Source organism: Oryctolagus cuniculus, chromosome 1, assembly GCF_051225735.1.
Source record: "Oryctolagus cuniculus isolate XC-2025 breed Fujian yellow rabbit chromosome 1, ASM5122573v1, whole genome shotgun sequence".
In the NCBI taxonomy this organism is placed as follows: domain Eukaryota; kingdom Metazoa; phylum Chordata; class Mammalia; order Lagomorpha; family Leporidae; genus Oryctolagus; species Oryctolagus cuniculus.
This window is the reverse complement of record NC_142867.1, coordinates 217,010,545-217,291,322: the sequence shown is the minus strand read 5'-3', so window position 1 is coordinate 217,291,322 and position 280,778 is coordinate 217,010,545. Positions and strand designations below refer to the sequence as shown.

General features: G+C 49.1%; 9 protein-coding genes and 2 long non-coding RNA genes across 39 annotated transcripts; 6 read left to right on the top strand and 5 right to left on the bottom strand.

The window, feature by feature from the left end:
- The first annotated feature begins 5,573 nt into the window (after positions 1–5,573).
- HDHD3 (haloacid dehalogenase like hydrolase domain containing 3) lies at positions 5,574–9,774 on the top strand. 3 transcript variants are annotated; one of them, XM_008273421.5, is made up of 2 exons: positions 5,574–5,693; positions 7,151–9,774. In XM_008273421.5, the coding sequence occupies exon 2, from the start codon at positions 7,285–7,287 to the stop codon at positions 8,038–8,040; it is 756 nt and encodes a 251-aa protein (XP_008271643.1). In that variant the 5' UTR covers positions 5,574–5,693; positions 7,151–7,284; the 3' UTR covers positions 8,041–9,774. The 3 variants fall into 3 exon arrangements, with proteins under 3 accessions (XP_008271643.1, XP_017205566.1, XP_069922440.1); XM_017350077.4 differs by having other exon boundaries at positions 5,580–5,693; positions 7,155–9,774; XM_070066339.2 differs by having other exon boundaries at positions 5,580–5,693; positions 6,699–9,774.
- BSPRY (B-box and SPRY domain containing) lies at positions 7,360–28,642 on the bottom strand. 2 transcript variants are annotated; one of them, XM_051842893.3, is made up of 6 exons: positions 28,355–28,642; positions 25,129–25,227; positions 21,084–21,314; positions 18,129–18,154; positions 13,153–13,277; positions 7,360–11,652 (listed from the first exon to the last, which is right to left on the bottom strand). In XM_051842893.3, the coding sequence occupies exons 1-6, from the start codon at positions 28,601–28,603 to the stop codon at positions 11,126–11,128; spliced, it is 1,257 nt and encodes a 418-aa protein (XP_051698853.3). In that variant the 5' UTR covers positions 28,604–28,642; the 3' UTR covers positions 7,360–11,125. The 2 variants fall into 2 exon arrangements, 1 of the variants encoding a protein (XP_051698853.3); XR_016224975.1 differs by lacking the exon at positions 18,129–18,154 and having other exon boundaries at positions 11,515–11,652.
- An 8,803-nt stretch (positions 28,643–37,445) lies between these two features.
- WDR31 (WD repeat domain 31) lies at positions 37,446–56,069 on the top strand. Of its 7 annotated transcripts, none has more exons than XM_089319515.1 (11): positions 37,446–37,565; positions 41,039–41,132; positions 46,258–46,407; positions 46,838–46,967; positions 48,902–48,976; positions 49,688–49,832; positions 49,932–50,032; positions 51,119–51,186; positions 52,131–52,272; positions 53,525–53,687; positions 55,260–56,069. In XM_089319515.1, exons 3-11 carry the CDS (start codon positions 46,289–46,291, stop codon positions 55,418–55,420), a joined length of 1,104 nt encoding a protein of 367 aa, XP_089175641.1. In that variant the 5' UTR covers positions 37,446–37,565; positions 41,039–41,132; positions 46,258–46,288; the 3' UTR covers positions 55,421–56,069. The 7 variants fall into 7 exon arrangements, with proteins under 7 accessions (XP_089175641.1, XP_002708198.3, XP_008260258.3 ...); XM_002708152.6 differs by having other exon boundaries at positions 46,835–46,967; XM_008262036.5 differs by having other exon boundaries at positions 37,446–37,586.
- Positions 56,070–73,449: 17,380 nt separating this feature from the next.
- On the top strand, positions 73,450–79,602 carry RNF183 (ring finger protein 183). 2 transcript variants are annotated; one of them, XM_008263668.5, is made up of 2 exons: positions 73,450–73,600; positions 78,495–79,602. In XM_008263668.5, exon 2 carries the CDS (start codon positions 78,521–78,523, stop codon positions 79,103–79,105), a length of 585 nt encoding a protein of 194 aa, XP_008261890.3. In that variant the 5' UTR covers positions 73,450–73,600; positions 78,495–78,520; the 3' UTR covers positions 79,106–79,602. The 2 variants fall into 2 exon arrangements, with proteins under 2 accessions (XP_008261890.3, XP_008262949.3); XM_008264727.5 differs by lacking the exon at positions 73,450–73,600 and adding an exon at positions 74,291–77,834.
- Positions 79,603–83,680: 4,078 nt separating this feature from the next.
- On the bottom strand, positions 83,681–100,937 carry PRPF4 (pre-mRNA splicing tri-snRNP complex factor PRPF4). 2 transcript variants are annotated; one of them, XM_089319425.1, is made up of 14 exons: positions 100,773–100,937; positions 99,833–100,010; positions 95,441–95,627; positions 92,524–92,611; positions 92,123–92,202; positions 91,866–91,959; positions 91,320–91,414; positions 90,229–90,287; positions 89,716–89,839; positions 88,344–88,433; positions 85,553–85,675; positions 85,337–85,444; positions 85,128–85,246; positions 83,681–84,645 (listed from the first exon to the last, which is right to left on the bottom strand). In XM_089319425.1, exons 1-14 carry the CDS (start codon positions 100,797–100,799, stop codon positions 84,452–84,454), a joined length of 1,566 nt encoding a protein of 521 aa, XP_089175551.1. In that variant the 5' UTR covers positions 100,800–100,937; the 3' UTR covers positions 83,681–84,451. The 2 variants fall into 2 exon arrangements, with proteins under 2 accessions (XP_089175551.1, XP_089175553.1); XM_089319427.1 differs by lacking the exons at positions 91,866–91,959; positions 92,123–92,202; positions 92,524–92,611; ... (1 more) ...; positions 99,833–100,010; positions 100,773–100,937 and having other exon boundaries at positions 90,229–90,326; positions 91,320–91,413.
- Positions 100,915–111,660, top strand: CDC26 (cell division cycle 26). Of its 3 annotated transcripts, none has more exons than XM_002708139.6 (4): positions 100,915–101,153; positions 102,917–103,019; positions 103,616–103,736; positions 111,234–111,660. In XM_002708139.6, exons 3-4 carry the CDS (start codon positions 103,656–103,658, stop codon positions 111,408–111,410), a joined length of 258 nt encoding a protein of 85 aa, XP_002708185.3. In that variant the 5' UTR covers positions 100,915–101,153; positions 102,917–103,019; positions 103,616–103,655; the 3' UTR covers positions 111,411–111,660. The 3 variants fall into 3 exon arrangements, with proteins under 3 accessions (XP_002708185.3, XP_069911872.2, XP_089175579.1); XM_070055771.2 differs by having other exon boundaries at positions 100,954–101,609; XM_089319453.1 differs by lacking the exon at positions 102,917–103,019 and having other exon boundaries at positions 100,954–101,153.
- A 731-nt stretch (positions 111,661–112,391) lies between these two features.
- On the top strand, positions 112,392–118,460 carry LOC149128865 (uncharacterized). The gene is made up of 2 exons (XR_016224879.1): positions 112,392–112,506; positions 118,378–118,460. It is a non-coding gene; the product is annotated as an uncharacterized LOC149128865 (long non-coding RNA).
- On the bottom strand, positions 114,882–153,017 carry SLC31A1 (solute carrier family 31 member 1). Its single transcript, XM_089319433.1, has 5 exons — positions 152,928–153,017; positions 121,668–121,788; positions 121,108–121,180; positions 119,797–119,965; positions 114,882–118,533 (listed from the first exon to the last, which is right to left on the bottom strand). The coding sequence occupies exons 2-5, from the start codon at positions 121,752–121,754 to the stop codon at positions 118,332–118,334; spliced, it is 531 nt and encodes a 176-aa protein (XP_089175559.1). The 5' UTR covers positions 121,755–121,788; positions 152,928–153,017; the 3' UTR covers positions 114,882–118,331.
- Positions 153,018–153,173: 156 nt separating this feature from the next.
- Positions 153,174–206,975, top strand: FKBP15 (FKBP prolyl isomerase family member 15). Of its 14 annotated transcripts, none has more exons than XM_070055711.2 (28): positions 153,208–153,410; positions 157,660–157,775; positions 161,722–161,806; positions 162,096–162,165; positions 163,867–163,941; positions 164,273–164,371; positions 169,248–169,397; positions 171,675–171,743; positions 172,976–173,122; positions 175,373–175,515; positions 176,678–176,735; positions 180,281–180,388; positions 183,404–183,506; positions 183,953–184,059; positions 185,487–185,601; positions 187,347–187,456; positions 187,735–187,842; positions 188,252–188,346; positions 189,973–190,075; positions 193,898–194,069; positions 195,984–196,120; positions 197,898–198,053; positions 199,488–199,640; positions 200,655–200,777; positions 201,526–201,633; positions 201,881–202,608; positions 203,869–203,965; positions 206,321–206,975. In XM_070055711.2, exons 1-28 carry the CDS (start codon positions 153,358–153,360, stop codon positions 206,396–206,398), a joined length of 3,666 nt encoding a protein of 1,221 aa, XP_069911812.2. In that variant the 5' UTR covers positions 153,208–153,357; the 3' UTR covers positions 206,399–206,975. The 14 variants fall into 14 exon arrangements, with proteins under 14 accessions (XP_069911826.2, XP_069911812.2, XP_089175505.1 ...); XM_070055719.2 differs by having other exon boundaries at positions 153,209–153,410; positions 189,973–190,045; XM_070055707.2 differs by having other exon boundaries at positions 153,316–153,513; positions 189,973–190,045.
- LOC138845007 (uncharacterized) lies at positions 200,968–209,336 on the bottom strand. Of its 2 annotated transcripts, none has more exons than XR_016224878.1 (2): positions 209,198–209,336; positions 200,968–201,895 (listed from the first exon to the last, which is right to left on the bottom strand). It is a non-coding gene; the product is annotated as an uncharacterized LOC138845007 (long non-coding RNA). The 2 variants fall into 2 exon arrangements; XR_011381574.2 differs by lacking the exon at positions 209,198–209,336 and adding an exon at positions 206,163–206,296 and having other exon boundaries at positions 201,347–201,895.
- A 228-nt stretch (positions 209,337–209,564) lies between these two features.
- SLC31A2 (solute carrier family 31 member 2) lies at positions 209,565–224,714 on the bottom strand. Of its 2 annotated transcripts, none has more exons than XM_070055743.2 (4): positions 224,609–224,714; positions 216,363–216,429; positions 211,787–212,200; positions 209,565–210,875 (listed from the first exon to the last, which is right to left on the bottom strand). In XM_070055743.2, exons 3-4 carry the CDS (start codon positions 211,972–211,974, stop codon positions 210,707–210,709), a joined length of 357 nt encoding a protein of 118 aa, XP_069911844.2. In that variant the 5' UTR covers positions 211,975–212,200; positions 216,363–216,429; positions 224,609–224,714; the 3' UTR covers positions 209,565–210,706. The 2 variants fall into 2 exon arrangements, with proteins under 2 accessions (XP_069911844.2, XP_002708162.3); XM_002708116.6 differs by having other exon boundaries at positions 211,787–211,976.
- Between the last annotated feature and the right edge of the window lie 56,064 nt (positions 224,715–280,778).

Below are 280,778 nucleotides of genomic sequence, written 5' to 3'. Positions count from 1 at the left end.
CTTAAGTGTCACTTTCTCAAGACTCAACACTCAACTCTAAAGTCACTCTCTGTCAAGATTCAGGTTTGTTAAGTTAAAGTAACAATAGCTCAATATGCAAATTTAATTCTAAGCACTACAGGGCTGATTGGTCAGCCACATCGGGTGTGTTAGGGTGGCGTGGGGGGAGGAGTGTCTTAGCTCCTACCCCGCAGTTCTGTTATTCTCAACACATCTTGTCTTCCATCTCATGATCAAAGATGGTGGCTTCTATTTCCTACCACCAGGTCCTCTGTTTAGGCAGCAGGAAGGGGACAAACTGGAGGGCATGACCCTTCTTAATATGGGCGTGATCCAAAGGTTACATTATCTTTGTCACATGGCCACACTCACTGTGTATGGGAAGTTGAAAAATAGTTCAAGGGGGCGGCCATAGACTCAGCTACAACCCAGGTTCATTCACTAAGAAGAGGGAGACGATGGCTCTCCAGGTAAATGGTCGTCTCCACCACATCGAGCTCCTTGGAATCTCGGGAAGGAAGGGATTATGAAGGGACTGTCTTGGCTGGACTTTAGCTTTATATGTATATGTGTTATCTCTATTCATGTTATATATAGCAGGGATATAGTCATGTGTAGTTCTATAAACAAATCTTGGCAACACACATGAAAAGGTGTTGTCTTCATTAGTCAGTGATGAAATTAAAGCCACAAGGGGAAAAAATACCACAATGAAAGGCCAGTGTTGTGGTTGGTACAGCAGGTTAAACCACCACCTGCGATGCTGGCATCTCTTCTGAACACTGGTTCGAGTCCCGACCCAACTCCCCTCTACTAATGAGCCTGGAAAGCAGCAGCGGATGACGGAAGTGCTCGGGCCCCTGCTGCCTATGTAGGAGGCCTGCATGATGGGCGTTCTGCGCTCCTGGCTTTGGCCTGGCCCAGCCCAGCCCTGTATTTTGTAGCCATTTTGGCCATTTGAGGAGTGAACCAGCAGATGGAAGATTTCTCTATAATTCTGCCTTTCCAATAAATAAAAAAATCTTTTAAGAAAAGTACCATCAGAATGCCCAATGTTAAAAAAAGAAATGGCAATTGTTAAGAATGTGGAGAGACCGGCGCCACGGCTCACTAGGCTAATCCTCCGCCTGCAGCGCTGGCACCCCGGGTTCTAGTCCCGGTTGCTCCTCTTCCAGTCCAGCTCTCTGCTGTGGCCCGGGAAGGCAGTGGAGGATGCCCCAAGCGCTTGGGCCACTGCACCCACATGGGAGACCAGGAGGAAGCACCTGGCTCCTGGCTTCAGATCGGCACGGTGCACCAGCTGCAGCACACCGGCCTTAGCGGCCATTGGGGGGAGGGGGTGAACCAACGGAAAAGGAAGACCTTTCTCTCTCTCTCTCTCTGTCTACTCTGTCAAAAAAAAAAAGAAGAAGAAGAAGAAGAAGAAGAATGTGGAGAAACAAACTCAGCGATTATTGGCTGCACCACTTCAGAAACTGGCCCTTTACTGAAGGGGAACATCTGCGAAGCTGACGACAGTGATTTATCCAACAGAAACGTGGACACCTAGGCATTTATGTAGCTGGAAATATACAGGTCTGCTCAACAAGAAACACGCTCAAAAACGTTCGTAGCAGCATTTTGTAATATGTGCAATAACCAGAAGCTAGAGCTAACCCAAATGTCCACCAGCGGTACAATGTGACCTGTTCGTGTAATGGAATATTACTGGTATGCGAAGGAAGGAACTGCAACCACACAGCAACACGGATGAATCTTCTAAACAAACTTTGAGCTAAAGGGGCAGGCGATGGAGCACAACGGGTTGAGCTGCTGCTTGGTTGCCTACATCCCTATCAGAGTGGAGTTTCCAGTCCAGCTTCCTGCTAAGGCTCCCTGGAGGCAGCAGATCATGGCCCAGAATTTTGGGTTCCTGCCACCCATGGGGGGAGACCTCAATGATGTTTTTAGTTCTTGGCTTTGGCCTGGCCCAGTCTTGGCTATTGTGGGCATTTGGGTCTGTGTCTCTCTCTGCTTTTCAAATAAATAAATCTTAAACAAACAAACAAAAAAATGCATGCTGTATTGAAACTATGGAATGAGAAGCCACTGAAAGCAAACAGCTCCAGGGTGACAGAAATATTCGTTCTCAGGCCAATACTGTCCCATAGAAGATTAAGCAGCCGCCTGCGGTGCCGACATCCTATGTGAGCACTGCTTTGAGTCCCAGCTGCTCCATTTCTTTTCTTTTCTTTCTTTCTTTCTTTTTTTTTTTACAGGCAGAGTGGACAGGGAGAGAGAGAGACAGAGAGAAAGGTCTTCCTTTTGCCGTTGCTTCACCCTCTAATGGCCGCCGCGGCCAGTGCACTGCGGCCGGCGCACTGCGCTGATCCGATGGCAGGAGCCAGGTACTTATCCTGGTCTCCCATGGGGTGCAGGGCCCAAGTACTTGGGCCATCCTCCACTGCACTCCCTGGCCACAGCAGAGAGCTGGCCTGGAAGAGGAGCAACCGGGACAGAATCCGGCACCCCGACCGGGACTAGAACCCGGTGTGCCGGTGCCGCAAGGCGGAGGATTAGCCTAGTGAGCTGCGGCGTCGGCCCCAGCTGCTCCATTCCTGATCTAACTCCCTGCCTGCACACGCAGCAGAAGATGCCCCAAGTCCTTGGGTCCCTGCCACCCACATGGGGGACCCTGAAGAGGCTCCTGGCTCCTGACTTCAGCCTCACCCAGTCCTGGCCATTGTGGCCATTTGGGGAGTGAACCAGTGGATGGAAGATCTCTCTCTCCCTCTCCCCCACCCTCCTTCTCTCTCTCTGTCTCTACCTTTAAAAAAAAATTAAAATTCTTTTTTTGCTGTGGGTGCTGCCTGTATGGGATGTATACTTTTTTGCTTTTTTTTTTCTGTGTACTTTTAAAGTTAACAAAAGTAAATAAATGGAAAATTAAAAGTAAAGAGAGATATGTGCCTGGAGGGTTCAGCCTGGGCTTAGTAGTGCTTTCAATATAAAAATCTGAGGGACTGGGGCCGGCGCTGTGGTGCAGCAGGTTAACCCCCAGACTTGCAGTGCCAGCATCCCATATGGGAACCAGTTCAAGTCCCAGCTGCTCCAATTCCGATCCAGCTCTCTGCTGTGGCCTGGGAAAGCAGTAGAAAATGGCCCAAGTCCTTGGGCCCCTGCACCCGCATGGGAGACCCGGAAGAAGCTCCTGGCTCCTGGCTTTGGATCAGCACAGCTCCGGCCATTACAGCCAATTGGGGAGTGAACCAGTGGATGGAAGATCTCTCTCTCTCTCTCTCTCTCTCTCTCTCTGCCTCTCCTCTCTCTGGGTAACTCTGACTTTTTTTTTTTTTTTTTTTGACAGGCAGAGTGGACAGTGAGAGAGAGAGACAGAGAGAAAGGTCTTCCTTTTCCATTGGTTCACCCCCCCCCACAATGGCTGCTGCGGCCAGCGCACCGCGCTGATCCGAAGCCAGGAGCCAGGTGCTTCTCCTGGTCTCCCATGGGGTGCAGGGCCCAAGCACTTGGGCCATCCTCCACTGCACTCCCGGTCCACGGCAGAGAGCTGGCCTGGAAGAGGGGCAACCGGGACAGAATCCGGCGCCCCGACCGGGACTAGAACCCGGTGTGCCGGCGCCGCAAGCAGAGGATTAGCCTATTGAGCCACGGCGCTGGCCCGTAACTCTGATTTTCAAATAAATCTTAAAAAAAAAAATCTGAGCGAAAATATCCTTATGTACTAATCGTGGTTTCCCTAAGAGAAGTCACTTAAGCCAGCATCCAGAACAGGAACAGGCCAGGTGTCTCCAGAAGCAAGCAGCAGGCCACACCCCCATGAAACACATCAAGGGATGGCACCTGCAGAAGATCGGGCACCTCTACGGAGGAAAACATGTCCAGTAAATGTTCCCACTTATACACTGGCAAATGACAAAGCAGGTTGTTTCTGAGTAGTGGGAACTTGTCACTGACTCCTGTGCTACACAATGGTCATTTTACTCTGCTCAACAAGTTACCCAGGTAAAATGACAAGCAAATCCTGGAGAACGGGGTTAAATCAGGGCCACGCATGGAGGGGGCACCTTCACAGGGAAGTCCTGGAAATGCTGCCTTCCTGGAGGTGGCCCTGGGTCAAAACACTATGTGGCCTTGACCTTAACCTGTCGGGAGTCTCCACTTTCTCATCCCCAAAGAGTCAACATTTACTTCCTGAAGAGCTTTCCCATGTGAGTTCATTGGATACTGATGTAGATATCCTTGTACCCTATTTTCATACTGAGAAACTGAGGTTTGATGGGCAAAGTTAATTATCTTGGAAATTAACCTAAAAGCTCGCCTGAACTGCAGGTGGAAGTTCTTTTGTCCAGTCCCTCCACTTTGCACGTGGGGAGCCCGAAGCCCACAGAGGAAGAATGGAACAGAGCCTTCACAGAGGGTCAGGTGGCAGATCTGGGCCCAGAACCCAAGGGAGGAATCTCAGAAATGCAGATAGACCCCTGGCCTCCCTGTCACCCTGCCCAACCCCCACTCCTGAGTACCAAGCCTGGCGCACAAACCAGTTTGGCAGCTGAGTCCCCCAAGGTCTGAGACTCCACACTCCCAGGCCTGAACCCAGTCAGGTTCCCCCAGAGGTTGTCCCACTGAAGTGAACCCACCCCAGCCTTGGGAGACACAGAAAGGCTCTGTTTTTCCAAAGGGAGGAGTAGGGGTAGAGAGGATGAAGGAAGAAAATCATGTACCTGTTTGTGCACTTCTAGAAAAATGTCTCGGGCCCCTGTGGCACAGTGGGTTAAGCCCCGGCCTGTGACACCTGCACCTGTGACACCACCTGCATCCCATATGAGCAACAGTTCGAGTCCCAGCTGCTCTACTTCCCATCCAGATCTCTGCTTATGGCCTGGGAAAGCAGCAGAAGATGGCCCAAGTGCTTGGGCCCCTGCACCTACGTGAGAGACCCAGAAGAAGCTCCTGGCTCCTGGCTTCAGATCTGCTCAGCTCTGGCCATTGCGGTCATTTGGGGAGTGAACCAGCGGATGGAAGATTTTTCTCTCCCTCTCTTTTGCTCTGTAACTCTGCCTTTCAAATAAGTAAAAAAATATTAAGAAAGGGAGGGGGATTTTTTACAGCATACATTCATGTCACAACCCCTGGGGAGTGGAATAGGGGTGGAGAAGCCTTGCTTTCCTCCCAGCCCCATGGCCTTTGCTCTCAGTAACCAGGCTGGGGCTCCAGCCCTCACTGTCAGTTGCTCACCTGGAGTACTTGTCCCTTGATTTTCCCCTGCTGCCTCCTTATCAGATCTCTGGTCCTCTCCTGCCCACATCTCCAAGAGAGCCCCACCTCCACCCCGTCAGTCTTATTTACTTGATTTTGGAATGTTTTTGAGACGAGCATGCATTATATTGCAAACAAAACCCAAATCATTTTTCGCCCCCAAAGGGAAAAACAAAATACATCTGGGTAACTGCAGAGGACTCCAATATTAGCAAAATGTCTCCAACTAAACGCAATTCCCTCCTACCACCCTCTGGGGATTGTGAGACCAGAGTCCCGAAAGCGCGCGGATGCGGCAATGAGGAGGCGGGGCCCGAGGGGGCGGGGCGCCGCGGCCCACGTGACCCCGCCCGGCCGAGGGCCCGGTGCGCGCGGGGAGCGCCTGCTGGAGCCGGCGTGCAGCGCGGCGGCCTTCCTGACCCGTTCTTTGCCGGCAGGTGAGTTGAGTTTTGGGTTCAGGGACAGGCGCCGGGCCGTGGGAGCGGGCTGCAGCCGAAAAGGCCGCCCAGGAGCCCGGGCCCAGCGGCCTCAGGCCACGCTTCATTCGTTGGCCGCTGCGGAGACTGCGTACACTCAGGGTTACCTGGACTTAGCGTCCGCCGAGCCCAGGGAGGGGGGTGAGCCGGTCGGGCCTGCAGCCCAGGGCCCCCAGCCCCGGCTTCCAGAAGTGGGTTGGGAAGCAGAGCCCTTTGGTGTGGTCTGGGCCGCGCCTGTGACACCCTGAGTGACTTGGAGCAAGTCCCCGCCCCTCCCCGACCCCTCCCCCCTTCCCCACGTCTGCCCACCTGCAGAACGAGGGGGTCTTTGGCTCCGCCTCCCTCCCTAAGTTGCAGACGGACGGAAACTCATCTGCTTAGCGCTGCTTCTAACACTCAGCGCCAGATTCACCAGCCCCGGTCCGCTCTGAGCAGCACGCCGGCTGCACCCTGAACCCCGGCCCCTCAGGTTCAGCGGGCCGGCAGGGGCCTGTCTGGAACCAGCTCCGGCTGGGGAAGGAAACCGCAGCCAACTTCTGGACCCCAGGCTGGGAACTGTTTCTTTGTGTGTGGAGTCCAAAATCCCTCCACTGGGGCTCCTCCCACGCATGTGTCGGCCCCTCCAGGAAGGACCAAGAGGCTGGGGACAGCGCGGAGCCGGCTGCTCTCTCCGCTCTCTGGTCCTCACCGAAGTTGTTGTTGTTGTTGTTGTTGTTGTTTTTAATGTCGAAGCGTTTAGAGCAAGGGAGTCCTGGCCTTCCCGGGACTCTGGAAGTTTGGGTTCTACTCCTGGCTGTGCTGGGACTCACTTGTGACCCTAGGCAAGTACCTGCCTTTGTCTGGCTCAGTCTGCCCTGTTAAACAGTCAAGACGTTGTTCAAATGGCCTGTAATAGTCCCCTTATCTTTGACATTACTAATAACAGTAATAGCAGTCATAATTGTTTCCTTATCTTGATTTACAAAGGCTGCCTGAGTTGGCCCCGCTCTGCCCAGGACACTGGCCTCTGCCCTGCCTCAGGACCTTTGCACTTGCTATTTCCACTACCCACCTCTGCTTCCTGCAGCTCCATTCCTTAGATCTCCACTGAAGCTTCTTCACTTGCTTGGGAAATTCTCCGACAACAAAGACTGGATTGGGTCTCTGGATTCATATCCACATGGTCCCTTCTGACTTCATTGGTTTGCACAGTGCTTTGTCTAATAGCTGTATCTCGTACTCTTGCTTGCCCGCGAATGCCGTGAGGTTGGACATCTCCCATTCCCCAGCATCTAGCTCATAAAGGGGCTCAGAAACCGAGTGCTGTTGGAATGAATGAGTCCTCTTCCATGAGACAGGGGTTCAGAGAGGGACTGTCCTGGGCTCACAGAGCGGGCAGCACCACAGTCGGAACCTTCACTGGCTGTCTCTCATTCCAGGAAGACGTCCCCAAAGGTCGCATGTCAGCCAGCAAGTCTGACCCCCGACGCCTGGAGAGCAGAGACTGGCAGGCCGTGGAGGAGTGCCACTGTTCAGCTTAGCTTGCTTCTGGGTCGTGGACTTGGCCTGCCCCATGGCTCGCAGGCTGCAGATCCGGCTGCTGACGTGGGACGTGACGGACACACTGCTCAGGCTGCGCCGCCCCTTGGGGGAAGAGTATGCCGCCAAGGCCCGAGCCCACGGGCTGAAGGTGGAAGCTGCAGCCCTGGGCCAAGCCTTCAGGCAGGCCCACAGGGCCCAGAGCCACAGCTTCCCCAACTACGGCCTGAGCCAGGGCCTCACCTCCCGCCGCTGGTGGCTGGACGTGGTCCTGCAGACCTTCCACCTGGCAGGCATCCAGGACGCTCGGGCCGTGGCCCCCATTGCTGAGCAGCTGTATGAGGACTTTAGCAGCCCCTCCAACTGGCAGGTGTTGGAGGGGGCTGAGGCCGCCCTGAGGGGCTGCCGTCGGCGGGGTCTGAGGCTGGCGGTGGTCTCCAACTTTGACCGGCGGCTGGAGGCCGTACTCACGGGGCTGGGCCTGCGGGAGCACTTCGACTTTGTGTTGACCTCTGAGGCTGCCGGCTGGCCCAAGCCTGACCCCCGCATTTTCCAGGAGGCCTTGCGGCTGGCTCATGTGGAGCCCGCAGCAGCAGCACACGTCGGGGACAGCTACCGCTGTGACTACCAGGGGGCGCGGGCTGTGGGCATGCACGGCTTCCTGGTGCTTGGCCCGGAGCCTCTGGAGCCTGCGGTCAGAGATTCCGTCCCTGAAGAACACATCCTCCCTTCCCTGTCCCGTCTCCTGCCTGCCCTGGACCGCCTAGAGGGCTCCACCCCAGGGCTTTGAATGTGGTGAGGGCCGTGGTCCTAGGCCACTGGAGACAAGCAGTGCCTCCTTCCCCCGACTCCTGGACTCTGCCCCCCACAGCCTGTTCTGCCTATAAACAGTGAGTGCTGGCTTTTAGCCCTGCCCGCTGCCAGGTCCGGGACTGTTTGCTCATTCTCTTTCACACCTGTGTCCCTTTGCTACCATGCGTCCTCCTCCCCTCCCCCGAGATTCACCCAGGGCCAGCTAGCTTTGAAAAACTGGGCATCTTCAGACTTTGTTTTAGCAACAGGGTCCCTATGTCGGGGGAGAGCTGAAATGCAAAACCCGAGACATGGCTTGAGTCAACACAGGAATCCCAACGGAGGCCTCTCCTGTAGCCCCTGCGACGCCATCTCCCTGGATGCGAGAGGTCAGAGCTGCCTGAAAAACCGGGGTGCAAAAGCTGGGCTGTAGGGACCCCGTCCACAGCCCCCCAGTCTGAGCAGATCTGAGGCAGAACATGGCCCGGCACTGTTGACCTGGCCTGCCCTGTGTTTGCGTGTTCAGTTCATGATAGGCGTACGTAACCCTCCAAACTACTAAGGCACAAAAGTGCGCCTCCCGCTTTGCAAATGAGAGATCCAGGCTTCACTGCAAAGCTCCAACGCAGTGGAGGTCCTGAGAGAGCAGGGAAAGACACCCCCGTCTTGGGGACAAAGATGCGCCCAGGGTGGCAGGAGGGGCAGGTAGGGGGAACAATGAGAGGTTAAAGCCGTGGGGTGGGTTTTAAAGATGCCAAGACAGGCACACACAGTGCATGTTCTAGTGCCTGCAGCCAGGGGGAGCCCTGGAGTGGACCCTGAACTGCGGTTGGCTGCAGGGAGTGGCGACGAGATGGGCAGAGAACATCCTGCAGCAGGCCGCTGAACTGTGGACTGACGGCCACTGCGGGGAGGGGGACATGGAGGCCTTCGGGTGCCAACTGGAGGAGCTTGACTTTGAGCCAGACCGCTGGGCCGTGGCTGCCCAGGCAAAGGCAGGGCTGATACATTCAAACTTCACCAAAACCCCTGTTTGTCTGCCTGGCGCCAAAGCTGGTGTCGCAACAATAATTCCTGAGCTTCCAGCAGTAAGGACGCTGGTCACAAGCTGTGTGGTCTCAGCTGCCAGGGCCTCCAAGGTCATTTCAACCCGAATAGTTGTTAACAGGTGTTCTTTATTTTTACTGTTTCTTGGAAAACAGAGACAGAGATATCCTCCAATCATCGGTTCACTGCCTAAATGCCCACCATAGCTGGAGCTGGGCCAGGTCAGAGCCAGGGGCCTGGAACTCAATCCAGGTCTTCCACATGGGTGGCAGTACTTGAGCCATCACCTGCTGCCTCCCAGGGTGTGCATTAGCAAGAAGCTGGAATGGGGAAGGAGCCGGGACTTGAACCCAGGCACTCCAGTACGGAGTGCGAGCATCCCAGGCCAGGTCTTAACCACTGCCCCTCAGTCGGAGTCCTGCGGACTGCAGTTATGTGCCCAGAGTTTGAAATAACTTACTGACCAAACTTAAACATCAAGAGATTTCACATAAAAATCAGGAGTGTTTTCAGTTTTTCTCCAAAGATCTCTATTCCTGGCCATTCTGGGTGTGTGGGTGTGTGTGGCTGCATGGCCGGAAATGACAGGCTGTGGCTGTCCCCATCCTGTGCTGTCTCAGTCACTGACTGTTGACCCTACCGTCTTATGTTGTGGCCTCCCCTGATTAAACAGTGGTTTCTCTCTCTCTTTTTTTTTTTTTAATTTATTTATTTGAAGGACTTAGTGACAGATCTTCTATCTGCTGGTTTACTCCCCAAATGGCCACAAAACCCAGGTCTGGGCCACGCTTACGCCAGGAGCCATGCACCCCATCCAAGTGTCCCACATGGGTGGCAGGGACCCACAGAGTTGACCCATCCTCTGCTGCCTTCCCAGGTACATTAGCAGGAAGCTGGATTGGAAGCAGAGCAGCCGGGACCCAAAACTGCACTGTGGTACGGGATGCCGGTGTTGCAGGCCGTGGCTTAGCCTGCTGCACCACAGTACCAGCCCCAAACAGTGGTTTACAAACTGCTGTGAGTCTCCCCCAAAAAAAGAGTGGGGAGGACTCGCTTTCGCCCTCTTTGGGCCCAGGGGCCTGAAGCTGTAGGTGACAGTGCTTTTGAAGACCTTATTCCAGGGTGCACAGCTCATGGAGGAAAACACAGTGGACTTGCCCTTGGAACCTGTAAGGTCTCCAGGCTGTAGCTACATGGACCTGCCGCCCTGAGAGAGTAGACGAGAATCAGGAAGACAGGGCCGGCACACCGTATCTACCCAGCGACCAACAGCGTGGAAGAAACTTTCAATCTTTTGAAACCTTTAATGATGTCTGTGATCCCTAAGGCCAGCCCTCGGCTCTGTCTGACCTGGAGCCCTCACCTCGGCTTCTACTGTCGGTGGGGACTCCACTCAGCCGCCAGGTCTGAGGCCCAGGCTGATGGCACTCAGACCACCTGTTAATGGGACACTTTGGTCCTCCGCCTCGGCAGAGGACATGACCGCCAGGCCAGCCCTGTGTCCAGCCTGTCCTGTGAGCTACACAAACATTGCTCTGCATGCCGTGTTAGGAAAGAAGCCCGGTTTTGTGCTTTGCATCCTAAGAGGCCGGAGGCATCTGCCAGAGAACCTCTTCTGCTCACTGACGCTGGGGCGGGGATTCACGGTGCTACCCCGGAGCCTACTGCGTCCCCCAGTCACTGTGCAGCCCCACCTCCCCATCCATCCATCCATCCATCCACCCACTCACCTCATTCTTCCTGCACTCTACACGCTAGGCACCATGCAGATGCCAGAGATAAACAGCCTGGGAGTGGCAGGTGCATGGTGGCTTTGGAAGACGAAGACCCAGGAAGCAGCAGGTTCTCCCCGGGTACCCAGCACTTAAACACTGGGTCCAGCTGGGCCACATCCTCACCCCTCCCAGAGCTAACCAGTGGGCCTGGGCCTGTTTCCCTTAGCCACACACACACACACACACACACACACCATTTGAGAAAGAACAGTGCCCCGAAAGGGTGCGGCGAGGAGGAGCTGGCCTCCCTGTGGCCAGAGGTCAGTGCACGAGGGAGATGGTCTGGTCGGCCACCGCGAAGACGGGGAAGAGGGGCGCGGGGAAGGCGGCGCGGTGGGTGTAGAGCACAGCGCCCGACGCCGGCTCGTAGAAGAGCAGCTCCTGCGCCTGCAGGTCCAGCAGCACGCCCAGCTGGGCCGGGCCCCGCAGCAGCCCCAGGGGCTCGTGCTGCCCGTTGTGGGAGAAGCGGAAGTCCTGGTCGTAGCGGGAGAAGACCCAGGAGAAGGTGTTGTGGCCCAGACGGCAGTCATTGCCAGAACCCTTGCGGGGCAGCTGGCCCGAGGCCACGCCCACCTTATAGGCGCAGCTGCTCTGCACGTTCACCACCCAGGCGTGGAGCCCGGCCTGGAAGGAGGTGGCAGCCAGGGCATTGGGCCAGTGGTCAAAACGCTCCGGGCCGTCTGCACAGACCTTGGACTTCTTGGTGCTGAAGGTCAGGGTCCTCCGGTCATCTGACAGCTGCAGGAAGGGGCTGACAGTCCGCTCATCAATCCGTATGTCCTCTGTGCCTGCCGGAAAGAATTCTCCGAGTTGCCTGGGCCCACGCTCAACCCTAACTAGTCCTGCCGGGGGGCACTCACTGGTGCAGCGAGACCTGAGGCAGACCATTTACTTTCCCTGAGCCTCCGTTTTCCCATCTGTAAAATGGAGCTCACACTAGCACTTAGTGCAGTGTAGACATGAAAATTAAAATGATACATGTTACGTGCCTAGCATAGAATAAGTGCTCAGTACACTTATTGACCCTCACCTGTAAACTCTGATAGAAATATGGCCCAGAGAGAAAGGACTAGCCCCAGACTACCCACTGAGTTGGTGGCAGGATCCAAATGAAGACCCATCTTGTTGCTGCAGTTAGCAGTGGTCATACTGCTTTCTCGCTGGTCTTATCTGTGGCCTCCATACTCCTCCCAGGGATGGAGGCCCTGGAAGTTCAGAAGCGTAAGATAGACACTTGCCCGCAATTAACTAAGCGGGGTGCTGATAAACCAGGCACCATCTGATGCCAGCATCTAGTGTAAGCAAGCTGAAGCTTGTTCCGAAAGTTTAATACTAGGCAGGGGAGGGTTAACATTGAGGGGGCAAAATCAATGTGTTAACCCCACCTTTCCATGACTTGTGCCAAGTCTACCACATGGAAGCTTCCATGCAGCCTGGGAAGAGCCTGCTTCAGGAACCTCTGTACGCAGTGGGAATTCCCGGAGGCAGGAGACCGGGTCATGTTCACCTCTGCAGCCCTGGCATGCAGCACAGGGCCAGGCCCACAGGCGGCCCAAGCCAACGTTTATTAAACGAACAAGAGAGGGCACTCTAGGCAGCTTCATTCTGGGTACAGAGCCGCTCCGGTTGGCCATCCATTACTACTTTTTTTTTTTTTTGACAGGCAGAGTTAGACAGTGAGAGAGAGAGAGAGAGACAGAGAGAAAGGTCTTCCTTTTGCCATTGGTTCACCCCCACAATGGCTGCTACAGCCAGCGCACTGCGCCCATCCAAAGCCAAGAGCCAGGTGCTTCCTCCTGGTCTCCCATGCGGGTGCAGGGCCCAAGCACTTGGGCCATCCTTCACTGCACTCCCGGGCCACAGCAGAGAGCTGGCCTGGAAGAGGGGCAACCGGGACAGAATCCGGTGCCCCGACCGGGACTAGAACCCGGTGTGCCAGTGCCGCAAGGCGGAGGATTAGCCTAGTGAGCTGCAGCGCTGGCCCCATTAGTACATCTTCTTAAAGAGAAACTCGAGGTCTCCCAGAAATAATCCTGAGCTGTCCCGGGAAGGCAGGACGTGAAGAGGATGTGATTTACAGGCACGAGATTTATCCTAGACCCAACCTCAGCAGCGTGCTGTGGACGGGAAGGACTCGGCCCAGCTTCGCAGGCTGCGTCCAGCATCACTGGCTGCTTCCACTGCCGTCCCTGCAGCACAGGTGCCCGGTGGCACCCAGTAGCGAACCCCACACAGACAGACAGGAGCCTGCTTGCTCCTGATGGAGCTAGGCTCTGGCAGCTCCTAACCTGAGAGGGAGCCAAGAACGGCCGTCGCCCAGAGCTGGGTCAGTAGTGGGCTCTCGGTGCACTTCTCATTGAAGTTTAACTTCTCTGAGTCCTGGGGATCCAAAATGCCCTCTGCTTCCTCCGACCTTAGGCAGGGGGGAAAAAACAGAGTCAGGAAGGTTCTAGAAATATATCTGTATCATTAAATATGGAAATGTATTTAATGATATTTCATATATTTAAAATTAACACAATAAAAGAACCAAAAAGGGGCCAGTGTTGTGGCACAGCAAGTTAAGCAGCTTCTTACAACACTAGCATCCCATATTGGAATGCTGCTACACAAATCCCAGCTCCTGCACTTCTGATCCTGCACCTGGAAGGCAGGGGAAGCTGGCCCAAGTACTTGTGTCCCTGCCACCCATGTGGGAGACCCGAATGGAGTTCCTGGCTCCATTGTGGTTGTTTGGAGAGTGAACCAGCAGATGGAAGATTTCCTTTCAAAAAAGATTTATTGTACTTATTTGCAAAGCAGAGTTATGGGGTACTGGGGAGGGACATAGAGATCTTCCATCTGCTGGTTCACTCCCCAAATGGCTGCAACAGCCAGGGCTGGGCCAGACTGAAGCCAGGAGCCAGGAGTTTCAAGTAGGTCTCCTACGTGGGTGCAGGGGCCCCAAGCACCTGGGCCATCCTCTGCTGCTTTCCCAGGTGCACTAGCAGGGAGCTGGATGGGAAGGGAGCAGCTGGGACTGGAACAGGCACCCATATGGGAGCTGGAGTCACAGGCAGTGGCCTTACCCACTATACCACAACACTGGCCCCTAAATGAGTGATTTCAATACCTCTCTCTCTCTCTCTCTCTCTCTCTAATAAATAAATAAGTGAATCTTAAAAATAAAAAAGAACAAAAACAGATCTCTGGCAGAGCCCCACTTTGCCCTATATCCCTTTGAGATTTCATTTCATATCAAGGAAAAAATTATGCTGCATGGTGCCTGTGCTCTGTCCTGGGTTTATTCTGTTTTTACACGCAGGCAGGACTCGATTCCAGCTCTGCTTTTCGACTGAGTGCCTTCTCTGAATCTCTGCTCTCTCCTGTCAGATGGGATAACTGCCACCTCCCCCCAGGTTATAGCAAATTTTAGTTGCAATTCCATAGAGCAAACAGCAAGCCCAGGGTCTGGCTGCCAGGCCAGTGGCGACCCTGCCCTCCTAGGCATCCCATGTTCTCAGCTGGCCTCACCCACAAAACCCAGTCCCCAACTGTGGGTTCAAAGGGGGAGAGAGTTTGGGGGAGCAAAGTGCTAAGACTAATTTGTGGCTGGGGTGATGGCTGATGAGCCCTTCCTGGGGGGTGACCCCCCAGGCTCACACCTCTGCATGCTAAGAGCAGAGGAGTAGCTCTACCTGCTGAGCAAACCAAGGGAACATTACAGCTCCAACAGTTCTTGCAGAGAGGCGAACTGTTTCCCGGGCACGATGGTGGAGTGAGGAGACTGGCACAGGGGGCTCCAGGGGGCTCCCAGAGGCCCAGGTCCGGGTCCTGGCTCTGCTCCGTCCTGACTGAGGGACACTGGTGAGTTGCTGCTCCCCTCAGAGCACAGCGCCTCCTGCTTTAATGCTGGCACCAAGTATACCCCTCCCTGTAAAGTGTCTTCGATTGGCTGGATTCAGGCTTGTAGGGGACACAGGAATGCCCACCTTGCCTTTTAGCTCAAGCCCCCTTTAGCAGCCCATGCATGGGGTTGGCTGCCAACCCGGTGTCACCCTGGTGGAAAAGGATTTTACTTATGTTCTCTTCCTCTCTGTATTTGAAAGGCAAAGAGATCTTCCATCTCCTGGCTCACTCCCCAGTGTCCACCACAGTGGGGTCTGGGCCAGGCCGAAGCCAGGAGCCAAGAACTCCATCAGGGTCTCCCACATGGGGAGCAGCAATTCAGATACTTGAGCCATCACTGCCGCTTCCCGAGGTGCGCCTTAGCAGAGAGTTGGAATTGGATGCGAAGCCAGGATTTGAACCTAGGCAGTCTGATATGAGATGCGGGCATCCCATGTAATATCTTAATCATGGCACCGAATGACCACCCCACCATGGAGTTCTGCAGCTGCCTGCCATGGGTCCTGAAAAGGAGCTTTCTCACCGCCTCTAACCCCAACGATAGCTTTGAGATCGGGCAGCAGTGCTGAGTACACTCTGTCTCCCCAGACCTCATGACTGCCCACAAATGAATCCAAGGACAGAAGGTGGGGCATGTCCCCTGATGGAGGCAAGCTCTTTGTAAGACTGTCACCAACTGTCCCAGCTTGGGAGGAATGAGGTGACCAGGGCTGGGAGCAGGCTCAGGAACAAAGGCACTTTATGATGAGGACAAGAGAGAGTCTGTTGGGATCTTCTCAAAGCACAGTGAAGCCCCAGCCAGCGGGAGGGGAGGAAAGAGGAGCCAGTGTCGGCGGAGCCAAGTGTTCATCCTGGGCACATCTGAGACCGAATGCAGACACCAGGCTCTGCAAGAACCAGCTGGGCTGGCCACTCCAGGGTGCAGAAGAGAAAACCCATGACCCTGCAGGAGTGGGAATCAAGTGGGGTCCGCATACAGCAGGGCCGCGGCTGGGATCAGGGTGCCCTGTCTGCAGCAGGATCTGTTGCCTCGTGGGTTGGAGCTGAGCCCAGCTGTGGATGAGGAAACAACACCGGGGCCGACAAAGGCATTTCTCGGGGTTCCACAGCAATGAGCATATGCACCCTCAGCCTGTGGGCACAAGAAACTAGAGACGAGTCTTAACTGGACTCAGTTTTGCCAAGAGTGGTACGGGCCTAGCAATTCTCAAACAACTTTGTGTGTAGTGTTCGATGCAGCAAACGAATTATATATCTCTGCTTACTGGGAGCCAGGGTTATCACTGTAAAAGTAGAAAGATACAAGTCTGGAATGGGGGAAAGCAAAGGAAAAGCCCTCTGGCATTTGATTGGAATTTTAAGTTATAATACAAGCTCGTGCATAAGAAAGTCACACACACACACACACACACACACTTCCTAGCCCTGAGTCCACCAAGAAAGCCTGAGTGCAATGCACTTTAGTAGCAACGGGCACTTGTATTTTCCAGGTCTTGGCTTCCAAACATCATTCCCGATTAAAAGGAACCAAGAGCCCTGGAGAAACAGCTGATTCCAGGGCTAGGGCAGGAAAAGAATGAGTTGGACCTGGGATATCTTTGTGTGTCATAAAGTAAGGAAGTGCCCAAAGAATGACGGGGACCTGCTCAAGGGATACACGATCCAGCTGGAAGCGTCTGGCCAAATCTGGGACAGTCTGAACATCAAAATTACTGATGGCAGCTATAGCTTATAATGCACTGGACAAAATAAGAACCCACGAGTCTATATTGATGCCAAATAAATGAATGAACAAGCAAGCAAATAAACAAATGAATAATTCAGGCAGGAATTATAAATGGAAGCTAACCCTATTGAGTGAACGTTTAAAGGAGAAGAGGATATACACACCCAGGATGAATCTGCTCACAAATTGTTCATTCCTTGTCAGAGGAGAAATATAACTTTATAATGAAGAAATCTCGTAGACACTTCTTTGTTCAAGTGATCGGAATTAACATCCATAAGGGGCTAGAGTGATATCCTGGGCCACTAGAGGTTCCCAGATAGGAGAGATTGAGAACACTTTACTCACAAGGTATTCCTATCAAATACATCTAGCCCAAATCCAATCATGAGCTGTCATCAAACAAATTCAAAATGAGGGACAGCCTGGAAAACTGGCCTTGACTCCTTAAAAATATTAACAACAACCAAAAAAGCTCAGGAACAATTCCAGATTCAGAAAGACCAGATGAATGAGGAAAAACCAAAACAAAAAAGCACCGGCAAGATCATTGTGAGCGTAACTGGCAACATCTAGCTATTAGATATTAGTGTCATATCAACATTAAAGCTCTTGAATTTTGTGCTACAGTTACATAGGAGGATGTCTTTGTTCTTAGGGGATACATGCTAATTTAAGGATGAAAGTGTGTGCTGGGGCCGGCGCTGTGGCATAGCAGGTTAAGCCATTGTCCGCAGTGCTGGCATCCCATGTGGGCGTTGGTTCGAGTCCTGGCTGCTCTAATTCTGATCCGGCTCCCTGTTAATGCACCTAGGAAAGCAGTGGAAGATGGCCCAAGTGCTTGGGGCCCCACACCCAGGTGAGATACCCAGATAAAAGGTTCTTGGCTCCTGGCTTCAGCCTGGACCAGCCCTGGCCATTGCAGCCACTTGGGAAGTGCCCACCACTTGAAACACCTGCATCCCACATCACTGTTCCTGGGTTCAAGTCCCAGCTACACCACTTCCAATCCAGCTTCTTGCTAATGTGTACCCTGGGAGGCAACAGGTGATGGCTCAAGTAGTTAGGGCCCTGCCACCCACATGGGAGCCCTGGACTGAGTTCCTGGCTTCAGGTTGGCCCAGCCTTGGCTGTTGCAGGCATTTAGAGGAATAAACCAGATCTCTCTCCATCTGTCTCTCTGCCTTTCAAATAAAATGAAAATATATTTTTAATGAAAAATTTGAGTGGTCACAGAGACTTAAGTTTCAAAGCTGATTTCATCAGATAGAGGGGAAGTGAAGTGGAGGAGACAGTACTGGGGCAGGTGGCAGGTGGTTGGGGCTTAGCCCAGCCCCCTCGCTCTGAGCCTCAGCATTCTCATCTGTAGATGGCAGTGATAAAACCCTGAGACAAGTCACTGTGTCTTTAAATAGGTTCATGTTTAAGAAAGCCTAGGACAAGCCTCCGGCAGTGAGTAATTATGTCCCGACCTCCCGCACGGGGCTAGCACAGCTCTCCAAGCCAGGGACAGGAGGACCCCTGTCCATCAGGCCAGGCCCCAGAGAAACCACACACTGCATGCCCTGAGATTTCTCCCAGCAGCAGTGAGACCAGAGGGGCTCCATGACTGCCCGAGCAAATCGCCTTTCAAGAGGGGGCCGTACTCACCTCTCAAAGATGTCCTGCTCCTTCTCCTGGGAGGAAAGAACAGAAAGTCAGGTTTGGCCCAGAACCCAGCAGGTGGGAAAGACTAAAAACTCATCTCAAGGGCTCCATCTGGACATAGATCTAGAGTTAAAACTTCCACTCTTCTGTAAGAGCCAGCTTAAAGCTTTGAAGCTCATTCTTCATACATACACACACACACACACACACACACACCACCTCCATAACACACACACCCCTCCATAACACACCACAACACCTTCATAACACATACACCCCTCCATAACACACACACACCTCCATAACACACACACACACCTCCATAACACACACACAAAACACCTCCATTACACACACACCTCTGTAACACACAACCCCATAACACACACACCTCCTTAACACACACACACCTCCGTAACTCACACACCTCCATAAAACACACACACAACACTTCCATATCATACACACACAACACCTCCATAACACACATATCTCCACAACACCTCCATAACACACACACACCTCCGTAACACACATACACCCCTCCATAATACACACACCTCCATAACACACACACACTACCTCCATAACACACACATACCCCTCCATAACACACCCCCACACACATCCATAACACACACACCTCCATAACACACACAAACACCTCCATAACACACACACACACCTCCATAATACACACACTTCCATAACACACACCTCCATAATACACACACTTCCATAACACACACCTCCATAATACACACACTTCCATAACACACACACAATAACACATAACACCCCCCACACCCCTCCATAACACACACACACACACCTCTGTAACACACACACACCTCCATAACACACCTCCATAACATACAAATACCTCCATAACACACACACCTCCATAACACACACACTTCCATAACACATACATACCTCCATAACACATACATACCTCCATAACACACAAACACAACACCTCCATAACACACACACCTCCACAACACACACACCTCCATAACACATACAAACACATACAGCTCCATAACATACAACACCCCATAACACACACACATAACACCTTCAGAACATATAATACCTCCAGAACACACACATACAACACCTTAATAACACACACAACACCTCCATAACACACACACATACACACACAACCTTTCCATTACACACATACACTTCTATAACACACACAACACCTCCATAACACACACACATACACATACAACCTCCATAACACACACAACACCTCCATAACACATGCGCATACCACCTCCATAACATACACACAACAACACCTCTATAACACACACACACACACATACCCCTCCACAACATACCTGCCCCAGTGTCAGGGACAGCATGTACTCCAGACACGGAAGCTGGATGACTAAGTGAACGCATAATCTAGGGCACTCATGGAAACTGCCCTACTTGACAAGGCAGTGGGATGGCTAAGTTGTTTTACATGTTCCTGCCTCTGCCTGGCATTTTACAGTCCCCTCAATACTGGAGGCATCCACAGATCTGTACAGAAGACCTTGAGGGGGCCGGCAGTGTGGCATAGTAGGCTAAGCCTACGCCTGTGATGCCGGCATCCCATATGGGTGCTGGTTCGTGTCCTGGCTGCTCCTCTTCCAATCCAGCTCTCTGCTGTGGCCTGGGAAAGAAGATGGCCGAAATGCTTGGGCCCCTGCACCTGCATGAGAGACCCGGAAGAAGCTCCTGCTTCAGATGGGCCGGGCCCAACTCTGGCCATTGCGGCCATTTGGGAAGTGAACCAGTAGATGGAAGATCCTTCTGTCTCCCTCTCTCTGTCTGTAACTCTGCCTCTCAAATAAACAAATAAATATTGTAAAAAATAAAAAAGAAGAAGATCTTGAAAGGCTGCACACGGGGCAGCCCTGGCTGGTAGGACTAAGGATGAGCTCCACATCGTCGCATTGGAGCTTTCGCCAGCAGCCCTGGGCACGCTGTTCCTGCCTGCTCTTGAACCCTTTCCACCTCCCCACTGCCTGCAACAGAGCTACTCTTAGCTTTCAGTATCAGCTTCTAAGCCACTTCATCCAGGAAGCTCTCCTGAACCCTCCTCCCTACAGTGTAGACTGCAGGATCCTCAGCTCAGAGAGATTTCCTATGCCAGCACACAGCCTTCCTCATCCTAACTCCCAGGCAATGAGTTTCCCTCGTTCATAAGGTTGGGGAGCGGCTAGCTGCTGTATCCTGTAACTCTACCCCTTAGCGCAATGCTTAGGACCTAAGAGGCACTCAGTAAAGTCTGCTCCCAGTGGAAGAATATTGTTATTGGCTGCCCCAAAAGATCACATACTTCTTATTTGCCTGCATTATGTTATAGAAGAAACTACATGATAATTAGTAACTCGTGGTAAGTGAGATTTTGTTGGGCACCATCACAATAAGTACATGACCACTGCAACAGGGTCTTGCAGTTGGGGACAGAGATTTGGGCTCAGCTCTGAAAACAGAATAGGCAAAAGGGAATTAATTAAGAGCTAAGGAGCAGGGGGCAGGGGAGAGACGGTGGCTGTGGATGACAGTTACTAAGAGGAAGTATCAGGGGCAAGGGAGATTCTAGCTAAGCTGACCTAGCAGGATTCTTGCTGAAGACAGGCGGAGGAGGTCAGACATCTGATTTGGTAGCAGCTGAGGAACCTGAGCAGATAAGAAGGGAGATCAGATACTGGGGATAGGGGTTCTGGCCACACTGACTCAGCAGAGTTATTTGCTAAAACTGGATTTGGCAAGGAAGTGCACGGACGGTACAGTCTAAAGAAAAGGCTCAATGAAAAGTTTGGCCAAATAAAGAACTTGTGTCACTTGTCTCTGCTGCAAATGCTTATTTCCACCCAGCTCCTACCACAGACACGGTCAATGTTTTCAAACGTTCGTGGCGTCTGGCCAGCTGGGCAAGCCCACACTTACAATCAGCTGCAGGTCATCCAGCTGGGTGAGCATGCCCACCAGGCTGCTGCGGATGGCGTCAAGCTTCTGCAGGGCCTCGGCCCAGTGGACTCGCTGTGTCAGGATGCTCTGGTGGGCCCGCTCCTCTTCACCATGCACCTGCTCCAGTAGCCGCTGCTCCTCACTCTCGCACAGGCTCCTCACCAGACTCAACCGCTGGATAACCAGTTCCCTCGCTGCGCTGGCCATGCTCTGACAAGGGATAAAATGAGGAGTTGAGTCCTGGCAAAGCCCTAGTCAGCATCGGGAGGATCTGAAATCAGTGGGGAGGAGTGTCGGGGTTGATTAGTGATGTCTACCACAGGTATAGTCAGGGGAGGGGAGGTGTTACAGCACTTAAACCATACTTTGACATCCTGCCCTGAGACTTCCCAAATATGGTTTAGGATGTAAAACATTTGAGATCTGGGCAGCCAGGCTGCATCAATCATGGAGCCATGGTCACAGAATGGAAGAGCGGGGCAGAGCTTAGAGAACTGCTGGAATCACCTGCTTATTTCACTACTGGGAAAACCAAGACCAAGGATGCAAGGTCAGAGGATCACAGAGCTATCGGGCAGAAGGGGCCTCAAAAGTCATCACCATCAGCAGGATCCACACCAACAGCGGTCCAATGGGTAGTTCACCGTGTCCGGGGACCAAAAGCTCATTATTTCTAACACTGTTCATTCAAAAGGGTTCCATGGTAGGAACAGAAGGGGCCTACAATCAATTCCCAGCCAATAAGAAATTAATGAGCATTTTCTTCTAACTCCTAGAACAGTGCCTGGCATATGGTCAAGTTCTCAGCTTCCAAGAGAATGGATGTTTCTTCCGACTTAGCCAAAAATCTCTTGCTAGTGCCCATGTGACAGTGGCTCAGTGGCAGAGCTGGGACGAGAGCCCAATCCTTGCCTTTCCATCTAGCACTATTCCACTACATCAGATGCCAACGAGCAATGAATTCTCCCCCAAAACATCTGTCATAGAAGCCACCTGTACTTGTACTCTTGGCAAACGAGACGGTAGAACCGCCTTCTTCACGTCAGAAAGTCAGGGATAGCCACCCACCCTCCCCGTGTCCTGTCCCTGAGGACTGCTTTCTACAGTTCAGGGGGCAGTCGACCCTGCTTCACAGAAGAAATTGAGACCCACGATTGGCCCTGTACAGAGGAAAGAGTAGGTAAGTAACTGGCAAGTGGACCGGCTTGGGTCCGAACCACTCTCGTCTCCCGTCTAGATTCTTACAGTGGCTTCCTAACTGGTCTCCCTGCTTCTACTTTTGCTGCCTACGTCACTTCTCAACATAGCATTGTACTCTGCTCAAACATCTCCAGTGGCTTTCCATCACACTCAACAGAAAAGGCCACATCCCTTTGTGGCCAACGAGTGTACAACCCAGCTCCCTACTCTCCTAGGCCTTCTCAGCTGTTTATTCTGCCTCAACCTTACAGGCCTCCTGGCACTTGCCATTCCCTTTTTCTGGAATAGTTTTCCCCTAGATGTGTGGTCCATCTCCCAAGTCTTTGTGCAGAACTCAACCTTAATGAGGTCATCCCTGATTGCGGTCATGTAATTGCAACCCCAGTTCTCAACATGCGCTATTCCCCATGGAGCACCCTCTGACACTGTGTGTTTTATTTATTATTATCTCTCTTCCTTGAGAAAAATATAGGCTTCATAAAAACAAGACTTTTCATATTTTTTAAAGATTTATTTATTTGAAAGGCAGAGTTACAGAGAGGTAGAAGTAGAGGTAGAGAGAGGTCTTCCATCTGCTGGTTCACTCCCTAAATGGCTGCAATGGCCAGAGCTGGGTCAATCTAAAGCCAGGAGCCAGGACCTTCTTCCGAGTCTCCCACATAGGAGCAGGAACAGAAGGACTTGGGCTATCTTCTGCTGCTTTCCCAGGCTCATTAGCAGGGAGCCGGCTTGGATGTAGAACAGCCAGGACTCGAATTGGCACCCTTATGGGATGCCAGCACCACAGGCAGTGGCCTTGCCTGCTATGCCAGAGCGCCTGCCCCTTTCATGTTTCGGTCACTGTGGAAAGCTTGGCCCATAGGACAACAGTGCCTGGAACGTGATAGGTGCTCAAGAAGGATCTATTAAATCAATAAATGATGCAATACTGGAAGTTTTCCCCTTAGAGTCAAGATCTGTTACAGAAGCTTCTATTTGGCATTGTATAAGGTCATAGCCAGTCCAGTAAGACAAGAAAACAGGAGGGAGGGAGGGAGAGAGGGAGGGGGAGGGGGAGAGAGAGAGAGGGAGAGAGAGAGAGATATCATCAAGCAAAGTGAAGCTGAGATGGACACAGAAGGGCTGCCTGGACTCCTAACAACTTTCTGGTTCCTGGTTCAACTGGGTTCTGTTCCGTGTAATTAAAAGAACTTGGACTAAGTCAGTGCCAAGCTTACTCCATGTACTATGTGGGAAGGACAGAGAGCTTGTGCAGAATTAAGTGAAGACATACGGGGCCAGTGTTGTGGCATAGTTGGTTAAGCCACTGCCTGCAATGCCAGCATTCCTTATGGGTACCAGTTCAAGCTCCAACTCCTCCACTTCCAATCTTGCTCCCTGCTTATGCACCTGAGAAAGCAGCAGAAGATGGCCCAAGTGCTGGGACCTCTGCACCCATGTGGGAGACCCAGATGGATATCCAGACTCTTGGCTTTGGCCTGGCCCAGCCCCAGCCATTGCATAACATTAGAGGAGTGAACCAGCAGATGGGAGATCTCTCTCTCTCTCTCTCTCTCTCTCTCTCTTTCTAACTCTGCCTTTCAAATAAATAAATCTTTCTTTAAAAAAAAAAAAAGGAACGGAAAGACAAAACAGTGGCAATAAGTCCACCAAATAAAGATCAGAGTGGGATGCAGCAGCAGGAGCGCTGGCCTGGGAGTTAGAAGCTCTGGATCACAGAACAGACTGCCAGGAGGTTGTGGGGCCTTGCGCAAGTCAATCTCTCTAGGACCCATTTCCAATCTGTAAACGGGGATATTACTGCCACCTACTGCACAGGCTTGTCATAAAGCACAAGAATTCTACCACCTTTTTTGACCCAATATACATACCCAAGAAAGTCATTTCCTGGTACAGTCTTTGTACCCAATAGGAGTCTGGGAAGAGGCTCACTTGAAGAGATGGGAGCCCCTCCTTCCTGGACATTCAGCTTTGCTAGTTGCACAATGAGTCTGTGAGGTTGAGAAGGGACCCTGGACTTGTTCAGGCCCCTAGAGGGCTGGGGTCAGATCCTGAGAGGGTGTCTACAGTAGAGGGGAAAGAGGAATTACCGGGGCCAGCGCTGTAGCACAGTGGGTTAAAGCCCTGGCCTGCAGTGCCAGCATCCCATATGGATGCCAGTTCAAGTCCTGGCTGCTCCACTTCTGATTCAGCTCCCTGCTAATGCACGTGGGAAAGCAGCGGAGGATGGCCCAAGTCCTTGGGCCCTTGTACCCACATGGGAGACCTGGAAGAAGCTCCTGGCTCCTGGGTTTGGCCTCAGATCAGCTCAGGTCTGGCTATTGTAGCCATCTGGGGGAGTGAACCAGTGATGGATGACCTCTCTCTCTCTCTCTCTCTTTCTCTCTTTTTTTTTTTTTTTTTTTTTTTTTTTTTTTGACAGACAGAGTTAGACAGTGAGAGAGACAGAGAGAGGTCTTTCTTTCCATTGGTTCACTCCCCAAATGGCCGCTATGGCCGGCACACTGTGCCAATCCGAAGCGAGGAGCCAGGTGCTTCTTCCTGGTCTCCCATGTGGATACAGGGCCCAAGTACTTGGGCCATCCTCCACTGCCCTCCCAGGCCACAGCAGAGAGCTGGACTGGAAGAAGAGCAACCGGGATAGAACTGGTGCCCAACCGGGACTAGAACCCGGGGTGCTGGCGCCACAGGCGGAGGATTAGCCTAGTGAGCCGCGGCGCCAGCCTACCCCTCTCTCTTTCTACCTCTCTCTGTAACTCTTTCAAATAAATAAAATAAATCTTAAAAAAAGAAGAAGAAGAAGAAGAAGAGGAAGAGGAATTACCACTGCTCTCTGGTTCTTCCCTGGCAGGACCTCGGCCACATACTTGGTTATGCCAGCACTCTGTAACTGCAGCCGCTCGCACTGGTCCACGATCTTGTTCTGCAACACAAACAACACTCATGGCAGTCTGATCCATGTATACGAGCCATCCCCTCCATTCAATGATTCCTTCCTTTATCCCGCCTGAGCCACCCGCACCCGTGGTCATAACCCAGAGCTCAGCACTATCAAAAATGGTTCCGGCCGGCGCCACGGCTCACTAGACTAATCCTCCACCTAGCGGCGCCGGCACACGGGGTTCTAGTCCCGGTCGGGGCACCGGATTCTGTCCCGGTTGCCCCTCTTCCAGGCCAGCTCTCTTGCTATGGCCCGGGAGTGCAGTGGAGGATGGCCCAAGTGCTTGGGCCCTGCACCCCATGGGAGACCAGGAGAAGCACCTGGCTCCTGCCATCGGATCAGCGTGGTGCACTGGCCGCAGCGGCCATTGGAGGGTGAACCAACAGGAAAAGGAAGACCTTTCTCTCTGTCTCTCTCTCTCACTGTCCACTCTGCCTGTCAAAAAAAAAAAAAAAAAATGGTTCCACGTCCGAAGTCTTCATTTCAAGGACCACACAACCTTGCAGCTCAGCGACTCATGGGGTCACACACACTGGCTGTCCAGCACCCTCTTTGGTGCCTTCACTTCCTTCCTTACCCTGAGGACCCATGGCCCATCGTTACAACTGCTTCCTTGCGTGCACTGCCAACCTTCCTTCCTTTCCAGCTCCCTGACTCTCCCCACCCACACAGGGGCAGAAGCGGGCTCCCCGACCTGCTCTCCCCGAGTCACCCCCATTCATCACACAGTGCCATCCGTCAGGTGATTCTCTCCAGCCTCACCTACGGGCAAGTCCTATCAGCCCCATCTTCACAGTGTCCACTTCTGGACACACACACACACACACACACACACACACACAGTCAGCGACAGCTGCTTTTGGTAAGGAAATCGAATCAGGTCGTGCCCCTTGCTCCGCGCCCTCCGGCGCCTTCCCAATCCACTCCCAGTGAGATCGTTTCCCGCCGTAGGCATTAAAGTCTCCCTGATTCTCCAGCCTCACCTCCTGCCATTCTCCATGCTGACCCTCTCCTTGTTCCTTAAATACACCTGCCTTGTTCTGACTCAGCCTGGGCACCTGTTGTTCCTTCCGTCTCCATGTGTGCGTGTGTGCACGTATGCTATATCTTGCTGCTCCGCTCCATCCGGCTGTCACCTCTCCAGAGAGGCCTTCCCTAGCCATCCTCACCCCCTACTCTTTCACTTCGCTTTATCTGCCCTCCCTTGTGTTTCTGGCTCTCTGACTACACACGAGATGTTTGTTCTCTGCTCTGTGTCTCTGCCCACTGCTGGAGCACCACGACTTTGACTTGTTCTCTACGACCTAGTGCTCAGAAAAGCGCTCCTGCACATAGAAGGCCCTGAATAAATATTTGTTGAATGAATGAACAGCCACCACCGTGGCCATAAGAGGTTAGGCTGTTCACAGCTCCCAGGGCTGCTGGCGGCCCCGTGGAGGAGCGCAGTGGACAGTTTCAGAAAAAAGACAACTCAGTGACCTCTTCCAGGTAACCCCCCACTAAATCCTTACCCATCTCCTCCCTGCTCCCCGACAAGCAGGAATGAGTCTTACACATCACAGGTCCAAATCCAAAGTCACAGAGGTGAATGGAAGCTTCGAGAACTGCGACTGCTCTCTGCGAGAATCCAGGTTAAGAGAGCAGTTGAGCCGGAGCTGTTTTGCTCCCGCTCAGTAACAGTCTTGCCCTGGGGTGAATATCTTTGCTCGCTGGAGGGATGGGAAGGCGTGCACAGAGATAGGATCTCCTCGAAAGGAGGCAGGGGGGCACCACTCAGCATAGGCGATAACGTGCGTAGGGCCTCAGTGGGGCTGGGGCAGGCTCCCAGGAGTGCATTCCAGAACAAGCACCAGGCCTGATACCCTGCACCCCTCACACGGCTCAGCTCTGGCCTCCACGGCTGCCCTTGAATGATTTCATGAAATTCTCAGTCCCTTCAGCCTCACTTCCTCCCTCCAACCACAGAAGCCACTAGGGGGCTTCCTCGTGCCCAGGCAATGAATGCCAGCCCAGCGCCTGAGCATTAGGGATGCTGGAGGTGTCACTGCCTTGTTCTGGGCCTCAGTTTCCTGATCTGTAAAATGAGACAGGCAGGACCTCCTTCCAAGGCTTCGGAATGTGCAAGGTTTCTACCCATGAGGCAAGCTGATTATACCACGCCGTCCAAGCTGCTGTTCATAATGACTGTTATTGATAGTAGTAATGACAGGTAGGACCAACCAGGAGCTTCTTGGTGTCACTGATAACTGAGCCCCTCCTGACTCCAGCACCCTGTAAGGTGTGCTTATTACAGACAGGTAGGTGCACCTGAAGTCTCATTCCCACCCCCACACCTACCCCGGGGCAAAGGCCCCCAAGCACACAGCAGGGCTGAACTCCAGGGTGCGGTTGGAAGAATGAAGCCATTTCATCAAATTACAAGGAAATCCCCAGAGGACACAGCTAGAGGAAGCCCGAGGGGGTGACCTGGACTGTCCCACTTCCTCAGCTCCCCTGGAAGGTGACCAGCCCGCACTAGCTCCAAGTGGAGGTGGGAGGGAAACCCTGAATGACAGGAGACCTCCCGCTGCCTCCCACCCTCTCCGTGTGTCCAATGGAGCACAGTGCAGGCCAGTAGCTCGCCTTGCCAGGAAGCAGGAGCGGAGGGGGCTGAGGGGTGAGGAGGGGCGGGTTCTACCAGAACTCAGCTTCCACGCGGGCGGGCGGGAGCTGGAGCATACCTTGCACTGAGCACCTGGAGCAGCTGGGACTTTTACTGCCCCAGGCTACCCCAGCTCCCTCAACGATCCTGGGGATCCGCCACTACGTGACCATTTTACCCATTATCTTACAGCGCTAATAGATAACTGCTATTATTATCAGTATTCTTATCCCCAAACACTGAAACCAACGAGGCGCCACAGCGTCACGTGACCCGCGGGGCGGCCAGAAGGGACAGGGATTCGAACTCAGGGTCGGCCTAACTCCAGAGGCCACACCCTCAACCGCCCAGTTCCACGGCCAAGGCCACTGAAGAGCCGGCGCCAGGCTCCCAGGTCCCTGGCGGCCCCCGCCTGGCGCGTCGCCTCGGTTCCGAGCCCCCAGCCTTGCCGCACCCGCGCTCGCTCACCCGCAGCTCCTCGGCGCGCTCCTCGGCTGGACGGATGCGGTGCCCCTGGCAGCGGCCGCCCACCCCCGCGCAGGCGGCGCACACGGGCCGCCGCTCGGAGCCGCAGAACCAGTTCAGAGCCTGGCCGTGCTCGGGGCAGAGCGGCCCCGGCTCGGCCCCGGGCCCGGGTCCCGGCCCTGGCCCCGGCCCCGGCCCCGGCCCCGGCCCCGGCCCCGGCCCCGGCGCCAGCCCCGCACCCTCCGCGGACATGGCTGAGAGCCCGGCGCCGCTCGCTCCACCTGTCGCAGGTGGCTGCTGGGCGGGGCTTCCTTGACCCCGCCCCCGGGCCCCGCCCGGGGGCGCCCTCGCGCCCAGGCCCCGCGCTCGCCGACACCCAGCCCCGCACCCCGGACCCGAACCGGCCAGGATCCCGCCCGCTTCATCAGCCTTTTGGATTCTTCAATGAATTAAACCGCATAGCACGCGTGTTTGTTTTATAACAAGCACAAAGCACCAAATACTGCGACCATAGGAAACTTTATTGAGCACTTATTAAGCGCCAGACTTTGTACGCTTCCCGCATTCTCACAGCAGCTCCGCAAAGACGAGCAGTTGGAGGCTGGCGCGGGCGTGAGGCTGCCCAGACTCAACTCCCACTCAGCCAGCCCAGGGCTGAGCACCCCCCCACCCCACCCCGGGGGGCCTCAGGTGTCAAGTGTCGAGGGGGTGGGACTGAGCACTCAGGACTAAGAGAGGCAGAATCAGAATCTGGCCGTGGCAGTGGCCGCAACAGCTAAGTGGCTGCAGATAGCAGAGGAAGGTATTCTTATGATCCCATTGTTATGGAAGTAATTTGCCAGTTACTAACACATAGCAGAGACACTGAAACCCAAGCAGTTTGATTGAGGTTTACTATGATTTATAATTTTTAATTGCATACTGAAATGAGGACCGTCTGTGGGGGGGCCGATTGTCCCCAAACTATTTGCATCCAGATGGCTCAAATTTGAATATCTGGATTTTTAAAAACCAATATTGAAAACAGCGATGTATGTTTATTTTAAGAAAATAGACCATGCACATAAGCTCTTGGCTCCATCCCAGGCGAGCAGCCACTAGCCTGAACCGGAGGTGTTTTAGGAACTTTCCCACCAGCAGCCCCTGTACCCAGATGAGCCCAGACTGAACCCTCTGCGGGGCAGCCAGTCCCAGCCATCCGGGCCAGGGAGGAACGCGCTGCTCCCCAACCCGGAACTCTGCCTCTTGGCACAGAACTGAGCAGAAAACTCAGCCAAAGGGGGAAGGGTCCAGGTCCTGAGTGTTGGAGAATGTTTGGAGTCCATCAGAACTGGACACAAAATCTGAAAGCAAAACATGACATCCCGCGACTCATGGGGACCCAGGCACATTGACCCCAAAGCTCCTCTAAGTCACGGTGGATCCCTTCCCTTCTCAGTGCCTTAAGGGGTAAGAGCAGGCGGCAGCTCCGGAGCTGCCCAGAGCAGTGCTGAGTGATGCCATCATCCAGTGAGGACACATTGTCACTCCAAATAGATAAACATTGCCCCGTGTGATAGAACACAGCGTGTGATAGACGTCTGTTCCATGCCAGCTACACCACTGACAGCTACGGAACCTTTGTCAGGTCTCTTAATCCCTCTGCGCCTCAGTTTTCTCATCTCTAAAATGGGGTCAGGGGTGTGCGTTGTGGCACAGCGGGTTAAGCCATTGCTTGGGACCCCCGCGTCCTGTGTCAGTGTCTGGTTCTGGCTACTCTGCACTTCCAATCCAGCTCTCTGCTACTGCATCCTGGGAGCAGCAGAAGATGATCCACATACTTGCGTTCCTGCCGCCCACATGGGAGACCTGGATGGAGCTCCTGGCTCCTGGCTTCGGTCTGCCCCAGCCCTGGCTGTTGTGGCCATTTGCAGAGTGAACCAGCAGTTAGAAGCTCGCTCTCTCTCTCTCTCTCTGTCTCTGTAACTCTTTCAAATAAATTAAATATATACATGTATATTTCTTTAAAAAGGCAGCTTCTGGTGCATCCCAGCAGGAGAGTGATGGCCCCATAAGGACATCTTCCCTCCTCTGGGGTTGGGAGTGGAGATAGGTCGGTAATTAGAGACTGAGGTTAGAATTTTTTTGCTCTAAGGAGTGGCAGTGGGGAACTATTAAAGCTTGCCGGGGGGGGGGGGGGGGCAAAGAAAACAGGAGGTGCTTTTTGTAGGAAAAAAGAGAAAAGAGGCTGTGGGGACCCAGGGGAGGAGGGAGAGGCTGAAGTCCTCAGGGAAAGGGGCCCTTTCTCTGGGTGTGGCCCTGGGGCAGGCCCCAGGAGGCTGGAGTGCACAGCTGCAGCCAAAACCCCAGAGGTGCTTCCGGGCAGAGCGGAGAGCTGGGACTGGAGCGGATTTACTGGTGTAAACGTGGGTTCCTCTGTTCCCCGCTGAGCTGAACTGGAACAGGAAACCCAGCCCTTCCCTCAACGTGCCTCAAGTCCTGCGGGCTGCAGGTCCTCTCTGTGCCCGAGGACCCTCGGCCACTCCCAGGCTGTAGCTCTCAAGCTTGGTGGGACTGCTGAATCGATGGGGTTGCAGGCTAGGAAGCCTCTGTGGGGAGCAACTGGGAGCAACTCGGACTAGACTAAGTTACTGGAATTAAGACTTATTCTATGCATCTGCTTTCCCACAATATGGCACTGAGAAGGGAAACAGCTTCTACACAGCTGCCTCCAGTTCAACCAATAAACTGTGGGACCTGCTCCTGATTGGAGGAGAGCAGCATACTCGGCGTGTGGGTAGCAGAGTTGGGATTGGTGGAAGAGGACTATAAAGGAGGAGAGAGACGGCATGCACGAGGAACATCTAAGGGAACATCTAAGGGGAACACCTGTGCAGCCCCCGAGAGAGCCGGCCGGCGGTGTGCCGCTCCCCCGCGGAAGTGGGGAATGTGGCAGGGGGAACCGCCCTTCCACGGAGGTGGAAGGGTCAGTAGCCAACCCGGGAAGAACCAGCAGCAAACCCGGGGAGGGCCGAGCAGACGAAAGAACAGCGCAGGGTTTAGTGTCGTTCCTCCACGAAGAGGGGGAGCGACAGCCTCAAAGAAAGGGGGCTGGTCAACCTGCAGACCCTCCTGCAGGCCTCTCATCCAGAGCCAGGGTCTGCATTTGTACAGTTGTCCCTTGATCAGGATGGAAAGAACCCTCCCACCCTTCTAGAACCTCTGCCTTTGGGCAGTGGCAGCCCTTTCTTAGGTGGGGTTATCCACTCAGGAGAGGAGAACGGAGGGGAGGGGAGAGGAGGGGAGGGAAGGAGAAGAGAGGGGAAGAGAGGAGGGGAGGGGAGGCGAGGCGAGGGGAAGGGAGAGGAGGGGAGGGGAGGACAGGAGAGGGGAGGAGAGGAGGGGAGGGGAGGACAGAAGAGGAGGGGAGAGGAGGGGAGGAGAGGAGAGGGGAAAGCAGGAATCGAGGGAGAGAAACAAGGGAGGAGAGAAGAGGAGGGGAGGAGAGAAGAGGAGGGGAGGAGAGGAGGGGAGGGGAGGGGAAGGGGGGAGGAGAGGAGGGGAGGAGAGGAGGGGAGGAGAGGAGGGGAGGGGAAAACAGGAAGCGAGGGAGAGAAACAAGGGAGGAGAGGAGAGGAGGGGAGGGGAGGAGAGGAGGGGAGGGGAGGGGAGGAGAGGAGAGGGGAAAAGCAGGAAGCGAGGGAGAGAAACAAGGTCAGAGTAAGGTGTTTGGTCGTTTCGGTTACATTCCCTGGTACATGGTTAACATTTATGGGAGGCTGTTGCTCTGGACTAGCCCCTTGCACCAGGCCCCATCAGACCAGAGCAAGCCACAATGGAGTCACTCACACTCACGCGAAAGCTCCAAATTATCAGAGTGAAACCCAGTCGTCACCAAAGCTAAATTGTTCATCTGACCATCAGAGAAATCAGAAGGCGGAGGAAGGGCGGGGGTGGGGGCGGGACACAGCCACATCCCTGCAAAGGCCAGCTTTAGCTGGCAGGGTAAGGAAGCCCCCCCTGTTTTAATCCGATATGGAGAGTAACTTTGAACCTAGCTGATTTATGCTTTCTTCAACCCTTTCCTGCCTAGAAAGCCAACGTCCTCTGTTCAGCTCACTGGAATACCCTCTATTTTCTAGAATGAGGTGCTGCGTAATTGTAGATTTATTTGTGAAAGCCAATTGGAGCATTTAGCTCCGTTGACCGACCTTTTGAACCTGTGCGTATATGTAGCCGCTTTGAGGAGAGAATGCATTTCTTTCTGAGGATCATGATCAAAAAAAAAAAAGTTGGAAAACTGCTCAGCGCTCTAAGGGGACCTGGGGAGCTGTGATGGGGTGAGGGGAGGTGCTGGCCGTAGTCCACAGTGCCAGCATCCCATATGGGCACCAGTTCATGTCCGGGCTGCTCCAATTCTGATCCAGCTCTCTGCTAATGTGACTGGGAAAACAGCAGAGGATGGCCCAAGTCCTTGGGCCCCTTCATTCATGTGGGAGATCTGGAAGAAGCTATTGGCTCCTGGCTCTTGGCTCCAGCCTGTCCCAGCCCTGGCTGTTGTGACCATTTGGGGAGTGAACCAGCGGATGGAAGACCTCTCTCTCTCTTTATCTCTCCTTCTCTCTCTGTAATTCTGACTTTCAAATAAATAAACCAATCTTTAAAACAAGAACAAAGTCTCCTTTCACACACACAAAAAATAACTGGCTACGTCATATAATGTCGGTGGTGACAAGTGCTATGAAAAAGACTCGAATATTATAGGAAAGGGGGCAGCATGGCGGAGGTGCTGGTCTGGGAAGGATGACCCAACAGGGGCTCAGGGAAGCACGGGAAAAACCACGGCAGGAGAGTGTCTGGGGCGGGAGTGTTCCAGGCAGAGGGGCTGGCAGGTGCACATTCCTTTTTCTGCCATGCACTGTGCTCTCTCCTTGCCAAAGACCCTCACCCAGTTCACACGGTGTGAACACCTGCTCCAAGGAGAGTCACAGACCCTCACGCATACATTCACCCCAGTATCAAATCCAGGTAGGACTGTGCTTGTTTTTGTAAAACGGGTGATGTGTGCCTCCTGCCCTATAACCTGCCCTTTCACCTGCTATGACATTTGGTTTTGGTCTTTTTACATTTTTTAGACTTTTTTAAATGCACATTTTGGAAAGTACCATCCTCCCCCAGGCTTTGCTCCCTGGGCGGCAGACCCATCCTTGTCTTCCTGATGGGTGGGGCCCTGGCCGAGCTCTGCCCTGCTTGGCCCCTGAACCCCGTCCGCCAGCCAGCGTCTCCAGTATCAGGACTGGAAGTCTCCTGACTGCCAGGGGTAGCAGTGACTGTCAGCACTGCGGCTTTTTCTCTTCCCGTCACTTTTCCGTAGCACAACCAGTTTCAACCATCACCCTGAAGACAAAGTCGGCAGCCAGTCAGAGCAGGCAAACTCAGACCACCTGGGTCCCCCAGGATGAAGTCCAGGCCCCCCAGGACAGAATCTTCTTCTCCGATCAGGTCAAACCGAACTGGATGAGCCCAGATTTTGTCTCCAGAGGGCTCTTAGAACAAAACCACATCAGAAGAAGGGCATTACCAGACAGGGCCATGCCCAGAGAAAGCACTCGACTCAGGCGAAAGAGCCAAGAACAAGGATGAGATTTATGGAAGGCAGAGTGGCAGGCAGTAAGTTTTCTTACTTTAAGAAAAATAAAGATTTATTTATTTGAAAGGTAGATTTACAAAGAAAGAGAAGGAGACACAGAGAAATCTTCCATCCACTAGTTCCACTCCCCAAATGGCTGCAACAGCTAGGGTTGTGCCAGGCCAAAGCCAGGAGCAAGGAGCTTCTTCTGGGTCTCCCAGGGACTTGAGCCATCCTCTGCTGCTTTCCCAGGCACATTAGCAGGGAGCTGGATCGAAGTAGAGCAGTCAGGACTGGAACTGGCACTGCGGGCCATGGCTTAACCTGCTGGGCCACAGTGCCGGCCCCATATTCAGGAATATTCACTGAGCTTCTTGCACTGTCCAATATCATGGCCCCTAGCCTCAGATAGCTACTTGAAGTTAAATTAAATAATTAAAATACATAAAATTTAAAATTCAGTTTTTCTGTGGCACAATAACATTTCAGGTACTTCATAGCTTTGTGGGGCTATTGGCTTGAGTATTGGACAGTGCAGACATAGGACATTTCCATTGTGATGGAAACTCTACGGTAGTACTATGCTAGGCCCTCTGTTAGACATCAGCTGTCCATGTGTCCATCAGTGATTGCCCTCACGGAACCCACAGTTGGGTGAGAGAAACAGTAAGTGAAAAATCACACCACGCTGGGGACAGTGTGGGGGCAGTGGAAACGCGGAAGGATAGCTGAACCAGTCTGCGGGAGGAGAGGAATGGTTGGGGAAGGCTTGGAGGTGGGGAGGGAGATGGCCTCTAAGCTGAGGATAAATAGTTAGCCAAAGATGATGACAGGACATAATGGAGATACACTGGGCAGAGGGGTCAGTGGGTGCAAAGATTCAAGGATGACAGGCAGGCCCTGACTCAGAAGGTAACAAGTGCATCATCCCGGAGGCAGCATTGACATGGACTGGAGGAGCCCGCGGCAGGGATGCTGCGGAGGAGATCCCTTCCCTGGGCTGAAAGGTGGACCCGAGGGCCAGCCCTCACACTCTGCGGAGGCAAAACCCCCTCCCCAGAGGCGACAACTAGCACGGTCAGTCAGGAAGCTTCAAGTCGTCTAGACCACTGAACAAACACTCTGTGTGTGGCAGAGGTGGAAAATGAAGTTAAAGGGATGTAGACTGGGCCAGCGCCATGGCTCACTTGGTTAATCCTCCACCTGCGGCACCGGCATCCCATATGGGCACCGGGTTCTAGTCCCGATTGCTCCTCTTCCAGGCCAGCTCTCTGCTGTGGCCCGGGAGTGCAGTGGAGGATGGCCCAAGTGCTTGGGCCCCTGCAGCCACGTGGGAGACCAGGGGGAGGCACCTGGCTCCTGGCTTCAGGTCAGCGCAGCGCCAGCTGTGGCGGCCATTTGGGGAGTGAACCAATGGAAGGAAGACCTTTCTCTCTGTCTCTCTCTCTCACTGTCTTAACTCTATCTGTCAAATAAATAAATAAAAAGAGATGTAGACCAAGCCTTATAGACCTAATGAAGGAGTTTGGACATGATGATCCTTGGATATCAGTTGTTTATTGTGTATAGCAAACCACACTGCCGTTTAGTGGTTTAAAACAGGAACTGCTTATTTGCTCAGAAATCTGTGGGCTCATAAATTGGACTGGGCTGTCCTTTCTATGATCACTCACGTCGCTGCAGTCCTTCGATGGCTCAGCCAGGACTGGATAGTCTTACTCACATATCTGGCATTTGGTGACAGCTATTGGATGGACCATGTCTCTCAAAGAGAGAAGCCTGGTGGTCTTCCTATAGTGCATCGTTCCAAGAGGAAGATATTAGAAACTGCAAGGCCTTTTGGGACTTAAACCTAGATATCCCATAATGTCATTTTCCCTATTTTCTGTTGGTTAAAACAAGTCAGAAGGCCAGCCCCAGTAGAAGAAGCCGCAAAGAATTTGAGGTCATTTTTAATCAATCACACACTGCGATGATGATGATGGCTTGAAGCAAGTGGACAGAATTTTGTATTTAGGAACATTTGGGAGGCAGAATTGAGACGTCTTGGGAATCATTCTCCAACAAGGAAAAAAAAAAAACAAGAAATTACAAAAGACTCCCAGATCTTGGGGTTGCATAGTTGGTGAATGGTAGCACTCGGCACTGAGAGAGAAAAAGAGGAGAAACAGGTTTAGAGGGAAGAGGATATTTCCAGTGTGAGTCACATCAAGAAGGAGGCGTCTGGAGCTAGGTGGGGCTGGGTGGGAGGCAGGTGGATATACAGGTCTGGCTCTGGGAGAGTGCTTCCTGCTGACCCCAGCTGGGGAGGCTCAGGTGCCTTAAGCCTCGAGCCCCTCCCTGGAGGCTGTCTCCCCAGAGCAGGAACACCTGAGGGCAGGGACCTGGCAAGCATGTAGCTTCCCTGAACCTAGCCCAGTGCCCCATGACAAAGCAGTTAAGTCTACCCTGGTGTGCCTTGCCAGCCTGTAATAGGGAAGAGGGATTAACTTTGCAGAGAGAGCCCTTAGCTCTGAATTTAGGTCAATACTGCAAGGGGCAAAGAGGCAGATCCCAGCTCCCTGCCAAGAGGAAATCTCCCCAAAACAAGCCATGGACTCGGAAAGTAATGAGTCCATCATCATGGAGGCAGCAGCAGCAAGGGCTGGAGGAAGCCATCAGCGGTGCTGTGGAGGGGATGCCCTTGCCCTGCCGCCTGCCAGGGGTGGGAAGGGGTGAGGGGTGGAAGATACAGACACTGGCCAACCCTGATATTCTTTTGTTTGCTTGTTTGATTTTATTTCCAACCCTGATATTCCGTGAAGGCAAGCTTCTCTTGCCACCCCCACTCCCCACACAAGCACCCAACTTTCAGAAACTTCACAAATTCTCCTTGAAGAAAGTGTTTCTGGGAGACAGAGCAGAACCACAGGAGGTGCAAAAGAGATATTGGCTTGTCATTCATTCATTCATTCATTCATTCAACAAGCTCCGACTACATACTAAAACCAGGGCTGTGTACCAGGAATACGGAGAGGAATTGACTTTGGAGGCGATGTCACTGCCACCTTAAAAACTGTGCAGCAGCTGCCGTTAGTTTTTGGAGCCTGCTTCCCATTTGGATCCTAAGAAGGTACGAAGACAGTTTCTTGCCGGAATGTAACAGTTTGATGAAAGAATGAAAGGAGCCAGTAGGGGACGAGGGACACGTCCCAAGGAGGGATCTCTCTAAAGGGTTGGAAGCTGGAACGACTTCCAAAGAAACAAGCAATACCTCTAATAATAATTAAAACCATGACATTTATTAATTGTTTTCTCCGTGGCAGTTACGTGGTACCTGCTTGCCTTGGATTCTACGGATGCTTCTAGCAGCGCGGTCTTGAGCACATCCGTCCTGTTCTCTGTACCCCAGCAATGCATTGTTCCAGGAAAGGCGCCCTGGGTTCCGTTCCTGGGAGACTTCGGGCGAACGGAACCGTGGTTCGGCGCCCAGCGAGGGCGCCCGGAGGCTTTTCGCAGGGACTCTCCCTAGCAACGCGCGCCTCGTTGCTAGGGGCGGAGGCGCAGAAGGCTGCGGTGCGCCAGGACTTCGGACGCCCTCTGGCCTCGCGTCCTGGCTGGCCCTAGGTACAGCTCGGCCAGCCCACGGTGGGTCTGGGATCCAGGCGGGAGAAAGGGGCGGCAGGCAGACGTGGAGATGGAAGCCTTCGCGCTCTCTGTCCGCAGCCGCCCACTTGGCCGAAGCCGATGGAGGGCAGCTGTGGACTGGGAGGCTGTAGGTTTCCATTTCTCATTTCTATCCCTATAGATTAAATAATAATAATAATAATAATAATAGGCTGCAGCCGTCGGTATAATGGCAGAGAGAGGGGGCATTCGTGATCTGAAGAGCCAGAAAGGGAAAGTGCTCACAGGTTGTCCTCAGCCCCGGGAGTTCTGGCCTCGTGCTGCCTACCTGTGTGACTCTGGGCGAGACCATCTAATTCCCTGGGCGGCAAGCTCCCAGATCGGTATCTTTAAGGGTCGGAGCAGACCACCCTTCTGGTGCTTCTGCCGGGGCTTGCGTTTCTCTTCTCGTTGAGCGCTGGTTTGGATGAGGGTAGGCTAGCTGTGCTCAGAGGGAGATCTGGAAGAGGAAGGGAACTAGGAAGCCAGCAGTTGCAGGGACAGTGGACCAGGGATGACCTGGGAAATAAGGTGCAGCCTAGGCAGCTCTGCCCTGTGACCTTTAGCGAGTGCCAGCCCTTGCGTCCCCAGTTTCTTGATGGAATCTGACAGTTGGCTATGTAGTGATGTGTGTGGAACACTATTGCACTGGAGAGTTCAGAGGGAATTCTCTGAGTTCCTCTTTAGAGTGACCGCCGGGTGTCTCCAGGCGTCTGGGAAGCAGACTGAACACAAATGGGTCCTGGATTCAGAGTCAGGCCTGGTTTCAGGAGGAAGCAACAGAGACTTCCAGAACCATAATGGGATTCACAGCCCTCCCCAAACCCTCCGCAGGCCTGAGATCTGGGATGACTCCACTCGGGATGATTGCTCCTGGAACGGGACAGTGTGTTGCTGGGTGTTTTAAAGGGCCTTTAGGTGTTTGGGTCTTTTTTTTTTTTTTAAGATTTATTTATTTATTTGAAAGACAGAGTTGTGCATACACACAGAGAAAGAAAGGGAAATTCTCCATCCACTGGTTCACTCCTCAAATGGATGCAATGGCCAGGGTAGGACCAGGCTGAAGCCAGGAGTTAGGAGCTTCATCTGGGTCTCCCACATGCGTGCAGGAGCCCAAGCACTTGGGCCATCCTCTGCTGCTTTCCCAGGCACATTAGCAGGGAGCTGCATTGGAAGTGGAGCAGCCAGAACATGGACCGGTGCCCATATGGGACACCAGCATCCCAGGCTTAACCCACTGTGCCGCAACGCTGGCCCCAATGTGTTTGTGTCCTTAAAAAGCTCTCCACACAACACACTCTTCCTCTTAGTATGCCATGCATCCATTCCTGTGTACATTCTGCCAGGCCCTGCTCAAAGCATAGGTATAGAAATGGACAAGACATCGATTGCTCCTCAAGTATATTCCATGTTCATATATAACATGGTGAAAAATAACTGAATAATATTTTCATAGATTATTCTACTGGCCGGCGCCACGGCTCACTAGGCTAATTCTCCGCCTTGCAGCGCCGGCACACCGGGTTCTAGTCCCGGTCGGGGCACCGGATTCTGTCCCGGTTGCCCCTCTTCCAGGCCAGCTCTCTGCTGTGGCCCAGGAGTGCAGTGGAGGATGGCCCAAGTCCTTGGGCCCTGCACCCCATGGGAGACCAGGAGAAGCACCTGGCTCCTGGCTTCAGATCAGTGCAGTGTGCCAGCTGCAGCATGCCGGCTGCGGCAGCCATTGGAGGGTGAACCAACGGCAAAAGGAAGACCTTTCTCTCTGTCTCTCTCTCTCACTATCCACTCTGCCTGTCAAAAAAATAAAAAAAAATAAGTAAAATAAAATATTAAAAAATTTTAAAAAAATAAAAATAGATTATTCTACTCATAATGTTACAAAAAGATAGACATTTTCCAAGTACTTTGTTCCTGGGATTTGTTATTTGCCTTACTGTATTGCATAATGAGTGCTTGCCCCTATTGTGGTCAGTCACTCCGTTCAGGGGATGCAAGTGGCTTGAGTTTAGTGTCCTCCAGCCTCATAGGTCCAGTAGTGTAAGGTCTCTGTGTGGACTAGCTGGTGTGTATGTAATGCACACGTGCACCCCGAGCAGTATGAGTAAGGGTGAAATTGCTGCTTCCAGTGTTACACTGCTAGCGTTGCAGTCGTGCTGGTAACTGCCATGGATTATTAACAGTTGGCTGGGGGCTTCAGGGCACTAGCACTTGTAGATGTGCAGCATAGCAGTGTCTGTGGAATAGGACTGCCTGGATTAGATTAGAGTTTTAACTCTGCAACTTACTTGCTGTGTAAATTAGAACAAGTTCTGTAATGCCTCCTGGCTCATTTTTCTCATCTGCAAAATGGTATGTAACAGATACATACTGGTGTGTATAAAGAATCTAACAGCACCTACCAGTACCTCAGAGCCTTTTGGAATAGATGACATGAGTGAGTACAAAGTACTAGGAGCAGTTCCTGGCACATGTTAGGTGCTAGTTCTGGCTCACAGACGTCAGTGATAGAGTTACTCTCCCGTTTTACACGTAAGAATCCGAGGCTCAGGGAGGTTAAGCAGCTTGCGCAAGGCCACAGTGGGACTATAATTCAGACTAGGAGACTAGTCCTAATTTGGACACTAATGCACTTAAATGTTATTTGCACTATTCTGTACTACTTTTCTTTAAATAAAGAATTATTTTATTTATTTGAAAATCAGTTACACAGAGAGAGAAGGAGAGGCAGAGAGAGAGAGAGGTCTTCCCTCCGCTTATTCACTCCCCAAATGACCACAATGGCCAGAGCTGAGCTGATCTGAAGCCAGGAGCCAGGAGCTTCTTCCAGGTCTCCCACACGGGCGCAGGGGCCCAAGGACTTGGGCCATCTTCTGTTGCTTTCCCAGACCATAGCAGAGAGCTGGATTGGAAGTGGAGCAGCTGGATCTTGAACCAGTACCCATATGGGATGCCAGCAATGCAGGCTGTGGCTTTAACCCACTGCGCCACAGCGCCAGCCCCTCTGTACTACTTTTATTTCTCAATAATAAGGACTTCTTTGGGGGTAGGCATTTGATGTGGAGCAGCGAGGACTAAACGTGTGCTTTAATGTAGGAGGCCAGCACTGCAGGCAGTGGCTGAACTCCCTGTGCCGCAGCAATGGCTCCCGGAAGTACTACAGTATCAGTAAAAGCAAAATGTTGAATGGTGCATTTAAATCTATTTTGTATGTTTAAAAAGAGATGTGTAGTTAACATTGTTGTATACTTTCTCTAATTGTTGAAAATAATGATAGTTATAAAATCTTGTATTTTTGTTAGATATGTATTTCTTTGTGAAGGAAAACGTCACTTAATCTCTAATTAAACGAGTTCCTTATTTACCTTATAAATCTCGTCAGTGCCAAGTGCTTAGACAGAATGGAGATTAACTGGAGCATCTTTTCACGATTATAGAGATTAGAAGTGGCTGCTGAACTGTTTTCCAAAGGATAAACATTACAAATCATTGACTATGGCAGCTCACTAAGAAGACCCTATTGCTTTGCGGGTAAGTAGTTCTGAAAGTAATCTTTTCTCTAGAATGTCCTAGGACTCCGCTCCATTTGGGAAGCCTGGCTCTCTGGAGATGACAGCTAAGAATCCAATCAGGCTTAGAAGGTCCAGTCCATTTATAGTAGCTGCAATTTCCAGTGACCTAGATCTGTGGATGACGTCTGTCTTTAGTGTGATGACAGTGCTGAAAAAAATGGGTTAGTGTGGCATTTAGGAAGCCCCACACCCTCTGTCTATAAATAACACAGGATCCTAAGCTTTTTGAAAATTATTCTGGAATTTTCCCTCTTAGCACATCTTACATGAGCTGTCCCAGAGAGCTGTACCGAGAGTGGCTGAGCTGGAAGGGACCTAGGATCCCTAGCCAGTGTTTCAGTTTACTCTGCGAGCCTCTCGGGGTAGAAGGAGAATACTGAGGGTCCTTTTCCTTAAGGGACAGATAGTCTACTACAAAGCTTTTCATCCGGCATCCTAATGTTGCAGAACGGGAGGCTGAGGCCCAGAGTGGGGGGCGGAACCACTGACGGATGTGCTGACAGGAGGCAGGGCTGGGCTAGAGCTCGGGTTCCGGATGCTAAGCACAGCGCGCTTGCTACTGCGCTGAGCACTGGTGCTGCTTCCCTGTTCTTGTCAGGAGATCAGTTCTGGCAGCTCCTCAAAACAGAGGCGGGCGTTTTCCCGGAAAACTATCTTTAGTACTGAGGGTATGAATGAGAGTCCTGACGTGGTGGTGAGTTTTAGCTGCTGTTCTTTCTGTAGACGGTTCTTTGGAGAACTAAGCTGCTCATGCCCTCAGGAATTCTTTCAGCAGAACCCCAGGAGAAGTGGGGACCGGGTACTCCCACCACCCCGTTAACTTCCCTCGGCCCTCTGGCATCTCGGGGAATGGCTGGTGGCAGAGGACACCAGACCTGGAGTAGCTGAGCTGGGGCCCTGGTCCGATTCCTTCAGTCCCAGCCAGTATTTGTGCTGGCCACATTTTAGGCTTTGCTCTTTTTCCTTCTGTTTCATGGAAGAGGACCGGCACAAATGATGTGCTTTGGGGCTGTTTCCTGAGTGAGGGAGTGGATGAGCATCTTTGGAGACATCATTTTTTTCTCTTTCCTTTTATTTCTAACCTTGTGAATTCCTGCAGACAATGCAAGTAAATCTGGAAACATTTCATTATTATTTTATTCTCATAAATATCATCAAGTATTAACGTTATTTAATTTCTAGGTCAGTAGCTGTCAAGCTTTTTAAAATTAAAAAAAAATTTTTTTTTGACAGGCAGAGTGGATAGTGAGAGAGACAGAGAGAAAGGTCTTCCTTTGCTGTTGGTTCACCCTCCAATGGCCGCCACGGCTGGCGCACTGTGGCCGGCGTACTGCGCTGATCTGAAGGCAGGAGCCAGGTGCTTCTCCTGGTCTCCCATGGGGTGCAGGGCCCAAGCACTTGGGCCATCCTCCACTGCACTCCCAGGCCACAGCAGAGAGCTGGCCTGGAAGGGGGGCAACCGGGAAAGAATCCAGCGCCCCGACCAGGACTAGAACCCGGTGTGCCGGCGCCGCAGGTGGAGGATTAGCCTATTGAACCAGCCTTAAAAAAATTATTTACTTAAGGGCCAGCATTGTGGTGTAGTGGGTAAAGTTGCTGCCTCCAGTGCCAGCATCCCATGTGGGCGCCAGTTGAAGTCTGGGCTGCTCCACTTCTGATCCATCTCTCTGCAATGGCCTAGGAAAGCAGTAGAAGATAGTCCAAGTCCTTGGGCCCCTGCACCCATGTGGGAGACCCAGAAAAAGCACCTGGCTTCGGATCGGCACAGCTCCGGCTGTTGCGGCCAATTGGGGAGTGAACCAGCAGCTGGAAGACCTCTCTCTCTCTCTCTCTGCCTCTCCTTCTCTCTCTGTGTAACTCTTTCAAATAAATAAATAAATAAATCTTTAAAAATATTTATTTATTAATTTGAAAGTCAGAGTTACACAGAAAAGGGAGAAACAGAGAAAGATAGATCTTCCATTCACTGGTTCACTTCCCAAATAGCCAGGGTTGGGCCAGGCCGAAGCCAGGAGCCAGGAAATTCTTCCAGGTCTCCCACATGGGTGCAGGAGCCCCAACACTTGGGGCATCTTCTGCTGCTCTCCCAGATGCATTAGCAGGGAGCTGGATCGGAAGTGGAGCAGCCCGGACTGAAACCCGTGCTAATCCCTTGCCCTATGGCACTGGTCATGGAAGCTTTTTTTCCTTTTTTTTTTTTTTTTAAGACTTATTTTATTTATTTGAAAGGCAGAGTTAGAGAGAGGAAGAGAAATCTTCCATCTGTTGGTTCACTCCCTAAATGGCTGCAACAGCCAGGTAAGGCTGGGCCAGGGTGAAACCAGGAGCCAGGAGCTTTATCCAGTCTCCCATGTTGGTACAGGGGCCTAAACAGTTGGGCCATCTTCTGCTGCTTTCTCAGGTACATTAGCAGGGAGTGTATCAGAAGTGGAGCAGCCAGGACTCGAACTGTTGCCCATCTGGGATGCCAGCATTGCAGGTGGCAGCTTTACCTGCTATGCCACAACGCCGGCAACGAGCCTTTTTTTTTTTTTTAAGATTTATTTGAAAGTCAGAGTTACACAGGGAGAGAAGGAGAGGCACAGAGAGAGAGAGAGAGGTCTTCCATCCGCTCCACAAATGGCTGCAATGGCCAGAGCTGTGCTGATCTGAAGCCAGGAGCTGGGAGCTTCCTCCAGGTTTCTCATGTGGGTGCAGATGCCTAAGGACTTGGGCCACCTTCCACTGCTTTCCCAGGCCAAAGCCGAGAGCTGGATTAGAAGTGGAGCTGCTGAGACGAACTGGTGCCCGTATGGGATGCCAGCACCTCAGGCAGTGGCTTTACCCCCTACGCCACAGCACCGCCCCTGTCTTTTTTTTTTTTTTTTCCTTTTCTAGAAAAGATTTATTTATTTGAAAGGCAGTTGCATAGAGAGGGAGAAAGAAGAAAGAAAGAATGGGAGAGAAAGAGAGACAGAGACAGAGACAGAGAGAGAATCTTCCATCTACTGGTTCACTTCCCAAATCTGCAATGGCCAGGGCTGGGTCAGGTGAAGCCAAGAGCCAGGAACTCCAAATGGGTTTCCAATGTGATTGCAGGGTCCCAAGGACTTAGGTTATCTTCTGCTGCTTCCCCAGGAATGTTAGCAAGAAGCTGGATTGGAAGTGAAGCAGCCAGGATTTGAACCAGTGCTCATCAGGGACACCAGCATTGCAGGTGCCACAGCACTGGCCTCAGCTGTCAGGGTTTTTGGCTAAAATTTCATTTCACTCTTAAAAAAATTATTGAGGATTCCAAAGAGCTTTTGTCTATGTAGGTTATAAACTGGGGACAGATTTCTTCCATTTGAGATTAAAACTGAGACATTTAAAAAATATTTATAGTTGGTCCTCTACCTCTGTTCCATGTCCATATATTCAACCAACTGTGGATTGAAAGTATTTGAAAAAAATAAACATGTCTTGACTTTTTTCTTGTTATTCCTTAGTCTAACAGCTAGTTCCATAACACTTACATTATATTAGGTATTATGAGTCATACATATTAGGTACCATAGGTCACTGGAGAGGATTTAAAGTGTACAGGAGGATGTGTGTAGGCTATGTGCAAGGCTATGCCATGTTACGGACGAGAATTGAGATTTTGCTGTCCGTGGGACCCTGAGACCCATCCACTGTGAACACCAAGAGGTAACTGCACTTACTAATTTATCACAATGATAAGTCTACTCTATTTTAACATAAATAGCGTAATTTTACAAAAAATAAAACAAAAGCAAATTAGTTAGAATGGCATTACTTTGCATTTTGCACATCTGTTTAATATTTGGCTTAAACACAAGACCCTTGTGTTCTCGTATGTGCTTTGCGTTCAGTTCATTGCACTATATTGTTCGGAGTGAAGTAGAACAAAAAAATAAGGTCTTGGCAAGAGACATAGCTGGAGAAGAGGAGCCCTCCTGGGCTCCCTGGAAAGCTCTCGGGGATCTCCCCGAGTCCTCAGATCGCACAGGGAGAACTGCCAGTCTTGGTCATGACTGACATGGTCTCCTGTAGTGTCATTGTGTCTAGCGCTTCCTTCTTGTTACCCAGTCGCTCCATGATCTTGGTGCTCGGATTTAAGGCAGCACCTCAATGAAAGTGTTTAAAAACATCCAGCAAGCAAGGAAGGCTGCAGCCTTTTAGAATAACCAAGGCTCTCTAGTTTGAGCAGCTTTACCAGTGTAAATTATTTTGTATGTCAATTACACGTATTTTATTGTAGAATGCATGTAAGATTTGCCATCAGTGATACTGAATACATAGACGGGGCTTTGCAACCATCACTACTGTCTCGTTCCAGAACATTTCCATCACCCCAAAAGGCAATTTCTGTACTTATAAAGTAGTCGCTCCCCATCCTCCTCCTCACCCCAGCTCTTGACAACCACTAGTCTGTTTTCTTCCTCTGTAGATCTGCCAGCTATGGACACTTCTTATAAATGGAATTATATTCTTCTGCGACTCGCTTCTTTTGCTTAGCGTGCTGTTTTCCAGGTCCATTGTGTACTAGTATTTAATGCCTGTTCGTGGCTGATTAATACCCATTGCATGGCTAGATCAGAGTTTGTGCATTCCTCCACTGATGGGCAGTCGAGTTGTTTTCCCCTTTTAGCTGGGAACTGTGCTACCAGGAACATTTATGGACAAAATTTTGTGTGAACATTTGTGTTCAGTCCTTTCGCCTGGATGTCCAGGAGCAGGATTGCTAGATTGTGTGTTTAACTTATTGAGGAGCTGCTTAGTATTTTTTACAATTAATTTTTTTGTTTATCTGTTGGTGTTTTATTGGAGGCCACAGTCCCAGGGCCAGAAGAGTGAAGAGGAAAAGCAAATGCATATAATTAGCCTTTTTTTTTTTTAACACATCTCCAACAGATTTATTTTTTAAAGGAATGAATTGAGAGAAAAAACATGGGGAAGACAAGTATGGAATAGAAAATAAATATAAATGTAAGCTGTTTGGCTAACAATTAGCCTTTTTTTAAAAAAGGGTTTTTAATATAGCTAAACTGTCATTATTGTGCTTCACAAAGTGAACGGTACTTAATCTTTTTCCTAAACAGGGACCACAACTTTCAGAAGCAGCCACAAGGGATGCTGTTACGCAGGTGCCAACCAAAACAAAGCCCACCTCGGGAGGTTTTCTGTGGGCTCTGCACCAGGATGGGGAAACTGCAAAGCAAACTCAGACACAGTACCTGTAACAAATACAGGTACGGCGCTCCCACCCCGGCAGCCCGGGTTTACCTTGCCCCGTCCCAGCCCTCCGCTAGGGAAAGGAAGGCCCGGAGGGAGTATTGATGACCTCCCTGAACCGCTGGGTCTGTTTTCTCTTGGATAAGAACCAGTCAGCTCAGTAGCCCGCGCAGCCTGCGTCCACTCCCACGCGTGGAGGGGCTGCACATCTTTGGAATTAGCCTCTGGTGGCCGCAGGGACTCCTGGCTTCAAGACTCGGCTTTATCAGACGCCAATCACTCAGTCATCCTGGGGTTTTCCGAGCAGATAGTACCGCTGCTCGCCATGTCCGTGGGTCTCCTTCTCTGCTGCGTTTCCCTTTACCTTAGGCCACACAGTTCCTCGCCTCCTTCCCCCGTCCACTCCTGGGCCACGGGGCCTCTCGTTTCCTATCCTGTCGTCAGCAGGCCCGATGGAATTACGGAAGAGAGAGTCCAGACGAAAGCAGGTCCAGAGTACAGCCCTGCTCACACAGACGCCGTCTCTGCCGTCGCTGCTCTGAGCTCAGACGTTTGTGTCTCCGGAGGAAAAGATAAGGTGGGGTTTGCAGGAAGCCAGCTGGCTGCAGGGAAGAGAAAACACTTTTCCAGGAAGCCTGGGTTTTGTATTTCTCGCAGCAGGGCTGATGGGGGCGAGAAATGCGGCTTTAGAGTTTAGAATCCTGCTCTGCCCGTTCCTGTTACTCCAGGCAAGGCTTGACATATTTTGAGCTTGCGTCTCCGTACCTGTTAAGTGGGGTAACAGTGGCAGCCTTAGTATTAATGACGGTTGTGACGATCACCCGAGAAGACAGCGCTAAGAGCCTAGTGCTGGGCCAGACCAGACCACCCCCTTGTGTTTTATGATGGCAAGCATCTTTATTCCTGCTGCTCCCTTTTTACACCTGCACACAGACACCGAAGTTATGTGTCAACGAAAGGAACTTTCTAGTCTCTTCTATGCCGCTCTTTGGACAAACATCTCTAACCGTGTGCATCAGGATTCCTTCTTTTTATATTTTTGCCCTTCTTACGTTGTCATTTGACGCTGATTGCCTTTTCTCCTTCGTATCTGGGTCTGTCATAGCACTCTCAGCTACGATATTGCTAGCAAACATGCTGATCCTTTTTGTAGAGATTAATCCTAATAATGCCTCTCGTTTTCATTAGGCTTTGGAATCTCCAAGTTCTACTTGCATAGTAATGTATTTCACGGGTTCCATGACGCACAGGTTTTCACTCTAGCACCTCTGAAATCAGGATGCGTCTAAGTATCAGTTTAATTGTCAGCATTTTGTCTTAATATCTGGATCATCGTAGATGTAAATATTTTTATTTCGTGCAGTGCTTCCATCTCTGTGAGGGTAGATAGGGCAAGGATCATCCTGTCCATTATGCAGATTGGGAAGCTGGTATTTAGGTCAAGCACAGCAGGGTCTGAGTCCATTATGATAGATAACTCCATGCTCTCCAGCAATGAACCATGGAGACCAGCTGGAAGAGGCTTTGAAAATCCTGTTTAGGGAGAGAAATGCTTACAGTAAAATATTCGAGTGTACACCTGAGAAAGGCAGGAAAACTTTAGCAATGATTCTCTGTGGCAGATGGGATTATGGGTGAGTTCTTTCGTAAAACAACTGTGAAGTGTGCTCTGTTTCACAACAGTGCGAATCTACTTAACGGTACTGATGAGCCGAACACTTTAAAATTGAAATGACCAATTCAAAGACAACTGAAAAAGTACACTCCAGGTTTGTGTTTGGCTCAACAGTTAAGCTACTGCTTGGGATACCCATATCCCATTTGGGAGTGCCTGGGTTTAAGTCCTGACTGCCCCCTCTAGTCCCGTGTCCTACTAGTGAACACCCTGGGATGCAGCAAATGGTTGGATCCCTGCCACCCCCTTGGAGACCTGAACAGTTTTAGACTCCTGGCTTTGGTCTGGTTCGGACCTGGCCGTGCTGGCATTTGGGGAGTGAGCCTGCAGATGGTAGATCTCTATCTCTTTGCCTTTCAAATAAAGAAAATAAATAAAAAGTTAAAAGAAAAAGAAGTAGGGGCCAGCACTGTGGCATAGCTGGTAAAGCTGTCACCTACAGTGCTGGCGTCCCATATGGGCGCCAGTTCGAGACCCGGCTGCTCCACTTCCAATCCAGCTCCCTGCTAATGCTCCTGGAAAAGCAGTGGAGGATGGGCCAAGTCCTTGGGCCCCTGCACCCACATGGGCAACCTGGAAGAAGCTCTGGGCCCCTGGCTTCAACCTGGCCCAGCCCCAGCTGTTGCGGCCATTTGGGGAGTGAACTAGTGGGTGGAACATCTCTCTCTGCCTCTCCTTCTCTCTTTGAAACTCTGCCATTCAAATAAATAAAAAAATAAATCTTAAAAAAAAAAATGCAGCAACGGGAGGTGTGGTGCCGAATGAGTAAAGGCTGGTCTCATTAGGTAAACACTTAAGGGAGTGATTGAACTGAAATATTCTAATGCCTCTCCCAGACAGTGGTGGCCTATAATTGGAAAACTGGAAATGTGGTGAAAAGGTTCAAAGGACATGAACGTGAAATCACCAAGGTAATTGTCAGATGATTATTGTTATGCATTCCATGTGTGTCTGTCTCATGGGCTAGACTGTCTTCAAGGGGGCTGGGATATCTGAATTTATAGCTTAGCATAGAACCCACCCAACAATATAAAGGTGTTATTATTAAGGGAGAATAATGAGTACACTACTTGCACTGTAATGATATACCGCATAAAGAGGGGAGAATAGCACAACATGGAGAAAAAAGTGGAAATTTGAACTGAATGGGTTTCCCATTCATAGATTCCAAATGTGGGCATTTGAAAAAGTGGGTATGGGAATGTTTGGCCTAGCAGTTGTAATGTGAGGTTGGGATGTCTGAACCCCATATGGAAGAGCAGGGTTTGAGTTCTGACTTCTCACCCGATTCCAGCCTCCTGCTGATGCGGACCCTGGGGAACAGCTCAAGTAGTTGGGTCCCTGCTACCCACGTGGTGGCCTTGGATTGCGTTCCTAGCTCCCAGCTTCTGCATGGCCCAGCCCCAGCCACTGAGGCCATTTGGGGGATGGGAGCTCCCTTTCTCTGCCTGCCTCTGTCTCTGTCTCTGTCTCTCTCTCTACCTCTCAAATAAATAATTTTTTTTCTATAAAGTGGGTATGGGGCACGAGTTAAGCAAAGCCACCATTTTCATTTTCAAGCCTAAAGCTACAAGCACACAATCAGAGTGACTTCTGGCTTGGTTTTGGTTTCCCCTGAGCAGGTAGCCTGCATTCCCAAATCAAACCAGTTCTTCAGTGCCTCTCGAGACAAGATGGTCATGATGTGGGACCTGCATGGCTCCGTGGAACCCAAGCAGCAGCTGTCTGGCCATGCCATGGTGGTCACCGGCTTGGCTGTGAGTCCAGGTAGAGTAAAGTAGATCTTTTCCCAACAGCTCTGGGCTTCCCCTGCAGCCCTGTGCAAGCCCCATCTCATAGGCTGTATTCTTGCCATTATTTCCAAAGACTCGTCACAGCTGTGCACTGGCTCTCGGGACAACTCCCTGCTTCTGTGGGACGTGAGGACTGGACGGTGTGTGGAGAGAGCATCTGTCTCCAGGAACCTGGTATGAACTCAAGTTTGGCACAGGGCAGGGCAGCGGAAGAGAGCATGAGACAGGGAAGGAAAGGGCTTGGGAGAGAGATCAGGAGACCCACAGCAGGCAACAGAGCCTTGGGTCCTACCTGCTGCCTCCCTACAGCCTTCTGTGAGACCCTGGTCTCTTGGGATTATTGGGTAAGATGACCCAGCAGATCCTGCCACTGGTTTATATTGGGTTAGTGAGCCAGGACAGTTCCTGTCTTCCAGGGGCTCACAGCTAATGCTTCTGTGTGTTTTTCATATGCCACATCGTGCAGAGAAATAACCTTACCTTGTGCTTTGTGTATAATTTGCTCTGTGTTTGAAGAGCAGCCGTTTCTGGTAGCAGATTGGTATTTAAAATGTTTAGCCTTTGGGGTGTCAGTCATGCCTGGCATCAAATGATGGCTGCATCACTTGTTAGCGGTGTACCCCAAGAAAAGAGCCTTAGGCTCTAAGAGTTTGTGTCTTCATTTATAAAATGGGGACAGCTGTATCGTCTGATAAGGCTCAGAGGGTGAAAGGAGATACTATAAGTGAGACGCCTGCCGTTACGCCTGGCGCACGGTAGCTGTTCCTTTAGGAGCTGTCCAATTTCGTCATAATCATCTTTTCTGATTTCAAAGACGACTCTCCGTGGCAGCATGTGTTTCCCCCTGCCTTCCATATTTGTGGGGGTTGTTGGAAGAAAAGAAAATCCTGTTACCTGGGTTGTTCAGAGAACTCTTCCATGCCCTGCAGTCGGGGCTCAGGGTTAAAGAGGACCCTCCCTCTCTTCCTGACTCCCGTGAGCTTAGAGCTCCAGGGCTCTCAGCTTAGAGAGGGGCTGCCACCTGGCCAGCAGTTCTCTGCCACCTTGCTGGGGCCTCAGGGACTCTGCCCCAGCTGCGACCATTGCTTCCGAGGCACAGCAAAACTGATCGGCATCCACAAAACACGAAACCGCTCTAAGCCAAACTTGCCAGCTCTACATCCTCGAGAAGAGGCAGAGATGGTATTTAGCAGAGTTTACGGGCAGTACAGCGGAGGAATGACTGCTATGGGGACGTTTTAAGAAGTGTGCTTTCTGCAGGTCACACACCTGTGCTGGGTCCCCCGGGAGCCGTGTATCCTGCAGACCTCTGAGGATAAAGCCATCAGGTGGGCTCACCGAGCAGTGGCGAGGGTGGTCCTGGTGAAGGCTGTGGCTCCCATGCTCACGGGACCGTTCCCACTCAGCTTCTCCGCACTGCTGGGTGCTTCCCACGGCCTCCCGTGCTAGGGCCTCTCTGATCAGGTCCCCTGGGTTCGAGGTTGGATGCCAGGGGATCAGCCCAGAAGGAAGCCCCAGTTCTTGATGCTGTCGAATCCACTGATCCAGTCCCCGCCCGCTGCGCCAGTGCGCTCGCTCAAGCCCGGGGTCAGTCACTGGCTTGTCCCACCCCGAGGCCGCCTGGCTGTGCTTGCTCCGCCTCCCTCACTGCTGGTGTTGGTGTGCTCAATCACCAGTCCTTGGCGGGAGCCCTCCCAGGCCAAGCAGGGGGTGGGGGTCAGCCTCCCGGGAGTCAAATGACGCCAGTAGTTCTTAGATGGAGAACACGACTAGAAACTTTGGACCTCAGAGGAGATCCTACGTAACGATAAGAATGGTAGGATAAAGGGATTAAAAAAAAAAAAAAGCTCCCAGTCTACCCTATGACCAAGTGTGGCCAAAGCCTATGAATCTTTTGTATCTGATCCTTGAATGATAGCTGCTTCTGCATCCTAAGTATCTTTTTAAACACTTAAATCCCAGGCACAGAAATATCCTGTCATTAAAGAAATGCCCTGAAGGATTAAATTAGTAAGTTAACCTCTGCCGTGGAGGCACTTGGTCTGAAATCCTATTAACTGATCTCAAAATAGAAAGAACTCCGATGTCATTCACTTTGCTACCCTCTTAACAGCTTTAGATCTCGTCTCGGACGCTGGTGTGGCTTAGAAGGCGTGACATCCCACTGTGGCTGCCCTAGGCAGCCAGGAGCCGAGGCCTTCACATTAGCAGGAGGGGCAGGAGCGTCTCAGACACATTTGCCCAAGCCCATTTCTGCTTCGCCCTCTTTCAGGTTATGGGACAGTCGAGGGCTGCAGGTGGCTCACGTGTTTCCAGCCAAGCAGCACATTCAGACGCACTGCGCAGTCAGTGGGGACGGACACACGTGCATCTCCTGCAGCAGCGGCTTCGGCGGGGAAGGCTGCGAAGCCACGGTAATTGTGCGGGTCCAGGTGTCTGGTCGCTAATGAGCAGGTTACCGCCTCTGGCCTCCTGCTGTTAGAGGGACTACACAGGCTCCGCTCCGCCAACAGCTCAGGCCAGTTTCAAGTGTGTCCTGGGAGTGATCCTTTGCATGTCCATTAACCTGGGGCTCTCTGAATAGGTAGCAGACAAGAGGACTGGGCTGACAGTGAAGAGAGGGCAAAGCCGGACACAGAACCAGCTTGCTGCTGGCACAGCTTAGGAGAGGGGCTGCTTGAAGAACCAGATCCATTCCCACTGCACAGGTGGCCACAGTAAAGGAAGTTCCGCTCTTTAGGAAACGGGGCCCTCCCCGGCCCGTCTCGCACTCTCCCCGCAGTTCACTCTCAGGACGGGTTGCCGAGGCTGCTCCCCAGCACCTTACCTCCGCACTCGTGGAGTGTCAGCCAGCAGGAGTGTCTGGTGTCCTAATAGGACAGCTACAGCCCCCATTCTGTCACGCGCTTATCACGTGCCAGATACTGCACTGAGCACACTACACACTTTCCCATGTAGTCCGCAAACCCCGTGAGTTGTATTCTGTTAGAATTCCCATTTTACAGATGAGGAAATAGAGGCATGGCAGTTGAAATCTCTTGCACAAGACCACCCTGGCAGGTGGTGGATTGGGGGCTGCAGGCTTTGGATGTTGCATCTCTTCTCCAAACTAAGCGTTTCCGGCTCCTACAGCCGGAAACTATTCCTTGAGTGACATGCTCTCCAGCGACTTCATTGTTTTTTGGACACAGTTGCATGAATACTGTTCTACAGGGGTGGTCTGATCTGAATCAGTAAGGGTGGGCTGGCAGGACCCTCGCTCCCCTTGGTGAAGACACTAGGTGCTAAATCACATGTCAGTAGCTCTGTGTACTATGAGAAGGTGCTCTTAATCTTGGGGTCCCCACAGATGCCAAGAGCTGACTTAAGGAAGCTCTTGAGTTGTCTTGGGAAGCAAGTGTTACTCCGTCATGCTGTAGGCCAGGGAGCTGTTACTTCCCCAGCCGGGACTCGGGCAGCAACCCTTCCATCGTATCCTTAACCAGGGCTGTCTGGGACATGGCTGATGCGAAAGTAATCGCTGGATGTGTAGGTGGTTGGGTGTACGGGATGGGAAAGGTAAGGCGTCCATATAGCAGTGGGGGCGGGGAGGGGGGCATGAGTATAACGCACGAAGCATGCGTGGTGCTCAACCTGTGTGATGAGCTGGCTCCTGTTGCTTTGCAGTTGTGGGACCTAAGGCAGACACGGAACAAAATATGTGAGTATAAGGGACATTTCCAGACTGTTGCTTCCTGTGTCTTTCTACCAAGAGCACTGGCCCTGATGCCTGCAATTGCTACCTCATCCCATGACTGCAAGGTGAAGATTTGGAACCAAGATACTGGAGGTAAGGAACCTGCTGCCAGTGCTTCTCAGAGGACACGGAGCCCTGCGGGCTTCCTGAAAGCTCTTTCCCTGTTGCTTAGCATATACAAAGCCACCCATCTCCTGCCCATTAGCTTTCCAGCCCGTGAGGACGTCATGCCAGGAAGCCAGACTCTCTCCTTCAGCTCTGGCTAGAAGCCATCACTGTGTGTCCCCTGGTGCCATGATGTGTAGACACGTTCCTAAGGGCTCAGATATGTTTAGTTCTTATGCCTCTCCTACCTGAGCCTCCTTGTCCGTGTCTGGGAAGGGGAATAGGAATTCCCTCAGCGCCCGGTGGGGTGGGAGGAAGCGAGGCTCGTCCAGACCCGGCCCTGTTCTGACTCTGTAGGAGAACTTTCAGGTCACCACAAGGTCACGGCGCTTCAGAGCACCAGGAAAGGTGATGTCTGTGGCACTGACTCCCCAGAGGCCTCGAGACTGGAGCCAGCACCTACTGGCCAGCCACTAATTATTCAGAAATTGTTCAAGCTGGTGTTAAACCTTTGTTAGCTTAAAATATGCTCATGGTGGGACTGTTTACTGCCCCCTTGACACAGGGTTACACCAGAGACAGGGATAGCATTAATTTAGAGAACTCCAAGCCAGATCGGTCCTATAGCAATCCTCCAGAAAATTCAGCCACCACCACGCCCCCATCCCCCACCGGGGGAGGTGAGGACAGGGTGGGACCGTGGGCAGTGGCACTTTGCAGACGGCTGCAGCCACAGGCAGACGTCCCCAGTAAGATAGCGTGCTGTCCCCTTGCCTGGAGCTGGCTGCTGGAGCTGCCCGGGTGTAACGGCTGCAGGTGGGCGGGGAGAGCTGATGTTAATGACCGTGGCCTAAGGCCAGCAAGAACCAGCTCTGAAACATTGAGCTGACGGCATGGCACCCGTGCCCTGCCAACTGTGGGTGCACCTGACATCCTTGGCAGAGGTGGAAGGAGACTGAGTCAGCTGGAAACCCATGAAGACCACCCTGCAGGTACCCCATCCTCCTTTATCTTGAAGAGAGCTAGCGGCTGCAGGTCGGTCTCCTTAGCTATTTTCCCTGCCCTGGTCGCTGCCTGTTCTCTGGGCAAGAAATGGAGGGCACCTTTTCAGCATGGCCCTTGTGCAGTAAACAGCCTGTTTGGCCTGGGTACCACCCTCTGCTGTAGACATTGTGGGGTTGACCCAAGTTCTGACTTCCCCATGGGTGCGCTTTCCTTTGAGCAGGCGGGGCCTCTCTTACGTGGTTAGATTCACCTTGTGTGCAGCGCTCGCTTTATTTCCTTGCATGGCTCGTGAAGACCTTGTGTTTCAAAATACAGTCAGGCACCATATAATGGCAATGGCACTTTGGCTAAAAACAGACCTCGTGTATAATGGTATTTACCATATAACCTAGGTGTGTAGTAGGCTACACCTGCACTCCATGATGTTCGCACAATAAGGAAAGCACCTGATGGTTCATTTCTCAAAATTGTGTGCCCCTCCCCTGCCAAGGGTTAAGCCGTGGGTGATGTGTTGTCCTCCGGGCCTAACCTGCTGGCTCCGCTCTCCTTCCCCAGCCTGCCTGTCCACCTTGCCTCTGGATGGATCGGGGCCTTTGACTTCCCTGGCCGTTGGTGACACCGTCTCCTTACTGTGTACAAGTTTCAACAGAGGAATTCACTTACTCAGAGTGGACCGCAGCCGAGGACTAGAACTGCGGGAAGTGGCAGCGTTCTGAGACCGAGAGACTCCCTGGACAACAGCGGACCACGGCCCGCCTTCCCCAGTGTGGCGTTGTCTTTTCCCAGTGGGCTGGGGGGAGCAGGTGTAGGGCTGCAGGTCTTTGCTGGTGTTCAGTTGGGCGTTAGATCAGTGGTAGGAGTCGTCTGAGGTCCTGTGGTTCACAATCAGGTATCGAGGTACGAAGCCTGGACCTAATTTTGGAATTACTCTTCAAAACGCTGACCTGTGGGTGTTAAGAGTGGTCGGCCTCTGTCTGAGTCAGCGTGTACGGCCTGAGTCTGTTACTCTGTAAGATGAAAAAAGGTGAAAGCTAATCGGGATGGGGCCTCCATGGAGGAAATGGGTTGTAAACAAGGAGTTTAAGCGATAGTCGCTGCCTGCCAGCAATGGGGAGAATCAGAGTTAGGGCAAGAAAGCGACAGCCTTGGCTCCACTCCAAGTCTTATAGTGGTATAGTGCTCCTGGTATGTTCCTAGACCGTGCTGGTGAGCTTGCAGGAAAGGACGCCCTCAGATGGCTTGAAGGGGCCGACAAGTTCAAGGGCATTGCTGAGAATTATAGGAGTTACCAAACCTGTTCCATGGAGAAGAAAATGCAGAAGCTCAGGGATTACAGCTAAAAAAAGAGTTCATTTGCAATGTTAATACTTTTTTCTCTAGTGAAATATTAATTCCCGGGCACGGCCAGAGTGAGACAAAGGAATCTCTGAAATGCCGTAGAGACATAAAGAAAGGGGTGAAGTCAACTAACTGTGCCAGCACTGAGCCCCTTCCGAGAAGGAGGGCCAGGGTGCTCAGGGCTGCCCGCGTGCCCCTGCAGGCAGCCCCCAGCCTGGTGCTCAGCAGCACCCCCCCCACCTTCAGACAAACCCCGACACGAGGCAGCCGAGGCCAGGAGAGTCCCAGCCAGGGCCGGCTTCGGTTTGTCTTCCCTGGTCCCAGCAGCCACAGCCACCCGCCTTGTCCCCCTCCTGCTCCTCCTCGAGCCCCAGGGATGGGCAGAGTCACCCCTGAGCGTGAATCTCCACGCCTCCATGTAGCTGGCTGATCTGGGACAGGCTGTGGGGTCGCAGTTCTCTCACTGGAAGCCCTCGGGGGACTGGGCAGAGCTGTAGTAGATGCCAGGCAGGGCAGTGGCTGCTGACTGGCAGCCCAAGCTAATTACTCTCCTCTCTGTCCAAGCCACGTTGTCTTGTCCACACTGCCATCTGCCGGCCCTTCACCCATTCTTCCTGCATTGCATTCTCCGTCCTGTCTGTCATTGTTCATCCTGCCTTTGAACTCTTCAGCTGTGGCTCTTTGAGCTCTGGAAGGGGGGAGAACTAACAGGAGAGGAAGTGACGTCATCGAGCACCAGCGAGGGCTAGTACCTGTATTCTCTCTGCAGTTCTTGGTATTTCCGCTTCACAGGTGAGGAGACCGAGACCCAGAGGCACGCTCTGAGTCATGCACATGGAAGGGGAGAGCTGAGATTTGCTTCTGGTTCTGCCCGACTCAAAGCCACACCTTTCCCTTTCTGCCTTTGCATTGTGTCACAGACCTTCTCTGTGCATTTTAAAAATGCATAGATGATGGGAGCAGTGCTGTGGCGAAGCAGGTAAAGCCGCCGCCTGCAGTGCCGGCATCCCATATGGGCACCGGTTCCAGTCCCGGCTGCTCCACTTCCACTAAGGCCTGGGATAGCAGTAGAAGATGACTCAAATCCTTAGGCCCCTGCACCCACATGGGAGACCCGGAAGTAGCTCCTGGCTCCTGGCTTCGGATCGGTGCAGCTCCGGCAGTTGTGGCCAATTGGGGAGCGAACCAGCGGGTGGAGGACCTCTCTCTCTCTCTCTCTCTCTCTCTGCCTCTTCTCTCTGTGTAACTCTGGCTTTCAAGTAAATAAATCTTTTTTTAAACATTGTTTGTATTTTTTATTTTATTTTTTTTTTGACAGGCAGAGTGGACAGTGAGAGAGAGAGTCAGAGAAAAAGGTCTTCCTTTGCCATTGGTTCACCCTCCAATGGCAGCCGCAGCCGGTGCGCTGCGGCCGGCACACCGCGCTGATCCGAAGGCAGGAGCCAGGTACTTATCCTGGTCTCCCATGGGGTGCAGGGCCCAAGCACTTGGGCCATCCTCCACTGCACTCCTTGGCCACAGCAGAGAGCTGGCCTGGAAGAGGGGCAACCGGGACAGAATCCGGCTCCCCGACCAGGACTAGAACCCGGTGTGCGGGCGCCGCAAGGTGGAGGATTAGCCTAGTGAGCCGCGGCCTGTATTTTTGAGACCAGTTCTTCACTTCTTGACTCTAAGGGAGTCCCCGGGCCAGGTGCACAGGGGTAGCAGACACGTTTCTCAGGGAAGTTTCTAGCGTGCGCTGGGTTATTAGTGCTGCGGCAGACACTCTTAGAAGAAGGGTAGGCAGCAAGAGAGGAGCTCCGAGGGAGTGGTTGGGAGGGGTCCTGGGGGAGGGGGCAGCCACGGGGGGGGGGGATGGGAAGGCACGTTCAAACGAGAACAGAGCAGGTCTCTGGTCAGGTAGGAGGGTTCTGTTGCCAGTGAACTTCCCCAGACTCTGCCTGACGACAGAATTCCTTACCCGCACATTTTTCATTAGAGAAGACATGAAGAAATGCTCATGTTAGTAGAGCCCGCCCCCCCCCCCCCCCCCCCCCGGTCTGAGAGGCGCAGTGGGATACTCTGAACACCTGACATCCAGGTCGCTAAAATTCATTCCCTGAACTCTTCATGTCAGTGGCTGCCCCTCCAGGCTCACGCAGGTCTAAAGGAATTTTCCAGGGGCAGCTGACGTCTTCCCAGGAAAGCTCTTGGAATATGGTCTGTTATATATGCAACATTTTAGAAAACCCTGTACTCACATGGTTATCACTTACATGTATTTATGTGTTTAAGGAAAATAAGTGGTAATTAGTGGCCTTCACTTTGGCCCAGGAATTAGCCATAAAATGTTGAATTCAGGTCACTTGGCGTTTTTCATCTTCTGACACTGAGAAAAAAAGAACCTTAACTATTCTTGAGCCGCCTTTCAAAGACATTTAAGCGCAGCTTCGTCCTGAGACATGTGGGGACCCTCGGTTGTTTCTCTGCAATTGGCACATCTCCATGGCACAGGCTGTCCAGCTGCACTCCAGGCCCAGCTAGGCACTCGCGAGAGCATGGTGGGGCGAGGGTGGTGGACGTGATGCGGGTAACCTCCGCAAGCTTGGAAGGAGTGTGCTGGTCCAGGACGGGCCCTCCCCACCGGCCAGAACGCAGACCGCCAAAGCCAGTGTCCGCTGCTCAGCGGCCATGGCAGCAAGGTGGAGGCAGCGAGGCCCTGAGGGCCGAGCAGCTCCTGCAGACTCGCTGCCTGCCAAGGAGCAGGCGCTGTGCACTCCTGAGGCTCGGCCTCCCAGCCTTTGTGGGTTCTGCTTTCCCCTTTTGCAATGCTGCCTTGAGGTTGCGTCTGGAAGGGGGCCTGGGCCACACGGACAAGAACCGAGCACCCCAAGAACAAGGTCATCGAACAAGGGTACCTTCAGTCTTCCAACCCAGCCAACTCTGCTGCTGAATTCAGGCGTACAGATGATCTCAGGTGCAGCTGGAGGAGAAACCGCATTGCTAACCCACAAAAGCGTGAGAAATACGTCATTGTTGTGTTAAGACACTAAGCTGTGCAGTGGTTTCCTATGCAACAACAGATTTCAATGAAACAAGCACTCTTATTTTTGGTCAGGCTCCTTTGGCTCAACATGCTGATGAGCTGGATTCATATTCCTGCATGTAGCTAAATACCACTCATTGCTAGACGGGATTCCGCCATGTGGAAATACCATTTGTCCATTCAACTACCGACGGGCATCTGGGTAGTTTCTAGTTTGGGACACCTACAAACAGTGCTGCTATGAACATTCTAACACGGGTCTTCTGGTGAACATATGCCATGTGTCCCTGTTCACTATGCAGTTAGCAAGGGGCCTGCTGGGCCACAGGGTAATTCACATGGTCAGCTTTAGTAGATGCCACCAAAATATTTTCCCAAAAGGCTGCACCAACTTACTTCCCATCACCCGTGCAACACAGTTAATAGAATTTCCGTTGTCCACACCCTTACTAATACTTTATGCTCTCAAACTTTACAACTCTGTTTTAGAGATGGGTGTGTAGATGGGGAGTGCGCATGAGGGTGTTTGCTCCATGAGCCAACAGAAGCTGGACCAACTGGTTTCCGCTTCTACCCTTCTCCCTGACACCTCCAGTTAAGAGGTAAGAACTTAGAACCTTTGTCTACAGTGCCCTATATTTCACACACTGCTTTCACAACCATCATCTCATTGAGTCTTCCAATAAAATAACACAGATAGGCAGCATGGAGAGTATTCTGCCAATAGAAAGAAAAGTGACTCGCCCAAGGTCACATGGTAGGGGCAGAGCCCAGATGGGAGCTCAGGTCTTGGCAGTGCCAAGTTGGTTCTCCCCACCAAAGCCTTCTACTTTAGATGGCACCCTGCTGGTGGTGAGCATTATAGGCTGAAGTGGGGCTGGCGCTGTGGCTTAGTGGGTAAAGCCGCCACCTGCTGTGCCAGCATCCCATATGAGCGCCGGTTTGAGACCAGCTGCTCTACTTCTGATCCAGCTCTCTGCTATGGCCTGGGAAAGCAGTAGAGGATGGCCCAAGTCCTTGGGCCCCTGCACCTGCGTGGGAGACCCAGAAGAAGCTCCTGGCTTCAGATAAGTGCAGCTCCAGCCGCTAGGCCATCTAGGGAGAGTGCCAGCGGATGGAAGACCGGCCTCCCTCCCTCTCTCTCTCTCTGCCTCTGCCTGTCTGTTACTCTGCCTTTCAAATAAATAAATAGATTTTTTTTTGACAGGCAGAGTGGATAGTGAGAGAGAGAGAGAGAGAGAAAGGTCTTCCTTTTGCCGTTGGTTCACCCTCCAATGGCCGCCCCGGCTGGCACGCTGCGGCCGGTGCACCGCGCTGATCCGATGGCAGGAGCCAGGTGCTTCTCCTGGTCTCCCATGGGGTGCAGGGCCCAAGCACCTGGGCCATCCTCCGCTGCCTTCCCGGGCCACAGTAGAGAGCTGGCCTGGAAGAGGGGCAACCGGAACAGAATCCGGCGCCCTGACCGGGACTAGAACCTGGTGTGCCGGCGCCGCTAGGTGGAGGATTAACCTATTGAGCCGCGGTGCCGGCCAATAAATAGATCTTAAGAAAAAAAAAAAAGGCTGAAGGGGACAAGTAAGAGGTATTTTCACCTGTGGAATAAGCAATGTAGACTTAAAAAGGAACATCTAATCCATTCCCCAGTGTTGTCTCTGCAGGGCCCAGAACATTAATCCCACCTATGCCAGGTCTTGCACACACATGTTGAAGAGGCCACTGTGGGTGATGGGGGTGGGTGCCAGCTGGTACTGCAGGTCGATGCCCGACTGTCAGTTCCATAACTGGATACGTTTACATGACGAAGAACCACGCGGATGAGGCTTCCTGGAACATTGTCCATGAGTCACCCCAAGTGGGAAACACAAATACAACGCATCACCATACAGCATCATCCTATCTGGGTAAAGATGTGTCTGCACCTTCATAGACAAAGGCCTGGGAGGAATATGGCAAAAATATTGGCAGTGTTAAATCTGGGTATTGAGTTTAAAACTGAGTTTATTTCCTACTTTATGCCTTTCTGTATTAATTTTTTAAAGATTTATTTATTTATTTGAAAGTTGGAGTTACACAGAGAGAGAAGGAGAGGCAGAGAGTAACAGAGGTCTTTTATCCACTGGTTCACTTCTCAATTGGCCACAAATGGCCAGAGCTGTGCTGAGCCGAAGCCAGAAATCAGGAGCTTTTTTCCAGGTCTCCCACGCGGGAGCAGGGGCTCAAGGACTTGGGCCATCTTCCACTGCTTTCCCATGCCACAGCAGAGAGCTGGATGGGAAGTGGAGCAGCCGAGTCTCCAACTGGCGCCCATATGGGATGCCAGCGCTTCAGGTCAGGGCGTTAACCACTGCACCACAGCGACCGCCCCTCTGTATTGATTTTTAAACTTACTTTTGAAATGGAGAATATATTCACATAGTCACAAGTGCACAAAAGGTTACACATTAAAAACTCTTGGGGCCGGCCTTGTGGCACAGCGAGTTAAGCTGCCACCTGCCACGCCAGCATACCCTATCAGAGTGACCATTCAAGTCTCAGCTGCTCCACTTCCCATCCAGCTCCTTGCTAATGCACCAGGGAAAGCAGCAGAAGGTGGCTGAGATGTTTGGGTTCCTGACACCCACATGGGAGACCTGGATGGTGTTCTGGGCTCCTGACTTCAACCTCACCCAGCCCTGGCTGTTGCAGCCATTTGAGAAGTGAATAAGCAGATAAAAGATCTCTCCCTCTCCTCTCCTTCTCCTCTCCCTCTCTCCTGTCACTGTTGCAGTTATTTGAAAAGTGGACAAGCAGATACAAGATCTCTCCCTCCCCCTTCCCTGTCTCTCTGCCTTTAAAAGAGATAAAGACCCTGCCCTCCTCCCTTGTCTGCCTTCCCTCTGGCTCCCTCTGGAGGCAACAGGTGTGACCAGCAACCGGTTTATCCCTTCGGAGAGATTTTATGTATTTACAAGCAAATGTGTGTATTTTCGTATATCTTTATACAACCAAAAGAGGATAAGACTGTCCATTTTAAAGAAGAGGTTTAGCAGGCTATTTTGTGTTGTAGGAAGGTGATTACGTGGAAAAAAAAGAGGCCACAAAAATGGTCCATAGAATGCAACTGGAAACCATTATGCTTGGTGAAATAAGCCAGTCCCAAAAAGACAGATTCCATCTGTTTTCCCTGATCAGGGCTAACCAATAAAGCACCTGAAATGTGATGTTTTGGAGTGAAATGGACATTTTGAGATTCGATGGTTGTGTACAGCCCTTGTCTCTTCTGTTGAGGAACAGCGTTTTGTTTTGTTTTCTTCTTCATACTCTTTGTTGAACTCTTTTACTTAGTGTAGAGTTAACCTTACAATCATTTAGTAAACTGAACATAGGTCTCTGTAAAAATTAAGAGTAGGAATGGGAGAGGGAGGAAGAAAGGTTGGAGGGTGGGTGGGAGAGAGTATGTTCCTAAAGCTGTATATGTGAAATACATGAAACCTGTATAACTTAAATAAAATGCTTAAAAAACAGAAACATATTCCACAGACTATGGCATTTTATAGTCATGTGTGAAAAACGTTTTTCTGTATTTAAAAGGCAGATAAGCAGAGAGCTCCCATCTCTGGCTCATTCCCCATATGCCTGCAATAGCTGAGCCTGAGCCAGGACAGAGCTCGGAGCTGGGAATTTGGTTTGTGTCTCCCACAGGGGTCGTAGGAACACAATTACTGGAGCTATCATCTGATGCCTCCAAGGGTGCTTATGAGTAGGATTCTGGAAGTGACAGCAAGGGCTGGCCGCGTGGCGTAGCAGGCTAAGGGTCTGCCTGCAGGGCTGGCATCCCATATGGGCACGGGTTCGAGTCCCGCTTGCTCCTCTCTGATCCAGCTCTCTACTATGGCCTGGGAAAACAATGGAAGATGGTCAAGTCCTTGGGCCCCTGCACTCACGTGGGAGACCCAGAGGAAGCTCCTGGCTCTTGGCTTCAGATCGGCGCAGCTCTGTTTGTTGCGGTCATTTGGGGAGTGAACCAATGGATGGAAAGCCTTTCTCTCTCTCTCTCTGCCTTTCAAATAAATAAATAAATCTTAAAAAAAAAAAAAAGGAAATAGCCGGCACCGCGGCTCACTAGGCTAATCCTCCACCTGCGGCGCCAGCACCCTGGGTTCTAGTCCCAGTCGGGGCGCCAGATTCTGTCCCGGTCGCTCCTCTTCCAGCCCACCTCTCTGCTGTGGCCCAGGAGTACAGTGGAGGATGGCCCAAGTGCTTGGGCCCTGCACCCGCATGGGAGACCAGGAGAAGCACCTGGCTCCTGGCTTCGGATTAGCGCATTGCGCCTGCCGCGGCGGCCATTGGAGGGTGAACCAATGGCAAAAGGAAGACCTTTCTCTCTCTCTCTCTCTCTCACTATCCACTCTGCCTGTCAAAAAAAAGGAAATGACAGCAGAGTTTGGACTTAAACCCAGGCGCTCCAATATGGGATGTGGGCACATTAACCACTAAACCGAATCTCCACCTTGACATATCGGAACCAGGAAGCCAGAGGCCTTGCCTCTCTCTCCTCTCCTGTCCTCTCTTGGTCTGCAGACTCTCATTTCTATTCCTCTTCAGGCCTCCTGATCTCTCACCTTTCCCAGGCACATTGCCAGGGAGCGAGATAGGAAGTGGAGCAGCTAGGACTCGAACCAGCACACACATGGGATGCCAGCTTCACATGTGGCGGCTTAACCAGTTACCGGAGAAAGAAGGGTTCTTGTCTTCGTGCAAGAAAGAATTCAGGCATGAGACAGAGAGCAGGGGAAAGCAACATAGCAAGATTTACTAGGGAAGGGACATCTGTAAGAACGGATGGGCACCTCTCCAGACAGGACCTGAGAGAGAGTGCCCAGTCGCTCAGACTGGGGGAGAGCAGGGTTACATGGTTAAGTGGAGAGGGTACACCTGGCCGGCCAGGCGGGCAGCTCAGCAGAGAGGCAGAGGGCTGAGCGTGCAGTCTGGTTGAGGCCGGGGGTTTTTAGGGGGATGGGTCTTGTCTTCCTGGAACAAAGGACTTTTTGGATGTAAATACAAAAAAAATTCCTTTCTGAGTTTCCCCCCTGAAGTTATCAGACAGGGGGAAGCCTGGCTGGCCTCGCCCTGGTTAGAGGAAGGATGGTTATCGGGAAGAAGGGGCAGGACGTCTGAAGAGCAGATACTGGGCTGCACCTGGAAGGTTATTGGATGACTTTGAGATGAGGATGCTGGACCTGGATGCCAGTGCCTTAGGCCTTTGTCACACACACATAAGCTCATTTCTGACTTCCTACCTGACAAACCCACTGAGCCATAACACCTGCTCTATTAATCCCTCTGAATGACCTAATCACTTCGAAAAAGGCCCCACCAGCACTCAACACTCTCAAGGGCAATCAGACTTCAACATGAACTTTGAAGGGGCCAAACCATATGGAAACCGTAGCATCCTGACTCTGCTCCTTCCCCAAACTCCTAGCCTCACAGTGAAAAATGCAATCTTTCCACCCTCCAAATTCTTAACTTGTTCAGCACCAATTCAAAAGTCTGAAGTCTGGTCTCTGAGCCTGTGAAATCAAAACAAACTATCTGCTTCCAAAACACAACAGCAGGACAGGCAGAGGGTAGACACTCCCATTCCAAAGCCACAGGAAAGGGGTGACAGGTCCCCAGCAAGCCGGAAATACAAGAGAACAGGTGCTGAGTCTCCAAACTGAAAGATGAGCTTTCACTCCAAGGGCTGCGCCCTGGACACCCTTGGGCGGTCTGAGTTTGGATCCTCAGAGCGTCAGCAGCCCTGCCCAGCTGGCTTGGCTGAGTTTGGTCCACGCTGCTTTTCTTGGGTTGGGGTTGTACACTGGAGCCTGTAGCTTTCCCAGGTCAGGCAGGCACATGGCAGGTGGCTCTATCGTTCTTGGAGGCTGACTGGGGAGGACTCTCTGTGACTGGCCCCGCCCCTGTGTCCGGTTTCTGTCTGGCCCCCAGGCTGTTTCACAGCATCCTTTGAAATCTAGGAGGAAGCTATACTCCCACAGATTTTTTTTTTTTTTTTAACTTTGTGCACCTGCAGACTTCATTCCGCATGGACTCAACCAACTTACTGCTCATGCTCTCTGACGCCATGGCATGAGTCACGCCTGAACTCACTTAGCCACAGCTGAGTCAGTTTCAGGGTGTTGGTGCTGAAACATGGGGGCCAGTGTACAAAGGCACGCGTGGGTGGCCAGCCTGGGAGCCAGTCCCTGAAACCTTGCCACCCTCGCAGGCCCCTGGTCGGGGACTCGAGGCACAGCCTCCCAGATCTCTGAAATGCCTTCAGGGCCTTCTCCCCATTGCCTGATGCATAATCCCTGGCTTCACTTTAGCCATGCTTGGGTCCTTAGCCAAGGGTTTCTCGGTCACCTTTAGGCATGCTGCTGCTTCTTTACATGGCCAGAAGGCAAATTTTCCACATTTTTGCACTCTGTTTCCCTTTTAATTATAAATTCCATCTTTAATTTTTGATTATTCAAAGAGCAGGGGAAGAGAGAGAGAGCTTCCACCCACTGGGTTACTCCTCAGATGCTCACAACAGCCAGGGCTGGGCCAGGCAGAAGCTAGAGACAGAAACCCCATTCAGAGTTCTCACGTGGGTGGCAGGGACCCACTTACGCAGGAACCAAACTCACTTGCTTGGGCCATCATTTGCTGCTTCCCAGGCACTTGAGCAGAAAGCTAAATTGGAAGCAGAGGTGATACTTGACCCCAGGAATTCCAGTATGGGGGGTGGGCAACCCAAGAGGTGGCTGAAACAGCTGCCCCACAGCACCTGCTCCTAAATTCTGTGTTCAAATCATCCCTTCGCTCTGTCATTTCAGTGTTGAGTAGTTCAAAGCAATCATGCTATATTCTGCTTAGAAATTTCTTCTACCATGGGGCCAGTGCCATGGCTCACTTGGTTAATCCTCCACCTGCGGCACCGGCATCCCATATGGGCGCCGGTTCGAGACCCGGCTGCTCCATTTCCGATCCAGCTCTCTGCTATGGCCTGGGAAAGCAGTAAAAGATGGCCCAGTGCTTGGGCCCCTGCACCTGCGTGGGAGACCCGGAGGAAACTCCTGGTTCCTGGCTTCAGATCGGCACAGCTCCGGCTGTTGAGGCCATCTGGGGAGTGAACCATCAGATGGAAAACCTCTCTCTCTCTCTCTCTCTCTCTGCCTCTCCTCTCTCTGCCTCTCCTCTGTGTAACTCTGACTTTCAAATAAATAAATAAATCTTAAAAAAAAAAAAAAAGAAATTCCTTCTACCTGAAATCCTCAATGCTCTTGAGTTCCACCTTTCACAAAGCCCTGGGGAAGGAACATAAGCAATCGAATTCTTTGCAGTTGTATAACAAGGACGGCCTTAACTCTAGTGTCGACAATGATGCTTCTTGGGGTGGGCATTTGGTGCATTTTGGGCATTTGATACAACAGTTAATCTGCTGCTGGGACACTCCCAGCCCATATCAGAGTATCTGGGTTCAAGTCCTGGCTCCACTTCCCATTCCAGCTTCCCGCTAATGTGCTGGGAGGCAGCAGGTGCAGGTGACAGCTCAAGTACTGGGATCCTGAGATTGAGCTTGGTCCAGGCCCAGCAGCTGTAGGCATTTGGGGAATAAACCTGCAGATAGGAGATCTCTCTCTCTCTCTCCCTCTTGGTCTCTCTGCCAAGCACTTGGGCCATCTTCCGCTGCTTTCCTGGGCACATTAGCAGGGAGCGGGATCGGAAGTGGAGCAGCCGGGACATGAACTGGCACCCCTATGGGATGCCAGCGCTGCAGACGGCGGCTTAGCACACTACACCACAGCGCCAGCCCTACTGAGCTTCCTGTGAAGCCCTCACTCTGCTTCAGTTGGCTTCGGGAAGCAGAAGGGCAAATGCGCATGTGCAGGAGACACAAGCAAGAGAGACTGCACCTGCTTTACAACACCCCCAGCCCTGCCATGAGCACGCACTCACTCCCCTGAGAAAAGCAATAACCCCTCTCTCCTAATGACCTAATCACAAAAGCCCGGCTCCCTCTCAACACTGCTACAAATGGTGATCAGATTCCGGCGTTGTGTTTCAGAGGGGACAAACCCTATTCAAATCACACAGGTCACTTTGCCAGGGCTGCGGGCTGGGCACACAGGAGCAGAGATGGGCTCTAGCCCAGTCGACCTCAACGCTGGCGTTTGGGGGAGCTCCCTGAGATCTTCCTGGACGCTCCATTGCAGAGAACTTCCAGCCAAATCGTTGCCAGCGTCTTCCTGATGGGGCTCACCAGGAGAGAGTCTGAAGGGTAGGGGTGAAGACGCATCTGACAGACCCTGGGCCGGCTCACCCCGAGGGCTTTCTGGGGGCCAGGTGCTGCCACCCGCGTACAGTTCTGTATTCTTAACCGTACTGGCTGGCAGGGACGGTGGCACTTCTTTTTTGGTAAATTTGAAGCGGGGAGGGGGAAGTACTCCCACCCGCTTCAATCCCCAGATATGTGCCATGGCTGCGGCTGGACCAGAGCCCAAGCGAGGAGCTGGGAACTCCGTCCGGGTCTCTCCCATGGGTGGCAGGGACTCAGCTACTTGAACCGTCGCTTCTGCCTTCCAGGGTCTGCACGCTCAGGATGCTGGGGTCAGGAGCCAGAGCTGGGAATTGAACGCAGGTTTTCTGCCGTGGAGCATGAGGCCAAATGGCCCCTGCCCTCTGCTGACACGGTGTGGACGCTGAGAGGGAAGAGCCCTTGTGCCCAAGAGCTCATGCGCACGGCCCTGGGGCAGGCAGGCAAGGGAAGCACTGGACCAAGAGGCAGAGGCCCGGGGCTCCAGCCTCAGCTCTGATGTGCAGTTTGCTGGGTAAGTGGCTTCATTTTGCCAAATGCAAGTGCTCCTCAGAGAGTCCCATGACCACGCCAGATGTGGCCTGCAGGATCAAAAGAAGGATGTTCGAAGGGACATCGCGGGCCGCTGCCGTGGCTCACTAGGCTAATCCTCCGCCTTGCGGCACCGGCACACCGGGTTCTAGTCCCGGTCGGGGCGCCGGATTCTGTCCCGGTTGCCCCTCTTCCAGGCCAGCTCTCTGCTGTGGCCCGGGAGTACAGTGGAGGATGGCCCAAGTGCTTGGGCCCTGCACCCCATGGGAGACCAGGAAAAGCACCTGGCTCCTGGCTCCTGCCATCGGATCAGCGCGGTGTGCCGGCTGCAGCACGCCGGCCACAGCGGCCATTGGAGGGTGAACCAACGGCAAAGGAAGACCTTTCTCTCTGTGTCTCTTTCACTGTCCACTCTGCCAGTCAAAAAAAAAAAAAAAAAAAAAAAGGGGACATCTAGAACTTAGAGTTCCTGCTAAGTCTGAGGTTAACAAAGGCCAGAAAATACTTCTGAGTGTTTCTAACTCTATTCAACTGACACAGCCTAAAAGTAAGATTATGTAATCAAACAGTCCTTGACCCTTATCCATTGTCTTTGAGTTTGGTGCCAAAACTTGACCTGATCTGGTGTTTTTTTTGTTTGTTTGTTTGTTTGTTTGTTTGTTTTTATTCTTGCAGGTGTCAATATTCATACTACGCTGCAGAACATCTAAGTGTATGGGATTCCAAGGTGTGGCCTGCTAATGCATCTCCATGCCTTTCCAAAATAGGACCAGTGCTGAATGCTGACATACATTTGCCCCCCCCCCTCCTTTTTTTTTTGACAGGCAGAGTTAGACAGTGAGAGAGAGACAGAGAGAAAGGTCTTTCTTCCGTCGGTTCACTCCCCAAATGGCCGCTACAGCCAGAACTACACTGATCCGAAGCCAGGAGCCAGGTGCTTCCCCCTGGTCTCCCATGTGGGTGCAGGGCCCAAGCACTTGGGCCATCCTCCAATGCCTTCCTGGGCCACAGCAGAGAGCTGGCCTGGATGAGGGGCAACCGGGACAGAATCGGGACAGAATCTGGCGCCCCAACCGGGACTAGAACCTGGTGTGCCGGCGCCGCAAGGCGGAGGATTAGCCTAGTGAGCCGCGGCGCACACCCCCCCCTTCCCCCCCCCCCCCCCCCCGCCCAGCCCGCAAGGTTTTGAGTAGGGGACTGTGCTTTGTGGAGCGAATCCTGATAAGGCGTGGAGCGTGAGGTGGAGGTGGGTGGATGCCCGTCCCCAGACTGGGGCTCCCCCAGCACTCCCCAGGTGGCAGGTCCTTGGGAAGATGAGTAAGCTCAGGGTGAGCCAGGCAGTGGGGGCACAGTTTCCTAAGTCAGTACTCTTCACACTTGAACTTGTCTCCGAATCTCCAGGGCTCCTGTCCAAATGCAGATTCTGCCCCCCTGGACCTGGAATTCTGCATTACTATCGATCCCAGGAGACACCTGCGCTGCTGGGACTCCCCTGGACGCTGGTCTCAGGCCAGGCTCTGAGGGATGGCGGGTGAACGTCTCCTTGTCCTTGGCCGGGGTTTGCTAAACCCTGACCGTCACCTAATCAAAACCGGATCTAGGCACCGCCTTTTCTGCATCCTCACTGCTCCCCCATCTGCCTGCCTTCGCCTCTTCCTTCCCAGAAGTCTGGCTCACCCTGCGCCTCTGCTCCAGCCCTTGGCTGGCCTCCCCAGCGTCTTATGACTTCACTCGCAGGGTTCCAAGGTCCTGCTTACGTGGGGCATTTTTCCAGCCGGCTGAGCAGCACCGGCCCCCACAAGCAGGAGCTAAATTAATTTAACTCTCACATTCCTGAGATGCCTCACTATCTCTCCTGTGTATCTCCACAGCAAAAAAAAAAAAAAAAAAAAAAAAAAAAAAAAAATTTCCACTATTAAAACAAAGCACTCCTTGGCCTTGACCACCCACAGACATTACCGTAATGCATTTACTCGCTAGGCAATGAGTGATCCGGAAAACTGTCAGTGTGTGCTTTATGTTTATTTCACTAGTTGCAATGCCCTGATTGATGTCTTTATTGTTATTGTTTTTTTTTATTTGAAAGGCAGAGCAAGAAACAGGCTGAGCTAGGATGAAGCCAGGAGCCAGGAATTCGATCAAGGTCTCCTACCTGGGTGGTAGGGGTCCAAGCACTTGAGCCATCGTCTGCTGCCTTCCCAGGGACATTAGCAGGGAGCTGGATCAGAGGCCTAGGAGGTGGGGCTGGAACCAGCAGTCTGACATAGGATGCTGGCATTGTAAACAGCAGATGGCCAAAACCAGGAGCCCAAAACTCAGTCTGGGCCTCCTACGTGGGTGGCAGGTACGCAAGTACTTGAGCCATCATCTGATACCTGGCTGCACGTGTATTATCAGGAAGCTGGATGAGAAGTGGAGAAAACGGGGGGCTGATGCGGTGGTATAGTGGGTAAAGCTGCCGCTTGTGATGTTGGCATCCCATATGGGTGCTGGTTCGAGTCCTAGATGCTCCACTTCCAGTCCAGCTCTGTGTTAATGGCCTTGGGAAAAGCAGTGGAAAATGGCCCAAGAGTTTGGGCTCCTGCTACCCATGTGGGAGACCCGGATGAAGCTCATGACTTCTGGCTTTGGCCTGGCCCAATCCTGGCTGTTGGGGAAGTGAGCCAGCAGATGGAAGATATCTCTCTGTCTCTCTCTCTCTCTAACTCTGTCTTTAAAATGAATTAAAAATAAAAATAAAAAAAAAACTCTTAAAGAAAAGAAGAAGTGGAAGAGTTGGGACTTGAACCAGGCTCTCTAATAGGGGATGTGGGTGTCCCAAGTAGCAACTCAGCCACAGTGCCAGATGCCTGCCCTGGCCTCTCAGTCTACGTGTATTTCACTTTACAAACTCTGGCTCACGTTACATCCAACACTTTGCAAACTGCTGCCTCTCCATTTATAGTACACCGTGACCACTTTACAAGTCAATAAAAATTCTTCCACTACATCATTTTAAATGATCATGTAATTTTCCACGTAAGAGATGGGCTTTGGGGTTGTTATTAATCATTTCTGGTTAAAGTAAAACTGCAGTGAACATCATCACTCAACCAAAAGGTAGCTTGTGGATGCTTCCGGGGAACTGTATTGTTAGGTCAAAGTATATGGACTTGTGCATGGTTTTGCAGCAGCGTTGCCAGACCAAAAAGCTGCCTTCCAAACTCTTAGATAAACAGTGGATCCTTTGGACAATTCCAGAAATTGGTGTCTGGAATCCTTGGTCAAGCAGCATTGAAACTAGAAAGCAGAGACTTCCAGAAGTGGGAGGAACGTGGGGGCTACGCCTGTCACATCCCTCCGTTTCCAGCTCAGAAAGAGGTGCAGATGTGCTTAGAGATCTGTTTTGGAGATCTAAAACCGTCCGAAGGCCAAGATTTTATGTTCCCACAATTCTAGGCTAACCTAAAACCTGTAGTTATCTCATCGTTTATCCTCTCGCCCAATATTTCTATATTTAAAATGAAGAGTTTTGGGGCCGGCGCCGTGGCTCACTAGGTTAACCCTCTACCTGAGGTGCCGGGATCCCATATGGGCGCCGGGTTCTAGTCCTGGTTGCTCCTCTTCCAGTCCAGCTCTCTGCTGTGGCCCGGGAGGACAGTGGAGGATGGCCCAAGTGCTTGGGCCCTGCACCTGCATGGGAGACCAGGAGGAAGCACCTGGCTCCTGGCTCCTGGCTCCTGGCTTTGGATTGGTGTGGCTCTGGCCGTAGCAGCCATTTGGGGGGTGAACCAATGGAAGGAAGACCTTTCTCTCTGTCTCTCTCTCTCTCATTGTCTGTAACTCTACCTGTCAAATAAATAAATAAAAATATTTTTAAAAAATGAAGAGTTTTGGTTAATAGGGTATTGGTTATTACGGTACAGCCAGCTGACGACTATGATACAAGCATTACAATCTCTCTGGGTACCAATACAGAAGGACGTCTCAGATATATGTGAGAGAGGCCCGGGCAGCATCTACAATATACACGTTTGGATAAAGAGGAAGAAAAGGAATACATCGACATTTTGCCATGGACGTCTGGGGGGGGCATAAAACATCTTTGGAAATGTGCATAAGAAACTGATGCTATAACTTTTCGTTTCCAGGGACATTAGGTGGCTGGGAAAAGAACGTTTTCACTGCAAAATCACACCTTTCACACGCTGAGCCATGCACGTGTATTACTTACTCTAAAGTAAAATAATATTAATTTTTTTAAAAACCATGCATGAATCCTGCAATTTTTTCCTATTTTTTAAAAAGACTTACTTATTTATTTGAAAGGCAGAGTTACACACACACAGAGAGAGTGTGTGTGTAAGAGAGTGTGTGAGAGAGAGAGAGGTCTTCCATTTGCTGGTTCCAAATGGCCACAATGGCCACAGCTGAGCAGATCCGAAGCCAGGAGCCAGGAGCTTCTTCTGTGTCTCCCGTGTGGATGCAGGGGCCTAAGCACTTGGGCCACCCTCCTCTGCTTTCCCCGGTGCGTTAGCAGGGAGCTGGATCGAAGTGGAGCAGCCGGGACTCATCTGGGATGCCGGCGACACAGGCAGCAATTTACCCATCGCGTCTCAGTGCTGGCCCCTAAAATAACCTTTAAGAATCATAAAATGGGGCGGGCACTTCCGGACACTTGATTATATTACCAGCTGGATATCTGCCTGTATTTATTTCTGCCTGTTCTCCAAATGCCGTCCAAGAGATCAGTAAAGGAATAAAGAGAGGACTGTCATGTGGCGAGGCTGTGGGATGGGTCACGTGAGCTCACTTTCGGAAGGTGGCGAGGCCGTTGGCACCACGGCACAGCCTGGCTGCCAGCCCTGCTCTCTACACTTGCCTCTCAGGAGTTCTTGAGTGAATAAGCAAACTCGTTTGCATTCCTTTCTTTCTGGGATTTGCCTGATGATATAAAAATAACAGGTGTGGTCAGCATGTATGTTACGGTGTGCCAGGCACCGTGTTCCATCTCTGCGTGGATTATCTCATTTAAACTGCAGATCAAGCAGGTGGGTCTTCATGCCCATTTTAGGAGAGGAAACTGAGGCACGGAGGCGTCACCTCACGCGCTCAGGTCTCCATTACTAGTGGGTAGAGTGTGGAGTTGGAGCGAGGTCCCAGCTCTGACCTGGAAGGCTGCCCTGCCGGAGAACCCTGGCTCTCCCTGCTTTTGCCCGACTGTGCATCACCCCCCCCCCCCTACACATGAACTTCTGATGGACTGTTTGCCTTTTCTCCATATTTCCCAAGAACTCTTTGTGTTCGGGCTGTAGGGACTCTGAGGTTGGAAGGCTCCGTCTGGACTGTGGGCAAAAGAGGCCTTAGAGATGCCTGGCCTTCCAGTGATGGCAGGTCAGCCCAGGTTGCGGAAGTGATGGCAGCAGGCCGACCCAGCGGGACGGGATGGAGGTCTGTAAGGGTGAGTGCACTCAGACCCCCGCGGAGAACCAAGAGTGACTCACTGGGGGAAGACAGGAGCCCGTAGCTCGCGGGGTGTGGCAGACAGTCCAAAGTCGTCCAAAGGAAGACGAGGTGAACCTGAAACAGAGACAGCTGGCCAAGAGCTGCAAATCAGATCCGCCCCCAGCTGCCAGGAAACCAGAGCCCAAGCCCTTGCTGCACTGGCTAAGGGCAGAAGGAGGCGACTGGAGGGAGCAGGTAAGGAGCCGAGGGGGTCACGGAGGGACCGGTTCTGGGCCCCAGAGGGTGAGCTCCGGGAGGCGGGCCCCAGCAGGCATCTTTGAGCTGTGAAGCCTGGGGTAAGCCACTTGCCCATCGTGGCCTCCCCATCTGGGAACAAATGGGCACCAAAATAATCCTGCTGGGTACCAAGCACTCGCTGCGTTCTGCTGGACGCATAGATGACTCCTTCCTCACAGTCTCTTTGGAGGAGGAAAAGGAAGCTAAGAGAGGGGCCCAGCTGTTTGTGCAAGACCAGCATGGAAGTTTCAACGCCTGAAGGCTTTCCACTCCCCGGTTCTGCCTCTGGCACAGAGGCGTGTGAGAGGATCAAACGGCCTACGTAAAGAGGAAAGGTGGTAAAAGGCAACATTATCCTCTCTGGATATGCTGCCACACTTAGGTCCTGGCGAGGACAGGAAGGTTCTAGAAATATGCCAATTCTCCCTCTCTACCAGCTTGGGGTGGAAAGCCCTGGGCTGAGGCTGCAGCTACTGTCTGGTGATGACTCGCTCATAACCCGAGGTGAGGGCTTTGGGGGTGGTGCCCGGAATTCTCTGCAGCTGAGATGTCCTGGCTTGAAGGTGTGGGTGGGAGGGTGGGGTCCATACACAGCCAGAGTCTCTCCTGGAGAGACAGGACTCCAACCAGCTGCAAACACAGGGAGTGCCTGCGGGCGCTCGTGATCATCCCTGCCCTGAAACTGAACCGAACTCTGCAGCTTTGGCCATGCGGCTTCGAGAACGTGGTTCTGATCCGCAGCAGGAGGAGAGACATGTAAGGGTAGCAAGACAAGCGTGCGGCAGTAAAGTCAGAAATTCCAGAGAAGAGAACTGGGTGGGGGGAGACGGGGGTGCGGAGAAGTCCAAGCCTATAATCTTGCCCCCAGAGGTAACCACTGTGAACATCTGGTAGTTTATCTTTCCAGATCTTTTTTCTATTGGGTTCATGTTTTTGAAAATTGGATTGTGTTGTAATTTGGTTTTATTACTGGTTCTTTTTCACTTAATGACATTATATTAGAGGCAGATTTCTATGTTAATAGGTGTTTTATCACATCATTCCGAAGGCTGCAGAACGTCTCTTCTTGAGGATGGAGCAGAACCCCCTTGTTAATGCCCGATTATTGGCTAACGAGGTTGTTCTCTGTGCTTCACTGGGCCAGGGCCTCCTTGGGCTTCTTCGTAATCACATCTTTGATTATTTCCATGGCTAGATCCCCAGTGAGGGGACTGCTGCGTCAGGGTTATGTACATGCTAAGGCTTTTTTTTTTTTTTTTAAAGATTTACTTATTTGTTTGAAAGGTGGAGTTACAGAGAGGCAGAGGCAGAGAGAAAGAGAGAGAGAGAGAGAGAGAGAGGTCGGTCGGTCTTCCATCCACTGGTTCATTCTGCAGATGGCCACAATGGCCAGAACTGCGCTGATTTGAAACCAGGAGCCAGGAGTTTCTTCTGGGTCTCCCACGCAGGTGCAGGGGCCCAAGGATTTGGGCCATCTTCTGCTGCTTTCTCAGGCCACAGCAGAGAGCTGGATTGGAAATGGAGCAGCCGGGACTCAAACCGGCACCCATATGGGATGCTGGCACGGCAGGCGGCAGCTTCACCTGCTACGCCACAATGCCGGCCCCATGCTAAGACTTTTGAGAAATATTAGCAGGCAGCTTCTGACACACACTCTGCAATCCAAGTGCTCCTTCAAGCTCCGTGCAGAAAATGTTTCCATGGCTTTGAAGGTAACTGTGACCCTACCTCTCTCTCAAGTCCATTTGCAGCAGTAATGCTGGCCGCCTCATATTTAAGACTTTCCTGGGTGCCAGGCTCTAGCTAAAGGCTTTACCCTCCCTGCTCGGGCTCTATCTAAAAGCTTTATTACTTTTACCTTCCTTTTTGCAAGAGGAAACGAAGGCCCATAGAGGTTAAGTGATGTGACTGGAATCAGTCATAGATAGCCCTAATAAGCAGTGCGTCTGGGATCATGAACTTGGACAACCTGATTCCCAAGAAGCCCACTGCTTCTTAGAAAGTGGTTTTGATTCTGTCTCCAGGGATCTCTTTTGCACCATCCTCTTCTATCTTCGCCACCAACTCCCGACCTACAGACATCATCCATGACCTCACAGCCCTGGACCACACTGCTAGGGCCCTTCGCTGCTCATCCATGTCCACTCTCGTCCCTTTTCAGTCTGTCCTCTGCTCTGCTGTTTTAGTAATGGAAACAGGAGCAGGTCACCCGCCCACTCCCCAGATAAAATCCAGAGAGAAGTCCCTGCACGCACAGGTCCTGCCTCCTACCTCTCCGCCTTAATCCCGAGCCACGTGCCCAGCCCAGTCCCGCTCTCCATGCCTGGGGCACCCCGGCTGCCTTCCGCTTCCTCACCTCTGCCCTTTGTCAGATGCTGTTCCCTGGACCCGAGATGCTCTCCCTCCCCTCTCTGCACCCCTGGGTTCCTTGCATCCTTCAGTCTCAGCTTTCAGGGCACCCTTGGGAGAAATCGTCCCTGGTGGTCTCCTCATAAGCAGGCAGCCCCTCAAGCCTGTTTTCCCTGTGGGCCTTTACAGCGTGCATAACTTAGTACTTACTTATTGTTTAAGATTTATTTTATTTATTTGAAAGGCAGAGTTACAGAGAAATATATATATAGAGAGAGGTCTTCCATCCACTGGTTCACTCCTCAGACGACTGCTATGGCCAGAGCTGTGCCGATCCAAAGCCAGAAGCCAGGAGTCTCCTCCGGGTCTCCCATGTGGGTGCAGGGGTCCAAGGACTTGGGCCGCCTTCTACTGCTTTCCCAGGCCATAGCAGAGAGCCAAATCGGAAGAGGAGCAGCTGGGACTAGAACCAGTGCCCATATAGGATGCCGGTGCTTCAGGCCAGGGCTTTAACCCACTGCTCCACAGTGCCGGCCCCGCCCATTCCTCATTAAATATCTCCTTGCTTCACCTGACCCTGAAGGGCTGTGAGGTCATGGATGACGTCAAATTTTTTTCCTGGTTTACTCAATGCCTAGCACACAGTAAGCCCCCAGTGACTGCTGCCTGGACGCCTGGTACGCAGAATAAGGCGTGGATCCTGGGTGAACCAAGCTAGCTTTGGTGAGGGCTGTGTCCTCTCCCTCCGCCTGTCTTGTCTCCTTTTCCCTGTTCAGAGCAGTGTCAGGCCTAGAGGAACAGCCCCAGGGAAGAGAGACTGTAAGTAGGTTTTTCTTTAGGGCCCAGGGGCCAGCCACCGCCCACTCCCCGGGGGTACAGCGCCTGGATTCCTCCTGGTCAAATACAGCACTGTCTAGCTCCAAACACGTGCATCCAGCAGGTGCACTGACTTCATGACGGCGGCGTGGAGGTGGAGTAGGCGTTCAAAGGCACAGGGCCCAGTGTTGACCTTGACCAGTTGGGTGACTCTGGGTGAGTCACCTCTCCTGGCCCATCTGCAAAGTGAATATTTAGGAGGAATAAGTGGCCCTAGTTGAATATACCCCACTCCCACCCCAGAAGCTCAACTCTTTAAACTTTTCAAATGACCGATAAGAGAATCAGATAAAGGTCACATGTTTCTGGGTGCAATGGGGAAGCAGGGATGCAGCGCTCCTCTCCAGCTTCCTCCTCTGAGTCTGCAAGTTTGGGGAGATGGCCAAGTCTTGGACTGGACCTCTCCGCAGAAGGGGCCCGGATCAGATATTCAGAGCGTTTAGGTGTTGGAGAACATTTCACAGCAATCGAAGTGCAGAGCAGGCAGCCCCTTTGTGCAAGGAGGAGGCGGCTCTGGCTATCCTAGAAAAGTGATGAGGGCCCAGGAGAGAGGAAGCCCAGAAGACTCACCCTCCTGCCTTGAGAGGAGGAAGTCACTACGCCTACCTCTCAGGCCAGGGATTTCCCGTCTGAAGGGACAGCCCCTGGAACATACAGATAGCTCGGCTTCCAGGTCCCGTGGGTTGCCACGCCCTGGGAGGGACTCAGGTCCCCCACATCCCCACCCCACCACCCAGGCCGCTCCCTGGCCTTGGCTCCAGGTAGGTGTGCTCTAGAGGCTGCAGCCGGGGCCACCTGGCAGCCCCAGGTGCTGTGCGGGTGCTGCCATGGAGACAGCCTCGGGGTTGGTGACGAGAAAGAAAGCAGTTTCCCAAAGCATTGCAGGTTCAGGTTCAGGAGAGGGAGAGGCAAGAGCCCCAGACCTTCAGTGTAGTCTGCCCGACCACTGGAGCCCACGGAAGCCCAGGTGGGTGCCCAGAAGGTTTCTCAGGACAAAGGGATGGAGGGGGTGGGGGTGTGTGGCTGAGTCCAGGGGAGACGCACTGGGGCTGATCTGGGGACCCGGGCAGGGAATCTCTTCAAGGCTTCTAGGTCAAGGAGAAACATCGGACAATGGGTCCCCTTGCCAGGCAGGGGCCCCGGGAGCCAGCTCCGAAGGGTTGCCCCTCTGGCCCTAGGGGCTGAGAGAGAGGGCCTGCACTGGTCCCACCGAGGGGACCAGAAGATTCATGTAGCCCATGGCTGCACTGGTGAGGGATTTAAGGCGGCCAGGAAGGAGCTGACTGTGCCTCACTCCCCTTCTCCCTGGATTCAGAGCGGCCAAGGGCAGACACAGGGAGCTCCAGGGCCATCTCTCTGCATCTCTGAAGTCCGGGGGACATCCGTCTCCTCTCAGGCCAGCTGCTTCCGGTGCTGCTGGTGCGGGTGGCTCAGCCCTGCCCCGATGCTGGGGAGACTCACTCAATGGCTTAGGAACGGGGTGATCTAGAACAAAACGCTTTGAAGCTGCCTTCTCATCTGTCGCCTGTGGGTGATATCTTTGAACATCCACAGGGTTCCTAGCCTCAGTCAGAGCGCAGGGAGCGCGCTTACCGGTGTTCCTTTGCCCCTTTTTCCTCTCTGCCAGGACACCTGCGGGGCAGTCGCCTGGGCATGGCGGAGCAGCAGGGCCGGCCGCTGGAGGCCGAGTGCCCTGTCTGCTGGAACCCCTTCAACAACACGTTCCACACCCCCAAGGTGCTGGACTGCTGCCACTCCTTCTGCGTGGAATGCCTGGCCCACCTCAGCCTGGTGACTCGGGCCCGGCGCCGCCTGCTGTGCCCGCTCTGTCGCCAGCCCACCGTGCTGGCCTCGGGGCAGCCTGTCACGGACTTGCCCACGGACACGGCCCTGCTGACCCTGCTCCGCCTGGAGCCCCACCACGTCATGCTGGACGGCCGGCAGCTCTGTCTCAGGGACCAGCCCAAGAGCCGCTACTTCCTGCGCCAGCCTCGGGTTTATACACTGGACCTGGGCCCTGAGCCTGGGACCCAGACTCAGGACGTGGCCTCCCAGGATGTGGCCCCTGCCACGGCGTCCGTGCCCATCCCCCGTCCCCGCCACGACTCCCTGCGCAGGTGTTTCCGCAACCCTCAGTTCCGCATCTTTGCCTACCTGATGGCGGTCATCCTCAGCGTCACCCTGCTGCTCATCTTCTCCATCTTCTGGACCAGGCAGTTTCTTTGGGGGGTGGGCTGAGCCCTCTGCTCCCAGGCAGGAAGGGTTGCGGCTGGACAGAGCTCATTTGCCGTCATCCTCAGAAGCATAGGTCGTTTTACAGCCCAGGGAGCCCTTACCCTGGGTCGTCGCTCCTGGCGGGCCCTCCTGTGATGTCAGGGGAGAGGCGGAAGGGTTAGGAGACGTGGTGAGACCTGCAGGTGTGACCTCGGGGGTCACGAAGGGCAGAGAAGCCGTCTGACTACACAGCAACCCAGCAAGTTGTGCCAAAGGACTGGGCAATGGTACCCGGGTTCCAGACCAGCCCCACAAGTTGCATTTCCCACAGGAGCTGCTTTGAACTTAGTTCATGTGTTGTTTTTTGTTGTTGTTGTTTTTACTTCGTTCTTTTTTGCTGTGTGTTGCTAAAACATTTGGAAAGTGAGCTTCCGTTCTGTGGGCAAATGTGCCTGTCTCCTCTTTCCAGCACTTTCTTTGGCTGTCTTTCCCCCAGCCCCAGTAAAAATGGTCTGCATTCATCCGTTGACTCCCGTATCCATTCTACGACCGTTGACTGGGCTGGGGCTGGAGCCGGAACTGAGGGGACAGAGGAGGAGACTATGAGTATGAGGCTGGGAGCGTCCTTCCCAGCAGTCCCATGGGCATTCAGAATGCAGGGTGACCCTGTGTCAGCGGAGTTCAGAGCCACAGGAGTAAAAAAGTCTAAAGGTCAAAGAATCAGGAGCCAAGGGCTAAGAGAAATCTGGGCTTGCGGGGTGGGGGGTTGGGGGGAGGTCTTTATCCCTCTGGGTGGGTGCAGAGGCCCTAATAGGAAGGTACTAGGAGAGCTCTGGCTCCACTCCCACAAGCTCTTCACAACATGAGAGCGAAACCCTGGGCAGAGGCAAAGCATTGGCTTCTATCGCAGGCTGCAGTAGTAGGTGCGGGACCACATCGAATCCAGGGACCAAGGGAACGAGATAGAACCTGAATGCTCAGAGAGGCTTGGCAAGTCGTTGCCTTGGTACTGAACACTTGGATTTCTGCTTCCCTGGTTTTTCTAAATATTTATTTGAAAGGCAGAGTGACAGGGGGGAAGGAGGGAGAGGGAGGGAGGGAGGGAGGGGGAGAGGGAGAGAGAGAGAGAGAGAGAGAGAGAGAGAGAGAGAGAAAATCTTCTATCCACTAGTTCATTTCCCAAATGCCTGCAAGAGCTGGGCCAGGCCAAACCAGGAGCCAGAAACTCCACTCAGGTCTCCCACACGGAGACCTGGAATCCAGAACTTGGGCCACCACCTGCTGCTTCCTGGGCGCAAGAGCAGGAACGCTAGATCAGCAGTGGAGTGGCTGGGACCTGAACCTGCGCTCTGCTATGGGGTGCAGGAATGCCACGTGGCAGCTTCAGCTGCTTCTCCTCAACACCCGCCCCCGTTTCCCTAGTTTTAACCTTGCCTGGTGGCTCAGGGCTCTGAAACAATCTCAAAGTGGTTAAAACACCATCACATGGGGCCAGTGCTGTGGCTTAGCGGGTTAAAGCCTTGGCTTACAGCACCTGCATCCCACATGGGCACCAGTTCAAGTCTTGGCTGTTCCACTTCTGATCCAGCTCTCTGCTATGGCCTGGGAAAGCAGTAGAAGATGGCCCAAGGCCTTGGGCACCTGCACCCACGTGGGAGACCTGGAGGAAGCTCCTGGTTTCTGGCTTCAGATCAGCTCAGCTTTGGCCATTGTGGCCATTTGGGGAGTGAACCAGCAGATGGAAGACTTTCTGACTTTCTCTGCCTCTGCTTCTCGCTAACTGCCTTTCAAATAAACATTTTTAAAAAATCACAATTATTTAAAGATAACCTTTTTCTTTTAAATTTGTAGAATAGGGCCGGCACCGCGGCTCACTAGGCTAATCCTCCGCCTAGCGGCGCCGGCACACCGGGTTCTAGTCCTGGTCGGGGCGCCGGATTCTGTCCCGGTTGCCCCTCTTCCAGGCCAGCCCTCTGCTGTGGCCCGGGAGTGCAGTGGAGGATGGCCCAGGTGCTTGGGCCCTGCACCCCATGGGAGACCAGGAAAAGCACCTGGCTCCTGGCTCCTGCCATCGGATCAGCGCAGTGCGCCGGTCGCATCGCGCTGGCCGCGGCGGCCATTGGAGGGTGAACCAACGGCAAAGGAAGGCCTTTCTCTCTGTCTCTCTCTCTCTCACTGTCCACTCTGCCTGTCAAAAAATAAAAAAAAAAAAAAAAAAAAAAAAATTAAAAAAAAAAAATTTGTAGAATAAGCTTTCAGAGGCCAGAATGTTTGTCTTATTTGCTGTAAATAGGAGTTTAATGAGACTAGCTTCCATAAACTCCTTTAAGGGGTCTTAATATCATATTCTAAAATGGCTAAGACATGAATTTTGTATTGAGTAAAACCAAGTGGTTTTAAGCTCCAACATACAGAAAATTTCCGATTGCAAAACCGGAAAGTTGCCCACGTCACCCACCAGGGGACCGGTGCCTACCTCTCTGTTTGCGGCATCCAAGATAATTACAGTGAAGCTGGGACTCAGCCTCCCCCCACTGACTTCATTCCTTTATACCTCTTTGCTCCTTAACCTTGCAGCAGGGCAGCCAGGCCAGGATCCCATCACGTTCTCTGAGCAGAGGGACAGACGAGAGCTGGGGGAGCCCCAGGAGAGCGCACTCCCCTCTGCACAAGTGCCCCTGCTTCCAGTTACGTGCGCCTCATCCCCACTGCATAGCTGAACAGAGGCTCTGTGACCCGGCCCTTGCTTTCTCAAGGTCATCCACTAGGTGTTGTTTCAGTCAAAACAGAATTCCTGTTTGTGGAGTGGTTAATTCACCACGCAAGTAAGGAAAGACTCAGGTCTGACAGCCTTTGGATAGGGGAGGACACACTTCACCCTAACAGCTGTTGTCACTCTCAGATGCGCTAAGCTTGGGATAGTGCCTTCCTCAGGGGACACTCGTTAAAGCATCGTTAGTACTCAGTCAACAGGGGTCATGCTCCTGACGCTTAAGGCTCTGAGGTCAGGGACGCTAAGATGCATGCGGTGTTCCACGAGATGTCACCTATCCTAAAATGCAGTTATCCCACTGGACAAACACAACTGGTTCCTCGTAAGGTCACGAGGCAGGAGGAGCTCATCTGCTCCACTTGGCATGAAGCCAAAGATGACCTGTCAAAGGGGCAGTGCCTGAGATGGAGTATGGACAGGCTGGCTCGCGCAGGACAGGTCACGCTGGCTGCGCTGGTCTTTTCGCCTGAGTGGTCAACGAACTCGACAGACCTGTGAAATATTTTCATGGGTCACAAATGGTCAGACTGACTGGGGTTCAAATTAGGGAGCACCATTTACTGAGTAACTCTGAGCAAGTTAGTTAACTTTTTGAGCCTGTTTTGCCTGTAAAAAGGCAATAAACTCATGAAAGTGTGAAGGGTCAACACGATGTGTGAATCTGCCTGGAGCAGTGTAAGTAGGTGCTTCGTTAACTGACAGCACGACACTGACTGACACTGACGGCACTGACCGCTAGGGCTAGGGCGTGCAGCTCACCTTGATCGTGAGGTGCCACTGCTTCTCAGCTACCCACTTACAACGACATCTACTTCCTGTGGCCAGGAGGTATCTGTTCTGCCAAAGGCGGGGACGAAACGTTTCCACTCAGCTGCTACCTCTTGGAACAGCATCCCAAAACAAACAAGAAAACATGCCTAAGGGAATTAATACGACAGAGATAGTAATGAAAAATAATTTCTGAAAAGAATGAATTCCCTATGAAGGAAAGAGAGCTTAGTAAATGCCATAACATACCCAACAAAGGGAGACCTAGGCCTCAGAAGCTGAGCCACACAGGAAATGCAACCCTTCGGTTATACGTGAGAACAGTATGTTTGATCATCAATTAAACAGACTCCAATAAAGCCAGCCCCTCTGGAACAGCGAATAAAAGGATCTGGGAGCGGGTGGTAGGCACACTGGTTACATTGCCGCGTAGGACACTCACATTCCCCATGAGTTGCTAGCTCCAGTCCTGTTTCCTGCTAATGTACCACTTGGGAGGCAGCAGGTGCCGGGTTGAGTGCTTGAGTTCCTGCTACCGCCGTGGGAAACCTGCATTGAGTTCCAGGCTCCTGATTTTGGCCTAGACCAGGGCTGGCAGTTGCAGGCATGTGGGGAATGAACCAACGGAAGAAGCTCTGTCTCTCAACTCAAAAAAGGAGGGGGGATGGTGTTTTAAACATCCAAGGGCAAGTCACCATGTAAATCCTTACTTTTCCTCTACACACGATACTTGTTTCCACCAATCCTTACTTCTGTGTGAACTTACTATGTGATTTTGAAGTTCAGAGGCTGTGTCTTCGTGGTGGGAAGAGGTGAGGGTACTGCTAAATGACTGATGACTGACCGTCAGACACACCTCACTGGGAGCCTGGCCCACATGCAAACAGCCCTCCATTTTATTTAAAACATTGCCCACAGAGGGCTTCCGGAGGAGACAGAATCTGGAGTAATTCATAGGTGAGATCATCTGCTACACTCCAAGCTAAAAAAAAGACCTCTATGGACCAGTGACTGGGATTCAGAAAATATTTAACTGTAGAAAATAAATCTTAAAAGGATAGTTTTCAGAATAGGGTTTTACTTTTAGCCAGTGTGTAATAAAGAAAAAGTTTATGCTTAGGACTAGACATTAGGGATTTTTTTGGTTACTTTGACAGAAAATTCTATCAAAAACATGAAGCACATCCTTTAAATAACCAACAGAAAGAAGACTGTACAAAAGACCCCACTTTGCTTTCTAGAAATTTCTTTGACTCCTGACACAACGGCCTTGCTGAACTTCAGAGCAAAGTGGAAGAGACTTCCTGACAAGGCACACGTTCAGTTCTGATGCAGCTGGAGCTCCCAGAGCCCAATGGGGTTCTTTACTGCACAGCGGCGCCGGCGGCCCTGCCTCCTGTCTCCCAGAGAGGAGAGGTGCTGGCTGCCAGGCATGGGCTAACCAACGCATGGGGGAGCTTCCATAGTCCAGCCGCCTTGCTCTCTGGGTCACATGTGGTCCTGAAGCACGTACCCTGTTACAGAAAGCCAAGTTTCATGAATTTAAAATGGGGAGAGTCAGTCACAATGCTGAGTGCTGTGAGGGAGGTGACAGGGCAATCGGACCAAAGCTTAATAAGGTCTACACAGTTTGTGCTTTGTGGCAACCATGAAAGGGGTTCAGCTGCCTGCCCACAGCGGGGGCTGGCATGGGAATCCAATTCTATTGAGGGCCTATGCATGGTAATTGGTGGGAAACATGATAGAACCAAATACATCAATTCTTTTCTTTTGAGGGAAATGGCTCCTTAGGAGAGCTTGAACTCAGAGTCCTTTGTCCATCGCCTTGTCTACTCAGCCATCCAGAGCTTGAAGGTTCTGTCATAGGAGCAAGTGGCTATGAGCTGCCCGTCAGAAGAAATGTCTAGGCCCATCACTTTGCCTTCGTGACCAGCCAGAGTCTTCAGCGGGGACCAGCCGGGGTGGGTCCAGATCTTGGCTGTGTTATCATAGGCACCGGTGAGCAAGAAGTTCCCATGGATAGCTGCAGGGGAAGAGGGGAGAGCCGAGGGATCTGAGAATTCAAAAGAGCACAGGAAAGCAAAGGCAAAAAAATCTGCAAAAACACACTATTTAGAAAAAGGCTATTTCTACATCCAGAAAGCTTTCAGATAAAGGGGACAAGCACAGGCAGACGGAGGGGAACTGTAACATTAGTAAGGTCTTTCTGGCTCTTTTCCTGCCAGATAATCCTTAATCCTTTCAGAGTTCTACTAAGGATTCAGCGCTTAGACTGTCCATGGAAGAAAGCAGGAAGCCAAGCATTCATGGGGCCCTCCTCGGCTTTCCAACAATAGACGACAAGCTTTGCCGTGGTTCTAAAGGCCTCAGAGGGAAGGAAGTTTTCTCTTTAACAGAAGCCAAATGCTCTCCAAGGTAAAGCCTAGCCTGTCTTCTACGGAAGCTCAATCCTTGTCTGTCTGTCGTCTGACTGTTGTTTAAGCCTAAAATAAGAAGGCAGCTTACGCTCAAACTTGACGCCAGTCACCAAGTTCTGATGGGCAGGGATGGTATAGACGCAGCGCCGCTGTCGCAGGTCCCACACTTTGCAGGTGTTGTCACCGCTGCCAGTTGCGATGTGGTAGCTGTGGACAAAGGCAGTACTGTAGCTGGAAGCCAAGGGCGCCTTCTGGCCCAAAGCCCTCTCCACCCCCTATGCAGCGAGTTTACTTTACCCATTGGGGGAGAAGTTTATTCCATAGATTTCCTTGAGGTGGCCTTCTAGGAACATGATACACCGTCCTGTGCGCAGGTCCCAAACTCGACCGAATGCATCCAGTCCCCTGACAAAACCATTTACAAATGAACAGTCTGAAGGCAGTGGTCTGTGGGAACAGGAATACCTAAGGGGTGGCCTACCGAGCTGCCTGGCCACGTGGGAGGGGCCTTACCCAGTGCCGGCCAAAGAGCCATCTTGGTGGAAGGCGATGTCGTACACACCCATGCTGTGGCCTTCCTGATGCAGGATCTCCTCTTGGGCCTCCAGGTCCCATAAGCGCCAGGAACGGTCGTAACTACAACAAAAACAAAATGCTAGCGATTCTTCAGCAGAGAGTTATTCAACTTCTAAACAGTACAAAGTACTATCAACAATTGTGGCTTAAGTTATTCTGTTGAAACTAGCCATATAAGCATATCAACAAGAAATTCCTCTCTGGGATAAACAATGCCTCAACTGCTAAGCTTTCTGTTTGGGGCTAACAGGGAAACCAGTGACTATTTTAAGATCAGACTTCTTTAAGAATAACTCAGGAAAGATTCTGTGGTTTTCTTCCTTCCTCCATTCCATTGTTATTTCCCTGCATTCATCACGCATTTATATATTTATTGGGCTCTAAACTGGATGTTGGAGCTACAAACAATGTATCACATGCAGAGATGAATAGAACAGAACAGAGAACACAGATGTCAAAGGTTTCAACAGGGCACCAAAGCCCGCTTCAATAATGGTGGTGGAACTGGCTGTACACAGGACATGAAGTCAAAAAAAAAAAAAGCCAGTCAAAAGCTTCTTGGAAGTTTTTAAGAAGTTCAGTATATATCCACCCCATGACCCAGCAATGTACTCCTGGGTATTTACTCAGGAGGAAGGAAAGAAAGACACATTCTACAGAAAGCTGTGCATAATAATGATGGCAGCTTCACCCTGACTAGCCAAAACCTGGAAACAAGCCTGTGTCCACCAACAGAACATAAATAAACCTTAGGACTGTCATACAATCAAATACGATTAGCAATAAAAAGGAACTACTGACAGATGCTAACAAGAGTGAATCCTAAAAACGTTATGCCAAGTCAAAGAAGCTATCCACAGATGAGTTCACATGGTATGGACAGAGTGAACTGAAGGTGATGGAAACCAGATCGGGGCTGCTTTCAAAGTGCAGGTTGATTGGGAAGGGGCAAGAGAGAACCTTCTCAGGCAACGGACACATTCTTGCTACTGCATTTGTCAAGACTGAGTGAACTGCACACTGAGAATCCACTCCACTGTATGTAAGGTACATCTCAATGCAAATGATTCTGGCCTCACAGAACTGAAAGCATCCGAAAGGGAATCTCACTTATTGGCAGGGATTACAATACAATGTGTGGCAAAAACAAACAAAAACCAACCAACAAAGATCCGCCTCTGGAAAAGGTCAAAAAAAGAAGCAGCACTGAAAATCCTAGTTTTCTAGAAAGTAATCATTGAAATTTCAGGGGCCGGTGATGTGGTGTAGCGTGTAAAGCCGCCGCCTGAAGTGCCGGCATCCTGTATGGGCACCACTTCTGATCCAGCTCTCTGCTATGGCCTGGGAATGCAGTAGAAGATGGTCCAAGTCCTGGTCATCTGCACCCGCGTGGGAGACCTGGAAGAAGCTCCTGCCTTTGGATCAGCACAGCTCCGGCCAACTGGGGAGTGAACCAGTGGATGGAAGACCTCTCTCTCTCTCTCTGCCTCTCCTCCTCTTTGTATATAACTCTGACTTTCAAATAAACAAATAAATCTTTTATAAAAAAAGGTAGGGGGGAGAGGCCGGCTCTGTGGTGGAGCAGGTAAAGCCAACACCTGCAATGCCGGCATCCCATATGGGTGCCAGTTCGAGTCCTGGCTTCACTCCGATCCAGCTCTCTGCTATGGCCTGGGAAAGCAGTAGAAGATGGCCCAGGTCCTTGGGCCCCTGCACCCATGTGGGAGACCCAGAAGAAGCTCTTGGCTCCTGGCTCCGGATCAGCGCAGCTCTGGCTGTTGGGGCCATTTGGGGAATGAACCAGCAGATGGAAGATCTCGTTCTCTCTTTGCCTCTCCTTCTCTCTCTGTGTAACTCTTTCAAGTAAATAAATAAATCTTAAAAAAAAAAATAAGAAATTTCAGATTAATTGCAGTCTAAAATACACTTAGCCCTAACTATATCACACTCACCTTTTTATTTATTTATTTATTTGAAAGGTAAAGTGACAAACAGAGAGATCTTCCGTCTGTTGGTTCACTCCCCAAATCTGCAACAGCTGGAGCTGGGCCAGGCCAAAGCCAGGAGTTCAGAACTCCATCCGGGTCTCCAATGTTGGTGACAGTGACTCAAATTCTTGAGCCATCATTCATTGCTTTCTTAGGGGCATTAGCAGAGAACTGATAAGACTCCGATAAGGGATGCTAGTGTTATGAGTGGTGGCTTAATGTGCTGTGCTCCAACACTGGCCCCAGGTCGGCGCCGCTGTAGCTCAATAGGCTAATCCTCCGCCTGTGGCGCTGGCACACTGGGTTCTAGTCCCGGTCGGGGCGCCGGATTCTGTCCTGGTTGCTCCCCTTCCAGTCCAGCTCTCTGCTGTGGCCCGGGAGTGCAGTGGAGGATGGCCCAAGTCCTTGGGCCCTGCACCCGCATGGGAGACCAGAAGCACCTGGCTCCTGGCTTTGGATCAGCGTGGTGCGCCGGCCGCAGCAGCCACTGGGGGGTGAACCAACGGCAAAGGAAGACCTTTCTCTCTGTCTCTCTGTCTCTCACTGTCCACTCAGCCTGTCAAAAACAAAAAACAAAAAACAACACTGGCCCCAGACACTCTCTTCTGATTTTGATTTACTGCAGCCCAAGAAAATTCTACTTGAAGATATCTGCTCTAAAAATTTAACTTGCAGACAGCCATAAAGGGAAATAGGATGCCACAGGCCTGGATGGACAGAACAGTAAGAGGATGGCTTACCAGGTGGTGCCCAAGAAGCGTCCTGATGGATGCCACATAACTCGGGCCACACGCACTGTGTGGCCTTCAATATCTGCCACTGGTTCATCACTGGAAAAAACAAAACATAGACAAGTAAATATATATATTCTTTGAATTTACTAGCTGTTGTGCACATACACCCTTTCTGTACATTTGAGAGGCTAAACTGTAACAACACTTACAATGTATTAAAACTTCTAGGTTAAGAGTAATTTAAGCTACTCTCCAAAGTTTTAAAACATTTGGGACACGTGCCCACAGGACAAACTGACCACCACCTCAACTTGCTGTGTTAATAAATTCATAATGCTGTACCACTTAGGATTAGAGGAAAATTAAATATTTCAGCCTGCTAAGTAAGCCAGTCACTCTGCACAAAACAGCGCTCAGATTCTGTAAAGAAAACATGCTTCAGTGGAGATGTAGGTACACATCAGGTAGCTTCGACAGGACTGGGTTACAGGTATTTCTTTCTCCATTCTTAGCCTGTTCCAAGGATCCAGATGGAAATAGAAACCCCTAAAGAGACAGAGGCTTGGGCTCCTTTTGATGGCCGTTAAACTGTAACCCAGCAACCACAGAAAGGTCTGAAACACGGGAGAAAGGAAACAAACATGAACCCTAAGGAGGGCAATTAGGAAGGGAACTTTGTCCATGTGCATACACAGAACTAACCAGAGCCCTAGGGGAATAAATGCTGCTGAGTATTACCAAAGCCAATTAAAACTATGCTCATACCCAAGACCCTATCTGGCCTAGACTGGAGGACACGAATTAGCTCTATAAAAACTCTGGAATAAAAACCTTCCTGTGTGTTCCCAAAGAAAGGAAAAGCAGCATCGGATTTCAGATGTCTTTCAGCCAACAGGGTACTCCTAAAAGTTCTGGAGGAAGCAGGTGTCATAACCACATTTTCCACAGCTTTGTTGTGGCTGGGAAATCTATCCTAGGTAGGAAACCCCACTGGGAGGAGACAGCCTCACCTTCCTCTCCCCTGGGGCTCTGTGCTAAGAACCAACAGGCTGCCCAGAGGATTCCCTTTACTCCACCAACCAAATCCGGTATTCCTCTTTGTTTATCGATCTTGTAGGAGGTAGGCTGGATCCTTCCAGAATAACTGGAGCCAGGAAACAGTGGCCACTTTGCCCAAAGTTAATGGGGAAGAAAAACCTGGCACAACTCCACTGGTGACAAAAGGTCTAAGAAATCTTCCATGCCATTTTCATGCTAAGTTGCCTTCACTCTTAGAGCAGCTCTGATGTTAAATGCCAGATTTTTAACCCAGAGGTCCCAAGTGCCAACCAATCAAAGGCTGGTGCCGACAGAGTAGACTGCAAAAGAGTAACCCGACCTTTCAAGGCTCCAAAGCTTCACAGAACCATCAGCAGCGCAAGAGGCCAGGTTGACATCTTTTTGGTCTAAGGACACGGTGGATTTGGGATGGAAGACGATGGCTCCTACATTTGTGTTATGGCCTGCAGGAGTGTAAGAGATGAGAGATACTGAATAACACAGTGTGTGCGTGTGTATACATATGCATATATACATTCCATATCAGGGAACACGAGACATAGTAAAGTGACTACTCAAGGATTAAAAAAAAGAACTATGTTAATTTAAATCAATATTTTAGTTACATTAAAAAAAAAGGCAAAACACAAAAACTTTGTTTTTTGGTGTAGGTTATAAAATGTCAGAGTATGGGTAGATATAAGAAAAAAGTTACACGTGTATGAAGTCATATTGCAGCCTTACAGTCAGAGAAGACCAGGCAATTCAAATCGCGTAAGAATTACACTGTGTGTCATGGATCTGAGCACCCGGCAGTTCTGCCAAACAGAATGCATACTGGGAACGCTCTTACCTCGCAGAGTGTGAAGGAGGTTACAGTCAGGAACGGACCAGAGCTTGCAAAGCCCACTCCTATCAAACACAAAGGAAAGCATCTCAGCCAGGGTTGGTCTGGGAAGGAAAAGGATCTTGGTAACATCACTAATGGACAGTCTCTTCCCACCCGCAACAGAGAAAGAAAAGGCTATAATGCGAAGGCCTACAGAAGAAAAGGGCTAGCGCTGGCTCTTAGGCAACTAGAGGATCAGTTTGCAAGGCAAGAGGGGACAAATGATCTAGTAACAATGGTACCACCTTCTTAAATACTAAGTAGTATCTTGCCCCAACAATTCTTTAAAAAGACTTACTCTGGGCATTTTCCAATAAACCACCTATTATATCAGGTGATCTCTGTAAGAGACCTGTGAGGCGGACGAGGCAGGAATGACCACGCTGACTCTGCAGGGACGGTCACCCAGGCCAGGAGGGCTGCAGCGAGGGGCGAGTGCCTTGGCATTCTCCGGAACCAAGCCTCAGCCTCCAGTCCTGCGGTTCCCGTGCACCCAATCTAAATCTCTCACCGGCCAGCCATGCCCCACACAGGACAACACAACCAAGCGATTACATCCTAAGAGTTTTCTGCTACGTGGAAAGCAAAATAAAGATAAAAGCAATGAATAGCCTCTATTGAGTCCTTACCACGTAGCAGACACCCTTAGGGCACAATGCTTTCCAGGTCCTGTCTCAGCCTCCTCCACACCTAGCACAGCTTTTCTCTCTCAGTCCCTGTAAGTTCAGGGTCCCTGAGTGTGGAGTGGGGTGACACAGCGTCTGTAAAACATTCTGTCCTGAGGCGTGGTTACTTCCTGGTCTCTACACTACCAAATGACTTGCTCCAAAATGCTAGTGTAAGAACATGACAGACGGCTACATGTCATGGCTTCTGGGCGCTCCCAGTGAACAATGAGAACGGCTCAACAAGGGCTCCATGGATCTTCTTACAGAGCGCTGAGCTCCAGCATCTGCAGTGCAGTGACCTTGAGCAGAGAGGAGGACCTAAGACAAAGGCTAATTTGTTCTACCTACCCCCCACTTAGGAAAATGCTACTATAAAATGCAACTTACCAACAGGCTGTGGCCAGCATTTTAGAATTGGGACTAAAATGACAGTAGGAGATAGGCCGATCATCTCCAATCTGACTGCAGAAATTATTCAAAGACTTATAAAAAAGAAAGAGAGACAAACAAATGGTGATCATTAATAGGCTACCCCAAGAGTTCCTTGCTGTTCCACCACTAAAAAAAGGAACCCTGCAGCTTCCCCCATCCAAGACTCTACACTGTTGTTGTTGAGAGACGCTTATCTTGAAAGGGGCCAAGGTCTTGTTGGCACACTGTTTTATACAGTCTCGGCACCATGAGCTTCTGTGTCAGGGAGAGATCCGTGACTCGGACAGGTTAAGGGGAATTACAGAGTGGAACCCTTGGCCTCTGTCGAATACAAAGCACAGGAACTTCCCACCACCTTAACCCAAGGCTCTGCCGTATCACAACGGCTCAGGCAGGGAGGACTAACTGTAGCCACCTTGACCTTCACAGAGGCAGGCCAAAGCAGAGAATCTAATGAGTAAGAACCTTTACTGGAGTGGACGGCCACCAAGAGGATCTTACCCGGAGAGACTTGTGCAGCTCTTGCATCTGGGAGGTCCGTGTTGTCTCAGGAATCTCTTTATGGAGACGGGCCTCCTCCAAGCGCTTCATTGCCCTGCGACACACAAACGACATCACGACCATAAGCAAAGGCCCACACGTGTGTCCATGCCACTCAACAGCACACAGCGACCACAGTCATCATAAAGCAGATCTTCAGTGGCCGAGAGGAAACCCAAAAAATCATGCTTCTTTCCTCCCCCTGGGGCCCTCCTCACCTGGGCAGGGAATAGTTGGCAATCCACAGTCTGGCCACCTTGAGGCTGTTTGGTCCTTCGTGGTACCAGGTCTGCTGATACTGAGAGGCAAATCAACAGTAGAAATGTTGAGTCGGAAGCATTTCCACCCCTCCCATGGCTGTCAATCTGCTACCCTTATAGCCCAGAGACAGGTAAGTTGGTTCAGTAACCTGGAGAAGCCTATGTGCTGTCAACAGCTCTTTCTTGTTAGATGGTCTCTGGTTCCTTATTAAGGTATACGAGGAATACCATGGTTCTCTTCTGAATGAAAAACTCACTTAGCTCCAGGCATATGACACAAGAACCAGAAACTACTGGCAACAACTACCACTACATATATACTGCTACATACAGACACTGCGATGTCAGACATATTTTACCTCTTCTTTGGACTTCTTAGATTTCTCATCATCTTTTTTGGTCTTTTTTAAGGCATCAGTACCAACCACTGAGAGGATATTTCTTAACCTGAAAAACAAACAAAAGACCAAAACTTAGTTTTAAAAAATTTTAAAAAGATTATTTGGGGCCAGCACTGTGGCATAGCAGGTAAAGCCACCGCCTGCAGTGCTGGCATCCAATATGGGTGCCGGTTCTAGTCCCGGCTGCTCCACTTCCAATCCAGCTCTCTGCTGTGGCCTGGGAAAGCAGTGGAGGATGGCCCAATTCCTTGGGCCCCTGCACCCGCATGGGAGACCTGGAGGAAGCTCTTGGCTCCTGGCTCCAGATCAGCTCAGCTTCAACCATTGCGGCCATCTGGGGATGGAAGCCCTCTCTCTCTCTGCCTCTCTCTAATTCTACCTTTTGAATAAAGACAGAGTGACAGAGAGAGAGCAAGGGAGAGAAAGAGACAGCGACAGAGAGACAGGAAGAGGGAGTGGTGGAGGGAGAGTCAGAGGTTATTCACTCTCCAAATGGTTGCAACATGTGGGTCAGGCCAAAACCAGGAGCCTAGAACTCCATCCGGGTCTCCCACATAGGTGCCAGGGACCAAGTACTTGGGCCATCACCTGCTGCCTTCCTAGGTGCACTAGCTGGGAGCTGGGTCAAAAGCCGAGTAGCTAGGACTTGAAGATAGGACGTGGGTGTCTGAAGTGACTGCTTAACTGGCTACACCACGATGCCTACCCCAAAAAGATCAAAACCTAAACAAGGCTGCGACGTGACTGTAGAAAAGTGCAGGACATTCCTCCCTGGCTCCTGGCTCCTGGCTTCAGATCGGCACAGCTCCGGCTATTGCGGCCATTGGGGACTGAATCACCGGATGGAAGACCTTTCTCTCTCTCTCTGTCTCTCCCTCTGTTGGTAACTCTACCTCTCAAATAAATAATCTTTTTTTAAGAAAAAAAAAGGAGGGGCGGAGTACTGTACATATAAGGGGGCGGGGCCGGCGCTGTGGCACAGTAGGTTAAAGCCCTGGCCTAAAGCACCGGCATCCCATGTGGGCGCCGGTTCTGGTCCCGGCTGCTCCTCCTCTAATCCAGCTCTCTGCTGTGGCCTGGGAAAGCATAGAAGATGGCCCAAGTCTTTGGGCCCCTGCACCCACGTGGGAGACCCGGAAGAAGCTCCTGGCTCCTGGCTTTGGATCAGCGCAGCTCCGGCCATTGTGGCCATCTGGGGGAGTGAACCAGTGGATGGAAGACCTCTCTGTCTATACCTACCTCTCTCTTTAACTCTTTCAAATAAATAAAATGAATCTTTAAAAAAAAGAGGGGGCAAGCCTCCACTACTCTCTCAAGCTTTAAATCTCTAGCACCTTCTTGAAGAGGTAAGTGGGGGTGCTTAAACTTCCAGCGTGACTTCTTTCATTTATTCTTATTTGGAGATTCCCTAAGTCCAACCATCAGCAATTAACTATCCTATCTGCTCCAGAGTCAACCACCCCTACAGTGCTACCAGCTAGCCTGTGAAGACAGCCACTCTTCACTCAATACCACACCCGGCCGAATACAGATACAACAATGACTAAGAGGGGCTGGTGCTACGGTGCAGCAGGTAAAGCCACTGCCTGCAGTGCTGGCATCCCATATGGGTGCTAGTTCAAGTCCTGACTGCTCTGTTTCTGATCCAGCTCCCTGCTAAGGCACCTGGGAAAGTAGCAGAAGATGGCCCAGTCCTTGGGCCCCTGCACCACGTGGGAGACCTGGAGGAAGCTCCTGGCTCAGCGCAGTTCTGGCTGTTGCAGCCAACTGGGGAGTGAGTGCTCTCTCTGTCTCTGCCTCTCTTTAACTCTGCCTTTCAAATAAATAAGTAAATCTTTAAAAAAAAAAAAAAAGTGTGAGGAATTAGCTTGAGAGAACAGAAGAAAATCAAGAGGACTTGGTTATAGGAGAGTGAAGGAAAGGCAATGCTTCAAGGACGGAGTGTACTGGGCTGTTTTTAGTAAAGATGGGCTGGCAACCTTAATCAAAAACAATTTCAGCTGGTGCCGCGGCTCACTAGGCTAATCCTCCGCCTTGCGGCGCTGGCACACCAGGTTCTAGTCCTGGTCGGGCGCCGGATTCTGTCCCGGTTGCCCCTCTTCCAGGCCAGCTCTCGGCTGTGGCCCGGGAGTGCAGTGGAGGATGGCCCAGGTGCTTGGGCCCTGCACCCCATGGGAGACCAGGAGAAGCACCTGGCTCCTGGCTTTGGAAAAGTGCGATGCGCCGGCCGCAGCGGCCATTGGAGGGTGAACCAATGGCAAAAGGAAGACCTTTCTCTCTGTCTCTCTCTCTCACTGTCCACTCTGCCTGTCAAAAAATAAATGAATAAATAAATAAATAAATTTCAGTGTGGTAGGGCTCAACAGTGTGAAAGGGCTGGAGAGAAGATGAGGAGTAAGGACCTAAGAGAATAAACATAAGCAACCTTTCGAAGGGAGGAGATGGGACAGTGGATGGAGGTCCTGTCCTTGCACACAACCAGCCCAACATCAGAGACTGCAACCTTAAAATCGCAAGAGGAGCATCATCTCAGGGCAACACCCCTCTCAGAGCATCCAAAGAACACTGATCATTATGTTTTGTCACCAACAGGAAATGCATTTGCTGTCTACATTTTCAAAGCTCAAAACCAAATGTTTATCCAACTCAAAACTTCACACTGGGGAGTGGAGGGCAGTATGTTAGTACCCTCTTCAGTCTAAACAGAAATATTAGTGGAGCAAAGATTGGCCCAAGATTTGGATTATGGGCTAAACTACACAAATGTCAAGTAGATACTGTTAACACTACTAAAGTTTCAGTTAAAAGATCAACTAATACTTGAAACAAGATCTTGTGATTAACAAAGAAACGAATAACTATTTAGAAAGGGCACCTTTCTCTTCTTTCAGCAGGGCCCTCTCCAAACAGCGTGATGGGCTCCCCCAGGGCTCGAAGGCAAGCCTTGACCTCCGAGTCATCTGTGGAAACGTTGATCTGCCGGGCCCGCTTCCTCCTCTCAAACTCGGCCAATACCTCTGCCTGCCGCTCACTGATGTGCTCTTCAATTTCAAATACTTCTCCTGTAAAGAGAACAGGCAGCACCAACATAACCACCAGATCTTGAAAGTCAGAGTTACACAGAGAGAGGAGAGGCAGAGAGAGAGAGGAGAGGCAGAGAGAGAGAGAGAGAGAGAGAGGTCTTCCATCCACTGGTTCACTCCCCAGATGGCCACAATGGCCAGAGCTGCGCCGATCTGAAGCCGGGAGCCGGGAGCTTCTTCCGGGTCTCCCACGCAGGTGCAGGGGCCCAAGGAATTGGGCCATCTTTTTTTTTTTTTTTTTTTTTTTTTTTTTTTTTTTTTTTTTTTGTGACAGGCAGAGTGGACAGTGAGAGACAGAGAGACAGAGAGAAAGGTCTTCCTTTGCCATTGGTTCACCCTCCAATGGCCGCCGCGGCTGGCGCGCTGCGGCCGGCGCACCGCGCTGATCCGATGGCAGGAGCCAGGAGCCAGGTGCTTTTCCTGGTCTCCCATGGGGTGCAGGGCCCAAGCACCTGGGCCATCCTCCACTGCACTCCCTGGCCACAGCAGAGGGCTGGCCTGGAAGAGGGGCAACCGGGACAGAATCCGGCGCCCCGACCGGGACTAGAACCCGGTGTGCCGGCGCCGCTAGGCGGAGGATTAGCCTAGTGAGCCGCGGCGCCGGCCGGAATTGGGCCATCTTCTACTGCTTTCCCAGGCCACAGCAGAGAGCTGGATTGGAAGTGGAGCAGCCGGGACTAGAACTGCACCCATATGGGATGCCGGCACTTCGGGACAGGGCGTTAACCTGCTGCGCCACAGTGCTGGCCCCTTCTTCTTCTTTTTTAAAAGATTGATTTATTTTTGGGACCAGCACTGTGGCATAGTGGGTAAAGGTGCCATCTATAGGGCTGGCCTCCCATTTGGGTAGCTGGTTCAGTCCTGGTTGCTCCACTTCTGATCCAGTTCCCTGCTAACGTGCCTGGGAAAGCAGCAGAAGATGGCCCAAGCTCCTGGGGCCCTGCAACCATGTGGGAGACCCAGAAGCAGCTCCTGGTCCCTGCTTCAGATTGGTTCAGTTCTGGCCACTGCAGCCATTCAGGGAATGACCAAGCGGATGAAAGATCTTTCTCTTTTTCTTGCTCTCTGTACCCCTGCCTTTCAAATAAATAAATAAATCTTAAAAAAAATTACTTATTTGAAAGTCAGAGTTACAGAGAGAGGGGAGAGACAGAGACATATTTTCCATTCCGTGCTTCATTCCCCAAATGGCACACTGGCTTGGGCTGGGCCAGATGACGCCAGGAGCCAGAGCTTCAACTGGGTCTCCCACATGCATGCAGGGGCCAAAGGACTTGGGCCATCTTCCACTGCTTTCCAAGTGCACTAGCAGAGAGCTGCACTGGAAGTGTCCATATGAGATGCTGGTGCAACAGGGCAGTGGGTTAACCCATTGCACCATAGTGCAGGCCCCAAGAGTAGAGAACATTTTTAGCAAATGAATTAGCCAAGCCTTCTATCAAAAAGATATGACAAAAATGTTATTTTAGGGGCTGGCATTGTGGAGCAGTGGGTTAAGCTGCAGTGCTAGCATTGATATGAACACCAGTTTGAGTCCTGCTGCTCCACTTCCAATCCAGCTCCCTGCTAATGAGCCTGGGAAAGCAACAAAAGATGGCTCAAATACTTAGGACCATGCCACCTACATGGGAGACTTAAATGGAGTTCTGGGCTCCTGGCTTCAGCCTGGCCCAGCCTGGTCATTGTGACCATTTGGAAAATGAACCAGCGTATAGAGATCCCTCTCTCTCCCTCTTTCTCTGTAACTGTCTTTCAAATAAAGAAATAAATCTTAAAACAAACAAAAAGAAATGTTATTTTAACAACTGCCAATGCTATTCTCTAAAACAGTCCCCGACTAGGGACACTTACCAACTCTGATCAGTTACCTGGAAATAACTGTCATGAAAATGAGATTTCTGTGACTATGAGTTTTTTTGTTTTATTTAGCAACTAGTGTAAAAACCTTACAAACAGAAGCATTTGGACGAAAACAGAGGTACGGTGGTGTTTCAGAACAGTTGTTAGAAACAGCATAAAGGTTTAGAGTCACAGATGTGCACGTATGAGGAAGAGCAGTCAAGTGGGAGGGCCAACGAGAAACTCCACAGAAGTGGTCTCAGGAAAGGCGTTTTCACTTTACGCCCTTTTTCAATTTCTTACTACAGATGGATATAATTTTATTTGAAAAACAGAGTGGCTATGGGGCTGGCGTTGTGGCCTAGCAGGTAAAGCCGCTGCCTGCAGTGCCGCCATCCCATATGGGCACTGGTTTGAGTCCCACCTGCTCCACTTCCGATCCACCTCTCTGCTATGGCCTGGGAAATCAGTGGTAGATGGCCCAAGTCCTTGGGCCCCTGCACCCGTGTGGGAGACCCGGAAGAAGATCCTGGCTCCTGGCTTCAGATTGGTACAGCTCTGGCTGTTGCTGCCAACTGGGGAGTGAACCAGCGAATGGAAGACCTCTCTTTCTCTCTCTGCCTCTCCTTCTCTCTCTGTGTAACTCTGACTTTCAAATAATTAAATAAATCTTTAATAAAAAAAAAAAAAGAAAGAAAAACAAAACAGGCTTGGTGCTATGAAACCTTATTGAAAAAAAAAGTGGTCTGCTTGTTACTGACAGGAAAAGATATCCTTAACAATATGTAGGGTGAAAAATGTAGGTTACAAAATAATTTATGTATCACAATTTCACTTATGGAAAAAACTATGTATTTTTCTAACTGTATCAAAATTCTCAGAAAGGTGTATACAGAAAGGCATAAAGAGGAGCCGGTGCTGTGGCACAGTGAGCCTTGGCCTGCAGCGCCGGCATCCTATTATGGGCACTAATTCGAGTCTGCGTCACTCCACTTCTGATCCAGCTCCCTGCCAATGCACCTGGGAAAGCAGCAGAGGATGACCCAAGTCCGTGGGCCCCTGCACCCACGTGGGAGACCTGGAAGAAGCTCCTGGCTCCTGGCTTTGGATCAGCTCAACTCTAGCCATTGTGGCCATTTCGGGAGTGAACCAGCAGATGGAGAATCTCTCTCTCTAGCTTTTTCAAATAAATATAATAAACTTTTTTTTTTGATTTTTAAAGATATTAAAGAATACAGGACTTCTTACTCTGCACATTTATACACTGTATGATCTTTTAATCAATTCATTTTAAAAATGTTTACTTACTTATTTTCCTTTTGATTGAGAGACAGAGAGAGATATTTCTTGGGCTGGTTCACTTCCCAAATGCCTGTAACATCCAGGGCTGGGCTAGGTCCAAGCCAGGACCCTGGAACTTAATCTGGATGTCTCCCATGGGCAGTAGGAGTCCAAGCACTTTAGCCTGGACCTATGGTGTGCATCAGCAGGACGCTGGAACCTGAAGCGGAGCTGGGAGCTGAACTGGAGCATGCAAATATCCCAAGTGGCATTTTAACCCCCAGGCCAAACACCTGCTCACATCATTTCATCTTTCAAAATAACAAACTGCTACTTTTATATTTAAATAATTTTGGGGGTAAAAAATAACTGGAGAACTAAAAACAGGAGAGCATTATAAACTATTCTAGTTTCAAACCAAAGCTGGAATGATGTTAGCTCTCCAAGAGACAAATGTAACCACTTAAATCCCAAATGTGCACTGAAAAAATTTCTGGTAAAAGAACTAATAATTCATGGGAAAAACAGTATATTAAAAGCTGTAGGGCCAGTGCCGCGGCTCACTAGGCTAATCCTCCGCCTTGCGGCACCGGCACACCGGCTTCTAGTCCTGGTTGGGGCGCCGGATTCTGTCCCGGTTGCCCCTCTTCCAGGCCAGCTCTCGGCTGTGGCCCGGGAAGGCAGTGGAGGATGGCCCAAGTGCTTGGGCCCTGCACCCCATGGGAGACCAGGAGAAGCACCTGGCTCCTGCCTTCAGATCAGCGCGGTGCGCTGGCCGCAGCGGCCATTGGAGGGTGAACCAACGGCAAAGGAAGACCTTTCTCTCTCTCTCTCTCTCTCACTGTCCACTCTGGCTGTCCAAAAAAAAAAAAAAAAATTCTGTATAAAAAAAAAAAAAGGCTCCTGGATGATGCTAGGTAGTGTAAGCAAAATATGAGTCTATAGATTCAAGTTTAAAAATTGAAAACTTGTAACATAAAACTACAGCTATCTAAGCTGAGGAAGGCACGCATTACAGAAAACTGGAGGTAAAGGTAAAGATGGACTGAAATCTGTCATCTTACCGGAGGTTATATTAATATTTCCTGCTTCAATTCCTGCTTTAAGTCCTTCTTTTCCCAAAATCCCAGATTCTCCTTTGGCCAGCCGCTCCCTTTCCTTCTCTTCCAGACTTCCATAATAAATGTGTGGCTTCTTCACCACCGGAGCCACCAGGTCATCAGGCGCTTTCGTTTTGGTGGCCTGCTAGACCGAAGGCTTCGATTAATTCAAGGCTCGATCTTAGCAATCCACGAGGCTTCCCTAAAGGGTGAAGTTCATCCTGACCTCCCCCAACAAAAGGCCAAACTGGGCGCCAGGGAAGATGCGCTTCACGGACCCGCGGGTGTGTGGATGGGGGCGGGAGGGCACGTCAGCCCTTCAATCACTTCCAGTTTGACAGCTAGAAGAGGTGGATTAAACCCGGTTCTCCGGGTGGTTCTGTCTCTGGAAGACGATCACTTCATTCTGTTGGAAGTGCAAGCTCTTTTTGGGTTTCGTGATACTTCCAGGGTTACCGTTTAACACGGGGGGAAACACCAAGGGTAAGGTAAAAGAACCGGGGTGGTGCCGAGGGAGGGGTAGCCAGTGACAACGCTCCTGCTCGGTCCATCTCAAGCGTTTTGAGACCTGTGGTAGCAGAGCAGGAGCCGGGAGGCCTCATCCCAATTCCGAGGTCTCCTATAGACAGCCACCGTGGCCAAGACACTCGCCCACTCCGGAGCCCTGGTTTGGACCAGTCGGAAGTGGTGTTTGCCGTTCGGGGCTGCGGTGGGACAGGTGCATACGAGTAACAGCACATACACTCGCTCAAGGGTCCGGGGAATGCTGCTCTGCTCTGGAGGGCAGGACCGAGTCCGGCAGCCCTCCACCCTGTCAGCCCGCTCCCTAACGGACCCTTCCCCGAGGGACCCCCACCCTCTCGGCGCTCCCTGCCGCAGTGAACTGAGATCCCGAGCTCCGTACCGTGGAGGAGGCTCGTGACGAAGCCATGCTGGGCTCCGCAGCAGCCAAGCCCCAGAAAAAGCCAAGCTCTCCGTTTCAGACCATCCACCGCGCGCCCAGCAAAGCGGAACTGCGTCACGGACCGGAAGTGAAGTCGGGCGCCGACGCAGCGCCCTGAGCGGCGCGGAGCATCATGGGAGTCGTAGTAGTTACTATTCTGGTCGCGTGGAGGGGCATGACCCTTAGAACCTCCGAGAAAAGCTCGCGGGAGACGAGGTTCTGGAGGGGAGAGGGGCGCGAAGCACTCTGGGAAGTGTAGTCCAGTTGGGCTCGCAGTAGATTCGTGGTGGGAGCTGAGGTTCCTTCCGGGAAGGGGCTGAGCGGGCTTGGAGAGAGAGGGAGGTGAGTCAAGTCGCGCGGCCGGGCGCTGAACTCTGGAGCTTACCGAGGGCTCCTAGAGACTTTACGTCGTCCCGGGGCGGAGGCCCATGTTGCCATGGAAACCATCGCCCGGACCGCTGAGTGTGGTCCTGGGGCTGGGCGAGGAGGGTTGTCGGGGTGGGGGTGGGGAGGAAAGTCCTCCTCCCGGGGCCGGGGGCTCCGGCCGAGCTGGCTCAGTTTGCGGTGGATTTGGGCAGCGGTGAGAGATGAAGCTCAAAGAGCCCTCTAGCGTCTAAGTGAAGTAAAGAGCGGGCGAAGCTTCGGCCCGGTTTTGCTGTTGCTTTTGTTTCGTCTTCAGCCGGGTCTTTGTGTCAGACTGAGTGAGATGATGGCTAGGAAGGCGTCGGGTAGACCGCAGCCGACTCTCCTGCATAGCCCTGTGCTCCTCTGGGTGCGGGGGCATCAGCGATGAACAAGGCATGTAGTGGGTGGGAGACTCAAAATGTTCGTGTTTGCAGAGCTGGAACACCCCCCTCCCCCATCGTTATCTCTTCCGCCCCCCGCCCCCAACAACTGCAGTCATAAGTGCCTGTTATTTATTGAGCGTTTACTGAATACCACAGTTGTGTAGCCAGGAGCTTAATCGGCATTACGCCATTCAATTCAGACAGCAACAGAGTATAGAGGCAAGGAAGGTCTGGTGCGAGACAAAGATCGGAAACTTAAAGGGATCGGAGCCAGCACTTCAGCCGGGTCTCTACCCTGCTTCCTAGTGGTGGTGGTGGGCTTTTCGTTTTCGCAGAAAAGTTAAAATGCATAGCGATCTTCTCAGTATCCCTTCCTCACCCCATTTGGAACTTCGTTTTCCTCTGCTGCTTGTCGGCATTGGAATCTGGTGGACAGTATCAGATTTAAGTCAAAGCAAATTGAAATGTAATGTTTTGTCCTGGAAGAGGGGCAACCGGGACAGAATCCGGCGCCCCAACCGGGACTAGAACCCAGTGTGCCGGCGCCGCAAGGCGGAGGATTAGCCCAGTGAGCCGCAAAAAAAAAAAAAAAAAAAAAAAAAAAGTAATGTTTTGTGTTACCACTGCGTGTCTGTCTCAGGCTTCGTGGGAGGAGGAGGAAATGTTTCTTCTTTTATGCACTTCTCAGTCCCCGGTTTCATCCTGGGTACAGCCAGTGGCGTTCATTTACATCAGTCTCATTTAATCCTCACCCCACGGTCCTATGTGTGACTCCTACAGGAGGCCAGACTGGACAGCTTGCTTTGACTTCTTTCTCTGTAAAATAGGACGATCTTGCCAGCCTCACAGGGTTTTCGTATTAAAGTAAGGAAGTGAAGAATGGTGATGGAAAAATTAGCCCAGTGCTCACTCAAGTTCATTTTACTTTAGTTGTTTCCTATGTTCAGGGAACGTTTACTGACTGCCTAATGTACATACACAGACTCTATTGGGTGCCATGAAGGTGCCCCTCAACAGATACTAAATGTGATGGGGAGTTCTGTTTGCTCAAAGAAATGGTTTTTGTTAAAAGTATTGTCTTGACTCAGACTGTTCTCTTGAGCTTCTTTGTGCACTTGTTCTCTCTGCCTGCTCTTTAGATGTCGACTAAGACTTCATTTAGACATCATTTCCTGCCATAGGCCGTGTTTAACATCCCTGGCCACCACCCCACACCTAGTCCAGCTTTCGGGCCAGCGTGGCTGCCATTGTATTCTCATCAGTGTTCTTGCTCCCCTCGCTGTTAATTTTCCCCTCACGTGTCTGTTTCTCCCACAGGTTGTGTCTGTACCTTTTAATTTTGTAGCCAGAGCACAAGAAGTCTTTGCTAATGAGTGATCTGTCTGGTTGATTGAGACACTGAAGAGAATCTTGTGAATTGGTGAGTTCAGTTTTGCCTAGGATTTTCTTATAGGCAGCTTGCTGGTGTTCAGTTTTTTCAGAAAGAGGTTTTTAGAATCACCACGTTGTGGATCTCCATCATGAAATACAAATGTAAGAAGCATACACCTAAAGCCTTAAGAAATCTATGTGTGGGGCTGGCATTGTGGCACGGAAGGTAAACCACATCTTGCAATATGGCATCCCATATCAGAGTCTTGGCTGCTCTGCTTCCAGTCCAGCTCCCTTCTAATGTGCCTGGGAAAGCACCAGATAATGGCCGGTGTGTGTGAACCCCTGCCACCCACTTGGGAAACACCAATGGAGCTCCTGATTCCTGGCTTTGGCCCGGCTCATCCACAGACACTGTGGCCATGGGAGTAGTGAACTATGGTGGATGAGAGATATCTCTCTCTCTCTCTCTTTGCCTCTCCATCTCTTTGTCACTCTGCCTTTCAAAAAAAGAAAGAGATCTATGTGTGAATCCAAGTTTGATGTTGCTGTTGCCTTCACTTTAGTGTACATGTGTAGAAATTGGCCTTATGTATGTAACTGCAACGTATCACCTCCAGTTTTTCTCTCTGTCATTTTTAATAGCTCATAGTTGATTGGATCTGCTCTCAGTGTAGATTTCAGTATGCTGCGACGGAAACCCACACGCCTGGAGCTCAAGCTTGATGACATTGAAGAGTTTGAGAGCATTCGAAAGGACCTAGAGGTAAGAGTGCAACTTTCAAACCCTTAGGAATAGCTAAAACAATAACTTGTGAACTCCAGACTCTTAACACCGATAGCTCTCTTTGTCTCCTTTGCAGGGATCTCAGACTTTTACTGTTAGATCCTGTGGCTGCCCTAACAAAGTACCACAAACTCAGTGACTCAAGACAACAGAAATTTATTCTTACATGACTCTTTAGGCCAGAAATGGGAAATCTGTTCAGCTGGGCAGAAATCAGGGTGTCAGCAGGGCCACATTCTTCCAGAGGTGCTTGTGAGAATCCCTTCCTTGGCCCTGCTGGCTTGCGGGCGGCCACCGTCCTCACTCCAGTTGTGTCTCCATGGCCATGTTGTCTCCCCTGTCCTGTCTGTGGTACCTCCCTCGGCCTCCCTCTTATAAGGATATGTGTGATTACATTCAGGGCCCACTTGGCTCATCCAGGATAATGTACCCATTTGAAGATCTTTATCACCTCTGCAAAGACCTTTTTCCTATATAAGGTGACATTTACAGGTTCCAGGAATTAGGACCTGATAGCTTTGGAGGCTGTATTTAGCCTATAAGCCATACATATTGGAAAAAAAAAGAAAGAACTTGATTTTCCCTCTCAAACCTGGTGTACCCCCTTGACCCTCCCAGTGCTCCCCATTTCAGTAGCGATTCCATTGCTCAGGCCAGAAACCTGGCAGCGATTCTGCATGCTTTATATATATATATATTCCCCTCATGCTTTATATATATATATATGCACACATACATACACACATATATATATATATAATTTTATTTATTTATTTGAGAGGTAGAGTTACAGACAGTGAGAGGAGAGATGGAGAGAGGTCTTCCTTCCATTGGTTCACTCCCCAGATGGCTGCAACGGCCGGAGCTGTGCTGATCCGAAGGGGCCAGGTGCTTCTTCTAGGTCTCCCACACAGGTGCAGGGGCCCAAGCACCTGGGCCATCCTCCACTCCTTTCCCAGGCCACAGCAGAGAGCTGGATCGGAAGAGGGGCAGCCAGAACTTGAACCGGCACCCATATGGGATGCCGGCGCCGCAGGTGGAGGATTAACCTACTGGCCATGGCGCTGGTCCCACACTTTATATTTAATCTACCCATAAATCTTTAATTCTACCTCCAGAATATATCTAGATTTATGCATTCCTTTTCATATGCAGTGTTAACAGCACTACTCCAAGTAACTATCTCTATATACAATTATGTACACACACACATAGATATTTATTTGAGAGCCAGACACACACACACACACACACACACACAGGGCAAGTGCACTCCCATCTACTGGTTCATTACCCAGATATCTGCAACAGCTGGGACTGGGCTGGGGCCGAAGTGGGGAGGGGACCTGGGAACATAATCCAGGTCTCCCATGCGGATGGCAGGAACTCCAGTTAGTCAGGCCATCACTGCTGCTTCCCAGGTCTCCGTCCTCAGGAAGCTGGGAGTGAGGAGTTGGAGTCAGGAATGGAACCCAGGTCTGGTACGTGGGTTGCATTCCCAGCTCTTTCCATGTGAAACATGGGTGTCTTTTTATTTTTTTTTAAGATTTATATATTTATTTATTTGAGGGAGAGAGAGTTATAGACAGAGAGGGAGAAACAGAGAGAAAGGTCGTCCATCCACTGGTTCACTCCCCAAATGGCCGCAATGGCCAGAGCTGACCCGATCAGGAGCCAGGAGCTTCTTCCAGGTCTCCCACGTGGGTGCAGGGGCCCAAGTGCTTGGGCCATCTGCTGGTCCCCAGGCCATAGCAGAGAGCTAGACCAGAAGAGCAGCAGGTGGGACTTGAACCGGCCTCCCTATGGGATACCGGCACTGAAGGCAGTGGCTATACCCTCTATGCCACAGCGCCAGCCCCTAAACATGGTGTCTTAACTTAGTCCAACTGCTTGCTTCTCTGTGTAATTGTGGTAGCATCATAAATGGTCTTTCTGCTTCCATTTTTGTCTCTTCAACCCATTTTCCTTCAAGTACCTAGAATGAGCTTTTTAAAATTTATTTATTTATTTATTTTTGACAGGCAGAGTGGACAGTAAGAGAGACAGAGAGAAAGGTCTTCCTTTTCCGTTGGTTCACCCCCCAATGGCTGCTGCGGCTGGCATACCACGCCGACCGAAGCCAGGAGCCAGGTGCTTCCTCCCGGTCTCCCATGCGGGTGCAGGGCCCAAGCACTTGGGCCATCCTCCACTGCACTCCTGGGCCACAGCAGAGAGCTGGACTGGAAGAGGAGCAACCGGGACAGAATCCGGCACCCCGACCGGGAATAGAACCCGGTGCCAGCGCCGCAGGTGGAGGACCAGCCCAGTGAGCTGCGGCACCGGCTGTAGAATGAGCTTTAAAAAATTTCAGGACATGTCATGCCACTGTTTAAAACTTCTCAGGGATGGCCGGCGCCGCGGCTCACTAGGCTAATCCTCCACCTAGCAGCGCTGGCACACTGGGTTCTAGTCCCGGTCGGGGCACCGGATTCTGTCCCGGTTGCTCCTCTTCCAGGCCAGCTCTCTGCTGTGGCCCGGGAGTGCAGTGGAGGATGGCCCAAGTGCTTGGGCCCTGCACCCCATGGGAGACCACGAGAAGCACCTGGCTCTTGCCTTCGGATCAGCGCGGTGCGCCAGCCGCAGCAGCCACTGGGGGGTGAACCAACAGCAAAGGAAGACCTTTCTCTCTGTCTCTCTCTCTCCCTGTCCGCTCTGCCTGTCAAAAAACAAAACAAAAAACTTCTCAGGGGGTGGGGGGCAGGCGCTGTGGCGTAGTAGGTTAAGCATCTGTCTGCAGCTCCGGCATCCCATATGGGCTGAGGTTTGAGTCTCGGCTGCTCCACTTCCAGTCCAGCACTCTGTTATGACCTGGGAAAGCAGCAGAGGATGACCCAAGTCCTTGGGCCTCTGTACCCACGTGGGAGACCCAGAAGAAGCTCCTGGCTCCTGGCTTCAGATCAACGCAGCTCTGGCCATTTGGGGAGTGAACTGGCAGATGAAAGATCTCTCTCTCCCTCTCTCTGTCTGTAACTATGCCTTTCCGGCACATAAATAAATCTTTGTAAAACAGATGAACAAACACACAAACTTCTCAGTGGTTCCCTGTACTTAGAATAAAAGAGGATTCTTCACCAGGGCCTGTAAGGTTTCCTCTGTTCTAGTCCCTCTCTGGTTTCCACTTCGCACTTGTTTGCCTTGCCCTCTTTGCCCTCACACGGTAGCCTTCTTTGATTTCCTGGAACGTGTGGAAGTACTGCTGCCATGGCCTTGGCTCAAACTTCCCTCTGCCTGGAGTGCTGTCAGTTTCTTCCAGTCTTAGGTGAGGTGTCACCTCCTCAGCCCCAGAGGCCTCTTTGTTACCTGAGTTAGCAGTTTCATTCCTGTCCGTGCTGCCTGCACCTCATTAGGCTCTCATAAAGCTTATTTTATTTTTTTTAGAAAGCTTTTATTTAATAAATATAAATTTCATAGGTACAGCTTTTGGAATATAGCAGTTCTTTCCCCCATACCTACCCTCCCACCTCCAAACTGTTCCACCTCCTACTCCCTCGCCCATCCCGTTCTTCATTAAGATTCATTTTTAATTATCATAAAGCATATTTTAAAGCATGTATTGTAATTTACAGTGTTACTTGTTTGCTTATTGTAAAAATAATTTACATTAGGAACCATGACTGCAGAAATTATGTCTGCTTCACCGTTGAGTTCTCAGTAGCAGGTAGGAGCTCAACATCCATTTTTTTAAAGAAAGATTTATTTATTTATTTGAAAGGCAGTTACAGAAAGAGAGAGGGAGAGATAGGGAAAGAGATCTTCCATCTGCTAGTTCACTCCTCAAATGGCTGCAACAGCCAGAGCTGGGCTGATTTGAAGCCAGGAGCCAGGAGTTTGTTCTGGGTCTCCCACATGGGTGCAGAGGCCCAAGTACTTGGGCCATCCTCTGCTTTCCCAGGCTATTAGCAGGGAGCTGGATCAGAACTGGAGCAGTGGGACTTGAACTGGCACCCATATGGCATGCCAGTGTCACGGGCAGTGGCTACACCGTTACGCCACAACGCCAGCCCCTCAGTATCCATTTTTAAAGATGTAACATTGGTATAGAGTATGGCACACAGTACTAGATATCTGTTGATAAGACTTAGGTCCTTCAGTGGCCTTCAGAATAAAGTCCAAACCGTTGAGCATAGCATGTGAGGCGCTTTGTGACCTGGTCCATGCTCATCTCTCCACTTCATCCTGCCCTGCTGGGTTACAGTGGCCTTTAATCTCAGACACTACGCTCACTGTGTTCGCTCGCCTTACATGCCCTTTGCCTTTCTTTGTCGGCTGACTCCTGTTCATCTCTTGATTCAGCTCCTTCCAGCCGCCGCTGGATGAGGTTCAACCTCCTCGCCCTTTGCTGATTTCTCTCCTAGGCACTACCACACTCTGTTGTGTTTTTGTTGTTTCTGATTGCCCCTGCTGGGCCCTAAGCTCCTTGAAGGCAGGAATTCATACATTCTTCTCTGCTTTGGTTCCCAGCTGGAGGCCCAAAGACTGGCACAGTGTAAGTCTGTTTTTTTTTTTTTTATATATATATTTATTTATTGAAAGATGCAGTTAGAGAGAGAGAGAGAGAGAGAGATTTCCATCTGGTTCACTCCCCAAATGGCCACAAAGGCAAGATCTGGGCCGATTCAAAGCCAGGAGCCAGGAACTTCTTCTGGGTCTCCCATGTGGGTGCAGGGGCTCAAGGACTTGGGCCATCCTCCACTGCTTTCCCAGGCTTAGCAGAGAGCTGGATTGGAAGTGGAGTAGCCAGGAATTGAACTGGCACCCATATGACTGTGACTCTGGATTGTGAAACTCTGCAGTTGTTCAGATTGGGAAGCCATTTAAATGATTTCACTCCAATTGGATATTCTCAATGACAGTCCCTTGCTGTTTAGAACCTGTTTTCACAAAGGTGTTTGGGTGGAACCTTCTAATGTCGCTTACTGGTAGTGTAGACTAGAGAGTGATCAGCAAGGTTATTCTATTTGTCAAATAAAAGGTAATATAGGATGGATATCCCTAATGCAGAAATTCAAAATCTGGAATATTGTGAAATCTGAAACTTTGTTGAGTGCCAGTACTCAAAAAGCTCCAGACTTCGGATTTCAGATTTTTGGATTAGGGATGCTCAGCTGGTGAAGTCTATGCAAATATCCCTTCAGAACAAGTCTGAAACCTGAAGCTCTCCTGTCTGGCATTTCAGATAAGGCTACTTGACCTGTCCCTTCCCTGATGCACTGTAACACTTTACTGTTGGCATGTGCATGTCCACAGTTCCTCAGTAAGTGCTGAAGAATAATGGCAACTCAGTGATCAGAGGAGCTGAGCCTTCTAGCAGAGAACTCCAGATAAAACATCCACTCATTTAGAACGTTTATGGTGGGGCAGTGCTGGTTATGGGTTAAATGTGAGCTTTCCTTTTTGAAAACGAGCAAACTAAACATACTTTGTGATTCTGCAATCACATGTGACTTAGAAGCCAAACTTTTTTTAAGATTTATTTATTTATTTATTTGAAAGGCACAGTTACAGAGAGAAGGAGAGAGGCAGAGAGAGGTAACTTCTTACTAACTGGTTCACTCCCCAACTGGCCGCAATGGCTGGAGCTGGGTCAATTCAAAACCAGGAGTCAGGAGCTTCTTCTTAGTCTCCCATGTGGGTGCAGAGGTCCAAGCACTTGGGCCATATTCTGCTGGTTTTCCAGGCACATTAACAGGGAGCTAGAAGCCAAACTTTGTATCTGAAAACAAAACGAGGCTTGGCCTTTTTTTGTTCCATATTGAATTGGAATGTTACCTCTGGTGTCAAAAAGGAGGTACAATTGCTACCAGGTTGCCTCCAGCCTCATTCCAGCCATTGCTGCCGCTGCCTGGGGTTGGGGTGGCAGGGCTGTGATCCAGAAGAACCCAAGCCAGCTGTTGATTGATGGCCTGGGCCTGCAAACTGCAGACGTTAGTTTCAGAGAACATTTTGGGAAATGGGCATTCTCAGGTTGTGTGGTAATGAGAGGCCCCAGACACAATGTGCAAGGGCTTTGCTTTAGTGACTTTCTCTTGTGTGGAAGGGCTAGATGATTATAGTCAGAAAAGTTACTGCAGCTTCAGCCGCAAACACTCTGGGTTGGTATTGTCAATTTGATGTCCATCCCTAAGGTCTTTAATCTGTTGTAGCTTTTCACTTTAATTACATCAGGTAAATGGCTTTGTAAGTTGTGATAATGAGTAAGGAATTGGGGTTGGCACTGTAGCGTAGCAGGTTAAGCTGCCTGCAGTGTCGGCATCCCTATGGGCGATGGTCCGAGTCCCAGCTACTCTAGTTCCAGCTTCCTGCTAATGGCTGGGAAAGCAGCAGAGGATGCCCAGGTGCTTGGGCCCCTGCACCCATGTGGGAGATGAGAAAGAGGTTCCTGGCTTCGGATTGGCTCAGATCTGGCCATCGCAGCCATCTGGGGAGTGAACTAGCAGATAGATCTCTCTCTCTCTCTTTCCCTCTATAACTCTGCCTTTCAAATAAATCAATAAATCTTAAAAAAAAAAAAAAAAAAAAAAGGCTTCCTGGAAGATATGGTGCCTGAGTGACACCTCATAGAAAAAAAACCAAAAAACCCACACAAAGATGAAGCCTGAAGACTCCGACCTTTTGACAGTCTAAAGGCTCTGGGTCCTTTTAACCTCACGCGGCCAGGCAGGCTGTAGATTTGGTGGCTGTTGTTCTTTTCCGTTTATTCTCTTGAATGATGTGTGTGGTCTGCTCTTACACATGTGCAGGTGCAGCTCTCTGCACCCCCACCCCTCGCCTCTCCTTTGTTTCTCTGGCAGTGTAGGCTTCCTCTGTCATAGGCTTAATCACCCCTGAATTGTCTGTTTTCCCATTTTCTTTTTTTTTTTTTTTTTTGACAGGCAGAGTGGACAGTGAGAGAGAGAGAGACAGAGAGAAAGGTCTTCCTTTGCCGTTGGTTCACCCTCCAATGGCCGCCGCGGCCGGCGCGCTGCGGCCGGCGCACCGCGCTGATCCGATGGCAGGAGCCAGGAGCCAGGTGCTTTTCCTGGTCTCCCACGGGGTGCAGGGCCCAAGCACCTGGGCCATCCTCCACTGCACTCCCTGGCCACAGCAGAGGGCTGGCCTGGAAGAGGGGCAACCGGGACAGAATCCGGCGCCCTGACCGGGACTAGAACCCGGTGTGCCGGCGCCGCTAGGCAGAGGATTAGCCTAGTGAGCCGCGGCGCCGGCCTGTTTTCCCATTTTCTTACCAGATTATCAGTTCCTGGAGGGGAGGGGCTATATCTTTTATTACTGTATCTCCACTGTTCCTGCAATTTCCTTAAACCTAGGATTTCAGTTTATCATTCATTGGATCCTAACCCTATCCTTTACCCCATGCCTAGAACGTACGTGGTAGGTACTACATAAACATTTGCTAATTGAAAGACTGTTGCCTTAATCCTAAAACTTTTATACTTTCAGACCCGTAAAAAGCAGAAGGAAGACGTGGATGTCGTAGGAAGCAGTGATGGAGAAGGAGCCGTGGGGCTCAGCAGTGACCCCAAGAGCCGGGAACAAATGATTAATGATCGAATTGGTTACAAACCCCAACCCAAGCCCAATAGTCGCTCATCTCAGTTTGGAAGTTTTGAATTTTAGAGATGGATTATCCTGCATGCCAGAGCCCTGGAGTGGAATGAAATAATGGCAGAAGTACAAACCAGGCTGAGGGAACTGAGTGCTTGCAGGGAAGCGGAATGTTTACCTCCTGCAGAGAAGTGTTTCTGCAGGAGACTGCTGACGCTTCACTTCTGCTCTAAGCTGCAATGCAGACTCTGGTTTGTCTCTGGAAAGCTGACTATAAAAATCATCTGAATCTTGTTTTTCAAAATAAATATATTTTTGGAAAGTTGTGGGACACCCTTAATGACATATAGCACTTTTAACTCTCAGGCTTCACAAGGTAACTGCTGCAGAAATAACATTCTTCTTTCCAGGTTTACTAAAAACTCCAGCACCGAACACTTCTGTTTGGTCCTTGTCCCTTCCATTTTCCTTCTTTGGCAAGTATTTATTGAGTACCTACTACTTGCCAATCAGAAAGACCCCTGTGCTTAGATTCTGGGAAAACCTGAACAAGTTGTAGGTGCCAGAGCTGTTGGCTTTACAACTAGTGGGGGACAGGCAATGGCGGGGAGCAGGAGTGCGCCTAGCAAAAGTGCTGTCATACAGGTTTCCCTCCTTCTCAGCCTAAGAATTTTTCCCAGCAGGAACCACTGGGAGGGGCAGCTCAGGCTGGTTTGGATCAGGCCCTGTTGTTTTTCACTGTTGAATCTTCTACAAGGAACCCCAAGCTGGGGTGGTAAGAACCTTGGGACCATTGGTTGTAGAGACCACTTAGCAGTTCTTTTTGGGGGATAGTTTAAGGTCTGAGTAATAAAGAGTGTGGGAGATGCACAGATGGATAGAAGGGGATATACAGTTTCACTTTCTGCTCCATTCTTTCAGTTTTATCGTGGACCTTGAATTCTGTTACCTTGCAGTCTTTTAAAAAACCTTCCAGAGTCAAGGCTCCAAATAGGGAAGTCATTGTATTACCTTAAATGGAAAGGCAGAAAAACCAAGGGAGGAATCAGACCCGGCCTATCTCTGCCACGAAATCCTCCCAGCAGGAACAGGCACAGAATCGGGTAAACACCGCGCCTCCCGAATATCTGCCCAGTGCCTATGGACAGCAGACACTTCAGGGCTGTTGGTAAGACTCCACACTGAATGCTTTCTGCAGATTGTGTCACTTAATTTTCAATTTTATAAAAGCTGAAACTAGCAGTTACGAGGTAGAGCTGGTACTGGAGCCCAGTCTGATTTCTGAACCCACACTGCTAAACCTCTGGCTATGTGGCTTTTAGTCTTCTTCGGCTGTCTACACAGTAGCTGCCGGGGGCAGGCTGAGGTTGCTGTGCACAGGTCCAGGAAATGTCCGTGCTGTTGTAATTTTGGAAAATAAGACAATTACTAGATCAACAAATAAGAGCTATTGCAGCTGCAAAACTCTTGGCACAACTGAAGTCACATACTGTTTCTTAGGTCTTACCGCTCATTTCTGGAGTACCCAGCCCGAGGGAGTTGGTCAGGGACTTGTAAAACAATACTAACCTTGTCCAGAAGAGTACACCTTGATTTTGCTGCAAGCTGGAATAACAGTAATCATACTAGTGTGGCTTGGGTGCCCACTTTGTGCCAGAGGCCTTTCACTGTGTAATGACATTTCAGTGATGGACTGTGTATATGACAGCAGTCCCCTAAGATTTATTGCCCAGTGACTTGGTAGCCATCTTAGCTTTCCACTCTACAATGTTAAGTATACCCTCTGGTGTTCAGATAAAACAGCAACCCCTGAACAATGCAGTTCTCCAAAAATATCCTGTCAGTAAGCAACATGTGCTTGTATTGCTCTCAATTCAATATGGAGGGGCTGGCGCTATGGCGCAGCAGGTTAACACTGTGGCCTGAAGTGTTGGCATCCCATATGGGCGCTGGTTCTAATCCTAGCTGCTCCACTTCTGATCCAGCTCTCTGCTATGGCGTGGGAAAGCAGTAGAAGGCTGAAGTCCTTGGGCCCCTGCACCCACGTGGGAGACCTGGAGGAACCTCCTGGCTCCTGGCTTCGCATTGGTGCAGCTCTGGCCGTTGCGGCCAATTGGGAAGTGAACCAGCGCATGGAAGACCTCTCTCTCTCTGCCTCTCCTTTCTCTCTGTAACTCTTTAAAATAAATAAACAAATCTTAAAAACAAACCAAAAACAGCAGGGAATGCTCCCAACTGCTGGTTCACTCCCCAGATGCGAGCTGAGGTCAAAGCTGGGAGCCAGAAATAATCCAGGTCTCCCTTGTGGGTGGCAGAGATTCATCATTTGGGTCATCACTGCTGCCTCCGAGGGGCCCCAATAGCAGGGAACTGGAGGGAACTGGAGTCAGGTATCAAACCCAGGTACTCTGAGACAAGGTATCTTAACTGCTAGGCTAAATGGCCACCCCATGCTCCTAAATCAGATAGGTGCTATTGAGTCCTCCCCCACCCCCCAAAAGAAAAGATTTATTTATTGGGGCCAGTGCTGTGGCACAGTGGGTTAAAGCCCTGGCCTGCAGCACCGGCATCCTATGTGGGCACTGGTTTTTTGAGTCCCAGCTGCTCCACTTTCCATCCAGCTCCCTGCTAATGTGCCTGGGAAAGCAGTGGAGGATGGCCCATGATTTATTTATTTGAAAGGCAGAGAGAGAGGTCTTCCATCTGCTGGTTTACTCTCCAAATGGCCACACTGGCCAGAGCTGGGCCGATATGAAGCCAGGAGCCTGGAGCTTCTTCCAGGTCTCCCACGCAGGGGCCCAAGTCGGGCCATCTTCTACTGCTTTCTCAGACAATAGCAGAGAGCTGGATCAGATGTGGAACAGCCGGGACTCAAACCAGTACCCATATGGGATGCTGGCAGTATAGGTGGTGGCTTTACCTGCTATGCCATAGCACTGGTCCTTATTGCTGTCTTTTTATAAATGAGAAAACTAAGGCTTAGGGGCTATCAGAATAACTTCCTAAAGTCACACTGCTAATAACTGGTGGAGCTGAGATTCAAACAAGCCCATTGACTCTAAACTCCAGGCTCATCCTGTTAGACTAGGGAAGAGCACAGGGATGCTGCTGCATGGCAGGATGCCTGGCAGAGGCCAACAGGAATACCAAATGACACCAGCTCTCTGGCAACACTAAAGGGCAAGGCAGGGTCAGCGCTCATCTCAGGGCAGCAAACTTCCTGGAGGTTCAGCTCAAAGCTTCCTTCCTGACAGTGTACACTTAGGGAAAGAATTATGGTGTAACAGAAGTTAGCTTTTAAATTCCAGGGTCCTTGGTATACTGAAATATTTGCTGCTTTGTGACGATCCTGTCTCTTGTGCAAAAGGCCCCATTCTTCTGGTGTGGACTAGCTCATCATGGTGGAGGAGAAAGAGAGTGAGATTAAACGAAAAGGGGATCATACCATGCAAACCCCTTTGACACCTTCGAAATGGGTCACGGCGAGACGCCATGGCTGTGAAGGGACCAGCTTGTCCTGATACCACTTTGGGTAGAAAGGCATACAATCACAAAATCAAAATATTTATTTTGTTCTTTTGCACATGACACTGTTAAAACATTCTGACTACAGCCATACTGCTCTCCAGGAGCGTACAATCTAAAACAGTCAACATTAATTGTAGACCCAGTGATTAAGGCATTATATTAAACGAGGACTGTCTATCTTTAGTTGTATCTTTTGAAGAAGCAGCTGAGGAGGGCAGGATCAAAATTAAATGACATGAAACTGTACCCCATGCCCTCTTTCCTCCAGCTCCTTTGCAAGGAATCTCCTGTGATTAGAACCCAAGACCAGTACCCACAGCCTGAAAGGGAATTCTGGACAACCCTACTACAGAAGTAGTGAGGAAACTTTCTAATCCCCGATGGACAGAGTGAGGGTTCCCTGTTTGTGGGCAATGCGGGTGTTGAGTGTTCCTCCATCAGACACTGGAGACAGCACCTAAGTCTGTAACTCTGAGGAGAGTACGAGGTACCTTTTCCCAGACTTACAAAAATTCCAGTGGGCAGTTGTTTCTTGAAGCGTGCTTAAGGTCTCTAACAGGTTTCTAAATACCAACTTCTGGTATTTACATCTACAAATGGCAATGCCCACTGCATCAGGAGGGCTAGGGAGATTGAACAAACTAGACGATGGGGATAAAAGACCGGAAGTCAGGAAGGGAAAAGGAGAGCAGAATAGGAGGCCAAAGAGGTGAGGGTACAGTCTCCTAACAGCTGTGCACAGGGAAGGAGGAAAAGAGAAGTTTCGGTCCAAAGTGAACAAAGACATCAAGGCATCAAATTCCAAATGAATAGGAGTTCAGAAATCAAAGTCAACGAGACAAGGTCATTATATTATGACAATCCCACAGCTCAGGAAAGACGGAAAGAATTTAAACTTTTTTCTCATTCACCAGCTTCATCCTTTGGCAACCCTGAACCTCTAAAAGTCAGGTTTTCCAGGAGATTATCTCTATCCTGAAGAGGTTTTTCTTTGTTAGTTTCAGATTTATAACGGTTTTTCTTACCTTACTGATAAGGTCCCAGTACTGGGAAGGTATTTTATAGCAGCTCATGCTGAGATGTCTAGAGAGCACCAGAGTCACTACTAAACCTTGATTCTTACTTGGTTCTCATGGTTTTATGATTCCTTGGCTTCCGAGACAGCCATGGGCTATTTGCACCTTTAGTGCTGGACTCTTGTCAGTACCCGGAATTCACTCTGCCCATGCTAAGTTACCAGGGCTTCAAGCGGATGAAATGAGAGAAAAGCACAAAGCTCTAAAATGTTGGTTCTTGGATTTTAACCTCGATCTAGTAGGCTCGTCACCCTCTCTTGGTTCAAAGCCATAGAAGTACACACTCCTCACTCTCCAATATTTAACTGGCATCCACAGAGAAAGTACAAACTTCAAAACCACAACACAAGCCAACAGGACAGCTCTGCCCGAGGCACGGCTGTGTCTGGCTCCGAGGAGGGCAGGGTTGAGCAGACCAGCACGGAAGATTCACTGTACCGAGGTAGTTTGGACTGAAACAAGGCTGCAGTAGAGACTAACAATAAACATCCAATGGGATTCTTCACTTAGAAAAGAGGTTTCTAGCCACTTGTGATCTAATGAAGCCCCTAACAGTGACAAAGATGGTCTTTCAGAGGATGGGGATCTGCCTGGCGTGGGCATGGATGCTGGGGCTGATGCAAATCTGGCCATCAGTGGGCCGCACCCTGAGTTTCTCCAAAGAGAAAGCTGAGCTTTGGCCCTTCTGGCCCAGGCTGGCTGATTTACACCACAGGTCAAAGGTCTCTCTCAACCTTCAAACTCCTTCCAAGAAACCACAGCTCTTTAAAACCGAGGAGTAGTGATTTCATCCATGCTGATCAGAGTACTTTGGCTGCAGCCCTTCCTGCAAATGCGCAAAGGTGCAGGTATAGGTGTACACAGATGGAGCTGCACAACAGTCTTTGGAATGCTTAAGTATTGACCAGCAGCATTTATGACGTGAATTATGCCCAGATGTACAACCTACCCATCAGCAATTCAAATTTCCATGCCCGATACCAGATGATGCTTCCTTAATTTAAAGCAGAGTAAGTGTGGGCCCCCTTGACCATCAATTGGAACAACAATCAAGAACCCAGAAATACCAATTTTGGGGCTCTGGGATTAAGGCCCAGCAATTAGTGTGTCAGCTGCTAGTTCTGATGCATGCTCAACTTTGAAAATCACTGGTTTGCATGCCGGTGCTACAGCTCACTAGGCTAATCCTCCGCCTTGTGGCGCAGGCACACCGGGTTCTAGTCCCGGTCAGGGCGCCGGATTCTGTCCCGGTTGCCCCTCTTCCAGGCCAGCTCTCTGCTGTGGCCAGGGAGTGCAGTGGAGGATGGCCCAAGTACTTGGGCCCTGCACCCCATGGGAGACCAGGATAAGTACCTGGCTCCTGCCATGGGATCAGCGCGGTGCGCCGGCCACAGCACGCTGGCCGCAACAGCCATTGGAGGGTGAACCAACGGCAAAGGAAGACCTTTCTCTCTGTCTCTTTCTCTCACTGTCCACTCTGCCTGTAAAAAAAAAAAAATCACTGGTTTGGAGACAAACACATGAAAACAGTAATGGGAAAAATTTCAAACTCTTGCTTCATTCAGCTGAGACAAACCAAGGTACTAAGTCAAAGTAAAATGCCAATGGCTTTACAGTTTTATTTTAAAATATCTGTTTCTTTTCTCTCAAATTGATTGTCTTTTTTTTTTTGATTAGCAAATTCATCCTAATCAAAATGGTAAGTGGGAACATAAAATTGATGAGTTAGCAACTCAAGAATACACACTCTGCAAGCCCTGAGCCTGGAATTAGCCTCAACCACCCCTCTGCACACTACAAAGGTTTTGGTGCAAAACATCACAACTGGAGAAAGGCACAGGGTATTTCCCACTTATTGAGTCCAAAGACTAGAACTCATTTTCTAATGTTAAGTTTGAGTTCCGGGTGTAGTTGGACAAGAATTTCCCTCACCTGCCATTAATCCTGCTCAAAGTCAAACCCTTTCCATCACTGACTCAGGGAAAAACAAAACAACAAAACAAAACAAAACAAAAAACAAATTCATATGCTGTCTGCTAAAAGAAACCAAGAAGATAAAACAAGGAAGCAGATGACCAAGTCATTGAATAGAAAGCTACCCAGATTAGACGAGAACATATAAATGGGATCTAAGATGACGAGGAAAAAGACATCTCGGGTGGCTTCTCTTTAAGAAAAATGGGAATCTCAACTTAGTAGGAAAAAAAACAGTTTAGGAGGTTACCACTTTACCCCAGGGACTGTAAACTAAACCTCTGTTGAGCTCTGTGTGTGTGTGTGTGTGTGTGTGTAAGAGGAGCAAGAAGAGATGATTGGAGCAGGAATCATGTCTTCCAGTCTCAAACTGCTTCCCACTGCAATCATTAAGGCCACACCATGGAGTCTGACGTTAATGACAATGCTCTGTGATGTCCACTACCACTGCTTTCTTCCAGCTGAAGAGAAAGTATCCTGTCCCGGCCCCGGCTGCTACGGCAATACAGAGGTACCCGTTGTAGGTCATGAAGATGAGCATGAGGAAGTAGCTGATGACCACCTGGATGATATGCAGCACTGTTTGCAGGAGGTGAGGAAAGCTTAGCATCTGCTGCCTGGAGAGCAAATGGGGACACAACAATCAGACTTCTAGGAGCTCTGAGACCTGGAGGAGGGCAAACGTTGTAGCCACGAGGGCAGCCTCACCTGAACTGCCTTACCACCATCTTGGCAACTCGTGGGCACTTGTGGGTATGGACATTTTACAGTCCCTGAGAATGGAATACCATAGGCTGCCAGGTTGATAAGCATCAGCCAGATATGGTTATATGTGCTTTGGGGAGGAGGACACAGCAAGGAGCAATCCCAGCTTGTCTCCACCTTGGGTCCTGAAAGGGAAGGCTTAGGGAACGTCGGGCCTGTGGGCAATATAAGGCCCCTGAAATCAATTGGTTTGGCCCTGCCAAGGCAACTGCAGGTGGGACTCAAATTCAATAAATCTATAGCAGACTAATTTTGTAAGTCAATCATTTTGTCTGGCCTACAAATGATGCTATAAATAACCAAAGGCCCTTGGCAGAAAAAAGTTTCCCCACTCCTGCAAAACCTCCCATACTTATCTGCCTGAACATTTTTAGGCCTTCCCCCTTGGCAAAGTTCATGTTCCACAAAAGTGGAAACAGAATTGAGGGCTGGGTGGTATAGTAGAAACAACTAAATTAAGGATCAGGAGATCTGGTTACTCATTCTTTCATCTTAACTAAGTTCCAATCTTTTGGGGCTTTAATAAGCTCATCACTACCATGGGAATAAATAATCTTGTTTGCTTGAAAGCTCGAGAGGTTGGTCTTTGGGATTTCTTGAGGCCCAATCTAGTTTTAAGACCTATATTTCTATCAAAACTGGAACTCAAAAAGCAATGCTAATCTATGGAAAAGCTAGCAGTCATCCAAATACTTTCTTGGAATATAGACATCAGTACAATTTTATATTGTAAATAAAATGGGGATAGTGCTGACCAGGTTTACTCTTTTAGAGAAAGTAATCAATTACATTCTACTCTTTTATACCTTGACTGAATAAATTTCTTAACCTGTTCACTAATATTTTGGCAAATATTTGAAAATATGGATTCCTTACTTATCTTCTTCCAAAATGACCAGTATCCAGAACAAACAATTGTGTTTGCACATAGGTTCCTATCCTTCCTCCTTTGGCCTGCTCATAATCCACACCACACACCTCTAAAGACAGTTTTGAGCAAGGTCATGTGGAATCACTAACTGAAGAACAGGGCAGCTATGAGTAAGACAGCGGTTCTCCTGCTTAACTAGTCCAGCTTTCTGGAACTCCCATCTGGACCTGTTCAATCGTCTTACCCAACAGTTTTATGTGTCTCCATAAGGATGGTTCCATTTGGTCCTGGCACAGGCATGGAATTGTAGCGAATGCTGACTTGTGACTTCCGTAGCAGGCTCTCTCGGGCTATCTTGAGTCCCTCATAGAACATTGCTAGTAGAAACACTGCCACAAAAGCTCCAGCCATTTCTAAGCAGGGAAGGAAAAGATGGTGATACTGTGAAACAGATCATTGGTCAGTGCAGCTAGAAAGACAAAGTAAAAAAGTACTACTCTTAGTTTCTTCATATATTATACTGTTACCCCTTACTTGCCCAGATGGGAGAACAGCTTATATAGTCTTGGTGAAAACCATTGCCTCTGTGGAATAACACATTTACTTTCTGATGAAGATCCAAAAGAGCATCTGAACAATAAAAACCTTTTGATTTAGCTGCTTGATGGCATTAAATTAGCTATTAAATTGAAACACAGTGTAGAATATGGAAAAGGAAAATAGCATTTAAAGTACTGACTACATTTCTTGAATATGCACTTCAGTTCTTTTACACTGTAAGGTGCTGGTACTGACATGAATGTATTAAAATACTAGTTTAACACACCAGCTGAACTAAATGCTCCCTTTCCTGCCAAAACAAATTGATTTTGTGGATACAAAGATATATTTGGTACTAAAGCAGTCCAGCTAATTATGGATCTTGTGCAATTTCAATTTAAAGCTTACTGATGCAACAAGATAGGCACAATCAGCTACCTCCAAACCAGGAGAGATTCTAACAGTGGGCATGCCAAGCACTAGGAAGGATGTGGCCCACAGTCTGTACACTAGAAGGAACACTGGTGTAGGCAGCTCTTGGAGGTTTGGGTCTTGTCCTTGCTGACACACTAACATTACGTTATTTAGGGTGTAACATTCCACTAGTTGTAAAATAGAAAGGTTGGTATTAGATTAACAGTTTTAACTTAGGGTTTATTTTGTAGTGTTTTCACTTGTTTGTAGCTTTATGTCTAGGAACAACAGTTTATCAAACAAAAAACATTCTGAAAAAAGAATAAAAAGAAATTGATTGCAAAAGACATTTATCAGGCATCTAGATTATTTTTCAGAGCTCCAAAAACATAAACATGTTATTGAAAGGAAGTTTACTGGAAGACCAAAATAAATATTGTGTATCCTACCCCGTAGGTAGGAAATAGGAACCAAGATGGTTATGCATCATGACCAAACTGATTCAGTAATTAGGACAGAAAGAGATGCTGGATTTCCAAAAGCTTTGTCACCATTTCTCAAGTGACTGACACCTTCAAATACTGCCTGATAGTGTACTCACCTCCAGCTGTATTGATCACCAAACCAGAAAACAACAGTTCCACATTCTTAAAGCCAAAGTAGAACGTCATAGGCTGCCAGAAAATCAAAATGAGCCAATTAGAGTTGACTAAAGATCCTAAGTGAGGGAAAGAAGCTTACAACATTAAAAAGTAGCAGATCTGGGGAAGCAGAGACATTCACTGAAGAGGGAGGCTTTCTCCCTTATCTTAGCATATTCATTAATATCACAGGCACCACGCAAGAGTCTTCTCCTGTGGTCCCACTGCCAACTTTCCTCTTTTCTACACAAAGCACAAAGACCAGAAGTCCATTCAGAAAAGGGTCCATTTCATAAAGAAGCTGGAGAAGACAGAACCCTTGAAATCGTGGTTCTAATGTAACTCTGCAACTGACTTGCCACATGATCTTGGGCAAATCACATGACTTGTGTGGGTCTGTGTTAGTTTTTTCTCATGAGTAAGCTGACCTTTAGCGATAATACACTGGCAGTACTGAAGGTCCATGATTTCCGTGTCCCAGATGGGAAAGGACCTGTGCTGCCTCTCCTGTGGCACTCACCATCATCATCATCATGCTGCCGTCTCCTCCACCATGGGAGTGTGAGGCTGTGGTGGTCATGTGGCCCATATGGTGGGAATGATTCATTTTCCCAGGAAAAGTTCGGATGCAGCAAAAGAGTCTCTTAAAAAAAAAAAAAAAAAGAATGACTTATCACAACCTAAGGATATAAAAATCTTGTTTCATGGTAAATTTGTAAGACTTTTATCTATATGGAATTTCATGCAATGAAATTTACCTGTAGAGAGAAAATTAACAGGTTCTGATAAGGATCACTTTTGGAGACTGTGGCAGAAGGGACTTGAACCTAGGGCCTCAGATACCTGACCCCCTTCCTTAGTTTATAAAATTGTTCCTTTAAGGGGCCAGCATTGTTGGCACAGCGGGTTAAGCTGCCACTTGTGACCGGCTCCACCTTCAGTATAGCTCCCTTCTAATGTACCTGTGATAGCAACGGAAATTGACCTAAATATCTGTGCCTCTGCCATCCATGTGGAAGACCCAAATGGAGTTCCAGGCTCCTGGCTTCTGCCTGGCCCAATTCCAGTGCTTATGGCTATCTGGGGAGTGAAAAAGTATATGGAAGATTTCTTTCCCTTTCTGCCTTTCAAATAAATAAAATATATCTTAAAAAACTATTTGTTCCTTTAAGAGACATGTTTAATATACCCAGATTTAAAGATGAGAAATGCAGCCTGTTTAAGTTGCAGGAAACAATTTGTAACAATGTACAAATGGATGCCATTAAAGCAATTTAATAGCTCTAAGGCTTTCTAATCATGTCAGTAGATAAAAAGCAAGTAATTCAGATAACTCACCTAATGGGGATGACCTGTGTTTAATCAGGATGTTCAGGTTACATTTTCACGAATGGACAACCAGCCTTCAAGCTAATTTAAATTTGAAAAAAGGTCTACTGCCGCCCTAGGCAAGCAATGTACTCAGGCTTTGGATACAATTTGAGTCCTACAAGGACACTGGAGTTGAGAACATGAAAAACAAGATATAAATTGGATATTCTATATTAGATTAAGTCTAGACACTGTATAATCAGCTTTGTATTTTTTCAACTACATCCATGCTGTACTGCAAAAGTCAATGTGGGCCATAAACCAGGGAGCATTAATTTCTATAGCAGGAGCTGGGGAAGTTGGGGTGTATCTGGAAAGGGAGGTGTTGGTAGAAACTGTTTATGTGTCCCTCAACTCCAATTTGTGGAAGAAAGAGTGGCTTCTGGAATTCCAAGTAGGTTTTCCTATTCATGAGCCTGAGTGTGCTTCTCATTATTCATTCCCTCAATCAAAATTTATCAAGCACCTACTATGTGCCAAACTCTGAGCCAAGTAACAGAACAATTTTTGCGGTGTGATTAATGCTGGGATGGAAAGAAACAGGCTGTTGTGACAGTATTCCTAGGAAGTGAAGGAGAGATGGACTTCAGATAGGAAATCTATACACAGTCATGCAGCCATGGGAGTCTAACTCCAAATCACAAATATTCAGCCATCTATTTTCCCATCTTTAACTCCTACCCCATGGTTCTGTAACAGCAGCCTTAAGAAACAAGTTCTTACTTCCAGTGGAAGACAAAGCAAAGTGGCAGGGATATTCAAAGTTCAACTTTTTTTTTTTTTTAAAGATTTTATTTATTTATTTGGGAGGTAGAGTTATAGACAGTGAGAGGGAAAGACAGAAAGAAAGGTCTTCCATCCACTGGTTCACTCCCCAAATGGCCACAACAGCTGGAGCTGCATCGATCCAAAGCCAGGAGCCAGGAGCTTCCTCTGGGTCTTCCACCTGGGTTCAGGGGCCCAAGTACTTGGGCCATCTTTCACTGCTTTCCCAGGCCATAGGAGAGCTGGATGGGAAGAGGAGCAGCCGGGACTAGAACTGTCACCCATATGGGATGCCAACACTGCAGGTGGAGAATTAACCTACTCTGCCACAGTGCTGGCGCCTAAAGTGCAACTGTGAATTTAAGTAACTGTCATGTCAGATACTATATTATTTTATAAGTATAAATCTTGAATATTTGGTATGATTAATACCATTGTCATAAAAGGAACTAGATTGGAAATGCAAACAGATATTTAACAGTATTTGTCCACAAGTATATATTTTTTAAAGATTGATTTATTTGAAAGGTAGCATTACAGAGAAATAGTGAGAAACAGAGCTCCTTCATTCACTGGTCCACTCCCCAAATGGCTGAAACCAGAAGCCTGGACCCCCATCCAGGTCTCTCACATGGTGGCAGGGGCCCAAGCACTTGGACAGTCTTCTGTCTTCCCAGGTGCATTAGCAGGAAGTTGGGTCAGAAGTAGAACAGCTGTCACTAGAATCAGTGCTCAAATGGGATGCCGGAATCACAGGTGGTGGCCCCATCCACAAAAATTTTATAGTAAGCACTAAATATCAGAACACACACCAAAAAAGTGACAATGGATGATGGACAGGGGTTTTAGAGGAAATAACTGCAGAATGGAGAGTTCACTGGTACCTCAATGATCCTAAATTAGGATTCTGAACCAAGCAAATGAAGTGAATTAAGAATGAAAAGACTGCAGCCAGCATTGTGGCATAGCAGGTAGAGCTGCTGCCTGAGATGCCAGCATCCCGTATGGGCAACCAGTTCAAGCCCCCTGCTCCACTTCCAATCCAGTTCTCTGCTAATGTGCCTGGGAAGGCAGCAGAAGATGGCCCAAGTCCTTGGCCTCTGCCACCCATGTGGGAGACCTGAAAGAAGCTCCTGGCTTCTGGCTTCAAACCAGCCCTGTTCAGGTCATCGAGGCCATTTGGGGAGTGAACTAGCAGATAGAAGATCTCTTTCTCTGTTAATTCCACCTTTCAAATAAATAAATTAATCTTTTTTTTTTTTTTTTTTTAAAAAAAGCACTGAAAAAACTTTCTTGAGTCAGCACATCCTCATATGGAGACTGAAGCTGAAGTCAAGTCACAAGTTTTGTTCTCTTCCAACAAGAGTCTGGAGAGTTTACAGCACTGGAAATCATAAAGGATAATTTCATCCAGTATTATCAACACAATCCTGGTCACGAAGAAGCAAGGAGTATCAGTTAAGGCCTTTCTGTTGTAAGACACCAAGGGAGATGCAGAGATGAACCAGAAACAGTTGGGCTCAAGGAGCTTCTAGGCCAAAAGCTGGAAGGGGAAACTGAATAGAAATAATTTTCATTTTGGGGTATAAAATTACATGTAAAGGACTATTTAAAAAGCAAGAATAAACACCACAAACTATTGTTGTACCATGAACTTTTACATTATTCCTATTCGCAGTTTTCGAAGACTCACAAGTTCCTAATTATTCTGACCCCTCATTACCAATTAGAGGTACATGTTCAATGACAACACATTACCAAATCTCTCTCTCTTTTTTTTTTTTACATTAGACTTTATTTATTTATTTATTTATTTATTTATTTATTTATTTATTTTTGACAGGCAGAGTGGACAGCGAGAGAGAGAGTCAGAGAGAAAGGTCTTCCTTTTGCCGTTGGTTCACCCTCCAATGGCCGCCGCGGCCGGTGTGCTGCGGCCGGCGCACCACGCTGATCCGAAGGCAGGAGCCAGGTGCTTATCCTGGTCTCCCATGCAGGTGCAGGGCCCAAGGACTTGGGCCATCCTCCACTGTACTCCCGGGCCACAGCAGAGAGCTGGCCTGGAAGAGGGGCAACCGGGACAGAATCCAGCGCCCCACCAAATCTCTTTAAACATACCAGAGACCCAGGAATTCATACATATGTTCAAACCTTAAGAAAATCTTCCAACTTATGCATTTACTCTGAAATATCATCCGTGTAGGATACAATTCACTTTCAAATGTACTAGCTAACAGAGCAGGATTAGAATCTACTTGCTTTTGTTGTCAGTGAACAATGGACTTCTTATAATAAAATTCCACCTCAAGGCTTACCCAGTGGTATATGAACATGAAGGAACTAATCTGGTGGAAATTAACATACAAAAATACACCATAGAGTCAAACCCTTCCCAGTAAGTCCTTATGCTTGCTCACTAATCATCTTAGTGTAAGAAAAGTCCCACGGGAATATACCAAACCGATGTCAAAAAAGGAAAAACTAAGGAATTATTAAGGCATAATAAATGATTATAATTTTCCCCTTCCTACTTAATTTTCATTGATGTGTCCTATGTATTTGGATAACTCATCAAATGCACCTAACTCATTCTTGGTAGAATAGAAATGCTGTCATTGGTTAATTTTGATCTCTCCTTCAATAGTTCTCATCTAAAATGACCCAAGCTCAGTTTCTTTCAGAATAAAAATGGGTACTTAAGTAAGAAAAGTACTGTGTCCAGGGGCACACCAGTAGTGTTTGTTTTCTCAATTTGTAACCTGAGGAAAATGGTTTCATCTCATGGTAATCGGGAACTGTGCTGTTCTCTTTGGCTTATTCAAGTTTCTCTAACCTCCACAGCCACTTCAACTACTGCTCTCTAAGAACTGTTTTCGCTAATGTAGCCCAGCCTCATCATCTCTTTCTATGAACTGGGTTCAAGGTCCACAAAGTAGCTGGACTGTACTTTTATGGAATCAAAAATGCAGTTATGATTAGTGGAATTCGTGGAAGAGTAAGTAATGATTAGTGACGGGTGGAACCTAAGGAAAATCTTTTTAAGAGGGTAATCTGATTACATGACCTGCAAAAGTGCCTTCGCCTCTCCTCAGCTGGTTTTCCAGACAGCGAAGCCTGAAGGAGGGCTGCTGCGAGGACTCAATGCAATCACACCCACTGAGCACCTCAGTGCCTGACAAATGGTAGCTATTACTTTATTGGAAATAAACCTCAAACAGGGAAAATTCAGTGAGTGAGCTTTGTGGGAGAAGACACCAGTCAGCATATTAGCATTCTGTTAGAGTCTCTCCTACGGAGTTCTAATTGAGACCACGAAGTGGCTGACAACAGGCATGTGGGTAACTCCTAAGAGCTGCTGCTTCTGGTAGAAAACCTTAAGGAAAACCAAGATATGGTCCAGGAATTGACTATTACAACAACTGCCATCATACGAAGCATGAATTTGTATGGAACTCAGTTCCTATAAAACAGATAAGGAAAGAAGTCTCTCAGGATGGCTTTCCACTGTTCCGTTTCGAAGAACATTTATCTCATATCCAATTGGGTACTTGAAGTTGGTCACGTGCCAACTGGCTTCTATTTGCCCTGAATACTATGAGATATGAGAAACAGTGCATTCCAGCTTTGTATTTCTATTTCCTCCTTTCCTCCACTTAATAAGTATGGTGCAATACTTACATAAATAGCTGACAAAACAACCTTGTGTTTAAGGGTCTAATTCTTTCACAGTCTAGCTTTGAGGATAATCAAAAAAGAAGTTACCTTCAGTCCTGCCCCATCTCTCCTATCACAGATTCATTGTAAAGCTCAACTAGAGGCCTGGGCTCTTTGCAAAACCTAGATTCCCTAGCCAAATAAACATGAATTCTTGAAAGAAGTTGGGAGATTAGCAGGAAGGCTAAATTCTGTGCTTATTCTGGGTCTTTGCATTGACTTTATCTCTAATAGGTTTAGTCTGAACTTCAAATTCTTATTTTCCCAGCTTGCACAGTGACAGGTAAGACCAATGGAGATTAGATTCCATAGAAGACTACACAGAAGTGGTTGTATATCTGCCACAAAGCCCCTCTTCTCTAGCCCAGTCAGATGTAATCTAGGGCTTCAGAAAATTCTTTTGGAGACTGCCTACAATCTTTCCTAACTTTTGTGATAAGGACACTAAAGAAGAAAGTTTTTATCCTTAAAATGATTAGGTTCATGTTCCCTTTTAAGTCTACAAAAACATTAAGCAAAAAGAAATCCATCTAGTTGTTCTGCTTTCTGTAGTCACTAATTACGATTGGTGACACAACCTTCTGCTGAGTACAGATATAGGAAATTCAAGATCAAAGACAGTGCACTATCATAAACAGGGAGGCATGCTTATGGACTATGTTCACATCATCAAGCAACCAGTTTAACTGGGCGAATTCTACCTTTTGCTCACCTGTACAAGGTCAGGAGAAATTCTGAGAAATGGCTGTGGCTTTGCTTCATGGTACCTTTAAAAAACTTCCCTATATTCAAAGGTCTAATTCTTTCACAGTCTAAGGCAGGGGTGGAGAACTTCCAGCCCTTGGGCCATAGAAGGCCTTCGAAATCATTTGGCCTGGCCCTGCCAAGGTAACTGCAAGTGGGACTTGAAATGTAATAAATCTGTAACAGGCTAATTTTTTAAGGTAATAAATTTGTATGGCCCATGAATGATGTTATAAATATCCAAATGGTGCCCGGCAGACAAAAGGTTCCCCGCTCCTGCTCTAAGGGTAGAGTATAGGTGAGCCTTCCTGTAGGTGAACTTTAAAATTCTCTTGATGGCTTTATGATTCCACACTTAAGTTGTCCTTGTGGGGAGGGGGGAAATGAAGGAGATGTAAGAATAAAGGGGAGGGGCTGGCACTGTGGCATAGTGGGTAAAGCCACAGCCTGCAGTGCTAGCATCCCATATGGGCGCCAGTTCGAGTCTCAGCTGCTTCACTTCTGATCCAGCTCTCTGCTATGGCCTGGGAAAGCAGTAAAAGATTACCCAAGTCCTTGAGCCCCTGCACCCACATGGGAGGTCTGGAGGAAGCTCCTGGCTCCTGGCTTCAGATCAGCACAGCTCCAGCTATTGGCGGCCATCTGGGGAGTGAACCAGCGGATGGAAGACCTCTCTCTCTCTGACTTTCAAGTAAATAAATACATCTTTGAAAAGAAGAATAAAGGGGAGACCTTGATATAAAGCAGCAATATACAGGGATTAGGGGGTCTGCTCATAATTTGGCATTCCAGGCAAACATGTTGGAGTTGCTTAAAATAAATGTGGTAGTTACCAGTAAGTGGGAAGGGGAAATACAATTTGATGAATATACGGAAGACCCTTCCCCGTGAAGGCCATGGCACTGTCCATCCATCCCCTGGTTCCTGATGTCTCATATTCCTGTTCTAAACTGACTCACAGAGATATGATTGTAATTGTATTGTCCTTTGGATATATAAGGCCTTTCTTGGACTGAGTCTTTCTTGAGGTACAATGATAACATGTTTCCTTAATTGTTACCCATTTCTCTTACAAAGGGTATTAGGCTTGAGTAAATCATAGGTCATAGCCAGACCTATCAGAAATTCACAACTCCCAAAGGTTCAGCCCAGCCAATGTATTAAAAATACTGAGCCGGCGCCGCGGCTCAATAGGCTAATCCTCCGCCTTGCGGCGCTGGCACACCGGGTTCCAGTCCCGGTTGGGGCGCCGGATTCTGTCCCGGTTGCCCCTCTTCCAGGCCAGCTCTCTGCTGTGGCTGTGGCCAGGGAGTGCAGTGGAGGATGGCCCAAGTGCTTGGGCCCTGCACCCCATGGGAGACCAGGAGAAGTACCTGGCTCCTGCCTTCGGATCAGCGCGATGCGCTGGCCGCAGCGCGCCAGCCATGGTGGCCATTGGAGGGTGAACCAACGGCAAAAGGAAGACCTTTCTCTCTGTCTCTCTCTCTCACTATCCACTCTGCCTGTAAAAAAAAAAATACTGAAGATCAGTGGCAAGAAAACAGATCAACAACAAAAGAAATGTAAAGGATCGTAGAATTATATACATTCAAACACCTATTACTCCCCTCAGAGCTAAGAGTTCATACAGAGGGTAGGCAGGTACAGTGGGAAGAATCACTATATTCCTAAGGTTGTATTTATGAAATGCATGAAGTTTGTATTCCTTATACAAAAGGTTTCTGGGAGGAAAAAAAAGAGTTCATACAGCACTTGCTACAATATAAATTTAGGAGAATAATCGCCCCAAAATGACACATCACTACCTTTGCCACACACACTTAAACATACAAAATCCGTCTAGATTTTATCTTTTAAAAAAATTTCCAGTAAAACAATGGCTACCATCCGCCCCCTCCACCGGCCCCTGACTTTTTGCCTTTGTTGACAATAAAAATAACTTCAAGGGATCATCTGTAACAAATTTGTACATGATGTTTTTCATGGCAATGGCTGGGCTAACAAAGATGTTAATAGAACTGGCCAATAATTAATTTAGTAATTATTTGCAGATTTCAATAGTCTATCATTCTGTTATTTTCTCTTTCTTCACCATATACCAAAGTGAACTCTATTACATCAGATAATCTACACAGGGTGCCCTGAAAGCACTTCTCATAAAAAGAAACCAAACTATGCACAGTCTACAAACTCAAGTAATAGCAGAATTTATGTGGCTGAATTACTCATCCATCAGTCTAGTGGGCTGCATCAAAAGTAGCCAACTGCCAGACATATAAAGAGGAAAACTACTTCAAACAATTACACTTAAAACTTAAAGAGCCTTCATTTATGAGTAGTCAACGACCTAGGCAAACAAGAAATGCTGCATGGATTGACAAGTTTTTAAGAGAATAAAACAGCAGCTATGAATTAGTGGCAGTAACTCCTTTACTCAGAGGCTCTTGGCTAAGAGTATCTATTTTAGCCGAAGGGGTAACTCAGGAGCTGTCCTGAGAATCTTATTCTCCCTATATCAGTGGAAAGACATAAAGCTATCCTTATTCTGAGGTCTAATCAGAAAGAGGCAAAATCTACTTTATTTCTGGATTTCGGTTCAAGGTCACCCCCTTCTATCGTAATTCCATCTGTCTCCATCACTCTACTTTATTAAGCTGTTCAGACTGAGTGAAAGAGATGAGAACCTGTTGGGGCAAGACAGATCCTGAAGGGACTGATGACACTGTGAATTATCCAGCCACTGAGGGCTATCACTTTCAAGGGAAAGCAAACTTAATTTCTTAAATGCCCACTATGCAGTCTCTAGATCACCTATGTCTACTGGGCAAACAGGAGTGAACTATCCACTACCACTTAAATAACAAACATAAATGAAAAATAACTCCCTTAAACATGAGATACACTGGTGGTAAATATTATATTGGGCAAATTATAGAGCTTCAGTTTCCTTAGTTGTAAAGACAGTGAATTATATGATTAATAAACTTCTATCCAGACCTAAAATTAATTCTACATTTTTTCAGTTCCATCTCCAGAAGAACAGAATGCCTCCCTCCCCCTCTCCTTACTATTAGGTTATAAGCTCTTTAAAGATCCTGTCTTATTTATCTTTGCACTTCTGCTTTCTCTTATATCCTGCATATAGTAGGTTACGGTAAATGTTTGAAGAAATAAATTGTTTTTTCTGCATTTCTTCTCTGCCAACTTAGACACAAAATAGATAAACTAAAATTCCTTATCTTTTAATGACAGACTGGCAAACCTCAATTTCCTCTCCACCACCTTAATGAGTCTAAAATGCCATATAATCATATTTGGTGGGTGTGCTCAGAAGTTATCCCATAGTTCTAACTCAAGAAGTAGCAAAACGTAGCTGATGTAGAAGTAACATAGGCAAGTCGGGTATTAGGAATTCATTTAGCTCTGACTATTTATTTCATAGACACCTAGAGTTTGACATCACCAAGTTGTTTGGAGAATCTGAACATCCACATTTTCTGGCCTAATTCACCTTTAGAGATACAACTGTGAAGTATTTGTTTTGTGACAAATCTGAGGAAAGAGACTATAAACACAACCAATACCAGTTTCTAAAAGTGGAAGAAGGGAAGGGTGTGTGTATCAGCTGCTACTGACCTTCAAGTGGTCTGAAGTGCCAAACCCAGACTGTTTATGAGAATTAAGTCTCCAGGGTGCTAAACCTTGACAAGTACCACATAAAAGGGCAGTAGAGGAAACAACACAAACTGTAGCTAGCATAAGATCAACTAAAATGTTCCTACTTTATAGATTCAAAAGACGAATAATTGCAAGGAATATGAACAAATGACACTGTAAGAAATCCAGCATTTTATTTTGTCCTCGCAACATCTCTTGTTTGGAGGAATCAAGGCACCAAGAGGTTAAGTAACTTGATTAACAAAGTGTCCTTGCTAGAGTCCTAGGTATACTCCTGGGCCATGCTTTATTTTCTATTAAACCTGTCTCAGGGTACTGCACTGTGGTGCAGTGGGTTAAGCTGCCATCTGCAGTGCTGGCATCCTATATGGGCGTATGTTCAAATCCTGGCTGCTCCACTTCTGATCCAGCTCCCTGCTAATGCAACTGGGAAAGCAGTGGAAGATGGTCCAAGTACTTGGGCCCCTACACCTATGGGGAGACAGGGAAGAAACTCCGGGCTTCTGGCTTTGGCCTGGCCCAGCCTTGGTTGTTGCAGTCATTTGGGGAGTAAACCAGCAGCTGAAAGATCTCTCTCCCTCTGTTTAATTTTTATTTTCAAATAGTAGGTAAATAAAATAAAATGAACCTGCCTTATTCTTTACCTAATGTCATGTTTTGTATCCATGTATGTCCCAATTTTGGTTACTTTTCCTAATCCCCAGTAAATGAGAAGATTCACCCAGCCTGTCACCACTGACATCTCAATTATCAATATGGGTTTTCCTAAAGGTACCCCTGCCCTCTGTCCATTCTATATTATGTATCAGTGATTAGTTAATCTACCTAAGGCATGGCTCTATTTACCTGCTGAAAAATTCTGCTGCCTACTAACCTTTCCATTGTCTTTTAAATTCCGTTGTCCAAAATCACAGATCTCTAAAATAAAGATACCACCCTGTGTTTCTGCCTATGAGCACTTTGTGTTCTGGCCAAATGAGTCCAGTGGCCAAAGTTCCCAGTGTTCGCAGGATACCACACATTTTCTGTCTGGTATCTTTGTTCACATTGTATCTTCAATCTGGAATGCTCATTCTAACAATGTCTAACATGGCAAACCCTCCCCAACTTTCAAGGTCTTGTTCTAAAATCTCTGAACATTCACAGCACATTGTGCCCTTTCGAGCTGGAACCAGGTCTTACCAATACCTGAGATGTTTTTATCATCTTGCAATCTGTGCCTGTCTGTCACCATGCTGATAGAACGGTTTTGAGGAAAGGCAGGAGAAACAGTTGAATGGGGGATTGCTCCAAAGTTCCTTCTCTTCTTCGTCAACTGCAGACATTTAATGAGCCCTCTTAGATGCTACTCCTTCTTGACATAGCTTAAGAGAGAAGTTTGGTCCCAAACAACTAGGCCTGGAAAGAGACAGATGAGCTGTTTCTTCATCTATATATAAATGACCTGAAATTGAAACCTGAGTGTCCTGTCTCTTAATTTATGGATCACAGATTTCACAAAGAACTGGAAGGACAATAGAAGTCATTGCATGCATCTCTTAATATAAAATTCTGTAATAACTGTTTGAACATCTCTAGGGACTTGCTAGGCAAATGTGTTGCTCCCTTCCAGAGATATAAAAGAAGCAAATGTTCTTTCCAGTCAAGCCAAATATAGAAGATGCTCCATAGGAATGTGAATCTTGCTGTTTGATGGTGATGTTGATAGAAGAACCAGTACTCCACGCTGAACTAGTATTTGCCCTCCATATATTTATAAGCATCTCTCAACCCGTAATTTGCTTTTTAATCTGTACTCCCAGGAACTGATTTCTGCCTGTAAAGACAAAATTAAGTATCTTCATCCTAAACTTCTGATATTGATACATTGATTTTGGGTTATCTGGTATTTAAGTCTCTCTCTCTGTGCCTCTCTCTCTCTCTCTGTTACAGACTTCTGTGTTCAACTTTATCTCAATCTAATCCTCCTCACGTTCCTATCTTCCACCAACACTGATCTATTCACTTTTTGTGAATTTACAGCATTGCCACTTGTATATTTTTGGGGGTTGTGTCATTCCCCTGAACTCCTTCCCTCGCTCCATTTTCAGTGTATTTACAAATCCTGTGACATTTATTCAACATTTCTCATGCACTAAAAAGGTGCCAGAATTAAAGGTAAAGTTATAACATGGCCCTTGCTCTTTTGAGTTTACAATCTAGCTCATTTTTTAAGGCTTTATTAAAATGTCACTTCTTGCATGAAGGTTTCTTGAGTTCCTAACAGAAGAAATCTTCTCTTCTAAATTTCCCTAGTAATCTTCGCTCATGAAAATCTAAACTTATAGTTCTTAAAATACAAGCTAAATATATACACACACACACACACACACACACACACACTCAGCAAGTTTCTTGAGGGCAAGGGACTTTCTAATTTATTTATTTTTTAATATTCATTTATTTATTTGAAAGATAGAGTTGAGAGACTGATGTTCCTTCCATCCACTCGTTCACTCCCCAAATGTTTGCAATGGCCAAGGCTGGGCCAGGCTGAAGCCAGAGGCCTGGAACTCCATCTGGGTTTCCCACTTGGGTGCAGGTGCCCAAGCATTTGGGCCATCTGCTGCTACTTTCCCAGGCACATTAGTCAGGAGCTGGATAGGAACTGGCGCTCATTTGGGATGCTGGCATTACTAGTGATGGCTTACCTCACTGCACCACAATGCTGGCCCCAGTATCTTTTTAATTTCTACCTCCTTATAGCATCTAGAATAACACTAATTATTAATTCTTACAAAATCCATGTATGTTTCAATCATATACGAGGAGCCAGATGCAAAAAGATAAGGTATTTGCCTTTGTGAAGTTACTCTAGAAGAGCAAGGTCTCATTAAATATGTGCACAAATAAATATATATATAGGTATATATGATTACAATTTGTGATAAGTGGCATGAAGGATGTAAAACATAGCAGCAAGTTACAGAATAACAGTGAAATAATTAATTTAGATGGATGCAGGAGACAGGTGGGAATAAGGAGAGAGACGACTTTTCTTAAGAGGTGACTTTTTAAAACTTTTTTTAATAGAAAAACTTTTATTTAATAAATATAAATTCCAAAGTACAACTTCTGAATTATAGCAGTTCTTCCCCCCATAACCACTCTCCTACCCTCAAACCATCCCATCTCCTACTCCCTCTCCCATCCCATTCTTCATTAAAATTCATTTTTAATTATCTTTACATACAGAGGATCAAGTCTAAACTGAGTAAAGATTTCAATAGTTTGCACCCACACAGACACACAAAGTATAAAGTACTGTTTGAAGACTAGTTTTACTGTTAATTCTCATAGCATAACACATTAAGGACAGAGGTCCTACATGGTGAGCAAGTACACAGTGACTCCCGTTGTTGATTTAACAATTGACATTCTTATTTATGACGTCAGTAATCACCCGAGGCTCTTGTCATGAAATGCCAAGGCTATGGAAGCCTCTTGAGTTCACAAACTCTAACCTTATTTAGACAAGGCCATAATCAAAGTGAAAGTTCTCTTCTCTCTTCAGAGAAAGGTAAAGAGGTGACATTTAAACAGACTTATAAAATTATTGGGGCTTTATAAAAGGGCAGGGAGGTACCTCTTTGAGGTAAGACAAGAATTAAGGGCATTCAAGGCCAATATGAATAAAACACATTGAGTGAGAGGAGGAAAGAAAGCCCAAAGAAGTTGAAGGGTGGCAAAAGGATTATCAGCTTAGAAGGCCTGGAATGAGTGTTTCACCTAGCAGTTAAGATGCCCGCATAACATATTGGAGTGGCTGGGTTACAGTCCTGGTTCCACTCCAAATTCCAGCTTCCCGCTAACAGATACCCTGTGAGGCAGCAAGTGATGGGGTCCCTGCTATCCACGTGGGAGATCTGGATTGAGTTCCTGGATCATGGCTTCAGTTCTGGTCATTATAGGCACTTGGAGAGTAAACCAGCAGATGGGAGCTCTGTCTCTGTATCTCTCTGCCTCTCAAATAAATAAGTAAAACTTAAAGAGGCTGGCACCACGGCTCACTAGGCTAATCCTCTGCCTTGCGGAGCCTGCACACCAGGTTCTAATCCCGGTCGGGGCACCGGATTCTGTCCCAGTTTCCCCTCTTCCAGGCCAGCTCTCTGCTGTGGCCAGGGAGTGCAGTGGAGGATGGCCCAAGTCCTTGGGCCCTGCACCCCATGGGAGACCAGGAGAAGCACCTGGCTCCTGCCATCGGAATAGCGCAGTGCACCGGCCGCAGTGCGCCAGCTGTGGTGGCCATTGGAGGGTGAACCAACGGCAAAGGAAGACCTTTCTCTCTGTCTCTCTCTCTCACTGTCCACTCTGCCTGTCAAAAAACAAAACAAAACAAAAAAACTTAAAGAAAAAAAATTTAAGGAAAGCTTTATAGGCTGTTTTAAAGTGTCTAAATTTTATTCCAAGGACATCTGGAAACTATTTAAGGATAGTAAGCAGGGAGGTATATGATCAGATGTACATTTTAATAAAATATTAAAATATTGGCTGCTGTGTAGAATAATTGCCTTTATTTGTTCTTTCCTATTAATTTTTCCTACACAAGTTCAGACAGCATAAAAGTTTTAACAGATGCTTTCCTGGACTCTGGAAAATTAAACAATTACAGCCCAATGCTCTGAGTTATAAAATAGTTTGAGGAGTAAAACCAAAGAATATTTATCCCTGGATTGTAAGAGCTTCACAAGTCACAGCTGCATTTCGCAGGTGAGAGTTAGGCTTGCCAAATGCTGTTATGAGTTTGGAGTCAGATGGTCTTCAAATCCTGGCTCTGCTCATTTCTAGCTCAATCTCTTGTTAACATTTCCTGTAAACGTCCTCTGGTTCATCAGGTTGACAATAGGTCCTACTGTAAAGTGGCTACTAAAGAGACTGTGTTGATTTCAAAAACACTTGGGTAAATGACTCAGATTTGGTACTTACACAGGAAGAAATAAATAAACCTCACTTTTCACTTGCACCTCCCTCAAAACATTAGTGATTAATCGAGGATGCATGTAACTCCAGTTTTTAATGCCTTGCTCCAAGGAAAGTGAAAAACCTATGAGGCTGAGTCCATGAGGGATTCTGGTTATAACCATCATTTTCAGTTCTTACGTTAAACACCTGTTGAGGTTTCTCAATCTTGGCATTACTAACAGTGTGGGTGGCAAACATCTTTGTAATATGAGCTGTCCTGTGTGTTGCAGAATGTTTAACAGTATCTTTAGCCTCTACCCACCAGGTGCCAGTAGCACTGCCCCAGTTGTGACAATTAAAAATGTCTCCGGACATCTCCACAAGTCCCCCAGGGGCAAAACTGCCTTACCCTCTAGAGAACCACTTTTATCATCTGAGTTTCAGTGAAACTCATGGAAGCACAGAGATAGTATCTGTTTTGTCCTCCTTCAGGGTTGTTACATATGATTCAAGTAACATGGGAAAAAAACCAAGATGGAAAAAGCCCATATCGGATATAAAAGCATTATTACTTTGTGAAGAATTTCTTGTTACATAAAGCATTGTAAGATTGAGATTAAGGGTATGTGCAGTCTAATATACCTTTCAGTTGGGTAGTCAATAAATATTGATTGATTTACTCTAAGTTTGGGTCCAATAGTAACTTTATTTATTTATTTAAAGATTTATTCATTTACCCAAAAGGCAGAGCTATAGAGAGGCAGTGGCAGAAGCAGAGAGAGAGAGGGAGAGAGGGAGGCAGAGTATCTTCCACCCACTGGTTCAGATGCAGATGGCTGCAACAGCCGGAGCTGCAGCGATCTGAGGCCAGGAGCCAGAAGCTTCCTCCAGGTCTCCCACGCGGGTTCAGGGGCTTAAGGAATTGGGCCATCCTCTGCTGCTTTCCCAGGCCACAGCAGAGAGCTGGATCAGCCGGGACTCGAATCGGTGCCCACATGGGATGCCGGCAGCGCAGGCAACAGCTTCAACCGCCATGCCACAGTGCCAGCCCCTTCATTAACTTTTGTGGCATGTTCTCAGGTGCACTTTTTCTGAAAATTGCTGAGCCACAACAGTGTAATATGTTTCCAAATCTAAGTCTACTTAAAGGCTAGGCCTGGATGAAATGAAACTGGCTACTCATTTTACAAACCAAAGTACAGAGGTTGTCTGATTAACCAAGGTTACGGTGTAGTGTCTAGTGGTAATCAGTCAGTCATTAGAACCCTGGTTCTGATATCAAGTCTAGTCTGGTGCCCTTTCTGTTATATGTAGCGTGGTATTTCTATCTTATATCCATGTTTCTTAATATTATGTTAGCTTTTCTTTTTTAAATTTTTCTTCCTGGGAACAATCTTGAAAAACTGAGGAAGGGAAGCAGAGCTGCAGTTTTGAGAAAGGCTTAGAAAGAAATGCAGATCCTTTTCTATAAAGAGGCACAGCTGGATATTCTCTGCATTCAGGGTAAACCAATGTCAAGTTACCAAGTGCCCCGTCCAGTCTATGAAATCCTTGCCCATTCAGTTGTCCAGGAGGAGCTGGGTCTCTTACCTCCAGAGTTGGGTCTTGCAGTGCTTAGACTGTGCTAATGGCAGTAGACTATGTGTTAAAACAGGTACCTGCAGTATTCTTGGGGGTTCAGCCACTACGTAGCTCTAACTAAGGTGAAAATGAACTTCCACATAACCCCAGGTTCCAGACCACATTTCTTCAATAACTCCTTAATAATTCACAAAAGTCACAAATGCCATTAAACTATATGTTCAGTGTCAGAAACAGAAGTTTTGAGACTAATTCATAAAATAGTTACCATTTTTTCTAATTCTTTAAAATATCAGATCACTTCTAATTACTATGCCTTTTGTGTGAACTTTCAAAAACTAAATGTCACAAGTGTCATTTCCAACCATTAACACAACCATTTTCTGGGTAATTCTCAGGCAATATATGGGTTGGAGTTTACCTTAACCTTTATAATGACAACAATCTGAAAGAACACAAGACTAAAAATTTTAGTTCTAATTCTAGTTTTTCTATTATATTAGGTAATCTAGCTTCTGTAGTCAGAGATGGATTAACTCATCTTTAGGGCCTATTTCAGTAGAGACAAGTTAGGTGCAAATAATAATCATTTCAATGAGAAACAAATGCATGCTCATTTTTTCTAAATATTCTTAATAACAGGATATTCTTAGACATTCTAACATTTCAGTGGCTTTAACACTTACTTATCAAACACATTGCAGAGCATGCTGTTCATATCACTTTCTAGCATTTTTCAATTCACCAATCTTACACAATCATCCTCTCTGAGAGGCACCTTGCCAAAGTTAAACAGCAAAAGAGCCTCCCCTGTTCTTGGAGTCAGACTGCTGACTGTTATAGCGCCCTGCCACCTTTGGAACTCAGAACATGTTACTGAAACTTTATGAGGATAATATCACACTTATAAGTGGGATGATAAAATTTCACAATATTATGAATATCAAATGTAAATATACCTATGAAAGTGATTGGCACATGAATAACACATATAATAAATCATAAATGCTAATTGCTTTCCTCCTAATTCAAGTGCTTCTCAAAGTGTGAGCCACGGGCTGTCTGGATCAGAATCATCAGGAATGTTTGGCTGAAAATGAAAAATTATGGACATTACTTCACACCACTGAATCACCTCTCAGGAAGTGGAGCCTCAAAACTTAAATATGGGGACTGAAATCGTGGTGCAGCGAGTTAAGCTGCCGATTGGGATGCTTGCATCCCATATGAGAGTGCTGGTTCAAGTCTTGGTTACTCTGCTTTGGATCCAGCTCCTTGCTAATGCACCTGGGAAGCAGCAGATGATGAGGTTCTGCAACCCATGTGAAAACCTGAATGGAGTTCCTGTATTCGGGCTTAGACCTAGCCTAGCCTTAGCTGTTTTAGCCAATTGGGGAAGGAATTAGTGTATGGAAGATTGTGCTCTTGGTCTCTCCTACTCTCTCAGTCACTCTGCCTTTTAAAAAAATAACTTATGTACAAAACAGATAATAGTGTGGTAGACTTCTCTTACCCACAATTCATTATCCATGTTCAATAAGGCTGGGTATAATACAATAAAATATCTTGAAAAACAGCATATCTATTTAACTTTTACATTGTTCTTGTAATCTCATACTATGCCAAATTTATAAAATTAAGTATGGGGGCCAGTGCTGCACAGCGTTTTAAAGCTCTGGTCTGTGGTGCCGGAATCCCATATGGATGTGGGTTTGAGTCTCAGCTACTCCACTTGTGATCCAGCTCTCTGCTATGGGCTGAGAAAGCAGTGGAGGACGGTCCAAGTCCTTGGGCCCCTGCATTCATGTGGGAGATCCGGAGCAAGCTCCTGGCTCCTGGCTTTGGATTTGGTGCAGCTCCAGCCGTTGTGGCCATCTGGGCAGTGAACCAGTGGATGGAAGACCTTTCTTTCTCTCTCTTTGCCTCTGCCTCTCTGTGACTCTGTCTTTCAAATAGATAAATATTTTTTAAAAATTATGTGGCAGAAAAAATATAATTTATGGCTCTGGTACTGTCTACAGCTCCAGGTATCCACTGAGGCTCTTGGAGCAAATCTCCTATAGTTAAGTTGGGGGGGAAGGTGGGGCAACTGTACAAAGAATCCAAGAACTGGATATTTAAAAATGAGCACTTATTGCCTGGTAATAATAACAGATAGGATTATGCATTCTGACCTCAGAGTCTGCCCTTAAGGCATTCTGGTCTGGTTGAAAAGCCCACAAGAGCATTTCAGGCATGATAAACCAATGCACTGTTGCAAAAAATGTCCTACATGAAGGAACTCTGTGGGTAAGACCCCAGTGGGAAGAAGTGGTCATCAAAGAGGGATGTACTTTTCTCTGAAGAGAGGAGAGAACTTCCACTTTGCTTATGGTCTTGTCTAAATACTGACAGAGTTTGTGGATTCAAAAGGTTTCTAAAGCCTAGGCAGCTCAGTCAAGAGCCTCAGGTGATCACTGACATCATACATAAGTGTGTTAATTGCTAAATTAACAACAAGAGTCACTGTGCACTAACTTCCCATGCAGGACCTCTATCCTCAAAGAGTTGCATTATGAGAGTTAACAGTAAAACTTGTTCTCAAAGATTTATTTCATTTTAGTGCATTAAGTGGAGGATGTTTTTATGTCTCATAAGTTTTTCTTATGCCTAAGTGTCCAATTCCATTGCCTGTTTTCTTAGGTGCTTCCTTAATTAATGATAAAACTCCTTCTCAAGGACTTACTTTCTTTAATGTATTAAGTGGAGGGTATTCCTGTGTCTCATAAGTTACATTATGTCTAAGTGCTCACAAAAGATTATCATTTTTGGGTGCTTTTGTAAAGTTAACTAAGTTACTAAAAAATAAATGAAGTGAAATTAACTGTGAGATGCAATGGCTTTGAGCAGCCCTTGTCTTGACTGTTGAGGAAGTTTTTTTTTTTTTTTCCTGTGCAAATTATTGAACTCATTACTTAGTATAGAGTTGGTCTTCTGTGTATAAAGTTAATTGAAAATGGATCTTAGTGGAGAATGGGGCTGGGAATGGGATAGGGAGGAGGAGGAGGAGTGGGAGTGTGGGTGGGAGGGCGGGTATGGTGAGAAGAATCACTGTATTCTTAGTTGTACTTTTGAAATGCATAGGGGCCGGCTCTGGTGTAGCAGGTAAAGCCGCCGCCTGCAGCGCCAGCATCCCATATGGGTACCGGTTCAAGTCCTGGCTGCTCCACTTCTGATCCGCTCTCTGCTATGGCCTGGGAAAGTAGTAGAAGACAGCCCAAATCCTTGGGCCCCTGCACCTGTATGGGAGACCCGGAAGAAACTCCTGGCTCCTGATTGATGCAGTTCCGGCCATTGTGGCCAACTGGGGAGTGAACCAGCAGATGGAAGACCTCTCTCTCTCTCCCCGCTTCTCCTTCCCTCTGTGTGTAACTCTGAATTTCAAATAAATAAATAAGTAAATAAATCTTAAAAAAAAAAAAAAGAAATGCATGAAGTTTGTATTCCTTAAGTAAAAGATTTCTTTGGGGAAAAAAAATGAACGTTTAGGAAAAAAAAAAAGTGTGTGTTGGGGGAAGCCAAGATTCAGCTAGGAACTAAAATAAAGCATTTGTTTATTTTGAAATTCCAAAAAGGGCACAGAGCTAGCCTGGTCTCATTTAAAAGTTCCACACACCACTACCTACTAATGAAAGACACTTTTGAGCTAACACTGAATTCAATGCCAAAGCACTCATCTTTGGGATTTCAGAGACATTTTCTTTTTTAACTACTGTGTGAGGAACAACCAGACAGACAGACCTCAAATAGGAAGTTGCTGTTTAGCTAAGACTTTTAAATTCTGGCCATGTGAAGAAATGGGTACATCTAATTCCCAACGTGATTAAGGAAATTAAGATTTGTCCAAGCTGAGTGAGCACTTCAGGTCTGTCCATTAGCACCAATTGCCTTTTTAAGACTGGGTTGGGTCTGAGATCCTGAATAGCCCATCCAAAAACACAGGAGGAGAGAGCTGTGGGCTGAAAAGGTATTTTCCTTCTTTATTATGGCAACTTTCCAGACACACAAGGGATCTATACTTATTCTCTAACTGGTAAAACTGTACTTACTGGTTGTGGGCCCTTGGGCATATTACTTAATACCTCTGTTGCCTCAGCTCTAAACTAGGGCTAATAAAAGTAGCCTATCTTATAAGATTGTTTCGATAATTATTATCGGGAGTTCACTGAGGCAGCCATGCAGTGGCTAAGAAAGCAAGTTAGTTTCCTCTAAAACACAGACGACAGTGGCACCTTTGTCATGACAGTGTGTATTTAAACCCTTGCTTCAGCAGTAAGTAGGTCCTCAATAAACACTTACGAATGCTACTTCTAAGCTTACAAGTTTTCTCTAAATCTGCCATAGGTACAGCTCCCTGCATCCTTTTATTTGTCTTCCACCAAGTACTGCATAGCTAACCTTTCTTTCTCATCTCTGGACTTTTCAGAGATGTGCTAGGGATTCCTGTCCACTTTAAGGCAGCGAAGTCCTTCGCCTGTGTTAGATCATGTGATCAGCCATTTCCGTTCATTTGGTTCCCATCTGCATTGTATTCTTTTTGGAATGTTTCAAAGTTTCTGGCTTCTGCCTGTTTTCTAATTGTAAAAAAGTTTTGTTTTCCTACTGTATTTCTATCGTAATTTCACTGGGATTTGGGGAAGGACGAGATTAGTTTAAAGAATGCCACCTTGGAGTAGAGACATGATACAGTACATTATGTCTTATCTATCTTTTCTACAGTCTAGTTTCTGAAGAGTAGAAATAGTTCTAAGCTGCAACAAAGCAGCATGTACCCTGATGTGCCACGTAAATCATAGCGAGGGAAAATATTTTCATGGTTAGTTTCTAGGAAGTTTGTGAGCCTTTTACAAGTATGCAAATAACAACTTTGTGAAACCTGAAGGCAGAAGGAGGCCCAGGGAGCACCTGGTTTCAACTAGCCAGTAAGAATTTTCCATGGGAATCTGACAAGGAAGACAGATAAGATAGACCTACTTTGATGAGATGCATGGTAGGACTCATAATTCTGTCCTCCATAACTTGGAGGGATTATAGTCCACAAGTGGGCCTGGTTATCTCATATCCTATCAAGTTTATCTGTGCTGTTCCACAGAGAGACAATGGGTACTGAAAGCATGGTCCAGAGACGGGTTTCCTTATTCTAAAATCTGAAAAAGCAACACTAATCAAATGATGCTTTCTAAATGTACAACTTCATTTATAAGCTGGAGTTCATATTCATGTGTTATCCTCTTTGATATTTATGATTTGTGACATATAAAATTAGATTTGAGAAAATGTTTGACTTGTATGAGTATAGTCCTTTGCTATGCCTACTTAGTAAGCCTAACTTCACAGTTACCACTACTGTATAACTAAATAAATAATGTTTTTATACAAGTTATAAATATTTTAAAAATTTATTTATCTGAAAAGCAGAGCTAGAGAGAGAGAGATCTTATATTCTCTGGCTCACTCTCTGAAAGAATGCAACAGCCAGGTCTGGGCCAGCCAAAGCCAGGAGTCAGGAACTCCTTCCTGGTCTCTCACATAGATGGTAGGAGCCCCAAGTACTTGGACCATCTTCCACTGCCTTCCCAAGCATATTTAGCAGGGAGCTGGATCAGAGTGGAATAGTTGGGACTTGAACTGGCATTCTGATATGAGATGCCAGTGTCACAAGTGGTGGCTTAATCAGCACAACATTGGCCTCGATGTACAAACATTTTTTTTTAACTTAAAAAAAATTATTTATTATTATTTTAATTTGACAGATAGAATTAGACAGTGAGAGAGAGACAGAGGGAAAGGTCTGCCTTCTGTTGGTTCATCCCCCAAAGGGCCGTAGCAGCTGGTGCTGTGCCGATCCAAAGCCAGAGCCAGGTGCTTCTTCCTGGTCTCCCACACGGGTACAGGTGCCCAAGCACTTGGGCCATCCTCCACTGCCTTCCCGGGCCACAGCAGAGAGCTGGATTGGAAGAGGAGCAGCCAGGACTAGAACCTGGCCCCCATATGGGATGCGAGTGCCGCAGGTAGAAGATTAGACAAGTGAACCACGGTGCTGGCCCCAATTTTTAAAAATTTTTATTAAGATTTTATTTATTTGTTTGAGAGGTAGAGTTACAGACAGAGGGAGAGACAGAGAGAAAGGTCTTCCCTCCATTGGTTCACTCCCTAAATGGCCGCAACAGCTGGAGCTGCACCGATCCGATCCGAAGCCAGGAGCCAGGTGCTTTCTCCCGGTCTCCCACGTGAGTACAGGGGCCCAAGCACTTGGGCCATCTTCGACTGCTTTCCCAGGCCATAGCAGAGAGCTGGACTGGAACAGAAGCAGTCGGGACTAGAACTGGTGCTCATATGGGATGCTGGCGCCACAGGCGGAGGATTTACCTACTCCGCCATGGCGCTGGCCCCAATGTACCAAATTTTTACTCAGCACAAAGAATGGCAGTGGAAGCCAGAAAGATGCATGTGTGAGCATTTAAAAAACATACACTCCTCTTCAAGATAATTACTTGGTCTCTCATTCTTTCCAGAACCACATTAGGTATGCAAAGGTATGGGTTGAGAAGTAATTAAGGCTGTGCAGAGACAAGAAAAGATATGGCCCCTGAGAGGGTAGCAGAGTCGAGGCTAGATCCTTTTTTATTTTTATTTATTTTTTTGACAGGCAGAGTGGACAGTGAGAGAGAGAGAGACAGAGAGAAAGGTCTTCCTTTTGCTGTTGGTTCACCCTCCAATGGCCACCACGCTGATCCGAAGGCAGGAGCCAGGTGCTTCTCGTGGTCTCCCATAGGGTGCAGGGCCCAAGTACTTGGGCCATCCTCCACTGCCTTCCCGGGCCACAGCAGAGAGCTGGCCTGGAAGAGGAGCAACTGGGAAAGAATCCGGCGTCCCGACTGGGACTAGAACCCGGTGTGCCGGCGCCGCAAGGTGGAGGATTAGCCTACTGAGCCACGGCGCTGGCCATGATCCTTTTGACATCTACTCTAACTCAATTCAACAAGTACTAACTAAATACCCTCTGACCCAAGGGCTACAGGCAAGCCAGAGATGAAAAGGATGGAGACTCTAGCTTAAACCTGCTATCATAGAGAACAAATTTTACAAATGGCTCATGGCCTTATAGAAAGAGAATGACAGAGGTAACAAAGAAAGAGGCTGATATAGATATGGTTAAGAAAGTGTTGTGGTACGGCAGATCAGGCCACTGCCTGTGACAGCAGCATCCCTGATGGATGTGCCAGTTCAAGTTCCTGGCTGCTCTGCTTCCAATCTAGCTCCCTGCTAATATGCCTGAGAACATAGCGGAAGATGGCCCAAATACTTGGGCTTCTGCCACCAACGTGGGAGATGCAGATGGAGTTCTAGGCTCCTGACTTTGGCCTGGCCCAACTCTGGTCAATGCAGACATTTAGGGAGTGAACCAGAAGACAAAAGATCGCTTTCTGTCTCTTCTTTCTCTCTGTCATTTTATCGTTCAAATAAATAAATTAATTTAAAAAAAAAAAAGGTATGAGGGTATGACACAATTCTGACCTGCTTTATGATCACCTTGCCTCTCAAAAATAGAAGAACTCATGATGGTACCACACACTCAACCAAGATATCATATCTCATAATCATCAGAGCACCTGGGAAGACTGATACCAGTAATCTTTTGTTCTGAGTTGAAAATAATGACCTTGCAAATTAGCTCTTGAGTACTAGCATATTGGAAAACACTAGAACAATCTGTAGGACTGTGATGCAGGTGACTTCAGTGATGTCCGCATCAACACAATTCTGGTGAGGTTACTTGTACATGGCTCTTACTTAGGCTTTAATCTGAATAATAAGAGATAAAAGTTAAGATGTTTCCAAGTAAATGATACCTTGTCATTTCTTTCACCACTCATTTACAATTAAAGTCTCACAGTCAGAACTAGAAGTGTTTTTAATTAACAGTCTGATGCACATATCCTTGGATCCAGCAGTTCTACTTCTAAATATATAACCTACAGATACACTGGCAATATGTGAATCGCTATATGTACAGTTATTTGTTGCAGTACTGTCCATAAGAGCAATATATTGAAAAGGCAACCTAACTGTTCATTGATAGGGCTCTGACTAAACAAGTTGTTGTATTTATGTACAACAGAGTACTTTATGGAACACTTTGCAGATTAAAAACAAGAATGAGAAAAAATTCCAAGAGTGAAGAAGCTCTTTATATATTGATATGTGATGATCTCCAATACATATAATAAATTAAAAAAAAGGTGCATTATATGCTTTCATTCATAAAAAACTTGAAAAGGGAAAAAGTATATACATATTGTTTATACATATCTATACCACCTTTGGGGGAGGGGACGCTAGAAAGGGGCAACATTTTGGTCCCCCAGGAGGGTAACTGGTCAGAGAAGGCCAGGAGTAGAAGGAATTTTTTTTCAGTGAATATCTTTATATACATTTTGAATTGTGAACCATGGTAATATGTTTCCTATTTTTACAAAATTAAATTATCAAGTCCAACACCTTTACTTCACAGATGGGGAAACTGAGGGGCACATTAATGAATAATGACATTAATACACTCTTTGGTCAATGGAAGCCATAACATTTGCTTTTGACATAAGTCTTTAACACCAGGTTAACCTCTCTTCAATCCTCCTCCCATTTCTGTAGATGGTTTTCTGGGAAGCAGCTGAGCAGGAGGGTTTCTGAGCTTCACAAATCCTGTTTTGGTGACAAATAACATAGAAGCTCCCATTTCTCTTGCCCACTCCCACCTTCCTGTACAAAGAAGATCAAGTGTACCACTGCATTCTTCACAAAGGCCTTTAGAAAAGCTTTTATTTGTCTGGTCCGAATAGGACAGCTCAAATTTGATATGTCAAACAAACAAACTGAAAAGGTCTTTTAGTTATGCAATGATAGCAGGGCCTAAGTCCAATGGGGAGTGGATCTCCTAGCTGCTATACTCCATTTCTCTGATATCTTGTGTTCCTGGCTAAGCCACATCCTGGAATAAGGAATGCAATCACGGGATGCACCCTTTCATTCTCTCCTTGCTGGATCTTTTTGTGGTCTTGACACATTTCTAGTCTGCTGAGTGCAGACTAGACTTACGTAAAGGTTTTCAGAGTGTTATATAGACGGTATGATAAAGAAAGCCCTCAGAAAAGGTAAGCGAGAGGAATGCGGGGGTACATACTTACACAACATTCTTCTGTCTCATAAATTGACAACATTCTAGGCACTCCAAACTGCTTCAAAATTATATACACATCACAGTTCTACAACAACTCTACTATTGATTCAGGGAAAGGATCAATGTGGCTAAGAAAAGTCCTTTCACTTGTTACTGGTTGCTAGAGTTCTGTTCTCTTTATATGCTTTATTTCATGTTTACTTTTGAGATGCAGGCTTCCATCTACTTATGCTGTATTGCATAATGTCCCCAGCCTACAAAAGCAGGTTGTATACAAAAGCCTAGAGCTATTGTGTAAAGGAAAAGAGGTAGGGTGGACCCTTCACAACCCTTTCCTTCTCTGCAGGGCTTTGCATTCCTAAGGATGGGCCCCTCCTCTGCTTGGGGATGTTACCTAAATCATGAAATGATCATACTCAAAGCAATGGAACTTCAAAAGCATTTCCTTCCCAGTCCCTACTGTAAGACTTCTGTTGGCAGAAACGGCTCATTGTATTAGCTATCAGACTTTTGATGACTTGTCATACTTAGCCACAAACTATATGGGACTTTTGAGATTTTAGAAGACATTGTTATGTTAAGAGCTGAACATGGGAGCAGAGCTTTAGCCTATTCCCCCCTTACCCCCAGTCAGGCCTGCCTTGCCAACTTTAAATGGCAGTTATCTGGGGGCTGCCTGGTCACTGACTTGTCTCACAGCTCCGCAGTGAAGTCATCTTGTCACTGGAAACATTTTTCTAGTGATGATTATGTCATCTTTTTCTCTTGGAGTAGTTTTGGTGGGGAATTAGAAGTCGAGGCAAGTTGGAAATAAGAGGAACAATTTTAAGGATCAGACTTTCAAGCATATAATATAAATTGTTGCCTTCACAGCAGTCATCTCATTTTATTCACGTTAAGACTGGGACCTTTATTTGTCTCCATTCAAAACTGAGACAATAGAGGTGAGCATTTAGCTTAGATCAAGTTTCTTCCGTTCCATACCAGAGTACCTGGGTTTAATACCTGGCTCTGACTCCTGACTCCAGCTTCCTGCTAACAAAGACCCTGGGAGGCAGCAGTGATGGCTTAAGTAATTGGGTTCCTGTTACCCACGTGGGAGACCTGGACTGAGTTCCTGGCTCCCAGGTTTGGCTGGGCCTGGTCCCAGCTGTCCATTGCGGGAATTCACGGAGTAAACCACAGATGAGAGATCAATATTTCTCTCTCCCTCAAATAAATGAATCAATTAAAAAAACCAGATTATAATCTGAGGAAAACTGAAGTTTTTAACAGATCAGTACCAGTGCCCTAAGTAGTTTTTAATATGCCTTAATCTCATCCAACACTCGTATTCTAGGACATGGGAAAATGAAAAATGAAGAGGCAACTCATGTGGACTGGAGGTGGGAAAACACTTTTACTTTTTACTTCATATATTCCTAAGCCATTTGAGATTTTTTTTTTTATGTCATGTCATTTAGAAAAAAATTTTCCATTTTCCACTGGGCTAACTATAAACTTGTCACCTTGGCCTTCAATGTATTTGAAAATATGACCTTAGAGTTCTTCTCTGTTTTAATCCACTACTTGCATACAAGTATTGTGGCCTTAAAGTCCCACAGGACTCTCTTAGCCAACTTTGCTGACCACACACTGGTAGATTATTCTCCAATATGAAGGGAGTAACACTCCAGTTCTCCTTGGTGAAGGTGTGGGCATACCAAGGGTATTAGTTGTGTTTGTTCACAAGCCAATCTATGCCAGTTGAGCTTATTATTGTAAATCTATAATCTAATTAAGTCTTAACTAAACCAATTTTGAGAAGAGAAAAATGATAGCAATAGCTAACATCAAGTTCTTACTACCTGCCAGGCATTGTTCTAAGTGCTTTATAGGAATTAACTCATATACTCTTCACAAGAATCCTAGGCAAGGGATACTATCATTATCCCTATTTTATGAAGGAAGAAACTGAGTGACTTGCCCAAGGCCTACACAACCAATAAGCAGCAAAGCAGTTTGGATTCAGAGCTATACTACATAGCTTCTCTGTAGTTTTTCCATGGAAACCAAGTCCAATGTTCTGTGAAGACTAGATAAAGGTGAGTCACACAATCACATACACTCTGCTGACAGGTATGGGAGAGACAGCTGTAAAGGCTGGGAGACAATTCCCAAACACCCTGAAGGGCTGCATTCAGACTGCTTTGTGAGTGACTTTTCAGTATTCACTCTATGTTAAAGAAGCCATAGGTGATGTAGCTCAGGGGTTGGCAAACTCTTTACACAGAGAGCCAAATAGTAAACATTTTAAGTGTTGTAGGCCATGTGGTTTCAGCTGCAACTACTCAGCTCTGCCTTGTAGGACAAAAGTAGTCAGAGACAATATGTAAACAAATGAGCATGGTCATGTTCTAATAAAACCTATTTGCAAAAATAGGCATCAGCCAGCATAAGATTTCGCTGTAGTATATTGATCCCTGGGACATACTTCACGAAAAGACTGAGGCCTTATGTTAAAGGAATGGCAAGGGACATCAATGTTTTAAGCTAAAAGAAAATGTCTAAAAATGTATGTAATTAATACCTACAATTCCCTGCTTTAACTTACTTTTTAAATTAACCAACTAATGGCCCTAACTGCATCAGATAAGAGGGCAACTCCTGTCTTGTGAGAAACGTGTGCCTTCTTTCTTGCCTTTACGTGTTTGTCAGTGCTGCCCTTGGAAAGCCTTGACTTCCTCACTCCCAGTGGAATCCTACTTATTTTCAAAGCCTATTATCTACTGGCACAATCTCCTCCAAAAAAGATATGATCTCTTCCTCTCTGGAAATCCCACAATAATTAATTTCTCCTTCTTATGGGACTACTGTGGCATGTCTTCAATTATGGTTATTTGTGTACTTTAATTACTCCCACTGTTCAACCATAAGCACTTTGAGGACAGGAACATGGACTTACTCATTTCCCTATCCCTCACAACACCCAGCACAGTGCCTTAAACATAGTGGGCTTTTAGATACTTCTTGAATTGAGTTCTCACAGCCTTCTGCTTTTAGCGACTGTGTGAACAGAACACTATATTGATTCTTCCCCCCACCAACCTATATTCAATTCCTATCCCTTATCATTACACCAAGGATACAACTTGGTTATCATTCTAAATTATTAATTTAAAAGGCATTCACCAGTACAGATCAGTATGCAAAAACTGTCACCTCTTGCAAAATTACTCATCATTTGAAAGGAACTATTAAAATCGCTGCCTCCAAGGGCTGGCGCTGTGGTGTAGCCAGTGAGGCTGCCGCCTGCAGTGCAGGCATCCCATATGGGCGCTAGTTGGAGTCCTGGCTGCTCCACTTCCGATCCAGCTCTCTGCTGTGGCCTTGGAAAGCAGTGTAAGATGGCCCAAGTCCTTGGGCTCCTGCATTCCTGTGGGAGAACAGGAAGAGGCTCCTGGCTTCTGGCTTCAGATTGGCCCAGCTCCAGCCATTGCAGCCATTTGGGGAGTAAACCAGCAGATGGAAGACCAATCTCTCTGCCTCTGCCTCTCTGTAACTCTGCCTTTCAAACAAATAAATTAAAAAAAAAATGGCTGCTTCCCACTCAGTCTTCAATTCATTTTATAAACATATTAAGTAGTTGGATACTTAAAATAAACAAAAATGCGACATCAAACTTGAGGTCAGGGTTGTTATGCCTTACTTATCTTCGAATTCAAAGCGGTACTCAGTAGATGTCTAGGTTTAATCTACTTGTATGAAACGTTTCGGGAGCCTGGCCCCAGCTCAGAGTGTGTTAGAAGAAGGGTGGGACATGAACTCAGGCTTCCTGATTCCTAGTCCAATATTTCTGGTTTGAAGATATTCTCATTCAGGCGCACACAGTGCTACAGCCGCGAGCCTGAAAGCTGCGGAAGACCCACCGCCATCTCTCCCTCGTACTGCTAATGAGAATCAGCAGCTGTGCTCCCACAAGGGGACTCTGTATATGCATGCTTGTGGCGCCCAAGCCAAAAGGGCAGATTTTAGATTCCTGAGTGTCTAAGAAGGCCCCTTAAACACCCTCAATAAAAACACCTCCGCCCAAGAATGCAAGATAGGAGCTCACATCTTTCCTCGGCATTTTGTTGTTGTTTCCAGGTTTTTTAAAATTTCATTTAAGTTATACAAGTTTCATATTTCCTTGGCATTTTTAAAAGAGCACTATTCATTTGTTCAGTGCCAGAATGATGGTGGCAAGTTCTGGGAAGGAGGGGTCAGAAAGAACGATGGGACTTTCCCAGTTCATTTTTCCCTCTGAGATGTGGCAAGGGTCACATTCTACACAGAGCTACTGCAACAGGTTCCAGTTCTGGTGCCTGGATTCCAGGTGCATCATTGCTTTAACACGGTCAGCCTTCTCTGCTGTAACCATCTGAATCTCCAAAAGAAACACAAGCAACAGACCAACAGTCCTGTCCTCCGTTAAACAGAGGAATATTTACTTAACAGATTATAGTTGCATATGATATTTCTAGCTCTCCTAGCCCCCTCCCCTGGAGCTTTAGACCACAGTACAATCACCTTCAATTAACAAAGGAGACCAAGCAACGCATATGGTTCACAGCCAGTATGGCATTTTTACTTTCTGGAAGCTACCTATAAAGGGTAAGAGCCATCTCTGGGCTCTGGGTCGCAAGGGAGAAAAATCCTAAGGGAGTCAGTTAAGGAATAAGAGAACAAGGATGAATCCCCCCCCCCCCCCCCGACACACACACACACTAACAGAATCAATCAGACCCTATTACGGTCAAGGAGACTTGCAATTGAGTTTTATACAAACTACAATAAAGACCAGAACAGGGGAAGTGGCAAGAGGTACAAAGTCCCTGGGGAGGGAGCTACCTACTAACCACTTCACTCCCATTTCAGGTGAGGGACATCTAGAAGCCCTGAGTGAAAAAACTCCACCCATACCCGTGGAAATGGGTGCTGCACCGGGCCACGGTCGGCTTATTCGCGCTTCGGCTAAGCCGGCCCTACCCGCCAAGAACGACACCAGGTTAACCAAAGACAGACTTGTGCAACATACAGAGATGGTGGGAACTGGAGGCGCCGGAGTAGGCAGCGACTGATGTTGACTTCGACTGTCACAGGAAGACTTAGGAAACCCCAGGCCAAGGCTGCCTCCAAAGCGTTCCCCCTCCCATCACGCAGAATACCGCAGCTCTCCCGCACCTCACCTGCGTGGAATACAGGTGACTCTGGCAAGGGGACTTTCCCCAAGCTGCATGCCACAGTCTAGCAATAACCACCCAGGAAGGGCACGCAGTGCGTAAGGGCTGGTGAGGTGCTCGCTCACCCATCGGCTCGCTGAGTCCGGAATCAAAGGACCAGCATCCGGCTCCGTCTCCCCCTCTAGTCTGCGTGACCTCAGGCCAGTCACTCCTCAAAAGCTTACTGTCTTCGTTCCCTTAACTGGAAATTCTCGGCTTATGGGGCGATCGGGGTTGAATTCCATGGCCTCTGTCTGAGGTTTAAAGCTTCTTGGCCAGCTAGCACATGGCAGCACTGAACAAACGACCCGTTGCATAGCCGGGGAAACTGAGGCACCGCGCACGGCGCCCCAAGGTCACTCCGGTTCTGTGGCTGCAGGGGCCAGGCCAAAGCTCAGACCTCCAGAATTCCAGTCCTGGGCTCGTTCTCCGCCGAGCTCAGGAGAGAGGCGCGGAGGGTCCTTGGCCAGGACAGGAAAGGACGGTGCCCATGATAGGGTTGTAAGAGAGGGGGTAGAGGAGGCCTTACCTTCCCAGGTCGGGTCCCGCCACCGAAGCCTCCTTCTCAGAACCTTAACCCGTCACCCCTCACGACTCCTCACAAGCCCCCTCCACTTCTGCCCGGCTCGACGTGTCCACCGCTGCCACAGAGGCCGCGGATTCCCGCCCCTGCCCCGCCCCCCGGCCTCTCTGACCAATCCCGGCGCGAGACTTCCGAACTCCGCCCTCCGTGCGGGCTGGAGAGGCCTTACGTCACGAGACGCTCGTGCTCACTGGAACCTTTCATTTGCCTTTGCCCCACCTTCCCCAGAGTCTAGTCTCCTCTCGGCCAAGTAACCGTGCGAGAGTTCGCCCTGCCGGAAAGCAGCACGCCCCCGCGGCATTTTGCGACATCAGTGGTGACAGGACTTAGGAGTATTCGGCTTCCTCTCCGAGATAGCTGGGAGAAAGCCGACGCGATGTTCGGTGCCGGGGACGAGGACGATACTGACTTCCTGTCGCCCACCGGCGGGTGAGTGGGTGAGAAGCATGCACCAGAGGACATGGCTGAGAGAGACCGACGGATGGTTGGAGGGGCTTGAGCTCGGGCCTCTTGCCCACTTCCGGGTCCAGAGGTTTGCCACATTACGGTCCTCTGCACGTCTCTGAATCTGGGCAGAGATTACAGCTGTGCTGAGTCTGTCGATCTGGGTTCTGGACTGGACAACTCCCTCGACACAATCATGACCCTGGGGTTCGCCTTTTGCTTTCTGGGTCATAGTTGTTCCAGTGAACTGAGGGTGTTGATGAGCCTGCCTGCCTCGCAGGAGTCAGCTGGGGACAACATGAGACGTTCCATTCCCCGTGGACAAGGCAGTGCCACTTTGGACCTAGGCTCTGGGTGATTCAGAGCCAGCATTTTTCAAAGCCTAGCTTGGATGTCATTTTTGTGTGTGTGTGTGTGTGCTTTCCTTTCTCCGCAGAAGGCAGGATGACTTGCTCTCTCTTCCTTATTACCCACGGCGGGGCGTGTTTGTATCTAGCTTTGCACACCGAACCTACCAGATTCTGAGCCCTGACAGGACAGAAACCTGCATGTGGAGTTCGTCCCTGTCGAGCGCTCAGCGTGGTACCTGGCGTAGTGAGTGCTTAGGCAGTGCTTGTTGAACGAATTCTGGTGGTGGATTTGCGCTTAGTAAACCCTGAAGTTTAAAGCGAATGGGAGGAGACTGTGGTTGTTATCCCAGTCTGCAAACATTATATACACCCATGGGGTAGAAACCTTCAAAGGATAGGGCGTTAATCTCTTTAAATAGTCAGTGTAGCTCTTTTCCTTGTGTTAGCAGTGGGCACCTTGCTTTGTGGGCGGCCAAGCTCTAATCCTTGCAGGGACTTTGTCTGAACACCTGCTCAAGAAATTTTGTGCGTGTTGAATGTCCTGAAGAACGGTGAATGAATGCCCCAGCATGCATCCCTCATTCTCCTGAATGCTAAAAGGTTCCAATGACGATTAAGTCACCGGGCCTGCCCTCATTTTGCAGACCTATTGGAGAGTTCAATCCATGAGTGACCATAAAATGGCTCTATTTTGGCCTTAAGTGATATCTTTTGGGCAAACATTGGGTGTTAGTGGTTCAGACACTGCTTGGGATGAGCTTATCCCGGATCAGAGGGCCTGGTTTGATTCCAGCTTCCTGCTTGTGTGTGCCTGGGGAGGCTGCCCGTGAGGCTCAAGTCAAGGAGCTGGGTCCCTGCCACCCACGTGGGCGACCTGGATCGGGTTGCTGAGGCTGTTGTGGGCATTTAGAGGAGTGAACCAGTAGATGAAAGTGCAGGCTCTCACTCTCTCCCTATCTCCCTCCCTCCCTTCCTTCCTTTCAAATAAATAAAATGAATGTAAAAATGTTCACGAGATCTTTTGACACTCACTGACTATCTCTGTATTATGTATCTTTAAGTTTTGTCACCCTCAACATTCCCTGCCACCCTGTCCCCCTGCTGTCTGCAGCCACCTGGTTCCACTTTCAATTCTTTCAGTTGCTCATTTTAGAGTTAAGCAGTGCTTGTTTCTTTCTTCCTGTTATACCCAAATCATTTGCAGCTTCCCTGCATGCATTGGGCCTTTTGAAAACTTTTTGAATGTGAAGTGCACTTAAAATCTGCATTCTTTGCTTTGTGAAAAGGAACGCTAGGGCTTCCAACTCTCATCCATCGGAACTCCACTGCTTAATGAAAATTACAGGGTAGATGACAGTCAGGTGCTCTTTTGCAGATCCCCGGACCGAGATAAGTTCTTTTTTATTTTTCTCATTTTCTTTGAAAGGCAGAGAGAAAGACTTTCCATCCACTAGTTTACTCCCCAAATGTCCACAGCAGCAGAGGCTGGGCCAGGCTGCAGCTAGGATCCCAGGATTCAATCCAGATCTCCCACATGGATAGCCAGGGACCCAAGCACGTAAGCCAGGAATTTGCTGGAAGTGGAGGAGCAAAGCCGCAGGCACTCCACATGGGATTTGGACACCCCTAGCGGCATCTTAACCTTTGTGCCAAATGCCCGCCCCTCCAAGATAAGTTCTTGGTGGCTCATCTCTTTTGCTTTCTTGAGCAGGCTTACCAAGGACCTAACACTTTTTAACCCTAGACATGTGACTGGGCTCCTAGGCATAGATAAAGGCTAATTTGATAAATAAAAGACTTAGCACAGAAAGTGATGCAGACAGTTATTTATTGTTCTCAGCAATAACCAGGAAAGTGGAATCAAAGTTAAGATTGAGAATATAGCACGTTTTCTGAGCTGGTGATTTAGCTATTCCTCCCATGGCTTCTCTGAGGAAGTAGAACACATGACAGTGAACACTGCAGCTGCTTCTCTGTTCCTCTTTTCTAATTTACTATAAATCCACTTCCTGAATGTTCTTGTCTCTTGACTTAAATGTATGACTGTATTCTGCTTAGGATATTCAAGCCTAATTGAAGGGAGGGTAGCAGTGCCTGGGATGGCTGTCCAGATGACTGCTAGAATCTGCCTTCCAAGATTCCAGTTAGTGTAGAAGTAGTTACTAGGGGGGCATAATTTTTCTCTGCTTGGTTGTTTGTGAGCTTAGCCCTTTCTCTACTACCATGCCTTTTTAGAAAAAAATTACTTATGTGAAAGTCAGAGAGAGACAGAGAGATGTCTTCCATCTGCTGATTCACTCTCCAAATGCCCGCAACACCAAGGGCTGGGCCAGGTTGAAGGCAGGAGGCCTGGAAGTCATTCTGGGTCTTCTGTATGGGTAGCAGAGACCCAGGCACTTGAGCAGTCACCGTCACTGCCTCCCAAGGTGCACATTGGCAGGAAGCTGGATCAGAAATAAAAGCAGGACTCCAGTATGGCATGCAGACATTTCAAGTGGGCATTTTAACTACTGTGCCAAATGCCTGCTCCCATTGTAACTTTGAAATGAAGAAATATGTAAATGCCTGCTAAGTGCATGGTACTTGGCTTTTAGTGAGTGGTTTGGAAGCAGAATCGAGGGGACTCAATCAGCTCACCCATATATAGGATGCTTGTGTTTCAAAGTTATAGCTTAACCTGCTTTGTCACAACACCAGCCCCTAAACTGAGTTTAGTAACAAAGGGATTATTGGTGACCTTAGCAAAACGAGTTTTAGTGGAATGGTGAGGCTTAAAATTCCTTGTAGGAGATGAGAAAAGAATGTCGCCACTTGTTAGATGAAATGATAGGAAGGGGGAATAACCCATTCAGATGATTAGAAGCCATGTTTTTCTAAAAGCAAAAATTTACAGTTTGAAGAAACCACAGGAAGCATCTGGACTAATAACCTCAGTTTATAGGCGGAGGAGCTGAAGTCCAGAAGGAAGAAGCACTTTGGCCAATGTCCTATGGCTGAGCAAAGTCAGCTTATTATGTTCAGACTAGAAATACAGTTTTGATTTAAAGGGCTTTAGCTGCTACTTCCTGTATTGAATCTTTTTTTTAAAAAAAGATTTATTTATTTGAAAGGCAGAGTTACAAAGAGGCAGAGGCAGAGAAAGAGAGAAGTCTTCCATCTACTGGTTCACTCTCCAAATGGCCGCAGTGGCTGGAGCTGAGCCAATCCAAAGCTAGGAGCCTGGAACTTTATTTGGGTCTCCCACTCAGGTACAGGGGCCCAAGGACTTTGGCCGTCTTACACTGCTTTCCCAGGCCACCATAGCAGAGAGCTGGATTGGAAGTGGAGCAGCCGGGACGCGAACCAGTGCCCATATGGGATGCCAGCACTGTAGGCAGCAGCTTTAACCTCTAAGCCATAGTGCCAGCCCCTTGAATCTTGACATATAGTCAAGGAGCTGTTTGTTCAAGGTTAGAAGTGAGCAGGGTTTTTTTTTTTTTCTTTGTTTGTTTTTAAGATTTATTCATTTTTATGTGAAAAGCAGAGAAAGAAAGGGTTGGTAGTAGAGATCTTCCATGTATTGGTTCACTCATTAAATGTCCACAAGAGTCGGGCTGGGCCAGGCAGAAGCCAGGAGCCAGGAACTCCATCTAGATCTCCTATGTGGGTGGCAGGGACCTAAGCACTTGGACCATCTTCTGCTGCCTGCCTTCCCAGACACATTAGCAGGGAGCTGGATTGGAAACAAAGCAGCCAGAACTCAAAACAACACTCATATGGGATGCTGGCATTGTAAGCAGTGGCTTAACCCACTGAGCTGCAACACTGGTGCCAGGTGAGCAGCTTTTATAATGATTCCAGACTTGGAGTATATTAAATGAAATTTCATTTTCATTTTTGAACAGGACCAGATTGGCTTCTCTTTTTGGACTGGACCAGGCAGCTGCTGGCCATGGCAATGAATTCTTCCAGTACACAGCTCCAAAACAGCCTAAGAAAGGCCATGGAACAGCAACAGCAGGTACGTTAAGAGATGTAAGTATTGCGACTTAACAGTTTAGTTTGGTAGTTAGACTTAACAGTTTAGTCTGCCAAAAGCTATGTGCCAGGTCATCCAACCTTGGCCAGTCTGGCTAAGCTCACCACCAGTGGTAGGTGCCTCTCTAAGCTCTGGGATCCTGAATTCCAGCAGCAAGATAGTGTGGGAAATGATGGAGAATATTGTAAGCAAGCTCTTCTGCCCACTGTGGATTACTGTCCAAGGCACTCTTTAGTTGGCCCTGTCCAATGTTTTGATAAGAAGGGAGAACTAGAGGGCAGTATGCTGGCATAGCTGGTAAAGCCGCTGCCTGTGATGCCGGCATCCCATGTGGGTACCAGTTCAAGTCCTGGCTGCTCCACTTCCAATCCAACTCCCTGCTAATATACCTCGGAAAGCAGCAGGGGCTGGCCCAAGTGCTTAGACATCTGCACCCACTTGGGAGACCGAGAAGAAGCTCCGGCCTTTTAGGGAGTGAACCAGTGCATGGAAGATCTCTCTCTTTCTCTCTTTGTCTCTTCCCCTTTTTCTCTGTACCTCTACCTCTCAAATAAATAAATACTTTTTTTTTTTTTTACAAAAAAAGAAAAGGGTGGGGGTGGCTGTGGCATAGCAGGTTAAGCCACTACCTGCAGTGTCAGCATCCTATATGGGCAGCCGGTTTGAGAAACAGCTGCTTTGCTTCTGATCCAGCTGTCTGCTAAGGCCTGGGAAAGCAGTGGAAGATGGCCCACATCCTTGGGCCCCTGCACCTGCATGGGAGACCTGGAAGAAACTCCTGGCTCCTGGCTCCGGATCTGCCCAGCTCTGGCTGTTGTGACCATTTGGGGGAGTGAACCAGCAGATGGAAGATCTCTCTCTCTCTCTCTGCCTCTGCCTCTCTGTGACTCTGCCTTCCAAATAAATAAATAAATCTTAAAAAAAAAAAGCAAAGAAAAAAGGAAGGGAGAACTACTTTTTGCTTCTTATACCTGTATGGGTTAACTGTATACCATGTGAATTTTTCCCAACTAGACCATGACATGTATTGCTTTAAGCCTGAAATTTTATTGTGGTAGACACATGATAAATTCACCGAATGAACATTTGTTAAATGAAAGGAGAAAGAAGAGCAACTAGTATTTCCAAAATACCTGCTGCTCCTTGTCTGGTCTCAGGTGCTTTAAAAGGGTTGTCTTGCTTTGTCCTCACAACAATTCTTTAAACCCATGAAACCACCACCATTTTACAGGCCCAGAGAATTTTAGGAGCTTAATCAAGGTGGTGTAGAAGTAACAGAGTCGGAATTGGAACCCTAATCTGACTCCATATCTTTTATTGCCTCTATATTTTGCTTGTTGTATACGATTAAAGAACTGATAATAAAAACCCTGTGCAAAATCATGTGGCGAGAGACATGGAATTCATATTTGTGGAATGAACATGAAAGTATTTAGTGCCTTGCACATGCTAGTCACTGTGTTGGCACTGAAGGTTTATCAAGATGTTTAGAGTTTAATAATTGCAACAAGTACTCTGTGTGTGTGTGTGTGTGTGTGTGTATATATATATATATATCCCACATAAGAGGAAAAACAAACCATTTTCCCCTTACTCTTTATTCCCTTACCACATGCTTCTGTGACCCTAGATGTGTGTAAGGTTTTTCCAACCCACCAATCAGTTCTCCAGCACATAGAACAGGATATCCTGTAATTCAGTGAATTCAGTTCTGATGCTGTCTACCTAGATACAGTGTCAGGTCTCACAGATTGAGGTCCCAGTTCCATAAGATTTGCCCTACTTCAGAAGCAAGTCTGTACTACCTTGGCTTCTGAACTACTAGCTACAAACTGGGGTCTCATAATTCCTTCTTTGCTAGGATAACTCACAGAACTCAGGGAAATATTCTCTTATGTTTGCTTCTTTTTTATAAAGATAACAGATGCACAGCCAGATGAAGAGATACATGGGGCAGGGTCTTGGGGAAGAGTGGCATGGAACTTCCATGCTGTCTCTGGGTACACCATCCTGCCAGCACCGCCACGTGTTCGGCAATGCAGAAGCTGGTCAGGTTTCATTGTCCAGGAGTTTTTATAGAGCTTGATGTCCAGCGCCTTGCTCCCTTTCCTGGAGGTTCGTGCTTGAGTGCAAAGTCCGAACCCCTTACTCCTGTATTGGCTTGGTCTTCCTAGTGACTGCCTGCATCCTGAGGCTTTTCAGCAACCCTACCCTAAGTCACCTCAATAGGGCAGTCAGAAGACAAAATAACAAATTTGGTTTTAAGTCCTTAATTAGCTTTTATTTGCAGGAATTGGGCAGCACCTCCTTCTTAAAATAGAATGTTCCAAGGAGTTAACAGAGAGCTGGGGCTGACTGTATAGACAAAGAAGTGCTAAAGAAAGCCAAAACAAGAAAAAGCTTCAAAATTACTTTTTTTGTAAAAGAACGGACTACCTTATCATGTTGACAAAAACTGGCTCGTTTGGGGTCACAAGTCATTTTTATTTTCTTTATGCTTTTCTGTATTTTCTAAGTTTTCTACAATGCACTTGTACTCAAACTAGAAAAAAAATACAAAAAAGGTTTCAAAAGAGTGCTTTTGAAAATAAATTCTTAGTTTTTATGTTGGTGTTAATATTATCTACTACTCTTGCATCACATTAAGGTAGAGAGTGCAAATATATGCATCTTATGTACTATTTTTTTTTTTTTTTTTTTTTTTTTTTTTTTTTGACAGGCAGAGTGGACAGTGAGAGAGAGAGACAGAGAGAGAAAGGTCTTCCTTTTGCCGCTGGTTCACCCTCCAATGGCCGCCGCTGCAGCCGGCGCACCGCGCTGATCCTGGCAGGAGCCAGGATCCAGGTGCTTTTCCTGGTCTCCCATGGGGTGCAGGGCCCAAGCACCTGGGCCATCCTCCACTGCACTCCCTGGCCATAGCAGAGAGCTGGCCTGGAAGAGGGGCAACCGGGACAGAATCCGGCGCCCCAACCGGGACTAGAACCCGGTGTGCCGGCGCCGCAAGGTGGAGGATTAGCCTATTGAGCCACGGCGCCGGCTCTGCATCTTATGTACTATTTTAAAACATTATTGTTACTCTGTGTCAGTTTATGAAGTCATCCTAATTTGTGCCTGTCATCCTAAACTTTGTACCCTAGAAGTAAGGGAAAGGACAACAACTTTATTTTTATTTATTATAGCTTTTAAAGTATTAGAAGAAATTAGGTGGATTATGACCTTGTTTTCTCGATAATGCTTTTTTTTTTTATTTTTTTTTTATTTTATTTTTTTTTTTTGACAGGCAGAGTGGACAGTTAGAGAGAGAGAGAGACAGAGAGAAAGGTCTTCCTTTGCCGTTGGTTCACCCTCCAATGGCCGCCGCGGCCGGCGCGCTGCGGCCGGCGCACCGCGCTGATCCGATGGCAGGAGCCAGGAGCCAGGTGCTTTTCCTGGTCTCCCATGGGGTGCAGGGCCCAAGCACCTGGGCCATCCTCCACTGCACTCCCAGGCCACAGCAGAGAGCTGGCCTGGAAGAGGGGCAACCGGGACAGAATCCGGCGCCCCAACCGGGACTAGAACCCGGTGTGCCGGCGCCGCTAGGCGGAGGATTAGCCTAGTGAGCCGCGGCGCCGGCCCTCGATAATGCTTTTTGTCCAGCCCAAAGTCTTTGGTTTGAGGTGTATGGTTTGGGAGTTGGAGTCATGAGTTTTAGTTCCAGGCTTGCTACTATTAGTGTATAAGGTACTTGAGTGCTTGGAGCCTGTTTCCTCAACCCCACACTAGATCATAGGGGTTCAATTTTATAGATCAGGTAGGGAGAATTGTCATGAAAACATTGCAACACTAACTATAAGGTGCGTGAAGAGGAATTTTGAAGCTACTTTAATTGTTAAAAAATCAGTTTCAAGCAAGCAACTAATGACAACTTTGTTTTCTTCTTCATCTTCAGGAAATCAGGCAACACCAAAAGCAGCCCCATCCACCACCGGCACTTCCACACTCTTGGTTGCAACAGCAGTCCATGCCTACCGATAGTAAGTGGATGACAGAGAATGCTTTCTGAAGTTTTATGGAGGGCAGCGAGGTTAAACTCATACATTTCCTCAAAAAGCCTCTGTTCATTGCAGAGAGGTTACTTACCTCTTCCATAGACAAAGATATTTAAAGAGTAAAGAACTATAAGTTTCAACTATAAACTGCTCACCCGTGTTCCTTTCTGGAGACAGAATGACTGGATGAATCACTTCTGTGTGCCACAAAGGAAAGCTGACTCTGCATAGTGTAGGGGAATATTAATGCCTGTTATTTTTCTTGCTTCCATAGCACTAATGGTCAATATGTAAAGCAGGGCAAATTTGGTGCTGCAGTCCTGGGAAACCACACAGCCAAAGAGGTGAGAATGCCCCCATAGCTTGTGCATGTTCAGGTGACCCAGATATTACCAAGGAGCTGGTTGGTTGCTTTGTTTTAAATCTGGGCCTGCCCCGTGCCTCTTGTGTTAGAAGATGATTGCTAGGATCCAACAATTATTAATCTTGTTTTATTTATAACCCCACCTTCTCCTCCTCCTTTCTTCACTCAGATTATTTTGAACAAGTCTCCAACATACAATTTTTATTATAAATATTAGTATGTATCTCTAATATAATTTTTTAAAGATTTATTTTATTTATTTTACAGAGTTACAGAGAGAGGTAGAGACAGAGAGAGAGGTCTTCCATCCGTTGGCTCACTCCCCAGACAGCCGCAATGGCCGGAGCTGGGCCAATCCAAAGCCAGGAGCCAGGAGCTTCTTCCGGGTCTCCCACACGGGTGCAGGTGCCCAAGGACTTGGGCCATCTTCTGCTGTTTTCCTAGGCTTCAGCAGAGAGCTAGATCAGAAATGGAGCAGCCAGGACTCGAACTGACGCCCATATGGGATGCCCGCACTGCAGGTGGCGGCTTTATCCACTATTCACATACCGGCCCCCAGACTTACTCTTTTTTTTTTTTTTTAAAGATTTTATATATTTATTTGAGAGGTAGAGTTACAGACAGTGAGAGGGAGAAACAGAGAGAAAGGTCTTCCATCCGTTGGTTCATTCCCCAGTGGCCACAATGGTCGGAGCTGCACCGATCTGAAGCCAGGATCCAGCAGCTTCTTCCGGGTCTCCCATGCGGGTGCAGAGACCCAAGGACTTGGGCCATCTTCTACTGCTTTCCCAGGCTACAGCAGAGAGCTAGACTGCAAGAGGAGCAGCCAGGACTAGAACTGGTGCCCATATGGGATGCCAGCGCCGCAGGCGGAGGATTAACCTAGTATGCCACAGCACAAGCCCAAGCCCAAGACTTAATCTTAATGGATCTATGATCCTTCCCTGACCAGCTCCATCTGTAATTGAATCGAGGTGATCAGCCCATCACTCTATTTAACATACGAAAAAGAAAATCCTTTCCTGTAAAAGGTTGCATAATAACCCTCAAGTTCCCCCACTTCTGGGGTGTATTTTTACTGTGGTATATGTGTGCATATATATGGCTCAAGTACCTGGGTCCCTACCAAGCCCAGGGGAGAACTGGATTGAATTCTGGGCTCCTGGTTTCAGCTGGTTGCAGGCATTTGGGAAGTGAACAAGCAAATGGAAAATCTCTCTCTCTCTCTGTCTCTCTGCCTTCCAAATAAATAATTTTTTAAAAAAGCATATTCATGTATATATGTACACATATACCACAGTAAAATTAAAATACACCCTGAAAGTGGGGGAACTTTGGATCCAGCTTTGACCTGGCCCAGCTGGGGCCACTGTGGGCATTATGGGAGTAAACCGTGGATGGGAGTTCTGTCTCTGTCTCTGTCTGCTTGTCTCTTTCTCTCTCTCTGTTTCTCAAATAAATTAATTAAAATTTTTAAAAAGAGTAAGATTAAAATAGTGAGAAGGTATAATTTAAAATCTGAGCTATATAAGGGATGAACAGAGTTTTTGATTTTATAACTGTATGAAACACAACCTTTGATATGTTTTGCTGATTTTGGGTTGCATTTTAACTTCTTTTCTCTCTCTCTCTCTCTCTCTCTTTTTTTTTTTTTTTTTTTGCCATGTTTGCTTGATTACAGTATAAGATTCTTCTTTATATCAGTCAGCAGCAGCCGGTTACTGTTGCTAGGATTCATCGGAACTTTGAGCTAATGGTAAGACTTCCTCATGTTGGATCCATAGCTCCTTTGGGATAGGCTTACAGGAGAGATTGGTGTGAACATGTCTGATGGACATTAGATCCACTGCTTCAGCCCTGGGTGTCAGTGTGAGTATCTAACCGAGCTACTCAGAATGGTCTCTTGTCACTTTCTGGGAATGTGGATGAAGGGGTGGTTTATGGAGGGTGTTGGAGAGGAAGAAATGTCCCTGGAACCGCTTTTGGGGTCCACCTGAGTCAAGGTCCCTTTCTGTGAGTTAGGGCAGTCATATTTACCTGCTGTGCCACTCATGGTTGAATCATCCCAACATTTTTCCTTTCCCCAGGTTCGGCCCAATAACTACAGCACCTTTTATGATGACCAGAGACAAAACTGGTCCATCATGTTTGAGTCTGAAAAGAATGCGGTGGAGTTCAATAAACAGGTAATACCACATTACTCTTCCTGTGAAAAGCCAGAACACTCGTTTGGATTTCCCTTAATTTTAGAAAACATATGGGAAACTCATATTCTGTATTTGTTAATGACAAGCATAAAAATATCCATTAAATTTGTTGCTTGAGCCTATTGTATGGTTTCAGGAAAATGAGAATGTGAGGATATGTCAAAATGTTCATGGAAAAATGGAATTAAAAGTGAGTTTATTTCAATATAAAAGCAACTTTTTTTTTCTGAAGATTTACTTATTTATTTGAAAGGTGGAATTACAGAGGCAGAGGCAGAGGCAGAGAGAGAGAGAGAGAGAAAGAGAGATTTTCCATTCACTGGTTCACTCCCCAAATGGCTACAACTGCAAGAGCTGGGCCTGTCTGAAGCCAGGAGTCCCAGCTGCTCCACTTCCCATCGATTGGCTGGGAAGGCAGCAGAAGATGGCCCATGTACCTGGGCCCCTGCCACCTACATTGCAGCCAACTGGGGAGTGAACCATCAGATGGAAGACCTCTCTTTTTCTCTCTCTCTCTCTCTCTCTCTCTCTCTCTGCCTCTCCTCTCTGTGTAACTCTGACTTTCAAATAAATAAATAAATCCTTAAAAAAAAAAAATAAAAAAGAAAGTTACCCAGAGAGAAGGAGAGACAGAGAGAGAGAGAGAGGTCTTCCATCTGCTGGTTCACTCCCCAGTTGGCCGCAATGGCCGGAGCTGAGCCTATCTGAAGCCAGGAGCTTTGCCCGGGTCTCACATGCGGGTTCAGGGGCCCAAGCACTTGGGCCATCTTCCACTGCTTTCCCAAGCCATAGCAGAGAGCTGGATCAGAAGTGGAGCAGCCAAGACTTGAACCGGCACCCATATAGGGTGCCAGCACAGCAGGTGACGTCTTTACCCTCTACACCACAGCACCGGCCCCGTCACACAGCCCTGTCACATTACTTTTTAAATGCTATCTGTATGTAGTTCACACTTTAAACTTTCTTTAAAGGCATGGAATGGTATAATAACTTTTAAAAATGTAACTCAAACTATAATGGAAAGGAACTTAAGGAGACAAAGACTGCTGTTGTGGCACAGCAAGTTAAACTGCTGCCTGGGATCCCGTATTCAGCTCCTGGCTGCTCTGCTTCTGACCAGCTCCCTGTTAAAGTACCCGTGAAGGCAGCGGAAGATGGTTCAAGTGCCTGGGCCCCTGCCACCCATGTGGGAAACCTGGATGGACTAGGCTCCTGACTTCCGCTGGCCCTGGCCATTGCAGACATCTGGGGAGTGAACCAGCAGATGATCTTTCTCTGTAACTGCCTTTCAAATAAACAGGAAAATCTTTTTAAAAAATTTAAAAAAGAAGACAAAGGTAAAATATGCTTCATACACAAAATGAGATACCCTAATATACAATGTAACATTAATCCTTCCAAACATGTTTGCTAAGTGAAGTCTCCTATGTTTCGTGTTAAAAAAAGCGATCTTCTCACTTAGAAAAATCAGTGCTGGTGTCTGGGTATATGAAGCTTGATGGCTGTTATTAATTGGGGCCTGTGCCTTCTCTTAATACCTGATGGGTTCCTTATTCTGCAGTTTTATGCCAGCAACATCAAAGATTTATTGAAATGAGCTGTGCATCAAACTATAAATTTAGATGCCATCACTCTATTTCAGTTGTTGCTCACACAGAAAGAGAATCCTTTCTTGATAGTCTTTGATAGAAGTTTATTAGTTTGTGGGCTAGAGAAGATGCATAAGTAGACATCTAGCTTAAATACTTATTATTTATATATATTTAATTTTTTATAAATAATGAAATATGGTTATATGTATTACATAGAGAAAATTATATTCTTTATGGTATTCAACTATGGTTTCTTTGAAATGGTATTTAATGTTCATATCGGTTGTATCTAGGAAATACAAGTTGTATGAATTTTTCACTTTCTTCTTTGCCTTTCAGTACTATAGGACTTCTTTGTAATAAGCATGTATCATTTTTACATAACTTGTATAAGATAAACTCTATAGTAACAATAAAAAAGATATCATTTGATTAGTAAAGCCTACTCTGCCCCATAACTTTATACTTTCTTATCTTTATTTAGTGATTATAAGATGAGAAAATAACAAATTTTATTATGGTATAAACATCTTACAAATACTTAATTGTTTTAATAAATAACTTTTTTCCTTCCTAAAATGTAAATATCCAGAACATAAAGCATATATAATATTCCAAGTATAGGAACTCCAGTCATTCACTTATGGAAGAGGTGTAATATGTGGTAAGGGTTTTGTTTGTCTTAGTATAAAGAACTTCACCACAACAATCAAACCATTATTTAAAACTCGACTTGTTCAGTTTCCTTATTTGAGTAGAAACTCATTCATTTCTGTAGGACCAGGCCACAGGGAAGGTCTGAAATATCTAAAGACATGTATGTTTGGTCATTTGATGGTATCTCGTAATTCACAAATACTATTTGTTTTTTCTGATTTTCTATTTTTTTTATTGGTCTGGCAGATATTTCCAAAGATTTGTCTTTTTTATTATTATTATTTATTTATTTGACAGATAGAGTTAGACAGTGAGAGAGAAAGACAGAGAGAAAGGTCTTCCTTCCGTTGGTTCACTCCCCAAATGGCTGCTACGGCCAGAGCTATGCCAGTCCGGAGCCAGGAGCCAGGTTCTTCCTCTTGGTCTCCCATGCGGGTGCAGGCACCCAAGCACTTGGGCCATCCTCCACTGCCCTCCCGGGCCACAGCAGAGAGCTGGACTGGAAGAGGAGCAACTGGGACTAGAACCCAGCACCCATATGAGATGCCGGTGCTGCAGGCGGAGGATTAACCAAGTGAGCCATGGCACCGGCCCCCAAAGATTTGTCTTTTAGCTCAGATATTCTTCCTTCTGCCTCACCAAGTCTGTTGTTAAGGCTTTCCACTGTATTTTCATATGACATGTTGAATTCTTAATTTCTAATATTTCAATTTGATTTATCTTTAATATTTCCATCTCCCAGCAGAATTTCTCATCCATGTCATGTTAGGCTTGTGATTATAAAGTAAGTTGAAAATATGCCATTATAAACTTAGAAAGAAAAATAAGAAAGAAAGGAGGAGGTAGAGTAGGGTGGGAAAAAAATATCATGCTCTTTCATGAAATATATGAAGTTTGTTTGCTTTATATAAGTAAAAAGTTATATATATATATAAAGTCCTTTGGCTACAGAGAAGTGTTTTCTAGAGATTCAGAGGCAGTCATTCATGACTTGGCGCTCGAAGGCATTCCTCCGTGAACTCCTTCCCCACAGCGTTCAGGGGAAAGCACAGGACCTGGGCTCTGGGAAGGAGCTGCTTCCAGGTGGAACACCAGCAGCAGGGCATCTTTGGGCATCCCGCCTGCTGTGTCACTGAAGCTCTGCATCTGCCTGAAAGCCCTTGGTCCTCTCCGCCAGCTCCAACTTGAGCTGCCCCACCACACACAGCAGGGAATCCCGGGGCAACTGAACTGAGCTGGGCTGCAAGCCCCCCATGGTTCTTTCATAATACGTATTTTCCATGTCTTAAAGACTCCTCCTATGTATGAGTTTCAGAATATTTTTACATCAAAATAAGCATCTTTTAATTCCATCTTCCATGAACTTTTAGAAGTACCTTGGTATAAGTCTGTGTCCTTTGTTCCCTACATATTTCCTTAGATTTTATTTCTAGTAGTGAATGATTGGCTCAAAGGGTCAAGAGATTTTTACGTTCTTGGCATAATTTTTTTTCAGAAAGATTGTACTATTTCACACACATATCAATTCTCACTAACTCTTTGCCAGCATTTAGAATGATCCATTTTGGGGGGCCTGTGTGTGGTGTAGTGAATACAGCTGCCACCTGCTATACTGGCATCCCATATGGGGACTGGTTCAAGTCCCAAGTGCTCCACTTCTGATCCAGCTCCCTGCTAATGTACCTGGGAAAGCAGCAGAACATGGCTCAAGTGCTTGGGCCTCTACACCCATGTGGGAGACCGGGGAAAAAATTCCTGGTTCCTGGCTGCAGATTGGCACAGCTCTGGCTATTGTGGCCATTTGGGGAGTTAACCAGTGGATGGAGGAGCTTTCTGTCTCTCCCTCTCTGCTTTCAAATAAATAAATAAATCTTTAAAAAAAAAAAGATCCATTTTTCTTTTAGTCTTGCTTGATAAAAAGTGATATAATGTTGTTTTAGCTAGCAAGCATTCGATTACAATAATGAAACTTAAAGAAAATAAATAGCAAGCTTTTATGTATACTATATTAAAACAGAGTATAGAATAATTCTTTAGAAAGTATGACTTCAGAAAGACTCTTGTTTAAGGTTTGTGCTAAGGTAGTATGATCACATTTGTAGGTGGTGGTAATGTGGGTTCTGGGAATGCAAGAGGGTGTTGTCTTTAGAAGTGCGTTTTGCAATTTTTAGAAGCTCCACTTTGTTTCATAGTTTCCCAGATGCTGAAACAGGAAATGAATATAGTAATCATAACTAATGTTTGTTGAATATTTACTGTTATTTCACAGGTATCTTGCCAAGTACTCTACTTGTATAAGCTCATTTGATTTTCTAGGTACTTTATGAGATATGAAAAGCTTTTGTCTCCATTTTAAAAATGGAGACTCTTGGGTACATAGGCCAATGTCGCAAAATTAGTAAGTGGCAGTGCCTGAATCCACACCCAGATGTTATGACTACAAAGCCATATTCTAAAGCATTTTGGTTCCTTACAATGGTTTTTCTTCTAAACATCTAATCTATTTCGTGAGTGTATACAGCTGTTTGGGAAAGACAGCAATAATAGAATGAGAACTTAACTGAGCTTAAGCTAAATTTATTCTGCTTCGATGTTTTGTCTTACAGGTCTGCATTGCCAAGTGCAACAGCACCCCTTCCTTGGATGCAGTGCTCTCCCAGGACCTTGTTGTGGCAGAAGGCCCTGCCATAGAAGTTGGAGATTCTTTGGAAGTGGCCTACACTGGCTGGTTCTTCCAAAATAATGCATTGGGCCAGGTAAGAAAATATACTCTACAAGTCCTTTTGAAATTAAAATAGCATGAAAGATATTCATGTGGAAGGTATTACTATATATTTCTGCTATTGTCAAATAGGAATCTTTCGGGAGCACTGGTTTAGTCACTACACTGCTTTTAGAGCATCTCCATGAAATGCTAATGTGTAAAGTCTGCTCAGCGCAACTCCATCTCTTCTGCTTAGGCAAAGTAGATATCTGTTTCCCAAATATTTTTGCTAATTGTTCATGTGTATATCTTGTCCTCTATACTAGTTTTCAGTTTGAATATATTCTTAATGGATTAGGTCTTACAACTTCTTTGTAGACCATCCTCGTAGTTTCTGTCAATATGTTGAACAAGTTGTATTTTATTACTATTGAACTTTCAAAAGCAATATAAATTGTCAGAAGATCTTTAAGAGTTATAAAATGTGGATTCAAGTCCCATTCAGGTTTCCTACTTTGATCTTGATTGAATCATTTATTCTATTTGTGAGTGGAAATTAATAATCCTTACTTTACTTACTGGGCAGTATTGGTGTTAGCATCAGATGAGATAATTTTTTTTAAGATTTGTTTATTTGAATGAGTTACAGAGAGAGGCAGAAACAGGGAGAGAGAGAGAGAGTCTTCCATCCACTGGTTCACTCCCCAATTGGTCATCACAGCCAGAGCTGAGCCTGAAGCCAGAAGCCAGAAGCCATTAGCTTCCTCTGGGTCTCCCGCATGGTTGCAGGGGCACAAGTATTTGGGTCATCCTCTGCTGCTTTCCCAGGTACATTAGCAGGAAGCCAGATAGGAAGCTGGAACTCAAACCAGCGCCCATATGGGATGCCAGTGCTGTAGGCCAGGGCTTTAACCCACAGGGCCACAGCACCATCCCCAGACAAAATAATTTTTGAAAATGCTTTATAGATGAAACATGTTTAAATGCACTTTAAAAAAATATATTTATTGGGGCTGGTGCTGTGGTGCAATAGGTTAATCCTCCACCTGTGGTGCCAGCATCCCATATGGGCGCCAGTTCTAGTCCCGCTGCTCCTCTTCCCATCCAGCTATCTGCTGTGGCCTGGGAAAGCAGTAGAAGATAGCTCAAGTCCTTGGGCCCTGAACCCATGTGGGAGACTTAGAGGAAGCTCCTGGCTACTGGCTCTGGATCGGAATAACTCCGGCTGTTGCAGCCATTTGGGGAGTGAACCAGTGGACAGAAGACATTTCTTTCTGTCTCTCCCTCTCACTGTCTGTAACTCTACCTCTCAAATAAATAAATAAAAATCTTTATATATAAAAATATATAAATATAATATATATATACATATATATATATATATATATTTGCAAGAGTTACAGAGAGGGAGAAGCAGAGGCAGAGGCAGAGAGAACACAAAAGGTCTTCAGTCCGCTGGTTCACTCCCCCAATGGCCATAATGGCCAGGACTGGGCCAGGCCAAAGCCAGGAGCCAAGAGCTTTAGCTAGGTCTCCCATGTGGGTACAGGGGCCCAAGGACTTGGGCCATCTTCCACTACTTTCCCTGGAGCATTAGCAGGGAGCAGGATAGGAAGTTGAGCAGCCAGGACTTGAACCAGTGCCCATATTGGGGGGGGAGGGGTGCCGGCACTGCAGGTGGCGGCTTAACCTGCTATGCCATAGCCCTGGCCCCTTAAATATATTTTTAATGTATTTGAATATAATATAATGGTAGAAGTGCATTTTTCCCCCTGAATCTGGGAAATTGTTTCAGAAATATGTGACAGCACCTTTAAGTCATGATGTAGTCCCATTTTTTTTTTTCTGGCCCCTTACGAACTATTTTAAATTTTTAAAAATTTTTGTTTGTTTGAGAGGTAGAATTACATACAAAGAGAGGGAGAGACAGAGAGAAAGGTCTTCCATCTGCTGGTTCACTCCCCAGATGGCCACCATGGCAGGAGCTGAGCTGATTGGAAGCCAGGAGCCAGGAGCTTTATCCGGATCTCCCACATGGGTTCAGAGGCCCAAGCACTTGGGCCATCTTCCACTGGTTTCCTGGGCCATAAGCAGAGGGCTAGATCAGAAGAGGAGTAGCCAGGACTTGAACAGGCAACCATATGGGATGCTGGCACCCCAGGCGGAGGCTTAGCCTTCTATGCCACAGTGCCAGCCAAACTATTTTTCCATTATATATGATATTCTCTAGTCCAGAAATACCAGGCTGCTATATAGTTAGTTGAGTATCAGAATGACTTATTTCTGCTTTTTAGATTGGCTGACCTCATTTCCTTTGATGAAATTGCAGGTTTTTGACTCTACTGCTAACAAAGATAAGCTGCTTCGCCTAAAATTGGGATCAGGAAAAGTCATCAAGGTAAAAGCTGTTTTTGTGCAGTTTTATATCAGTTGCAGTGGGCTTAATTCAGAGTAAAGTTTGTGGCATTTTTAGCCTATGTGTATCTTCTGAGAGTCCGGAAATGCTTGGTTGAAAAGTTGGAGAGGGAAAATGTGTTGCATTTATCTGAACTTGAGAGGCCGTTACCTATGAGACACTATACTGAAGATGGGTACATTTGTTCTCTGAAGTTCCCACCCTTTTTTTTCATCTTGTGGCTCTCAGGAAATTATTACATCCTTCCTATAGCCTAACAGAGAAGGAGGGTAAGACCATTGCTTCTAGAAGTAGGTCACAATTAGTTGATTCTCATCTGTCTGGGTGGCTTTGAATCAGCACTTCCCAGCCACTGTAGGAGGCAACTGTGACAAACCAGGAGAAGCACTGGAATTAGAATCTGGAGACCTGGATCCAAGATGTGGGTTTTTTCTACACCAACTATGTGGGTGTTTTCTTAAGTAAGGAGTATTTTACGCAGGTAGGTATCATGGTGTCAGGAAGTATGCCTTGTGCTGTACGGATTCATCTGTGGGGTGAAAAAGGTTTCTCCATTGCTTTGTTTATGATCACTTTCCCCAAAATCCTTTGGAGACTTTTTCCTATAGACCTAAGCAGTTAAGTCATAATCCCTGAAGTTAGATCTAGTGTTGAGTCTTTGCAAAACAACCTATTGTATGATCCTGTGCTACTGAATTAATTTCCACAAGAACTAGTTTTATCATCTGTAAGAGGCGAAAGATTTTTTTTTATAAGAGGCGAAAGATTTATATGATCTGAAGAGAAACCAGAGTATAGTTTTATATATCATCTTAAAATGAGAATAATGCTATCAATTTTATGAGGTATTTGGGGGATTGAATTAGATGATGCATGTAAAGCACTTGGCACAACACCTGGGGAAATGTGCCTAATAATGATAGGTTTTATTTCTGTCTTACTGGCAATTTTTTGTCTCTCCCATTTTCTGTCATTAAGATTATGAGAGATAAATATTTTTCATCTAACTCCAAATAGGCTAGCTTTAACAAGTAGGTTTAGATGCTGTGTTCTCCATAGTCTTGTAATAGTGTGGGATGATAGTTGAACTTGATCTCTAGAAGCTGTACCTAGAGCTGAAAGTGTGGGAAATGAAACCTGGTGCTCCTACACTTCACTTTGGCCTATTAGAATCTCCTTGTCTGATGAGTTTTCCTCATCGATGTTTCCTGAAGGGCTGGGAAGATGGAATGCTGGGCATGACAAAAGGAGGAAAGCGGCTGCTTTTCATCCCCCCAGCCTGCGCAGCTGGCTCTGAAGGGGTGATAGGCTGGACGCAATCAATGGACTCCATCCTGGTGTTTGAGGTGGAGGTTAGGCGGGTGAGTGAAACTGTCCTGTGCTGGTTTTGGTGAGTCTTCTGAGTGTGTCTTTGCTAGTTAAGTAAAATGAATAAGTACACCAGTATATTGGAAAACCAGGTTCTAGAGACATAGATTTTTTAAAATTTATTTATTTTATTTTTTATTTGAAAGGCAGAGTTACAGAGAGACAGAGAGAGAAAAAGGTACTCCATCCGCCAGTTCACTCCCCAGAGAGCTGCAATGGCCGGAGGTGCACCGATCCAAAGCTAGGAGCCAGGAGATTCTTCTAGGTCTCCCACAAGGGTACAGGGGCCTATGCACTTGGGCCATCTTCCACTGCTTTCCCAGGCCATAGCAGAGACCTGGATCGGAAGTGGAACAGCTGGGATTTGAACCAGTGCCCATATGGGATGCCAGCACTGCAGGCGGTGGCCTTACCCACTACACTACAGCGCCAGACCCACAGATTTCTTTTCTTTTTTTTTTTTTTATTTATTTTTTATTTTTTTTTATTTTTTGACAGGCAGAGTGGACAGTGAGAGAGAGAGACAGAGAGAAAGGTCTTCCTTTGCCGTTGGTTCACCCTCCAATGGCCGCCGCGGCCGGCGCGCTGCGGCCGGCGCACTGCGCTGATCCGATGGCAGGAGCCAGGAGCCAGGTGCTTTTCCTGGTCTCCCATGGGGTGCAGGGCCCAAGCACCTGGGCCATCCTCCACTGCACTCCCGGGCCACAGCAGAGGGCTGGCCTGGAAGAGGGGCAACCAGGACAGAATCCGGCGCCCCAACCAGGACTAGAACCCGGTGTGCCGGCGCCGCTAGGCGGAGGATTAGCCTAGTGAGCCGCGGCGCCGGCCGACCCACAGATTTCTTAAAGTAGAAGTTGTCTAGTCAGAAAGAGCAACAACTTTGGAATCTAAAGACCAGGGTTCATGTTCTTCCTGGCTCTAGAGATTGTGACTTGGAGCAAATCACGTCTCCACACTAAGCTTCTTATTTTGTCTATGAAATAGTGGTTCCCACCCAATGGATGTACCTTTTAATTCAGTGATTCTATGACTACAAAAAGCTCATAGAATAGGAATTAAAAGACCAGATTCTGTCCTGGTTGTTCTTCTTCCAGTCCAGCTCTCTGCTCTGGCCCAAGAAGGCAGTGGAGGATGGCCCAAGTCCTTGGGCCCTGCACCCGCATGGGAGACCAGGAGGAAGCACCTGGCTCCTGGCCTCGGATCGACGCAGCGCACCGGCCGTAGCTGTCATTTGGGGAGTGAACCAATGGAAGGAAGACCTTTCTCTCTTTCTCTCTCCCTCTCTCCCTCTCTCTCTCTCTCTCTGTTTAACTCTGCCTGTTAAAGAAAGGAAGGAAGGAGGAAGGAAGGAAGGACGGACGGACGAACGAACGTTTTGGTCATGGTCATCATCATTTTGGCTATTACTCCTGCCGTGACAAAGAACGTGATTTCCTTCCCAGTGACTCTCCTAATTGAACACCCTTTCCTTGGTGGGGCTGCCCTAGCACTCTTCCAGTGACTTCCTCCCAGCTGCCTATTTTTCTTTTCTTTTTTTAAACAGCTTTTATATTCTTTCTCCATTTTCCTTTGAGTTTGAAGAAGTAATGGCTGATGATAGATAACAAGCCAATTTGATTCTTTCAAGATGGACATTTTTGTGAACATAATCAAAATTTTTTGGTTTTACCAATAATCAAGGAATTGCAAATTGATACACATATTAAATTGACAAGGCTGATGCAGAATGATAATGCCCAGTGTGGCTAGAATATTAAGAAAGATTTATATACTACTGTGTACAAACTAGTTTATTCTCTCTGGTAGGAAATTTCATGGTATATATTAAAAGAATTAAAATGATCGTACTTTTATCTAACTATATAACTTATAGGAATTTATACTTAGGAAATAATGAATATTATATGCAAAGATTTAGACAGAAAGCTATTCATAGAGGCATTGTTTATGAAAGAATTAAGTTGAATATTTAACAATGAGAAATTGGCAAAATATATTTTGTAATAGTATGACTATTTATGACTTATGTTCCCAAAATCTTTTGGAGATTTTTGTCCTGTAGATCATAGCAGTAAAGGGAATGACCCTTGAGCTTACACATAGTCTGCGTAGTTCAAAATAACATTGTAACTTAATATTTAGTGGCATAGAGATACCTTATGGATTGTGTAATAAATAATAAATAAAATGTAAAGGGGCAGGATATTTTTAGTCTTTTCTACCTGTGCTGGCTCCTTCCCTAGGTGAAGTTTGCCAGAGATTCCGGCTCTGATGGGCACAGCATTAGCTCCCGGGATTCTGCAGCCCCTTCTCCCATACCTGGTGTTGATGGCCTCTCTGCTGACCCTGCTGTGTCGCTGCCCACATCGGTGCCTTTCAAATCAGGGTAAGATACTAGGATTATATCAAACTCTTTTATTGTTTAATAAAATGATTTTTTAAAGATTTATTTATTTATTCATTTAAAAGGCAGTGACACCCACAGAGAGAGAGGGAGAGACAGAGAACTTTTCCATCCACTGATTCGCTTCCCAGATGGCCTTGACAGCCACATCTGGCTCAGGTCAAAGCCAGAGTCCAGAAGCTCCATCCTGATTTATGCATGGGTGACCTGTCACATAGACGACAGGAGCCCCAGTACTTGGACCATCCTCTGCTCTGCTGCCTTCCCAAGTGCATTAGCAGGATGCTAGATTGGAAGCAGAGTAGCTGGTACTCCAGTTGGCATTCCAATATGGGATGCTGGTGTCACAGGCACTGGCTTTGCCCTCTGCACCACATCGTTGACCTCAATAAAATGTTTCTTGAAGGGATTCAGAAATAAAGATATAATTAAAATGAGAATAATTTCAAACATCTGGAATAAAACAGTAGAATCAGGGAAATGGGGAAATCCTTGATCTAGTTTTTGATGAAAGATTAACATTCATAGTATATAAAAACACTAACTCAGATAAGAATATCTGCAAAACTCTGGAGTAAAATTGAGCAAAGGGCATATAAAACATCCATCCATGGAGGAAAAATGTAATTAATAGATTTAGATAAAAAGTTCTTAATTTTCATTGGCATTCAAAGATTATGCAAATCAAACAAAAAAATTCTGGGGGCCAGGGCTGTGTCATAGCTGGTAAAGTGGCTGCCTGTAATGCCGGCATCCCATATGGGTTCCGGTTCGAATCCCAGCTGCCACACTTCTGATCCAGCTCTCTGCTATGGCCTGGGAAAGCAGCGGATGATTGCGCAAGTCCTTGGGCCCCCGCACCCATGTGGGAGACCCAGAAGAAGCTCCTGACTCCTGGCACAGTTCCAGCCATTGTGGCCATTTGGGGAGTGAACTAGTGGATGGAAGACCTCTCTCTCTCTCTCTTTTTCTGCCTCTCCTTCTCTGTGTAACTCTACCTTTCAAATAAATAAATCTTTAAAAAAAAATTCTGTTTCACAGCCATCAAATTGAGGAATATTTTCAGAAACTGTTTATCTATTATAATGTGCACTTGTCGTAAAGGATTTTATTTTTATCTCAGGATATGTCTATTTGCTTTCAGGGAGCCGGCTCTTCGTAGCAAATCTAACTCCCTCAGTGAACAGCTGTCGATAAATACAGTAAGTGTAAGAGTCTGTCTTCCTCACCCACAGTGTGCTAAGAAGGATTCGTGTGCCTAGGATATGATAGGTTAGAGAAAAAGAATATCAGTGACTGTTGATTTAGGCTGGAAATCATTGGTTACTGCACTCATGTCCCCTTACTTGGGAGTCAGTGTCGGTAAGCGGGGTGTTCCATAGATGGAGCTAGGTTCAGTTATGATCTTATATGCATGTTGCTTTGAGAAAATGATCTAACTAACTTCTGTGATTCAGTTTCTTCAGTATTCAAATGGAAATAATTCTCACATCTCCCTTATATAGTCTCTGTGAGGATTAGAGATATTTGTCAGGTCCCAAGCCAAGAGCCTTTGTATAGTATGTCTTCAATAAACGGTAGCTATGATTATTGGAGAATGAGATTATATTGGGGGAGAGCCTGTCCATTAAAGTGTGCTTTGTTTTAGAATTATCACTTCTTCAAAGAGAAGTATGTTAGTGGTTAATTTTAGCCTCCAACTGATTTACCTTATGTGACTTTGAGCAACTCAGCATCTTTAGGAGGTTTGTACGACTTAAATAAGATAATGCCTGTGGAGTTCTTAGCATTGTAGCTGGCATATTACTCAAGAAATCCTAGCTCTTGTTGCTGTCATGATCACTGCTGGCTCTGCGTGTCTTCATGCTTCCATTCCCTCAGAGACTTCAGCACTAATTTACCAGTTGACGGAGTCTGAGGTCGTTGGGCCTCTGTGATGATGAGAGGCTGCACTTATGTACTCTTAGTAAAATTTGGACTTGAATGCCTTTAGGAAGGATGTATATGCTAGTTTGCTGCTGCCCTGCCTGGTCCCTGAAGGGTTCTGGGTTTCCTGCATGTGAACCACATGGTGGCTTAAGTACTTCAAGATTTTTTCTTTTTCTTTCTTTCTTTCTTTTTTTTTTTTAAATATTTATTTATTTGAGAGACAGAGATGGGGGTGGGGGGACAGGGAAAGAGAGAGTGAGAAAGAGAGCAAGCACTCCCTCATCTCCTGATTCCTGGCTGTGAACTCAGTCTGGGTCTTCCGCATGGGTGAAAGGACCCCGATTACTTGAGCCATCCCTGATGCCTCCTAGAGCGTGCATTAGCAGGAAGCTGAAGCCAGGAGCTGTCCATTGTAGGTCTCAGGTGTCTTAACTGGCTTCATAACCTACCCCGCTTCAAATTATAAAGCCCCATGACTCTTACTTGTCACAGTGAGAAACAATAGGTACATGTAGTGAAATTAATGTTTATTCTCCAACCCTGGTTTTTTTGTTTATATTCATCCCAAAACAGGAATTATTAAGCAAATAATTGGTCTGATATGTATAAAAGATTATCTCCTAAACTTGGAAGATTAAACCAAAGAATCAGAATATTTAAACACTTTTTAAATAATTATAATCTTAGATCTTTGAACAGACACAAAAATTGTCCAGTATTGGGGCTGGCATTGCGACACAGAGGGTTAAGCCGCTGCCTACAATGTTGGCATCTCATGTGGATGCCAGTTCAAGTCCCAGCTACTCCACTTCCCAGCTAACTCCCTGCTAATGTGCTTGGGAAGGCAGCAGAAGATAGCCCAACTACCTGACCCCTGCCTCCCACATGGGAGACCTGGATGAAATTCCAGGCTTCTAGCTTAGGCCTGGATTGAAACCTGGCCAGCCATTGTGGTCATTTGGGGGAGTGAACCAGCAGATAAAAGACCTCACTTTCTCTCTGTTCCTCTCAGTAACTCTGTCTTTCAGATAAATAAATCTTCAAAAAAGAAAAAAAAATTGCTGAGTTTTGGTTCTATTGTACTCTCTAATCATAGCTATCCTTGCTACCTCTTTCTAAACATCAGTATCTTTTGGTAGACTAGTTGTCTCTAACCCTTTTTTTTTTTCCACTTTCTTTCTTTTTACATAAAATTTATGTAATAAAATTAACCATTTTTCATTTTACATTTAACTCTTTGTTTTGAATAGGTAATTAAAATCGTAAGATACAATTATCAAAACAAGATACATTGTAAGGACTCCTATTCCATTTCACATCCCTTTCATACCTGCTTTTTTTAGTTGCTTATATATTCTTTCAACATTCTTTATGCAGGTACAGGCAAATAGGAATGTATGTTTTATTCCTCCCTTTTTTCACACACAAACAAGGGCATTCTTGCTGTATTGTACATCTTTCTCTTTATACGTGTAACCCAGTGTCTTTCCATGTTAGTGTACAGAGAGCTTCCTCGATCTTTTGAAAATCCGTAGATCATGGTGTTCCATTTTCTGGGTATAGTTTGTGAAGTGGTTCTCTCTTAAAGTACCTGACTTTTTTTTTGCTTATATACGTGCATGAGTTAAGAAAAAAATGAGCACTTATTCCCAATACATGTTGACAAGTTATGCACATAAAATACTCTCAGGCCATGTAAACAAAGTTAACGTCTTATGTTTGTAGTTAAACACTTCTTTGTGTACCTCAGAGATCATCTCACGCTTCAGGCATAGGTACCCTGCGTTCTGAAGACTGCTTTGGGCTTATAAATGGATACAGAAACCTCTAGCACAGGGTATTTTATATCACTAGTGTGAAGTCAGAGTTAAATGAGACAGTTTAGAATCAGCAGATCCTGTTTCCTTCACTCCACGATCTGTTCTGAATATCTGTACTAAATTGCTGTTCGTTTTTGAGAGGGTCCTCTCATCTGAAATACCTCCCTACCTTAACATCTCTACTTTTGTTTTTGTTTCCTTTTTGTATGTTAAGTATTTCATTGAATGCATTACAGTGTATCTAAAATAATTACCCTTGTGAAATAGAAATTCATGAAAATTCAGAGAGGTAGGTGTTAAGAACTGACAAAAGCAGGAATTTGTGTATTGTGACCCCCCCCCCCCCTCGTGTTGTAGGGAAGCTTTTGTACAGGCTTCAGATTTAGCTCTCCTGAATGTTCACTGGTCCTGAGAAGTTGTTTGAGAAACCTGTGAAGGATTCATTTGACTACAAAAAGGAAGAGGCTCTCTGGGACCTGAAGGGATTTGGCATGAAGGTCCTTAGTCAGTGGGAGGTCATGTTGAGCCTTCTGCAGACAATTGTTTCAAGTAGGCAACTGCCTGGGAAACCTTCATGATGTTGAACCTGGCCTCCAGCCAGAGCAGCTAAGCCAGTTTCTTTATAGCAGCAACGCTGGAGGAGCCAGACCTGGCAGACATGAGAGCCAATCCGTTGGGCTGCTACCTTAGCTTTTCATCTGTAAATTGAGAATAATTATGCCTGACGGGGAGACTTGATTGAAGTGAAGTAATACATACGAAACTACTTTGTCCATTCCAAACATGTAGGGAATTATTTTTACTGCTGTTATTAATTGTGACCAATGTATGCTTCTGTGCAAGAAGTCTTTAATTCTTATTTTGTAGAGGAAATGGTTTCAAATACATAAGAGGAGCTGGCAGGATTTGTTGCAAGGGCCAAAGGAATAGAGCTGCCTGAAGGGAATAAGCTTAATCACAAAGTTTTTTTTTTTTTTTTTTTTTCCTTTTCTTTTTAGAGTTCTGATGCAGTCAAAGCCAAGCTGATCTCCAGGATGGCTAAAATGGGCCAGCCCATGCTGCCCATCCTTCCACTGCAGCTGGATTCCAATGATTCAGAAACTGAAGTACGTCCACCTGGTTGTATCTGAATAGTACAAAGCTTGCTGACTTCTATTCTTTTGATTGAAATGATTGCTTATTCTGCCTCTGACCCAAAATCACTAATTAGAGAAATTATGTATAAAATGATACAGATTGGTGTCAGTCTGTGTATTTCTACTGTGATTAGCACCTCCCCTGAGAAATGGAAGCTATACCATACATGCATAGTTTTAAGTAGTTAAGTTAGCAGAATCTCTGTTGTCAGTAAAAATCACTGCTGAGGCACCATGATGTCCAACCCCATAGCAGGTGCTCAACTCCTCTTCGTTGAGTGAATGTTTAGATCCTTTTGGAGACTGTTGGTTTTCCCACTAGTGTTCGTTCGTTCTTTCTTTCTTTCTTTCTTTTTTTTTAAGATTTTATTTTGAAAGAGTTTCAGAGAGGCAGAGGCAGAGAGAGAGAGAGAAAGGTCTTCATCTGCTGGTTCACTCCCCACAGCCAGAGGTGCACCAATCCGGAGCCAGGAGCCAGGAGTTTCTTCCAGGTCTCCTCCATGGATGCAGGGGCCCAAGGACTTGGACCATCTTCTGCTGCTCTCCCAGGCCATTAGCAGGGAGCTGGATCAGAAGTGGAGCAGCTGGGACTCGAACTGGCACCCATATGGGATGCTAGCACTGCAGTCAGCAGCTTTACCCGCTACGCCAGCCCCTAGTGTTGCCTATTACTAAACATCCATCTGTTATGTCTTTTAACTTTTTTTTTTTTTTTTTGACAGGCAGAGTTAGACAGAGAGAGAGAGAGAGAGAGACAGAGAGGAAGGTCTTCCTTCCGTTGGTTCACTCCCCTAATGGCCGCTATGGCCAGCATGCTGTGCCGATCTGAAGCCAGGAGCCAGGTGCTTCCTCCTGGTCTCCCATTCGGGTGCAGGGCCCAAGGACTTAGGCCATCCTCCACTGCCTTCCTGGGACACAGCAGAGAGCTGGACTGGAAGAGGGGCAACCGGGACAGAATCTAGCCCCAATTGGGACTAGAACCCTGTGTGCCGGCGCTGCAGGCGGAGGATTAGCCAAGTGAGCTGTGGCGCCCGCCATCTTTTTTTTATGTGGTGTTTTTTTTTTTTTTTTAATTTAAAATTTCAGACGTTTTTATTGAAATAAAATATCATTTTCCTAACCTTGCTTTTGGCTTTTGATATTATGCTTAGAACACTTTCTTATTTTCAGATATTAGAAATATCATGTGTATTTTAACATTTTTTTCATAATCAGATCTAAATTTTTAATCCATGATTTGGTATATGATAGAAAATAACTCAATTTTAAGTTAATTCTTTTCCTAGTGGTTAGGTCCTATTAAATAAAACCACCTTTTATTTATTTATTTTATTTATTTATTTATTTATTTTGACAGGCAGAGTGGACAGTGAGAGAGAGAGACAGAGAGAAAGGTCTTCCTTTGCCGTTGGTTTACCCTCCAATGGCCACCGCGGCCAGTGTGCTGCGGCCAGTGCACCGCGCTGATCCGATGGCAGGAGCCAGGTACTTATCCTGGTCTCCCATGGGGTGCAGGGCCCAAGAACTTGGGCCATCCTCCACTGCACTCCCTGGCCACAGCAGAGAGTTGGCCTGGAAGAGGGGCAACCGGGACAGAATCTGGCGCCCCAACCGGGACTAGAACCCGGTGTGCCGGTGCCGCAAGGGGGAGGATTAGCCTAGTGAGCCGCGGCGCCGGCCAAAACCACCTTTTATACAGTTAATTGAAACACATAACAGAGATTGATTTTCAGGATTTTTTCACTTTGAAACAAAGAAAAGGTGATGTTCTTTAGAAAATTTTCTGAAATAAGCTTCCTTTTTTATAATTTTTTTCTTTTGGAAAAGTTCTAAATAGTTTTAACATTTTAAAGGAAGACAGGATTTCTGAGGCATATTAGTATACTTTAATCTGGTTGTTGGAATGACATTTGAATAAGGTAATATTATTAGAATTTTGTGTGTTACTTATTCATTGTAGAATAATTTAAAATAAAGAAGAAACATATTTAACAAAATAACATTCTTTATATATTGCATTCTAACGTAAGTTTTTTTCTAACCTAATTTTTAAAAACTTAATGTTATTTTTATGTTAAATAATACAAGCAAAACATTATTGCATTTAAAGGTAACTCAGTATACTATTTATAAATTTGTCATAATTCCTCTTGCTCTATTTCTAGACATTTAGATTTACTTAGACCTATCAAGATCTGTAACTGGGAGACTTTTCCAGAAGAGAATATTAGGGGAAAAAAGGAAGTTCTAACATAAAAGAAAGTCAGAGACTTCAGCCCTTGTACTGTAGTTCAGCAAATCACAGTCACTATGTATTGTACCTCAAGATTTTCTGTTCTTTGAAGCAAGAAGATGTAGGGTAACTTTGTTTAGGGCTGTAGCTATGATTTTATGAAAAAGGAAGGGGGAAGGTGCTCTGAAACTTTATTACCCAACAATAGCATGCTCTTTTTTTAACAAAAAGAACATTCTTTATATATTGCACTCTAACCTAATTTTTTTTCTGACCTAATTTTGAAAACTGTGAGATTCAGTGAGTCCTACTCTGTCTTTCACTGGATGCCATGAGGCCTGTGGAGATTATCTGGCAGAAGAGAAGAGGCTGGATTATTCCCTGGGTTTCCTAGCCGGAGACCCTCTTCTTTGTGGGAACAGATTGGATCAGTTTCAGAGTAACTGCTAGTTTGGAAAACGATACATGTTAGAGAGCTGTCAGCTTCAAACAATAAAACACCAACAGTTTACAATGTTTGTGGAAATTAACTGTATTTAATTACTTGGTATGATTACCAGGGAGAAGCACTCTTACTCTAATCTATAATTGAGTGCTTTCTTCCCACAACCCACACCCTAAACTCTTGGCTTTCTGCTTGCCTTTCCTTCCTCTTCTTTGCTTAGAAACCGTGTGGTGAACGCTGTTTTAAGGCAAAAAGTCAGCCTCAGTCTTCAATAAAGGCAAAGCAAACCAAAACCTGTCTGTTCTAGGATGCGAATGCTTTGAGAGGACCTGGGCAGCCCGTGGTGACTCCATCCATCCAGCCTCCTCCTCAGCCAGCCCACCCAGTGTTACCACAGATGACCTCTCAGGGTAAGGAACCACTCTGAGGCTCTGTGACCTTGAACTGGGATCAGCATGGAAACGATCATCACCGTGCCCTCAGTTGTTAAGCTGCATTGTTTTAGTACAGAGGACTGGACCAGGGTGTAAAACTTGGCATTTTGTCCTGGGTAGAGCGTTTTCAGACCTGGAGATGTGTTCGGCCTGCGTGTAGCGTTGTCAGTGTGTGAAATCTGCACTCAGCTATTGAGACATCTCCCTGTGTGTTATTCTACCCATCCTGTCAGCTGATGAGATCATAGGTCTGAGTCAGGTGCACATGAGATCACCCATTGCTGAGACGACAGTAGAGCTGGTTTTAGGGCGCTAGGTGAGGAAAGTAGTCGAATCTAAAACATGATGTGTAAGGGGTTAGTGCAGACTCAGACCAGGAAGCTAAGAGTGGATAACAGAGAAAATGTCTTCCTTTATCTTAGCACCCCAGTCATCTGTTTCTGGGCTCCACGCACCCTCTGCTGCCTTAATGCAAGTTGCATCTCTTGATTCCCACTCAGCTGTACCTGGAAATGCCCAGTCCTTTCAGGTAATAACATTTTAAGCCATATCGGTTGTAACCTGTCACTTACTATGGTTCTAGTCAGTCGCTTCTTCTTGAACGATTCATGCAGGAGCGTTTTCCCAAAGTCAAAACTTGTAATATTTTTTCCCTCCCTGGATCGCCACTTTTTCACCTCTAAACGAGGCAAAGGGTTGCCGACCTTACAGGTTGTTGTGCAAAGACTGAGTGCAAGCACAGCATGGTGCCTCTGTGAGGTCTGGGCCTGGCACGTGGTACAGGTCCAGTCAATGTGTGTTTCCTTTTCTTTTCTCACATATGTAGTTGAGGAGTACATGTTCACATCTTCTGTGTTGTTTCTAACAGTAGCCAACAGTGTGCTCTGTACTTGGCAGGATGCTATGGGTTGAGGGTAGAAGCTGAATGAAAAATACCACTGAACTCTGTTTTGTGATTATCCTCTACAAACAATCTCTGAAAGTCAGCTTGTTGTCTGTTGTCATAGAAGACGGTAGCAACAGCCTGCCTGCCTCTGCTGCCCGTTTGCTGTTTGGCAGGCTCTTTCTTCTGCCTCAATAGACTTGATGGTTAAGAAACACTCCCCGTGAGAAGAGGGCTCACTTCCTTGTGACTGTTAGTGGAAGGATGAAGAAATGGTGGTCGAGCTGTGCCCTATTAGGATGGAGAGTATCAAAACAGAAAAGTCCCACCCTTATCCTTCTTACTCCCTCCCCTGTTTCCCATGAAACAGATATATATATATATATTTTTTGATGGATGAGTAGTAGTTATATCTCTCTGGAAATGAACTGGCTTGCCTGATTTAAAGGAAAATTGACCATCATTAAAAGAAAAGCTGCTGCTTATTGAGCATTTCCTATCTGCCAGGCACTTAACTTAGCAACCATTAAGAACTTTTTCACTTCATTTAGTCCACACAACCACCCTATGGAATGATGTTATTGTCTTTATTTTACAGTGGAGGTGTTTTGAGTTTTAGAGGAAAATGAGAGCTCTTAGGTACATAGATAAGCATCAGAATCTGGCAGGGCAGAGACATTCTTTGGAAGCTGAGGGATTGGGTTTGGGATTTCAGTAAACACTTCTCCTCTTTAACTCGATGGAAACTAATCAGAATTTTAAAACTTTGTTTTAATTTCTTAGACAATGGGCTTGATAGTGGGGAATGAATTTCCACTTAATTAAATCATGTCACCAGGGAACTGGGTAGTGACCCAAGATGCCCTTAGTTTCTGGGTAGGACTCCAGTGACCAGGTGCCATGGGTTACAGTGATAACTCTGCTGCAGTTCTCATCTCCTGCCACACCAGTTCTCATCCATCTCCAGTCTGGGTCTCCTTCTGACTTACCCACTTTGTTCTACCAAAGGAAACTAAGCAAAAACGAGAGGCCGGCGTGTTTCACGAAGCAGCGGTAACTTGTCACTCTCTCAGCCCTATGCAGGTATGCAGGCCTACGCCTATCCCCCAGCATCTGCCGTCACCTCGCAGCTGCAGCCTGTTCGGCCCTTGTACCCAGCACCGCTCTCACAGGCGCCCCATTTTCAAGGTAGGGACCAGTTCCCTCACTTCTCATCTGCCCCTGCTGTGCTCGCCTTCCTCCATCTTGTTTTCATTTTCGTTCCTGTCGCTCTCTGTCCTTTGCATCCTTCCTTTTTAACAGCTTTCTTTGTTGAAGTGTAATTTACGTACCACACAGTACACCCTTTGTAAGATTTTTCAGGCAGAGACTCACAAAGTTGTTCATCTATCATAACCCAGTTTTAGAACATTGCCCTCATCCTCAGAGTTCCTCATGCTTACTTTCTATATTTTTTACATTTTCCCTTTTAATTCCTCTGTCAGAGTGACTAAAGCATAGAAAATAATAGAAGAGCAAAATGTTGGAAACTGGGAGAAAGCATGAACGCCGTGACTGTTCAGGATCTCAAATGAAAGCTGATTAGTTAAAACTTTTAAATCCTGAAAATAATATACTTTTATGAAAACATCAAATACTGCGAAAGCATATAAAGTGAAAAGTTACTGTCCTTCCCCTTCGCTAAGCACTCCGCCCCCCACTCCCCGCCCCCGCCCAGCCATGCGAAGCCGTGGTTGACGGTTACTTGAGTAACTGCAGATATTCTGTGTGCACGTGCAAGTGTGGGTGTCTTGTGAAACAACTGTGTTGGCATCCTGCCTTGTTCTGCAGCTTGTCCTCTGCTTAGGAATCACCTTTGGTATTAGCACAATGCTAGGAAGAAGCAGGTGTATCCTACAACATAATTTGTCTTCTGAAGTGGTAAGGGCTTCCTGCAGCAGCTTTTTTCCTGGAAGCCCTCCACTTTCTCCATCCAAGGAACTTCATTCATCCATCAAAAGTGTTATCTCCTGTGTGAAGACTTTCCTGATTGGTATCCATCCCTCCCTCCCTCCTATCCTCTAAGACCCAACTTTGTGTGTCATTGAAGAGTTAATCTTCCTTTTTTTTTTTCTTAATGCCACTTGAGTCTTGTACATAGTCCATTTTTTACTTTTTTTTTTTAGATTTATTTATTTGAGAGGCAGAGTTAGAGAGAGAGAAAGGAGAGATGGAGAGAGAGCAAGAGGCCTTCCATCTGCTGGTTCACTACCAGAATGGCTGCAGTGGCCAGAGCTAGGCCAATCCGAAGCTAGTAGCTTCTTCCAGGTCTCCCACGCAGGTGCAGAGGTCCAAGCACTTGGGCCATCTTCCACTGCTTTCCCAGGCCGTCAGCAGGGAGCTGGATCAGAAGTGGAACAGCCAAGACTCAAGCAGCCATATGGGATGCCAGCACGGCAAGCGGAGGCTTAATCTACTGTGCCACAGCACCAGCCCTAGTCCATTTTTTGTACTTAGAATACTCTGTTGTGATGATTTGTTTATGTCAATCTCTTTATCAAACAGCTCACCGAGAACGAAAACCATGGGTTGTTGATTGCTGTGTGCCTGATACCTGGTGTAATGCCTGGCATGCAGAGGGCTGAAAGGAGAGGCGACCTGAGCTGTCAGTGCTGTGACTTCCCAAGTGGGCACCTGTATTTCCTGGGACCACACTGCGGCCCCTGGTGCATTTTGCAGGGATGCGATTTAGTTATTGTTAGCTTCGGAACTCTTTTGCCTCTACCATGTCTTCTACATATTTTCCTGTCAGTGTGAACGCACGTATAGCATTTCCGAGTACATAGAAGTATGCATTTGTTTCTTTCATCTACTTAAAAGATCTATTGACTTTTCCTCATACCATTTCCTCTGCTCCAGTATCATAAGTTTCTTTCTGGCTTTTATCTGTTTAGGATCAGGTGACATGGCTGCATTTCTTATGACAGAAGCCCGGCAACATAACACTGAAATTCGAATGGCTGTCGGCAAAGTAGCTGATAAAGTGGATCATCTCATGACTAAGGTGACTGAGTCGGGGTTGGGGCTCTGTTGAAAATGGGGGTATAAACAGGGAGCAGCCGCAGCTATCGGTAAAGTCTTCTTTGGTTTCCTGTGTACATAGTGGTTAGTCGTTATTTCCCTGGAAGGATAGATCTAGTTAGCAGGAGAAAACTCTAGCTTGCATGTAGAGATCGTCTCAGAAACTTGGTAAACCCTTCACAACAGCAGTCAGATCTTGGGTAAATTGCATTTCTTCATTTTAAACCGTCTCATGAGATCTCTCTGGCATCCCTTTTGTAGGTTGAGGAGTTACAGAAGCATAATGCTGGCAATCCCGCGCTTATTCCTAGCATGTCAGTTACAATGGAAACAAGCATGATTATGGGCAACATTCAACGGATCATTCAGGTGAGGGGGATCAAGACAGAGCACTCAGCTTGGACATCGTGCCCACATTCTCCCCTTTAAGACCTCCGCACCAGAAACAGAGAGCATGTGATATAGGCTATGCTGGGTTGGAAAATTCACTGTGGCTTAATTTAGTCTGAGTGACTTACATTGTCCATGGGGTCAGAAGGAAACATTGCTGTTTGACTGTATTTCATAATTACACTCAGTCCACTGTGCCTAGTGATTTGTATGCATCGGGTGTCACTTGATATGGCGTTTTAACTATTATGTCTATGTGAACGTAAGTTAGAGTTTTTCATCTGAAAATAATATTAACAACGTTACCTGTCAGTTCAAATTGATCCCCTTCTATCTGGCACTTTTTTCTCAGGACCATTAAATTGTACATTGTGTGTTTTGAATTTAGGAAAATGAAAGACTGAAGCAAGAGATTCTTGAAAAGAGCAGTCGGATAGAAGAACAGAATGACAAGATTAGTGAACTCATTGAGCGAAATCAGAGGTAATGACAGGTATGGGGCCTGGCTAGCATGGACAGAAGGGTTTAATGGATAAAGGCCCAACTTGAATACCCATGTTTGTTTAGGGCAATGCATACATACTTCTGCTATTTATTTCCTGCCTGTCACATGAATTATTGCCTGTTTTCTGAGAGGAACTTCTGAGAAAGAGCTCAGTGGGCTGTGATATAAGACAGCTGTGTGTTTGACTCCTGGCTCTACCCCTGATGTATTCTGTGACTTACTCCCACTGCCTCTGGTTTCCTCGTCTGTAAACATGATTTTGATACTTAGGAAAATCTGCTGTCAACCTTTCTGTCTTCAGTGTGGGCTGATTGTGTTTTATCAACCTGAACTCAACCAGTACCTCGCTGACTACTATATAAAACCCAAGCTTTCTATAGATCCTCCTGAAGATTTAGCGGGTCAGGAGAACATGCACAACACACTTAGAAAAACTCATTCTCTTGTATTCCTCTTCTCCAGCTTCTCTTGTGCCCCATATGGCAGGGTTGGGGGAGTGGCTTTCTTTTCCTCTCCCGCCTTTCTAGCAGCCTTCTTACTCCTGGCTCTCTCCTGTCTCGTGGCCTTGTTAATCACACATCTTTTGCATTCCTCTCTTCTTCAGTATACAGAGCAAGTCACTCAGGTTCCTGTCTCCAGACTTGATTATTATAGAACTAAGGAAAATAAAATGCTTTTTAAAAAAAGATTTATTTATTTATTTGAAAGGGAAAGTTACAGAGAGCTAGAGGCAGAGAGAGAGAGAGAGAGGTTTTCCATCTGCTGGTTCACTCCCTAAATGGCCTCAATGGCCAGAGCTGGGCTGATCTGAAGCCACGAGCCAGGAGCTTCTTCCAGGTCTCTTAAGCAGGTGCAGGGGCCCAAGGACTTGGGTCGTCGTCCTCTGTTTTCCAAACCATAGCAGAAAGCTGATCAGAAGTGGAGCAGTGTGGGGAGCAGTTCGGACTGGACTGAGTTGCTGGAATTAAGACTTATTCTATGCATCTGCTCTCCCACAATATGGCGCTGGGAGAGAAGAAAACAGCTTTTACACAGCTGCCTCCAGTTCAGCTAATAAACTGTAGGACTTGCTCCTGATTGGAGAGCAGCGTACTCGGCGTGTGGGCAGCCGAGTTAGGATTGGCGGAGGAGGACTATAAAGGAGGGGAGAGACGGCATGCACTGGGAACACCTAAGGGGAACACCTGTGCAGCCCCGAGAAAGCCGGCCGGCGGTGTGCCGCTCCCCTGCGGAAGTGGGGAAAGCGGCCAGGGGGAACCGCCCTTCCACGGAGGTGGAAGGGACAGTAGCCAACCCGGGAAGAACCAGCAGCAAACCCGGGGAGGGCCGAGCAGACAAAAGAACAGCGCAGGGTCCTGTGTCGTTCCTCCACGAAGACGGGGAGCGACAGAGCAGGACTTGAACCAGTGCCCTTATGAGATGTCTGCACTGCAGGTGGCAGCTTTACCCACTACACCACAGCACTGGCACCTGCAAATAAAATTCTTTCAGATCATTTTTGATGAAAATATAGATTAGTGTTGTGAAGGCTGAACAGATACTGGGTTGTGCTTGGCATACATTCTTTGCTTGATAACTTTTCTGTTTCCTTGTTTCTTTCAAAGGTATGTTGAGCAGAGTAACCTGATGATGGAGAAGAGGAACAACTCTCTTCAGACAGCCACAGAAAACACACAGGCAAGAGTATTGCATGCTGAGAAAGAGAAGGTAAAGTAACTGAGGAGAGAAAAGCCCAGGTCAGGCTGTGTAGTGCTAAGGCCTGGCCCTGCATACATGCATACCAGTTGGCTTTTCAGTGGAATTTTTGTCATCAGTGGGAAGAGAACTAGAAATTATTCAACAGATTTTCATATATTCATCATCTACAATTCTCTCTTAAAATGTTTTGTAATAAGTTGACTTAAAAATAATCACTGATCTAGTAATTTAAGGTAAGAGTTGTATAGCTTAAGATTATTAGAAACTGCCTTTATTTTGTTGAAAATAATCAACAGAAAATTCCCATTATGCCAGGTGACCAAGTGTGTAGGTTGTTTTTAGTGAGTTTATGATTGTTTAGTTTTTTCCTTCATCTGTGTCTCCTAAACATTTTAAAGAACTACTGTTTGACTTCAGTCCTTATAGGATTAGGATTTTGACCTGTTCCTGAAGTGGCAGAGAAAGACTGCAATGGGTCTTGGGTGGGGATGGACTGTTTCTGGATCCCTCTTGTCCTCTCCTTGTCCCAGTCATGCTGTTTATCTGGAGTGGATTCATTGTCATTGGGCTATCAGTCCTCAGCTAAGAAATCTTGACTCTTTCATCTCATGTTTTCTGCATTTGAGAAATAGTTTATATTTTGTATTTAAGTTTTCTCAAATACATGAAAGGTTGAATGGAGTGCTTTATAACTTACTTTCTCATATTCCAGTAATGATGAGGCTTGCTTACTTATGCCTTATGCTAATCTTTGGGTTCTTTGGCTATTGTATCCTGGCAAGCAGTGTCTTTGATCTCTAAGATAAGGAGCATCTTGCCCTGCACAATGCTGTCCATTCCTCACTCTGTTTCTTTCCCATTGCTGCTTTACACCATTTTATGTTTGTTGTGGCTGATTCTTGTTTTTTAAGGTTTACTTATTTATTCGAAAGGCAGAATTGCAGAGAGAGAGAGAGAGAGAGAGGTCTTCCATCTGCTGGTTAATTCCCCAAATGGCCACAGTGGCTGGAGCTGGGCCGATCCGAAGCCAGGAGCCTGGAGTTTCTCCTGGGTCTCCCATGTGGGTGCAGAAGCCCGGGACTTGGCCCACCTTCTACTGCTTTCCCAGGCCATAGCAGAGAGCTGGATCAGAAGTGGAACAGCCGGGACTCGAAACAGCGCCCATATGGGATGCCAGCACTGCAGGTGGTATCTTTATCCTCTGTGCCACAGTGCCAGCCCCTGTTGTGGCTGACTCTTAATGTCTAGTTCAAGATCAGCAGCCTGTGACATTGATATCAAGTGATATTGGAGTCACTTACCACTTCCTTAGATGTACTTTTTACTCTTTCTCCTTCCTCTGCTTTTATTTTCTCTTTCCTTTATCTTAAATTTTATCTTTTCCTTAGGCATATTGAGTACCCAGATATACTGTTTGTCCTTGCTGTTACTTTTCAGAGCTAAAATGCTAGCTATAACCAGCTCAGTGGTCCCCAAACACCGGTTGACTGCTTTGGAATCATTTGGGAACTTCATTAAGCTCTACTTCAGAGATTCTGATTTAGTATATCTAGCTGAGGTCTGAATATGAGCTTTTAAAAAGTCCCCTTCATTCCAGTGTAGAGCCAGGTGTAGGAATCACTGCTCCTGGTGGTGATTTGTTCTGTCACACTCTCAGAGGTTGCAGCTGGACCCTTTTGTTTTTAGCAAGTTCAGTATTTAAACTTGAATAATTAGTATCCCTGTTGTGTATGTGTTCAAGTAAAACTGTATTTACAAAGACAGGTAGTGGGCCAGTTTGGCCCATCGATCATAGTTAGCCAACCCCTGAATTAGCTCATTATCCTTCAGATGTTTTCATGTTGATAAACCCTGCATCTGGTATGATGCTTTGAACCTGGCAGATGCTCTATTTATAATAACACAGCAGCAGAAATACTAACGCCCTGGCTTGAAGCGCCGGCATCCCATATGGGCGCTGGTTCTAGTCCCGGCTGCTCCTCTTCCGATCCAGCTCTCTGCTATGGCCTGGGATAGCAGTAGAAGATGGCCCAAGTCCTTGGGCCCCTGCACCCACATGGGAGACCTGGAAGAAGCTCCTAGCTCCTGGCTTCGGATCGGCACAGTTCCGGCCGTTGCGGCCATCTGGGGAGTGAACCATTGGATGTAGGACTTCTCTCTCTCTGCCTCTCCTCTCTGTGTGTAATTCTGACTTTCAAATAAATAAATCTTTGGAAAAAAAGAACAATAGCAGAAGTACTAATAATCATAACTACATATGTCAAATACCTACTTGGTTTGAGACATTGTGCTTTATACACATTTGCTTGAGGGAATGTCCTCAGCTAGTGTCACCATTCTTTATGACCAGAGCACCAAGTACCACACGCTTCGCTTGGTCACCTTTCAAGCCTTGACTTTTCTTATCTACCTCTTACTTAAAAACCTTTTCCCTGTGATCATTTGTCCTAAGGGAAGATAAGAAAAGTCCTTCCAAATCCAGAGGCAGTTCTCTGTCTTCAAACACAGCTCCAAAAAGCATGGTTAAGAAGTCAGTGAACATTTGGTGAAAGAAATTATTTTTCTTGATGATAGGATTGATAGTGCCATGCAGAACCATGGAATAATGGTTGAAGAACAAGTAGAGGTTATCTAGTTTAATCTTACTTTATAAAGAGACAAACTGCATTTAGCCCAGAGAGGGTGAAAGATGGCCTAGGATCTCAGAGTTAGCTGTGTTCTTTTTCCCATGTCGAATTGCCATCTCTTTGGTACTGTTTTCCTGCTCCTAACTTAACTGCTGTTTTCATTTGTTTTTCTGAACTCTTGGTTCTTGCTGTCATCACTTTCCCCGGCTTTCCTTGTCAACAGCAAAACTTGATCCAGGTAGAAATCAGGGAGCCATCCTGTCTGCTATGTTGAGATTTGGTGTTTCTCTTTCCCACTGGATATTGTATACCCTAACCTTTAAAAAAAAAACCCTATTGGGCTGGTGCTGTTGCATAGCAGGTAAAGCCGCCGCCCGCAGTGCCAGCATCCCATATGAGCGCTGGTTTGAGTCCCAGCTGCTCCATTTCTGACCCAGCTCTTTATTATGGCCTGGGAAAGCAGTAGAAGATGGCCCAACTTCTTGGGTCCCTGTAGCCATGTGGGAGACCTGGAACAAGCTCCTGGCTCCTGAGTTCAGATTGGCCCAGCTCTAGCCATTGCAGCCATTAAAAAAAAAAAAAAAAAACAAACTATAGTTATATATTTATTTTATTTTATTTTATTTTATTTTTTTTGACAGGCAGAGTGGACAGTGAGAGAGAGAGACAGAGAGAAAGGTCTTCCTTTTGCCGTTGGTTCACCCTCCAATGGCCGCCGCGGCTGGCGCGCTGCGGCCGGCGCACCGCGCTGATCCGATGGCAGGAGCCAGGAGCCAGGTGCTTTTCCTGGTCTCCCATGGGGTGCAGGGCCCAAGCACTTGGGCCATCCTCCACTGCACTCCCTGGCCACAGCAGAGGGCTGGCCTGGAAGAGGGGCCACCGGGACAGAATCCGGCGCCCCGACCGGGACTAGAACCCGGTGTGCCGGCGCCGCTAGGCGGAGGATTAGCCTAGTGAGCCGCGGCGCCGGCCTATATATTTATATACATAAATACACATATGCATATGTGCACATACTTTTTCTCTTTTTACACTTTTTTTTTTTTTACAAAAGTTGAATCTGTTCATTCTAGAAAATTTAGAAAGCCTTAGCCTCCTTCCTAGGTACTAGTTAAGTCAGTATAGATTGGGAAATGTGAGGTTGAGAAATTACTTACAAAGGAGCACCTGTGTTTAAAGTGACATCCTCCTTGTTACTCTTCAGGCCAAGGTGACAGAGGAGTTGGCAGCAGCCACTGCACAGGTCTCTCACCTGCAGCTGAAAATGACTGCCCACCAAAAGAAGGAGACGGAGCTGCAGCTGCAGCTGACGGGAAGCCTGAAGGAGACGGAGCTCGTCAGGGGCCAGCTTGCCCGGCTGCAGGCCGAGCTCTCAGGTGTGTCCTTGCGGGGCGTGCTGGTGTTTTTGCTATTGAAGCTAAGGAATGCGAGTCTTTGCTTCCCTTCATTCCTTTTGCAATAGCAATCATGAAGTTAGGGTAGGGTGGAGCCAAAAATTAAGGTGGGCCAGCATGATTGTTTTTACGTAAAGGAAAACAAAAGAACTATTTATTTGGAATTGATTTGTTACCCGCAATGCCCCTTTGGCAAGATGTTGACTGCAATTTCTTTGGTCTTTATGGTTGGCTTCATAATGCCTGGAAGAACTGGTGTGTTAATTCATGATTGAGTGGAAGTTTAAGAAAGATATGCTTCCCACTGTGGTTTGCTCCTTCCTGGAGGATGATGACAAACCCTCAGCCTAGTTCTCAGAGTCTCTCCAACTTGGCTTATCTTCCATTGTATTGTCCGGTTCATCTTCGCTCTGACCATACCAGCAAGCTTGCCAGCTACCTTTTTTTTTTTTTTTTTTTTTTTTTTGACAGGCAGAGTGGACAGTGAGAGAAAGACAGAGAGAAAGGTCTTCCTTTGCCGTTGGTTCACCCTCCAATGGCCGCCGCGGCCGGCGCGCTGCGGCCGGCGCACTGTGCTGATCCGATGGCAGGAGCCAGGAGCCAGGTGCTTTTCCTGGTCTCCCATGGGGTGCAGGGCCCAAGCACCTGGGCCATCCTCCACTGCACTCCCTGGCCACAGCAGAGAGCTGGCCTGGAAGAGGGGCAACCGGGACAGAATCCGGCGCCCCGACCGGGACTAGAACCCGGTGTGCCAGTGCTGCTAAGCGGAGGATTAGCCTAGTGAGCCGCGGCGCCGGCCGCCAGCTACCTTTTTAGCACACATCTGTCTTGCTTTTTATCCGTGATATTCTGAGGGCTTGCTGTGCCTGCCATCACCAGTATTTGCCTCCATTCCTCTCCAAAATATGCCTTTTAAGCTTTCCCACTTTTTTTTCCTAGAATATTTTATCTATCTCTTAAAACCCTTTAATTCTTTTTTCTGCGTTAGGATGCAAGCCCCTGGAAGGAAAGGACAGTGTTTTGTTCATCTTTGTAAAGTCCTTTCCTCCAGATTCCTTAGTATTAGTTCAATGCCTGGCACAAAGGTGTTACTTAAGGCACGGTGATTGGATGGAAGAGTTTTGAAGACCAGTATGTTGATTTGTCTACCGTGGGGGGTAGAAGCAAATGTGGAAGGCACAACGGGACCAGTGGGCAGGAGACAGCTAACACAATAGCACTGGGTAGAAGCACGGTACACTTGCCTAATAGAAAGCTAAAGCACCGTCAGTTGGTAGAATGAGATCTTGAATCTGCACCCCTTCCCTGTTAGAGCGTCACATGAAGCACACATGTGCTGAGCGATCTGAGATTTCAATGCTGTACAGTTTTCTCATTTCTGCTTTTGTGGTGCACCGTGGTGGCTACCTCAAGGAATTTCCCAAACATATTTTGGTGCATTAAATTAAAAAAAAAAAAAATCCCAAGTAACTTCATTTGAGAAGGGATGTTTTGAGAGCAAGCTCTTGGTACAAAGAGCTACCTACAAAGAAGGTTGAGAATATTTTACCCAGGCAGTGAGAAAGGGCCCAGATCATTACTAAACAAAGGTCGGCCCAGAGTGATGAGATGGTGATTGACATAGAATTGTGAGAGTGCTTGGTTCCAAAGGTGGCCTCTGACTGTTGGAACATTTTGTCTCCTTGTAGAAGGGCTACATACATAGAGATGACTGTTCCACCTGGGATAAATAGGGGCCATCTGGTCAGTGAGGTGGTGCTGGAAGGAGTGAGTGGAGGGCGTCTGTGTGGTGGGAGTGGGATATGGGAGCATGTGGCTTTGGCAGAGCTGCTGGGATGCCACATAGCCCCTGCAGCTCTGGGTCTGCAGCGTAGTCTATGTGCTCTCACATCCTAGAGCTCCAAGAAACTTCGGAACAAGCACAGTGCAAATTCAAAAGTGAAAAGCAGAGTCGGAGACAACTGGAACTCAAGGTGACGTCCTTGGAGGAGGAACTGACGGACCTTCGAGCTGAGAAGGAGTCTCTAGAAAAGGTAAGTTCTGCAAGCAAAGTTTCTCTGTCGGCCCCGTGTGTCCCGGAATAGCTGTTGAAGAGGCACTTCTGTTTTCCTCTCCAGAATTATATTATGTATGCTCCTTGTTACAAATATAATACAGAAAAATATAAAATAAAACTTACCTTTATATCCTCTAATTGGATACATTAGAGGTGGCTACTATAAACACTGTGTGATCCTTCCAGATTGTTTTCTATGTGTAGGAATACTTTCTCATTAAAAAAAAAAATGTACTTATTTGAAAGGTAGAGTGAGCGAGCAATATCTTCCATTTGCTGGTTCACTCCTCATATGGCCAGGCCAAAGCCAGGATCCTGGAACTCCATCTGTGTGTCCCACATGGGTGGCAGGGGCCTAAGCACTTGGGCCATCTTCCACTGCTTTCCCAGGTTGTAAATAGAGAGCTAGATCAGAAGTGGAACAGCCAGGACTCGAACCAGTGCACATATGGGATGCTGGCCTCACAGGCGGCAGCTTAACCTACTGTGCCACAACCCTAGACCCTTTTCTTATTTGTTTCAAAGCATTCCATAGTAGTCTACTATGAGGCTGTACCATGATTTACTTAATTATTCATTAGTTTTAGATTTATGTTTCTCATTTTTCATTATTTTAAGCATTGTTCCTGTGGATAGCCTCATACTATGTAACCACTTTTGCAGATTTATTTGAGCATTCCCATAGAATGGATTGCTTAAATTAGAACTGTGGGATGATAGAGAATGCTATACATGCACATTTTAAAATAAATATTGCAGGTTATTCTCCAAGAAGAGTGTGCTAGTTCGCACTTCCAGTACTGTGTGAGTGAGTCCCATCTCCACGTTCTTCCCAACTCTGTATTTCACATGTACTAATCCTTATTCATCTGACAAGTACGCAATATACTGTCTTGTTTTAGTGTGTATTTTTATTAAGAGTAAAACTTTTGTATATTTAATACCTTGTGTTTCTTCTGTTAATTTTCTTTTTAATGTCCTTTACTCTCTTTCTCATTGTAATATTAGTTTTATTGTAGACTCTTCAGGATATGAATACTTTGTCACAGATATTTAAAATTTTTTTTTCTAGTTTGCTGTCTTTTAAAATTTTGATATCAAGGCAATACTAGCCCCCATTGAACTAAGTGGAAACATTTATATCTTTTTCTATATAATAGTGATTTAAATATGCAAAAGAACAAACTGGTCCTGAAGTTTTAGTAAAATTCACTAGTAAAGCTGTTTTGGCCCAGTGCATTTTTAGGGTGTTAATCTTAGTCTGTGTTTGCAGTTTCTTCCATAATTTCTTCAGTTTTTTCCTAACCAAAAACTTTCTTCTGATCTTTGGGTTATTTTCAGCTTTTCATTTTTATAAACACTACTATAATAACTCTCTTTATAACACAGTCTTTATGAACATACTTATTACTTCCTAAAGATATATGATAATTTGTGAATTATCTGAGTGTGCCGATTTTTAAAGGCTTTTCCCAGGATTGTTGTTCAAAGAGAGTGGATGCGTTTGTTTTCCAGCCAGGAGGATGTGGGAGTGTCTGTATTCTAGTACCTGCACCGAGGTTAGGATGCTTCCCAGCTCTTACCTAGAGTGGGAAAGAAAACTCTTCATGTTTTCCTTCTCCTCGTCTCAGATTCTCTCTCCCTTTATAAAGCCAGGGATGTTAAATATACAGGGAAAAGTTCAGCTAAAAAATGAACCATTTCCAGAGGCCAACATACACCATCACTACCATCTCCATTGTCTTGTTCCCAAGAACCTCTCAGAAAGGAAGAAGAAGTCGGCCCAAGAGCGTTGTCAGGCGGAGGAGGAGATAGATGAAATGCGCAAGTCGTACCAGGAGGAACTGGACAAACTCCGACAGCTCTTGAAAAAGGCTCGTGTGTCCACAGACCAGGCGGCTGCCGAGCAGGTAATGGAGAGCTGAAGCGCTTGGGAGTGACGGGAAGGTAGGAAGGACTCCGAGAGGAAAGGATGACATTTCTCGCAGAGATACACTCACTTGGGGAAAGGTGGGAAAGGTGATTCACATACGTGCAGTAGAGAGCCAGGCGCAGTGGGGGTGCTTCTTGCCTTTCAAAAACGTGATTAATAGCGTAATATCAGTGAAGCATAAAGAAAGTCTCTTTACCAAAAATCTCAAACGTGATAAGGCCAAAGTCCTCAACCGCCAGATGCCATCCTGCAGGCACGTTATTGCCTTTGAAAAGAAGGGGTTTATTTAGGTAATCAGGAGTGGAAACCAGGGAGAGCGGCAGGACACAGCTGGATCTTCAGTCCATTGGGCAGCAAGTGTTTCTCATTGGAAGTTTAAAATTCTGTTTCATCAGAGTGCCTCAGTTCCCTGGATTCGATCATCTCTGGGAATCTGGGCAAAGAAAAAAAAATTCTGAATCTATAGTTTTAAGATGGAGACTGAAAAGTGGTGATCCCAGTATGGCCCTGCTCTTCCAGGACCTGTGTTGACGGTCATACCTCTGGTTGGAATACCTTTTGGAGTCCTGACAACAAATGCACCTTCCTACCTACATTTTAGTTTATTTTTTTAAAAAGATTTATTTCTTTATTTGAAAATTAGAATTTACAGGGAGAGAGGGAAAGACAGAGAGAGATCATCTACCCGCTGGTGCACTCCCAGATGGCTCAAAGGCCAGGGGCAGGCCAGGCTGAAGCCAGGAGCCAGGAATGCCATGTAGGTCTCCCATGTGCGTGGCAGGGGCACAAACACTTGGGCCATCTTCTACTGCCTTTCCCAGGCCACCAGCAGGGAGCTGGATCAGAAGTGGAGCAGCTGGGACACAAACCGATGCCTATGTGGGATGCTGATGTTGCTGGTGGTAGCCTTAACTGCTGTGTCACAATGCTGGTCCCCCACCCACATTTTAAAATCACACTTTGGTCAGGCATTTGGCCTGTCAGTTAAGATGACCACATAACATAGCGGAGTGGTGAGTTTGATTTCCAGCTGCAGTTCCTGACTCCAGCTTCCTGCTAATATGCATCCTTGGAGGCAGTAGAAGACTCAAATGTTGGTCCCCTCTGCCCATATGGAAGCTTGGATTGCATTGCCAGCTCCCAGCTTTGACCTGGCCCTGCCTGGCCATCACAGGTATTTGAGGAGTGAACCAGCAGATAGGAGTGCTCTCTGTGTCTTTCTGTCCATTTCTGCCTGCATTTGAAATAATAATTTTAAAAAGGTCACTTCCTTGAAAAATAAGTACATTCTTTCAAGTGGTTGTTCTCCAAGTGCACCTGGGCTGGTAACTTAGCACGTGGCTTAGGAAGGACAGGCTTCTCTAGGTACAACGAGACCTCCCAGGACACGGTTGTTGCTTTCTCTTGGCAGCTGTCCGTAGTGCAGGCCGAGCTCCAGACCCAGTGGGAAGCAAAGTGTGAGCATCTGCTGGCCTCAGCCAAGGATGAGCACCTGCAGCAGTACCGGGAGGTGTGTGCACAGAGAGATGCCAACCAACAGAAGCTGACACAGCTTCAGGAAAAGGTAGATCTTTGCCCTGGGCCAGCCAGCTGAGACAGCCCAGTTAACTTGAGGCAGTGATCCTTTTGAGCCTGGAAGATGTTAACAACTGGAAAACAAAACCACGCTTATTTAACTGCCCATTTTGTTAGTTACCTTTCGTGTCCTTAGTTGGAGTGACAGGTCATTGACTTGGAAAAAGACAAAAACTCCAGTGTTCTGGAACGTGTTTCCCACTATTATTTGATCCTTTCTTTATCAGAGAAATCATGTATTAGGTGCCAGTAGTGTTTAGCGACTGTGTTATAGAAAGGGCATACAAAGTACTCTGCCCTCAAGAATCTCACAGTCGAGAAACAAAGCCATGCATTAAGTGCTGTGGGTCTCGGAAGAGGAAGTGCCAAGGGTGAGCCAGGAAGGCTTTCTAAAGGAGGTGACATTTGAGCAGAGCCAGGAAGAACAAGACGTGTTGGTAAGGTAAAGATGGTAGAGTGTCCTGGGCACAGGCACTGAAATGGAATAGAGCCTGGGACGCGGAGGAATCATTAGGCAAGAGAAGGAGAGAGCTGGGACATGGCCTAGGGTCATGGTAGGAGAGTCCCGGTCTGGAGGCCATTTTCTTCCTCAGAGTATCCAGCTGAAAACCACTGACCCAGAGATCTTGGGGGCAGTCTTGTAGATGATTAATTTGCTGCTAATGGGACTGTTTACCTCTGTTACCACCCCCCTCCCTGCCCCGCCCTCTTTTCATTGTTTTCTTGACCCAATTAGAAACCAGGCAGGGGAGCATGCTGGGAAAAGGTGGGCTGAGGTTGAGTGAGGAGGGAATAGAATGCTGTGCAGCAGCAGGTCTAGGTAGGGGCCTGGGGGGCGGGGGGATGGTCCCCAGCAGGTCCAGTGGGGAGTTCAAGGGGATGGTACCCAGCAGAGCCATGGGAGGTTCCAACTGCATAGTTAGGACAAGTCTCCTCCCCATGGGTGTCCTGACCTACCCCGTGCGGTGCAGGTTCCCCAGGCCACAGTCTGTTCGTTTTGCAGTGTCTGGCTCTCCAGGCCCAAGTCACAGCCCTCACAGAACAAAAGGAACAGCACATAGAGGAACTGGCGGAGAAAAAGTCCCAGCTGTCTGGGGTTAAAGCTGCTGCCGACCCCTCAGAAAAGGTGAGCTGGTATTTCCAGGAAGCTGCAGAGACTGAATGTGCAGGTCACACATTCACAGAGAGGCCAATTTGTGGTGTTGGTGGTGTTTTTTTTCCTAATGTTAGTGATATACCACTTCTCTGACTTTAAAATTAACCCTTTGGAACTTACCCAGATGGCAAACCCCAAAGGGCCCTGATTAAGGTTTCTGTTTTTGTTTTTAAAGATTTATTTTATTTATTTGAAAGAGTTATAGGGAGAAATAGAGACAGAGAGAAAGAGGTCTTCCATCCACTGGTTCACTCCCCAGATGGCTGCAGTGGCCAGAGCTGAGCTGATCTGAAGGCAGGAGCCAGGAAATTTTTCCAAGTCTCCCACATGGGTGCAGTGGCCCAAGCACTTGGGCCATCTTCTACTGCTTTCCCAGGCGCATTAGCAGGGAGCTGGATCAGAATTGGAGCAGCCAGGACTCAAACCAGCGCACTCAGCAGCTTAACCTGCTGTGCCACAGTACCAGCCGCCAGTAGTCTGTGGTGAGTCTTGAGTGCACATAACCGGGGCCTCTGAGAGCGAGCCCTGCCATCAGAGTATTTCCATTATTTCACGTCCTCTCCCCAGTGACAGCCTTCGGTGTTTCCGTTCATGACTGGCGGTCATCCTGCTGTCGAGTTCCAACACTGCTTCACCATAGTTTTCAAAGCTCTTCAGAGTTTCTGAATTCATCCCTAATGACTTGGATTCGGCAGCATGTATCTTGGTCTTCACACAGGTGAAGAAGATCATGAACCAGGTGTTCCAGTCTTTGCGGGGAGAGTTTGAGCTGGAGGAATCTTACGATGGCAGGACCATCCTGGGGACCATCATGAATACGATCAAGGTATAGCCAGCCGCAGTCTGCTGTTTCTTTGAAATGGGTATGTTGTTGCTTAAGTACCTTCTGAGGGATCCTGAATAAAAAGTTGCTCCAGTCCGTTCGTCAGTAATTGGGATGCCTGCAGTGACTCGTGTGAGACGGGAAGAGGCAGAGTCATTTGAGCTCGATGGCCCGCGTGCTAGACGACGGAGGAACTGGGAGTGCCTGCTGCTTCCTTTCGGTCATCCTCTCCTCCTTGGCTTTTGAACAGATGGTGACTCTTCAGCTGTTAAACGAACAAGAGCAAAAGAAGGGAGAGAGCAGCAGTGAGGAAGAAGAGAGAGAGGAGCTCCCGGCTCGGGGACCTTCCCAGGAGCAGCCAGTCTCAGCCGGTTCTGCCCTGTCTCAAGCACCCTTGAATAGGGAGAAGCAGGAGGCTCCCATGGTGCCAGCGGAGCAGGTGGCCCAGGAAGCTGCCCCGCTGCCTCCTCAGGCCCTTCCCACTGCCCAGGATGATGCTCAGAGAAGGCGAGCGGAGCCCTCAGAAGCAGAGGGGCTCTCGCAGATGAAAGACGGCTCCCTTCCACCTGAACAGGCCTGCATCGCATCCCAAAGAGTCCTAGGGCCCCCAACTTCCATCCCACCTAAGCCTCCAGGCCCCGTTATTTTGGGCTCTGAGTGTGAGGAGACAGCTGCTGCGAGCCCGATGGCAGCTGAACCTGACAGTGCATTGGGAAAGGGCCACACTGGAGAAGTAGCCTCAGATGGCCCCCTTCTAGAAAGCCCCCCAAGACCATCCCTGACTGCAGACCCCGAAAATGGGGACCCGCTGGCCTTAGAGCCTGAAAGCCCAGAAGACAGGCCGCAGCCTCCAGATTGCAGTAAAGAAGAGGATGTCACTAGCTCCACGGGTCTCTCTGAGGAGCCGTCAGGCACAGAGGCAGGTTCTGCAGGTGCGGGAGCAGCCCTCAGACCCAACTCTTATTCTCGGCATTCCAGGTATGTTCCTCTGAGCACCATAGTTGCAGGGACAGGGCAGCTGCATGTGGTGGTTGTCTTTGTTACTCCAGGGTGGCCAGCATACTCTTCGGAGACCATCTGCTTTACTCATTCATCCATTCATGTATTTATTTGGTAATACCAACTATTATAAGGCTCTGTGTAGGCACTGTGATAGTCTGGTAGGAAAGGTAGGTTTGGTTCTTGAATTTGGAGAGTTTATAGTCTAGTGGGAAAGATTTATATATTATATATATTTTATATATTTATATATTATATATTTATATATATATTTATATATTATATATATTTATATATTATAAAAGTGTGGTAAGTGCCCCCAACCAGGGTGGTATGGTAGAGAAGAAAGATGGAGTTACTTTACTTTAGAGAGTGGTTATGGGAGGGTTGTGGAAAGGTAATATTGAAACTAACACCGAAGGATGGAGAGGGGCCATCCATACCAAGAGCAGGAAGAAGGGATCGCAGAAAGAGAATAGCACGTAACAAAGGCCCTGCTGTGGGAGGGGGCATGACACAATTAAGGAACTAAAAGAAGACACAGGAAGTAGGAGAGTGGTGTTAAGCTGAGACTGGAAAACTAAGCAGGGGCCAGGATGCATGGGATTTTATGTTGCTCTTAGCAATTCAAATTTTAAGGAATTTATGAAGGAATTTATGGAGAAGAACAATATGGTCTGATTTATTAGGTTATTTTTTTAAGATTTATTTATTTGAAAGGCAGAGCTACAGAGAGGGACAGAGAGGGAGGGAGAGGACGGGAGAGGGGTTCTCTCCAAATGACTACAATGGCCAGGGCCAGTCCAGTCTGAAGCCAGGAGTCTGGAACTCCATACAAGTCTCCCCTGTGGGTGGCAGGGGCCCAATGACTCCAGCCATTTTCCGCTGCTTTCCTAGGTGCATTAGCAGGGACCTGGGTTGGAAGTGGAGCACTGGGATTCAAACCAGTGCTTGTGTGGCATGCTGGTAGGTGGTGGCTTAACTTGCTGTGCCACAATGCCGGCTCCTGCTTTACTGTTTTAAAAGATTGTCCTGGCTGTAGTTTGTGGAGGTTGCTGACTGTACCAGGAGGCCAGCAAGGAGTATGGAAGAGTTGGTGGAAGTGGAGGTGGGAGGAATTCTGGGTAACCACCACAGCTGTGGGATTCTTACCCTGTGGCCCAGTGACCCTCACAGTTGGTGGGTACTGTGTCCCGGAGCAGTAACAACAGCATTTTCTATGACTTGATTTTCCCTCAGTCTCTCTGGGGATGAAGAGGATGAACTGTTTAAAGGGGCAACACTGAAAGTTCCGAGACCCAAAGCACAGCCTGAGGAGGAGGACGAAGACGAGGTGGTAAGGAAATCCCAGGCACTGGCAAGTCGTCACACCGCCACTCGGGGACCCTTCTCCCCTGGTTCTGAGAAGAGGAGTGGAGTCTGTTGGTGGCCTGTTCCTTGGACTCTGTGTGCAGGGTCCTGTGGGGCCAGGCTTAAGGCTGGGAGGAGGCCACTCTGTAAGCATAGTGGGGATGGTCGGATACCACTTTACTCTTGAAAAAGAATCCTGACCTCTGTCCACAGAGGAATATTCCTCCGTGAAGTGAGGCATGGTGGGCTGCGAGCCCTGTGCCGGCATACCAGGCCTCAGTGTTCCCTCATCAGTTACGAAATCTGTAATTTAGACCTGCAAAGGACTTTGAAGGTCATCTTGTCTCATCTGTATTCACAGACAGAGGCTCAGAAAGGGGATTTACCTACAGCTCCAGAGTAGGCTGGCGGCAGAGCCTGCACTAGGCCCCAGGTTCCTGTCACAGCCCTCTGCCCGTTCTCTGCATACTCAGCCTACTTTCAACCTGCTTCCAACCTGCTCTCTTGTTTTGTCATCACCACACCCGTGGGCAGGAAATGGGTTCAGGACTAAGAGCATAGCCTCGCTTCATAGAGCGCAAGAGTCGAGGCCAGCAAAGTAAATTGCTGATAGGGCTTGGACTGGATCTGCCATCCCTATTGTGCTGAGCTGGAACGTTTCTGGCTGTCACGAGGTGATTTGACTGCTGTGGTGGGAATCTGACTGGTGTGGAATATGTGTGGAGAACACAGACGAGCTTCAGGCTCACTTCATCCCAGGGACAGAAGGACGGATGTGGGGTTGCATGAGGGCAGATTCCGTCCCCTCCCGTGTCACCCAAAGTGGGTTTTACCGTTTGTGATGACCTTGGGAGGATGCCTGTGATCTGGGATCCTATTTCAACCTGCCCTCTTGCTTTGTCATCACTACGCCCGTGGGCAGGAAATGGGTTCAGGACTAAGAGCATAGCCTCGCTTCACAGAGCACAAGAGTCCCGGAGCCCCTCCCCCTGCCCACAGTCCTTTGGGGATCAGAGGTTCCGTTAGCCTTTCTTCACAAGAGTTAGATTTTCTTCTGAGAATTCTGAATACAGATTCTATACCAAAAAGCCAAGCAAACAAAAACAGTGACTGCCTGTCCCAAGTGAGTGCCCTGAATACAGTTGGAACCTGTAGGTTTGTTGTATTTTTTTTTTTTCAGTATAACACTGATACTATCAACTGAACATCTATGTCTTAAGCGCTCTGAAAACAACTTCACAAACATTCTCATTTAATCCTCTACTAATCCAGCGAGGTAGGCACTTTTGTTTCACCTTACAGATAGGCAAACTAAGGTTCAGGAAGATTAAAAATTAGAACTAAGGTTATCTAGCTGGCAAATGTCCAGCCAGAGCTTTAGCCAGGACAACATAGAAGCTGTGAGCCACATTTGAAATTCCCATAATGTTGGAGTTTAGAGATCACTTAGGTGACACTCGGAGAGAAATCCACGTTCTGTCCGTCGGTCGTGGCGATGGGCGTAGCCAGAGACCTCTGCACACACCACGCTGCCTTCCTGTTGGCCTGGCCTCGTGGAATCACCCTGTCAGCAGTAGCTCACGGGGCGGAACGGACCTAAGTAGCGATTGCCTGTCTCTACTCCCTGCTACCCCCGTGGTACCTGTTCCCTGCCAATCCAGAGGTTTTTAAAAAGGCTGGGAGAAGGGTAGAGGAGTCGCAAGAAGGGCGGAAGAATCTCAGGACCCCTTCTTCCCCTGGATCCCCTGCTTGGTTGGAGGGAGCGAGAATAGGTGGGGCCAGCGAGCCCAGGATGGTGGGAAGCTGGAGCCCCATGTTGCTGGGCTCTCCTCGTCTCCTGCAGTTCTCCTGGACATGTGTCCCAGCCACTACGTTCCGTTCAGCCCTGTCCAAATGATAGGACCACGTCCAGAGCCACCTGAGGCCAGGGCCGGGTCCCTCCCAGCTTCCCAGACTCCCTTCATCCCCCCACACCTCTCCTAGGCTGCTCTACTTTGGTTTCTTTCTCCTACTCTCCTCTCTCCTCTTTGGCCCTTCTGCACATATGTAAGCTACCACATGAGAAGAAAATCTGTCAGTTCAATACCTGCGCTTCACAAATAAATGACAGAATTAGCCAAAGTTCATTTTTTGTCTCTGTTGAAAGACTGCCTGCCTTCTCTGCACGCTTGTCTCGGCCTTACCTGGAAGCCTCATTCTCCCGGCCTCAGGGTCGGTACTTTCAGTGCAACCTTCTGTCCAAGCTGGAGCCGCGAACAGACGGATCGCTTCACCTGCCAGGCAGGAAGTTCCGCCCGTGCAGGGACTAGCGAGGACTGACTCCTCTTTCCTGTTTTGTCAGAGCATGAAGGGACGCCCGCCCCCAACACCCCTTTTTGGAGATGACGATGATGATGATGACATTGACTGGCTGGGATGAAGACCCAGGAAACTGGTGCCAATGTTCCTCCACCCACGTTCCTCCTTCCCTAAGCATGATTTTGCACAGCCAGCCTTGGGTGTAGGCGAGCCACAGGGTGAGGTCAAGGTGAGCGTTCTGAGGACGATAGTTCAAGTGTCTGAGCCCCCGCCTGGCCTCACGAAGAGCAGCGGCATGACCCTGTCTTCAGAACTAGTGTTTTCAGCAGCTCGTGGGGGGCCTGCCTCCGAGCCCCAGCTGGACAAGGGCTGATGGGTTCTCCTCCAGCCAATCACCTACCAGAGTCCTGCCCCCTTCAAGCGTTTTCTTCTCTTCAGTAACTCTCAGATGACCTGGGAGCCCTCCTCCATCGGCCTCCCGCAGCTCAGCTGTGCCCTAGCAACAAGACCTGTCACCTGGGGGCATGGCTTCCTGGGGGAGCCGAGGAGACGATATTCTCTCAGTCTCTGTTAACATCCTTGGTGACATCTTTGTCTACAGTCCTGGGACGTGTGTCTTTTCCTCTGCCTTAAATCTGACACAAGGAGTCAGCGACTATTTGAGACTAATAAAACTAAAATACATGTCTGTACTGAAACTTGACTCGAGCCCTTGCGGGGAACTTACCTGGTTCTAAGAGTTGTCTGTGCTCTTCTTTGGGAACCTAAGGGTAGGAGTTGTAACCGATTGGAGTCAGTTCCGCACAAAAACAGTTGGTGACACATGTCCTTTGGCACCTAACCCTAGAACTTTCAGGCTTTCAAAGAGTCACTGCTCCAGACTCAGGGCATTGTGGGTATCTGAGACCAGTCCTGAGGCCCATTTCCTGCAGGCTTGGCCCTCCAGCCTAGGAAGAGAACATAGAAGGTTTCCACTTCCTGTTGCTCATAGCAGCGGAGAGCTTCTTCCCTTTGAGAGAAGCTCCCATTCCCTTGGAACTTAGGAGGCCAGGACTAATGCAGAAAACAGTGAGAAAATAATTTGTAGCACTTTATTTGAGACCTTCAAAGACCCTGCAACCAGTCTTCAGAAAGTAGAATAATTTTAACGTTGCCTGATTTTAAATGTTTCTAAAGTAGGATGGAGTGGTTCTCACGGTCAGAGGGTTAAGCTGCCACTTGGATTCCACATCAGAGTGCCTGGGACTTAACCACTTCCGATCCAGCTTCTTGGTAATGCGCACCCTGAGACAGATGATGGCTCAAGTAGTTGGGTCCCTACTGCCCACCTGGGAGACCTGGGTGGAGTTCCTGGCTCCTGGCTTTGGTCTTGTGCAGGCATTTGGGGAAAGAACCAGCAGAAGATCTCTCTCTCTCTCTCTCTCTCTCTGTCCCTCTGACTTTCAAATAAATAAGTATAAATAACTAAGAATAAATCATTTTAAGAGGAACCTGAATTCTACTCCAAGTAGCCTGACATTATCCTTGCAGGCTTTTTGCCTGCCTCCCATATGTGGGCCTATGAGGCAGGCAGAACCACCATTTGATTGAGCTTTGTTGTTTAATAAAAAGGCACTGCTGCCTACACTTCACACAGACTGTCTCTGCCAGCCACCACTGCAGAAGACCCCGTTATCCCCACTTCATGAAGTAGAAAATGAAGCTGAGAGAGCTAAAGTAACTTGTCCCATGTCATACAGCCGGGGAGCAGCAGGACAAGAATTCAAGTCCCAGCCGTGTGATTCCAGAGCCTGGACTCTGGCCCGCCATCCTTGCCAGATTGTCACTGGGTCAGGGGAAAGAGTGGTGATGCTTCTTAGAAATACAGGTTCCTGAGGTCTGCGACAGAATCGTCACCTCATTATGGTGAGCTACAAAGAACACAAACTTTTTAGTCTTTACCTTATGAGTTCACTTCCTGTCCTACGGGGTGCCGTGTGGCCTTGGCCAAGTTACTGACCGGGGCAGCTGCAGGGATGGCCAGGAAACAGACTTGGGGCCAAGCCACCTGGCTCTGCCACTTGCCAGCTGGGTGACTTATTTATCTGTGCCTCAAGCTTCTTCTCAAAGATGAAGACAGAAATAGCTTCTACCTTGTTGTGAGGATTAAATAAGTAATATTTGTAAGTGCTTAGATTACTGCCTGGCACAATTTAATAAGCGCTACATAGGTGTGGAGTTTTTTATTTGTTTTTTTGTTGTTAAAGCTTGTATTTATTTACTTGAGAGCCAGAGTTACAGAGAAAAGGAGAGAGAAAGGTCTTTCACCTGCTGGTTCACTCCCCAAATGGCTGCAATGGCTGGAGCTGAACTGATCTGGAGCCAGGAGCCAGAAGCTTCTTCCAGGTCTCCCACATGGGTGCAGGGGCCCAAAAATTTTGGCCACATTCTACAGCTTTCTCAGGCCATAACAGCTGGATCGGAAGAGGAGCAGCTGGGACTTGAACCGGCACCCACATAGGATGCTGGTGCCATCTGTTGTTTTTTAAAAATTTAAGTAAAATACCACCCTCTGTGACTTGACTGTTAAGTGAGAGCAATGGACTGCCTACTAAAGCCTATCATTCTCTGCAGCCTAGATTAAAATGTTCTTTTTAAAGCCCTCGGTACTGGAAAAGCCTGGAATGTATCACATGAGACCATATCAAGACAAGGAGGTGGCTGCTCTCCTGTGCCGGCGCCCATGCCAGCAGTGCTCAGAGGCAGGACTTACAGATGGGCTGACAAGGCTACATCAGCACACGCACACTGCACATTTGACACCTGACGCCCACTGAGACGCTGGGCTCTCCAATTCCTTGCGTTCACTCCCGGGGAGAACGCATGGAGCAATCCTGAGGCACGGCCTATGCCTCTCTGGGACAGTTACTTCTTACTGTACCTTAAAGAGTGGTGGTCACATTTTTGCTTCTGCCCTCAGGGAGACAAGGTGCTAAGAATCACACCAACACGGGGATGGACAGTCTGTGTGACCGCTGCTCTTCTTCGAGTGGGGCCCCAATGGATGCTCGTTACCTGAATGAGAGAATGGCTGTCACTAGGTTGGCACTGGGCTGTCCCGCTGCACAGTGTTCCAGGACTCGGTTTCCCTGGGCATGGCGTTGTCATCTTTATGGCAGATGCACAGACTCAGTCCACGGACAGCCTGAGAGCACTGTCGGCTGCCTCACCCCCTGGGCTCCTGCAGTTGGTCAAGGGTTACACGTGCTTACTGTTGGAATGTGGAAAAACACGAGAGCAGTCCCAGGCTGTGTACAAATATAATTTATTAAAATGGGTTTGTTTTTAATCCCCCAAAGCTTAAGACTGTCTTGTATTCCAGCCCATGAGGTGCTTGAGCTTGGACATGACAGTCTGAGCAGTGGTTTTTCTCTCCCTGGGTCGCTTTCCTTTGCCGTGAAGAGGCTTGGATACCCAGATGGTCCATCTGACTGTAAACAGTCCTGGCTTTGGTTCTCTTCTTACTGCGTCCTCAGTTGAGACCCCGTGGCTTACCCATGGTTCCCCACTAAAGCATCACGGGTGAGCAGTAAGTTAGGAAGTAAAGAACATTAAGAGTTGGATATTATTAATGGCAGTTCTCTGTTCTGCGTAGAGGAGGATCCAGGGAAGAGGGGCATTAAGGCCATCAAGAGCTTCTCAGACGGAAGGCTGTTTGACTCTTTTCCTCCTACAGGTGCTGCTGTCTGATGCCAGGAGCCTTGATAACAGCCCTGCATCTCTGCCTTCATTCAGCTGTCACTTGTCCCCCAATCCTGCCCCTGAAGGGGGAACAGGTCTCAGCAGGTGCTTCCATCCATCAAGAATAAAATTATTTCATTAAACGTTTTGTATGAATGTGCAAAATTGCTAACCAGGAGTTCAACTAGGAAAATGAGAAATCTTGGTTTGTCTGCCTAATCCACAGAAGAGGCAGTCTTCATGTGTTCTGGAGGCAGCAAGGTGAGGAAAAGGAGCTGGCTTGGTTTCTGTCCCCCAGAGGCAGAAGAGTTCAGAAAATCCAGTGGAAGATGCTCCTGTAGATAAGGCACGAAGCAGGAGGAGACGGCTTCCAGGTTCAGTGCCAGGGTCAATGCCCTGCACCCAGAACCATCTCTTGTCTTGAAGATCTTTGGAAATTTTGAGTTACACAGATGCGTTGTCAGAGGCTAGCAACCCTGGCCCCGAGATTCTGCTCTCATTCTCCCTTAGGTCTCAGTAGCCTTTTTAAGGCACAAGACTTGGCCCGAGCCCTGTGCAGTTTGGGTCGGGGGGAAGTGCCTGCAGTGGCCAGGGGGCAAGTGCTAGCTTGAGCTCAGTAGCTACCAGAAGAAAAAGCGCTGAGTTACAGTGTCTGGAAGAGGGGACCTCGGCTCCCTCCAGCCACTGGTGCCTGTCCATCCCTCACTAATTAAGCCATGCCGAGAAGTGGATAGGCTAAGTAATAGCCCACAGCTGAGCCCAGGACCACGCCAAGGAAGATCCAAGTGTTGTAGGACATGACAGCCAGCATCATGAAGTAGCCTATGACCACCTGAATGATATGGACCAGAGACTGGCCAAAATGATAGAGAAACCACCTAGAGGAAAAGAGAACCGAGTTAATGGTGGTAGTGAACTGGACATGGAGAGTGGATACCCGGAAGTAGAAAGACACCGAGTTACATGGCCAGTTTGTTTATAACTTCTATGGGTAACCCAAGAGTTTCTTTGTAAAAAGACGTATCTCCACTGTTAGCTCTGAGCTTCCTGGAATCCTAGGCAAAGGGAAAGTGGTAGGATACGTAACCCATCTTGTCTGATGGGGTAAGAGGCGGATTTAACCCCTGCATCTACTGTGGGAGGCTACGTGACCCTGGAAATGGGACTTTGGTGACAGATGGGTTCCTAGCTCTGCCACTTACTAAATGTGGCCTAGCACAAATGTCTGAACTGCTCTGAACTTAGATGCCTTCATCGGTAAACCAGGAACAAGAACACCTCGCAGTGGGATTCTGAAGATGCGATGCCCACGTAAGGTGGCTGGTGACAAAACAGGCGGGCTTGTGAGGCAGAGGCTACGCTGCAGGTGGAGAAGGCAGAATGGAGATCCTGAGTGGTTCCCCAGTCAGAGTGGGAGGGGACGAAAGAGGTGAGGGTGCCTCCCTCCCCCATCACATGGGATACACTGCTGTCAGCAATCCCTGGGGAAGCCTGGTAAGACTTGGGGGCGTGCTGCTGGGTCACCCCATTCCTGGATAGAGGCTCCCAGCAGAGTTCTGAAGATCACGGTTCCCTGAAGCTGTCCCAAGCCTCCCAAGAGGCTGTTCATGGAGAGAGCTCTGGGCAGACACCAGGAGAGCAGAGCTAACTAACCACTTCCGTAATTCCTGCTCCTTCCCGGAGCCTCAGTCTCCTTTCTATGAAATGAGGCTACTGCTCTCTCGGGCCAACGCACCTCTCAGGGGGAATCATGAGGACCCTGCCCCTGCCCCGCGCGCAGCGCCCATACCTGAGGCGGGTTCTGCTGACCGGGGGTGCGTCTGAGCCAGCTGAGTCCCGGTCTGTCTCCAGGATGAGCTGCTGGTTGATGGGGGTGGCCAGGCTCGCCAGTGCCTGGTAGAGCAGCTTGGCTTTGCCCACCTTGATACCTTCATACAGGATGGCCAGCAGCAGGACCACCAACACCGAGACGGCCATGCCTGTGCAAAGAGGCTGAGCTGCCGAGACCTGGCAGGCGAGGGCTGCTGCCCTGGGACCCGGCCCAGGTGACAGACGCTGCCGCCCACCGCCTACAAAGCCATTCCGTCTACCTCGCCCGCGTGCCTTCTTCCTCACTCTCACTGAGCCCGGAGCTTCTTCACTGTCTCTTTCCTTCTCTCGGCCTTTTAGATCAGGAGGAAAAGACACCTGGAGAGGCCAAGGGCTGGGGGCAAAGAAAAGATACCATGGCCCCAGCTACTCCCTGGGCACGCTGCACACAGACATTATAACTTCTTTATTTTTTCCCCAATTGATGCAACTCAGTAATTTTTATTGCAACTGGAAGACAATACATCACAGAGACTTTATGGTAGCTCTGGGGGAAAAGTGTTATTTACAATAAATGATGAAATAGTTTGTCTCTGGCAATCTGATTACACATGAAGAATGCAAGATGCAAGTATGGATGCCTCCGAAGCAGCACCACCAAGTCCCTAGGTTCAGCTGATGGCGTCTGTCTCCACACTGCTGCTCTAGGTTAACACAAACACGAACGAACGTCACCTTCTTTCTCCTTTATGGTTCTCCCTTTCTACTCATGGTATTGGCAGTTTCAATCAGAAAAAATGACTTGAAAAATTATTACCCCTGTAATAATTTGGCCATATAGGTCTGTTGGCCAGGAAAGGTCAGATGACCCCAAGCATAATCAGTAAACCTCCTGGTCTTCTGAGTGCTTTGTCGCTGTTTTTTTTTGTTTGTTTTTGTTTTTGTTTTTCCCTGTACATGATGACTTCTTAAAGGACAAGAGGTGCAGCAGGGCCCTGTGCACATGCAGGTGCACCGTCAGCCTGGAAGGAGGCCGGCAGGATGCAGGTGCTTTTACTGCCTTATCTGATTTCCTAACATTTCTCTGTGGTGTGAGAGAGCTTCAAAAAGTTCAATGAAAATGCATATTGTGAGAAGACTGTGCATGGCCTTCAGAACTGTGTACACCAAAATAATGTCATTTCCCACAAATGTTCTGAAGAACGCCTGTATTACTTTTATAAAAGGGAGCAAAGCCAGTTAAGTTCTTTTACAGAAAACAAAGTGCTTCCTAGACCTGCTGGGTAAAGTTAACCACCAGTGCTACTTCTGTTTGACAAGTAGAGGGATAATAAATGGTCCAGCTAAAGCATTTTATTGGGCTCCGTGGTATAATAAGAATTATGTATTCAGTCTCTGCCCCAGGTTCCCTGGCACACAGTTTCTGAAACCCTCAAACTGCCCAGAGCTGACTTTTGTATGCTATTGAGATAGCTGGGGGCTCGGGATGCAGCCCTGTGATTAGAGGGTTGGAACTGACAGCCCCACCCCCAATCGGTGGGGAGCGGAGGACTGCAAGTTGAGTCGGTGGCTGATGTGTGAAGCCTCCGTAAGAACCCCAAAGGATGGGGTTGGCGAGCTTCCAGGTTGCCCAACACATGCAGGTACTTGGAGGGTGGCGCACCAGGAGCAGGCCTGGAAGCTCAGAATCCCTTCCCATATACCTTACCCTACACATCTCCTTTCTCTGGCTGTTTATCTGTGGTCCTTTAATAATAAGCAGGCAAGGGGCCGGCGCTGTGGCATAGCAGGTAAACCTGTGGCACCAGCATCCCATGTGGGTGCAGGTTCCATTTCTGGCTGCTCTATTTCTGATCCAGCTCCCTGCTGGTGTGCCCGGGAAAGCGGCAGAAGATGGCTGAAGTGCTTGGGCCCCTTGCACCCACGTTGGGGACACTGAGGAAGCTCCTGGCTCCTGGCTTTGGCCTGGCCCAGCTCTGGCCATTGTGGCCATTTGGGCAGTGAACCGGTGGATGGAAGACCTCTCTCTCTCCCTCTGTTTCTAACTCTGCCTTTCAAATAAATAAATATTAAAAGAAAAGAAAAAAAAAGCAAGTAAATGTAAGAAAAGTGTTCCCCTGAGTTCTAGCAAATAACTCCAAAGAGGACTCACAGGAACCCCAGTCAGAAGTGCAGGAGCCAACCTGGGACTTGTGATTGCTGTCTGAAGTGGGTGGCAGTCTTGTGGGACTTTGCACTTAACCTGTGGGCTCCGAAACCAGGGACAATAAAGGTTCCCCCTCCCCCTCCTAACAGCAAGCTCCCTTTAGCTGCCTAACATACTAAGAGCCCACAAGAGTCATTCACCTGCTTGTTGCATAGGAGTGTGTTATCCCATAATAGTTGTCTTTTCTAGGAATCTACGAAGCTGTCTTTTAGGATCCCTGATAAAGCCAGTTGGAACCAGCTGTAGCCAAATGATGACTGGTATCCGCACAGACTGGGTCAGGCTGCAGGGAGAGCTGCCTTATGGCTCCTTGTGGTAAATGGCACAGCTCTGGCTTTGAACATGAGACGCAAGTAAAAGCACAATGTGCTAATGTGCATGCACAAGGGCCTCTCCACGCCTCCCCTTCACCGGTCATTTCCATCATGTAGTTTCCCCCAGGTACACCCCGTTTACCCTAACTCCACCCGTCCCCAAACGCCTTCTGAAGGGGAGGTAGACTTGGGTCCCCTCTCGTCCCCCAGCAGGGCCGCCTTGTAAAGCTCTCGGAGGACACAGCAACCCGGTGGTTTTCCTTGAGAAGCACATGGGCAGGGAGGCCCCGTTGCTAGGCAACCACTCTGCACTAACTCCCTCAGCATCTGAATTAAACCAGGTGGTAGGACACCCATCTGGTGTTGGAGAATTGGCTGGTGTGGGCGCGAACCTATACATCCGGTCACAGAAGTGTGTTGGATAGAAGCAAAGGAACAACAGGAAGTTGGTTTTTCCTTTTCTGGCTTCCACTGGGAAATCCTCCTCAAAAAAAGATGCAGGTTTCTAAAACATCAAATTGCAATTGATTGTATGCACATGACAGGCATTCAGACACTGTCAGGGTATACAGTGAGAAGGAAGTCTTCTCACTCCTGTCTCCCCTCCAGCTGTGGCCCCTACGAACACGTCCACACATATCTACCTTATTCTTCTAAAGACCCACCCCACACAGCCTTCTACGGTCAGCACTCTTGACGCCAATGGCGGGGTCCACATTCCCTCCCCTTTTACCTATGAGGCTGCTTCAATCTACAAGGCAGAAGGAAGCCCATGTGATTTCCAAGGCTAGGTCTTATGCATCCCATGTACTACCATGTTCTACCTCGTTCTCTAGGGACACTGGCTCTTGGAAGCCAGCTGTCCTGCCACAAGGAAGCCCAGGCCATGGGAGACGCCACATGTAGGAGTTCAACCAACAGCTGCGGCTTAGATCCTAACAACTGGCAGTAACCACCAGACATGGCAGTGAGAAGCCTTCAAGACGGCGGGCTCCAGCTGCTACCTGCTGACTGGGCCTGCATGAGTCTTCCGTGAGGCCTGCTTAACTGTGCCCAGTTAAGTCACGAAACCTTGAGGATAACAGAACACCTGCCATTGTTTTAATCCACTGTTACTCAGTATTAGGTAACCAGCATGAGAACCCAGTGTAGGGAGGACCATAAGTTGCTGGATCTGTACCTACAATGATGGGTATTTAATATTTAGAGTGTATTTTTAAAGATGCATTTACTAAAGGTAAAAAATAACTCTAGCTTGAATTAGTGCCAACTCTGCCTTGTTAAATCACAGGAATATTCTTTCCTTTCAAACTGGTTTCTCTTCAGAGGGCCAAGGCTGCAGCAGCTATGGTGGGCTTCCGGGCTGAGACAAGGAACCTGGGTGAAGCAGATGCCAGGAGGCACCAGGGGGCCTTGATCTGGTTGTGGCTCCAATGCTTCCTGACTGTGTGACCCTGCACGTGTTGCTTGCCCTCTCTGGGCTTCAATTCCTTCCCCTGGGATAGAAGGAAGAGCTCCCAGGGCTGGCGCCATGGCACTGGCATCCCATATGGGCACCAGTTCCAGACCCAGCTGCTCCTCTTCCTGTCCAGCTCTCTGCTGTGGCCTGGGAAAGCAGTACAAGATGGCCCAGGTCCTTCAGCCCCTGCACCTGCATGGGAGACCTGGAAGAAGCTCCTGGCTCCTGGCTTCGGATCAGCCCAGCTCCGGCCATCGCGGCCATTTGGGAAGTGAACCAGCAGATGGAAGACCTTTCTGTCTCTCCCTCTCACTGTCTGTAACTCTATCTCTCAAATAAATGAATAAATAAAATCTTTTAAAAAGGGAGGAAGAGCTCCCTGCCTCCTGGGCCTTGGTGAGGATCACTGAGCGAGGAGGGCCCTTTGCAATGTGCAGGCAGGGCAGCGGTTGCAAAGGGAGTCACAGGCGCAAAGTTCTTGCCAGAAGAGTCACCTCGGAGAATAAAGAGAGCCAGGGTCCACCGCCTGGCGCGGCAAGCTTCCGCAGGCTACACGTCTGAGCGTCCCAATTCTTACCTGCAGGACTGTGGACGCTCCAGAAATCGAAGAGAAGCACCACCTCGTGTGAGAAGGTGAAATGCATCTGCAAGACAAGGGGAGCTGCATCACGGGGGGCGGGGGTGGGCAGGGGCATCGTGGGCCCCAGTGCTCTCCAGCAGCCTTCCCTGGGTGCCCAGACAATGGGATCATCGGACTTAAATACTGGGGAGGCCATCAGCGGTCATCAGGGCCAACTAGGGGCACACAGAGCAGGGTCTGGGCCAAGCAGGTGGGCAGCAGAGCTGTCACTGAGCTGGCCATTCCCCCGCAGAAGAGAGGGTGGGGCGTGCCCATCCACAGCCAGGTGCACGTCTCTTCTGTACCCTTCAAACCCAGTAGGGAGGCGCTGCCCCTCCGTGCCCCCAGCCTCCAGGCCTTCTGTTCAGCTCCAGGACAGGCACCCGAGGAGAGCTGTGCAAGGGGAGCCCGGAGTGTCCTCTCTGTCGCTTGTCCCAGGCACGGCCAGCAGTGTTTGTCTTCAATCTGAAATCCACACGCGTCCTTGCCTTCAATAAGCACTGCAGAGCCCCACTCTGTGGCCAGCATTACAGAGAGAGGTGTCTGCCCCTGAGGAGTGCTCCGCCTTACAGGAAACACGGACGGTGAGAGCAGTGGCCACACAGCGACTGCCCAAATGCCCGTCTCAAAAGACTGCCTGGCCCGCCCTGCCTTCAAGATGGCGGCATCAAGGGATTTTAATACAGAATACAGTGTCTCCTTTCAGTATCACCACAGTCCTCGCGATGGCAGGAAGGACAAAGGGAGACACTAGGCTCAGAGAAGTTAAGCAGTTTGCTGGAGATCAGAATGCTGGTACGGCAGCCCAGCTGGGGTTCCGACCTGGGGCTCGCTGGATTCCAAAGCCCTGTGCATTCCAGGACACCAAGAGCTTCCCCGTCTCCCAGAAAGGAAGAGAGTGGGAGCTGTGTGGCAGTGTTTTACAAAAATTCTGTTTATTTTGATTTGAAACACAAGAAACAGAGACAGAGACAGAGAGGCATATATATAGAGAGAGAATCTTCCACCTGCTGGTTCACTCCCCAAATGCCTGCAACAGCCAGGGACGGTCCAGGCCGAAGCTGGGAGCCTAGAACTCAAGCCAGGTCTCCCAGGTAGGAGGCAGGCCCCTGAGTACTTGAGCCACTACCTGCTGCCTCCCAGGGTGACCTTCGTAAGAAGCTGGACTTGGGAGTAGAGGTGGGGCTCAAACCCAGGCACTCTAATACGGGGTGCAGCCATCTCTAGTGGTGCCATGTGGGTGTTCCATGGCCTCTTAGAACCCAGGGCCACAGACTTGTTTGCAGATGTGCCAAGCTTCTGTCTGCAGACGGCAGCTCTAAGCCAAAGGCCATGTGTGTTGTAGGTTTCTCCCCCTCAAAAGCTTAGGATCAGGGGCTGGCATTGTGGCACAACAGGTTAAACTGCTGCCTGTGGTGCCAGCATCCCATGTGGGCACCAGTTCTAGTCCTGGCTGATACACTTCCCATCCAGCTCCCTGCTAATGCGCCTGAGAAGGCAGCAGAAGATGGCCTAAGTTCTTGGGCCCCTGCACCCACATGGGAGACTTGGAGGAAGCTCCTGGCTCCTGGCTTAGGATCAGCCCAGCTCCGGCCGTTGTGGCCGACTAAGTGAACCAGCAGATGGAAGATCTCTCTCCTTTTCAGTTTCTCCCTGCCCCCCTCTCGGAACTCTTTCAAATAAATAAATAAATCTTAAAAAAAAAAAAAAAGAAGTAGTAGTAGTTTAGGCTCAGAGGAGACAGTAAAGAAACAGATTTGTCATCACGCCTCTCCCAGGCCTCAGCTTCCTCCTAGGGAAACGGCGAAGAAAACACTGCCAAGCCGCCCACACCAGGGAGTGCGCGGTCTGGGCTCCACACCCCAGGTGGCCCTTGAAGCTCAAAGCTGGAAGGGCGCTTCTCAGGAGTGGCCCACAAGAGAACCACAGGAGGTGAGAATAGTCCAGAAAAGGGATTCTGTGGTCAGGTAAGTTAGGGAGAGATTGGAATTGGGCAAAATAGAGTCTAACAGCCGCCCGTGCTGCTAGGAGTCTGAAACCGGGCCCTGCACACGTCCCTGCTGAGCGGCCTGGAACAGCAAAGACTATGTCCCGGCTCCCACGTGCGTGGCCGGAGCAACGTTCCTTCCTCACATGGGGGTGGGGAGGGATGACACTGCACGTTTTGTGGTAGGCACTGTTCTAAAACCGTTACGTGTCTTAATTATGCAAGGGGGTTATGAAGGTATTTTTAAAAGTTCATGGAAAGGGCTGGCGCTGTGGTGCAGCAGGTTAAAGCCCTGGCCTGAAACGCCGGCATCCTATATGGGTGCCGGTTCTAGTCCCGGCTGCTCCTCTTCCGATCTTCTCTGCTGTGGCCTGGAAAAGCAGTAGAAGATGGCTCAAGTCCTTGGGCCCCTACACCCGCATGGGAAACCTGGAAGAAGCTCCTGGCTCCTGGCTTCGGATCGGCGCAGCTCCAGCCATTGCGGCCAATTGGGGAGTGAACCATCGGATGGAAGACCTCTCTCTCTCTCTGCCTCTGCCTCTCCTCTCTCTGTGTAGCTCTGATTTTCAAATAAATAAATAAATCTTAAAAAAAAAGTTCATGGCAAAGGGAATGAAAGATAAGCTCATTTTGGTGCAAAAATTCTGAAATCCACGTGGAGTTTTTCATAATTTGCATTTTCCAAGAACTTTGTACAGCACTTTCATCCTTAGCTCCATTTTGCAGATGAAACTACTAAGGCACAAAGCAGTTTAGGTAAGAAACTAGTTGCCTAGCTAGGATTCTGCCTAAACAGGCTGGCTTCTGATTCTGGGTTTTTGTTTTTTAAGATTTATTTATTAGAGAGGCAGAGTTACAGACAGAGAGATGTCTTCCATCCTTTGGTTCACTCCCCAAATGGCCACATCGGCCAGAGCCGGGCTGATCTGAAGCCAGGAGCTTCTTCCAGGTCTCTCACGCGGGTGCAGGGGCCCAAGCACTTGGGCCATCTTCCACCACTTTCCCAGGCCATTAGCAGAGAGCCCAATCAGAAGTGAAGCAGCCGGGTCTCGAACCAGTGCCCATATCGGATGCTGGCACTGCAGACAGATGCTTAACCTTCTACGCCACAGCGCCAGCCCTGATTCTGGGTTTTTAACTCCTCTCAATGCAGCCTCTCAGGGCAGCACAGGAAGCTGTGCCTGAGGTCACCCTGAGTCAGTGGCAGCTTCAAGACTAGTCATGTCATTTCACCTGGCCCTCATCTGACACAAGACAAAAACAGAGACATCAAGATGAGGAGACACGCCCACTGTGGTTTGTGATATGAGACGGAGAAGGGGGCGGGCTGTCTTGCTTCTTTCAGAAAGAAGATGGGAAAACAGCACAAGGGCAGATACAGCTGCCTTGGAGGAAGAAACTGGGGACAGCGATGCAACGATGAGAAAAAAAAAAAAAAAACTGTATTTTAGATACCCATGCTCGGCCCATCCAAGGAAGTCCAGCCTCTCTGAGAAAGACGGCAAGCTCACGTTAAATAAGCAAAGGAGACAGACCAGGATCAATCCAAGGATCGGGAAGGAAGGCCAGAGCCCAGGGGACTACATCTAGGAAGCAGGATGAAAAGGCACAGTGGCAAAGGCGGGAGGGACACAGGTGTGGATGGCACGGGCCGCGTACACTCCAGGTTGAGTCACGGGCTGTAGGGGGCATGGCCTGGCCTGGGAGACACCGGCCCACCGTGACGCCCGCATGGGCAGGCAGCCTGGTGGAGGACAGCAGCATCTCCTTAGCGTCCCCAGGGCCTTATGGAAAATGCAGATGCCTGGGCCTTCTCAGGTCTCTCAATCAGGATGCAAGGGCAACCCCCAGGAGACAAGAGAGACACAAGATGTTAACAAGCCCCCTTTGTGGGATCCTAATGCTCGCCTGTTTGTGACAGCTTGAACACAGCAGGCAAAGCCTACTCGTTAAGGATACAGAATCTAAAGCGGCAGCCTGGTCCCACCTCCCGGCTCTGCTAGGAAACAGCAGTGTGGCCTGAGCTGCTAATATAGAGCAAGCCGCCTCTGGATCTCGGTGTCCTCATGTGTAAATGGGGACAGGGACAGGACCCTGGAACCCTCTCCCTCGGTCCGGCTTCACTTTCACAGGCTCCTGTTAACTTGGTGCAGACCTCGGTTTGAGCTTCACCCCCTTCCTACAACCGCATAAAAGAAAAAACGAGCGGGCCTCTGCGTTTCTGGGTTGGGTGGGGGAATCTCCCCCAGACACTTCCTACATCCCTGAGTTCAGACTTGGATGCTGCACCTGTAGGTTTGGTAAAGACCTGGAAGTAGACCTGGCTGCTCAGCTCGGCAAACGTGCCTCTCCGTCCTGTAGGAGCCTGACTCGTGTCACCAAACCCTGCCTGTGCCTGCACCGCATGGGAAAAGCCTTGGGAAGCCAGCTGGCCGAGCAGAACAGCCCTGTAGCCACTGTGTCTGCTGGGGACTCACGTGTGCGTGCACTGTGCCCACCTTCTAGCCTTCTTTTTTTTTTTGACAGGTAGAGTTAGACAGTGAGAGAGAGAGAGAGAAAAAAAGGTCTTCCTTCCATTGGTTCAACCTCCAAATGGCCGCTACAGTCAGCACTGTGCGAGTCCGAAACCAGGAGCCAGGTGCTTCTTCCTGGTCTCCCACTGGGTGCATGGGCCATCCTCCACTGCCTTCCCGGGCCACAGCAGAGAGCTGGACTGGAAGAGGAGCAACTGGGACTAGAACCGGCGCCCATATGGGATGCCAGTGCTGCAGGCGGAGGATTAACCAAGTAAGCCACGGTGCCGGCCCCACATTGGTTCAACCTCCAAATGGCCGCTACAGTCAGCACTGCGCGAGTCCGAAACCAGGAGCCAGGTGCTTCTTCCTGGTCTCCCATTGGGTGCATGGGCCATCCTCCACTGCCTTCCCGGGCCACAGCAGAGAGCTGGACTGGAAGAGGAGCAACTGGGACTAGAACCGGCGCCCATATGGGATGCCAGCGCTGCAGGCGGAGGATTAACCAAGTAAGCCACGGTGCCGGCCCCACCTTCTAGCCTTCTTAACAAATTCATTTTATTTGAAAGCAAGCGAGCAAGAGAGAGAGACAGAGAGAGAGATGGAGAGATCTCCCTTCTGCTGGTTCCTTCCCCAGATGCCCACAACAGCTCTTGCTAATGCATGCCCTGGATGGCAGCTCACGGTTCAAGTACTTGGGCCCCTGCCACCCACTTGGGAGATCCAGATGAAGTTTCAGGTTGCTGGTTTCCACCTGGCCCAGCCCTGGCTGTTGTGGGCATTTGAGGAGTAAATTAGCAGATCAAAGATCTCCCTCTCCCTCTTTCTCCCTCACTCCATCTCTCCCTCTCTCCCCCTCTCTCTCTGTTTGTGTGTCTGTTGCTCTGAGTTTCAAATAAGTTAAACATTTAAAAAGACCACATTGAGTAATTTAAAAATGTTTATCTCCCTGATAGGAAGTGGTACTTGCTCAATGTAAAAAGCTGAGACAATACCAAGAAGAATGTAAGAATCATTATGAGTCCCACTTCCCAGAGATCTTAGGATTTTAAAAAGAATACTTGCTGGGGCCGGCACCGTGGCTTAGTAGGTTAACCTTCCAACTGCAGCACTGGCATTCCGTATGGGTGCCGGCTTGAGTCCTGGTTGCTCCACTTCCAATCCAGCTCCCCGCTATGGCGCCTGGGGAAGCAGCAGAAGATGGCCCAAGTCCTTGGGCCCCTGCACCCACACAGGAGACCCGGAAGAAACTCCTGGCTCCTGGCTTTGGACTGGCGCAGCTCTAGCAGTCGTGACCAATTGGGGAGTGAACCAGCAGATCCAAGACCTTTCTCTCTCTGCCTCTCCTCTCTGTAACTCTGCCTTTCAAGTAAATAAATACATCTTAAAAAAAAAAAAGATAGAGCCGGCGCCGTGGCTCAATAGGCTAATCCTCCACCTTGCGGCGCCGGCACACCGGGTTCTAGTCCCAGTCGGGGCGCCGAATTCTGTCCCGGTTGCCCCTCTTCCAGGCCAGCTCTCTGCTATGGCCAGGGAGTGCAGTGGAGGATGGCCCAGGTGCTTGGGCCCTGCACCCCATGGGAGACCAGGAAAAGCACCTGGCTCCTGGCTCCTGCCATCGGATCAGCACGGTGCGCCGGCTGCAGCGGCGGCCATTGGAGGGTGAACCAACGGCAAAGGAAGACCTTTCTCTCTGTCTCTCTCTCACTGTCCACTCTGCCTGTCAAAAAAAAAAAAAAAAAAAAAAAAAAAGATACTTGCTGACATGGCAAAATGCTCACGAAAGATTAATATACAAAAACTAACAGCTATAAATAATCTTATGCAACTCCAGTTACACTGCAATTGGACTCATTCAATTTCAACAGAAGCCTCTGGTTCCACCTCTGTCTGCCAGGTGGGGCCGGAATTGTGCCCATCACCCCTTCTCTGAGTCCAGCTGGTAAAGCAGTTGGCATGAACGGAATGTGGCTAATCACTCTGCGGGAGTTGCCCTAACTGGTTTCCTGCTCTCATCCTTGGGCCTGGGCCAAACCCAGACACCTTTTGCCATGGACCTGAAAGCCCACAGAGCAGTAAAACTAATGCAGGCAGCTGTGCGGGGCCTGCAGATACAGGGATGAACCGGGAAAGTCCCGGGCCCACGTGGCACTGACCACCCTGGAGGGGAGACAGAGGAATGATCGGGTCATAACAACAGGTGTGTGTGGTCAGAAAGGGAGGCCACAGGGGTTGGGGGGGACTTGGTACATTCAGAGCGAGAAGTGGTCTCAGAGCACAACTGGTTCCTCCCAACTGGAAGGAAGCCCAGGAGGGACAAAGATCCACCTGTCACTTTGCCTCCCACACCTTTCTGCTAGATGGAAATATTCAAATCCACACACCCTGACTTAAGGAAGGGGTTCTGGGGCTGGCGCTGTGGCGCAGCAGATTAAGACCCTGGCCTGAAGCACCGGCATCCCATATGGGCGCTGGTTAGAGACCCAGCTGCTCCACTTCCAATCCAGCTCTCTGCTGTAGCCTGGGAAAGCAGTAGAAGATGGCCCAAGTCTTTGGGCCTCTGCACCCACATGGGAGACCCGGAAGAAGCTCCTGGCTTCGGATCAGCACAACTCCAGCCACTGTAGCCATCTGGGGAGTGAACCATCAGATGGAAGACCTCTCTCTCTGTTTCTACCTCTCTCTCTAACTCTGTCTTTCAAATAAATAAAATAAATCTTAAAAAAAAAAAAAAAAAAGGAAGGGGTTCTGGGCTGCAGTCTTCTAGGACAGGGCTTTGTGGTGGTATGGGTGAGGGGAGGGGCAGGGCCCGAGTCTTGCTTTCTGCAGGAGATGGGTAAATCTCTGTCTCTAGCTATTTATCAGTGCTTCATTCGGGGCCACACCCTGGGCGGAGAGACACTTGTTTTCCTCTTCATTGTCTCACTTGGGGTTTCTCTCATTTAAAAGCCAAAGATCGCAGATGGAGATTAGGGTCCTAGCGCCACCTCTGACTGGCTGGGACCTTTCTCAAGGGCTCCCTTCTATTTCCCCTTTTAGAGAGCCTGCGGGAGGCAGGAGGGGCCTTCTGACTACAAGGCTTCCACGGACTTCCTAGATCTGAAATTCTACCATATTCTTCCTGGAATTTAAAAGGAAAGCCCACACATGCTCCAACTTCTTCAAAGACCAAACAGTCTTGCAAGCCGGCATGTTCTCCTGCCCAGGTGAGCCCTAGCAGGAAATGTAGTTAGTCCCAAACGCTATTCTCTGACTCACTGCGTAGGGAAGATGGGAAGTAGCTGGCACTAAACTCCCCAAAGAATCAAAGTGGGAAGTTGCCCAAGGCAGGGCCCCCGCCGGCGTGCCCGCGCGCTAGGTCTTTCCTCTTCGTGGGAGTCTCCCTGGAATGTCCCCAGGTCACTGCCCTCCCGCCCCCGGCCGCTGGCCAGGGCTTCTGGCCGCCTTCACCCACGCGCTCGGTGCGGGCTAGTCCAGCAGGACCGACTTCCAGCAGGAGGGACAGACAAAAAGAACCGCCTGAAGTCACTGCACCTGCCGCGTCCGTCCATCTGATCCGGCTGACAGTGCCCCCAACACACCCCCTCACCAGCTCCGGGCCAGAGAGGCCAGGCTCTCGGGGTGCCCTGGGAGACCACTCCAGGGGATCCCCGCCCCAGGCGCCCACTCCGCGTAGCGTCCTCCGCCTGGCGCCCCGCACTCACCGCCATGGCGAGCGCGCAGGGCGAACGCCGGGGCTGCCTGTGGTCACTCCGGTCTCTGGGCTGCGAGTCCGCCCGCCGCCGCCGCGGTCGCTGCAGCCGCGATCGCGACCCGGGCCGCGGGAATCACATGGTCCGGGAGAGGCGGCGCGCGGGCGCCTGGGAGTTGTGGTCCCCACGCGTGCCCCACCCCGCGGCTGCGGCCGCGCCCCGGGCCGGGACCACGCGCTCAGGCGCACAGCCGCGGCTCGGCAGCTGCCAGCGGGCGCGATCGGCCCTGCGTGCCGTTCGCTGATTGTTTTGTGTTTGACTTCGACTTGGCAATTACCATAAAATTATTTATTGCTAATTGTAATAAACACTTGGGAGGCTGAAGATGGACAAGTTTATCCTGTGGACACAATAGCAACGAATTAGGAATGGATTAGTCAGTTATGCCCCTGACTTTGATTTGAATCATTTTAAGATTTATTTATTTTTTATTTATTTATTTGAAAGGCAGTGTAAAGGGGGCAGAGGAGAGGGGGGGAGAGAGAGAGAGAGCACAAGCGAGCTTCAATTTGCAGGTTCACTCCCTAAATGCTGTAAACAGCCAGGGTCTGGCCAGGCTGAAGCCAGGAGCCTGGAGTCTCTTTGAGGCTTCTCCCAGGGTGGCAAGTACCCAAGCACTTGATGCCCCAGACTTTTAAAGTAACTATTCTTTTCAAATCTTTTCCAATATAAGCTTGGAATCAAGGCGGTGATTTTGTGTTTCTTTGTTTACTAGGGTGGTAAACTTTTTCTTAGTGGTTCTTCCCTTTTTGTGTCTTGCTTGTCCATTTCGTGGATCGGCTTTCGCTGTTGTTTGAGGGAGTGGTGAGGGTGTTTTAGCAGTATTGAGTTCTTAAATATATTTAGTGATCTGTTGCCAGGCACTCCCAGAGAAACCTTTCTGGGGACAACATCAGCAGAGACCCTGAGCTTCGGGTCTGATCCCAGAACAAATCCCGAGCTATCAAGTTTTGACCATGAGACCTGAGGGGAAGAAAAAAAATACCAGCTTTTCTCCCTCCCTCCCTCCCTCCCTCCTTCCTTCCGTTGGTTCACCCGCCCAAATGACTGCTACTGCCCGAGATATGCTCTGATCCGAAGCCAGGAGCCAGGCGCTTCCTCCTGGTCTCCCATGGGGTGCAGGGCCCAAGCACTTGGGCCATCCTCCACTGCACTCCTGGGCCACAGCAGAGAGCTGGCCTGGAAGAGGGGCAACCGGGACTAGAACTGGAGCCCATATGGGATGCCAGCGCGGCAGGCGGAGTATTAACCAAGTGAGTCACGGCGCCGGCAAAAAAAAAAAAAAATAGCTTTACTTTCCCGAGGCTCAGTTCCTGGTCAGTGAAGTGCAGATAATCATAGAATCTATGACATAGGAGTGTTGACTGTAAAGCTGAGGTCGCAATCGGGTCTTTAGCGATGAGCGCTTCTTCCACACCTGGCAGTCATTGTCAACATCAGTAGCAACTATTCCCGTCCTGGGAGAGGAAGTCATATGCAGAAGGCCAAGGTCACACACTTGCTCAAGGTCACATGGCTGCTAGGAGCCTCAGCCTGAGAGGTAATGGGGGTGGAGGCAGCCAGGGCTTGGGGTTTGTGATGGGGTCTTGGTGGGGGGGAGGGTGCCCATGTCAAGGTGTGCTGTGCCATGGGAACGCAACCCAGGAGGGGCTGTAGGGTCCCTTGCAGCATCCAGGCCCCCAGAGTTGGGGAGCAGTGTGGGGGTTCTTTGTCACTTCTCTGGGGCTCACCTGCCAAGCAGGAGTAAAACGATCTCACCTTCCCACAAGCAGGCTCCTGTGCGCCTTACCCGCCCTGCGCCTCGACAGATCTGCAATACTACCTCATTCATTTGGCTGTTTTTGTTGGCTTGGTCACAATCTGATGACCTTCACAATTCTGCCTTCCTCATGGCTGTTGTTTTCAGCACTTAACCCTAATAGTCCTAAAGTGTCCCGTCTCTTTTGAGTCCCCGGAGACTCCTACCCTTCTCTGGCCCACCAGCAGAAAACTGGGTGCAGAACATAGAATCCCAAATCATAAAATCACACTACAACCGCCCACCACTTGATCCAGAGCAAGAGATTCATTCTAGATTCTATTATTACTTTCTTGTTTGAAAGGCTGAGAGGGCTGGCTTTAGCCCAGCGGTTCCTTCGTCTACTGAAAGGCTGAGAGACCAGAGGAAGAGACAGACAGACAGAGATCTCTCATTTGCTGGTTCACTGCCCAGAGGCCTGTGACAGCCAGGGCTGTGCCAGGCTGAAGCCGGGAGTCAGGAACTCTATCCGGTTTCCCAGGTAGCCACAGGAGCCGTCACCTGCTGCCTCCCAGGGTGTGTATTCACTAGAAACTGGAATCGGGAGCAAAGCTGGGATTGGAACCCAGGCACTCTGATACGGAAAGCAGGCATTCCAAGCAGTGTCCTAACCACGGCACCAATGCCCAGCCCCCACATTCTGTATTTAGGCCCGGGATGGTATCCCACAGTCGGGAAAGATGGTGCTGCCTTGTGTGTTTCAAAGACCCAGGAGGGGTGCCGTCCGCAGTTGGTAGATCGGAAATGGGACCTGCCATTTCTCCTCCTGAGGTTCCATAGAGGAACTTGAGGTCTCACCGAGACACATCTGTGTGATGCCATTCCTGCATCCGGGGCCTTTCTGTGCATGTGACACCACTGATGCCACTGGCCCCACTGCGGGCCCCCGGTTTCCCCAGGTGTGGTCAAAGGGAGCGGATGGCCTGTAATACACCGTGATGACCTGCAGGTGGCAGTGTGCTTCAGGGTGGGGCTGACCATCCTCTGACCCAGACTTCTGCATGCTTGCTGTGGCACTCCATTCGTCTAACCTCCTGTTCCTCTCAGGTGATACTTCCATTATTTTACAGGTGTGCTCTGAGTAGTGTTGTGTATGAGGTATCTTGGAAAAGTTCATAGAAAATCGATGGGAAAAAACGATGCGTGTATTTCAACTTTTTTTTTTTTTGCACTAAAATAAACTTATCTATGAATTCCATTTTCCATGAAGTACCCTGTATCTATATGGGAGGCACAAGGAGAGTAAGCATTTGAGGTTGGCCAGAGCGTGAAGACTGTGTGTGTGTGTGTCTATGTGTGTGTGTCTATGTGTGTGTGTCTGTGTGTTTAGTGGGCCATGTGCTGGTGTGGCTGGAGAAAGCAGGAGCCAGGCCACCAACAACTCAACAGCCACGATTAAAATCAAGAATTTATTCTGACAATGGTAGGAACCACCAAAGTGTTTTATTTAAAAAAATGTATTTGAAAGGCAGAGTTAGAGAGATGCAGAGAGAGAGAGAGAGAGAGAGAGGTTTTCCATTGTTGGTTCACTCCCCAAATGGCTTCAACAGCCAGAGCTGAGTGGATCTGAAGCCAGGAGCCAGGAGCCAGAAGCCTATTCTGGGTCTCTCATGTGGGTGGAGGGGCCTAAGGACTTGGGCCATCTTCTACTGCTTTCCCAGGCCATGGCAGAGAGCCGGATCAGAAGTAGAGCAACCAGGACTCAAACTGGTGCCCATATGAGATGCTGGCACTGCAGGCAGCGGCTTTACCTGCTATGCCACAGTGTCAGCCCCCAAAGGGTTTTAATATGTTTTGGTCCTTGCGCTTTTTTCCCTTTCCTTTTCTCTTGGTGAGACCACCCTGTTCACCCTATTGAAATCCGCCATCCCTCTTGTCCCCCCTTTCTTCTTACTCCACTTTCTTAGTGTTCCCAAAGCACATATCTCCCTGTAGCACAGAGTCATGGGAGGGGTCTTCAAAGAGCTCATGAAAAGGTGAAAAGGGGTGGGCACTGTGGCTTAGTGGATTAGGCCACTGCTTGTTACATCAGCATCCCATTTTGGAGTGCTGGTTCGAGTCCTGGCTACTCCATTTCTGATCACCCAGCTTCCTGCTAATGTACCTGGCAAGCTTCCTGCCAATGTACCTAGCCAAACTTTCAATTAAAACATTTAAATTGTTATCACGATTTTTCAAATTTTTAGGCTTATCTAGGTGATGGCTCAAGTGCTTGAGTCCCTCTCACCCCCATGGGAGGCTCAGATGGAGTTCTGGGTTCCTGGCTTTGGTCTGGCCCAGTCCCAGCTGTTTGTGGCCATTCGGGGAATGAACCAGTAGGTGGAAGGTCTCCTCTCCTCTCTCTTTCTCTCTCTCTCCCTCTGTCTTATTAAATAAATATTTTAAACATTTCTCATTAAGGCACGTATTACGAAAAATACAAGGATTTAAAAAATTTTTTGCACTAAAATAAACAAACTTTTTAATTCCATTTTTCTAAGAACTTTTGGACATGCCCTCATGTGCTTATTTACTATGTCTTCCTCTGCTCCCATGAACAGGGAGGTCGGCCAAGCCCCCTCAGCCTGCTCAGTGCGTGTCACACGATGACTGTTGTCTTAGTCCACTTTTCATTGCTTTAACCAAAGTGCCCCGGATGAGCTTCTTTGGGAAAGCAAAGGTTTATTCCAGCTGGCAGCTGGAGGACACGTGATCGGGCGGCCCCACAGTGCGCCAAAGCTGCTCACGGCAGGTGCAGAGACACAGTGTGAGGCAGGAACGGGGCCCAGAGCACCTAGGCTGAACCTGAATGCAAACAATCAAACTTCTCGTGAGAGCCACCCACCACGGGCACACCCCCTCCCCTCAAGGGCCCACCTCTTAGAGGCCAACGTCAGGTCAAATCTGTGCCCTTCACACATTAGCCACTAACGTTCAGACATCACAGTGTGAACAGCTGTTGGAGCTCTAGGGGGACAAACCCCGCTGTATCCATAACAACTGTCACTGGATGTTTGTTGAACAAACGCATGCAGGCGTGCAGGCAGCCGCTCTGTGCGCCCCTGCTTCAGAGGGGAGATACAAACAAGCAGCCGTTGAGATTTGAGGATTTTGTTTCCTAAGTGAGCTGTTGCTGGTTTGGCAGCGGGTAGGGGGTGGGGTGGGGGATTGAGGTGGTTTGAGGGAGAAGTGAGAAAACAATTCATGGAGAAAGTGGGAGAAAGAGCAGCTTCCCCACCCCCAGCCGGATTGCCTCCACCTAGCAGAGGGAGCAAGAACTGAACAGCCCTAGACCTACAGGCCTGGGTCAGCTCGGGGCAGAATCCCCGGGGGAGGGCCCAGGAGGATGGCAGCAGAGCAGGCCATGGCCCAGTGTGGGAAGGGAGGAGCAGAGAGCCTGGGGCAAGGATGCCAACCAAACATGGCCTTGCTCAGCCCAGGGGTGCAGGTGCAGGGGATGCCACCGATCACACAAATAGAAAAATGATCCATATAGAGGGGGTAAAAAAAAAAAAAAAAAAAAAGTGAGGCTCCTCCGGGAAGCCCAGCCAGGCTTGACGAATTCTTAGGAAAACTTCAGCAGAGGAAGGTGGTGAGTGATAAGGTTCCGGAACACGTCCTCCCTTTCTTTTGTTCTGCTTTCCGGGCCGTGAATACATTTCATACATTTCGCTGCTCACTGAGGGTGTTAGGATTGGCCTGATTCCTCCTGTGAAAGCATCCAGCTGGGTCCACACTGATAACGCCCCCTTCCCCATTTCCCCTTGATTTGCCAAAGCTCCCGCAGGCAGCCTGAGTCCTTGCAGCAACCCAGGAGCCAAGAAGGGCGCACATGGACACGTGAACACCCCAGGGACGGGGTGGCACTTACCCAGGCTCTTCTGTGAGTCAGTGGCAGGTCTGGGCCTGTCACCTTGCCCCTGGCACTGCGCTGGGGCCAACTCCAGACATCTGTGCTCGCCTGCTACAGCCTCAGCTGGGCTGGAAATGCGAGCCCAATCGAGGCAAGAAAAAGGACAGTCTGTGGTCCAGAGCGGTCCAGACAATCTACCCGGATGTCCCTGAGACCCTTGCTGGAGTAACTGCAAATGGCACCTTGAGGCCCCATGCTTCACTGGCTTGGTTGTTTAGAAACCACACATTATTTGATGCTGTTTCCACTGAGAGGCGGTGTTTCTGTTCTATCTGGGTCAACCCTGGGGACTCACCACACCTGCAGAACGGAGCAGAAGCGAGGCAACCCTTTCAGGTCTTAGAAGGCAGTGCAGATGTGTAAGACATAAAGGAGTGGGGGAGACAGTACGCCGCTGTGGACGTATTTAATCCTCCTAAGCTCTGCATTTACCCACGGTTACGACGATACGTTTTGTGTTATGTGTTATGTGTATTTCACCGCAATTTTGAAAAGTCATTCACCCACACATGACATGGTATTCCACCACACAAATGAGTGAGGTACTGATGCATGCTACAACGTGCTCGAGCCTTGAAAACATAGGCTGAATGGAAGCAGCCAGTACCCAAAGACTACGTGTCGTCTGATCACATGGGTATAGGCAGATGGGTGGAAGCAGGAAGTAGATGGTCGGCTGCCAGGGGCCGGGGGAGTGGAGGAAGGGGAGTGCCTGGTCAAGGGTGCAGGTTTCTTTGTCAGTGGCGCAGTACTCTGAAATGAACAGCGGCGATGGTTGACTATCTCTGGGTACACCTGCTAGAACCCACTACTTTGAGAGGGTGAAGTTTACAGCTTGTGGATTGTATCTTGATGAAGTTGTACCTTACAAAGAAAAAGCGATGTATTCCCTGCCTCGTGCATCAGTGCTCTCACGTTAGTGCTTCTGGGGCTTTAGGGAGTGAACCAGCAGAGGAAGATTGAGATTTTTTCTTTCGCTTGGCCTCCATGTCTGTCTCTCAAACAAAAATAAATGAATTAAAATTTTCAAAAATGCAGTGAGGGAAGGGTGCATATGCTCAGAAAAGGGCCACATCAAGGTGTGTGCGTGGGGATGCCACAACCTGCCAGCCTTGTGTAGCTGCAAACCTGGAGGCTTTGCCTCTGAGACCAGGAGGGCTGGTTCTGCGCCCTGCTTTTCCTAAGGCTGGTCACAAACAGAGTTCCTCGCAGCACACACGAGCCCTCGCAGCACCAGCTCTGCCACCACCAGCATCCTCATGGTTTTCTTTGCTCCTGAACGTGACCCTGCTCATCCTGGCTGGGCAGCTCCTGGGGTTCCTGTTGGAGGTTTCCAGGCCCTCAGAGAGCCAGGGCTATGCAGGCGCTCCTTCTTCCTGCTGTGGAACTTCCCATGCTGCACACCCAGGTGCAGGAGGGAACCCCAGGGGATGCAGGGTGCACCTGAGCACCTCCAATCCTGGTGTGCGAACTCTGCCTCCATCCCCGTCTGGTGGTTCAGATCCTGCGGGGCTGAGGGAGGGCAGGAGGCAGCCTGCCTGGGGGCTGGCATTGGTCTCCCATGACAACTATGACAAAGGCCTATAAATGCAATGTGTAACAGCATGTTCTTGCGCTCTTACAGGTGTGCAGGTCAGAGGTCCAAAACCAGTGTTCTTGAGCTGAAGTCCAGGAGTCTCCCGGGCAGTCCTCCCTCCAGGGGTGTGTGGGGAGCAACTGGGAGCAACTCGGACTAGACTAAGTTACTGGAATTAAGACTTATTCTATGCATCTGCTCTCCCACAATATGGCGCTGGGAGAGGAGGAAACAGCTTCTACACAGCTGCCTCCAGTTCAACCAATAAACTGTAGGACCTGTTCCTGATTGGAGGAGAGCAGTGTGCTCGGCGTGTGGGTAGCAGAGTTGGGATTGGCGGAAGAGGACTATAAAGGAGGAGAGAGACAACATGCACCAGGAACACCTGAGGAACATCTGAGCAGCCCCCGAGAGAGCTGGCCGGCGGTGTGCCGCTCCCCCGCGGAAGTGGGGAAAGTGGCAGGGGGAACCGCCCTTCCACGGAGGTGGAAGGGACGGTAGCCAACCCGGGAAGAACCAGCAGCAAACCCGGGGAGGGCCGAGCAGACGAAAGAACAGCGCAGGGTCCTGTGTCGTTCCTCCACGAAGACGGGGAGCGACAGGGTGCTGGGGGAGGACCAGGTGTTTCTTGGTCCTTACTCTTTCCACCTTCTAGAGCTGTATTCCTTGCATGCCTTGGCTTGGGGGTGTGGACCCTTCTTCCATCTTCAAATATCACACTGCTCTCCCTCTTCTGCATCCTCTCGTTCCGCCTCCCTCTTCTAGGAAGCCAAGGCCCACCCTGATAATCCAGGCTTACCTCCCCATCTCGTGTAAGAGCCTTCATTGAACCATGGCTACAAAGCCTCTTTTGCTTTTTTCAAGCTAGCACAGCTCGGAGGATATTTTTTCAGGCCATTATGCAGCCTATCACAGGGCACATCAGTGTTCATAATTTTCCTGTCTGTCTCGAGGGACTTTCGGCCAAACCAGAGCCAACAGCAGGGTGGCAGACAGCTAAGAAGGAAAGGCCGGGTTTGTTTAGGCTTCACCGGGAAGGTGAAGTTCTGTGTGGGTCAGTTCATCGCTGAAGCCAGGGTTGAGGAGGGTGACACTCCTGAGAATTCACAGGCACAGGGTCACTGCCTGTGTCTTCAAAAAATTCATTAATTAATATTGATTTGGAGGTGGAGAGACAGCGATCATTCATTCACTGTTTCACTCCCCAAATACAACAGGCAGGATTGGGCCAGGCCGAAGCCAGGAGCTCAGAACTCAGACCAGGTTCCCACGGATTGAGTACCCGTGGGTGACAAGCTCTTAAGCCATCACCTGCTGCCCGGGTATCAGCAGGCAGCTGGCTTGGGGAGAGGAGCTGGGACTTGAACCCAGGCACTCCGATATGGAATAGTCATGCCCCTGCCAGAACTGTCTCCATAGGCTTCTATACACTCATCATCACATTGTCCATTCCAGCCGCATGGGACTCCCAGGCCTGCACACCTGCCGCCTGCAGGAAAACTGGGGGCTTTGAAGGCTACTCACCAAAGCTGCACCAAGCTCTCAAGACCTGCCGCTTCCTTGAACTTCTAAAAAAAGTTTATTTATTTGAAAGGCAGAGTGACAGACAGAGAGAGAGAGAGAGAGAGAGAGAACGAGAAAGATCTTCCATCTGCAGATTCACTCCATAGATGCCGTAAACAGCCAGGGTCAGGCCAGGCTGAAGCCAGGAGCCTGGCATTTCTTTGAGGCTTTTCACAGGGTGACAGCACCCAAGCCCTTGGGTCATCTTCTGCTGTCTCCTAGGCATATCAGCGAGAAACTGGATGTAAGCAGAGTAACTGGGAATTGATCCTAGGCACTCCAGTGTGGGATGCAGGCCTTGAAACCCCCCTAGAATGCGTGAGTTTAAGTTTTTTTTTTTTTTTACCAAAATAAACATAATTTGCAATTCCATTTTTCATAAATTTTTTGAAGTGTCTTGTTATGTCTGCCATTTCACGTACAATTCCTTATAGACCCAGCCTGGGACTTCTCCAGTGTCTCCTCTTGCACTGGTACCTGGTTTTATGAGAAGTTTTCATCTGAATTCCAGAGGGCGAATGATAATTTAGCCTGTTTGTCGGCAGGACTGTCTTGATCAAAAGTTCTGTGAGAAGACACGGGGGAGGAACAGAGTCCAGCGCACACCATGGAGGTAAGAAGCAGAGAGCACCAGCTCATCACTTGACGTGCGATCAGGCATTCCTGCGAGTCAGATGGGACGGCCGGCAGCTGACCGCTTTTAGCCTGCAAAAGCGCACTTTCATGTGGCTGAACCAATAGCCAAAGCTACTGTAGGGAGGTCTCCTTTCCCTGCCCGGGTCAGAGGAAGCTAAGGAGAGATAGATCGCCAGGCTCTGATGCCACAGGCAGGGAGCAGCTGGTTCTGCTTCAATAATAAAAATTTATTTGGTGGTGGTGGTGGGGAGGGGGTACAAGGCAGGGCAGGCACTCGAATGCGTCTTAACTCAGGGGACTGTCGGAGGCCACGCTGGTCAGCCTGTGTGCCGCTCCCAGGAAAATCTCTCTGGATGTGGGCGATGGGCCTCCAGCCCCTAATTAACGGCTCAAGAGGGACCCTTTTATGTCATGTCTGCGGCAGCCTCTATGCTAAGGGGCAGCATGCCCACCTCACCTCTGCAGCTAGTGGGCAGGGCCTGGGATGATGGCGGGGAGCTGGACAATTAGTGCCACTTGTCCTTTCTTCTTGGTTCAGACTCCCTGTGTAAGCTCCTCTTCCTCCTCCTCCTCCTCCTCCTCCTCCTCCTTCTTTTCTTCTTCCTCCTCCTTCTCCTCCTCCCTCTTCTTTCTCTTCTTCTTCCTCCTCCTTCTGATTTTATTACCAGTTTTCGTCTGCATTCCAGGAGACTATGATAAGTTCTTTCTTTCCCCTTCTTTATCTTCAAGGTGATCCATACAATGAATAGTTAGTTTAGGCAAATGAAGGACGTGTCTAAACTTGGCAGTACATCATCAGTCTTGACCCAAGGATGTCAACAGCAACTCCGAGGCAAATCTGAAGAATCAGATATCTGTGTTTGCGTTGTTGGGTCCCATGTATTCTAGGAGAGGGAACTGTCTGGAAGTTGACAGACCCAGAGGTCTAGACATCTCTCCCAAACTTGCCCCAGTGGCCACTGTGGAGATGTCATCAGGGCTTGGCACAGTGAGTTCAGGAAAGCATCATGGGCGAGCAGTCACCTGTGTGTGGATGAGCACATGACCGAGGATGCCTGTGACCATCAGGACTGTGTGTGCTGTGAGTGTGATCGATGGATTTTTCTGTACTTATGAGCAGGAGTGAGAGGCGAGCCTGGGTGTGTGTGAGCTGACAGTGGGGGCGAGTGTTGGAACGGTGTGTGGGTGTGCGTGAACTTGGGAGTCTATGGGTCTATGGAAGGAGCAAGGGTGGACACTCACTGCTGGCCATGAGGAAGACACAGGGAGGCAAATCTTGGGCATGAGGTGCTGCATGGTCAGTGGCTGTCCACACCTGCCTTGGCAGCCCCAGCTGGAGCCAGCGCTGACCGCACTGTGTCTTTCCAGCCCTGCTCCAGTCGCTCTGACTTCCTACTCTCAGATCAGCTCTTGAATGTCCGCTCCCACTTCTTCAGGCCCTCTCCAGCTGACCCTCTCCACCTGTGGACCCCTGCCTGCCTTGCCCACGGGAGCACAGAAGGCGGCCAGCTGCCAAAGTCACAGAGGGTTTCTTCTGTGTAAATGAGTCGAGCCTGAGAGCCAGGTAGAGAGGTCACCTAACCTGTCCCTCCAGATTGCTCCTTCCCGAAAGCCATAGTCGGAGCCCAGGAGGAACTCCAAAGGGCAAGAACGTAGAGCTACTTCCTGCGGTGGCTGTTCCCAAGCCTGGACGGGGACTCAGGGGGCCTGGCTCCACACTGAGCAGTCTCCTGCGAGAGTCAGCTTCTTCCCCAGGCTCCTGTAGGAGTTGTCTATTGCACAGAGTCCCTAAATTTCCTGCTAAGTCCAAGTCATTAGCATATGATATTATCATCATCTGTCAACTTGTCTGTCTCCACTACTAGAACACGGAGTTTCCTTCCAAATTCCCAGGGCCAGCCTGTTCCTGGCATATATTAAGGAAAGCAATAGCCATGGTATCTAACAGTTATTATGAGTCTACTGTATACTTAATTTTATGTCCCTCACTTCATGTGGGTTCTTTTTTCTGAGTGGTATAATAACTGATGATGTGGGTGCCATGTTGCTCCCCATATTTTTAGAGAGGCTGAGTAACTTGATGTAAGGCACAGATGTGGTGAAGTGTGGGCCCCAAGCACTCGGCTCCTGGAGGCCCCTTCCCGGGCCGAGCCATGACCTACCTTAGGAGGTCGAGGTGCTCAAGGAGTGAGGATCAAGCACTGATTTGAGTTCAAGAAGCTCTTCCCTAGGGACTGGCATTACGGCACAGTGTGTTAAGCCACTGCTCTCCACACTGGCACCCCACATTGGTTTCAGACCCAGCTGCTCCGCTTCCAGTCCAGCTCCCTGCTAATGCACCTGGGAAAGCAGCAGAAAATGACTCAAGTACTTAGGTCCCTGCCACCGAATGGGGAGACCCGGGTGGAGTTTCAGGCCCTTGGCTTTGGTCTGGCCCAGACCTGGCCATTGTGGCCATTTGGGGAGTGAACCAGCAGACAGATGATCTCTCTCTCTCTCTCTCTCTGTCTCTTTTTCTGTCTCTGTCACTCTGCCTTTCAAATAAATTTTTTTTAAAAAAGAAGCTGTTCCCAGCATTTGATTGTCTTCCCTAAAGTGTCTGGGGATTCCTTTTATAGCTCTGTTTCCCTCACCCTCAGTTGGGACTCCTCACCTACCTGTGGATACTGTTTTTGAACAGCTTTGCCCCTTTTGCCTTCTTCTTACTTCACGGATCCTTGACTTCTATGTGCCTTTGTGGGCTCTTGCAGGATGGGCCTGTGCCTTATTTGTATCTGCATTCCCCAACCACTACCCATAGATATGGTTGGCACTCAGTCAACACTGGAGGGCTGAATAGCAAAAACCCAAGGATCATTTCTGAAAATCTTCCTCAAAGTGACCACATTACACACACACACACACACACAGAGGGACTTGGAAAACACAATTAAAAGATAATTCATGGACCCAGCACTGTAGCATAGTGGTAAAGCCTCTGCCTACAGTGCCAGCATCCCATATGGGCGCCAGTTTGAGTCCCAGCTGCTCCATTTCTGATCCAGATCTCTGCTATGGCTTGGGGAATCAGTAGAAGATGGTCCAAGTCCTTGGGCCCTTGCACCTGTGTGGGAGACCTGGAAGAAGCTCCTGGCTCCTGGCTTCAGATAGGCTTAGCTCTGGCCATTGCAGCCAACTGGGGAGTGAACCAGTGGATGGAAGACCTCTCTCTCTCTCTCTCTCTCTCTTTCTCTTTCTCTCTCTTTGCCTCTCCTTCTTTCTCTGTGTAACTCGACTTTCAAATAAACAAATAAATATTCAAAAAAAGATAATGCACATTTTCCACGAACTCTTTGAAGTGTGTGTGTGTGTGTATGTGTGTGTGTGTGTAAGGAATCATATACAGAATGAAATAGGGTTATAGGGAAAACACAGTTTTCCAAAAGTGGCTTGTATCCTTCCCTCAATTTGGACTTTAAAATGTGATGTAGGGGTGGGTATTTGGCACAGTGACTAAGTCTTGGTTTGAGACATCCTCATCTGATATTGGGGTGCCTGGTTCAAGTCCCAGGTACCTCATTTCCAATCCAGCTTCCTGCTAATATGTTCCCTGGAGCAGCAAATGATGGCTCAGGTACTTGGGTCCCTGCCACCCACACAGGGGACTAGGATTGAGTTCCTGACTCTTAGCTTTGGTCTGGGCCAGCCCTGGCTGTTTTGCGGCTAGAACCAGTGGTTGGAAGATCTGTCTCTCATTCTATCTCTCTGGATCTCTATCTTTCAAATAAAACGAAAATAAATTTTAAAAATTAGAATGTATATAGCATAAAACTGGTTTAAAAGGATGTATAGTTTGATGAGGTATAATTAATTTACTCAGTGAGTTATAATTCGTACTTTGGTGAGTTTTGACAAATGCGTGGACCTGGAAAACTATCACCCCACACAAAGCATGACCTTTCTTAGCGCCCTAGAAGGTTACCTTTTCTAGGGAGTTCTCCCTAGCACCCCTCCTACTCTCCACGACCATTGCTCTGGTCTTTCTCACTATGGTTTATCTTTGTTCTAGAACATCACACGGCATGTATGCTTTGTGCCTGGCTCCTTTCAGGACACCTGATGTGTCCGTGTTGTTATGAGGTCAATTCTTTTTTTTTATCGTGAGTAGTGTTGCACTGGGTGGATCTATTATTTCTGTCCAGTGTATTTGCATTGTAAATAGCTGGGAGTGGAACTGCTGTGTCAGGACACTTTCTTTGACACCCAGAGGTCCTTTGTAATTGTTAGAAATGTGGTTATTTAAGATGGCAAATCGACCTGGTGATCAAGAGGCCTGGTGATTTCTTGGATCTTGGAGCACGAATGGTTTGTGGTCCTTTTTTTTTTTTTTTTTTTTGACAGGCAGAGTTAGACAGAGAGAGAGAGACAGAGAGAAAGGTCTTCCTTTTCCGTTGGTTCACCCCCCAAATGGCCGCCACAGCCAGCGCACCGTGCCAATCCCAAGCCAGGAGCCAGATGCTTCCTCCTGGTCTCCCACACGGGTGCAGGGCCCAAGCACTTGGGCCATCCTCCACTGCCTTCCCGGGCCACAGCAGAGAGCTGGCCTGGAAGAGGAGCAACCGGGACAGAATCTGGCGCCCCAACCGGGACTAGAACCCAGGGTGCTGGCACTGCAGGCGGAGGATTAACCAAGTGAGCCGCGGTGCCGGCCTGTGGTCCTTTAATTATAGGGAGGGGCTCCCTGCCAGCACAGTAGGCAGAGTGTTCATGGCTCTGTTGCAGTTCTCTGCTAGCTCAGAGTGGGCACAGAAAGAGAGAACAAGAAAGAACATGACCTTCACCTAGAACTGTATAAAGCTTCTCGGAGTATCTGTGGTTTGGGCAAGCAACAGAAGACACTGCAATCACTTGGTCAGTGCCCTCTGTAGAGAGAAGATTTGGGCAGGACTAAGTAGAGAACTGAACCATGGTCTGGGACTTGGCCAATTTCTAGCTTCTAAAGTGGAGGTGCAAGTCTTGTGAACTGACGATATTCTCTGCTGCCTGCACAGGGATGCTGGAGGATGAGCCAAGTCTCACCCTTGATAAACTGTGGAGTGCTGTGAAATGTGAGATTGCAGCAGGTGAAGAGAGGCCAGAACACACACAGGACTTGTATTGTGTCCCAGTGACTGGTGATCATTGCCATCAACACTCAGCCGCCCTTTATTCACGGGACTTAAGGTCAGACCCAGAGGGACAATAACTCCTTGTGAGCTGCCCGCTGGCCAGGATGTCCCTCTTCATTCATCCCTTGACCGTGAACTCTCAGGCTGTGCATTCTTCTAGGGAAGTAGGAGAATCGTTCCCAACAACACGGCCACCTTTGTCCCCTCCCAACCCACTCTTTAGGTCCTCAACTCTTTTGGTTGTCACTCATCTCAGTTTACCTAACTCACTGCCAACCCATCCCTGCAGATGACAAAATGTTGATTGGAGCAGTTGTAAGTTCAGAGGTCATGGGTAAATTGTTTTTAAAAGATTTATTTATTTATTTGAAAGGCAGAGTTACAGAGAGGTGGAGACAGAGAGCGATCTTCCATCTGGTGGTTCATGACCCAGATGGTTGCAACAGCCAGAGCTGCACCGATCCGAAGCCAGGAGCCAGGAGCTTCTTCTGGGTCTCCCATGCAAGTGCAGGGGCCCAAGCACTTGGGACATCCTCCACTGCTTTCCCAGGCTATAGCAGAGAGCAGGATTGGAAGTGGAGCAGCTGAGACTCGAACCAGCACCCATATGAGATGCCAGCATTGCAGGGGCTGGCTAGACCTGCTATACAACAGCGCCAGCCCCCAAAGGTAAATTTTGCATGGATATAAAGGTGAGTTCAGGCAGGGTCACGTAACAGCTGCTACTTACTGAGAGCTAACCTCTAACTGCTAACTTCTCACCAAGACCACATGAGCTGGCCATCATCATTATCCTTGATTTATAGATAAAGAAACGGAGCCACAACTTCAAGGAGAGCCCGGAGGTTGGAGTCATGGAACTTGAACGTCCCACTGTTATCAGTACCGGAGCCTCAATTCCCATATCAGTTAGAATGACAGTGGAGACAATTTCCTTTAATGTTTTTTTCTCAGCACTGTGCATGTCTATGTCCATACCAGGGGCCAGGCACTGTGCCGCAGTGGGTTAAAGCCCCGGCCTGCAGTGCTGGGATCCCTTATGGGCACTGGTTTGAGTCCCGGCTACTCCACTTCCATTCTAGCTCCCTGCTAATGTGCCTGAGAAATCAATGGAAGATGGCCCAAGTGCTTGGGCCCCTGAACCCACATGGGGGGCCCCTGCACCCACATGGGAGACCCAGAAGAAGCTCCTGGCTTCAGATCGGCTTAGCTCTGGCTATTACAGCCATTTGGGGAGTGAACCAGCAGATGGAAGACCTTTCTCTCTCCCTCCCTCGTTCTTTCTCTCTCTATCTCCATCTCTAACTCTCTCTGTAACTCTTTCAAATAAGTAAAATAAATCTTCAAGAAAATATGTTCATGCCAGCCTGAACATGCCTCGTTTTATCTGATCTCAGAAGCTAAGCAGGGTTGGGAGGTGCTGTGTGTGTGTGTTGTCTCCCTAAGGTCCCTGAGCCCCTAGGAGAGGATGGATTCTTGTGATAAGCAGAAAAGCAGGCACTGCTTCCCAGGTGCCCTCATTGTCTGGGTCAAGAGTGGTGCAACAACAGAGGTAATGACACGTTTTGACATGAGAAAGCTTTGGGGCTCACCTGGGTAGACACTTTATATTTGATGAAAGAGATAGCTGGTGCCAACAAGGGTAGTACTTTCCCAAGGAGACCTTGAGAGCAAGAGAGGAGCTGGAACAGCAACCTTGGGTCCATAGTTCCAAGCCAGCTCTTCCTTGGACATCCGTGTGCAGAAGGCTGCGTCACCCCCTGGCCCTGTCCTCTGCCTGGGTTTGAATTCATCCCCGGACCCCTGCCACATAAACTTGGGTAAACTATTTAAGCTCTTTGTGTTTCTTCAACTAGAAACTGGAGGTATTAATAGAATACCTATTTCATAGGATAGTTGTGATATTGTGATGTAAACAACGTTTTTAGAACACAGCAGGAATATAGTAAACTTTGCATAAGAGTTAGTCATCTTATGGGTGGGTAGAAAGAGACAAAAAGAATTCAGGGCAAGTCCGTACTCTCCAGTAGTTTGTATCCTAAAGGACTGGACCTACAAAACAGGCTGTCTCCATGCAAGAGAGGCATTGTGAAGCCACTGCTGGTGTAGTACATGATGGCCTAGTGTGGGGCAGGGAACCAGGGGTCGCTTCCTGGAGGGAGGTGGGACTCGGTTGGGCCTGCATGCCCACACCTGAACATGCAGTAATGGGTGGGGGTAGGGGGAGAGGGAAATCCTAGAGACAGGGAAATTCATGCGTGCTGGTGGCTGCGGGGGGAGAGGACTTTCTGCAAAGATGGAGAGGGTTTGACATGGAGCAGGGGGATTATCAGGTTGGGGATGAGAGAGAGCAAGCAGGCAGCAGGGGGCAGTAACTTTTAAAAAAAAAATTTTAATTTATTTACAGACAGTGAGAGAGAGACAGAGAGAAAGGTCTTCCTTCCATTGGTTCACTCCCCAAATGGCCGCCACAGCCGGCGCTGCATCAGTCCAAAGCCAGGAGCCAGGTGCTTCCTCCTGGTCTCCCATGCGGGTTCAGGGCCCAAGCACTTGGGCCATCCTCCACTGCACTCCCGGGCCACAGCAGAGAGCTGGCCTGGAAGAGGAGCAACCGGGACTAGAATCCAGCGCCCATATGGGATGCTGGCACCGCAGGCAGAGGATTAACCAAGTGAGCCATGGTGCCGGCCCCAGGGGGCAGTAACTTTTACTCTTTATTGTTTAAAGGAAACAATGGATTATGTTGTTTGCAACTGTAAACCGTGACTGATATAGTCAGGATGCTCTACAAGGGTGTGGAAAGGTCATACATACTGCATCCCGATCTTACTGAACCCCTTTAGCTGGTACCCCTATGCAGGGCCAACTTCTCCTCTTGGCTGGAAGGCTGTCTATGACCTGGCCTACACTCATCGTTCCATCTGTTCTCCCATTATCCATTATGCTCATGCTCGTGTCTTCTTGCCTCATTTGCATGTAAGCAAATCCTTAAAAGCCTAGCTCAAAATCTGTCTTTCTCATGACATCTTCCCTTCGATCCCAGGCAGAGTCAACCCCAGACCCTTAGCTCTAGATCCTTCTGTCACACTGCTTCTCACAGCCCTCGTGAGCACTGGTCCCTGACCAGAGGTGCACAAAAAAGTGTCACCTGGGGAGCAAAGCCTTCTCAAGACCCACGCGGGGTGTGGATGCACCTGTTATCTTGGTAGTAGTGATGGTTTCACGATATGCACATGTATCAATATCATACAATTTATTAATAATTTTTTAAATATTTTATTTACTTATATGAGGGGCAGAGTTAGAGAGAGAGAGAGAGGGAAAGACAGAGGTCTTCCATCCACTGGTTCACTCCCCAAATGACCATAACAGCTGGAGCTGGGCTGATCTGAAGCCAAGAACCATGAGGTTCCTCCGGGTCTCCCACACAGGTACAGGGGCCCAAGCACCTGGGCCATCTTCTACTGCTTAACCAGGCCATAACAGAGAGCTGGATCTGAAGAAGAGCAGACAGGACACGAACTGGTGCCCATATGGGATGCTGGCACTGCAGATGAAGGCTTAGCCTACCATACCACAGTGCCAAACCCAACATCATACAATTTAAACAGAGGCAGTTTAGTGTGTTTCAATTATGCCTCAGTGAAGCTGATTTTTTTTTTTTTTTGACAGGAAGAGCCAGACAGAGAGAGAGAGACAGAGAGAAAGGTCCTCCTTTTCCTCTGGTCCACCCCCCAGATGGCCACCACGGCCGGCACGCTGAGCCGATCCGAAGACAGAAGCCAGGCGCCCCCTCCTGGTCCCCCACGCAGGTGCAGGGCCCAAGCACTTGGGTCATCCTCCACTGCCTTCCCACAGCAGAGAGCTGGCCTGGAAGAGGGGCAACCGGGACAGAATCCAGCGCCCCGACCAGAACCAGAACCCGGGGCGCTTGCGCAGCAGGCAGAGGATTAGCCCAGTGAGCTGCGGAGTCGGCTGGAAGCTGATTTTTTTAAATGCTAATGTCTAGGCATTTAGAAAACACTGCAAGTGGCCTGAGACATTATTTCAGTAGTTTCTGGGGGTGGTGCTCATATTCAGAAATATTTGCAATCACATTTATTCTGAACTGAGCTGTCCAACAGAAATATAATGTGAGCCACAAATGCAAGCTGTGAATGGACTTCAAAAGTTTCCAGCAGCCCCACCAAGAAGTCAGAAGAGGGGCAGAGTGCCTGGTGCGAGTCCCTGCTCCCCCACTTCTGATCCAGATCCCCCAGTGTCCTCCTGGGAGGCAGCAGTGATGACTGAAGTTCGTGGGTCCCTGCTACTCAGGGGGGAGACCCTGACTGAGTTCTGGGCTCTTGGTTTTGGCCTGGTCCAGCCCTGGCTGTTCTGGGCATTTGAGGAGTGAACAGATGGAAGATCTCTCTCTGTCTCTGTCTCTTTGCCTTTCAAATAAAATGAAAATAAATAATAATTTAAAAAGAAGCAGCAGGTGAATAATTTTAACAATGTGTTGTATTTGACAAAGCATATCCCAAGTATTTCAACATGTAATTCATATAAAATTATTAATTCAATAATTTAAATACTCTTCTTATGCTAAGCTTTTGAAATTCAGTGAATTGTACCTAGTTATACTTCACACACAGCAAACAAGGGCCAACGTGGTGGCCTGGGGAGGCAGCAGAAGATGGCCCAAGTCTTGGGCCCCTGCCATCTTGTGGGAGACCAGGGTGGAGTTCCAGGCTTTTTGCTTCAGCCTGGCCAAGACCTGGCTATTGTGGGCATTTGGGGAGTAAGCCAACAGAAGGGAGATCTCTCCCTCTCTCTCTCTCTCTCTCTGATGCTCTGGCTATCAAATATAATAATAATAATAATAATAATAATAATGGCACAGCATATCTCAGAGATACTCCAGATTTGGTTTCAAACCACTGCAGTAGAGTGAGTCACACGAATGTTTTGGTTTCCAGTGCATATCAGTTATATATACACCATACTGTAGTCTATTAACCGTGCAAAAGCATTATGCCAAGAAAAAAAGCCAATACATGTATTTTGGTTTAAATATACTTCATTGCCGAAAAACGCTAATGAGCTTCTGAGCTGGTGAAAACTGGCGCCGGCAGGCTTGCTCACACAGGGCTGCCGCAAGCCTTCAATCTGTAGAAAATGCAGCGACTAGCACAACGCAGCCTGCAATTAGAGTCACCTCCTGCTAACGGCCGCCTTACCTGGCTGTGGCAGCCTCTGAGCAAAGTGATGCTGTCTTAACGGGGACTGGCCACGGGGTGGCGCTGGCACTTGAGAAGAGTCTCAGACTAGCGAGGCCAAAGCAAGGCAATTTTTAAGCTCTGTCCCTGCCTCACCCCACTCCTCCCTCAGAAGATTCTGTACAAAGACGACTTTCTGGGGTGCAGTAGGCGACCTCTCCCAGCCTCATGGCGGCCGGGGCACGGGGCGGGGCAACCGAGTCAGTGGGCAAGGATGCCAGCTGCAGCCAACCCAGGTTTCGCAAGGAGAGCTGCTGTCTCACAGAGCCCAGGGAAGCTAAGTGCAGAATTTGTCAAGGAGTTTGGATGTCCAGAAAGGGACGATCAAAGCCCCGTTAGGAAAAGGCAGAATATACACCCGTGACTCATTTCTTACAACAACAACAAAAACTTTGAAAAGAACCATGGAGACGTTGTATGGAGAGCGATCACTGACCCCGTTGGTCGCCTCTCCCTGCACAGGGGTACCGCAGAGCCTGGAAATCAGTGTGGGCCTGTAGTGCACCTCCTCAATCAGGAGTCAAGGCTGCTGGCCAGTGCCAGGTGTTCTTCCGTTCTCAATGGGATATTCTTTGCTTTCCCACGTGATTGCCGACCACACATCAATCTGGCTTGTTTAGACATGCTGCAACGCACTTCTCACCCTGTAAGAAAAGAACAAAACCTGTGATCAAACTCAGGCTCCCAGAACAGCCAGCTCAGGTGTCCTGGGTGTTTCTGGGTTTAAATTCTTGGTCTGGACAGCCGAATACCCTTCAGCTTTGATTTTTCCCACCAGACCGATTATTTCAGTGGACAAACACTAGGTCCGCAAATGCTGGTGAACACCCGAGCCAGAGCAGTCCCCGGAGAGTCCGTTGTTCTCAGCTGAGACTGCCTGGTGATGGCGTCAGGGGTGTGGACATTCACACCTGCGCCACAGGCAGTGCGGAAAGTGGGAACTGAACAGAACAGGAGAAGCAACAGACACATCCGGGAGCTGCCTCTGCATTCTGGTCTAAAGGGAACACTCTCCTTCCAAACTTTGTCCCTTCTAGACACTGGCCCATGGGTGAGACCTGAATGGATGCCTGCCACAGATGGGGGCACCACATTGCTGGAGGCTGATGGGGATCACTCCCCCTTGCTCTCACTTAGAGGCTGCACAGAACACCTGGTACCAAATATAAAAGAAGGTCCCGGGGGAGTCCCCATCACCAGGGCAGTGACCCTTCTCTGAGCCTCTGGGGTTTGCTGGGAGCCCCTGCTCAAGCCATGTTCTCTCCTAGGGGACAGCCAGTGCCCTTGAGTGTGACCCTTCCAGTGTAGCTCTGCAGGTGGGCCCAAGGCAGTGATAGAGTGGAAGGAAGGAGGTGCCCGGGCCTGAGACCCAGGGCCAGGCTTTCCAAGGACCCAGAAGCAGTGGTGGCAGAGCTGAGCTGGAAGCCTGCCCTGAGTTATCAGCAGAAGTCTTCTCTTTGCCCCCTGCTGCTTCTCCATTGCGTCTATTCCCACACCAGTGCCAAGAGTCAAGGCCAGCGAGGGCATCTGAGGAGCCAGGAGGGTGAGGAAAGAGGTATGCATAGGACTGGCTTCTGCCTGGACAGTGAGTTTTGAAAGGTCTGAAAGGAACGCTCTTTGCAGATGGGTCAGAAGCTGAGGCAGAGTATTGGCACCACCAGGATCAGCTTGCCAGACTTGGAAAGAATCATAATCTTGCCCTCTGAATTGGAGAGTTCAGACATTCTTTTCCTGGATTTCTACAAACCTGGCTCCACTCCACAGACGTCTGGATGTCAAATAGCCACAGCAATGCTACACAAAGAGAGAGAGAGAGAGTGTGTGTGTGTGTGTGTGTGTGTGTGTGTTTCTCTATAGAGAGAACCCAACTCTTTCATCAGAGTCACAATAGTGATAATTCCAGCATTAGAAATATCTGAGCCAAGGTGAGAAATGATCTCAGAGAATTCGAACACTTTGACCGCAGTCCACCCCGAAGAATGAAGGCCTACCGGCTTCCTTACCGGGGAAAGGGGCGGCATGGCAAGGTGGTCTATAAATAGTCAAGACTTGAAAACTGTTTGGTAAAGGAACACAGCTTTCCTATGCATCATCTCGTGGACTCTCGCAAAGTCAAGGACAGTCCCGAGATGCTAAATGGCCCCACCAGGTCACCCAGCTTCAAGTGACTCACCTCCAGGTCTTCCAACTCCAGCTCTGAGACTGGGCTCTCTCTCCTGCCCTGAGCTGCAGAGAGTTCTCCGTGTTGCAGTGTGGGGCTGAATTGTCCCCTTCTCTGCCCCAAGAGATGAGAAGAAGCTAGTGTGGCCTCGTCCGGAGCCGAGGCTCACTAAGCTAATCCTCTGCCTGTGGCGCTGGCACCCCGGGTTCTAGTCCCGATTGGGGCGCCTGTTCTGTCCCAGTTGCTCCTCTTCCAGTCCAGCTCTCTGTTGTGGCCCGGGAGGGCAGTGGAGGATGGCCCAGGTCCTTGGGCCCTGCACCTGCATGGGAGACCAGGAGGAGGCACCTGGCTCCTGGCTTTGGATTGGTGCAGTGCCGGCTGTAGCAGTCACTTGGGGGGTGAACCAACGGAAGGAAGACCTTTCTCTCTGTCTCTCTCTCTCTCGCTGTCTAACTATCTGTCAAATAAAAAAAAAAAAAAAAAAAAAAAAGAGAAGCTAGTGTGGCCTCGGTCCAGGCCTGGCTGCTGAAGAGTGCGGCCCACACCTGAGTGAAGAGAGACCCGGGCCTCAGCCTGCAGTGCGGTGGTGGCGACTTCCTGCTGAGCAGTGCTGTCGCATGCATGTGGAGAAGGCTGTGCGCGGCCCTGATGCAGATGCCCCCATATTCATGTTCCTGGGTGGTACCCTGGAAGGGGCCACGGAGCCTGCCTGCCGTGGTGGGGGCTGGCTCTGCGCACACAGCAGGTTTCTGCCTTCCAGGACACACGTTCAGCCCTCCCAGCCAACCACACCTCGGGAGCATCCCGCCCAGGCCACATGAGCAAGCACGAGAATTGGAACAACAACCATTTGCTGGTTCACACTGGGCCAGGCTGGAGCTAGGAGCAGGGAACTCCAGCCAGGTCTCCCACGTGGGTGACAGGGCCCCAAGTACTCAAGCCCTCACTGCTGCCTCACAGGGTGCACATTGGCAGGAAGCTGGAGTCAGAAGTGGAGCAAGGACTTGAATCCAGGCCCTGCGATATGGGGTGTAGGCATCCGCATTGGCACCTTAGCCACCGTGCCAAATCCCCACCTCTTCTCTAGTTTCAGTGTAATGTAAGGAATGAGCACGTGACCTCTGAGGTGCAAGAGTATTCCAGCGGGATGAGGGTCAGATCATGATTTAAGCTAAACCCACTCAGTTTTATAAAAAAACTTCCATTTCTAAAAACAATGCTTGTATTTTAGAATTGACAAAGATGTTCCTATGCTTAAAAAATAGTTGTGGGGGCTTGCACTGTGTCCCAGTGGGTTCAACTGCGGCCGCAGCACCAGCATGCCACATAGGTGCCAGTGCCAGTCCCAGCTGCTCCACTTCTGATCCAGCTCCCTACTAATGCACCCGGGAAAAGCAGCGGAAGATGGTCCAAATGCGTGGGCCCTGGTGTTGCAGTGGATTCGTTTCTGGGAGGAGGAGCGTGGTGGGGGCAAGAGGCGCGGAGTCACCACACAGACCCCAGGAGTCAGGTGAAAGCAGACCTGAGGCAAGCAGCCTCAGTTGCTACAACAGCTTAAATAGCCAACGCAGCCAATCCGTTCAAGGGGTGGTCTATGCCCTAACCAATCACACCCTGTTGCCAGGCAGTTTCTGAAGCCATCCAATCACAGCCTGTTGCCAGGCAGATTCTGCTGTCATGTGGTTTCCGAAACCATCCAATCACAGCCTGTTGCCAGGCAGACTCTGCTGTCATGTGGTTTCCGAAACCATCCAATCACAGCCTGTTGCCAGGCAGACTCTGTTGCCAGCGGCCATCTTGGCATGGCCTTCTCATTCCACCACACCCCTGCACCCATGTGGGAGATCTGGAAGAAGCTCCAGGCTCTTGGCTTTGGCCTGGCACAGCCCTGACCATCGTGGCCATTTGAGGAGTGAACCAGTGGATGGAAGATAATCTCTTTCTCTCTCTGTCTCTCTGTTTCTGTTTCTCTCTCTGTGTCTCTCCCTCTCTCTCTGTAACTCTGCCTTTTGAATATAGGTAATGATTTAAAATACATATTTGTGGAGTGTGCCTATGGGCCAAGCCTGGTGCTGAGTGATTGGGATTCAGCAGGGAACAAGGCGTCCACAGGTCCTGTTTTCATGGATTCACGGAACCCAGAGGATAAATGGCTGCTACAAGGTCACAAAGTCGTGGTAAAAACGGGCCTGCTCTGTGGAGCCTGCCCATTTTGGTTACTCTTCAACACAGGTCAGGCTGAGGCTACCAGGCTCAAAGTCCTCACAGGCCAGTGAGGAGGATTCCATGGAGTACATGGATCACCGCAGGAGACGAGACCAGGTCTGGCTAGCAATGGCAGACCTATGCCCTGGGCTGGGTGACAGGGACAGGCCTGATTCCCATGAGAACAGTTGTCCCCACCCAGGCATTTTCTCCTGGCAAAGGAATGAAGCCTGGAGTCCCTGGTCGGTTTTGGCAGCTCACTGGGGAGCCACATGACCTTGGGCAGTGCCAACTGGACTGCACAGTGAGCACCAGCACCTGCATGACCACTCTGAGGCCCAAATATGTGCAATGCCTATCCCGGACCTCATTACATATTTTTTTAAAAGATTTATTTATTTGAAAGGCAGAGTTACAGAGAGGCAGAGAGAGAGAGGGAGAGAGGTCTTCCATCTGCTTGTTCACCGCCCCCCAATGGCTACAATGGCCAGAGCTAGGTTGATCCAAAGCCAGAAGCCAGGAGCTTCTTGTGGGTCTCCCACACAGGTGCAAGGATCCAAACACTCAGGCCATTTTCTGCTGCTTTTTCAGGCCATTAGCAGGGAGCTGGATTGGAAATGGAGCAGCCAGGACTCAAACTGGCACCCATAAGGGATGCAGGCGCCACAGGGGGTGGTTTTACCTGCTATGCCACAGCACTGGCCCTAAAATGACATTTTTAAAAAAAATTTTTTGACAGGCAGAGTTAGAGAGAAAGGTCTTCCTTTTACGTTGGTTCACCCCCCAAATGGCTGCCACAGCCAGCACGCTGCGCCAATCTGAAGCCAGGAGCCAGGTGCTTCCTCCTGGTCTCCCATTCGGGTACAGGGCCCAAGCACTTGGGCCATCCTCCACTGCCTTCCCGGGCCACAGTAGAGAGCTGGACTGGAAGAGGAGCAACCGGGACAGAATCTGGCGCCCCAACCGGGACTAGAACCCAGTGCGCCAGCACTGCAGGTGGAGGATTAGCCAAGTGAGCTGCAACACTGGCAAAAATAACATTTTCAATTTCTGTATTTCTGTCTGGACTCCTATCCCCAGCAGACAGGAAGTGTGCTCTACAGGACTTTACAACCTGAGATTTTAGCCTGGAGCTCAGCAGTGAGTAACTGATGCCTGCCTCGATCAGAGGAGCGATGTGTTGACTCCTCTTATTCCAGCGCAGGAGCATGATGCTAAGGTGGACAGGTTGTTTCAGGTCAGTGGTCCACTGAGGTGTGCTACGTGCCTGCTACAACACCAGGGGGTGCATATGCAGGAGTGGCTATGCCATGTTCCCTCTCCTCTAGTAATAATTCCAAGTGCTTGGAATTATTCTAAAATAGCAACAGTGGATTAAGGAAGCCTTGAGAAAGTAGTGACCCATGTCAACCTGCATCTGTGTTTGTGGACATGCGGACAAAAGTGTGCACACAGGCCCACACTTTCAGTGTCACCTGCTAAATGTCCTGTATGGAACATTCTGGTGATTCTGGGCAGCCCTGTTTGTGTTTTTTTGCCTGTTTGTAGGCAGGCGGTTTGCAGGAAGATGCAGTATCTGGAAGCTCAGTTTTAGATCCTTTTCTGGTTCCCCGAATGGGCAGTTGGCAGCTGACCAAGAAGAGAGCCAGCTTTCCCTGGCAGGAGGGAGAGAAACCCCACGAGAGGTGCATAAAGGCTTGGAGCCCTGTGCAGTGGGCCACGTCAGGGAGCAGCAGTGGTCTGGACAGGAAGTTGTCTCCTCCATCTTTTTCCAGAGCCTGGGTGCCCTCTAGGGAATCCCTTCCAAAGTGTACTCCTGCACAGGGAGTTTGTGGGTATTCACCTCCTCTTAGGCTGCCTGTTTCTCAGGTTTGCAATACATGGTATTAGCCTACCAGTAAATGTACCCCCAGCCTTTCATGGCCAGAGTAGGGGTCACATGGTCCTTCGGTCCTGCTGTCACCATGCACCCTACTTAAGAGACTGCTTTCCTTTGGGTGTCTGTTTCAGTCACTGCTTGTACTCTTTGCCTTTGAATTATTTTTTTATTTGACAGATAGAGTTAGACAGTGAGAGAGAGAGACAGAGAGAAAGGTCTTCCTTCCGTTGGTTCACCCCCCAAAATGGCCGCTATGGCCGGAGCTACGCTGATCTGAAGCCAGGAGCCAGGTGCTTCTCCTGGTCTCCCATGCGGGTGTAGGGGCCCAAGCACCTGGGCCATCCTCCACTGCCCTCCTGGGCCACAGCAGAGAGCTGGACTGGAAGAGGATCAGCCGGGACTAGAACCTGGTGCCCACATGGGATGCTGGCGTGGCAAGCAGAGGATTAACCAAGTGAGCCACGGCTCCAGCCCTGAATTATCTATTTTTAAATAAGAATTATTTTTTTTGAAGGGAGTGAGAGAATGAGCTGGTTCTCTCCCCAAACAACCACCACAGCTGGGGCTGGGCCCAGCTGAAGCCAAGAGCCTGATCTTGGCTTCAGGTCTCCCATGTGGGTGGTAGGGGCCCAAGCACGTGGGCCGTCTTCTGCCATTTTCCCAGGCACATTAGTGGGGAACTGGATCAGAAGTGGAGCAACTGGGACTCAGACTGGTGCTTATATGGGATGCTGGCATCGTGGGTGGTGACTTAACCAGCTGTGCCACACACTCGTCCCTGAATGCTTTTTTAAAATAAAGACCTATTTATTTCAAAGGCAGAGTTACAGAAAGGCAGATGGGTTGGGGGGAGATCTTCCATCCGCTGATTCACTCCCCAAATGGCTGTTAACAGCCAGAGCTAGGTTGGTCAGAAGTCAGGAGCCAGGAGTTTCTTTCAAGTCTCCAACATGTGTGGCAGGTGCCCAAGCACTTGGGCCATCCTCCGCTGCTTTCTCAGGCACATTAACAGGGAGCTTGAATGGAAGTGGAGCAGCTGGGACTAGAACTGGCGCTCATATAGGATGCTCGTATCTCAGGCAGTGACTTTACCTGTTATGCCACAATGCCATACTCGAGTTGATTCTTTCAGCTTAGCAAAAGTAGCACATTTTATTTTATTTCACTCTAATTGCTAGTGAAGGTATCATTTTCCTCACTACTTAAAGATCTGCAACCTGTATTTAATCTGAACATGTATATTTGCACAAACTTTGTAAATTTTGTGCATATTTGAGTAGTAACTTTTTATTAGTGCTTGCAAGCTTTCCTAATTCTGTTCTTTTCAATATCTTATGCATCCCCTTTTATTTGATATTCATAGTATCACAGAATGTTATCTCCTAGAGGAACTAGCAATCAGCAAGTATTCCTGGATTGAAAATATATTGAGTTAGAATTGACAGGGGCTTGGGGCTGGCACTGTGGCTCACTTGGTTAATCCTCTGCCTGCGACACTGGTATCCCATATGGGCACCGGGTTCTAGTCCCAGTTGCTCCTCTTCCAGTCCAGCTCGCTGCTGTGGCCTGGGAGGGCAGTGAAAGATGGCCCAAGTGCTTGGGCACCTGCACCCACGTGGGAGACCAGGAAGAAGCACCTGGCTCCTGGCTTCAGATCGGCGTAGCTCTGGCTGTAGCAGCCATTTGGGGGGTGAGCCAATGGAAGGAAGACTTTTCTCTCTGTATCTCTCACTGTCTAACTCTGTCAAATACATTTTTTTAAAAAGAATAATCGACAGGAGCTTTGAAGCCATTTGGTCCAGGAATCTAAACACTCACACAAAGAAATTGAGGCTCAGAACAGTGCAATGATTTACCCAAGGTCATTGCTAATAGACCAGAGCCTTGAGCTAGACCTTAGTGTGTCCAGGAAAGTTCTAGTCACCAGCCCAATGGCCTTAATTCTAGAGCAGGGTTTCTTGACTGCAGAACTATTGACATTTGGACCAGATAATTTTTATTGCTGGAGACTGTCCTGTGCATTGTAGAATGGTTAGAATTAACCACAGTCTCTGTCCTCTAGAAGCTAGTAGCAAAGTTTCCCTACCCATAGTTTTGAGAATGCAACAACCAAAAACATATCCAGACATTGACAAGTATTCCCTGGGGGGTAAAAATCAATTCTGGTTGAAAGCCACTGCTCTAGCAGGAGCTAAGCACTCCCTAGGCTTTTGTGGGAGTGATGTGAACTTCCTCTGTAGAAGTTGAGAATTGGAGTCTGGCACTCCTCTCAGGCAGCTGGAGAATACAGGAAAATCCAAGTTGCCCCATGCCACCTTTGTAGAGTCAGGACTAGGAGTGCTGAGAACCACCATCCATCATGATGATGGCTCTGAGCCAACCTTCCTTCTGCGAGGCCCACAGAAGGCTGAACTGGCAGCAAGGGACAGTGCAGGAAGAAGTGAAGTTGGACAGATGACCAAGCTCGGGAGACAGTATGCTTGCTGCAGTCAAGCCTTATGACTGAGATGGAGACAACAGTTCAGGCCCAGCAGAATGACTTGGGCAGAGAGCCAAACAGGCCTTCTAAAGAAAGAGTGCTGGGGCCAGCACAGTGGCTCAGCAGGTTAAGCTGCTGCTTTCACTGCCAGCATCCATTAGGGGCACTGGTTCAAGTCCCAGCTGCTCCACTTCCTATTGAGCTCCTTGATAATGGGCTGGGAAAGCAGCAGAGGATGGCCCAAATCCTTGGGTCCCTGTACCCATGTTGGAGACATGGAAGAAGCTCCTGGCTCTTGGACAGAGACCAGCCCAGGCTGTTGTGGTCATCTGGGGAGTGAATCAGCAGATGGAAGACCTCTATCCCTATCTCTATCATCTCTACCTCTATCTCTATCTCTATCTCTATCTCTATCTCTATCTCTATCTCTATCTCTATCTCTCTTTCTGTCTCTATCTCTTTCAAATAAATTAAGAATAAACTCAGGGAGCAGGAGAAAGAAGAAAAGAAAGGGGGCTGGGGATGGCACTGTGGCATAGTGGGTAAAGCTGCGCCTGCAGTGCCGGCATCCCTTATGGGTGCCGATTCAGTCCTGGCTGCTCCACTTCCAATCCAGCTCTCTGCTATGGCCTGGGAAAGCAGTAGAAGAGGGCCCAAGTCCTTGGGCTCCTGCACCCATGTGGGAGACCTGGAAGAAGCTCCTGGCTCCGGGTTTCAGATGGGCCCAGCTCCGGCCATTGCAGCCAATTGAGGAATGAACCATTGGATGGAAGACCTCTCTTTCTCTATGCCTCTCCTTCTCTCTGTGTGTAACTCTGACTTTCAAATAAATCAATCAATCTTAAAAAAAAAAAAAAAAAAAAAAGGAGGGCTAAGCCCTGGCAAGATCAGCACCATGGACAGTGCCAAGAGGTGGCTGGATTTTTGGACACTAGATGGAACCAGAGGAACCTGTTCAAGCACAGATAGTCTAGATCTGAATATTTTTCCCCCCTTGCTTATCCCCTCCTTCAAGAACTGTCTGCTCTTTAAGGGGAAAATTTGTAAAAAAAAATGTATTTGAAAGATCTAGTTACAGAGAGAAAGGAGACACATACACACACATACACACACACACACACATGGGGAGGTTGGAGTGGAGAGGGGGAGAGAGAGAGAGAGAGAGAGAGAGAGAGAGAGAGAGAGAGAGAGAGAATGAACAACATCTAGGACTGAACCAGGCTGAACCAGGAGCCAGAAGCTTCATCCGAGTCTCCCATGTGTAGGGGCCCAAGTACTTGGGCCATCCTCTGCTGCTTTCCCAGGCACATTAGCAGAGAGCTGAATCAGAAGTACAGCAACCAGAACTCAAAGCTGCACTCATGGGATGCCAGTGTCGCAGGCAGCAGTTTTACCCACCATGCCACACATTGGCCCCTTTATGTGGGTGATTCTGTACCTGGCGGGGAGTCTGCCTGCTCCGCCCTGCAGGAGCTTGAGAGGGCATGGTGCACCATGACTCTCAGGAAGGACCACACAACCTGACTGCTGGCAGGTGGCAGGAGCCCCAGACACATTTCCCCCACCCTCACCAATCAGGTAAACTGCTCCCAGGTGTGGCCCAGGCCTACCTGGAAATCTACCCTAGTTACATGACCTTCAACCTGATTGGAGGAGCATAGCAGTGCCAATATTGGCTTCATCCTATAGAATTAGTATTGCCCTGAATCAGTTACACCCCCTCTGCCTGCCCTCTAAAAGGTGTGCTTTGTCGTTAATAAAGTGGACATGTTCACCCAAACTTGTCTCTGGTGCTTCTTCTCAAAGAGCGCCATCGCCCCACCCATGCTGACAGTGCACAGGCCTCAAGGGATGAGCCCACACCTTTAATGACAACATTTAATGTAGATGTTAGTAAAGTAACCTTCACCATTAAACTATGAGGTTGCTATTATGATTCCAATGTCAAAGATCTAGCAGCAGGCTCAGAGGTTCCCTAGCCCAGTATTAACACAACTAGAAAACTGTTAGCTTTGAGGTTGGATGGAGGATGCTGTCTTTAATGTCTGCTCTTCTTCCAACGCCTCCCCCAGGCAAAGCTGAAGCATCACATCATCAATGAAGAATTTCCAGAATCTTGTTATCCCTAGTAGAAGAAACCACTCCCTTCTCTGTCCCCCACTCCCTCCCACCACACCTTATTTGCACTTCTCACCACCACAGCCTCTATGATACACTACACTGGTTTACACATCTTTCTTTGATATATTGCACACATACTCAAGGTCATGTCACACTTCTCCAGTTAATAATTTAGTATCTGATATGAAATAGGCATTCAATAAATGTTGTTGAATAAGTAGATTCAGAGAATCTGTATGAATCAATAACACGGACAAGCTCTCATGATAAAAGTCTGGTACAGGAAGATCAGCAAGAAGAGTTCTCTAATTCCTGATTCTGAAGACTTTCATTATAGTCGCAAAGGACAAAACCAAAGCGATGATTTTTTAACTTTTATTTAATAAATATAAATTTCAAAAGTACAACTTTCAGATTACAGTGGCTTCCCCCCCATAACCTCCCTCCCACCAGCAACCATCCCATTTCCCACTCCCTCTCCCATTCCATTCTTCATCAAGATTCATTTTCAATTATCTTTATATACAGAAGATCAACTTAGTATATAGTAAGTAAAGATTTCAACAGTTTTCACCCACACAATACACAAAGTATACTGTTTGAGTACTAGTTTTACTGTTAATTCGTAAAGTACAACACATTAAAGACAGAGATACTACATGGGGAGTAAATGCACAGTGACACCTGTTGTTGATTTAACAATTGACACTCTTATTTATGACATCAGTAATCACCCGAGGTTCTTGTCATGAGCTGCCAAGGCTATGGAAGTCTCTTGAGTTCACAAACACTGACCTTATTTAGACAAGGACATAATCAAAGTGGATGTTCTCTCCTCCCTTCAGAGAAAGGTACCTCATTCTTTGATGGTCTGTTCTTTCCGCTGGGATCTCACTCACAGAGATCTTTCATTTAGGTCATTTTTTTGCCAGTGTCTTGGCTTTCCATGCCTAAAATACTCTCATGGGCTTTTTAGCCGGATCTGAATGCCTTAAGGGCTAATTCTGAGGCCAGAGTGCTATTTAGGGCATCTGCCATTCTTTGAGTCTGCTGTGTCTCACTTCCCATGTTGGATCATTCTCTCCTTTTTAATTCTATCAGTTATTATTAGCAGACATTTTCCGAAAGATCCAGTTGGCTCCTGGGACTTCCAGTGTGATCTGGGTAGGTACCTCGTGGCCACCAAGGAGAAATTCACAATTAGAGTAACCCAGCACCACAACAATCCATGCAGGGCAATGAAATCGGAATATAAATCTGAATGTCTCTCTCTCTACCTATATACACACATGGATACACACACAGGTCCATGCCAGTACCAGTCACTGATATGCATCTATTTACTGGCTTGTTTCATTTTAAGAACCCAAGGAGTCTCAAAAATACCGGAACACCTCCACCGTGAAAAGGTCCAAATCCATGGGAGGTTGGATGCCCCTGGGAGTGGTGATTTCCCTCAGGTGCCTGGAACTGGAAACCAGGAGAGAGGAGCTTCTTCTGGGTCTCCTACAAGAGTGCAGGGGCCCAAGGACTTGGGCCATCTTCTACTGCTTTCCCAGGCCATAGCAGAGAGCTGGACTGGAAGAGGAGCAGCCGGGACTAGAACTGGCACACATATGGGATGCCAGCACTTCAGGCCAGGGCTTTAAACCTCAGCGCACAGACTTTATTCTTAACAATGTTAGCTTCTTCTCCCCTAATTTAGGAGCAGGGATCCTGGGAGCTCATGCATGGAGGGTGTGTGCTCTGATGTGCATTCTCTGCACTACCTGGGATTCTTTGTTGTTTTCTGGATTCTGTAGTCTTTCCACACAAAGTATTGCATGTCTCAATGTGTCTGACTATGTGTGTTGTATGTCAGAAAATGGAGAACCTTTTTCTCTCAGGGAGATTGGAAGACTCTGGCTCATACAGTGTCTGTGGCAACTGCCCAGCTCTGCCACTGTGGTCACTGGGTGCATCAGGGCGTCGAGCATGGCAAGCGCCCAGTGCAGGGCGACCCCTGCATGGGCCAGCTGGTAGGAGAGCCTGGCAACCAGTTGCAAGCCAGTTTCTTGCAACCAGAAATAGAGTCTGTGCAGTACAAAGCCAAGCTCTACGAGGTTGGGAACGGCCCCCTCCCCGACCTGTCCCCTTTCTCCCAGGGTCCAGAGCGTCCACAACATCTCTGCAGCCTCCTTGTATTTCTGTGTTTTCCTGCGCACACAGCCAAGTATAGATTCTCATTTGCAGGAAGAGCAGTGACTAGAAGCCAGGTGACCCCATGGACCAACTACTGGTTCGGCTCCACCCCCATCCTAATGAGATTGGCTGCTCCTACTTCCCTCCCCCCAACCCAGCAAATGTTTCAGAGAACCGAATCCCTGAACAAGGCGCGCGCTCTCTCTCTCTCTCTCTTCCTCTTGCTTGCTCTCTTGACCTCACTCTCGTTTTCATTCTTGATCTCTCTCTTATGCTCTCTTTCTCCCTCTTTTCCTTATTTGCTCCTTCTTTCCGGTTTGTTGGGTTCCCCACCAATAAACCCTTTCCTTGAAAGAAGGAAAAGAAAAGAAAAAAAGAGAGAGAGCAAGAAAGAAAGAGAGAAAGAAAGGAGCTATGAACCCTACCTTGCACCTTCTAAGATCTCCCGCTGGTCTTGGGTTTTCCCATCCTTCCTCTGCTGTCCAGGGACCGTGCACCTCCTCCTTGCTCTTCTGAGGAGAGATTTCCCCTGGCAACAACGCCTTCATGTTGCTTGCACGAGGGCCTCATCTTGGGTGACTTCTAGGACTCCTGTCCATGGCAGCTCCCTCCATGGGAGCGACCTCTGCCTGCAGAGCTACACCTCTGCTGCTGAGGGCTGATGGCTCAATGACCCAGCAGTCAAGGCCAAGCAGCTTATAAGTGCCTGCCCCCTAGTGCTCTCACCTGATTGGTGATGAAGACCACGCCCACGTTGTGAGAGGGAATTCATTGGATTAGACACATTGGCTTTCCTGCTCTATTCTTAACAATGTCAGCTTCTTCTCCACTAATTTAGGTGAAGGGATCCTGGGAGGTCAGGCATGGAGGTTGTGTGCTCTGATGTGTATTCATGGTGGGTTTTTCTTTTTGCTGGATTCTGTTGTCTCTCCCACCCAACCACGCCCACTGAGTGAGAGGCAAGTGATTGGATAAGACACTTTTGGTTTCCCGATTTACTTTTTTTAAAAAGATTTATTTATTCATTTATTTATTTGAATCTTAGAGTTACACTAAAAGAAATGGAGATGCAAAGAGAGAGAGTGAGAGAGAGAGAGAAAGAGAGAGAGGTCTTCCATCCACTGGTTCACTCCTCAGATGGCCTCAATGGCTGGCACTGTGCCGATCCATAGCCAGAAGCCTGGAGTTTCCTCTTAGTCTTTCCAAGTGGGTGCAGGGGCTCAAGGCCTTGGGCCATCTTCTACTGCTTTCCCAGGCCAGAGCAGAGAGCTGCATCAGAAGTGGAGCAGGCATGTCTCAGGCCAGCACCTCTATGGGATTTTGGCAGCACAGGTGGAAGCTTTAATCACTATGAAACAGCTCTAGCCCCTCCTACTTTATTCTGTTTTTTTTTTTGTTTGTTTGTTTGTTTTTTTTTTAGGTTAATTTTATTTATTTGAAAGACAGAGTTACAGAGAGAGGTAGAGAATTGAGGGAGAGGTCATCCATCTGCTGGTTCACTCCCCAGATGGCCATGTGGCTGGAGCTGTGCCAATCCAAAACCAGGACCAAGGAGCTTCTTCTGGGCCTCCCACATGGGTACAGGGGCCCAAGGAATTGGGCCATCTTCCACTGCTTTCCCAGACCATAGCAGAGAACTAGATTGGAAGAGGAACAACCGGGACTAGAACCGGAACCCATATGGGATGCCGGCACTTCAGGCCAGGGCTTTAACAGTCTGCGCCACAGCCCTGACCCCCCTAGTTTATTCTTAACAATATCAAGTTCCTCTCCATTAATTTAGAAGCAGGGATCCTGGGAGATCATGCATGGACGTGTGTGCTCTCAAGTGCATTCACTGCACGACATGGGTGTTTCTTTGGTGTTTGCTGGATTTGTTGTAACTCCCATGCAAAGTTTTCCATGTCTCTGTGTGTCTGCTCTGTGTGCTGTATGTCAGAGAACAAAGAGCCTTCTCCCCTCAGGGAGACAGGGGGACTCTGGCTCATGCAGTGTCTGTGGCAACTGCCCAGCTCTGCCATTGTGGTCACGTGGGCGCAAACAGTGTGACCCTGCTCTGAATTCATGCCATGCCAGGCACAGGCAGCAGGGCATTCAGCCACGGGGCAGTGCTTTCTCCCGGTGATGCAGGAGACAGAGACGAGGAGGACTTGCCACTCTCCATGTCCCATGGTCTCCTAAATCCTCACTGCTACTCTTTTGAGGAATCCACACAACCCACAGTCCAATCCCATCAGGTTCAAAGGCCCAGTGTTTCCGACCCCCCAATTAGATCAAGGGTCCCCCTCAATTAATGACTCTGCCTCTGAGATTTCGAAAACCAAATCATATTCAAAGTCTAGAGAGTAATGTTAAAAGACACCTGTTACAATAGAGGTAAAGACCAAAAACGTCATAAACGTTGATAGTTTTCTGGAAGGACATTGGCATGAACATGTGATCCATGCGTGAGAGTGAACTAGAGAGAAGAGTTTTCTGTTTGCTTTAAAGGATTATTGATTTATTTATTGGAACGTAGAAAGAGAAAGGAAAAGAGCAGGAAATCCGGATCTGAGAGACATACAGTAGGTTTACTATAAATAGATCTTTAAAATATTAGAAATGGGATTAGGAGATGGAGGAAGAAGAAATGTGGGAGTGTGTGTTGGAGGGAGAGAAGGCTAGGGAGTATGACAATGTGCCTGAATCTGTGTATAGGTAATTGGAGAAACTTCTATGCCTTAAATAAAATTAATTAAGAGACAGAGCTTCATTGCTGGCTCACACCCAGATTGGCTGAAATGGCCAGGCTAGCCCAGGATGCAGCAGGGCTCAGGGTCTTCTTCTGAGCCTCCCATGTGGGAAGGAGCTCAAGGACATGGATCATCTTCTGTTGCATTCCCAGGTGCATAAGTACGGTACAGGATGGGAGAGAAACAGGCAGGACTCACCCATGGGCTGTGTGGCTGCAGGCCACGCCTATACCTCCTATGCACAGAGCTGCCCCCAGGCAAATTCCACCCCTGAAGAAACGGCCTGGGAAGCAGGAATCTGGACCTCACCAAGACTCCTACAAACTCTCCCTGTCTCAACCAGTCTTGTGTTTCCCATCCTCCCTAGATTCACAACTATTTTCCACCTCTGCAAGGCCAGGAAGCTGATAGAGAACATGCTTTTTCATTCTCTGCTGGTCGCCCATTCCTTTCAAAGGGTAAGTAGTGAGTAAGGTAGGAAAAGGAGTGGTGTGCAGGGCACATAGAACTCTTTCCCAGTGTGCCCAACACCTTGAGAACAGGAGATCCACAGCTTAGTGTAAGTGTCAGAGAGAAGTGCTGTACGGTCAGCAGAGGTGGCACAGGAGGGCTCAGGGTCGGGTAATGATTGCTCAGTGGCTGATAGAAATCTCCCATCTGGGGCGGCTCTGTGGCACAGGAGACCAATCTCAGCCTGCAGGGCCGGCACCCTATGGAGCTGCTTCACATTCTGGGTGCTCAGCTCCCATCCAGCTCTTTCCTTTCGGCCTGGGAAAGCAGTGGAGGATTCCCCAATGATTGGGCCCCTGCTCCCATGTTGGAGACTGGAAGAAGCTCCTAGCACCTGCCTTCAGATCAGCTCAGCTCTGGTTGTTCCAGCCACTTGGGAGTGAACCCGCAGATGGACGCCCTTGCTCTCTCTCTCTCTCTCTCTCTCTCTCTCTCTCTCTCCCTTTCTCTGCAACTCTACCCCTTACCAAACTTATAAGATCCTCATTAAAAAAGAAACATCTCATCTTACTGAACACAGTTCCTAATGTGTGTGCATTTGTCAACATTCTATGACTGTGTGAGGAGCCACACGTGCATCCACCAGAGCACACACAGTCCCTACAGAGAAAATCGCAGGAACACACTGCTGAAAGAATGCAAGCGCATGCACAGAGTTGGAGAACTAGAGTGACTCCAGGTACCAGGTTTGAAATGTGAAGGAAATTTATTGCTCCACATGGAGAACACAATCATGTTTCATACAGGGCCGTGTTTCCCTCTCAACAATAACATTTCCCCAAAGATCCAGTTGGCTCCTGGGACTTCCAGTGGGATCCGGGGAGGTGCCCTGTGGCCACCAGGGAGAAAGTCACAAGTAGAGAAACCCTGCACCAGGACGGTCCTTGCAGGGCAATGAAACCAGGAATATAAATCTAATGTCTCTCTCTCGCTACCTACATATACACACACGGGAACTCACACAGGTCCATGCCAGTACCAGGCACTGATATGCATCTATTTACTGAGTGTTTCATCTGAAGAACCCAAGGAGTCTCCAAAATACAGGAAAGGTCCAATTCCAAGGAGGTCAGATGCTTCTGGGAAGTGGGTATTTCCGTCCAGAACCTGGAACTGGAAGCAGTCCTGGTGCATGGTGCTGGGTGGGACCTCATGGGGGAGCCAGGAGCAATTGCAGCAGATAAGGAGGACAGGTGGAATTTGCATCTGCTGTGAGCTCCTGGTGTCTCTGTGTTGTGACGCCCTCCACTCTCCTGACACTGAATTTGGGAGGCAGACAATGCCTGACTCTGGGCCAGAGAAGGGTGCCACCCAGGGGAGGCTGCAGCCCTTCCTACTGCCCCCTAAGGCCACAGGGCAGGGGAGTAGAGTGCGGGGAGCCGACGATTCAGGGCTGTGGCTGCAGCAGGGCTTCGAGCGTGGCGAGCGCCCAGTGCAGGGCAGCCCCCGCGTGTGCCAGCTGCCAGGAGAGCCAGGCGCGCTGTGAGGCCCTGGGCTCCCCATCGCGGCCGGCCATGGGCAGGAATGCACCCCCTGGAGCCTGCAGCTCTTCCAGGCCCACTTCCAGCGCGCCCAGGTGGGAGGAGGGTCGGCCCAGCTCCTGAGAAGTCTGTGGTGGGCTGTGGTGGGCCGACGGGTGTCTGCGGAGACTTCGAGAGCTGCGTGGGTCCTCAGGGATGTGTGAGCGGCGTCCCCGGGTGCGGATCCTCTCTGGGGGTCTGCGCTGTGTGTTCTTCTCCTGCAGGCGCCGATTCCTGCGTGCAGAGCCTGCGCACCAGAGCGCAAAGTGTTAGGGAGGGGCCGTGTGTAACACCAAGGCTCATTTCTAAGGTCACCAAACCCCATCCCACCCAACACCACTCCCGGGAGCCCTACTAGGATCCTGTGGGCCTGGGTCCAGTCCAGGGTGCTCTGTCAGCCCCGAAGAGCATCAGCAAGTTCCACCAGCAGAGGGCTCAGTCACTGGCTTGGTCCTGTGCCCCACCCCCACCTCTCCAAAGGCCCAGCCCCCAACCTACCTCCTCTGCTAGGAAGTCCCCCGCGGGGAGACCCAGACTGGAGCTTTCTTCTCTCTGGGGCTGGGGACCTCCGTGCCTTCTTCCTGTCTTCGCGCTCTGCATCTCGTGGGTGGGGGTGACAAGGGGAGACACTGGGGCTTCTCCTGCGCTTGCCCCTGCAGCCCGTGGCCTCCTCCCTCTGCCTGGGGAGCCCTGAGGGGGAAGAGGGCAGCAGTGAGTTTCCTGCACCAGCACTGGAGTCTGGGCCAGGACAAGTGAAGCTGCAGGAGATGGGGAACGCCCCCTACCACACCTGTCCCCTTTCTCCCAGGGTCCAGAGCGTCCACAACATCTTTGCAGCCTCCTTGTATTTCTGTGGTTCCCAGCGCACCCAGCCAAGTATAGATTCTCATCTGCAGGAAGAGCAGTGACTAGAAGCCAGGTGACCCCAAGGCCCACCCACCCGTGTCAGCTCCACCCCCATCCTAATGAGATTGGCTGCTCCTACTTCCCTTCCCCCAACCAAGCAAAGGTTTCAGAGGAGGGATTCCCGAACACGAGGCTCTCTCTCTCGATCTCTCTCGATGTCTCTCTCTCTCTCTCTCTGTCTCTTCCTCTTGCTTGTTCTCTTGACCTCACTCTCGTTTTCATTCTTGGTCTCTCTCTTATGCTCTCTTTCTCCCTCTTTTCCTTATTTGCCCCTTCTTTCTGGTTTGTCGGGTTCCCCACCAATAAACCCTTTCCTCAAAAGATAAAAAGAAAAGGAAAGGAAAGAAAGAAAAGAAAGGCAAGAGAGAGAATGGAAGGAAGAAAGGAAGAGAAGAAGAAAGCAAGAGGGCCGGCGTCGCAACTCACTTGGCTAATCCTCGCCTCAGTGCCCGTACCCCGGGTTCTAGTCCCAGTTGCATCACCGGATTCTGTCCCTGTTTCTCCTCTTCCAGTCCAGCTCTCTGCTGTGGCCCGTGAAAGCACTGGAGGATGGCTGAACTGCTTGGCCCCTGGCCCTTTATGGGAGACCAGGATGAAGCACCTGGTTCCTGACTTCGGTTAGGCGCAGTGCCAGCTATAGCAGCCACTTGGGGGATGAACCAACAGAAGGAAGACCTTTCTCTCTGTCTGCCTAGCTCTGCTTCTCAAAAAAAAAAAAAAAAAAAAAAAAAAAAAAAGATAGTAGAAACAATAAAGAAGCCATGAACCTAATGAACCTACCTTGTGCCTTCTGAGATCTCTCGCTGGTCTTGGGTTTTCCCATCCTTCCTTTGCTGTCCAGGGACCGTGCGTCTCCTCCTTGCTCTTCTGAGGAGAGATGTCCCCTGGCGGCAGGGCCTTCATGTGGCTTGCACGAGGGCCTCATCTTGGGCGACTTCTGATCGTCAGGGCTCCTGTCTATGGCAGCTCTTTCCATGGGAGCGACCTCGGCCTGCAGAGCTACACCTCTGCTGCTGAGGGCTGATGGCTCAATGACCCAGCACTCAAGGCCAAGCAGCTTATATAGTGCCTGCTCTCTGGTGGGCTCCCTGGTGAAAACACCTTCCTTGGCAGTCAGACCAAGCCCCTCGGGACAGGGGGCACGGGCGGGCGTGGGGAGAGGAAAGGGTGGAGCGCACTCAGCTGCAGGGGTGGGGCTGGGGAGGCTGCTTGTCGTGTCAGTGACTGTTCCCTGGCTGGAGCAGAGAATGCACTTTCTTGGTGCAGGCAGACGACGCCCCCAGGATGGTGTCTGGGCTTGGACTCACTTCCAGCAGGTGACTCATGCCCTCTTTCCTCTGTTTTGTATGACAACGTGCAGGATCTCAGCCTCCTCGCACTGCTTTCCTAGGCCGAAAGTAAAGAACGCGAAGCAGCTCCCTAAGGGAAGCCGGCCCTGCAGGCTGAGATTGGTCTCCTGTGCCACAGAGCCTGCCCCAGATGGGAGATTTCTATCAGGAATGAGGCCCAGGCTCCCATCGTCGCTGTCCGAATACCAGGGTTGCTCTGTTGGGCCACACAGCGCAGGCAGGGGCAGGTTGGTTGTAGGCTGGTGTCTGTGGTGTTTTCCAGGGCTAGCAGCGGTGCCAGTGATGGCGGCCCCATGTCTGAAGGGGCGAGGTCCTCTCCTGGGCCCCTCTGTGCCCTGAGAACACGGGGCCTCTGTGCTGAGCCTGGGACGCAGGGAGAGTGCAGAGCCCCGGCGGGGTGGAGTGAGGGGGTCAGGAACCCTTGGCGGGAAGAACCTGCCTCCTGCACGCCAGCCTCCCGGGCTGTGTGGACTCAGCCGGCCCGTGTTGTCCACCACCCCTGCAGGTATGCGAGGCCCAGAGTGGCAGCCGCAGGGTGGGGTCCTGTGTGCGTTTAAATTGTTTGGTGCTTTGTGCGTTGTGGGGGAGTCAGCATCCGTTTTGCATTGGGCTGCCCCTCTCCTGGGTGACTGACTCACTGGGCAGCCGGTCAGCTTCATGCTGCTTCCTGGAAGAGGGCAGTGCTTTTGCTCCAGGGTGCTGGGTTTCCTTGGAAAGAGCCACGCCGTCCCCTCTGTGCCCTGCCAGGCCCCAGGCCCTGCTCCTCCCAGACCTGCACGCGGCCCCTCTCCCAGAGTTCCCCCTGTGGGAGGTGACAATGCAAGGGACACCCGGGCATCAGGGCTCTGTGGGCAGCCTCAGCCAGTGCTTCCTGCGCAGGAGCGGCGGCACAGAGGGCGCATGGCCAGGACAGTGCGGCTCTGATGGCAGGGCTGGCTCCCTGGGATCAGACTCACAGCCCCTGGTCTGCCGGCTTCTGCAGTCCTTCCACTGTCAAAATGCTCCAGAACTTTCTCCATTCTTAGCATTTCTCAGGGCAGTCACTGAGTTATCTTTTTTTTTTTTTTTTTTTTCCGATGAGGAAGTGGAAACCTGGCAGGAGCCACAGATGTCACCCAGAACTGCTCCCTGCATGCATCCGCGCCCCATCCATCTCCTCCCTCCCTCTGCCTCCTCTCCGTCTTCAGGTTCTCCCTCCTCTGTCTCCTTTTCCACTTTCCCCCTGTTTTTTCTTCCTCTCCTTCCTGTGGGACTTTACTCTGCCTGGTGGCCAGAGGAGGGTGGCCTGGCAGAGTTTGCAGTGTCCGGGAGAACACCCTGAGGCTGGGGTGTGGGGTCAGCATTACCGTGAGGGTTAGTGCAGGTCACTTGGGCCATGGGGAGTGGTGTTAGGACAGGTGTGAAAGGAGAAGGCAGAGTAGGGAGCTGGCTGCAGAGCCTGGAACCAGTGCCTATGTACCCGGGGTGGGCTCCTTGGTAATGGAGGAGTGGGAGACCCATAGGTGAGGGTCTGTGTGAGTGCAGGTGGCTGTGGGCTGTGTGCTTGTGGGTGCACGCACATGCGTGAGTGAGCAAGCTTGGTCATGAGTCACAGCCCACAGGAGTAGAAACAGAAGGAGCAGTGACCATGCTGGGTGCAGAACCTGGTGACAAAACGCGATTTCCACCAAGGACAGCCAGACCCCAGGGAGAAACGACAGCTTCTGTGGCATTCCAGGTGATGTGCAGATGAACTTGGGACCCTCCAGTGCAGAGAGTGCACAGAGCCTGGTGGCTCATGCCAGAGGGTGCCCAAGCCTTTTGGAAGCAGCTCCCACTGATCGAATTTGATCAGCAAAATAAATGATTTACTAGCAGATAATGGCTGATTATGTCAAAGAGCAATCCAAGAGTCCACATTGTCAACCTCTCTCTATGTATCTTCTGAATCTCTCATTTAGTTTGGATGTGGAGTGTCGCTTGCTCCGCAGGCTCGCGGAGGATCGGCAATGGATTTGCTGTTGATTCTTCCCCTGGTCCTCCCCGGATTAGCTGCCGTCCTCCCGCCGCCTCTGCAGAGAGGTGGCACCCCCGCTGCTTCCCCCGCTTCTGCGGAGGAGCGGCACACCGCCGGCTGGCTCTCTCAGGGGTTCCTCAGGTGTTCCCCTGCATGTTGTCTCTCTCCTCCTTTATAGTCCTCTTCCACCAATCCCAACTCTGCTGGCGTTCTCTCCCCACTGCTCTCCTCCAATCAGGGTCAGGATCAGCTCCTGCAGCTTGTTAGTCAAATTGGTGAGGCAGCTGTGTGGAAGTTGTTTACTCCCTCTCAGCGCCATATGGTGGGAGATCAGATGCATAGAGTTAGTCTTCATAATCTCAGTGGTCTAGTCCAGTCTCGGTAGTTTCAGTACTTATGTCCATAGTCTCAGTACTTATTTGTGTCCCGGGTGCCCCGCATGTTGGGGGAGACGGGCCCTGCTCCCCACAGTGGAGAGACCTGGATACTATTGGATGCTGGCTGTGACAGGGCCAAGGGTCCAACGAGTGCCCAGAAGCATGGCACCTTCCTTGTGAATGGCGATGCCGACCTGTGGTGCCAGAGCCCCGTGTGTCCTCCTAGGGGGTGGCCTGTGGCTGACCCAGCAGACAGATCCCAGGAGCCTCCTCATGCTTCAAGCAGAGCAGTGCAAGGAGGCTGAGATCCTGCACGTTGTCATACAAAACGGAGGAAAGAGGGCACCAGTCACTGGCAAGAAAGTGAGTTCCAGGCCAGAAGCCGCCCCAGGGGCGAGGTCTGCCTGTGCCAAGAAAGTGCAGGCTCTGCTCCAGCCAGGGAACAGTCACTGACTCAACAGTGGCCTCTCCTACCCCACCCCTGCAGCTGAGTGCATTCCACCCTTTCCTCTCCCCACGCCCGTGCCCCGGGTCCCGAGAGGCTTGGTCTGACTGCCAAGGGAGGTGTTTTCACCAGGGAGCAGGCACTATATAAGCTGCTTGGCCTTGACTGCCGTTTCATGGAGCCATCAGCCCTCAGCAGCAGAGGTGTAGCTCTGCAGGCCGAGGTCGCTCCCATGGAGGGAGCTGCCATGGCCAGGAGCCCTGGCCATCAGAAGTCGCCCAAGATGAGGCCCTCGTGCAAGCCACATGAAGGCCCTGCCACCAGGGGAAATCTCTCCTCAGAAGAGCAAGGAGGAGACACACGGTCCCTGGACAGCAGAGGAAGGATGGGAAAACCCAAGACCAGCGAGAGATCTCAGAAGGCACAAGGTAGGTTCATGGCTTCTTCATTGTTTCTCCTATCTGTTTGTTTGTTTGTTTGTTTGAGAAGCAGAGTTAGGCAGACAGAGAGAGAGACAGAGAGAAAGGTCTTCCTTCTGTTGGTTCACCACCCAAGTGGCCGCTATAACCGGCGCTGCGCCAATCCGAAGTCAGGAACCAGGTGCTTCATCCTGGTCTCCCATAAGGGGCCAGGGGCCAAGCAGTTCAGCCATCCTCCAGTGCTTTCACGGGCCACAGCAGAGAGCTGGACTGGAAGAGGAGAAACCGGGACAGAATCCGATGACACAGCCGGGACTAGAACCCGGGGTACGGGCACTGAGGCGAGGATTAGCCAAGTGAGTTGCGACGCCGGCCCTCTTGCTTTCTTCTTTTCTTCCTTCCATTCTCTCTCTTGCCTTTCTTTTCTTTCTTTCCTTTCCTTTTCTTTTTATCTTTTGAGGAAAGGGTTTATTGGTGGGGAACCCGACAAACCAGAAAGAAGGGGCAAATAAGGAAAAGAGGGAGAAAGAGAGCATAAGAGAGAGACCAAGAATGAAAACGAGAGTGAGGTCAAGAGAACAAGCAAGAGGAAGAGACAGAGAGAGAGAGATCGAGAGAGAGAGCCTCGTGTTCGGGAATCCCTCCTCTGAAACCTTTGCTGGGTTGGGGGCAGGGAAGTAGGAGCAGCCAATCTCATTAGGATGGGGGTGGAGCTGACACGGGTGGGTGGGTCTTGGGGTCACCTGGCTTCTAGTCACTGCTCTTCCTGCAGATGAGAATCTATACTTGGCTGGGTGCGCTGGGAACCACAGAAATACAAGGAGGCTGCAAAGATGTTGTGGACACTCAGGACCCTGGGAGAAAGGGGACAGGTGCGGGGGCGGGGGGGCGTTCCCCATCTCCTGCAGCTTCACTTGTCCTGGCCCAGACTCCAGTGCTGGTGCAGGAAACTCACTGCTGCCCTCTTCCCCCTCAGGGCTCCCCAGGCAGAGGGAGGAGGCCACGGGCTGCAGGGGCAAGCGCAGGAGAAGCCCCAGTGTCTCCCCTCGTCACCCCCACCCAGAAGATGCAGAGCGCGAAGACAGGAAGAAGGCACGGAGGTCCCCAGCCCCAGAGAGAGGAAAGCCCTGGTCTGGGTCTCACCGCAAGGGACTTCCTAGCAGAGGAGGTAGGTTGGGGGCTGGGCCTTCAGAGAGGTGGGGGTGGGGCACAGCACCAAGGCAGTGACTGAGCCCTCTGCTGGTGGAACTTGCTGATGCTCTTCGGGGCTGACAGAGCGCCCTGGATTGGACCCAGGCCCACAGGATCCTAGTAGGGCTCCCGGGAGTGGTGTTTTTGGGATGGTGTTTGGGAGGTGGGAGTTCTCTGGACCCTACCCTGAGAGCTTTGACAGAGCCCACACTCTGGTATGCAGGGGAGGGGCAGGGGGCTGCTCTGATTTGTCACCTGGGTCCTGGGGAGGAAGGTCCGTGTCACCCCTGTCACAGTCGGTGAGCCCCGGCCCAGATCCAGTCCCTGTGACTGCCACACTGCCCAGGCACCATTGAGCACCCACCCCGTCCCTCTCCCTTCTGTCCCCGTCCACCAGCATCTTCATCATGCACATCCCAACTCCTCCTGGGACCTGCTATGGTCTGAAGTTGCTGTCCCCCCAAAACTCCGCTACTTGAACATGATGCCACTGTGCTAGCTGTACCAGGTGTGCCCTCTGGGGCAGGAAGCAGGCAGGAGGGCTCCAGCTTCAGGGCTGGAGTGAGTGGCCCAGGGGCCCCTGAGCTGCGGAGTAGCATCTTCTAAGAGCGAGCCTTGTCAACAGTGCCTCTCCTACCGCCTTCATCTTGGACTCGGCAGCCTCCAGCACTGTGGGCACCATCCCTGCTGTTTGTTAAATTCCCAGCCTAAGTTCTGCTGTTGTAGCTGCCTGCTCAGACCAGCATAGCACCCAACGCCACACCCCCTCAGCACCCAACCTCGCACAAGACTTTCCCACCCCAGGAGCCTGATGCCACCTTGGATGGCCAGGAGAGGCCTCAGAGGTCTCTCGGGCTGTCTGGGGTGCAAACAGGGCCAGAATGCACCCCCGGAGGGTGACGGAGGCCCCGGGGGACTCTTCACTGGAGAATCAAAGAAGGGACACAGCAACGGGGCCCTCCCACTCCGGGAGCCGCAGAAACCCCTTAGAGAAAGCAAAGCCTTTGTATCGGTAGCTTCAGCACGGAAGTGAAGGAAGGGACCGGCAGAGCTACCTCTCAGAGCAGGGCCCCAGAGGGCAGAGCTGTGCCCGTGGACGGGAGGGACACTGACACTGAAGACCGGTCAGTCACTGACCACATCCTAAATTACAAAGCCCTGGGTTGTTCGCGGAGCGAATCCAAGGAGGAAAACCCACCCAGCAGGGACCAGGCAGACAAACTTCCTATGACCGCAAGGCCCTGCCTCTCTCCTGGTGGAAGGGCTGAGCCCCATCCTGCCCACTCAGGCAGTCCCCAGGGGAAAGTTCTACCCAGCTGGAGGGAGGGCCACACGGGGCGTGGGGGACAGAAGCAGCAGGGGGTCCCGGAGCGGGGACTGGGTCTGAGGCCCCCATCCTCGTGCTCCCCAGGGCCTCCTGCCTTAGCAACAAAGGTGTCCCCATCCAAGGCCGAGGTCCACAAAGACCCCGGGGACACAGAGCCATTGTTTTTATACGAGTGCCCCCAACAGGACAACAGGGGATGAGGCATTAATTCAGGGTGCTCATGTACAAGGCTGGGGGGACCACAGGAAGAGCCAGGGTCCCACCGAAAACCTTGCAGTGGAGCCGGCGCTGTGGCACAGTGGGTTAATGCCCTGGCCCGAATCACCAGCATCCCCTATGGGTGCAGTTCGAGACCCAGCTGTCCACTTCCGATCCTGGTCTGTGCTATGACCTGGGAAAGCAGTAGAAGATGATTCAAGTCCTGGGGCCCCTGCAGTCGCATGGGAGACCTGGAAGAAGCTCTTGTCTCCAGACTTCGGATTGGCGTAGCTCCACCCTTGCACCACTTGAGGAGCAAACCATCAGATGGAAACCTCTCTCTCTTTCTCATTTCTCTCACTCTCTCTCTCTGCTGCTCCTTTCTCTGTGTAACTATGACTTTCAAATAAAATAAATCTTAAAAAAAAGCCACGCAGCGCCCGCATAGCCAGATTGCCACCTACGCCGCCTCTGTGACTGGCAACCAAGGCCTTGGCCCCTCCTGCCCCTGCCCCTGCCCCCAGCCTTTGGGCTAGGTTTGGAGACGTTTGACTTCACTACTCTGGAATCACCTCTGACCCCTGTCCTGAGGTGCACATCTCTAGGAGAATGTTCACCCACACGGACACCAACCCCAGGGACTCGTGTGCTTCCAGTGCTGTTAGGGAGGTCTGCGTCTCCTACACCCAGGCTCCTACCCAGGGACTTCCTGCAGCAGCTCCATGCTGGCTGTGGCCAGGGGGTGGCGCTGTGGAGCCAGAGGTTTAGGGGATGTCTAGACTTTGTGCACAGGGCCTGGAGGCCACCCCACCCCCAACCCAGCTCCCCTGAGGACCTTGGCTCCAGGTGGGGACCAGGATGCAGGGTGTCACGGCATGACACACCCACCCACTTCAAAGCTCACACATGGTACCTGCTCGGAGGCCCAGTTCCTTCAAAAGTTTACCTCTTTCATAGGAGTCTGAAGAAAAAGTGTCAAATATCCTACACCACTCAGAAGCCTTTCATCCTGCAAAACAAAAATGATTCCAACCAAAGCCATGCTCCAGAGGCTGCCCTGTTCTTCCACCCCCTGACTACCCACTGCCGGGAGGGTGCAGGCAGAGTGACCCTGCTGAGGGCTGGGTGCCTGGTGTCCGGGATTTGCACTTTGAAGGTGGGCAAGAGAAAGGCGCTTTTCTTTTGCACAATGTGCGGGTGGTGAGCTGGGTGTCTGGCCCTGCATTGTCAGGGTTAGGAACAGCGGCCAAGGCCCCCAAGAACCCTTGGCCATGCTGCGGCTGGTGCGGCTGGTCTGCAGGCGTCGTCTTCTGGCAGGTTCCTCCCTGTCTGCTGCTGAACCCATTACAGAGTTAGCAGGGCTGTACCGGGCAGCAGACAGGGAAGGGCCGGGCCTTCTTCACTTCCTGGCCCCACAGGCACTGCTCACGTTCACAGCCCAGTTAAGGTCCCTGAGCGCCTTCTCCTCGCCCCAACCCACAGAGGGCACAGTTGCTGCCCAGCGTGAGCTGCCCAGGTGTGCAGCTCCCTGAGGAGTAACCTGGGTCAGCCGTGGAAACACCAGTGGCCTGGGGTGGACTGGAGAAGGGACAAAGAGGGAGCCTTAGTCCCCTTCTCCTCTGCCAAGGAGCCAAGGGCAGGGACAAGGAAGGGTCTTTGTGACCAAATCCAGGTGGGACCATGATGTCCACACGAGGAGGCTCCGTATAGCCTCTAGAAGTGGTCACGTTTCTTTCCAGCCCCTGCAGGGGGCGCAGGACTAGATGCCACCGGGGCCACCTGTGCCTGGCTTCTCTCGACACAGCACAGGTGAGTGCCAGAAACAGGCGCCTTGTCACAGGGACAAGTGCTGGGTGTGGAGGGTACTGCTGCGCTGTGTCCTGGGCTTTGGGGTGCAGGTCCAAGTGCAGGCTTGGTGCTATGTGTGTCTGTCAGGGCCGCAGGATCCCTGAGCAGGACAGTGGGGTCGCCTGCCCAGTGCATCTTTCCTCGGACACTCCACACTGGCTGGCAAGTTACATTCTTGCCAATCCAAAGGCTCCCTGGTGAAAACGCCCCCCTTGGCAGTCAGACCAAGCCCCTCGGGACAGGGGGCACGGGCGTGGGGAGGAAAGGGTGGAGCGCACTCTGCTGCAGGGGTGGGGGCGGGGAGGCCGCTGTCAGGTCAGTGACTGTTCCCTGGCTGCAGCAGAGACTGCAATTTCCTGGCACAGGCAGACCACGCCCCCAGGATGGCATCTGGCCTGGGACTCACTTTCCAGCCAGTGACTGGTGCCCTCTTTCCTCTTTTTTGTATGACAACGTGCAGGATCTCGGCCTCCTCGCACTGCTCTCCTTGAAGCCTGAGGAGGCTCCAGGATCTCTCTGCTGGGTGCAGCCACGGGCCACCCCCTAGGGGGACACACGGGGGCTCAGGCCCCACAGGTCGGCCCTGCCATTCCCAAGAAGGGTGCCATGCTGCTGGGCACTCGTTGGACCCTAGGCCCTGCCACAGCCAGCATCCCATAGTATCCAGGTCTCTCCACATCCAAAATAAATGAGAGATTCAGAAGAAGCTCCTGGCTCCTGGCTTTGGATCGGCGCAGCTTCAGCCATTGCTGCCATATGGGGGTGATCAGCACATGGAAGACCTCTCTGTGTCTCTCCCTCTCTGTCTTAACTTTGCTCTCTAATAACTAGATGAATCTTAGGAAAAAAAAAAGATACACTGAGAGAGGTTGACAATGTGGACTCTTGGATTGCTCTTTGACATAATCAGCCATTATCTGCTAGTAAATGTTTTATTCTGCTGATCAAATTCGATCAGTGGGAGCCTCTTCCAAAAGGCTTGGACACCCTCTGGCCTGACCCGCCAGGCTCTGTGCACTCTCTGCACTGGAGGGTCCCAAGTTCATCTGGCACATCACCTGGAATGCCACAGAAGCTGTCGTTTCTCCCTGGGGTCTGGCTGTCCTTGGTGGAAATCGCGTTTTGTCACCAGGTTCTGCACCCAGCATGGTCACTGCTCCTTCTGTTTCTACTCCTGTGGGCTGTGACTCATCACCAAGCTTGCACACTCACGCATGTGCATGCACCCACAAGCACACAGCCCACAGCCACCTGCACTCACACAGACCCTCACCTATGGGTCTCCCACTCCTCCATTACCAAGAGGCCACCACATGAACATAGGCACTGGTTCCAGGCTCTGCAGCCAGCTCCCTACTCTGCCTTCTCCCTTTACACCTGTCCTAACACCACTCCCCATGGCCCAAGTGACCTGCGCTAACCCTCACGCTAATGCTAACCCCACTCCCCAGCCTTGGTGAGTTCTCCCGGACACTGCAAACTCTGCCAGGCCACCCTCCTCCGGCCACCAGGCTGAGAAAAGTCCCACAGGAAGGAGAGGAAGAAAAAACAGGGGGAAAGTGGAAAAGGAGACAGAGGAGGGAGAACCTGAAGACGGAGAGGAGGCAGAGGGAGGGAGGAGATGGATGGGGCGCGGATGCATGCAGGGAGCAGTTCTGGGTGACATCTGTGGCTCCTGCCAGGTTTCCACTTCCTCATCAGAAAAAAAAACAAAAAAGATAACTCAGTGACTGCCCTGAGAAATGCTAAGAATGGAGAAAGTCCTGGTCTATTTTGACAATGGAAGGACTATAGAGAAGCAGGCAGACCAGGGGCTGCGAGTCTGATCCCAGGGAGCCAGTCCTGCCATCAGAGCCGCCCCCACCCGGCCAGGTGCCCTCTGTGCCTCCGCTCCTGCGCAGGAAGTGCTGGCGGAGGCTGCCCACAGAGCCCTGATGCCCGGGTGTCCCCTGCATTGTCACCTCCCGCAGGGGGAACTCTGGGAGAGGGGCCGCGTGCAGGTCTGGGAGGAGCAGGGCCTGGGGCCTGGCAGGGCACAGAGGGGACGGCGCGGCTCTTTCCCAGGAAACCCAGCACCCTGGAGCAACAGCACTGCCCCCCCTTCCAGGAAGCAGCACGAAGCTGACCGGCTGCCCAGTGAGTCAGTCACCCAGGAGAGGGGCAGCCCAATGCAAAATGGACGCTGTCACCCCCACGATGCACAAAGTACCAACATTTTAAACGCACACAGGACCCCACCCCACGGCTGCCACACCCTGGGTCTCGCACACCTGCAGGGGCGGTGGGCAACACTGGCGGGCTGAGTCCACACAGCCCAGGAGGCCGGCGTGCAGGAGACAAGTTCTTCCCGCCAAGGGTTCCTGACCCCCTCACCCCACCCCGCCGGGGCTCTGCACTCTCCCCGGGTCCCAGGCTCTCAGCACAGAGGCCCCGTGCTCTCAGTGCACAGTGGGGCTGCGGGCAAGGACCCCGCCCCTTCACACAGGCGCCGCCATCGCCGGCACCGCTGCAGGCCCGGAAAACACCAAAGACACTGGCCTGCCACCGACCTGCCCCTGCCTGCGCTGTGTGCCCAACAGAGCGACCCTGGCCACTCGGACAGCGACGGAGGGGAGCGTGGGCCGCGCCCCTGATGGAAATCTCACGTCCCCAGCGCGACCCAAGACTCTGGTGTCCTCCCAGGGGCCGCGAGGAACCTGGCGAGGGACGTCCCAGTAGTGCCCGAACCATTCCGGTTCTCAGTTGGGGCAAAGTCCTGAGTTTTGAGGAAATGACCCTTATCCTCACTCTTGGCACAGCCCCGGGGATTCCCGGGGCCCTGTACCAGGCACCCATTCCCCGGGGCCCGAACTGCCCGCTGGTGGAGACTGTTGTCAGCGGGCGAGACTCCACCCCCTGCAGGACGATGTTGTATGGCGGGAGCTCTGGCTGTGAGCGCTGGCCTTGGGGACACTGCAAATCTCTGTCCTCCTCGGGGCTGGTGACCTGAGACATCTTGCACCTGCTGTGTTCCTGCCCTATCCTAGGCCATGCTTAGGAGCAGTGCTGGGAAAGCAAGGGCGTCTGGATGCCTTTGAGATGTGGGAAATGGGTCCCCGCAGTCAGGGGGGCATGACTGGGCCGGCCCAGCATTCTCCTGGAGACAGGAGACAGAGTCAGAATCCCACAGACCCCAAACACCTGTTGCCACCGCTGCCCTCCCCGGGACGGCTGGCCTGGGTGGAGCGCCGGAGCGCTGCGTGGGGGAAGATCTGGGTGGTCAGTCCCACTCCAGTTTCATCCCAAACAGAAAGGTGAACACGCAGCTCTTCTCGCTTGCCCCTGTTTGGGAATCACGGTCCAGAGGTTCTAAGAAATTGGCCCCACTAAAAACAAACAGAAAACAGGAAACACACACGAGCCGCCATCGCCACACCCCCAGGAGGTTGCCAAGTGATGGTGAAGCACCCTTTTCCTTCACTGCACTTCCCCTGCAGAGAAACCAGAGGAAGTTGCCACCTGACTCCTCTGAATCAGTTATGCACACGGTTGTCTGCTCGTTTCAAATCCCAGGTCAGCACCATGGCAGAGCAGGTTCAGCCTCCAGTGTTGGTGCCGGCATCGAGACGCGGCTGCTCCACTTCTGGCCCAGCTCTCTGCTAAGGCACCAGGGAAAGACAGTGCATGTGCTTGGGCCCCTGTACGCACCTGGGAGACCGGGAAGAAGCTGCTGGCTCCTGATCGGCCCAGCTCTGGTTGTTGGCTCCATTTGGGGAGTGAACCAGCAGGTGGAAGACTTTTCTCTCTGTCTCTAGCTCTCACTTTCAAATAGATTTCAAAAAACACAACCATAAAGCTGCTTTCCAGCTTGGAAATATCAGTACCCAACCCATACGATTCCCCATATCCTGCACATCATCGCTCACAAATAAACATCTACAGAGAAGTCATGCTATTCTCCTTAGTGACTTCGCTATTTAAAATATTCCTGCATTTAAATGAGTGTGATGTCATGGTTGCTACCCTTCTGCTTGGATCTGCATGTCGCTGGCACACATTTCTTTAGGAATTTGCTGCTGTATATGACCCACAGGCTGGTTATAACACACTTCATCTTTGCTTCAGATGAGGGGGCGGTGCAGGCAGTGATGAGGTGCCCTCCAGTGCTGCTGGCTCCCTGCTGAAGCCTTGCCCCCCTCACTTACACTTGTGTTGTGTTTGTAGTGCTTGGATTATTGCTAACCCTTGCAAAGGGAAGGCAGTGTAGGCCAACACATGGGAGTGTATTCACAGGCCAGGTGTGTGCACCGCACAACACTTCTGGACACAGTAGGTGGGCCAGGATTCAGCCACCTGGCCACGGTAAGTGTCCAAGATGGTAGAAGAGAGTAGTGGGAAGAGGCTAGGAGTCTGGCCGACATGTCGCTTGCATTCTTAAACTGTGTGTACTAAAGCTTTTACAAATAAAACAAGGGGCCTGAATTTGACAGAAATTTCATCCCCTGTTCCCCTGTTTTGGATGACCACATCCCATATTGGAGTGCATGGGTTTAAGTCCTGACTGCGGCCCTGATTCCAGCTTCCTGCTAGTACACACACCTTGGAAGCAGGAGGTGGTGGTTCACTTGGGGGACCTGGATTGGGCTCCTAGCTCCCAGCTTCTACTGGGCATCTGGGCAGTGACCCAGTGAATGGGAGTTAGTTCTGTGTCTCTCTGTCTCTGCCTCTCTCTGTCTTTTCTCTCTGCCTCTCAAATAAGTAAAATAGATCTACAAATAAAAACCAAGTCTCATGTTTGCACTTTCTATCTGCAAGGCGTCTCCCGGGACCAGCCGCTAGGGGGCGAGCAGACACCGCGCACTAGAGAGCGCGCTCCACTCTGGGCAACAACGGCCGGCAGGGGGCGCGCGCCTCGCCCGCTGACTCTGCTTTGCCGCCAAGGGCCCGCAAACCACTGCAGTTTAACTCTCGCACACCTGGGCGCTGCGTCCACATTCTCAGCCTGGGACGGCTCGGGGCGGCGCCAAGCCGTCTCATTTACCCAAACTCAGAACCCGGAATGGTTCGGGCGCTGCTGGGTCTTCCCTCGCAAGGTTCCTCGCAGCCCCTGGGAGGACACCAGAGTTCGAGGGTCGCGCTGGGGAAGTGAGATTTCCATCAGGGGCGCGGCCCACGCTCCCCTCGGTCGCTGTCCGAATGGCCAGGGTTGCTCTGTTGGGCCACACAGCGCAGGCAGGGGCAGGTCGGTGGCAGGCCAGCGCTTTGGTGTTTTTCGGGCCTGCAGCGTTGCCGGCGATGGCGGCCCCTTTGTGAAGGGGCGGTGTACTCGCCCGAAGCCCCACTGTGCAGTGAGAGCACGGGGCCTCCGTGCTGAGAGCGTGGGACCCGGGTAGAGTGCAGAGCCCTGGCGGGGTGGGGTGAGGGGGTCAGGAACCCTTGGCGGGAAGAACCAGCCTCCTGCACGTGGCCTCCTGGGCTGTGTGGACTCAGCTGGCCCGTGTAGCCCACCGCCCTTGCAGGTGTGCGAGGCCTAGGGTGTGACAGCCGCGGGGTCCTGTGTGCGTTTAAAATCTTGGTGTTCCTGGCGCCTTGGCTCAATAGGCTAATCCTCCACCTAGCGGCGCAGGCACACCGGGTTCCAGTACCGGATTCTTTCCCGGTTGCCCCTCTTCCAGGCCAGCTCTCTGCTGTGGCCAGGGAATGTAGTGGAGCATGGCCCAAGTGCTTGGGCCCTGCACCCCATGGGAGACCAGGAGAAGCACCTGGATCCTGGCTTCAGATCAGCGCGGTGTGCCGGCCGCAGCACACGAGCCATGGCAGTCATTGGAGGGTGAACCAACTGCAAAAGGAAGACCTTTCTCTCTCTCTCTCTCACTATCCACTCTACCTGTCAAAAAAAAAAAAATGCTGTTGGCTTGTGCATCATAGGGGCGTCAGCGACCGTTTTGCATTGGGTTGCCCCTCTCCTGGGTGACGGACTCACTGGGCAGCTGGTCAGCGTCGTGTTGCTTTGGGGGGGGGGGGTCGCACTGTTTTTGCTCCAGGGTGCTGGGTTTCCATAGAAAGAGCCACGCCGTCCCCTCTGTGCCCTGCCAGGCCCCAGGCCCTGCTCCTCCAAGCCCTGCACGCGGCCCCTCTCCCAGAGTTCCCCCTGCGGTAGGTGACAATGCAGGGGACACCCAGGTATCAGGGCTCTGTGGGCAGCCTCTGCCAGTACTTCCTGCGCAGGAGCAGCCAGCTCAGAGGGCGCCTGGGCGGGTAGGGGCAGCTCTGATGGTGGCGCTGGCTCCCTGGGATCAGACTCGCCCCCCCGGTCTGCCTGCCAGCTTCTCTATAGTCCTTCCACTGTCAAAATTGACCAGGACTTTCTCCATTCTTAGGGTGGGGCCCATCCTGTCCCAACCCCCACACAAAGTTTTCTTGTCTCTGTGTGTCTGCTCTGTGTGCTGTATGTCAGAGAACAGAGAGCCTTCTCCCCTCAGGGAGACAGGGGGACTCTGGCTCATGCAGTGTCTGTGGCAACTGCCCAGCTCTGCCATTGTGGTCACGTGGGCGCAAACAGTGTGACCCTGCTCTGAATTCATGCCATGCCAGGCACAGGCAGCAGGGCATTCAGCCATGGGGCCAGTGCTTTCTCCCAGTGATGCAGGAGACAGAGACGAGGAGGACCTGCCACTCTCCATGTCCCGTGGTCTCCTTCTACATCCTCACTGGTGCTCCTTGAGGAATCAACACAACCCACAGTCCAATCCCATCATGTCCAAGGCCCAGTGTTCCCAACCCACAGATAGATTAAGGGTCCCCCTCAATTAATGAGCCTGCCTCTGAGATTTACACATCGTCAGGATTTGGAAAACCAAATCATATTCGAACTCTAGAGACTAATGTCAAATTACAGCTGTTCCAATAGAGGTAAAGAACATATTACATCATACACGTAGGCAGTTTTCTGGAAGGACATTGGCATGAACATGTGATCCATGCGTGAGAGTGAACTAGACAGGATTTCACTGATTGATTTAAAAAGATTATTGATTTCTTTATTGGAACATAGAATGGGAGAGTGAAAGAGCAGGAAATCCGGGGCTGAGAGACAAAGTGGGCTCTTCCATGCATACCTTAGGTTTACTATAAATAGATCTTTAAAAGATTAGAAATGGAATTAGGAGATGGAGGAAGAAGGAATGTGGGAGTGTGTGTTGGAGGGGGAGAAGGCTAGTGAGTATCACAATGTGCCTGAATCTGTGTATAGGTAATTGGAGAAATTACTATGCCTTGAATAAAATTAATTAAGAAAGGGAGAGAGAGATCTTCATTGCTGGCTCACACCCAGATTGGCTGCAATGGCCAGGCTGGGCCACGATGAAGCAGGGCTCAGGGTCTTCTTCTGAGCCTCCCATGTGGGTGGGAGCAAAGGACATGGATCATCTTCCATTGCATTCCCAGGTGCATAAGCAGGGGACAGGATGGGAGAGAAACAGGCAGGACTCACACATGGGCTGCGTGGCTGCAGGCCATGCCTATACCTCCTATGCACAGAGCTGCCCCCAGGCAAATTTCATCCCAGAAGAAACCTCTTGGGAAGCAGGAATCTGGACCTCACCAAGACTTCTCACAAACTCTCCCTGTATCAACCAATCTTCTGTTTCCCCATCCTTCCCAGGGTCGCAACTATTCTCCACCTCTGCAAGGCCAGGAGGCCATTAGAGAACATGCTTCTTTATTCTCTGCTGGTCGCCCATTCCTTTCAAAGGGTAAGTAGTGAGTAAGGTAGGAAAAGGAGTGGTGTGCAGGGCACATAGAACTCTTTCCCAGTGTGCCCAACACCTTGAGAACAGGAGATCCACAGCTTAGTGTAAGTGTCAGAGAGAAGTGCTGTACGGTCAGCAGAGGTGGCACAGGAGGGCTCAGGGTCGGGTAATGATTGCTCAGTGGCTGATAGAAATCTCCCATCTGGGGCCGGCTCTGTGGCACAGGAGACCAATGTCAGCCTGCAGGGCTGGCGTCCCTTATGGAGCTGCTTCACGTTCTGGCTACTCCTCTTCCCATCCAGCTCTTTACTTTTCCACAAAGATCCAGTTGGCTCCTGGGACTTCCAGTGGGATCCGGGGAGGTGCCCAGAGGCGACCAGGGAGAAAGTCATAAGTAGAGAAACCCAGCCCCACGATGGTCCTTGCAGGGCAATGAAACCAGGAATATTAATCTAATGTCTCTCTCTCTACCTACATACACACACGGGAACTCACACAGGTCCATGCCAGTACCAGTCACTGATATGCATCTATGTATCTACTGGCTTGTTTCATCTGAAGAACCCAAGATGTCCCCCAAAACCAGAAAACCTGCACCGTGAAAATGTTCAAATCCACGGAGGTCAGATGCCTCTGGGAAGTGGGTATTTCCGTCGGGTGCCTGGAACCTGAAGCAGT

Coding starts and splice junctions, on each gene's coding strand:
- RNF183 (XM_008263668.5), top strand. CDS start 78,521: ATGGCGGAGCAGCAGGGCCGGCCGCTGGAGGCCGAGTGCCCTGTCTGC.
- SLC31A2 (XM_002708116.6), bottom strand. Junction 211,977..216,362: donor GAGCGTCCACAGTCCTGCAG/GTAAGAATTGGG, acceptor CTCTTTGCACAG/GCATGGCCGTCTCGGTGTTG. Junction 210,876..211,786: donor GTCAGCAGAACCCGCCTCAG/GTATGGGCGCTG, acceptor CTTTTCCTCTAG/GTGGTTTCTCTATCATTTTG.
- FKBP15 (XM_089319379.1), top strand. CDS start 153,358: ATGTTCGGTGCCGGGGACGAGGACGATACTGACTTCCTGTCGCCCACC. Junction 187,843..188,251: donor ACATTCAACGGATCATTCAG/GTGAGGGGGATC, acceptor TTTTGAATTTAG/GAAAATGAAAGACTGAAGCA. Junction 188,347..189,972: donor CTCATTGAGCGAAATCAGAG/GTAATGACAGGT, acceptor TTTCTTTCAAAG/GTATGTTGAGCAGAGTAACC.
- CDC26 (XM_002708139.6), top strand. CDS start 103,656: ATGCTGCGACGGAAACCCACACGCCTGGAGCTCAAGCTTGATGACATT. Junction 103,737..111,233: donor GCATTCGAAAGGACCTAGAG/GTAAGAGTGCAA, acceptor TTATACTTTCAG/ACCCGTAAAAAGCAGAAGGA.
- SLC31A1 (XM_089319433.1), bottom strand. CDS start 121,754: ATGAATCATTCCCACCATATGGGCCACATGACCACCACAGCCTCACAC. Junction 121,181..121,667: donor GCAGCATGATGATGATGATG/GTGAGTGCCACA, acceptor ATTTTCTGGCAG/CCTATGACGTTCTACTTTGG. Junction 119,966..121,107: donor GGTGATCAATACAGCTGGAG/GTGAGTACACTA, acceptor TTCCCTGCTTAG/AAATGGCTGGAGCTTTTGTG.
- BSPRY (XM_051842893.3), bottom strand. CDS start 28,603: ATGTCCGCGGAGGGTGCGGGGCTGGCGCCGGGGCCGGGGCCGGGGCCG. Junction 18,155..21,083: donor TGGATGACCTGCAGCTGATT/GTAAGTGTGGGC, acceptor CTTTCCTCCCAG/GAGAAGGAGCAGGACATCTT. Junction 11,653..13,152: donor CGTTCTTGGCTCCCTCTCAG/GTTAGGAGCTGC, acceptor TCTTTCCGGCAG/GCACAGAGGACATACGGATT.
- PRPF4 (XM_089319425.1), bottom strand. CDS start 100,799: ATGGCTTCGTCACGAGCCTCCTCCACG. Junction 95,628..99,832: donor AAATATTAATATAACCTCCG/GTAAGATGACAG, acceptor TTCTCTTTACAG/GAGAAGTATTTGAAATTGAA. Junction 84,646..85,127: donor GACTGGCGTCAAGTTTGAGC/GTAAGCTGCCTT, acceptor CTTCCCCTGCAG/CTATCCATGGGAACTTCTTG.
- HDHD3 (XM_008273421.5), top strand. CDS start 7,285: ATGGCTCGCAGGCTGCAGATCCGGCTGCTGACGTGGGACGTGACGGAC.
- WDR31 (XM_002708152.6), top strand. CDS start 46,289: ATGCTGTTACGCAGGTGCCAACCAAAACAAAGCCCACCTCGGGAGGTT. Junction 52,273..53,524: donor GGGAAGGCTGCGAAGCCACG/GTAATTGTGCGG, acceptor GTTGCTTTGCAG/TTGTGGGACCTAAGGCAGAC. Junction 53,688..55,259: donor TTGGAACCAAGATACTGGAG/GTAAGGAACCTG, acceptor CTCCTTCCCCAG/CCTGCCTGTCCACCTTGCCT.